Source organism: Schistocerca nitens, chromosome 8, assembly GCF_023898315.1.
Source record: "Schistocerca nitens isolate TAMUIC-IGC-003100 chromosome 8, iqSchNite1.1, whole genome shotgun sequence".
In the NCBI taxonomy this organism is placed as follows: Eukaryota; Metazoa; Arthropoda; class Insecta; order Orthoptera; family Acrididae; genus Schistocerca; species Schistocerca nitens.
The window spans coordinates 516,478,967-516,719,979 of record NC_064621.1 but is presented as its reverse complement, the minus strand read 5'-3'; the positions used below and the strand labels follow the sequence as shown (position 1 = coordinate 516,719,979).

At 39.9% G+C, this 241,013-nt stretch overlaps 1 protein-coding gene and 2 non-coding genes across 5 annotated transcripts; 2 read left to right on the top strand and 1 right to left on the bottom strand.

Annotated features, from left to right (window-relative positions):
- Nucleotides 1–68,505: 68,505 nt before the first annotated feature.
- LOC126198543 (cytoplasmic FMR1-interacting protein) lies at nt 68,506–219,494 on the top strand. Of its 3 annotated transcripts, XM_049934949.1 has the most exons (23): nt 68,506–68,615; nt 82,420–82,657; nt 99,297–99,476; nt 99,564–99,745; nt 99,832–100,162; nt 100,270–100,473; nt 108,028–108,219; nt 108,314–108,528; nt 126,586–126,716; nt 128,147–128,317; nt 134,801–134,883; nt 138,143–138,211; nt 161,463–161,536; nt 169,052–169,225; nt 171,494–171,725; nt 177,428–177,627; nt 177,713–177,846; nt 182,831–183,022; nt 201,768–201,971; nt 202,054–202,148; nt 212,883–213,121; nt 216,242–216,389; nt 218,979–219,494. In XM_049934949.1, the coding sequence occupies exons 2-23, from the start codon at nt 82,448–82,450 to the stop codon at nt 219,186–219,188; spliced, it is 3,870 nt and encodes a 1,289-aa protein (XP_049790906.1). In that variant the 5' UTR covers nt 68,506–68,615; nt 82,420–82,447; the 3' UTR covers nt 219,189–219,494. The 3 variants fall into 3 exon arrangements, with proteins under 3 accessions (XP_049790906.1, XP_049790908.1, XP_049790907.1); XM_049934951.1 differs by lacking the exons at nt 68,506–68,615; nt 216,242–216,389; nt 218,979–219,494 and adding an exon at nt 68,754–68,772 and having other exon boundaries at nt 212,883–213,125; XM_049934950.1 differs by lacking the exons at nt 68,506–68,615; nt 138,143–138,211.
- Trnas-cga (transfer RNA serine (anticodon CGA)) lies at nt 135,351–135,425 on the top strand. The gene has a single exon. It is a non-coding gene; the product is annotated as a tRNA-Ser (tRNA).
- Nucleotides 140,724–140,798, bottom strand: Trnat-ugu (transfer RNA threonine (anticodon UGU)). Its single transcript has one exon. It is a non-coding gene; the product is annotated as a tRNA-Thr (tRNA).
- Nucleotides 219,495–241,013: the final 21,519 nt, after the last annotated feature.

The following is a 241,013-nucleotide window of genomic DNA, read 5'->3' as shown; positions in this document are numbered from 1 at the left end:
TTAACATCTGATATTCTTCTGGTATGATCTAAATTTACACAGAAAATAAGATAAAGAAAAAAGTCTTTGTTTTTTTAAGATTGATCTAAGGTTATCCTGAACGATGACGCTACTTTTTTCAGCATTTAAGGTGAAATTTTACTCTATAAGGCATAGTTAGTATACATTTTCACTTTTCCAAGCATTCAGTAACTACAGATGCAAAGTTTTACCATGTCTGTCGTGATGCATAATTTATTTTGTATCCAGTATTTGCAAAAAAAATAGTAAAAAGTGGTACAAAGTTACTCCAATTGACTGTACAAAAGTAGTTTCATTCATTCATTTCCTTTTAGAACGACAGTTTATCCTCTTTCAACAAAAGACTTATTAGCATTTTTTACAGTGTGGGTCCATGTCCAATGCATTAGCGCTTCTGTGAGCTCTTGAGCTACATTCTGCAGAATTACATTTTTGCCACCACAGCGTATTTCAGTAGATGTCATCTTGAATTAAATGCCAATTAAAACATCTAGAAAATCAGACCACACATGTGGAAACATTTACTGGCTTCTGCAGATGATAGTTGGTCGGTGCATGTGCAAGTTTTCATTAATTGTGGAAATAAGGCGTTACGATCAGTGTGCGATATGCCATAATGCAAAGTGATACAGTGTGGTTAGAGGCGCCATGTCACAGATTGTGTTGCCCCTCCCGTGGCCCCTCCCGCCCAAAGTTCGAGAGCCCCCTCAGGCATAGCATGTGTGTTGTTCTTAGCATAAGTTAGTTTAAGTTAGTTTAAGTAGTGTGTAAGACTAGGGACTGATAACCTCAGCAGTTTGGTTGCTTAGGAATTCACACACAATGCAGAGTGACGAAAATCGTTGATAAGGATCAAGAGCCTTATTTTACAATTGGACAACAATTTGCAGCAATGTTAGCTTGTAACTGTTTAATCAAATTCACATATGTTTCGCCCAGGGCTGTGTTTAGCATCTATTGACACCAAGGCTGAATTTATTTTACCCTACCAGTGAAACCTTGCTGATGATGCTGCTGACATGTGAGAGAAATTACTTTATTTATTACATTATCGATGCCAGAAATGTGCCTTAAACCCATACTGAATTGACTTACAAACTCTAGATGGTTGAAATGAAAGGAAGAGCAATTGACGCCATTCCTTTTGAATGTGTAGATGAGTGGATAGTGATCCGTGAATATTATAAGCATCCTTGCTTCTGTGTGTGGGCCAAGGTATTTAACTGTCTCATACACTGCCAGGAGTTCTCAGCTGTATGCACTACACTTCCGCTGAGATGGCGACAATTTGGAGGAGAAATATGCAGGCGGTTCCCACGAATCCTCTGACAACTGTTGCAGTATCACGCCGACAGCCATTTGACTGACGTCTGCCACTAATGCTAAAGGCGCATGCAGCTTAGGGTGCACGAGCAGTGCTACATTTGCTGTACTGTTTTTCATGGCCTCGAAAGTGGAGCAGATTGTTTCAATCCAATGCACCGGACCGCCGCCTCGAACTTTGGGGGCTGGAAAGTGCTGCATTCAATGACTCTTGTAGTTTCACTACACAGGGTAAGTGTCAGTGGTAACAGTTTAGCCTAAAAACTGACGTAACTCCGCGACTGACGTCAGTCGTACTATCTGCAGACTGCTTTGGCCTTCTCTGTTAGTGGTAGGGAATCGGTAGACGAAATGTGGTGGCCCAGGCAAATCCCCTCAGGCTGTCCAAACAGAACACGAGCACAATCAAGATTACTCCATATTGTTCTAGACGCTAGACGCTTAAATACTTCTTGTAGATGCAGGTGAAGTTGCTCCCTGGAGGCAGAAAACACCAGTATGTCTTCCAGATGTGAAAAGCGAAACGGCAGTCCTCGTATAACAGTCAATAAACCTCTTCCACATGCGTTCTGGAACCCAGACGTCATAAATTTGCTCGAAAAGAGTACAAATAGAGTGATTATCAATTTCTCGGGAATGTCCTCTTCTGCCACAGGTATGTGTGATATATGTTGGGGCGTTTATTGTGCCATGTAGTGCATAGTTATAGTCATGCAACAAAGGCAAAGAATATTGATCAGGCACAGTTCTTATGCTGAGTGCATGATATTCACAGCATGGGCACCAACCTCCTCCTTCCTTCTGGACAAGGTGCAACATGGATGACCATGGGCTACTTGATGGTCAGCTTATGCATTCCTTAAACATCACACTGAATACCACTTCAGCGATGGCCAGACAATCAGGGGTCAAACTCCTGTGCCTTGCAAGACACAGGTGGACCATCTGTGGTTTCTACACAGTGCACCTATATGGTGTACCTTGTTGTGTGCCACATGTGTAGATGCATTTGGTGGCTTGGTCAAGGTCCGACATCGTCCCAACAGTGCAGCGTACTTCTTGTCACACACCTGTATTCGTTTGGCACTATGCACTGATGTGTCAAGATGAAAAACCGCTGCTGTCAGTCCTGTAACTCTATCGACCAGCTTGGTGTTTGCTAAATCTGATAAAAATACGGTAATGTTCCAGAAGATGAGCTCCCATTATCCGCTCTGTAACGTCAGCGATGGTAAACTCCCATGTAAACAGATGGCACAGTCTCAAATTTAAATTTATCTGCTGCATTCTATACGTAGAGATGGATTAGTTGTTTGCAGCAGATAAACGGAATGCAGTCGATGGTCTACAGCGATGGGCTGAAATTCTTAGCAGAATGCTAAAGTCTGAGGTCTTTCTATTAAATATCTCTGACTAGATCTCGTACCACTAACAAACAGGCGCCATGACGTGTTAACCAGTCGGTTGTGCCTACTATCAGCTACCGCTGCCATTTAGGACGCAAACGTGGTGCTGTACATTTACATGCATGTTCGCCAAAGCTGCAGTTGTACCAGCATATATGGTGTTCCGTGTTCGACGTCGCAGCATTAGTTAATGATCGGCTTTTCGATCTCTGGCGATTGCCTCCTCTGCCATTTCAAGCACCACCCATGGAGTAAATATCTCTGGAGTGAGCATTGCGTTCTGCGCATGTTATCAACATTAAACCAGGATTGTCACGTGTTTACGGGACTTCGCTGTGCGTGTGTGTTATCTGCAGAGTTTGAAATTTATAATATCAAGAGTTTTTGTTGTGTTTTCACCGTTTGTTGATAGCGTAATAGCTATGGTGAATTACTATTGTTGCTACGGATACAAAGAAAAATATGTGAAAGGAAGGATAGTAACTTTTCAGGGGTGCTATGTATAAAAATTTCGAGACGCATTATAGTTAACGCTTGATTCTGTAGACATATTTTTCTACGATTTTATGACTATATAATAGATATTACGGCTCGTACAAAAGCTTACAAACAATCGCTTCCTCTCGTAAATTTGCTAGTGGAACAGGAAAGGGAATAGTTAGTTGTTTCAGCAAATACTATCCTCCATGCATTTAGCATAGATTTGAAAGACGGGAGACAATTAAATTCAATAAAGTGGGAGTCTATAATTGTCTTCGTATAGTATGTGTGTCCAAACCTTTTTGCTTACTATAAATTTACAGTAGGAGACATTGTTAAGTGTGTCTAGGGCATGGAGAATGATTATGTGTGATTTATATTTTAGTTTCCTAAAGGATAAACAACGAGTAAAGATGTGGCTCCAGAAAATAAGGATGAGTAATTTTGTCCCCACAAAATATTCCGAAGTATGTTCAAAACACTTTGAAGAGGAATGTTTAGACAAAGGAAAATTTGGACGTGTGTGGCTGAAGGTAGATGCTGTACCAACTATTTTTAATTTTCCACAGCACCTACTACCAATTTCTGCATTCAGCTTAAATACATTTCCTGCACAAATCAAATAAAAAACAAAACAGTGTAGGTAATCAAAGTACACATTCATCTTCTTTGGTGTATTTTGCCTTCAATTTATTTTCTTCGCCATTTGATTAAAGATGTCCCCAAACTCTTTCATATGTGTCACTTTCCACTTCCCTTAATGGTGTTATATGGGTTGATTGTTACATGACCAACTGTATTTGCTTTACAGTACATTTACTCTCCAATCGCCTTTTTTCCCCTTCTTACTTAGTCTACTATTTATTTAATAAACAGGGAGCAAGTACGTAAAATGCGTTAAATAAACACTTCAAAGTGTCACCAGTAAGAAAAATTGTGCTTTAGGTCGCAAAAACGAGAAAATAAATACATAGAAATAGCAGAAAAAAGCACGAATTAGCAGGGATATAATCGCTAATGTGTGGCAAATTCGGTAATTTTCGGACACTTGCAAAAGTATTAGCGTACTGTCGTTTTGCAAGACTATAACTGCAAAAATGTACGTTAGTCTCTGTAATACTATAAAGTGCCGTATCATACTGAAAACTACCAAAAATTGAGTGTATCCGAACTGTGACACCTATCGCAAAGAAGCAGAATGCAATATCACTTGCCCTTAAAAGTTACGTAGCTGGTTTATTCCCGGTATCAAATGGATACTGTTAAAATGTCTGCGCAACATATATAAATAATCCACGACACGTACGAAAAGAATCCGTCTGTATTTAGGGATGTAGTGACATTCGAAATATACAGGGCGCTATAAGGACAAACACATGACGTCACGAGAACACGTGACCAGGCCGGCAATGTATGTTGACAACACAAAATCTGTTCTGCGCATGTAAATGCTCACTCCAGAGATATTTACTCTATGGCACCACCTTGAGACAGTAGTGTGATGATCTGTGCGCGTAGCCTGTCTACTTTCGCCGCCAGCGAGTCGAATTCCATACGTGCGACTATTGGTGCCTCTCTCCCCCTGCTGCGTGTCACTGTCACTGCACTAACCTGTATGGGTGTGATGGCCTCTTGTATCTGATCAGCGATGTTTGCCACAGTATCGAGCGACATTTCCGTCTGCGACGCCACAATCGCTTTGCTTGTGGAGATAATTGGCTGCTCCAAAGGGTGCATAAGAAATTGTCAGGGACAGTAACTGTATCGACTTTGCTCTGCAGATGATACAGATATTGCGACGGCTTATGATCACCGATGCCTTCCCACGTCAGTACCTTCTTGATCCACTCTTCATGCATCGTTGGAACTCTCCAGATTTATACCGATTCGAGCCTTTCATATGAAGCTCATATGTACAGAGGCGAAGTAATCACGTCTTGTACCTCTGCAGTGTAGCGATGGTCAAATTGGCCCTCGACGAGGGCGAATTTTGTCAAGGCGACTGTAATTCTTGCACAGCGAAAACTGGCTTTGACTTGAGGAAACCATAAAATCGGGTTGTTCGGCCAGAACAGAGGTAAATGGTCCACAATCTAGACACTCTTAGAGCATCTGTATCTTCAATATTTAAATTCGTTAGTTGTCGCTCAACTTTGTTCAGTCCAGGTGACGTTTAGGGTCACTACTTGTCAGGATTAGCATGATATGAGCTAACTGGCCTTCGCTTGGTTTGAACAAAACTGAGTCTTGAGGTTTCACAGAAGCAAAATTCTGTATTTTGGAAACAGTGTCTGCCTAATAGATTAGACCAGCGGTTACACTCTAAGTTGGGTACAAATCCGAACATTTAACTCGCAGGCGAGACGTTCTGAATGTGCATATAACTCAGAAAGACGTGAAATAGAATAACGATTGGTGACACCTTATTGCTGAGAGACAGGTACTCAATGTAACATAAAAACATGGAATAAACAAAACCATATAAAAATTTACAATACAAAAAATATAAAACTTATTACGAAACAAAGCACCCTTGGCTGTTAATGCAGAAACTGCGTGACAGCTGCTACTGATTTGTTAACACAGACAACACACACAACACTACACCACTGAACACAATGACATCGCAAGTTGTCGTGAAGTTCATACCAGGCACTAAAATCCCAAAAATTGAAGTTATAGAAATTTTTGTCTTAAAAGCCTATAACACAGCGTTTAAGTTTCGTGTTCTAGTTGTACAAAATTTATGATTTAATGAATTGATGCAATTTAATCAAGTCCTGTTTCTTTCTATGGCGATTAATTTGTATTTTAGGAGGTGCAATGTGTGTAACTCTCTGTATTTAAGAAAATAAATATACGTAGGTGTATGTCACACACTTTCTAAAACTAGTAACAGCTATTACTGATCACTTACAAAACATGATTAGTTTTTGTTTTGCATCACTCCATTAAATAAATTACCAAACCATGTAAAGAAGTCTATACACAGTGAAAGCTATACTGTGATGCCAGATTGCTGTTATTCACCTACAGCGAAGTGTAAAGTTACCACCAGAGCTCTGAGTACCACACTGTATTGGCAGAGGTAGCCACCATTATTCATATAGCTGTAATAAGGATGTTTACAACTGTGGCAGCCTTGGGCAGCAGCACAGCAATTGCAGACGACTCAGTCGAAGGGGCGACATTTGTCTGCCCGCATCCCTGGGTAAAAGTACCGTTAGGCCGAAGCATGGCAACGATTCAGCGCCGACGGGCGCGCAGGACACAAAGGGAGACACCAGTGCTAGCTAGTAGCTGTTACACGACGGACGTGCATCGTCCTGCGATCTCGACAGCCACGGTCCGCATGGGTCGAGCACAACGCGCGATCCCCACCGTCACTTATATAAATAGAACAGCCGCCACTCGTTCGCTACGTTTCTCGGGGCCAGGAATTAAACGACACCCGCCAGACGAGAGAACTTTCACAGGCTCGGCTGAACACGCGCCTATTGTCTTCCACAGCAACGAATCTGTACTGCATGCTCGTTCACTGAGGACTGTATACCATCCGGGATGAATGGTTGAGCCATTCACCTCTATTACGCGATCACCCATACAGACATTTCCAGTGCATTTATTATAACTTCCAATGTATATTGCTGTGAATAAATGTGTTGTGCATAACCATGTTTAATTAATTACCATCACCTGTGCCTTTTGGCCCTGCAACTTATTCATGTGGTTTAGCCAAGTGGAGGAAGCTTTTCTAAGCAATAGTATCACAAGTAACCTCACAAAATTTGGACATGTGGTGAGCCAACTGGACCAGAATTACACAGCCAAAGTACAGGACATAATAAACGCCCCACTGATGCAGTCCTCCTACTAGTGGATTAAGGATGAGCTGATACACCGGATTTTGTTTTCCGAGGAGAAGGACCTAGCAGGCCGGTGCACGATGTGCTGGCAATGGCGGCAAGCATGGCATCTGCAGACATTTACGAGCCCTTACCCCCATCAGCCACCTTTATTTACTCTGTGGTGACACACGCCGCTCCCAGCCTTGGCAATGGACACTGACCTTCAGCACACAGGTCGACCAGTTGACATGCTCACCACAAGAGGGCAGCAGGCACAGGTTATGGGCAGTTTGGCTCACAGGCGTGGCACCACAGCAATAGCCACTCTAATGGTGCCTGTCAGAGCAGACTCCGAGCAGTATCTGCTGGTATCACACCCATATCAACAGCGACACAACAAAGTGCCATGCCCCTTCCTTGCACTCAAATACCAGCTGCCACTGGGCCTATACACACCTGGCTGCAGTGCCATATTGAAGCACCTGTTTGTGGCAGAACTGGGTGGGGGCAAACGGTACCTGGTAGACACGGTGTCAGATTTATCGCTTTTTCCCAGAACCATGTTAAAAGACAGTAGGAAGACTGAAACACTGTGCAGCAAAGAATTCCACCATATAAATATATGGCACTTATCTTCCGAATTTGGATCTTGGACCGTGCTGCACATTTATGTGGAGGTTCTCCGTGGCCAATGTCAACGAACCGATACTGGGTGCATATTGCCTTGGACACTACCAGTTGCTTGCTAACATCGCAAATGCCCAGTTGATCGACACTACCTCACCCATCTGGGGCACTGTGGGACGTCAAGCATCCAATGCACTACCATACCATAACCACATCTGGTTCCCCCAACTCGTGCCTCCAACGTCACCTCACACCCGATAGGCTCGTGGTGGCAAAGGCCAAATTTGAGGCATTCTTGTGATATGGTGTTGTCCAAGTATTGAGCAGCCTTGGTCTTCTGCCTTGCATTTGGTACCCAGAAAGGACAATTCATGGCGCCCATTTGGAGACTACTGAATGCTAAATTCAAGGACAGTACCAGACAGATGTCCAGTGCCACATCTGCTGGACTTTAACCACACCTTGGCAGGTGTGACTCTGTTTAGTAAAATTGGTGCAGTTAAGGGATACACACAGCTCCTTGTGGTACCAGAGGACATAGAAAAATCCGCGATTACCACTCCCTTCAGGCTCTTCGAGAACATGTTCATGATCTTTGGCCTTAGGAATTTTGTCCAAACCTGACAGTGTTTTCTGGATGGCGTCTTGCGAGGGTTACCATGCTGCTTCACCTACCTGGCCGATTCCACATGTCTCGAAAACGCATAAATTCCGCTGCAACGATCTAACAACCGTCTTACGGCGCCTCAGAGAGGGTGGCATAGTGACCAGTCCATTGAAATGTGTATTCTGGGTCAGTGAGATTGAGTTTCTCGGTCACCTGATCACCGCTACCAGATTCACACCTCTCCTGGACAAAGTGCAGGCGATCCTGAATATATCACACCTATAAACTCACAAAGCCCTATCTTGGAATGGTCAGCTTCTACTGGCGCCATCTGTGTACCGCTGCTGTGGTGCTTGAACTTCTGACTGCAGCACAACGTAGCCCCACGGTGAAAGGAAAGGCTCCCAATACCTGGACTCACGAAATGGAGCAAGGTTTTACCACATCTAAACAATGCCTCGCCGTAGCGGCGGTGCTCGATCATCCAATACACAATGCAGAGTTAGCCTTCGTTGTGGATGCCAGCCAGGCCACTGTCGGCACAGTACTTCAACAATGCGTTGAAGGCAGCTGGTAACCACACGACTTCTTCTCACGGAAGCTGTCGGCAACGCAGCACTCTTGGAGAGCTTACGACCATGAACTGCTCACAGTGTATCGGGTGGTGAAATACTTCCAATCGCCGGAAGAAGCCTGCCACTTCTTTGTCTTCACTTGCCATAAACGTATAACACACGCTTTCTGGATCAACAACACCAAATGTCCACCACATCAACTACAGCAGTTGGAGTATGTGTCCCAGTTCGCAACAGACATCCAAAACACTTCCTTGGTGGATCATGTCGTCGCTCACTGCTTCTCCTGCGATTGTGCAGTAATGAACTTCGAAGATGTTGCACAAGAACATGAGAGCGATGGAGAACTGGACAGTTTCCGACATGATTCCTCCAGCGGCCTCCTTCTAGAACTGGTGCCCGTCCCTAGCTCTTCCCAGCTCGCCTGTTTAAGCCGAAAATATTCCAGTACAGCCCTTTCGACTCTGTCCATGGGTTCTCACATTTAACTATAGACTGCGGCCAGTTTGAGTGTGTGCTGTTCAAACACGTCACCCGACTCTGTGGCATGTGGCTACACTGCACGATAAGCTACCACCCATTGTCTAATGGCGTGGTTGAATGGCTTCATCATACTCTGAAGGCATCCCTGACATGCCACAACACTGCCTGGACGGAAGCACTTCTGCTTGTACTCCTCGACCTGTGAGTGACATTGAAGGAAGAGTTGGCATTTCACATGCTGACCTCATCTACAGTCAGTCACTTGCCATCCCTGGAGAATTCGTGGAGGAAATACTGCGGCCACACAATGCCGGCTGGCCTCTGACCACACCCACTGATGTGGCATGGTGTTGGCAAAGCCTTTGCCCACTTGAGGACTTGGTAACAGACGATTCTCCACACACAACTGGCTAGGCAGAGCCTGCCCCAGCAGTTGCAGGTGACTCACGTGCGCCACCAGCTGTCACTGAGCAGCCACATGCCCCCCAGCCTGCCCCAACCTCATCCAGACAGCTGCCCAGAACACACCCCACACAGGCATACTGTCCAGTCCAACCATAACAGCCAGCAGACTACATCACCCTTTCTGGCGGCGCTGTTCACTTCAAACGCCTGTGCTGTGTCATAATGACGTCATATTGCACAAATCAGCCCGATCGCACACCACCCACTGCCTGCTGTTGAGAACCTCTCTCCGGCAGGCCGCCTCACCAGCTGACAGCAGATTTGCTGTTGAGCTACGGACGCTGCTACCCATCTCACCAGCTGTTTGCCAGTCACAGTTCCTGGAATCGCCGTCGCATGTCTGCGCCTCCGCCACGTCGGGCGTCGAGGTCAGCTCGATTTCCACGCCAGTTCCTGCGTCACGTCCCTGACGAGCTCTGGACACCACCTCGCAAGCCGCCGAGTATGTCTGCCGCATCTCCAGAAGTGGCAATCGAGCCCCAACAAGCACCACATTCGCTCAAATTAAGCTCTTCATAGTCTCTGCTACCGGGAGCACTGTGACCGGATCGAGTGCCACATCACACTTCCACACTGGGTTTGTCAAACAAAAAAAAAACCTGTCTTTTATGAATGGTGCCACCCCGCGAACTTTTTGTTTAGTTTTTTTCTCACAGTCAACGAGACCTTGCTTATCTGCGTATGAACTCAGTGATATCAATAACGAGTCTTTACCAATGCTTCATTTCTTATCCTCTGTTGCAGTTAGCCATCAATTGTGTGCCAGTGGTCCCCGAGTTTAAATCTACAGATTTGATCTGCAGTCACTCATTGCCACAGACAGCTCCTGTACAGCACCACCCGACACTGCTGTTCTAGGGGGCTGTGTGGGAACACAATCCCATGCGCCCCACCAGACCCTCATGATATAATACACCACGACATTTACGGTCGCTGACACTGTGCTCAGGCTGACATCACCACAAGTGTGCAAAGCACAAACAATGCTGAGCACAGAGAGAACATTTTCGCCTCTCACCCTTACCAAGCTCCGCTCCCAAGGGGGGAACTGTGTGGCAGCCACAGGAAGTAGCACAGCAATTGCAAAAGTCACAGTCAATGGGCTGACATCTGTATGAACGCATCCCAGGATAAAAGTACTGTTAGGCCAAAGCACGGCAACTATCTGGCGCCGACGGGCGCGCAGGACACAGAGAGAGGCACAGTACAAGCTAACCGCTGTAAGACGACTGACGCCTGCATCGTTCTGTGATGTCACGAGCCACGGTCCACTCCAAGTGGATCAAACACAATGCATGCACCCCAACATCATGTATCCAAAACAGACAGCCGCTACTCGTTCGCTACGTTTCTCTCGCCACACGAGATAACTTTCGTACACTCGGCTGGACATGCGTCCACTGTTTTCTGTGGCCACGAATCTCTATTAAGCACTCAATCAGTGAGGAGTGTATACCCTCTGGGATCAGTGGTCGAGATGCTCACCATGGTCAGGGGATTACCCATGTGGACATTTCTAGTGTAATTATTATATCTTTTCAACGTATATTTCTGTGAGTAAATGAATGTGTTGTGTGTAACCAGGTGTAATTTATTACTGCCACCTATGCATACAGCTTGGACTTCGTGCATGGGCGCGACAGTAAGCTGGCCAACTGTACAACAGGTCTGAAAGCGGCGAAGAACCACATGTTGACTGCTTCACAATTGTTTGGAGTTGTTTCCAACTGATAATAACATCATTAATTAATTTATATTAAGAAAAGGAAAAATATAATTTGTTGTCTTGAACATTTCGAACAATATCTTGTTAAGAAATAATTGTATCAAATTAATGATTTTTATGAGCCTCAAGATCTAAAGGAATCCATGTATGGCAAGAGGAAGTAAACTATTTGTTTGGATGAAATGAGGTATTGAAGAAATCAGCTTTCTTGAAAATCGAACTCACATCAAACTGCCAAGTTTTTGTCAAAAAATTCTTTAAATGTGGAGCCTACATCTATATTCACTTTCATGTATTTAACATGATGACATGCCCCGTGACCATATTCTGGCCCCAGACTACACAAACTACACACAGTTCACTCCAGCAACTGAACCAATACAGGAAGAAACGGTATACCACTCCTGGGTAAGGTGAGTAGTATTCTTACACCCTCACAATAACTTGTTTCCCGTAATTATCCTGAGACAGAATACAAAAAAGACCTTCTCAGAACCAAATGCTAAATCCTCTGCCACTGGGCCATATATTACGCTCATTTGAATCACTGGTAACATAATGGAAGTCACATTTTACTCCACATTCACTCTTCTCTCTTAAATTTACAAAGGTTGTTTGCAGTATACTCTCATTTATTTTTCTTTAAAAAGGCATTAAGGCATTTTAATGAACAAGCTAATATGGGAATGTAAAATAAGGAATACAGAATGCAGAACATTTGATTATAGTGTGAAAACACAGTCTAATTCACAATGATATAATACAAAAGCTATTAGAAGTAAAATACAAGAGAGAAATTAATATTTCTTCTATATATGCATAGAAAAGAGAAATATCATTTATGTTTCAGTCTGCATCGCAACAAAAAAAGTACAGTAACTATGTCTGATGTGGAAGGAGAACAAATCACCCATAATGGAAAATTGTGTAGTTCCAACACAAATCTTCCTATCATTGGTTAACATATTTTTGTAAATGCTTGTATCAACATTGAATATTACGAACTAAAAGAAAAATTTATAGTCACCACCATGAAGGCCGGGTCTAAAATAATTAAAAAATCACTTATTTTTCACCAAGTATTGCTTTGCACAGCATTTTTCACAACACTTCCATAATTTATGTTGACTCTAGACACATCACATCCTGTGGTGAATCGTTATAGTATCTTATGATAGTACTTTAAAGTGAAATTCTGGGAGTTGCGATGTGCAACCCATACATCTACTGTTTTGTTCTCTTATGATTGGTGCTATAAAACAGGCCCACAGTGTTGTTGATGGACATTAAACTCATAGTCGTTCGACATGCCCTTTCATCCACTGGTCATTTAAGAACACAATAACTTCCTACTCTCTTTTTTTAATATACCTTATATTGCAGTTATTTGAAAGTTGTTTGTTTTAGTGATTGTCTTTGTGCTCCTCACTGGACTACGTGTTACGTCAATTTGCTGTTTTTTTTTCTTTTCTGTTTCACCAATAGACCACAGCATGTCCTATTTTCCTTGTTATTGCAAAACTGACATTGCTACATGCTTAAGTTTTCGTTATTGGGAATCCAATATCAGGTCAATGTCTTCATTTTTGAACCCACATAAAATTTTCGGATATTTCACTTTTCTTTAATCATTCCACCATGCTGCTGGAATTGTTAATCTGTCTTATTTTTTCTTCTTCCTTCCATTCCTTTTCATACCAAAATACTTGTTATATGTTTTCTTCCTACTTACTACATGGTTGATATTCATAGGAAGATCGTGAATGTTTTGTTTTGTCTCCTTAGACATCTGTTTTTTTGTTTGCCCTTGTATTTCACCATCTTGCATTTTTTGTGATACCATTTATTCTTTTGTTTATGTTGTCGTCATGTATACTCGCTACACTATATACCCCAAACCAAGTGCAATCAAAACTAGTGGATTTTACAGCATCGCCTGTCTTCCTGTCCCCATTTCGTAGAACAGAAGATCTTCTATCACTCTAATTTCTTTTCAGTTTCTTGGCTTGTTCCTTTCTGCAGCTTTTATTTGTTTCGCTGTCTGTTAGTTTAGTGGTATTTGAATGTTTTATTCCTGGTATTTTGTACGAATCTGGCTGTTCAACAAGGTTGTTCATTTCTGCTCCAGGTAAGCTACTCTTTATGCTACGCAATATTTGACTATAGTCGTAGTATTAGCTTCTAGTTCTGATGTATTATGAGCAATCCTGACCGTCTCTCTGTCTGCGTCCATATCTTTCTCCTTCTCAGTTGATCCTTGGTTTATTTTCAATCTATCATCTGTAATTTCACTAGTTCCACTCTCTTGTGAAAATTAACCAATGATCCACTTACAGCTATTTCCAGTCCACCTACTCCAACGCACATAACACTGACGTGATTTAACTGCATCTTGATCTCATGCTGTGTTGTCGATTGAGGAGGAACAACATTCAAGTGTTTACTGTATCTCTTCTTTAGTTACAGTTCCTGTACAATCATCATAATGTGTAACAGGATAACCCACTATACCATTAAGGTGAACTTCCTGCCTGTTAACATTTGGACTATTAATTTCTTCGTCAATGTGACTTTCAGGTATTACAGCATCCATAATAGTTTCTTTCGTCTCGTTCATTTCATTTTCAGGCGATCTTATCTGCACACTTCATCCTTCTGTTACTGATGTCTTGGTTTCACTTTCTTGGTATTTTCCTTCTGTTTCTAGCACCACTACTCTCACCTGTGTTCCTCTCTTGTTTACATGGATGGTTAAGTTAGTCTGCTACTTGCTTTTTGTCGTTATTTGTGTTTCTATTTGTGAAATATTGTCTTCTTGCTCTCGAACTGTTGCGCTACTTTTTCGTTACCGGTAGCATACTGCCTGCAGTCTTTATGGCGGTGTTCAAATGATCAATTCATTCTTGATATTTACTTCTCGGATTATGTGTAAGTGTTTTGACAAGTCTTCATTTTCTTCTTAATTTTTACTGATACAGGTTTGCTCTCTATAACAATTCCAGGGAGTGGCCTCCCCAAAACTGATCTATGTTTTAAAAGCTCCTGCTCATCTCTCTCTACTGTTTTGATGCCCGGTCTATGTGCTTCTTGTTCTCCTCTTGTACTGAAGTATTAGTTAAGAGTTCTAGCATATGTGTATATACTTGTGGATACAGCTAGTGGATTACTTTTATTTAGAACACTTAAAAATGTAATGATGCGCACTTTATTAGACCATTTATTGTTAAATCAAACTTGCCCATTGTACTGCACTGTGTGCTACGTGAAATACTGTACGATGAACATGACACATGACAATAAAAAAGCACACACTGCAAATACACACTGGCAAGTAGACAGACAGTCAAGTGAGCATGCACGGAGACTAAGCAAAGATACTAGTACATAAAAGCAAAGACATACAGTAATTATGGCTCACACTAGTCCACAGATGATCATTTGGATACTTTTGACTAAACTTAACATCCCCACTTCAAAATATTGAAATTATTTTATTAAAAAAATCTTTGCTGCTACAGTTCATCAATTAATAATCTTTTTCTTTAGTTATTCTTTTGTAATTATACCTGCTGAAATATCACTTTTATGGAAATATGCTGTCTTTACTACTTCATTAGACACAACTTCCCTTATATAATAGTGTTTAACATCAATGTGATTTGGCCTTTTCTGCTTTGAAGGCTTGACAGACAAAGTTAATGCACTCTCATTATCATTAAATAAAGTCACACACTTTGGATAAATTGAGTGTTATCCATTCCAAGACAGACAAGTTTACTACAGAATATAGTGGCCACAATAGAACAAGCAACTGAAAAAGTACATGGATTGCTCAAATCTAGAAGTATGATATAGGGACGTGTGAATGTAACCATAGAGCTATTTCTCTGATATAAGTTGGTTGTACAGTTATGAAATTTTGCCCTTGCTTATTCCATTATTTTTGCTTTTTGTTTAGAATGAATAATTTCCGTGCAGAACAACAATGATTACAACGTTTGGTCTGTGAGTTTTTAAATGAGATACGAAAATGTTTGTAGGCAACGAAGCCCAGATTAACATTGTATTCATCAATATGTGGAAAACCGTCTATATGCATTCTAGCAACACCACTTCAAAAACCAGTAACTTCTTGTTGATATTATGATTATAGCGAGTCACAAGTTCAAACAGTTGAAACTGATTCGCCATAGTGCTGATGTACTGTCGTGCTGATACCTACTGACAACTTCTGTAACTTCTGTGTAATCCTTTATGAATATATGCAGCCAGTGAATGGTTCACAGACATTGTTAAATGCTTTAGCATTACTGCTGAATTAGATCTAGTACAAGTTTGAAGTTATGGCGTTTATTCAACAAATATATTTCGTTTTCCATGATCAAGGTCTATTATAATTATGCTGTTGGACAAAGTGTTAGAAAGGCGACAAATATTGTCACTGTTTTCCCAAATCTCAACAGTTGCAGTGCAAATGGCTATCTTGTAAATTTGACTACTGTATGCAGGGAATGTACCGTCAGTAAAGACAACATGCTGGTAAGATACAATTTCTTTATTTATATCACATTACATACAACACATCCTCACAGTCACATGTTCTAAACCAACCTGCCCAGTCTCTCCATCACACAGATACCCTGCACAGCTGGGTGAGTAATGTAAACACACAGGTTTGCGACTGGTCACATTTTGAAGAACCATAATGTGAACTGTAATTTCTGATCCCTCTCCAAGGGTCCATGTGAATGACCTTGATCTACATGAAGAAGGCACCTATTTGATTCTTTACAGTTGCGACTATTAGAACTCTTGAATATCATTGTGTAAAACATTCGAGTTACACACAACAGCTATACAAAGCAGCGATAGTGCACAGTGCCTTAATGCTGACCATCACATGGGAGCATAGCAAAACAAAGATTTTGCCCTCCACTTCCAACTATTGTGACAGTGTTGTAAGAAAGTCTCTTGATATTAAATAACTGGACTGAATGTATTCTTAATTCTGCAAGATATCCTGACTTTTTTCTAGTGAAGCAATGAATGGATAAAGTAATCATCACTCCTAGCGTTTATTATCGGTACATCTTCACATTAATTGCCTTTGACAGGTAGTAGCAATAGTGTACATTTCATTTTATTTATTATTTATTACTGGCTTCTAGTATACATACTGTTTAGACATAATAAATTACAACACTCTACAGGTACATTGGGAAGCAAAACTTAACCCTTCGTATCACCAAGTTGCAGTTCTGCAACAGATCATTCAAATCTCTGTAAGTTATTTATTTTCAATCTTAGAAAACGAAATTACTATATTGTAATTCACCAACTTTTCCTCTTCCTTCACGCCAGCACTCCAACAGTGAACAATGGTGCTGCACAATGAACTTCTTTCTGCCAAACACCTTTGCTGCAAGTATTCATCAATTGTTTTCCAAGGATACCATATTTTTGATGTTCTTGAAAAGGAATCTCAAAAACAAATAAGCTACGTACATAAATAATAATTTTATTTAAAACAAAACGCTACTCCAATACATTGCAAAATTGAATCTTTATGTTACATTCTCAAACAAAAAAAACCCGAAACTTGTTAACATATGTACTTTATCACAAACCTAGTTCCCTGTGTTTCAAAGACAATTAGGTTCATGTTTTTCATCTAGCCACATTTCTCTGGCCAAAGATATTCAGTGGTTGCCTCACATAATCAGTTGATGCAGGAAGCGTTCTACAAATTTGTACTGCACACTTCTTATGAAACTTCTGTTTATTTGCCAATTATCACTATGTTAACATGTTAGTCGTTTACTACTTTCTGCCCTATAAATTGGCATCTTTGGATTAATAAAAGACAATATGCGCAGGTTACAGGCTAAAAGCAGTGTAAAAACATTGTAGTGCATACACGAAAACTCAGTGACAAAAAGTTAGATACACATAAAGCCCGTCTGTGGTAGTTAAATCATTCCACGACTTAAAGTACTGTCAGAAGAAGAATGAGCTGTAAGATAATAAATCACACAAAACACTGTTCATATGGACAGATGGAATCTAAAGTCAAAATATAATATCTAATACGTAAAATTAAATAAAAAATACCACAATATAGTCGAGGTATTACAATAACATGCCAGATGTGCAACCATAATGTATGTGTGGGAACTCCTTGACAACCAAGAACATCAATGGTGGCTGACCTTAGTCCACACAGGCGATCTTCGACCGGTTGTTCACTTAATAGATTCAGAGTGTGTGGTTGTATCTCGCTTGTACAGCACTAATGAAAATAAAATTGTGCTATAACGGACTCTGGTCGTATTATTGTAGAGCCCACATATCATCCACATAGTGTAGCACTGCACTGGTGACTCTGACGATCGTGTTCACACTTAATTTGTACATTTATGCTTATGCACAACAGTAGTTATGCCGCCATGCCCCTGTTGTGCTGCGCAGTTACACATTTGGACAACAGTTCTCAGGCTATGGATAACACCCTCCACACACCTAAAGTTATTAAAAGTGATAGTGACACCCTTCACGTCAGCACTCCAACAGTGAACAATGGTGCTGCACAATGTACTTCATTGGAGAACCTACTCTGTGAATTTGCAATAGAGTCCACATTGCTCACAAACTGGGCAAGTTCGAAGTCACTCATTTCAGTTGGTAGGATTTGCATACAACAGCTGATATCCTCTCTTTATCTCTGCACCGAGTTGACTCTGAAGCTCTCCTGTTACCTATGGATACACCTACAGCACCGTCTTCATCTACTGACACAAAAGTCAGTACTGTGCTTTTTGCTCATCCCTCTAACGTACCATCATGCGCATTACTACAAGACCAGTTTATGCAATGCGCCACTAAAACCGGAACATTTTATAAGATTGTAACTGTGTTCAGTCCCCCAGTGCCTCAAACTGCAGAGACTAGTGACCAATTTACTCCTTGTTGCGAAGGCAGCGGTAGATGCGAACGCCTTCAAACTGCCATCATACAACCCCTGACAGTTCCTGGGCTTCACCCATGAAATTGTTTCCCAAAAAGTGAATCTGTCAGGTTGTGTGGTGATTACAGATTTCTTGCATTATACGGGACAGCTGTACAGTTCCGAACATCCAGGATTTCATTCATAATCTGGTGAATGCCTCTGTGTTTAGTGTTACTGACTGCGAGTCAGCATCCCTGCAAATCCCTTTGCGGCCGAACCATTTTCACAATACGACTATCATTACCATTTATGGCTTCTTTGAGTTCATGTTTATGCCATATGTTCTTAAGATTCCCTCTCAAAGATGCCAGCACTTTATTGACAGAGTACTAGTGAAGTTGCCATTCTGTAACAACCGTCTCAAAGACATCCTAATTTTCTCAGTGGAGGATGACTCCCATAACTCACTTCTCAAATAAGTTCTCGACGTGTTTTCTGACAGCAGAGTTGTGATCAAAGAAGAGAAATGCCAGCTCTGAAAGAAGGAAGTCATTTATTCATTTATTTATTTATTTATTTATTGTTCCATGGGACCAAATTAAGGAGAAGTCTCCATTGTCATGGAACGAGTCAATACATGAAATTATAACACGATATTAGAAACAGATAAAATGAAATATAAAAAAACATATTCAGGTGACAAGTCGTAAGTTTAAATAAAGAAAATCAACAATGAAACAGTGGAATTTGCTTAATTTTTTAGCTCTTCCAGGAGCTCCTCGACAGAATAGAAGGAATGAGCCACGAGGAAACTCTTCAGTTTAGACTTAAAAGAGTTTGGGCTACTGCTAAGATTTTTGACTTCTTGTGGTAGCTTATTGAAAATGGAGAATACTGCACTCCTTTCTGAACAAGAGTCAAGGAAATGCATTCCACATGCAGATTTGATTTCTGCCTTGTATTAACTGAGTGAAAGCTGCTAACTCTTGGGAATAGGCTAATATTGCTAACAACAAACAACATTAAAGAAAATATATAGTGTGAGGGCAATGTCAGAATTCCCAGACTCTTGAATAGGGATCGACAAGAGGTTCTCGAACTTACACCACATATAGCTCGAACAGCCCGTTTTTGAGCCAAAAATACCCTTTTTGAATCAGAAGAATTACCCCAAAAAATAATACCACACGACATAAGCGTATGAAAATATGCGAAGTAGACTACTTTTCGTGTTGAAGTGTCACTTATTTCAGATACTGTTCTAATGGTAAATAAAACAGCATTTAGTTTCAGAACAAGATCCTGGACATGGGCTTTCCACAACAGCTTACTATCTATCCGAACGCCTAGGAACTTGAACTGTTCTGTCTCGCTTATAATATGCCCATTCTGTCTGATCAAAATATCGGTTCTTGTTGAATTGTGAGTTAGAAACTGTAAAAACTGAGTCTTACTGTGATTTAGCATCAAATTATTTTCCACAAGCCACGAACTTTTTTCATGTACTACATTATTTGTTACTGTTTCAATATTACACCAAAAACCTTCACTATCAAGCTGGTGTCATCAGCAAACAGAAATATTTTTGAATCACCTGTAATACTAGAAGGCATATCATTTACATAAATAAGAAACAGCAGTGGCCCCAGCTCCGACCCTTGGGGAACGCCCCACTTAACAGTGCCCCATTGGGACTGAACATCACCACCACTCTCAATATTGCGGAGAATTACCTTCTGCTTTCTGTTCTTAAAGTAAGAGGCGAACCAATTGTAAGCTACTCCCCTTACTCCATACTGGTCCAACTTCTGCAGTAATATTTTGTGGTCAACACAGTCAAAAGCCTTCGTTAAATCAAAGAAAACACCTAGCGTTCGCAACCTTTTATTTAATCCGTCCAAAACCTCACAGAGGAAAGAGAATATAGCATTTTCAGTTGTTAAACCATTTCTAAAACCAAATTGAACATTTGACAGCAAATTATGTGAATTTAAATGCTCCAGTAACCTTGTATATACAACCTTCCCGATAACTTTAACAAACACCGATGGCATAGAAATAGGTCTAAAATTGTCAACATTATCAATGTCTCCCTTTTTATAAAGTGGCTTCACTACCCAGTACTTTAATCGGTCAGGAAACCGACCACTCCTAAAGGAAAAGTTACAGATATGGCTAAGTACTGGGCTAACATACATAGAACAGTACTTCAGTATTCTGCTAGATACCCCGTCATATCCATGAGAGTTCTTGGTCTTTAGTGATTTAATTATTAACTCAATCTCCCTCTTGTCAGTATCATGGACGAGCATTTCAGGTAACAGTCTCGGAACACTTTTTTCTAAGAGCGCTATATGATTCCCTGTTGGGACTAGGTTTCTATTTAGTTCACCTGCTATATTCAGAAAGTGATTATTAAATAGTGTACATATATGCGACTTATCAGTAACACAGACATTCCCACTACACACTGATCCTATATCCTTGACCTGTCTCTGCAGACCAGCCAGTTCCTTTACGACTGACCATATGGTTTTAATTTTATCCTGAGACTCGGCTATTCTATCTGCATACCACATACTTTTTGCCTTCCTAATAACATTTTTAAGCATCTTACAATACTGTTTGTAATGGGTTGCTGAATTTAGATTTTGACTGTTTCTAACGTTTTGATATAATTGCCACTTTGTTCTACAAGATATTCTTATCCCTTTAGTCAGCCACCCAGGCTGCCTGTTTGTGCTAGTACCCTGTTTTGAACGTTCTAACGGAAAGCAACTTTCAAAGAGCATGAGAAAAGTCTTGAGAAAAGCATTATATTTATCGTCTACTGTATCAGCGCTGTAAACATCTTGCCACTCTTGTTCCTTGATAAGGTTTACAAAGGTCTCTACAGCAACTGGATCAGCTTTCCTAAAAAGTTGGTAACTATATTTAACATGTGTTGCAGCACAAAAATCTTTTAGACTTAAAATTTGTGCATCATGATCTGAAAGGCCATTCACCTTTTTGCTAACAGAATGCCCTTCTAATAATGACGAATGAACAAAAATATTGTCTATGGTTGTTCTACTGTTCCCTTGCACTCTCGTTGGAAAGAATACGGTTTGCATAAGATTATATGAATTAAGGAGGTCTACCAGCAACCTTTTCCTTGCACAATCACTTATACAATTAATATTGAAGTCACCACATATAACTAACTTTTTGTATTTCCTATAAAGTGAACCAAGAACCTCCTCTAGCTTTAGCAAAAATGTTGTGAAATTGGAGTCTGGGGATCTATAAATAACAACAGTAAGAAGTTTAGCTCCACTAAATTTAACCACACCTGCACAACATTCAAACACCTTTTCAGTGCAGTACTTTGAAACATCAATTGACTCAAATGGGATGCCGTTTTTCACATACATGGCTACTCCCCAACACCGCAAAGAGCTCCTCGAAAGCTGCCAGCCAACCTGTATCCTGGTAAAGGAAGCCTTTGAATTATCTCCTTATTTAAGAAGTGTTCAGATATGCCAATAATTTCATAGTCAACATCTATAAGCAGTTCACTAACTTTATCTCTAATACCTTGTATATTTTGATGAAATATACTAATTCCCTTATTACTCGGATACCTAAGCTTTGTCAAAAGTGGTTCCTTTGTTAGAGAGACTTCCCTTAAGCAGGAATACCTATCAGCTGACTTCAGTCTGAAAAAGGTGCAGCTCTAACACCCACTACTGCAGGAATTTTCCCATTAGTGATCCCACCAACCCCACCTATGCTGTCAGCTATAAGCTTTGCCAACCTCCCCTTCCCATACCTGTTGAGTGCAGCCCATGTCTAGTGAAACCCGTCCCACTGATAGACTCCACCGACACCACTGAAATGTGACCCATGCTTTCTGTCATCAGCGCACCCCTAAGTCTCATGTTATTACGCCTGACGGCGGTATTAAGATGAGGCCGATCGTGACGCTGAAACAGTTCCACGAAATGCACATTCGTGTTGCCAGTCTGAGTGGCTATCTTTTCCAGGTCACCATCTATGTTATACTCCCCATCCCTATCAATACTATTAGCAGCCTCACCCACAATCACTACCTGATCCTCTTTAGTAAAATCTCTACATAACATATGGTCATGTGGACCATAATAACTGCCACTGCTGCAGGGCTACCAATAACTATATTGGTTTTTTGGCATGATAAACTTTTATCAAAGGCACTTTCCGCAGGCAGGTGCAAATTCAACCTCACATGGACATCAGGGATAAAATAACCTTCGAATGCAATAGAGGCTGCTTTGTCTCTACCATTACTTTGGCAGGCCGCCAACTCATCATGAGTGCTGACACGAGAGATTCCACTATTGGCACTGTCCTGCAACAAGAGGTGGGGGATGGTCAAGAGCCACTTCGATTCTTCCTGCAGAAGCTCTCATCTTTGCGGTGCAAGTGGTCAGCGCATGATCGAGAGTTACTAGCAGTTTACAAAGCGGTATCTTACTTCTGATAAGACATACAAGGACGCTAACTGATCAGTTATACAAACCACCATCCTCTTGCTGACCCTGTCGGAAACCACTCAAAGGATCCTTACCCCTGACGGATTCAGCACATGGATTAAAATGCACGTTTCACCACCAATATATGTCATCTAAAAGAGGCGGAAAACGTTATGGCAGATTACTTCTCACCCATCACATCCATGTTATCCCACTTTAACTATGGCGAAGCGCAACAGCAAGATCAGAAGTAACAAGCTCTTTCGCATGACCTCTCCACGAGCCTATGGCTCGAAGTTCTATCTATCTCAGGCTTGACGAATCCAATTCCTCTGTGATGTTTCAAAAAACGGTCATGCCCTGTTGTTCCCCATCCGTTCAGTCGTTTCGTTTTCGTGTATGTCCAACTACAACTATGGTGACAAACAGTTTCGTATTGCCTAATGTGAAAAAAGGATTATGAGCTTTGGACTCGTGCATATGTCCTGTGCCAAAAGACCAAAGTTCCATGCCATGCTCAGCCAACCAAGGTCTCTTTGAAATTCCAAAATTATGCTTCCAGTATGTACATGTCAACCTTGTGGTACCACTACCTATCTCTGACAGCTATTGTTACTTCCTATTGGTTATCGTACACGTTACTCAATGGGTAGAAGCTGTACTGCTTGAAGATGTAGCTGGTTGGAATCTGCCATTTTCCTTGAACTGTGCAATATGATTGGCACCCAGCGATTCATAATGACTGCATATTAATCACAAAGCAATGAGCTTGTCAAGTGATTGCATTGCAACTTCAAGGTGGCTTTCATTTGGCATGGTGGGCTTTGGACACAGGCATTACTGTGGGTACTTCCGGATGTCCATATGGCTCACAAACTGGATCTTGGAGCCTCCCTTGCTGAAATTCTATACAGTGAAGTACCATCCCTGACATTGGACTTTGTGCTCCAAGAATCTTCAATTATGCCTCCAGTTCTATCTGAACTGGTCTCACTAGTTAAGGGATTCAGTGCACACCTTTGCATACCTCCCTCTCTTCCACGCTCAGCGCTTTAAGTTATCATCCACAAGACACTAAAAGATTATGACTTCATGATGTTACATGATGACACAGCACGATCAGCTTTACAACCCCATATTCAGGTACTGAACTATCTTAACTTTGATACATTGTTACATGGGAAACCTACAACAAGATCTGAAACCTACAACAGTGTCTAGACGCTGCAAAAACTTTCTTGGGACGATAATTCCTGCCAATCTCTCCCCACTTCTTCTTCTGACACTCTCTCACGATTGCTGTCGTCCCTGCAGCCTTCAAATTATGACCTGATGTCCACGACTTCCTCCCCTAAGACCTCAACATCAGGGTGACTGACAACAACCTCTTCATCGAGGGACACCATTCAGATCATCAGATCGCGAACAGCTCCATCTACCATCACTTCCACATAACAGTTAAGATACCTCTCGCTTTTCTGGTGATGGTATCTTCACCATTGGGGCCCCATGCCAGTGATCTTCGGATCACGCATTGTTATGAATGCCATCTTGCTCTGGTGATGTTCCCACCACATCTCCTATGCCACTGTAGAGTCACGCTTCGGCTGCCCCCCACTGCATTCTGGAGCGCCTCCACGATTATCAACTGTACACCATGTGACATACATCGCCTTCCAGTGTTGAACCTGCAAGTGATGACAACACAGCTGCTGAGTACACACTGCTTCTGGAAGACTTATCCATGTCCACGTTGCCTCAATGCTTCTGCACTCTGCACGCCTTCCCTCACAGTGCTCCACACTACATGGAGGAACTCCACAGAAACAAAGAACATCGCTGTAGTTCGACTGAGACTGGTAGTTTCACAACGGCTTCAGAGTGTGTGGTTGTATTTCGCTTGTACAACTGACTAAACTCTGACGATTTTACCTAAACTCAATTTGTACTTTGAAGTGGCGACAAATCGCTTACAATGGCTTCAAGGTTTTTAATCAACAGTTACTATAAAACTGCTATTTTGTGACCAGTTGGTCTTATAATTGTTTGTTTCATTAGTATGGTCGAAATCCTTATGTTGAATAACGAAAGCTATTATTTTGCGCTATCAGCTGCTGTGCAAGGGCTGCTGTCTGCTTAGTTATGCCACGTGACCTTTGCTGTAGCACTGATCGTCATTTTAGCATTTCCAAAAGTTATCAGTGTACACAAAAGACTCCTCCTATCACTCACTGGAGTGTCTGCATTGTTTTTATCTGGGCAATTAGCGATATTGTCATCACCATTAAGGTACGAATTAAACTGTGTGCATGGTAAATGAACTGTAGTGAAACAATTAATGTGACCAACTACTGATTCTTAAGTAACTGGTGCACACAGGGGCTCGATCGTACAATTCACTCCCTATTACAAGACCATTGCCTTAATCATACCATCAATATCGTTTTGATGCTCTGAATACATATATCCGTTGAACAGCCAGAATTGCAGGTGCAGAGAAAGACACTATTGTGCCTTACCTTATTAAGGCCTCTGAAAGAAATATGTTTAGGTTCTTATGGTTACCAGGCTCTGAGGGAGCTAATCTGATTTTAATTTATTCTGAAATTTACTGCACGTTTGAATTCAAAGTTGTGAACTCTTCTTTGTACACAAAATTCTAAAAGATGGAAGCAAACCAAATTGATTCTAATGTCATGTTCTGGCAGCAATATTTACCATGTTACATAGTTAATTATAGAAAATTATTAATTGGATTGTGAACTTTCAAGTAGTGAATTTACTTCAGAAAATGGAAAAACAGAGGTGACCAATGCATATATACTTAAAGTAGCTGTTTCAACAAGTGTATTATTAGCACTGTATTCTGAATCATTATACTCTGGAAATATAATTTCAATTCTAAAGATCGTAACTTTTATGCAAAATATTATTTTTAATTAAACGACAAGGGATTGAGGATAGTACATTAATGGAATCCTCAGATAAAAGCTTGATCAGTGTTACTAATGTAATGTTGAAATTAAATGTTTTTTTACTTTGACCTATCACGACTGTTACTCTTTAGATCAGTTACTGAAAAAATTGAAAGTTGTGCCTTGTCATGTTTTTTGTCAGTGCAAGTTTGACTGGCTGTGTCATTAAAGACGTGGTGGACAATGACCTCAAACAGCTACCTCATGTCTGTGATAACGTAGTACATACCAAGAGACATGATGCATATCAGAGCCATGTTCAAACATCAAAAGTCCGGAAATTCCTGCATCCATGACTTGATGATTACAGAGATGACTTAATAACATGTAAGTGAAAAGCTACACCACTTTAATGAAGTCAATGCGTTTTTTGCACTACAATAGTTATTATATCCACAGCCATTGAAAAGCATCTACACCATTCAACGACTTGCCACTGTCTCTCTTCCACTATGGTAGCACACAACGCCACTGTGTGCACCAAGCTAATTCTTCAATTTGATTGCTAGAGTTTTGCAGTATTAATTTTTCATTCAACTGAAGCAACAATTAAATTCTTGGAGCAGGGCAGCCATTATAATTTCATAAATTAGATTTTACATCTTTCCATCAGTTTTAAATGATGCACATATAAAAAATAACACTTTTTATAAGTTTATAAATATATCTCTATTGTGAAACTCCACATATTGTTTCAAGACTAATCGACCAATATTCCTACTGAAAGCGATTTTCAGAAAATTTATCGTTCAGGTCTATACTATAGTTGTTCAATTACTAACTTAAATGAAACTAAAAAGTGTGCTGTAGTGGCCTCATGTCATATTATTTTGCCTCCGATGTATCATCCATGTATTGTAGCACTACATATGTACAACTTAAAATTTGTATGGTATGTAAAGTTCATTTGCTCTAAGTATCTATGTGTCAGGGCAAGATTTTGTGATTACCTGCTTGTTGTGCCTGGGATTCAGGGAGTTATACTCATGTGGTCCACTAAATAACAGAGGAGCAGAGGTACAACATGCATACGTTGCATATCAAAGTTATAGTGGAAGAGCAGAGGTACAACATGCGTATGTTACATATCAGAGTTATAATGGAAGACTGCCACAGAGGAGACACATTTCTCCCAAACAGTTATATTGGCGACTGTTTTACACATATTTGGCTCCCACAAATTTAGTTGGTGGAAGTGTTGGTAGAAGAGCTGTTGGCAGACTGACGAGAGCTCCAAAGAAATTCTGGAAATGTATTCAGCTGCAGACACTGCTGGTAGTAGGGTAATGGGAAAATGAGATCACTCTGTTAGTGTGAGTTCCATAAATTCAGGGGCAAGTATACATTCAGGAGCAAACTTGGCCGATTTATGAACCCCTCCACCTCCCCTTAACTATTCTGTCATGCTAATTGACTTATGACCCCATGGATCATTTATGACCCTGTGGGGGTAATGTACCCTTCTGAAAAACTCCCCACCCCTCCCTACCCCCTTCCTTCTCTCCAACCCCTCTGGGAAATCCCAAACCCTCTCCCCACCCCCTCACCAATACAAACACACTATTGATATCAAATTAATGTAATAATTAATTAAATTGATCAATTAATTATCCCCTCCCCCTCTGGAAAATAACCCAGTCCTCCCCTCCCCCCTGCCCCTTAAATTGGCAGGAAAAAGATTCAGTCTGTGCTGAGTTGCTGGAAAGGAACGACATTGGGTAGATTTTTTTAAATTTTGGGTGCTACCCTATTGGTAATTGGCAGGAAAAGCCAAGCCCCTCCCCTCCCCCACTTCCCCCACCTAGAGAAATGGCAGGAGATGCTCAGTCTCTGCTCAGCTATTGGACTCGAAGATGTGTGAATTATCTTGTCCAGCAGCTACACACTGTAACTACATAATTACATTGATGCACGTTGGAGGTGTTGTCTCATTGGAAATTGTCATGTGTGTGTGTGTGTGTGTGTGTGTGTGTGTGTGTGTTTGCTCATCATGAGATGCATGGATCGACTGAACTATTGCACAATGCCACCACCAAATGACGTCCCAACCCACCCCCTGACTCCCACCCTGCTCACCTCTCCAAAAAAAATTGGTAGGAAAAATCGGTGAACTGGTGGACTGGAAGGATCCCATGACAGGAAATCACTTACATTGAGCAAATAATAATAATATATTGTTTATTTATGAAATTCAAATTCAAGAGTTTGGATCCCCCTTTTTCTGACGAGAAAAGCTCATCATTCTCTGCTGTTTTGGAGGAGCCAGGTCTTGTAAAATACATCGAAAAAAAGTAATTAAATACATAAGTAGATCACTGTTTTCTGATCGTGTAAGGAATACTGTCATGAAATCGACGTCAATATAACTCACCACCCGTAATTACACTGTTACAGATCGTGCTAAATACATCTGGAGTAAGAACTACTTTCCGATTGCACACACTTACTTCTTTGTGCACGCTGTCCGCAAACTATTGGGCGATGACAGGGTCGCGCCGCACTCGCACGGAACAGGGAGCAGCGACTGAAGGAGTGCCTGGCTACCGTCGGTAGCAGTCCCCAGTCGACTGCTACTTAATCCCTAAACAAAGCATCAGGTGTTGGCTTCCCTTTTATACCAGACTCAGTTCTTGTTTTGCTCCCAAGCAAACACCTTCCATACGAGGTCAGTGGAAGCAGCTGCTCTATGCGCTGGCCTTACTGTGCAGATACTGACTGAGTTAGTTCACAATACCACCAGCATAGGACGCTGTGAGAAGCAATCTCCCCACCCCAGCTCCCTCCAATCTCCTCCTTCCCTCATGCTCGCCCCTCTAGTTACTTCCTGTTAGACAAAGCATCAGGTGGTGGCGACTCTTTGGTATTGACACCTGAGAAAGTCCTGTCAAAACACATGCTCTCTCTCTCTCTCTGTCTGTCTCCCCCTCTCTCTCTCTGTCTCTCAAGTGGCTACTTCCCCCAGTGAGAGTCTGTCACAAGCCAGTGTAAACCACACTATCCCCTCCTTTGTTCTGATCAAAGCAGTGGATATTTGGTAAATCCCCAGAGCTCCTCAAAACGCTGGGTTGTGGATATCTTGGAAATAGTATTTTTGCACTATCCCCATTCAATCGAATTGATTGACTACTTAATTAAATCTATATCCTCTGTGTGGGACAGTTTTTCCTTGCTTCCTATTGGTCGATACTAGGACTGGAATATCTGGCGGGAATTCGAGATTCGATCTCGCAACTTCCCGGTTTCCCAACCCTACTCTTCCCCCTTCCGGATTTTTTTCTTGCATCCTGTTGATGGATGCTGGAACAGGTACGTCATTTGGCGGAAATTCATTATGTTGGAAGTAGCTGAAATGGTAGTGAGAATTTCAAATTTCATTTCAGTTGCGCTATGTGCTTTTCTGTACTCCCTACCAATCATAAGCATGCGGTGTCAGCTAACAAATACCTTACAGAACAGTTGCTGCATGGCTTTTAACAACAGGGATACCTACAACTTGACTGCTTCCTTTGATGCTTTCCTAGAGGAGAGAACCATCTAAATTGACAAGGATTTGCATTAAAGGACTATAGAAAGTAGATGGAGTAATCAGCTGAGAAGGGTTGTAATGAGGTATAATTAATGGTTAACTGATGATGCATTCTAGAGAAAGGAAGATATTGCAGCAGGTCATTAGTTATACATTTAACCATTTTTTCCGTTGATCTCTTGGGGATTATCAGTTCTGTGAAATAACCAGCATTCGACTCGTATACAATTGTGTATTCTGTGTGTGACTTAGAGTGGTAGAGGATCCACAAATGCAAGGATACTTCGTGGCTCCATCCACATAGGGAGAGATGACCAATCGCAACAAAATCGTAGCAAATTGATAAAGTGTTTCGGCTAAGGAACATAGTTCTTGCGTTTCCTCTCTGCTGATGGAGATTTCCTGCACTAAGAAACAGTATTTGCGTAATGTGGTGTAGGCAGCGTAACAGGGTTTGCGATATAGCCACACGAGTAGGGGAAAAAGTCGGTGTGGCCCAACTCTGCATTGTTGCCAAATTTATTCAAGATTGCGGATACAAGATGTCTGCGATAGATGTTTCAACGTCGCAATGACGTCATAACGAAAAGTTCAAATTTTCGCAGGAAAAAGGTCACTTAGGCTACCTCCACTAACATAAGAAAGTGGCGGGAAAATTTTGACGGGAAAATAGGTCAGTTCGGCTACCTTTACTAACCTATGTCATCCAACCGCCACTTCTTCCTTGAAACTGGTGGGAAAAGGACTCAGTCTGTGTCCAGCTGATGGAGAGAGGAAGGAATGCAATTTATTTATTTTCAGTGGGAAATTCTAACAGTTTATTTATTACATTATTACAAAACACTCGCCCTGAAATGCTTTGGATCACAGTACATATCCTACAGACCTGCAATCTGCTCGTAAATTACCGTAATAACACAGTATAATGATGTACAGACACGTTCACTCGGTGTAAAATCGTCGAAATAAAGCATGTATAATGCTCTGCAAACTCCCTCAGTAATTGTAAACTTTCGAAATAATGCATTGCACAGGCTACAGACATGTTCACAAAATAATGCAACAGACACATTCACATGCATAAAATTGTTAAAAAATAATGCATGTATAATGCTCTGCAAACATGCTCACAACGCTTAAACAGCTGAAAATAATGGAGTGCACAGACACTCATTGCACATAAAAAAGGACTGCCAATGTCAGGACTGAATCAGGTTTAAGGACAGATATGACAAAGAAGTAGTTGTCAAAGAGGAAAATGTGGACAATTTGGAAAAGAAAAGAAGGGAGTCTCTACAGCCCTTAGTAAATGCAAGGACAGCTGATTTAGATATGCATATTGTATTGGATACAGGTGCATCGACAAATCTAATCTCAGAACGATTATTTAATTAGTCGGATCTTGACTGCAGTAAGGAGAAAATCGAAAAATTTTCATTACATGTATTTTTCTAGCGGTGGAAAAACTTGTAGTTAATTGTCTTGTTGGTATGGATACTTTCTGCCAGTACAAGGTACAGATTGACAAAGGACAGGAAAGTGTTTCTTTACAAATAACAAACAAGGATTATCAATACATTTAATCACAACCAGTACAATAGAAAACAAACCTCTGCGAAATACAGACATTAGAGTACAGTTGCCTTACTCAGATGTACTGTTCCAAAATACACAAAAAGACGAACAGCTACATGGAATAAGTAGGGATCTAGCACTAGTACAATCAAAGGTAAGTGAATCAGTTTGTTTGTCAGAATGCTGGAAATAGGATATACAGGAATTAATACTTTGGTATGAGCATGTATTTGATAAACGCCCAGGAGTAATAAAAGGTTACACATATGAAATGGACGTTTACCCACACAAAACGTTCTGTCTTTCATCATATACCATATGCTGGTCCAAGGAGGAGGCAGTGAGGAAGGAACTTGGGAGAATGATAGATTGGGGTGTCATACAGTGCTCAGATCCCCTATATTGTAATACTATTCTAGCTGTCGCCAAATCCGACGGTAGCATCAGGCTTGTACTGACGCATGGAATATGAATATGATCATTGTTCCTGCTAGAACACGTCCCAAAATCTTAGGAGAACAGTTATTAAAGTTCCATAAAGTCAAATATCTTACTGTAATCGATTTAAGGGTATCGTATTGTCGGATAGCTCTCCATGAAGACAGTAGGTAGTGCACATCCTTTATATGTGGGGCAGAAACTATGAATTTTGGTTGCCTTTCGGCTTAAATGTGAGTGCAGGTGTCCTCATTTCAAAATTAGATAACGTTTCAGACCCAGAACTACCTAATGAAGTTACTGTCTATTTGGATGACTTGCTAATAGCAACGCCTACCTGGGAAGGGCATTTGCGACTTTTGGGACAAGTACTATACCAAGTCTCAGAATATGGTGTTACAGCAAATTTAAAGAAGTTTGAATTTGGGAAGGAAATGGTCAAATTCCTAGGACACATGATATCACCACAAGGTATTTAGCCAGACCTAGGGAAATTAGATGCAATCAGCATTTCACCCCTCCACAGAACAAAAAACAACTCAAAGATTATCTGGGGTTAGTGTCTTTCTTTAGAACATTTATTCCTGACCAGTTGTTGAACAATGATATCCTGTTAAACCTGTTATGGAAGAATAACTCATGCGTATGGACCAGTCAATGTCAAATCAACCTTGAAAACATAAAAGAAGCTCTAATCAGTGCTAACTTGTTGCATCACCCAGACATGTCACAAGAGTTTTGTTGCACCACTGAAGCATCTTCGCAGGGTCTGGGGGCATGCCTATCACAAATCACCAAGACAGATGGACAACAAACACCCAAGATAATTAGTTTTGCAAGCAGAGCTCTTACTAAATGTGAGCAATCATATTCAATGACAGAGCTCAAAGCTCTCTCTATAGGATGGGCTTTTAAGAAATTCGAATATTGTTTGTGGGGGAAGCACACTAAAGTCTACTGTGACCACGAACTGCTTGCTTTTCTCTTCATCTACAAATTGCTGCACAGAAGAATAGCCAGATGTTGTCTTTACTTGCAGGAATTCAGTTTCGAGGTTAGTGTACATCAGAGGTAAGCAAAACACTATTTCTGACACTTTGTCGAGGCTACCTCAAAGGTTAAATGAATTTTTTGAACACTCTGAACAAATTCTGAAATCCGCACTCTATCTATGCAAGACAAAACATTGAAACAATATTATGCAAAAACATGCAATAGTCTGGAGCAAATGTAAGAATAATATCGAACTGGGAAAAGGTAAGACCCAAACTATGTGAAGGAGATGATGACAATGACTTAAAAAATTTTATACTGTTATAAGAAAGTACTGTTTCACTGACATATAGCTAACCAAGAACAGTGGGCTGTATTTATACCAGACAAAGTTAGTAGATGAGTTTGTTCAAAAATGGTTCAAATGGCTCTGACCACTATGAGACTTAACATCTGAGGTCATCAGCCCCCTAGAACTTAGAGCTACTTAAACCTAACTAACCTAAGGACATCACACACATCCATGCCCAAGGCAGGATTCGAACCTGCGACCGTAGTGGTCGCGCAGTTCTGGACTGAAGCACCTAGAACTGTTCGGCCACAATGGCCAGTGATGAGTTTGCTCTTTACACTTGCAATGTGTGGGTCATTATGGCGTTTCTAAATGCACCAAGATCAACATGCAGCTCCAAATTCTCCAAGTAATTCGAAAATGTATTACTTGTCAGAAGACTGAATACTCCAACCAATTGAATTTCACCCAATTGCTGACACAAAACCTTTACAATTAGTATCACTAGATGCTACTGGTCCTTATCCAAAAGTAAACGGTGGTGTTAAGTGATTTTTTTTCTAAGCATGTTAAGTTGTACGTAATGAGATCAGTGACCGCCAGTTCTATTATTGGAAGAATTACAGACAACTAATTCTCGAGAGTAGGGAAGCCGCAGATATTGTTAACTGATAATCATCGGACTTCACAGGTAACAATTGGAAGAAATTCACGACCACAGAACAAATAAAACACATTCTGGTATGACAATACCACCTCAAAACAAGCCTCATAGAAATGGTGTTGAAGGAATTTAATAGATTTATACGCTGCTGCATACCACAGAAACATACAAAATGGACTAAATTCGTCTCGCCATTCCAGCAAATCATTAATAACTTGCCACATTCTTCGACATATTTTACACCAACTGAATTAGTGTTTGAAAAACGAGAAATGAACGAGTGGGAAAAATCAATGCCTACAGTTTCTAAGGGAGACATGTCATTTGAAGAAACAATATGGCAAGACTTGATTAATCTAGGAGAAAAGGCGAAGGAGAGAAAAAGTCTTATGACAGAAGATTATGGCCCACTGTACGATTCCACTCAGAACAAGAAGTATTGCTGCGAATGCACCCAAAGTCCATCAAACACAGAAAACTTAATTCAAATTGCAACCCTTATACACTGACACATTTGTAATTGCAGAAGTCCCTCATTCACGATCATGTAGAGCACATTACCCTATAAGTGGAAAGGACAAGGGACTTTCTTCGCACAAGGATCTAAGGGAATTTATACACAGAATGGGTCTGACAAAAGGCTAAGCCAACTCGTGAACTTATTGTGCTTATGAATAGTGAAAATACTTCACTATACATTTTGAAAAATATTCAATTAGTTTTAGAATAAGTTTCTCTCTTGTTATTTACAAGTGTGTAAACAGAAATAAGATAAGTCATTGGTTATTTAAGATTTTGATCACTGACAAAAGTATGTTGTGAAACAAGTAATAAGTTGAATTTAAATGCAATTATGCAAATTCACTACTAAAATTCATACACCTTCCAACTGCAAACTGACAAATGTCGTGGGGAGGAATAAATGGTGTAGCATTATGACAAGAGCCAACCCACAAGTGCAGTAGAAATTTGCATCACACGACAGTGACCTTGGCACATGAGCAAAGACAAAACAAATCCAACATGCTGCTTAACATGCCTGACACTCAGCTGACATTAGTATCTATGCATCAAATAGAATATATCCAAAAGATTATGAATATAAATTGGTTACTAAAATAAATACTGAGATCTGCACTATAAGAAAAAATTAATATAAAAAAAGAGAACTAAGTTAGGGAAATATTTACATGGAAGGAAAGACAATGAAGAAACTACAACAAGATATCTACAGACTAGATTACTATTTACAATATGTACACAAAAATCTACATTATGGCTACACACAAAATAAACTATGCACTATAGTATAGGAACTCTGTGTACGCCATGAAAAAGTGAATAATTCTTGGTATATGCTCACACTCTGAATAAGCTATGAGTGGGGGTAGTGACACTGTGCCTAGTCTAGAAAGATATGTATTCGTTTCATTGAATCAATATGTAAGAGACAGAAAAGGTAAGTTGAAATGATAGAAAGACTATTAATATTTGCCTTCTCACAAAAAAGGGTTAAATTCTGAGAACCAATCAGAAAAATAATTAATGAAAAATATTTGCATACTGATTGTAAATAAATATATGCTATAAGTGTAAATGATATGTTGGTTGTCCTTGAAGCAACTACATACTTAGTTTACAAGTTAATATTAAGTTTTTTTCAAGGGAATGATGCAAGACATATCCCTACAATGAGAAGAAAGAGAATTTAGGTAGCTGTTACTAAAAGAAATGGGACACATCACATATTAGTAATTATTTATATATAAATATGTGTGTGAATGTTATGTGTTACTATAAAGAAGTGAAATGTTGAAATGAAGTCGAGTTACTGTACTACCACAGGATAAAAATAAAGGGTCAGACTGTATGTTGAAGAATGCATGCAACAGACATAAGCACTGAATACAAGAGTTCCAGAAACAGTTACACATGATCACGGCTTATCTGAATGTCCTTCCAAGAATATTTCTTTTGACACAACCTTCGTAGCAAGTTATTTTGAAAGGGTACAGTACCGCCCGACATTGAAAATAGGTACAACATACTTCATTACTTTTGTCAGAACAACACATTTTTTTCTAATAACAACTCAATTTCAATTAATACTGCGAAGCCGGATACCATTGTGGGAAAGAATGACAATTTATTTATTTAATTGATCACATGTGCACTCCCACAAAGTAAATCCCTACATCTAGTTTGGTGAGATCTGTGAAATGAATGAATGTATGGTCGTCAGCTAACCGCAGATAGTGAATGTGAATATATGATCATCTTTGAGACGATCCTTTGGCCACCTTTGGTGGGACCAAAGAGATGAAATTTACCTGAGCTTCGAGCGCCTGAAATGTGGCTGACCAATACGGTAGCAAGGTGCTCCACCACTTCAGCAGAGGTGCGAGAGGACCTGAAGAACGGCCATGTTTCGGCACTCTGCCGCTGGATCTTGTGCTGTTAAGACCTGTTTTAGTTGTGCTCCGTAAAGACAAAAGAGTGGAGACATGGTATGCATGTGGAATATTTAAGAGTAGTTTGAAATAATAATTTCTCTATTTCAGGAACTTTTGTGGGGAGAATTAAATGTCAGGCAGGTAATATTAATGGGATTGTAGTAATCTTCGGAAATGACCAATGGTCACAATGAAACCACGTGTAGCAATAAGTTGAAATATTTCCGTGTGCTTAAATTAAGCTGAATTACTAGCGCGAGTACAATAAGTTGAAGTATTTAAGAAATAGCGTGTTGTGATGTTACAGAATAAAAATGATGTTGTTATTCAATGGAAAGTTGGAAATTGAGATTTAGCTTACTGTTTTATCAATCACAATTGGCGTAAGAATCATGGATTGACCATTGTCATAAAATATTGCATTATGAGATGTGATTAGTTTTTACTTGCAGTTTCGCGTGGCTTGAGGCAGTCACAACTAGCGTGCTATTGATTAAGAAATCGCATTATCGTCTTTCTAATTACTTCATGATCATAGATACGATCATACCCGGTTGTGAAGTTATTGTTATGACAAAACAATTTCCTAAGGGACCAGAAAGTTCTTAAGGGCGCAAAAACAACTGTAACATCACACAAAAGGGAAATTCAATATTAAAGCTGATGCAAGAAGACGATAAAACAGTTTTCTTTTTATCAATGTAACATGCACATTCGACTGCTGATCTTGGTGTCTGTAATATTAGCAAAATGCATAATTAAAATGAAAATAATACTGAGAAGATAATAGGAATGAGCACTGCTAAATGATTCAGTATTCCCAGAACAAATATTTATTATAACTAAAACATATATCGTACCTTAAGCTTAGTACTACAATGACGGTAGATTTTTATGTCCGTATCATGTCCATTGAGCGCTCTTTTATATAGCCATTGTCTTCTTTGAGTCGCTCGTGCGTCGTCACGGTAAGTTATAACAGTTATTCACACTTCACTCAAACTTAGACATAACACGTTTTTATACGTTTAGTAAAAAAATTAGATCAGACCGCCACAAATCTGCGTCCGTATTACTCAAGAAAAACAGTAGAAGTCTTTTTAGCGCTCAAGGCTTCATTTGTTCTCCAGCGAACAAAATAGTGAAGGATCGCATATCTATACGTATTTTTCTGTTTATATTGCCGCCCAAAGACGACAAATTACATTATTTAGAAAATTCCACCGTCGCCATGCAACGCCTCATTATACATTAATCATTATTTACAAACAAGTATTTGCCTTCTGGCTGAAAGTATTAACTACTCGTATTTGCTGTTTTAATTAACATTATACATTAATCATTATTTACAAACAAGTATTTGCCTTCTGGCTGAAAGTATTAACTACTCGTATTTGCTGTTTTAATTAAGTCAAAAATAGCGAATATCACATTGCCTCCCATGAGGAGAGAGGGAATGCCGAAGGATTACCTCGATCCTCATGTCCTCATGAGATATTCGTGATTTTTGGTGTGACATTTACATCATGTTACTGGCGTACTATGTACATAAATTGAAATTACATTTATAAACATATATCAGATATTTATCATTTTTCAAAATAAAGTTTTTCATTCTTTGTTCATCAGTCACTTCATTCCATAATACCAAGATTAACATTTATGAGCATATTTAAGTTTGGTCCATATTTGCTTATAACAGTAAGTGAACGTTCGTTTCGCTCTTCAGGGGATAGAATTCAGAAATTACTTTCTCTTGAGCTTAACAACTAATACATGAGTACAGTGAGTGCTTATTTTCACTAAACTAGAGTGGACAATGTTCGAGCATCTGTTGACTCATTGTGGTTCAATTACAGTTTAATAGCGTAGCACTACACTTCGTGATGCTTTCACTTTCTGTGTTAGCTGTCTACGGCGTTCATCATGCAGTACATCTGTCCTTTCCACTGTGGTGCCAGGTATTCAAGTGGCTTCCCGGGTTTTTATTTACAATATGAAACAGAAGAAGTGGAAAATTATTAGTATAACTTACAACTTATTGGATACATTTGTTAAGGATCGGGACTGATCTGGAGTTTAGGGTCTTCCTATAGTGCACATTCATTTTCTTTGTCCATCAAGAGACAGGATTATAATTCATTTTAGCAGTGTTCAGGAGTGCCGGTATTAATGGCTTTAAGGCCTGAGTAATCTAACAATCTACTCCTTAATCATCTTAACTTCAACTCAAGAAAATTGCTTAATTTATGTATGAAGATGTAGTCACACAAGTGTACAAATGTCTTTCCTCCAGTATGTACGATGGAAGTCATGGCGGTTAGCAGTTTAAAGTTTGGATTGTTTCGTCACCCACACGTCAGCCACTCACAGCGGCTGCACAGTGTTGCATGAGCTCCAATACTCAGTATCCGTTCGCGCTCAGGCTGTAACAGAGCTGCTGGTCGTCGATTGCTCCTTTTTTTTTGTGAACTTCGTATCACATGAGTGCATCGCTACAAACACCTCGCGCGCGTTTGCCATCCATGAGGCTCACAGGTAAGTGAGACGAATGTTTTAGCTGTCGCTGCACTTAGAACAACACTGAACTTTGCGTTGCACCTATTGTCGTAGCCTTGACTTCTTTTTATACTTGCAGTACAACACTACCACTAATATACAGTGAACAGTTATTTTTATTATGCACGTCGCACTTTAGTGTGCATCTTCACACAGCATTCGTGCTTAGTTCCTTCGCCGATAGAGTTCATTTACAAAACAATCAATTTTGCAGGTTTCCTCCATTGGTACAGAAAGACTTTTATTCCACTATTTACAAAAGATCACTTACGAGCTAATATTTACAATTAATGGTCACTCCTTTTGTTAAGTCCAGTGAACAACTGCTTTATGAATGGACTCTTTATATCTCAAGGTTTACTTTCACTAGTGAACCTAAAAATATTGTTTCAAACTTTCTTTTAAGGGCTCATCTCCTCATTATGAAAACTACAGGTTTCGCAACACTCGTTGCATTTATTCTTTAGTGCACCCAAGATCATTTTCTACTGCCACGCAGCATATCTACTACTTAACGAGTACGCATTTAACGCTGAATCTTTTTTTTTTGTGCTTTCCTTTGTGCTTGCCAAATTTTTTTTTTATATTTGAGGGCAGACTGGATAACAATAGGTCTCCCTCTTCGCTTCATGTACTCAGCAATCGTTCTCTGTTGAAAAAAAAATAGGTTAACGCGTGTCTACTATTTTTCGCATGAATGGAATTACCGACAGTTCACTGGGTTTTCGCTTCCGGTCCATAACAAACATTACCAAAGCTAGCGAAGTTCATCACGCTACGTGTCTCATTTCTCATAAGCACTGCTTTGCCTCGAAGCACACGTGCCTTTTACAAGTCGACCCTTGGTCTGGGTTAATGAACCAGGATCAAAAGGAACGGGCACAAGGAAAATGGATTTCATAAGAGGAGTGTCTTAGGAGACATTTTTTGCAATAAAATCTGCATGCAAATAAAATTATCATAATAAACATAGGCACATATATAAATTTCAACCTCTTTCATTACAGCATGCTTTGCTACTTCTACGTCTTACTCTGGTTATAGTCAGTATTAAGTTTAAATATCACTGCATTGCTTGTTCTTTAGATTAGCCTTCAATTAGGGTATTGAATCGTCGCTAGATTACACTACAAATCTTCTGAAGATCTTTACTTGGACTTACTTATGATACAGGGGGCTTGCTGTGTGGTTATTTAGTACCTTGATTCTACTGAAATCAATTCGTCAGCTAACATTCCTCATATACTCTTTACATTGAGCTCAGATCACAGGAAAATAGTTTACTTTCATAGCAATTAATGGCCTCGTGGAGTACTTACGCTACATTATTGATGCTTCATGGTTTGCCTCTATTTGTACTGTATTTCACCTAACTTAGTTTACTACAGCTTATTGTCTCCTTGCGTGAACACATGCGGGTTACCACTTGTTTTTCCATTATCAGCACGCTTTAACTGAACTTTAAGCTATTTCTTCTATTCCTGTCCACTGTCTGGAGTGCTTGAACATGGAACTTTTTTTTTTAAAGCAGGTAATTTAGGCTTTTACAACAGAACATCAAGTACTTACATTACTAAAAATAAATCTATAAATCTTCTTGTACCTTGAGAGAAGTGCTTATTTACGCATCCTCCTCCATTTCTCACCTTTACATATTTATATAGCTCCGGGCAATCACCTCGCAAGCACATTTTTTTATACTAACTTAAAGCTAAATTGAAATTCTTTCTGCAATCTTAATTTCCGCTTCAGCTTGTTGAAGAAATATCAGTTCATGTCCATCACTATAAACAATTTTTCCATACATAGCATTTAATACTTAAAGTTTACATGTAGTAGCCGTTACCATGTAGTCAGTGCGCTGTTCAACACAATACTTATCATTAACAGTTCACGCAAGGAAATTTCCAGTAAGCAAGAAGTCATTTCCACGACAGTATTTAACCACTACCATTATAAAACTTCTTTAAGTCTTGGTGGTGAAATAAGCCTTTTACTCTCCCCGTAGCCGGGTCAGTTAATAAATAACTCCCTATGTGCGGTTTCTGTAAAATAAGGTAAGGACCTTGGTACATATGTTGCCACTTGCGATTTTTCTTACATATTAAGGATGGCTTGAAATGAGTCTTAAGTAATACCTTTTCACCTACATGGTAATTTACAACTTTGTTTACTTTTTTATCATAGCCTTTCTTCCTTAATTGAGCATTGGTGGTAATGGAACTTAAAGCTTCTCGAATTTTGACATCTAGATCTACCTCAGGGCTAGGTATCTTGGGAAGAGGATCAACCCACTCATTCTGTTCCTTCTTTCGAGATATCAACTTGTGTGGAGTAAAACCTGTGGAAGTGTGTGGCAAATTATTAACTATCTCCTCAAAAGGTGTCACAAAATCAACCCAACGAGTTTGCTTGTCTGGAATGTACGTCCGAACAAATCTGTTAAACTCCTTGAAGATCCGCTCAGTCAAATTCGACTGAGGCCTAAAACGTGATATTAAGATCTGCTTGACATTGTGAAGGGGCAAAAACTCACGCCATTTGCGGCAAGTAAAGTTGGATGCATTATCTGAAAGTATAGATTCGGGGACTCCGAATCGAGGGAAATAGTCATTTTCAAGACAGCGTATAATAGGCGCAGCACAAGATGTCTTCATAACATACATTCTAACGTATTTAGTGAAGTTGTCGAGAACAGCAACGAGATATTTGACACCTCCCCTACCCATCGGTAGAGGGCCAGCCAGGTCAATGCTAATGAGCTGATTAGGTCTTTCTGCGATGATCGGATTCAATGGAATTAAAGTAGGAATATTCAGAGCTTTCGCCTTTTGGCAGAGGACACAGAATTTTAGCAACTTGTGTATCCGACGATGTAGGTTGGGCACATAATAGTAAGTAGCAATCTACTTTTTACACTTCTCTGGACCATAGTGGCCCCAAGAAATGTGGGTTTACCACAAAAGATGTTCGACAAAACTGCTAGGTATACAAACAAGCCAGTTGTCTGATGACACAGTGGTACGATGAAATAATACCTGATTATGAATCTTGAAGAATTTGGACAACTTATGGTTTGGATTTTCTTGAAGAAGTCTGATTACTTTTCCCCACTTAGGATCTGTGCTCTGTAGTGTCTGGATTTGCTTGCACAGTTCCAAGAAATATTTTCTATGAATGGGGTCCTGCATAAGAAGAACTTTGTAATTCGACATCTGTTCTACCAACTCACTTGTCTGAGGCAGACCTTCTGGTGAACGAGAAAGTGCGTCTGCAATAATGTTATCCTTGCCCTTTATATACACAATATCAAAGTCGTATTCTTGCAAAAATAAACACCACCTGCTCAGGCGCGGATGTTGTAATTTACAGGTCAAAAGATACGAAAGTGCTTGATGGTCTGTAAACACTTTTATCTTTCTGCCAAAAATGTAATAATTAAACCTCTTGTAGGCCCAAATAACTGCAAGTGCCTCCAGCTCAGTAACTGAATAGGACTTTTCACATTCTGTTAAGACCCTACTCGCAAAACTAATCACTCTGATCTGCTCTGTTTCGTCTACTAATTCAATCTGAAACAAACAAGATCCAATTCCAACAAACGAAGCGTCTGAGGTGATACAAAATTCTTTGTCCATTTGTGGATGACAGAGAATGTTATTGTTTAAAAGACCATCTTTTCGATAAAAATATCTTTACCCTTTATCCATTCACCGTAGTGTTCCGACAATGCCTCCGCGTGTGCTTTCACGGTGCTCTTAACCTGTTCTTCAATATTGATTGAGTCTATCTGCCTCGACAGATCCTCCACTACACCTTCAATGTCAGATACTGCATTTCTAACTGAGTTTATTTCTTTGGTAGCTGCCTGAATTTTTGTGTTTAATGTTCCAGATACTTCAGCTATCTCACTTTTCACCTGTTTCTGCATTTTCTGAATTTGATCACTGATCTTAGTTTGCACCTCACCCAAATGGGTATTTAATTCAGCCATAATTTCTTTATGCAGATCTGTTTTGATTGTGCCTAGCTGTGTTTTTAATGATTCGCTTACAGCATCTAATCGGGCGTTAACAGTCTCATTTTGTGTTTTTACTGATTCGCTTACAGCATCTAATCGGGCGTTAACAGTCTCATTTTGTGTTTTTACTGATTCGCTTACAGCATCTAATCGGGCGTTAACAGTCTCATTTTGTGTTTTTACTGATTCGCTTACAGCATCTAATCGGGCGTTAACAGTCTCATTTTGTGTTTTTATAGTCTCATTTACTGCGTCAAACTGTTGTTTCAGCATTTCCATTAACGCACCGAGGTCATTTGTAGCTGCAGCGGGAAGTATTTGGACTTTAGGGTCACTTTCCCCTGTTACAGACATGGTTAGTTCAGTTTCCACACGGGAACCTACCGTTCGCGATCGTAAAGGGTATGGAATACTATTAACGTCTTCACTCCCGTCTCCTGTTGTCACCTGTCTGTGTTTACTATCTGCCATTTTCGTCAGTAAACCACGTGCTACGCAAGGCTTTCGTCGTTTGTCAGTGACGTGGTGAGTCCGCTAAGAGCAACGCTCTCGCGTGAGCAACAAATGAAATTCTATCTAGCGAGAAGACAAGATGGAACCTAAACGTTTCAGACAAATGAATGAAGATGCTCTTCACTGCAAATTGCACACACTATCCACCATGTTGAAAATGTAATACAGCTATACTAACAATGGGGAGAAATAATTTCTATCATCAAACTACGAAGAATTTTACTTTGAAAGATAAAATAAAGCAGATTTTCTATAGCGGGAAGGAGATAGAAAGGATGTGGATCGACTTGGAAAAGCAACGTTGCTACTGAAGCACTACACTGCGTATGCAAAATTCTGACTTACTTTTTGATGGCTTGGTTTGCACTATGTTGTCTCAGCAAATTCGCGTCTCTTTTCTTTTCCTCGATAATTAAACTGCATTCTTGACCAGCATATTTTCCGTCATTCTAACAGAGAGATGATGTGTACATGAAACGACAGAACATTTATTAACACAAGCACATAGAAAATTTTCCAAGTATATGAACTAATTTTTGGTCAAGCCCCTGTTCGGGCGCCAAGTGTGATGTTACAGAATAAAAGTGATGTTGTTATTCAATGGAAAGTTGGAAATTGAGATTTAGCTTACTGTTTTATCAATCACAATTGGCGTAAGAATCATGGATTGACCATTGTCATAAAATATTGCATTATGAGATGTGATTAGTTTTTACTTGCAGTTTCGCGTGGCTTGGGGCAGTCACAACTAGCGTGCTATTGATTAAGAAATCGCATTATCGTCTTTCTAATTACTTCATGATCGTAGATACGATCATACCCGGTTGTGAAGTTATTGTTATGACAAAACAATTTCCTAAGGGACCAGAAAGTTCTTAAGGGCGCAAAAACAACTGTAACATCACACAAAAGGGAAATTCAATATTAAAGCTGATGCAAGAAGACGATAAAACAGTTTTCTTTTTATCAATGTAACACGCACATTCGACTGCTGATCATGGTGTCTGTAATATTAGCAAAATGCATAATTAAAATGAAAATAATACTGAGAAGATAATAGGAATGAGCACTGCTAAATGATTCAGTATTCCCAGAACAAATATTTATTATAACTAAAACATATATCGTACCTTAAGCTTAGTACTACAATGACGGTAGATTTTTATGTCCGTATCATGTCCATTGAGCGCTCTTTTATATAGCCATTGTCTTCTTTGAGTCGCTCGTGTGTCGTCATGGTAAGTTATAACAGTTATTCACACTTCACTCAAACTTAGACATAACACGTTTTTATACGTTTAGTAAAAAAATTAGATCAGACCGCCACAAATCTGCGTCCGTATTACTCAAGAAAAACAGTAGAAGTCTTTTTAGCGCTCAAGGCTTCATTTGTTCTCCAGCGAACAAAATAGTGAAGGATCGCATATCTATCCGTATTTTTCTGTTTATATTGCCGCCCAAAGACGACAAATTACATTATTTAGAAAATTCCACCGTCGCCATGCGACGCCTCATTATACATTAATCATTATTTACAAACAAGTATTTGCCTTCTGGCTGAAAGTATTAACTACTCGTATTTGCTGTTTTAATTAAGTCAAAAATAGCGAATAGCACAGTGTGTACCATAAGTTGAAATATTTAAGAAATGGCGTGTGCAGGACTTGAAATTAGAGACGAGTACTTCCACGTGGTGAGTACTGTGTGAGTCTCAATCTGTGTATGAGACAAAGGATAAAGAGAAGTACTCGTCCATGGTATCAGTTGAGGACTCGCGTGTGTGATGAATATGTTCTTAATATTACTTTGCGTGATATGATTCCGTGTGACGCTAGATTCAAACTCTGAGAGAGAAGCAAGGTGAGTCGGTTGTCTATCCAGCAACGCCACTTGGCTTGCATTGCACAGGAAGACGTGCATATATCTCCAGAGTTCATAGTAGGAAAGTAGAATTACAACGTGGGGCAGTGTCGTGTGAAACTGGGATAAATACTAATTGAAGTGGGAAAGCTGAAAGTGATAGTGTTGTGACTATTTATTGTATTGTATTCCATGTTGTAGTGTGGTGTATGTCATGTAATTTGGGTATGTGTGGTTTGCATGGGAGAGTAGCAAGGTAGTTTCAACAGATTAGTGGGTTATGCTTGTTCCTTCTGTACCGCTCGATCTGGAGGAAAGTTTCGTGATGATGATTGTGAGAGTCGAAGTGTGAGATATAATAAAAGATCCACCATCCTATCCAGAAAGTGCACTGTAGCGTTAAATAATTACGAGACCATAAGGTAGAGAATCACCAATGTAAAGCCATGCCCACTGGGCGGAATTTCTCATGTGTTATTGTTGTGGGTTATAGAATTTGTGTGTTTAGGTTATAGAATTTATCGGAATAAATAAGATAGTGAAAAGAAAAAGATTGGTGGACTTTTCCTTCGAATTGTATGTTGTCATGATGTCCCGAATTTATAATGTGTGCGCCATTCATATTCAGTGCGGTGGCCACGTGTTGATAAAAGTCGTTAAATAAAAGACAAAAAGAAAATGTGATATTGCCAGTGCGTAGTGAACAGTCAGAGTTCTGTAAATCACTGATAGTCAGGTGTGCGTTTCCGTTGCGTATTATTCATACAGGAGGATAATTTGTAACTTAATTGTGAGTACGAGTGTTCATGTTACTCGATAAATAAGAATGAATCCACTCGCTTGGCAGACCACTCATCTTGCAGGCCTGACTGCTTGATGCCACAGTTTGAGCAAGGCATGTGGGTGCCTCTCAATTTACACTTATACATATTATAGTACACAGGAGGTATGTCCCACAGAGAAAAGTATAAATGAAGTACACTGAATTACAATCATTACAGGTATCTTTAAGCAAATGACATTTATAAACTTATGTGACACAATAATGTTAGAATCTTATCTATAGCAATGCAACGTTAAAATAATTAGTTTGTTGTAAAGCACAAAGAAGCAATCACAGAGAATCAGTTATTGTCTGATGTGTAAACGATGGATTTCACCAGGAGATGATAAATGCTTCTTTCCATTCCCTATCATAACGTCTCATAGATTTGTAGATTACCTCGTGGTAGAACTGAGAGAGATGTGGTTATGGGTAGTTATACTTGCTTATGTTGGAAAGGCGAATGTGAAGTTCTGTATTCCCTTTGCTAGCGATCTAGAATTACAAACGCTTGGGTTAAATGAGATGATGGTAGTAGTTCATGCATATCATTAGACTGCATAAATGTTATTGTTTTTCAGTCCTGATATGTAACATGTTTTGTAAATTATTCATGTAAACAAAGGTTATATCATGAGTTTAAAATTTAAAGGGAGTATAAGTTCATCATAAAAGTTATAAATATAAATGATTTATTAATGATGAGAGTTAATATGAATTAGCAGGTCACTGAAATGTTGTCTTATGTATTTTGAAGGGGAACACGACTTTTTCAATGATATTTACTTGTATTTAACTGTTGTTATGCAAACTTTAAAAATAATTTGACTAATTTATGTTATAACTTGAGTATAACGGAAATATATTAGACATTGCATGTCAGCGAATATAAAGATGACTTTAATGTGTATTTAGAAGGAGCAAATTTACATATTTTTTTAATTTTTTTATGTAATCATGTAAAATTTTATGCCCCTGTACAAATTTGTGTAAGTAAAACTGTATGTGAAAACGGTGTTTAACATACGTTAAATGAAAAGGGACTTCAAGAAAAACAGTCCACATTTCATATACACTGAAGAGCCAAAGAAACTGGTAAACCTGCCTAATATCGTGCAGGGCCCCTGCCAGCACCCAGAAATGCCGCAGCACGATGTGGCATGGACTTGATTAATGTGTGAAGTAGTGCTGGAGGGAAATGACACCACGAATCCTGCAGGACTGTCCATAAATCCGTAACAGTACGAGGGGGTGGAGATCTCGTCTGGACAGTGTGTTGGAAGGCATCCAGATGTGCTCCATAATGTTCATGTCTGGGGAGTTTTGTGGCCATTGGAAGTGTTTAAAGTCAGAAGAGTATTCCTAGAGCCATTATGTAGCAATTCAGGACGTGTGAGGTGTTGCATTGTCCCATATCACTCCACACCATTACATAGCCTCCACCAGCTTCAACAGTCCTCTACCGACATGACGAATCCATGGATTCATGAGGTTGTCTCCATATCCATACACGTCCATCCACTTGACACAATTTGAAACGAGACTCGTCCGATGAGGCAACATGCTTCCAGTCATCAACAGTCCAATGTCGGTGTTGACGGGCCCATACGAGGTGTAAAGCTTTGAGTCGTGCAGTCATCAAGGGTACATGAATGGCCTTCGGCTCCAAAAGCTCATATCGATGATGTTTCAGTGAATGGTTCGCATGCTGACACTTTTTGGCGGCCCAGCATTGAAATCCACAGCAATTTGCGGAAGGGTTGCACATCTGTCACATTGAAGGATTCTCTTCACTCATCATTAATCCATTTCTTGCAGCATCTTTTTCTGGCTGCAGCGATGTCAGAGATTTGATGTTTTACCGGACTCCTGATATTCACAATACATTCGTGAAATGGCCACTACTTCTCAGTCAATTACTTCTTCAATTGCCTCACAAGGTCTGAGTGCACCACGCTTGCCAACAGCGTTTAGCAGACCTAGATGGTCACCTACCCACGTGTTAGCCCAGCCTGATAGCACTTTACTTTGGTGATCTGATTGGAACCAGTGTTACTTCTGCGACCAGGCTGTTGACTATAACACTGAAGTACGAGGGTTGGAATTTAAATAGAGGTAACTATTTATTCACGACCGATACAAAAGAGTTACATGTTTGCACCTGTTACTGTCCTTCGAAGTAATCATCAGCATTGTGTAGAATCCGTTGCCAGCGATGTGGAAGGCGTAGTATACCGTTAGTGGAGCCTGTTCTGTTGATGGTGCGAATGGAGCGGTCTACTACCTGTCGAATCTCTGGAACAGTTCTGAAGCGAATGCCACGAAATGGTTCCTTCATCTTCGGAATCAAATCAAAGTCACAAGGACTTAAGTCCGGGGAGTATGGTGGATTGTACAGTACTTCCCAGTCCCATCGACCGAACAGAGCAACGACAGCTTGCGCTGTATGCGCCCGCGCATTGTCGTGCAAAATGATGGGTGGGTTCTGCAGAAAGTGTCGCTGTTTCTTTCACAAAGCTGGTCACAGGCAATGTTCCAAAAACGAACAGTAATACTGTGCACTGACGGTCTGTTGTGGAGGAACGTAATGTGTTAGGATAACAACATCACAGTCGTACACGAGAATCACCATAACTTTCACCATACTGGGGCTCTGACGCACTTTTGACTTTCGCAGCGACCCATAACGACACCATTCGTTGGATTGGCGTTTCAGTTTTGGCTCGTACAATGTGGTCCGTGTCTCATCCAGTGTTACGATACGGCGTAAGAAAGCCTCTCCTTCGCTCTCAAAGCGCTCCAAGTGCGTCTGAGCAGCGTCGTAACGCATCCATTTCTACAATTCCATCAAGTCATGCGGAACCCATCATGATGCAAATTTTCCCATGCCCAGCCGTTCCTTCAGGATGTGATGCACAGTCGTATGCGCTAATCCGGTTTCATGGGTGAGCTCACGAATCGTATGGCGTCGATCACTGTTCACTAACAGGGCAACAGCATGCTCTTCTTCTTCAGATATGCTAGGACGACCTGCCCAAAGAATGTCTGCCACAGTTTGCCGACCTTCATTGAAGGCTTTTACCCAATGTGCCACTGTTCTGCGAGGCAATGCTGAATCCCCGCACGCCTCTTGAAGACCTTGATGACACTGTCGTGCTGTACGACCTCTGGCACATTCAATCTTGATCCAGCTCCTTTGTTCCTGTTTCGAAAACATAGTGACACCGTTACATTAGACCGTTCGCTCACAAGTGACTGTGTTTCCCTAGATTGTGCACACGCTAGTGACGTGGGACAGGCGAGTCCATTTGCTCGGAGGTGAGGTAGGTATGTCAACAATGTGTGCTATCAGCGACAATAATAGATTCCTCTGCATAGTGCCTCCAAAGCAGTGTTGCCACTATTTAAGCTTCAACCTATGTACGAACATTAATATAAGGAAGATACAGTAAAATTTGTCAAATCACAACGAATATGATGACTAGGACATGTGGAGAGAATGGTGAAAGATACACAAAAAGGCAAATGCATTCAGCTAGACAATAAGGAAGACCGAGAAAAAGGTGGATCGATGATGTAACTGAAGTTCTCATCAGTATGTGAGTCCAAAGGTCGGAGAAACCGCAAAAAAAAAAAAAAAACAAGAAGTATAGTGGGAAATAGGTGAAGAAGCCAAGGCTTACCAAGGGCTGTAGCACTGCATTAGAAGAAGGTATTAGTTCTGTTCTGTTACTTAAAACCTAAATATTTTTTCGTTTTCAGCTATCTGGTCTCGCTTATGGGAGAACACTCAATGGAAAAATTATCCAATTCATCATGGAACATTTGCAATTTGCCATGAAAATGAAGCAAAGTAATAAAAAAAAAACAAAGATTATGAAGATACATAAGCACAAAATTCAATACTTTTTTATTTATTTTATTTATTTTCGTGCTCTATAGATCTTTCACGCAAGTGTATCACTGAGATGTAGAATGAGTCAGATTGTTACAGTAATAACCATATCTAAATGGCCATGTGGCTTACCAACTAAATCATATTTAAACAGATACATGAAGTTCAAGTGTTTAAACAACTCAGATTATAATAGTAATAATGATTAAACAAAGAAATTGTAAGTCTTGCATTCTAATACATATAAAAAGCATCAATTGCTAATCCAGTGTTACATAATCAATTCTTACAGGAACGTTTGAAACTAAATGCATTGTACTAAGTGTTATACACTGTCAAAAAATTCCTGTAAAGAATAGAAATAACTATTCAAAAAATAAAGTTTCAGCTGTTTTTTTTTATTTAGTCATATCCCAATGATTGATTTAATATGAGTTAGAAGTTTATTGTATACTTTTATGATTGTATAATGTACTCCTTTCTGTACAATGCTGAGATTATTTATATCTTTGTGAAGATCATGTTTACTTCTTCTATCATGAACATGATAGTCACAGTTTGCTTTGTAAATTGTATGAGTATTGTCCACAAAGCACATTAGTGAAAAAATGTATTGAGATGATAAGGTGATGATCCCGAGCTATTTGAATACGTTTCTGCAAGAGCATCTGGCGCGCACACTAGCCATAATTCTGATGACTCTTTTTTTTTGTAATGAAAACTTTGTTTGCTCATAACTGGTTACCCCAAATAATGATGCCATATGTCATAAGTGAATGGAAATATCCTAGTATGCAGCTTTAATTGTTTCCAATAAATTGAGCAAATGGTAAATGATGCTGAATTCAGTCTTTTACATAGGTCGTTGATGTGAACTGACCAGTTTAGGCTGATGTTTATGTGTAATCCCAGGAATCTGGAAGACTCTACTCTCAATGTTTCTTTGTCACCACATTTTATTTCAATATGTTTATAATATGAGTGAGTCCACAGAAAGGTCAGTTGTACAATCTCAGGATAAATCCACAGATAGCTAACTGACAAATCAGTTTAATCACCAGTTAACCTGGAGTGCGTATTTTATGATGCCACTTTATTCCTTGGTTAGCTTTGCCCAGAAAAGTGTTCCCTTCCAGCTAAGTTGGCAACCACTGAAGAGTACGCTAGGTGTTTTCGCATATGTCATATCATATTTACTTAGTTGTCGTCTGCAGAAGTAGCGTGTCTAACATGAGTGATAAAGGCTCCAGCATCAGCAGTAAGCATTACAGATCACTAAAATATTCTCTTGAGGCTACTTTGAGGCTGGTAGAAACTGTAAATGAGTTCAAGAGTGTGGTAGAAAACATGGAAACTACAACGGTCTCGTTTAATGAAAATATTAGTGCAAAACATTTAACTAAGTTTGTAGGGTAACTGTACATATAACTATATATCACGAAATTAGTTAAAGGATCAGCTATTTGACCAGATAGTTATAAACTGCCGAATAAAGTAAGGAAAAAATGTGCAACTGTTTCCATTCACAAAGAATTTCATATTGATTGACAGAGCAACTACAGCAGATGTACAATATTTTTATTCGTTTTTTTTTTATTCAAGGAAGAAACACGTAGACATTATGCCCAGAAAAGGTAGCAGGGGCTATAGATTGGTGGCGCCCCATATGTAGATTGTAAGTTTCCAGCAGTGCAGAATGAAATAAATGACTTGATAAAGTTGTCAACAGAAGAATGTGACAGTCAGGTGGACTCAGATGCAACATTTTTAGACATGATAGTATTCCATCAAATGTAGCTGTGTGGTAGATGGTTAATTGTAAGAAGGCACAGAATACAGAATCGACTGTTAAATGCAGTCTGCTTTATGAAATAGTAAGCCTTTACAAGGTCTCCAACAAACTGTGACAAGACAGATATCATGGAGATTGATTTTACTGAGTTCTGAGAGGTGTTATTGGCTAGCTTGCTGTTGTATTTACGTTTTAGAGTGATCAAGACATTACAGCAGCAATGGGTATTCTACAGAATTATTGAACACTATTATCTTGTGCATCAACTTTTTCACTTCTTGGGCATATCTATATGAATCCCATTTCTATGATATGATGATTATTAAAAATTATATTGAGGGCATAAGTGGAGAATAAGATGCCAACATTTACCATAAACAACCATAATATTTTTTATAATTTTGGATGCTATTATTGTAAAAAATGTTTGAGTAATAGTACTGTTTCATACATAATTTTGGCTTGTGCAATCAGTTATATGTAATCTGGAAGGGAAGGTGAAGTAACTGAACATGTGGCACCTTCACTGTGTTCTTCCTTCTTTTCTAGTCATCTCAGTTTATAAATGTCAGGTTTTTTTCAGAATAAAAATACTTGTTCCCAATTGTGAAAGAATTAGCAGAGTTGTGCTTCTTCAAAAGTAGCATGACAACAACACGAAAGGAAGAAAGAACTGTTTTTTTTAAAAAAAAGTATAAAGCTCAAAATCCTGATCAGAAAGTAAAAATTAAAACAAATGATTTCAGAATAAAAGTTATTAATCCATATACTTTTGTTAATTTTATTTTCGTTTAGTTACACCAGAGAACTGAATCAATTGAGAAAGCTGTTTCTCATACATCCTTTTAATAGTCCTGCTAGCTGTTCCCTTGCCATTACCAAAGAAGTCTTCAATGGACAGAAAGAAATCACCAGAGGAAAAATATCTGAGTGTCAGTAGTAGCTAGCTCATTGGTAGACAGAGTCTTTTCTAAACGAAAGAAACATAAATGACATGAAACAATTTCTGTCACAATTCAAGAGAAATTTAAGAACATAAAGTGGCCAGCCACTCGTTCCACTGTTATGATTATGTAGATTCAGTAACCTAAAGACTCCTGTTAGCTGAATGACATGTACCTATGTTCTTATAACACACAAATAACAATTATTTTGTGATAAGTATGGATGTTGTTATGTGGATAACACTAATAACTGAGAAACACAAAAACTATATCCTATAGCTTCCCTTAAAAACTGTCTTTCCTGTTAATTTTACAGTGTTAAACTTAGCTTGAGCAAACACAAATAATTTACATGTTTAAAGAAGTTGTTACGGTGTAAAGTCAAGCCGTGGCACGCCAGTCGGGAATGGCAGGGAATAGAAGACTATGAAAAAAAATCAGCCAATTGCACACTGACCGGACCTCCCTCCAGAACAACAATGGCCCCTATGTGAAGAAGACATAAGCGCCACGATCGACTGCTGACGGCCCACTTCAGTAGCAGCTTCAAGATTAGCAAATCGGACAGAAGCGTCAACTCTAGTCACTTCGCTTGTACTCTCTATGCAGCACAGACTTGGGATTGTTTGTGCCGAAGAAGACTTATTTCGTATTTCGCCCTCTGATTGCGACACATCTGTGTAATTGCAAAAGTTAGTATTGTAATTTTCTTTTTATAATAAAACTCTTCAATAACATTTGTTTGAATGTTTTTCTAGCAAACTGAGTATGCAGTCTCTCTAGACACCATATATTTGGCGACGAGGTGTAAGAAGAACCAATGTGGCACCCTGCTCACGTTTCGCACCCAGAGTCCGGCTGCCACAATATTGTTTTGTCATGGGCTTTTATGTTTTGCTGGCGCCTTAATTCTACCTTGTCTTTTCTTTGCGGGGGTGTGTTTACATGATTTAACTGTGTCTCTTATAGTGTTTTTTTCAATTCAGAGTTTTCAGTTGACAGTTGCAGAAATGTTATTTGCTTCTTTGTCTATTTTTATTGCTTTCGTTGTCTGTTTATTGCATTTGCCTATTTCAAAATGATCAACCCACATCTCCCGCCCCCTGCTCAGGAGCCACAGCTGCAAGCGACAGATGCAATGCAGCTAAGACAGATGTTTCAGTTTCAGACGCTGCAGATCGCCACTCTTCTAAATACGGTACAGAAATTATTGGCGAACCAAACACCTAATGCGGCGCAACAGGCAACAACTGTAGCTCCGAGTGCCATACCACCTTTTTGCCAGTTTAACAAAAAAGAAGAGGAATGGCTTGAGTGGTTGCAACAGTATGAAGCCCACATCATTGCTCACAAACTATCAAGTACTGTGAAACTACATTACTTTTGTCAGTGGTAGGAAGCGCAGTCTTTCGCCTCGTTCAGAAGTTGTTCCCTAACGCCACTCCGAGTGAACTTTCCTATGATCAGGTTGTAGACTCTCTAACTAACGTGCCCTTGATGCTATTCACGGCACAAACCATCCAGACAAGCACAGTGTTACGCTTGGGGCAAGAACAGTCACATACAATCCGTATGTTCGCAATGAATAAACATAAGAATTCAGTCCACAAGGCCCATGAAATCAATGTAGTGTATTCGAAGCCGGCTGCATGCATTAGAAAAACTAGCAAGCGAACAGTTTCTTCAGTGCTACGCCAGTCCAACAAACCTTTTTTTCATTTGCATATTAGTGGAAAACGTGTGAAAGTTCAGTTGGACATGGGTGCCTCTGTTACATTGCTGAGTCATAACACATGAACTGCTGGTTCACCACACCTGTCTAAAACTAGCACGTGGTGTTGACTTTAAGTCTACCATCAACCCACAAACTGTGATTGATACTTATCCATTGCCACGTCCAGAGGATCTCATGGTCAGATTATGCGCTGGTCGCTACTTTTCAAAAATTGATTTGTTCGGCACGTATCTTCAGATATCACTAGATGAGGAATCTCAAAACAGTGTGTGTTGTAACCACTCATTTGGGCTTCTTTAAACATTTGCGTTTGCATTTTGGCAGTGCTTCCGAGCCCACCATTTTCCAACAGTATTTGGAACAGCTGACTGCTCAACTACCAAACTGTTCAAACTATTTGGACGATATTGTCTTAGCAGGACATACATCTGAAGAACACATTTCAAATTTTCGTGCTTTGTCTCATGTGTTATCAGATGCAGGACTGAAGTGTTGACTGGACAAGAGTGATTTTTTTAAACCTGAGTTGCAGTACCTTGGTCATGTCATAAACAGTCAGGGTGAACTACTATATTCGGTTGAAACGGAATGCTGCAGAAATCGCAGCTCCACTGTATCGCTTGCGCTACAAGAATGTCTCCTTTGTTCAGACAGATGAGAGCAAAGTAGCTTTTCAAAAACTTAAAGATGCAATGCTCAGTGATAGATGCTTAATTCACTTTGATCCTTACAAACCAGTTGTGTTGCAAGTTGACGCTTCTTCTTTCGAATTTGGTGCAGTGCTTTCACACAGAATTGGTTATAAAGACAGGCCTACTGCTTTCGCATCAAAAGTGTTGTCCAAATCTCAGTGTAACTGTTCACAAATAGAGAAAGAGGCATTGGCTGTTGTGTATGGTGTCGCCAAATTCCACCCCTATTTGTATGACAGAAAATTCTACTTAGTTACGGATCACAAGTCATTGCATAATTGTTTCATGCGATGAAGCCAATTCCTCTACAAACTACACAAAAATTGCAAAGATTTACTTTGTTGTTTTCTCAATACCAGTACGAGATTGTGTATCGCCCGATAGCTCAACATGGTAATGTCGACGCACTTTCGCGTTTTCTGATTGGTCCTGATACAGACTTTGACGCTTCTGCTGCATATTGTTGTCACATCGATGCTTAGGATTCTAAATTGCTTCAGTCCTTTCCTCTGAACTATAGGAAAATTGCACAGGCCACGTAAGCTGATTCAGATTGTGCTAAAATAAATTCGCACATCTTGGCCTCGCTCAATGCATAGCGTAAAGAACTCTAAAGTGCGCCGATACCTTGGACGTGGCATAGCCTCGCTATACAGCGAGGTGTGATTCTTGTTGAAAATGACAGTGGATAGTCACGTGTGTTGATCCCCCAATGCTTTTGCAAAAAGAAGTGTTGCAGTTACTTCAACAAGGACATTGGGGGATTGTTCGTACGAAACAGTTGGCGCGTCGACACTATCCTTGGCAGGGTATGGACACGCAAATAGAACAGATGAGGTCACTGTGTCACGCATGTGCTGAAAATCAGTTCGCTCTGCCACAAAAATGTTCTGTTTGGCCTAAGTCGCAGTCACCACGGCAAAATGTGCACATATACTTTGAAGGACCTTTTTGGAACATTCATTGATTAATTTTGGTAGACTCTTACAGCAAGTTTCCTTTTACTGTGCCAATGAACTCGACAATGTCACGTAGCACAGTGCAAGCATTGTCCTCTAGTTTTTGCCTAGAAGGTTTGCCTGAAGTCATAGTGTTGGATAACGGCCCTCAGTTCATGTCAAATGAATTTGAAACTTTCTGTGAACGCAATGGTATACAGCAACTGACTAAGGAAACTTCCTGTGTGCCAGACAGAGACTCGAACTCGGGAAGCATTTATCTAGTACAGCATTCCATCCGCAGTCCAACAGCGAAGTAGAACGTTTTGTCAGAACCTTCATGCAGCAGATGGCTTATCTTCGCACCGTGAACACCATTACAACTATTTCTCACCTCCTATCGTTCGCATCCCTGGCGGAATTGCTCCACGGCCACAGCCATCGGACACAGCTCCACCAGCTCTACCCTCCTCAGCATCCGGCGTCGAAGGAGGGCCTCAAGTATCGCTTCGCGCCGCATGATATTGTGTTTTTCAAGGTTTTTAGCGGCAGCAGGTGGTGGGCGCGAGGCGAGATCCTTCGTCGACTTGGTGTATGCATGTACCTTATTTCAGGCCCAGACAGATTGCAGCGCCGACATCACAATCAAATTCGCCACTGTCATGTGCACGATGATCCTTCTGTATCTCTTCCTCCAGACTTATGGATCCCGAGGACAGCCACAGCAGCCACAAGAGGGTGTCATCACGACATCATGGGACGACCCCATGGAGACGCAGCCTTCACCTCCTCTCGTCCAATCTATTAAGTTGGACCCGCCCATGCGGCAGCAGCCAATACCTTCTACATCTGGGTATGGACCTCAGGAGGTGGACACATACACTTCTGGGCGTTTTCTGGGGCGCGTTTCCACCAGAACGCAGGCTGGATGGCGGGGTACAACTGGAAATCCGATGTCCCCTGCAGCCACAGTTTCCAATCCCTCGGAGTGTCCGCACTTCTGCCTCCCCTCCCGTTGTCATGCTCCTTATACCACGGCAGTCCGTCGCTTTTGGGGGGGGGGGGAGGAATGTTACAGCATATAGTGAAACGCCAGTACACCAGTTGGGAATGACAGGGAAGAGAAGGCTGTGAGAAGAAGTCAGCCAATTGCACACTGACCAGAACCTCCCTCCAGAATGACAACACAACAGCAGAAGCCTCTTTGTGAAGGTGACATAAGTGTCGTGACCGACTGGTGTCGGCCCAGTTCAATAGCAGCTGCAAGATTAGCAACTTGGATAGAAGAATCAACGCTAGTCACTTCACTTGTACTCTCTATGTAGCAAGATTTTGGATTGTTTGTACTGAAGAAGACTTATTATTTCAAATGTCACCCTTTGTTTGCAACACATCTGTGTAATTGCAAAAGTTAAGTATTGTAATTTTTTGTAATAAAACTCATTAATATGATTTGTTTAAATGTTTGTCTAGTGAACCGAGTATGCAGGCTTCCTAATCACCACAGGAGCAATGCTAGATTGTGGACAGTTTTGTTCCTCTGGAGCACTCACTGAAAGAACGAAAGGTGTTGTCCCAATGGGAGATAAGAGTGAACAATATTTTCTACTACCGATGTGCCTGAGTGAACCTCGGATATTACTGTACTATCAAAATTTTCTACACTAAGGAATCATAATAAGCCATCAGTTTCAGAAAAATGGTACTTCGCACAAGTAAAATGTGAGATAATTCAATTTAAGTTATCTTCAGCTAGCTACAATTTGATGTAAAGGATGACACTGAAAATAACTTGATATTCAACAAAAGTTAAAAATATAGCATACTATACACTCCTTCCACATGCTACAACTATGTAGATTCAACAACTTGATTCCTGTTCTCCTCTTACATCACACATAACACACACACACACACACACACACACACACACACACACACACACACACACACACATATATATATATATATATATAGCTATTATTTCATGATAATATGAGTGTCCTTATGTGAACAATACTAATAACTGAGGAAAACAACAACTATGTTCTATAGCTGGGAAAGAATCACCTTTTTTTTAAAAAAGCAAAGAAAAATGCGAGCTTTGCTGTTAATCTTACTGTTTTAATTTTGAGTAGGTGCAAAGAGTTCGCAGGCTTCAATGATTAATGGCAAGTGGGAGAAAATGTTTCTGTAAAACATTAATGGGCCTGTGATAGTAATACTTCCACTAAAAGGTGGAAACTTGTTCTGGCACTACTGTCTGTTTACAAAAAGAGGCAGTCCCAATAGAAAACAGAGTGGAACAATATTTTCTATTACTGATGTAATGTGGATGAGTGAAACTGGAACACTATTGTTTCATCAAAACGTTTTGAACATGAAGAATTATAATGATTCTGTCTAAAACGAAAACGCAGTTAATACAAATAGTACTCATAACAGGTGTGGTTTTTTGGTTTGTTTAAGTCTGTAGTGACCTATTTCTGACAATCGATCCCTACAAGTGTACAGTGCTTCATAAACATTCCGTGCAGTTTTAATTTATGTGCAGTGATATAGTTATTCTTTGACTTAGCTTTTGTTAGTTATTCTGTTCTGTTCATGTCTACACAATTCATTCATGTGTGTAGTGTTAAGTTATTGCTAAATATATGTGGGAATAAAGGAATTGTTTTCTCCAACACCCATATAGACCTATTTCTGACAATCTATCCCTACAAGTGTAGAGTGCTTCATAAACATTCCTTGAAGTGTTAATTTACGTGCACTGATATAGTTATTCTTTGACTTAGCTTTTGTTAGTTATTCCGTGTTGTTCATGTCTACACAATTCATTCATGTGTGTAGTGTTAAGTTATTGCTAAATATATGTGGGAATAAAGGAATTGTTTTCTCCAACACCCACAAGTCTATTATGGCACCTGTCAGCTAAATAAAACGAAGCACACCTTTCCACTACTGCACCAATTGTAACACATGCCAGGTAAACAAGACTATTTTGGCATGAATTGTCATTGTAATATGCTAAATTTACATAAATAACATGATGGAATTCACGATGTACTGAAATCAAAAGTATATTACTACAAATTATCACTGCTATTAAAAAAAACAGAAGAATAGTCTCACCTGCCCGTCATATGCTCCAGTTTCTCAAGTACAAGACTGATAAGACGAAATATGGCTCCCTTTGATTAGCGAAATCTGGATATTCATTTTCTCCTTCGTCATTCTCATGAACAGCTCAGCCAAAATCTTGTCATTGCTCTCTGAATCTGTCACTATTCCAGCCACCTTGAAAATTTATTCTCCAGTTAAGTTCACTAAATGGGCAGAAATTGCTGGTTAAGTTATTCTGAGTTATGCGCTATTCCGGGTTCGTACAACGCGTTTCTCGCGCTATTTCGAGAATAGAGCTTAACCGGCTCAAAGTAAATTAACCCCCGCTTTTGCTTGTTATCAAATCACAACACTGTTCCCCCTCCCCCTCGCAAGGTCACCAGCAAAACTTACTTGTCGAGAAACCTTGATGGTGGTGTGATGTGACGTAATTTGACGTTCCGAACCATTGACACCCTGTGTGAATACCCCCATTTGAAAATCATTGTGAAACGTTTTGACATGACTTGTCCGCAAGTGTGAACTGACATGCCTTTATTTGTTTATACTTCACGAGAGGTACTATGGTTGTCGGCTGCGCTCCCTTCAAAGATATCCTTCGACTTTCTCGATGGCCTTGATAGATGTCTTAAGCAGACGAATTAAAGCAGAAACTGTTTATATGTTCAGCTGGTTTGTTCACCGCAAATTTAGAAACTATTGTTGTCTTTTCTTTCTTTTAAAGTGAGAAGCTGTCCACTACATTCTCGTTATTTACATGTTGGCATATAGTATGAAAAACACTTAAGAAGTTTCACCAATGGTAAGTACATGTACTGGTTGTGTGAAGTGCTTTGTAATTTCTGCCAAAAATTACGGTTATTACTTATTTCCTTCCTTTGAAAGTGAGATCCTGTCAACCACATATAATTATTTACATAGTGGTATGTATCACAAAAAGTACTTAGAGAAGCTCCCCCCAGCTAAATAAATGTGCTGGTTGTGTGAAGTATGTTCTAACTTGTGAGAAAGATTACTGCAACGAAAATAAAATCTTCCTTTCCTCTTGAAAGTAACTGAAACAAAGATAAAAAAAAATACCAACAGGAATATGCCTGCACGAGAAACACAATGAATTTCTTCTGCATATTTGGTTGATTAGAAGATAGTTTTCTTTTATACTTTGTAGGCAACTGACAGTAAGACTAACTGACCTTTTAATTCTTTATCACATGTGTCAGTCCTTTTAATGTTTTTTGCTTTGAGAATGAGTGGTCATTTGTTTTTACCAGTTTATCAATATTTGCTTGCATTTCTGTGTTTCACGCCTGATTTGTAAATTATTGACAATTAAAAGTACCGGAACCTCCCAGAAATGTCAAGATGAATAATAAATTTTTAGCCGATGGCACGATGCGAACCAAAATTGTCCTTTTTAGCAATTCCATCCTTCATTCTGCAGTCTCACTACGTTAAGCCGTCGAACCACGGAACGAGTTACCTTACGCTGATGTGGCGCTCTGCGAATTTTCTGACGTCACTTCCTGCTATCTCTCGTTGATGAACCATTTCATCACGTAAAAGAGAACATAAGTTCAGCGATAATTCGGTTACGTGCTACGTAAAATAGAACGAAAAGTAATCGAGAGCGCTCCCTACGTCGCAAACAGAAAGCAAGACCTCATTCTATATTTGTCCTGTTCAGTAGAAGCCCATATTCGGTGGGTTTTATGTTATACGTTAAAACCTATGAATGTATGCTGTTTCTGAGCACCAGCCCATTGAATGTCTCGAGAACGAAACGTTATTTGTACGATTTGTTACAATAAAATGATGGGAAATGATGGTTGAAGAATTTTTTTGTATTTAGTAATTTTCGCGTTATAAGTCGCCTGTTATGAGAGAAAACCGTTAAAAGACAACGACCTGTTGAAGGAAGTTCCATGAAAACGTGTTATTCTTACTGGTATTTGTTATAAATAAATATCAATAACATTTTGGAAATTGAAGCTTTTAGAACACTTTAATATAAGACCCAAAAAAGCACAAGCTGATTTATGAGCATAGTGTAATTTTTTGAAGCATCTCATTAGGGAACCGAGCTGTTGATTGGTTGTGAGTTGGCCTTCTGTTGTATCGTAATTTTTTTCCACCCTTGCGTTTTCTGAAAGGTTGTGGGAGTTTCCTAATATTTGATGTTATGTAAATATAAGTGCACTCTTTGTCACAGATGAGTTTGTTCGATTTGGTGAACTTTTTTAAGGTGATATCTTTCATGAGTTGTCATTAATCTTTCATTTTTGTCTTATTACATGTTCTGGGATGTTGAAGTTTATATTTATGTTGTAAAACTGATAATTTTCGCCTCACAAACATTTGTATACACTCAATAGTAAACGTCTGATGGCCTGAAGTTATCAGACAATTGAAATGTAAAAGAAATGAAGTATCACATAGCAGCAACACAGTCTATTATTCTGTATCTTTGACACTCCTGCACAGCGGCCCTAAATCTCTATGTACACGTGTCAGAATGAGAATTTTTATTATCCCATAATTTTTATTATCCCCCAATTGTAGATAAAGTATTACAAAAACAATATATTAACACTCCAGTTTACATGTATTACAAAGTAATATATAACAGCATTTACTTAGTGAACATATTTTTACAATCATTTATTTAACACAAACCTGTTAAGCTTAATTTACAGGTGATGTTTCTTTGATCAGACTTCCACATCATCATCCATAAATTCTTCTACGGAGTAATAACGTTTCTCCACCAATAACTGGTGCAGCTTTGGTTTCAGTTGCCCTAGCTCCATGCTGTTTATTTGTTTCTTTTTTAGCATGTTGGAGATTTTCATGCCCATGTATTTTGGGGTTTGTGCATATAACTTTAACCTGTGAGTAGGAAGCATGAAGTTTGTCTTATTCCTGGTGCTGTATTGATGCTTAAAATTGTTGTCTGTGACTAACGTAGGTTTACTGTATACAAAAACAATCAGTTCATAGACGTACAAACAGGGGGCACTTAATATTTTTAGATTTCTTAACAGTGGGAGACAAGATTCTTTTGGTCTTGCATTACACATATTTCTAACAACTGATTTTTGTATTCCAATGATTTTGCTTGTATTACCCCAAAAGATAATGCCATACCTTATAACATCTTCAAAGTAGCAGTGATATACTACTTTTCTTATCTCCATGCTAGTTGAATATGACAGAATCTTCACAGCAAATGTCAGGCTGTTCAACTTGTTTGCTAAGTATTCGATATGTGAAGACCAGGATAAATTTTGGTCCAAACATATTCCTAAACATTTAACACGATCTGATTCTTTCAGTTCCTTGTTTCTGCAGGTAATATGAATTTCATTGATCTTAGAGTTTTTAGTTTTAAACTGTAGTAAATTTTAACCCATTTAGTTAGAACCGGTTTTCTAAACTGTCTGGTAGATTTGTGACAGTTGAGGGAATTTGTTCTGAATGATTGCCTTCAATGAGGGCAGACGTATCATCAGCGAATAAAACTGAGTGTGAATTTATGTTTAGTGGCAAGTCGTTTATGTAAAGTAAGATTAAAATTGGACTACTCAGAATTGAGGCTTGTGGAACACCTTGTGAAATAATCATCCATTCAGAGAAGAAATTTCCCTTGCTTAATGATATAACTACTTTTTCTTTTCTCTTTTTGCTGTATCACCTGAAACACTCTAAATCACAACCTCCAATTCCGTATTTTTCCATTTTATACAGGAGCAATTGATGGTTTACACAATCAAATGCTTTTGTGAGATCATAGAACAATCCTGCAACTTTGCTAGACTTGTCTAAGCCAGAACAATTTTTTTCACAAACTCATTTATGGCGTCTATTGTGTTTTTGCCTTTCTGAAATCTGTATTGAATATCTGAAAGTATGTTTGATTTTTCTATAAATTTTTGATTTTCATTACTACCACTTTTTCAAATATTTTTGAGAAAATTGGTAGAATAGAGATTGGGCGGTAGTTCCCCACATCTCTTGAGCCTCTTTTGAACAAAGGTTTTACCTCTGCATGCTTCAGGGCGTCTGTAAAGTGGCCTTCTGCGAGTGATTTATTGATTATTGAGCAAATTGGGTGAGCTGTTATTGTGGCAGCTGATTTAACTACTTTAGTAGGTAGGCCATCCCACCCTAGGGGAATTTTTGTTTTTGAGCTGTAAATAGTGTTCTCCACATCTTTGGCTGAATTTTTTAAAAACGTGTTAAAGCATTCTTCCGCCTTGTGACCTAATTGTACTTTTTCGGTATAACCATTCACATCTGCAACTGATTTTGATTCATTTAAAAAAATTACTAAAAGATTCTGAAATAATAGCAGGATTTGTTATAGTTTTACTTCCCACCTTAATTTTGGAGATAACTTTGCTGTTAGTTCTCATCCCCAGTTCTGATTTTACGACAGAAAAGACTGCCTTTGATTTGTTTTCATGAACCAAGGTGTATTTATTATTTACCACTTCCTTTGCAGCTTTCACTACCCTTTTAAATAAGCCATCATACCGTCTGACATAATTTGTGAAAACAGCATCTTTGTTGTATTTCAACTCCTTGTGCAGTTGTCTTTTCTTCCAACTGGATATTTTTATTCCAGTGCTGATCCAGTTTAGCTTATTTGACATCTTTGTGTGGAATACTCTAAGTGGAAATAATTCATTAAATACATGTAAGAAACTTTCTAGAAACCTGTTAAATTGTACAGAGATTGGAGTATCATCTTCAACTTGCCGTTCCACCTCTTCTAATTTAGAGCAGCACTGTTTTAAATTTTCAGCAGTAAAACGTCTTTTGCTATAAGTATTTTTAGTGCTTGGTTCATCTGCATTTGCTATTTCAATGAACAGAGCACAGTGGCCTTAGTGTCCTAATTCCACACATAACTTATTGCATCATAAAATTTATAATTTGTTAAAATGTTATCAATACAGCTTCCTGTATTTTCGTTTTCTCTTGTGATTTCCATGAAGTTTACCTTGAAACCAAATTTTTGGATTAAGTCCATAAACTTTATTTAGTCATTTGTTTGATTTAATAAATTTATATTGAAATCAGCTGCTAGTAATACCTTTTTCTTTTTCTCTTTGATGACTTTCTGTAAAAGATTTTTTAATTTTGGTAAAAATAATTTTTTATCCTTACACCTAGGATTCTAAACAATAATAATATTTTGTGTTTCTAATTCAGTTGAGCAGCTTTCAAACACTCCTTCTTCATTTAGAAAATTGAAATCGTCTTTTACTTTATACTCTACAGAGGTATTTACAAGTATGCATGAGCCCCGATGAGTACTATTTGTTCTACAAAAACTTGAGACTAGATTGAAATTTTTTAGCTTATTTAAAATTATGATACTGTCTTTTGTAAGCCAATGCTCGTTTAAACAAATAGTTTTAATATATTTACATTTCGAGAGTAAAATTTGTAGTTCATCAATTTCATTCATTCTTTCATTTTGATGGGTTGTAACCATGCCATTTATGTTCAAGTGCATTAAAAAAGTGCTGCCTTTTGCCTAAGGTTTCAAGAATAGCTTTTATTTATTTATTTTTATTTATTTATTTATTTTGATCCAACATCAACTGATTACAAAAAAAGGTTTTTTTTTCAGTCTTCTGGATAAGTCAGAGCCTTACTTACTAGGGTTACATATTATTGGCTGGCACTTTTATCTACACAACTTGTTCTAAATTTAGTTGAGAGAACAGAGTTACATATATGGACTATACATAAACAAAATTGTTATTGCCATACTTAGATTAAGGAATCTACAGTTTGTAACACAGTATTCATATCTGACATTCAAATATTTACAGTTAGTGACACAGTCTAAGATCTGAGATTACATATATTTTTAGATAGATGGTCTTCCATCATATGAGTGTACTAAATCTAGAAACTCATCTATTGAATATACAGGATTGTTTAGGAGCCATAATTTTAATTTCATTTTTAGTTTTGTAATGTGCAATTTGGAGATATTAGGATGGAAGCAATTCAGTAGTTTTATGCATGCATAGTGAGGGCTTTTTTCATAAAGTGTTGTTCTATGAGAGATGATATGGGGTCTCTCTCTGCCGCTAGTGTTGTGATTGTGTATTTCTTTATTAAGTGTTTTGTTACTATTTACTGCCATAATGATTATCTTCAGCACATACAGGTTATGAACAGTTAGTATTTTAAATTCTTGAAACAAATTTCTGCAGGACTCCCTGGCACATTTCTTTCCCATAATTCTAAGTGCCTTCTTTTGTAAGGTAAGTACACTTTTCATATTACCTTTACTGCTGGATCCCCAAACCTCTATCCCGTAACTTAGATGGGATTCAAATAGTGCAAAATATAGGATTTTTACACTTCCTATTCTATTTTTCCTTATTTACAGTTTTTGTTGGAAATGTTTGGGAACCAGTACAATCACGAATAAAAACGTTTCTCACCTTTGTATTTGCCTTACGATCACTGCCAGTAAAAAATCCTTTAAGTTCAATGGTTGTTTAATTTTTCTATTTGGGAGTCGAGTAGTTGCTGTCAAACTGGCTGTTGGTGGTGGATTGGTTTCTGCTGCTGGGCTGGCTGCTGACGGTGGGATGGTTTCTCCTGCTGCATCAGTACATAATATGTCTTCAAATTGGTGAGAGTGATCTGCTTCTGCTAACAAGATTGCAGTTTTTGGTTTAAACCAATCTGTAATTCGTGTTTTTCTGGCGATTTTTAACCTTGGTGTATGTGTACTCATGACACAGGTACTAGTAAATACTTATTGTGCTAAAAATACTTTTCCTACTTAATTTAAATGGAGTCCATGAGCTGTGAAAAACTTTCGACTTAAGGCATGTATGTCAATAACTTCTACATTCTGAAAGTCAAAACATATTTCAGAGATTTGTTTGTCATCAGCACAAATTTCATGGTTTACACACAACCAGATAGGCAAGTCATATCGCGGTGGTATGTTTACAACGCGAATAGTTGTGTGTGTTAATTTGTTTAAACAGTTCTTTTATTAACTTGTAGGTTTCATTCAGATAAACATTGTCTGAGCCACCTAAAAGTACGACAAAATCATCTTTATTTAAGTTGGATATCTGAGCAGAATTTGTTTGTTTTGCTATCGCACGATACGGCGCTCCTAGTTTGACAAAGCCTGATACCTTTACATTACATTTTTCTGTCAACAGTGCAGAAATTCCGCGTCCGTGGCTCTCACCTAACACACAAAGATCGTTTTTCACTTTTTTTGCACTCGATGTTATGAAGACATGTATTTGCCCAGAAAGCATGTTATCTTTCTGCATATTTTCTATGGGTAATATCTTCCTTACTTTTGATTCTGTGTTAGACATTATTACTCATTGTCCACTGTTGTTTACACTGGTGGGCCTCATAGTATGTCTATTTGATTTATTTTGGCCGTTATTTTCACTTGGAAGTGTGAGTGTTTTTTTTACGCATTTTTGGCTATTATTTCGCACTGATGCATTTTAACCAGATGTGCACATGAGTTTTCGAACTGCTTCAATTTTCTGTATCACGTTTATACTGGGTAATTTGCTTTGGATGTTACTTGAAGCTGTTGCTTGTAGCTGGCGGTTTTCGTCTCGAAGATTACTGATATCTCGCCACAGAATATCAACAACTAGCTGAAGGATTTGTAATCGTTCGTTCAGCGTCTCGCTTTCACTTTTACAGTTATTACAAAGAATTCTGTTGTTCAAGACAAAATGAGGCCATGAGCGCTTCATCTTTTACTGTTTCTATTCCATGAAAGGCGGATACGGACTTGCTGTGCTCCGGAATCTGTGTTTTATAATTTGTGGAAAATATTTTGTAAATGTGCTAATCGTATTCTCTATCAGAGAACATATATGTTTATGTAATTAATTACTAGCAGGCACCATCAAGAGGACATTAGTCTCAAGTATAGCCTGTTATGTGCAAAGCTTTTGTTAATGCGCACCAGCTATTGTAACTGTAATATAAAAAGGTACATAGCATTAAAAATGTGTGTTGTATATGACATGTTCTTATTTAGACAAATTATCCTTAAGTATCTCCATCTCTTCATTACTTGAATGTTAATCATTTTGTATCTGTTTATCTCCAGAACTTACGATCACACTGATGGACCGAACACAGCATTGAGGTGGGGGAAACATTATCGATTCCTATAATTTCTGAATCAATCTTTTTTTTAATTGTGCAGTGTTGTTTTTCTTTATAAGTCAGTAAATCTTTTGGTCCCTTAATGTCGATCCGGGTATGACCGCATTGAGGCCATGAAAACGCATGGAAATGATAAATTAATCTGCTGCTCTGTGTCCAAAGAATGTCAGGTGTTTAAAAAAGTATTTATCAGGTGAAATAATCATTACAGCGACTTATTACGATAAGACAGAACAATCAATCTAGGTTTCAGTTGCCAAGCTACACACAGAATTTCATTATATCTTCAACACTATATTTTTTATAACACTACAATGTGTACCGCAGATGGAACGACATGACTAGCAAATGCCCGAAGAAAGAAAATATGCGTTTTATTAAATCTAACGAAGAAACTCTATGCGCATCCATTTTCGTGGACAAATTATATCGTTTGTGAGCCAAATAAAGCCAAAATCTGACGCTGGTTAATGCTGAGAGAACAAAATCACGTTGGGCAATCGACGGTGCTGTGTGTTGTGACGTGAGATATCTCGTTTGCGTACACTTGAACATAGCTGTCTCGTGCCGTGTGCCAACGACTTTACCCATTACACAACAGAGGTACCGCACAACTTTGAATTTTGTCCTGCGTCATATCCGTTCTGAAACATTTACATGCTGATAACTCATTATGTGACATTTAATACCAACCACCTGCATCTTTTCGTGAGTTCCTCAGTGTACCAGTGTGTTGGAACAGCATTTATTTGTTGGACATGATTCATAATGTGGTTATAATATAAAAAGACACTGAGTACGAGCTTGATGGAATCCAAAATGGCCTCTGCCATGTGCTTCAGTCAAAATATATCTTTGATAAGAGCGCACTCAGCGCAGCCACAGTACCTCTCGTAACGTATCCGCAAACAAAGTCAACTGTTTGATTTGGCGTTTACTAAGAAACTGAGTTGAAAGACGGATGTAGTTTTGCTTCAAGGCATAAAACAGTTTTTTTCGATGCACATTCGAAGACACGAAATGTATATTGTACAACAAAATTGCGTGGAGCACCCAGCACACCCCCTTGCGTCAGGTAATATGATAGAGATACGTGTCAGTGTCGTCTCCCTATGTGAACTGGTTATTCAATTACTTTGCTATGTGTACCATCTATGCGGGCTGGGGACCGATGACCGTAGCAGTCTGGTCCCTTTAATCCCCCAAACCAACCAACCTATGCGGGTTGCTTCAGCGCCGTATCGTGAGTAGCATCGCGTATCGTATAGCATATCGTAAATCCCCAGTGAAACCGTGCTTAAATAATTTTTCTTATTCCATCGATTCGCACAGATGAAAGTAGTTCAGAAAATCACCGTTCCGGTAGTTCTTAAAAACGTAGAAACTGATAGATAGTTTTTGCCCAACTGTAGTGTGGAGGCCGATGCAAGCGAATGATCTCAGATGGAACGCTGAAGATAGGGCCAGTATCTATGGTCGGAGGATATGCACACACGATTAACTTTGGGCTGTATGCTACTGTCAGAGTATTAGCGCAAAGTGGGAGTGGGCGACGCCGTGGAAGATGTGAGCGATAGTTGTGTTGGGTGTGGTTGCTTAATAATTTTGAAGGTACCAAATTTAGTGAACATTGTAGCCGCCTGTATCGGATACACATCTTATGTGCTCCGTTCGTAGATCGTTATGCCATTAAAGCCACCTCTGCTCACTGGCTGTCTGAATACAAGAGTTGTCAGCTTATGTTTTGGTTTGCTTAATAATTTTGAAGGTACCAAATTTAGTGAACATTGTAGCCGCCTGTATCGGATACACATCTTATGTGCTCCGTTCGTAGATCGTTATGCCATTAAAGCCACCTCTGCTCACTGGCTGTCTGAATACAAGAGTTGTCAGCTTATGTTTTGGTTTGCTTAATAATTTTGAAGGTACCAAATTTAGTGAACATTGTAGCCGCCTGTATCGGATACACATCTTATGTGCTCCGTTCGTAGATCGTTATGCCATTAAAGCCACCTCTGCTCACTGGCTGTCTGAATACAAGAGTTGTCAGCTTATGTTTTGGTTTGCTTTGTTGTGGTAACTGTTGACAATATCGTACCAGATCGAAATACTACACACGCTGCTGATATTTGACCAACAATACCCATAAAGACATCTATTTGCGTACTTTTTTTTAAAAAAGAAATTACTAGTGTGTATACAATCGAGCTGATGCAGTAGTAATCACAACCGCAACTGATTTCTCTCTTAGTATTTAACGTTGCAAAAGTATTACACCCGAATTAAATGCGAACAGTGGATAGGGAGTGGTACACCTTGTGATTGACATAAAATGAGTTATATCAATTTTACACATCAATTTTTTCTACGATACAGGTATAGACAATAAATAAATTTTATATATTACACACTAACAAAATATGCCAAGTGGACCAGCGCTGTATGTGGTTATTTCACGGCCAGCACAAGAAATTGATTACATTGTTTAAATATAGCATGAGTTTTGAAACTGTGCAGTAGGTACTAACTGCTGCTTTAAAAAAAAAAAAAAATCTTCTAATGTGCTTACTGTATTTTATTCGAATAAACTTTATCCTAATATTAACTTTTCTTGTGCACATATTCATTAATAGTTTCTTCAAAGCTGCTCATTGATGCATCTTTTCAAACTGTGTAGATATTTTACCAGAAAAATTGAATTCCTCATGATGTGTACTTTTTTTTTTAAATTCATCATGTATGTTTACAATCTAGCTGCAACACCAAGTAGACATTTCTTTTGTATATAATGCTTAATGCTTTCCTTGCATAGTGATGGATTTACATAAGAATTTTAAAAATTTATATTCTCAGTGAACAGTTAAAATTTGTAGCCCTTTAAATAATTGAAAGCAGTGATCCATTTTGTTTCTATTTTTTATTACTTCGAGTGCTTTCTTCTATAACATAAAAGTTGTTTGTGTACTTTTTCATCATTTCAACATATTAGTTAGTATCAACATAAAATGTTTATAAATAAATAGAAGCCAGGATTGCAATGGCCATGTGACCATTCGGCTCTAGGAAACTGAACTTGTAGCAAGGAGCAAACTGGGTCAAGTGTTTTGTGTGCCATGCAGTTTTTTATTGGGCAGTGGGTGGATTTGTTACTCATTTTACAAGGAGTGTGCCAGTAATATAGAGCAACTCAAGTTAATGAATACAATATATGAATTTCTTTTTTTTTATGTTAGAATTTTAGAATTGGATAGATAGGCTACGACTTCAGTTTTTTTTTTTTTTTTTTTTTTTTTTTTTTTTTTTTTTTTTTTTTCCAAGTTGGAATGGCTCTACATAATTTTACACCATACAGTTTACTGATACAAATTTAAAAATTAGTGAATAAATAAAACTAAATGGTTTATATTTTCGTGTCATAAATAAATGATAAGGAAGGAAGGTAAACAGAGAGTAGAGATCATTGAGATTTTGGTATGGAGAAGTTGAAAATGTGCATCTGGACAGACAGTGTAGGGAAAGAAGTAGTATGTAGAATTCTTGATTGAGGTAGACCTGTATTACGGTGTATGGTAATTTGATAGTAGGAGAAATGCACAAGAAAACAATGCTTATTAAAAGATCTTTGGAAGAAATGGCAAAAGAAAAAGAAAGAAGATGGAATAAAATATGTAAGTTGATAGGCAAAGTGGATCTTGAGAAAGGTTATGTCATAGCAAAAACACTGACAGAGAACAAGGAAGATTGGAAAGCTAATGTTGAGGAAAGACTTGCTTGTAAGAGGTACCTAGTGATCTTTGTAGCCTTCCTTTTTGAATTTTTCACTTTGACGTGCAACATATTTAAATAATATGCAACAGATTCCCATTGAAAGTTTGTGTATGATATATAGTGTTTTTGAATTTGTCTTGCGGTTTTAATTATTTATAAACAAAAGTGAGTTAAATATGGAGCAAATTTTGCCCATGAGGGCTTCATGCTGAAATTGGAAATGACTGAATCAGTTGAAAATCAGTGTTCAAGTTTTGTCGTAATGATGTGTTAAATATGAAGAAAATGTTATTGATGGTGGATGTTTATCCTGGGTTACGCTACGGATCAGTATGTTAGATCAGATTTCATTTTGTATTCACATTCATTGACTTCACCAATTCGCAGCCAAATTTTAAGTTTTAAATCTAATCTAGGCTTCAGGCAATGCACTGAGCAGGGTACTGCAGTGATAAGTACACTGGACTAGCATTCGGAAGGATGACAGTTCAAACGCGTGTCCAGCCATCCTTAATTGCATTTTCGTCCAGCCATCCTTAATTACATTTTCTGTGATTTCCCTAAGTCGCTTAAGGCACATGCTGGGATGGTGCCCTCAAGGTGCTGCTTTCCTTCTCCATCCTTCCGTAATCGGAGCTCCGTCTCTAATGAGCTTGTTGTCAATGAGATGTTAAACACTAATCTCATCCTCCTTCAGCAATGCTATAGATCAGGCTGTCACTAAAGCTGAGGTGGTTGTTATCTTTTTATATTGAGATGGGACACCATTACATTCTATCCAACTTGCCTATTGGCCAGAACACTAAATAAGAAAATTTGATTGTATCTCTCTAGTAGAAGGCTCTCTATATTCATCACCAAAAATTTGTACTTGTGTGGGGATTAACTGAAACCTTCAATACTGCTTTGTCAACACGTAACCAAGCTGTCACTTTTCAACCTAACCTAAGACTAGGGCTAAGCTACAGATTGAACGCTTAAGCACAACTAAGATTTTGTATTTAGATTCATTGGCATTGCCAACTGACAACCAAATTGTTACTTTTCATTATGACGTATATGTTGCGCTATGCTACAGTGCAATCTGTCACCACAACCTGTATTCTAAAAAATAGTGTAGTCATAAAAAAAATGTTATCACTGTTCTGTTATTTTCTGACTTGCCCATATGTTACATCACATGATGAAGCAAATATTTGCTATCGGTAGGTTCAGCTAACCTGTGCATGTGTGATTTAGGTTAAGGCTTACTGTGTTTTTCCTGACTGTTTTTGTACACTTTAATTGTGTCAAAGTCTTTGCTTAACTGTAGCAGTGGTAACTTATTGGTAATTATGGTATTGCCTTCATCAGCAAAACTGATTTTTGAAGAAATTTTGCCTTGCAACTGGGCATCATATACTACACTCCATGATATTTCAATTGGGCGCATGCCAGTCATCCACAGGTGAGCCATCAAAGACTGACAAAGACATCCTTCATTTTGCAACATGTCATTCGCTGAGAATATTCCACTCGTGCAACAAAATCAAGGTGACAGATTGAGCACGCTACCCAGCAAAAGTGCTCTCGCTGGTGGAACTCGGCTGTTCACAGTGTTGCCATGGCCATTGGCACATATTCTGTCATCTTTGACTAGAGCAAATTGTGGAAATGAGGAGATCAGAGGGTTCTATGCATTATTCAACTGGTAGCCACTGTCACAGTCCATAAGACTTTCTCTCATGTACATTTCCATGGATTCTTTAATAATGGAGTACTTGAAAGATGTTGCCATAGCCAAAATTATTGTTTTATCATACTCCGCTGGATTTCCAGTGGAGGTACAATAGCAAGCTTGCTTCATAGCAGAAGGCAAGTACAGCACTGGTGTTTGGTGCAGCGTTCTTCTGTGCTGTGTATTCTGGCCTATATGAGCCGTACCACACTGACAAGATATTTTGTAAATTCCACCCTTCCATAATAATAAATGGTTCTTCACTGATCCCAACAGGTTGGCAATATTAAAGTCAGCAGAAATCCACTTTCACCTAAAAATTGTGGAAGACTCTTGCTATTTTCACAAAATATTGCTGACAAACAGAGGAAAATCTAGGGATTTTTCTCATGTGCCCTCTTATTTAACTACTTCACAGTTCTTGGTTTTAACTTTCAGTGATTTGTTAATCTTGTGGATAGAATATCTGTGTCCCCTGAACCCTATCTTGAGGTGAGCGAGCTTTGTGTGCACTCTCTTTGCATCTGAGACTGTGTGATCTCTGTGTACAAGTGTTTTAAGCACACTCATAGTTTGTGATGGTTGATGAGAACTCCATGATAGTAAATACAAATGTGAATGAGAGGGGTTACGATAAACTGAATGCCCCAGAGAGCAGTCTTTCTTCTACCTAACCAAAATGTCGAGGAAAGGCAGACAATTATCTTTCTCTAATTCTGTAGTGAACCAGATGTTCTTATGAATCAAGTTGAGGTGATGTAAAAACTCCATTAATTCATCTTCTCCATGAGGCCACAGTATGAAAGTATCACCAAGTTAATCTATGGGCTGCTGATTCAAATGCGCTCTTCTCATCGTCCTCCCATAAAAGGGTAAGGCACACAGGGGACTACCCATAGTGGAACCATCAGTCTGCTCAAAATTTTCATGGCTAAACATAAAAGTGGTTGAGGAAGGATTGTGCCAAAACAAAGCAGTTTAGTCCATCTGAAACTTGTTACCAATTATAGCCAAAGAATCTGCTGGAAGGACTTTGTAAAAAGAGATACCATGTCGAAGCTATCTAAACAATCTGACGTACTTAGACGGAGAGCCCCAGTCTGTTGATAAAATCGGCAGAGTTTCATATATGATGTGAAAATTTGCTCACCAATGATCTCAGCAAAGGAGTAAGATATTTGGCTACGTCAAATACTGGGACACCAATGTTGCTTACTATTGGCTGTAAAGGTAGACTTTCTTTATGAATTTTAGGAAGGCCATACAATATTGGTGCTACACAACCATGCAGTCTTGACCTGCATGGTCATTCTCTAGGTGTTGGGCGAGGTCATCCTCCTGGGTGCCTTTTCCTCCATCCTCTGTGCAGTATCGCTTTCTGTGCTGTTGACGATAATGGACTTCTTAGCTCATTTGAGCTCGAGATTCAGCACAGTAGCCAGTCCATTGTGGTGGGGCCGCCATGTACACTGCTGGTTGTAGCCCCCTGACCACACAGGGATTGAACTGCTGATGCCTGCGCCGTTAACTCCCCACGTATGTCAAGGAGTAGATGCCCGTCACCCTGGGGCATTAGGATTCCCGGCAATGACCATCCTGCCAGGTGGCCTTTGCTGCGGCTGGGTTGTGCCCATGGGGAGGCCCCATGGTCGGAGTGGGTGACATCAGGGCATATGACACGCCATGAAGTGTAGTACGCCATATCTTGCTGGTGGTCAAACATCAGCAGTCTCTAAGCGATAAAGGTCTTACTTCAATGCTAAGAAATACGACCCTGAATCATTCCCCTCCCTGGCCACACCATGGGAGGGACACCAGGCTGAGGGTGAAGCTTATTCACCCCGGTACCTCATATGTATGAGAGTTGATGGGGAATCTTTCTTGTCAATGAAACCTCAGTTTTTTGTGGAGCATTTAGAGGACAAGTTTGGGGAGGTAGAGGGCTTGTCCAAAATGCGGTCAGGGTCAGTCTTGATCAAAACAGCATCCTCTACCCAGTCACGGGCACTACTTGCCTGTGAAAGGCTGGGGGATGTTTCTGTTTCTGTAATGCCCCATAAGAGCTTAAATATGGTCCAGGTTATCATATTTCACAGGGACCTTCTTTTGCAGTCTGGCGAGGTCAAGGTGATTGTGTACCGCTGTGACATAAAGCCATATATTCCTCCCCCGATGCAGTGATTTAATAGCTGGAAGTTCGGGCATATGTCTTCCTGCTGTACTTTCAGCGTCACGTGTCAGGATTGTGGATGTCCTTCATAACCCAATACTCCCTGTGCCCCACCTCCCACCTGTGTCAACTGCAGAGAGCACCATTTGCCTTGCTCGCCAGACTGCAGGATTCTCCTGAAAGAAAAAAAAATAATGGAATACAAGACCCTGGATCGATTGACCTACACTGAGGCTAAGAGAAAATATGAGTGACTACATCCTGTGCTTATGATGTCTATCTACATCACCGCTGTGAGAACGGTTCTACCATCTTCCGTTCCACTGTGTACATTTGGCTCTCAGAGCCGTCAGACTCCACCTGCCCCCTTGATGGTGGGGGGGGGGGGGGCACTTCCCTTTCTGTTGCTCCTGCACAATCTACTTCAGGAGCAACACCCCCCCCCCCCCCCCCCTCAATCATTTGGGGGCGTCAGTCCCCACTTCTCAGCAGGAGAAGCATAAGTCTCCTTTGGCTCCTTTCACCAGGAAGGGATCCCTTGTGTCACTCCCTTTCCAGGTTCCTACCAGTGGCAAAGCTGACACCTGTCAGTGGCTGAAGCAACCAGTTAGCTGGTCGAAGGGCTTTATGGTCCTCCTCAGTCCCTGAGACTGAATCAGTGAAGCCCTCCCGGCTGGACAAACCTAAGGAGCAGTGAGAGAAACCTAAAAAGAAATAGACTCCCAAGAACCAAGGAACTCTATGCACCCACACCCCCACTCCCTACAAGCTGTGTGTCTGAGGATGAGGTGGAGATTCTGGCGTCCTCCGAGGACCTAGATCTCGCTGGGCACTCAGACATAATGGATGTCGACCGCACAGGTACTCACGTGGTGACAGTAGGTGACCCTGAGGCGTAATGCCTCATTGTTTCATGCCTTCCCAGTCTCATAATCACATAATCCTCCAGTGGAATTGCGGCGGTTTTTTCCACCACTTGGCTGAGCTACGGCAACTGTTAAGCATTACACCTGCTTTCTGCATTGCTCTCCAGGAAAGCTGATTCCCGATGTATTACAGGAACCGTAGCGACTATAATGGAGTGTCAGGTGCAGTTAGTGTCTATGTCCTGAACTCAGTATATAGCGAACCTGTGCCCCTTGAAACCCCTCTTGAAGCTGTGGCTGTCAGGATAAGGACTACACAGGAAATAACTGTCTGCAATATATATCTTCCTCCAGATGACGCAATACCCCTGAACATATTGGCTGCACGGATTGATCAACTCCCTAAACCTTTCTGACTTTTGGTATATTTTAACGCGCATAGCCCCTTGAGGGGTGGTGCCATGCTTACTGGCCAAGGTAGGGAGGTTGAAAATTTACTGTCAGAACTTGACCTTTGCCTCTTAAATACAGATGCCCCCACACACTTCAGTGTGGCACATGGCACATATTCAGCCTTTGATCCCTCGGTTTGCAGCCCTGGCCTCCTCCCGTCTACCCACTTGAGAGTACATAACTACCAGTGTGATAGTGACCACTTCCCCATCTTCCTGTCACTCCCCTGGCATCCTGTCCATGGGCGCCTACCCAGGTGGGCTTTAAACCAGGCAGACTGGGAAGCCTTCGCCTCTGCTGTCACTGCTGAATCCCCACATGGTACCATCGATGTTGTCATTGAGCAGGTCACTACACTGATCGTTTCTGTGGTGGAAAACACGGTCCCTCGTTCTTTAGGGTACCCCCAGTGAAAGACTGGCCCTTGGTGGTCGCCAGAAGCTGCTGAGGCAATTAAAGAGCTCCCTTGGTGGTTGCCAGAAGTTGCTGAGGCAATTAAAGAGCGCCAGTGAGCTCTACAGCGACATAAGCGGCATCCTTCCCTAGAACACCTAATAGCCTTTAAGTGGCTCCGTGCCTGCATTCGCCAGCTTATAAAACAATGGAAACGGGTTTTTGGGAGAGGTTCGTGTTGACCATTGGGTGCCATATGTCACTTTCCCAAGCCTGGACGAAGATCAGACATCTTTTTGGGTGCCAGACCCCAACAGGTGTCCCTGGCATTAACATCAATGGTGTGTTATCTACTGACACAAATATGATTGCCGAGCACTTTGCTGAGCACTATGCTCGAGCCTCAGCATCGGAGAACTACCCCCCAAGCCTTTCGCAGCCTCAAATGGCAGCTGTAAAGGAAAGTCCTCTCGTTCGGTACACGCTACAGTGAACCTTATAACGCCACATTTACAGAGTGGGAGCTCCTCAGGAACCTTGCACATTGCCCCGACACAGCTTCTGGGCCGGATCGGATCCACAGTCAGATGATTAAACATCTCTCATCTGACTACAAGCGACATCAACTTGTCATCTTCAACTGGATCTGGTCCGATGACGTCTTTCCGTCGCAGTGGCGGGAGAGCACCATCATTCCAGTGTTCAAACCCAGTCAGAACCCACTTGATGTGGATAGCTATCTGCCCATCAGCCTCACCGACTTTCTTTGCAAGCTGTGTGTTGGCGGTTGAGTTGGGTCCTGGAGTCACGTGGCCTACTGGCTCCATGCCAGGGCAGCTTCAGCCAGGGTTGCTGTACCACTGATAATTTTGTGTCCCTCGAGTCTGCCATCCGAATACCCTTTTCCAGACACCAACATCTGGTTGCCATCTTTTTTGACTTACGTAAAGCATACAACACGCCCTGGTGACATCATATCCCTACCACATTGTATAAGTGGGGTCTCTCTGGCCCGCTCCCGATTTTTATCCGAAACTTCCTGTCGTTTCGTATTTTCCGTGTCCAAGTCGGTGCCTCCTAGAGTTCCCCCCCCCCCCTCCCCTCCCCTCCCCTCCCTCCCCCCGTATTCAGGAAAATGATGTTCCACAGGGTTCCGTATTGAGTGTGTCTCTATTTTCAGTGGCTATTAAAGGTCTAGCAGCAGCTGTAGGGCCGTCAGTCTCACGTTCTCTGTATGTGTATGACTTCTGCATTTTGTGCTACTCCTCCAGTACTGGTGTTGCTGAGTGGCACCTACAGGGAGCCATTCACAAGGCGCAGTTATGGGCTCTAGCTCACGGCTTCCAGTTTTCAGCTGCGAAGTCGTGTGTCCTGTATTTCTGTCGGTGTCGTACCGTTCATTCGGAACCAGAACTTTACCTTAATGACGATCCACTCACTGTAGTGGAGACATATCGATTCCTAGGACTGCTTTTCAATGCCCGATTGACTAGGCTAACTACCCTTCGTCAGCTTAAGCGGAAGTGCTGGCAGCACCTCAATGCCCTCCGCTGCCTGAGCAACACCAACTGGGGTGCTGATCGCTCTACGCTGCTGCAGCTTTACAGAGCCCTTGTTCAATACCGCATTGACTATGGGAGTCTGGTTTATGGTTCAGCAGCGCCCTCAGCATTGCATTTACTTGACCCAGTGCATCACTGTGGCGTTTGCCTAGTGACGGGAGATTTTAGAACGAGTCCGGTGACCAGTGTCCTGGTGGAGGCCGGAGTCCCTCCATTGAAGGTTAGGCATGCACAACTGTTATCCAATTATATTGCACACATTAGTAGTTCTCCTGTGCATCCGAATTACCATCTTCTTGTCCCAACCACGGCGGTTCATCTCCCGCATTGGCGGCCCAAGTCAGGGCTTACGATTGTAGTTTGCGTCCGGTCCCTTCTGTCTGAACTGGAGTCCTTCCCATTACCACCTCTCCTCGAGGTCCGTTCATGTTCACCTCCATGGTGTACACCTAGGCCGAGGATTCTTCCGGACCATTTGCATGGCCCTAAGGACTCCGTTAACCCTGCGGCTCTCCGCTATCACTTCCTCTCGATTCTCAAATTGTACCGGGTCCATGGAGTGGTTTACACCGATGGCTGATGGTCACGTAGGCAAAGGCTTTGCATATGTTCATGGAGGAAATAATGAACAGCACTCCTTGTCAGATGCCTGCAGTGTTTTCACTGCAGAGCTGGAGGCCATATCTCGTGCTCTTAACTCACCTGCTCATGCCCTCGTGAGTCATTTCTCCTGTGTACTGATTCCTTGAGCAGCCTACAAGCGATTGACCAGTGTTACCCTCGCCAGGACACATCGGAATCCCAGGCAATGAACTTGCCGACTGGCTGGCCAAACAGGCTATGCGTAAACTGCATCTGGAGATGGGCATCCCTGTAACTGACCTGCGTTCTTTCTTATGCCGCAGGGTTTTTCGGCTATGGGAGACGGAGTGGCATAACAGTATGCACAACAAACTGTGTGCCATTAAGGAGACTACGAATGTGTGGAAGTCTTCCATGCAGTCCTCTCGCAAGGAATCAGTTGTCCTCTGCCGGCTCTACATTGGCCATACGTGGCTAACGCACTTTTACCTCCTCCGTCACGAGGACCCACATCGGTGTCACTGTAGCTCACAAAAGGGATGTCATCAACCTCTTGCTGGACTGCCCACTTTCCGCCACTCTTGCTGCGGACTTTTAACGTTCCCAGCACCGTACCTTTAGTGCTGTGCGACAGTGCCTCAATAGCAGCTTTAGTTTTATGTTTTATTTGTGAGGGTGGGTTTTATCATCTGACCTAAGTTTTAGTACATGTCCTTTGTCCCTCTGTGTCCTCCACTGTAGGGGTTTTAGGGTGGAAGTTTTAATGTGTTGCAGAGTGGCTGTCTTCTCCTTTTTATTCTCATTATCACCGTGCCATGGTAATCTACTCTCTTGTTTTGATCTCTTCTACGAGGGACCGATGATCTAGCAGTTTTGTCCCCCACCCCACCCCCCACCCCGTCTCCCCCTCTTTTAAACCAACCAACCAATCGGGAAAAGTAAAGACACTGACTTAAGCTTGATAGGGATTAGAAGTTAGAGACGACACCAACTGTCCAGCAATGTTTCCTTAGGGAAAGCCCTGATGGACAACTCATGTGGTTGGCACCTGGAATAGAGAACTCACAGGAATCACTGGTGTGCTAGCTAAGACTGAACTGCCATTCCATGGTTGTGCACTGGCATAAATACCGTTATAGTGCATGGATACAGTGCGAGATGCTAGTGGCCATGTGACATCATGTAGGAAAATGGTAAGAAAATAGTGCCCGCAATTACGGTGTAGTGGTCATGGAAGCACATGTGGTTGGCAGCAGCCAGGGTGCCCTTTGTGCAGGGTGGCATAGAATCTGAGGACAAGTCTGCATGTTGTTGTCTGGAACATTTACCAAAATAAGAGATGAGTACAGATTGGTGTTTGGATTGCAGATGCCCTGTGTCTTTTGCAGCAGTGAAGCCTTAATTGTGGCCACCCTTGGGATATGAGTTCGTTACAGGTTGCAGTCTTGTAGAAGGGGGGCAGCAGTAATTTTCAGGTGAAAGTGGCTTTCTGACCACCATCTAAGTATGCTGACCTGTTGAAGGACAGTGTACTGTGAGAATCTGGAATTCACAAAATACCCTGCCAGTGTGATATCTATACTACTATATAAAGACAAGTCCATCTTTAACGTTGTTACCAAAAAATCTTGAAATGTGATTGAGTAATTTACTTCAAATTTTTACATGATGCTCTAATAAACATTTTATTTACTTCAGATCTTTACACAAGTCAGTAATTAGGATTCAGACAGACATATTACTTTAATGGCAGTGTAGAGGATTTCTGTTAAAACCGATTGTGAGAAAGAAATTGCTATGCTATGCTGTGCTGTGAAAATGTGCAGTTTCGTTTTCTTTCTTACATCAGTTTTAATTACAGTAGCAGGGCATGTAAACCATTAGACAAATTGTTTCTCCCATGTTTATATTTCATCCTAATATATAAATTTTAAAAATATTTTACATACAACTGTGTGGTGTTTTGTTTTCTTCTTTGGCATTGGTTTTACAGAAAACAGGCAACTTTAATTTATGGCATTGATTAAAATACTGCTGAAGAATACGGATTGTCCAAAACTTTGTAATCCTAACCATTTGCTTATTAAAACTATGCGGAATACTGTCATTGAAGCTACTACCCCCACAGATCTAACTGCTGGAAAGGCCTCTCTCATACTCTTATATACCAATAATCCCAACCAATTTACTCATTCATTTTGAGTGATTTCAATTCCCAATCAAGGTTTCATTTTGAATAAAGGTCAGAGAGAGGGAAGAAGAGGAGATGGATAAAGGGGGGGGGGGGAGGAAATGGACGTAGAGAGGGGAAGGAGGAACCGGACGGAAAGAGGGGGAAGGTGGAGATGGATCGAGATAGGGTGGAAGAGTTAATGTACAGAGAAAAGGGGGGGGGGGAGAAGACAGACAGAGAGGAAGGGGGGACGGGAGGAGGAGTTAAGGATGTGTACCCAATTTCCATACATATTCAGCAATTGCAAAGCATTGTTGGGTTTGCTAGTGTCTTACATAGGCCAGACCACATGCTTTGCCTAAGAACACTGCACTGCACTTGCCTTTTGAAACCAAGCAAATCGGCTATTCCGAAACATTGTATCTCCACTAGTTATTCAATGGAGTGTGATAAAACAATAATTACGGCCACAGCAACGTCTTTTTGGTGGTGGTGGTGGTGGTGGTGGTGGTGGTGGTGATGATGATGAGGTGGTCCCATACTCCAAGCAGTGTAGGGGATGATGCGGGAGAACCCCACCGACTCCTAGGCAAGGTCCTAGTGGAGGTGGTTTGCCATTGCCTTCTTCTGACCATAATGGGTATGACTGATGATGATGAAGATGACACAACAACACCCAGGCATCTCGATGCAGGGAAAATCCATGACCCCGCCGGGAATCGTACCTGGGATCCCGTGCGCAGGAAGCGAGAACGCTACCGCAAGACCACGAGCTGCGGATGTCTTTTTGGTACTCCATTACTAAAGAATTAACGGAAATACACAGCAGAAAACTTAATGAACCGCAACAGTAGCTACCAGCTGGATAATGAGTGGAATCCTATCCTCTCAATGAACTGCTCTAATCAAAGATGACAGAGCATGCCTATCACCAAAGCAACTCTCTTGGACTATCAAGTCCCGCAGTTCCACCAAATAGGGTGCTTCCACCAGGTAGTGTGGTCAGTACATCAACCTAATCTTCACACATGCATGGAATACCTCATAAGCATGTTATATATTGCAGAATAGTGGATGTCTGTCAGTCTTTGAAGGCTCGTCTGAGAATGGTTGGAAAGTGTGCAAAAAAATCTCTGGACTGTAGCAGACGACTGGCTTCAACCCTTAATTGCTTTGGACATTTAGTTCACAAGGAAATTATTAAAATTCACAAAATAATTTAGTCTCCTAGTTTGACGTTTTCTGGATAGTCATTTATATAAACAGCAAAATAAAAGGAAGTACTCCCATGTGGAACTTTCACAGCTGACATTTTTCTCTACTGCACATTTGTTTTCTTTCAGCATGTTAAGTTCTAACTCTTCATAGTTCACTTGTAATATAAAATTGGAACCAACTGTTTTCTGTTTTCCATATACCTAGTGTGTCTAGGTAATGGTCAAGTATTTTGTTGTTTATTGTGTCAAACACTATTAAAATTAATTCTGAAGATATTTGCATAACAATGTTGTATGTATTACCATATAAACATCTTTGACAACTTGTTTCATTAGTAACACAGTTATTAGATAATAATAGTAAGATCATTAAATGTATTTCTTGTTAAGATGAAACTGTCAGTCCCAGTGTTCAGTTCTCTATATATGATGAGTCTGGTTTCTGTACCAGATACTGCACTTAATTTAGTAGTTAATGGAACTTTTTACACAGCTGTGTGAATTTTTATTTCAGGTGAACATATTCAAATTTTAGGACGAAAATGGCAACTGAGAAAGTGACTCTTGCAGATGCTCTGTCTAATGTGGACGTTCTTGATGAATTGACATTGCCTGATGAGCAACCGTGCATCGAAGCTCAACCATGCTCTGTTTTATACCAAGCAAATTTTGATACAAACTTTGAAGATCGTAATGGATTTGTTACAGGAATAGCAAAATACATCGAAGAAGCAACAGTTCATGCAAGTCTTGTAAGTCAAGAAATGCTTAAAGAAATATTTATTATATCATTTCAATAGTGAATCATTTGTAACCTGTGTATGAATACAACCGAAAGTACAATGTAGCTAAACTAGTTGAACCAGTATTCAAGGCACTGGAGGAATGGATTTCAAATGCCCAGCTGGCTACTCAGGTTTAGATTTTTTACAAAGTCCTATGACAAAAGGTGACTACTGGGGCAGTTGCCTTCTCCTGTGGCCTTGTTCCATTCCTGTACGACCAGGAATGTTGCTATGTATCTAACAATACCGGGTGGACTAGTGATCATAATAATTATTCTGAAAAGGTGGTCATGGTCAAAGAAGAGGCAACAGAAAAAGAAATCCACTCTGCTGTTAAAGGCTTTCCCAGTGCAACTGTGTGAATGGTTTTCAGGCATTTCAACAGAAGTTGTCGTGGAAACTGAATTTCCATAACAACATGTGATGCATTGTCCAAGAAGCTTTGAAGTTAAGGTCCTTGATGATTTCCATATTGGAATGATGTATGTGGTAGATTATGAAAATTTATGCCAACTAATATGGTTTGTGCCAAGTCCTGCCTCTATGCAAACCTTTTTCTTAAATAAGGGTGTATACGACCTGGGACAACTGGGAGATCTGGGAAAAACCTGGGAATTTTTTCATCCGGGAGAAAACGAGGGAAAACCCGGGAATTTTTTGTTCTTTTAGTTTTCAGTTAAATTTTTGTATTTTTGACTGGTAAGAATCGATACTTAACAAAAGGATATTACTGTATCCCGCTATTGCAGAATAATACTGCAACAATAAAACTTGAATGAGAAAGCAAAACGAAAATAAAACATAAATTGCAAAGGAAATGTGCCATATACAACAACAAGACACAGTGCTCATACAAGCGTTTGCCAACAGCAAAATGTGTCAAAGGCTTTAGGAAGACTATGAAATGCTTCATAACAACAAATTGCCTCTGATGAGCGTGATGTCAAAACTGTTTACATTAGATTTGATTTAGCAGTTACGAGTGGGCTCATGCTCATGCGCAGTTGCAGTTGAGTGGCGTATGAGTAGTGTGTTCTCCTGTTTCTGGCTACAGAAATGTGGCTGTTGGCTGTGTAAGCAGTTGCTGCAAGAAGCTAGATGCAACCGGGAAAAATTTTACTGCTGTGTCCAAGCTGCCAGATTCACGCATGCGCAGCGGGCCCAGATCTATGATGGAGAGAGGGGAGGGGGGGGGGGGGGAGCAAATTCTTGAGGAGAAAAACCTTGTTTCACGAAGTGCCCAGCATTCAGCGCACGTTGGTCTATTGATTACTCATATGATTTTGATGCACGTCCCTGTTGGTTTTTGAACACTCTCTGTAAGTTGATTTCTGAATGAATCATAAGCCGCGCAGGGTAGCTGTGTAGTCTGAGGTGACTTGTGATGGTTTGCATGGCTCCCCCCATCAGAGGTTCAAATCCTCCCTCGGGCATGGGTGTATGTGTTGTCCTTAGAGTAAGTTAGTTTAAGTTAGATTAAGTAATGTGTAAGCCTAGGGACTGATGACATCAGCAGTTTGGTCCCATAGAGAGGAAAAAAAAAAGGAAAAAAACACACAAGTTGGTTTTTGAATGCGTGCATAGTGTACGTGATGTCTCTGTCAGGGGAATCCCCGTCGCATCTAGAAATAAACTTTCCTGCAGGCAAAAGGGAACCGGGCTACACAAGCTGAGCGGAGTAAAGCTGAATGAGTGAACACCAATCGCTGTCTGATTATGTTGTTCGGGTTTGCGAATGATCAGCATTGTTATAATTACTAGGAAAACCCATAGATTCAGACTACCAGAGCGGAAATAAACGACTAACATGAATAACAGGTAAGAAAGATTACGTATTATCTTCTCGGTGTATCCAGGAAAATGAAATTTTGTCAGAAAATTTTTGGCCAGATCGCTACACTAGTAAGGGTAAGTTGTACAGTCCCCATCTAGCAGCCGCTTAAGTTCTATTCTGGAAGTAGTGCGGAAAATGGTTTATACGAACATTCTAACAACGCCTAACCAGAGAATAATCAGGGATAACTAAACCGGTGATTCTGGCAGGGCGAGTGAAATTAACCGTCAAATAAGTTTTGACAAAGGCAGGAATAGTTTCAGAATTAGTCATGACAAGATTGTTAGAACGAGGAAGGAGAAGAAATGGGGACATCAGACAAATTAGGGAAGAATATGACGATTCCAAATTTATATAAAAATCTCATAACATCCACTATGGATAAAATTCATTCATACTACTATTTTTCGATCTCATGCTCGAGAAACTGGATCATATGAATGAAATGTTAAACTAGTTTTTAACATAAAGCTTTTTGCTTGTAGTAGGCCTAATAGGCATTTTATGTTGGTCTTTGTGGATTATATTCTGTCATGTTATAAAAATGACCATTTGTGCCAAAACAGTCTCGTTTATTTGGTGTGTGTTACGATTTCTGCAGTGTTAGAAAGGTCTATTTTGTTTTATCTAGCACACAGTGACAAAATATACATAATCAGATCGGGAAACCACACCAGTCTTGGGTACTATTTGTATTAACAGCTTACGCAGTATTAGACAACGATATTTTGATTTTGCATGTAGCATAACGTTTGACGAACTTTGCAGAAAGGAAAGCTGACCATGTAAAGCTGTAGCAAGATTAGAGAAAAAAAACAATGCTAGGAGCTAAGAATTGAAGAAATGTGTGCTCTATTGCTTATCTCTTGTCTTTACTGGTTTTATGTATCCTATATTTAATTTTATGTCACCCAAAACAGAAAGTTATGAACTAACAGGCAATAAAGACTGCAGATTTTCTGTAGAGTTGTTGTTCTCCCGATTACAAATAATCCCATCCAGTAATAATTGCAAGTTTTATTTATTTTTTATTTTTAAAAAAGAGGGGGCGAACGTCAAACCGGGCGACTGGAAGCAGGAGAGGCACCACAGGACATTTTAATTTACACTGTCCTGAATATAGTTTGATGGCATCCAGTACAAAATATACATATTTCAATTCCATGGAGCGACATACAGTGGTGTGTGATAGAAGAATGCCGCGTGAAGCGGAGTGGCACTACACTCTGGCACACTTAATACCAAATAACATGTCTTACATTTCCTCAAACTTATATGTTTTATGCATCGGATTCTTTAGAAAGATGTACGCTACAAAATGGACATATTTTTGAAAATTCGATTTTTTAAATTTTTGACGTCGTATCTCAAACGCTCGAGGGAGGGGGGCTGGGAGGGGGGGGGGCGCTTAGTATTGCCCCGGTTCGGAAATATCGCAGATCCAAGGCTGATGAGCAGAGCAGTCTGATTTATAGTGAGGAATTGTGTAGTCTCCACGTGACCCGTGTTTACATTTAGTGATTTTACTGTTTTCTCTTTGTTTACTGCTCTCATATCAAATGAAAACAAAATGGATTTCTGTGGCCAAGAGCTATCAAGTGAATTAAAATACATTCACATAATTACAGAAGGCTAATATACATTATTAGTTTCAGATTTTATTTTATTTCCACTTTTCTGACAGCCATGCATTAATCGCCTTGTAGAACAGTGAAGTTACTTTTGTCGGTTTGCTAAAGAAATTGGGTTTTTATTAATCTCTTATGCTGAGGCAGTCAGTGTGTTAGAAACGAAGTGTTTAGTTCCACACTATTACCCAATTTCAACTGCTCACTGCACTTCAATTGCACTTTTTCAAAGCTTAATATCAGGTTGAGGCCTACTTCATTGGGAATCTGGACATACCAATGTGCTCTTTTAAGTATGCTCTTAAAGAGCACATGCACATGCCATTGTAGTATGGTTCACGAAATTCCGATGCTCTTGGAGTATCTTGTAATGTCTTTTTTCTTTTATGACATAATGTAAAGTAAATTTCCTTTTATGCAAGTTGAACTATGTGCGAGAATGTATGATGAATTTCTTAAATCACAGAGCATTTGATGACGAACTGCTTAGAAGTTAGATCAGACATTCATGTCGTTATTATTAGCAAACATGTAGTGCTATGGGAAGCTCTCTCCTCTACAGTAGCTAATTTGTGGAAAACTGAGGACAAGTCACTGGACTCGGCTAAAAATTTTACTGGTACTTTTGTGTGATATATCTTAAAATGTAACACGTGCAAAAAATATCAACATTATATGTGAAAGCTTAGCTTCACTTGCAGCGTATTAACCTTAGAGACCACTGTTATATGTGAAAGCTTTGCTTTTCTTGTAGAAACACTATGTACATTAATTTAAGACATTAACTTTTCCTGTTTGTGTATCTGCACTACTTAAGTGATGTTGCTATTAGCTGACTACATCACATGTCCTGTGGTCGGAATATCTGCTGTCATCAGCTGGCGGGATCATGTGACATGAGTTATGACTGGCTTTCAAAAGTGCATCGCAATCTCGATTACAATGGTTCAGAAAGTAACATGCGGTGTTTGGTGGAATTCGAATTTATACTTTTTTAATACGAAAATATGCAGCGTACATGTTGCAACACACCGAAAATCTTTCCAAAAGGAGTTTTCTTCCCTGAGTTTCATTTTCTAAAGTTCCGGGAAATTCTACACCCATGTATAAAAACGTACCCATTCAAAGGATTGCTAAGTTTTACAGCTCCAAGGGAAAATATACTGTCACTTAATAACAAGGAAAATAGTGTGTTTTCACCTGGGAGAAAGTGTATTTTTAACCGGGAAACCCGGGAAAAATCCGGGAATTTTTTTTCCTTGTCCACGTATACACCCTGTAAATATTTAATGAGAGTGGTGTTGGTTAACAATGTGATAAGCACACAGATTGACTGATGATGTCATTAATGTGAAGGTGATAGGTGGCTTACAAAACAGCTGATGGTTAGTATCACAAATAACATGAAAACATTAGCAAAATAAAATCTGAAAAGTCATTGGATCGTCTGCGGACCAGGGGGCTTTGGGTTGGCTTGTTCTTGTTATTAACACTGTCATATACATTAGAAAACTTGACAAGAGCAGGCCACAGTGGAAAGATAGGGGATTTTGATCAGGGATGTAAATGTAGCCATGAAATACATATTGTATTTAAGACAAGGCATACTGGCTGCCGCACCGCGATTATTGTTGCAGGTACCAGTGACTTTTGTAAGACAGGTGAGAAATAAGTGCACCTTCTTCATTTGAATGTAGTTGCACCTAGCAGTGTCTGATGCTGATGAAACTTGGCAGACATTTTGTGTGATGTTCTAATATTCTTGAAGGGCAGTATTCTGGAAACACACACAATACTTCATAAAATTGGCAGTAGTATCTTGTTTCACTTCTTTTATGATGTGTTGCGCAAACTCTGCTAGGTTGTGCTGGATATTTTTTTCTTCCACTTCCCACAATAGTCGGAATAGTATATTCTTTCATGTTCCCTGACAATCAACAGGGTGGATACTTAGCAGATGCTGATTTTGTAGGTCGAATTGCTTCAGTTTCCACCATAGTTGCTGCGCCAGATTGTTGATCAATAGTCCAGACTCTTGCAACTTCTTTTAGGAATGTTTTGATAGTTTTTTAATGTCTGGATTTAGTTTTTTATACACTTTGTATGCAAGCAAAGCACGATTTATTAGAAACAAAACTACTTTCTTTGTCCATTTATTGATTTTTTGCATTTTTCTGTCGTACGTGTGGATGCATTGTGAACTGTTATCATTCTCACCTCCCTTTTATCTTTCTTTACCTGCAGCAACATGTCACCTTGTCTTCGAAATGTAGTGTCACCTTTCTTTACAGATTTGGCATCTGTTTGTAGACACTTAGGGGGACCTCAATTGATTCATATTGTATCACAAGCTCTTGTTTTCCTTTCTAGAAGTAGAGTAGCGTACACCTTGAGCCGTGGCCACAGTGGCATGTTGAGTAGTCCCCTGTTCAAAATGTTGGAGGAATACAACATTGCATATGGTGTTTCCAATTAGGAGTTACAAAATACTGGCCTGTTCTACCCTTGCAGCATGGGGGTGGGACACCACATGCCATTGGATATTCAAGGGCTATTGAGTAGTATATCGTAAATTATAATTGTGTATCCATTTCTATTTCTCCGATTACATTGCCGTCTGTGGTGACCATTTCTATTTCTCCGATTACATTGCCGTCTGTGGTGAAACAAAGAAAATGCTTCAGACAAAATGTATGTAGAGTTTGCCGTGGAATTGTAATCTGCAGTAAATAATGGGGCTTCCCATTGAAGATTTCAAGGTTACTCCTGCTACCACCTGCATGGGGTGGTGTGGTGGATTGAGTTTGGTATCAGTAGATGTCCCCCTATTAGACAAACAGATTGGAACTATAACTTTTTTTGATCCAATTTGTAGTTGTCAAGATATTTCATTGTCTTCAATTAAAATGAACATCCTGTCTATTGAAACTCTGTTCACATTAAAAAATAATGTACTTACATTTGAAACGGGAAACATGGTATGAGTGCTTGGGATAATGTAGTTTAAGTGTAATTAACATTATTTATTCATATCATTTCCCTTTTTTTCTATGAAAACAAGAGATACTTAATCATCTTTGTACCACATTCCATGTGTTTCAAATTGCAACCACCAGGTGATAATGTTTTTTGTAATTATAAACGAATTCCGTAATTTTATTTAGTGAATTTACTTTACACAACAATACACAGTTGTTAGCAAGAGTGTGTAAGACCTGCGAGGAACTGTGTGGGAGGCCCAGTACGATGTAAGATCGTGAGCAGCACTCTGTGATGTAATAAATTGTACACCTGAAATAACAGACTTATCCCGTTATGTGAGAGCTGTGTTGTTATCTGCCCCGTTTTCACACAAGAAACTGAATAGGAAACATCAACCGCAACAAAACAGTGAAATAAAGATAAGTTCTGGTCAACACTTGTTATTTTGAACAGTCTGTGTTACACCCACCAAATTGCAAGAACAATTATTTCAGCTTCTATTGACAGAATTAATATTTACTTAGAATTATTTTCTGTTGACAACATTTATCCCCAGCAGGGTGGTTACATAGCAACCTGTCTGTGACCCAACACTTCCTCTATGTGGTGAGCAGCATTCTGTCATTACCAGGTATTTGTTATTCCATCCTGTTTGATTTAGTTGTGTTTCTCAGTTAGGTTTTCTGAGGTTATTTATCTACTTATAGTCATCTGATAGCTGTTTATAGGCTTCTGAAAGTGTAAGATGTTGAGCCCTTGTCGCCAAATGTGGGGTCTTGCCCACTCATCTTTTATATGGTGCCTAAAGGATGCTGCATTCTCGGAATGATATACAACAGTTCAAGCAAATAACATTAGTGGTTTTATTTCAATAAAGCAGGTTGACAATACTTAACTTAAATGTACAATGGTGTCGCAAGCAATGGGTGACATGCAACATAAATCCAAGTTCTTGCTATACACAATGTTTAAACAAGCAGTGGGTATGAATCACTACTATCTGATATCATGGCACTCTCTGCTAGTCCATGTGAATGCTCTGCAAATATTGTCCACTAATGTCCGGCCGAGGCTGGCAGGAGTGGTGCTTATAATCGCTTCGGCTAGGTGCTGCTCCTATCATTGTGACGTCCTGGTCAGTGGACTGTTGGCCGACATCGTTTCACCACCTTCACTGGTCTTGCGTTCTTCTTCTTCATTCCAGCACTTTTGATTATGAAACTTCCTGGCAGATTAAAACTGTGTGCCCGACCGAGACTCGAACTCGGGACCTTTGCCTTTCGCGGGCAAGTGCTCTACCATCTGAGCTACCGAAGCACGACTCGCGCTCGGTACTCACAGCTTTACTTCTGCCAGTACCTCGTCTCCTACCTTCCAAACTTTACAGAAGCTCTCCTGCGAACCTGCAGAACTAGCACTCCTGAAAGAAAGGCTATTGCGGAGACATGGCTTAGCCACAGCCTGGGGGATGTTTCCAGAATGAGATTTTCACTCTGCAGCGGAGTGTGCGCTGATATGAAACTTCCTGGCAGATTAAAACTGTGTGCCCGACTGAGACTCGAACTCGGGACCTTTGCCTTTCGTGGGCAAGTGCTCTACCATCTGAGCTACCGAAGCACGACTCACGCCCGGTCCTCACCACTGGCAGAAGTAAAGCTGTGAGGACCGGGCGTGAGTCGTGCTTCGATAGCTCAGATGGTAGAGCACTTCCCCCCGAAAGGCAAAGGTCCCAAGTTCGAGTCTCGGTCGGGCACACAGTTTTAATCTGCCAGGAAGTTTCATATCAGCGCACACTCCGCTGCAGAGTGAAAATCTCATTCTGGAAACTTTTGATTATGCCAGAACCTTTGCAAAGGTCCCGAGTTCGAGTCTCGGTCGGGCACACAGTTTCAATCTGCCAGGAAGTTTCAATTTTTGGGCAGTTCCTACAGGAACCGGTTTTGTTGGGTGAAACAAGGACTGCAAAGGCTTGTGATCCGTTATTAAGTAGAATTTTCTGCCATACAAATAGGGGTCAAATTTGGTGACACCATACACAGTAGCCAAAGCCTCTTTTTTCAGTTTTCACTGAATAGTTAAACTGAGCTTTGGACAACACTTTTGAGGCAAAAGCAATAGTGAAGAGTCAACTTTCAATACAACTGAGCAGTGCTTCAAAGTTTTGAAAAGCTTCCTGGCACTTTTCTGTCCAAAACAAGGGGACATTCTTGCAATGCAAGTGATGCAATGGAGTTGCAATTTGTGCAGCATTAGGTATAACATGAATATAATAGTTCATTTTCCCTAAAACTGACTGCAATTCTGTGACATTGAGAGGAACTGGCAAATCTCGTATGACTAACAAATGCAACTGAAGAGAATGTACACCTTGACTGTTTATGACATAACCAAGATACTGCAACTCAGGGTTTAAAAAATCACACTTGTCCAGTCAACAATTTAGTCCTGCACCCGATAACACGTGAAACAAAGCACGTAAATTTGAATATTTTCTTCAGGTGTACGACCTGCTACTACAATATTGTTCAAATAGTTGAACAGTTTGTGCAGTCACCTGTTCCAAATACCATTGGAAAATAGCAGGTGTGGAAGCACTGCCAAAAGGCAAATGCAAATATTTAAACAAGCCCAAATGAGTATTTAGTACACACACTTTTTGAGATTCTTCATCGAGTGGTATTTGAAGATAGGCGTCACGCAAATCAATTTTCATAAAGTAGTGCCCAGTGCCTAATTTGTCCATGAGATACTCTGGTTACGGCAATGGACAAGTATCAATGACAGTTTGTGGGATGACTGAAGACTTAAAGTCAACACAGAGGCGAATGCGACCTGAGAGTTTGGAGAGCAAAACCAATGGACTTGCCCATTGACTAGCTTGTATGGGCACAATAACTCTGCTACCTTGCAATCCTTTAATTTCAGCAGTGACTTTGTCCCATAAAGCAATGGGAACAGTTCTGGCCTGGCAAAATTCTGGCTGAGCATTGTCTTTCAGTGTAAAACATACAACAAAATTGTTAGCTTTGCCTAAACCTTCAGAAAAGAGTTCCAAGAAGTAATTTAGAAAGTTAGCTGGACTGTATTTTGCACTGAATGTAGACACTGACAACACATTGTTGTGAATGTTAAAGCCAAACAAATCAAATGAATTAAGACCAAATATGTCCTCACACTTGCATGATTCTTGCGCTGTAAAAGTCACTGTTCGCTTATGCGAGCAGTACATGGTGGGCAAAGTACATTTTCTGAGAACGGGAATGTCTTGTCCATTATAAGTGGGCATTGTGACTAGACTTTTGGGAGTGGGTCAAATTCTTATGTTTGTTCTGTTGCAAACATACAGATTGCAGATGTCCTTTCCTATCACAAGCGTAGCACTGAGCCTGTCGGGAGGGGCCACCTGGGCGTTTGTACCGTGAATAACACCTAGGGCAAGACTTAATTCTGTGTCTGTGTAGCTGCCTGTTTAACTAACTAACTTCTTACGCGGGCATGGAATGTTGTTTACTCGGCATGGCTAGTGCACGCCTCCGGTGTGGAATGGTGCGATTGCAACTATGGAACTCAACCCGGCAAATAGCTGGGTGCTCAAATGTATGAGCCAACAAGGCACCGAAATCGTACTGATCTAATACTTGCACTACCTGCTGAAATGATGGATTAGACTGTTTTAAAATTTGTTCTCCGACTTTGACATCAGGTACATTGTACACGATCACATCACACAACATAGCATCTGAATACAAAGCATTGCAAGCACATTCGAATTTGCGTTTACTTGTCATACCCTGCAAATCTGTTACCTACTAGCTATAAGTTTGTTCTGACCATTTTTTGCAATTAAGGAATTGATACCCAGCTGTTACCACATTCACTTGTTGGTAATAATAGTTAGTTAGCGAAGCAATAATCTGGTTGTAACTAAGTTCACTGTGAGTGGCATTAGGAAAAAGTTTTTGAATGAGGCGGAGCACTGCACTTCCTATTGTGGATAATAGATAGGGAAGTTTCACAGTACCTGAAACATTATGGGCTAGTATATGGGCCTCATACTGGGCCAACCACTCGAACCATTCGTCTTCCTGTTTACAAAACTGTCGAAAAGGTGGTATAGCAGCTGTAGTAGGCAGTGCCTGTTCCATCGGGCACACAGCGTTGGCGAGTAGCTGCTGCACCTTGTTGAGTAGTGCTGATATTTGCTGCGTGTGAAACTGAACATCTGCATTAGCTGTGTGGCGTCTAACACTTGCGGCTGTGGTGCCTGAGCAGGGGGCGGGACAGGTGGGATGGTGATGTTGGATGATACAAATGCAACAAACAGACAAAAATATGTACAAAGAAATTTTCTGCAACACCCACCTGAAAACACGAATTAGCAAAAACCACAACAAACTGTTAAAGCAATATGCGCCTCTGCAAAATAAAGACAAGAGAGAATTAAGGTGCCAGCAAAAAAACGGAAAGGAGAATGCCATGGCTGCCAGGCACAGAGTTCGGTTGGATACTCGTCATCAGTAATGTTGAGTCCTTGTCGGTAAATGTGGGGTCTTGCCCACTTGTCTCACATAGGGTACCTAAAGGATACTGCGTTCTCGGAATGCAATGGTGTCTGAAGTGATGGGTGACATGCAACATAAATCCAAGTCCTTGCTATACACAGTGTTTAAACAAGCAATGAATATGGATCACTACAAACTGATATCGTAGCACTCTCTGCTAGGCCATGCTAATGCTATGCAAATACAGTCCACTAATGTCCTGCCGAGGCTGGCAGGAGCGATGCTTATATTCACTTCGGCTATATGTCACTCCTATGGTTGTCGCGTCCTGGTTAGCACAGTATTGGCCGACGTCTTTTCACCGCCTTCTCTGGTCTTGCATTCTTCTTCATTCCAGTGCTTCTGGTTACGCCAGAACATAAGGTACCTACTAACTAGTCTTCTGTGTGTCATTCATAGTGGCCATATGCCAGTGTGAGAGGCAGTATGTATTCCGTACATTCAACTTGTGTCACTAAAGCAGCAATAGTTGCCCATCAGTAACAATAAAAAATATATATTCCTTTGATAACTACATTTTGGCTGACTTTTGCCTTCAGACAGTTGCCCTCTTGCAATTTACTCTTGGATAATGGACTTCGGTTTTGGTGTCAGTTCAAGTATCTGAATAGAGGATCTTCATCTGTTTTTTTCTCCTTAAATGAGAATGAGTCCTTACACTAATGTACATCAGCTCGTATTTATCAACTCAGTTTAAATCAAGAAAGGCACTAGCCATTTATTCTGTTTGTTGTTTGTGAAAATGTCTTAAGGATATTTTAATGAGTTCTGTGATTAAACGGAAGTGGGTTATTATAAATTCACTCATTGTATGAATCAAGGCAATATAAATCATAAATTAAATTAGCCAGCTGTTGGACAAATGATGTTTACTTTCAAAATTCTCATAATAAATCTAATGCTCAGAGTATCATTAACACAGAACTTGGTAGAACATGTGACAAAATGCTACAGATGATGTTAATGTTAACTGCAGATGACTTTTTTTAAAATGATCAAAGGCTAAGGTCAGTTCCCAACTCCTGATATTCAAAGCCCACACCTGACTCGTAACTCTGCTCATGTTAATGAGTTTCTACAAACATTTGCAAACACTGTAATAATTTGTATCTGGACGGAAGTAGAAGTACACGGTTTTAAAAAATCAATGACAAAACTGAGCTGAGCTGCTCCAAGTCTGAAGACATTTATAGCCTTTCAACTGTGAAACACTTATGTTTTACTGAACACAGCTGTTTAGATGTGCATTTTAAAGCCCGTGGTTACTAGACAATTTTTTCTTTTGGTCCATACTATTTCCTCCCAAAACATGGAAGGCAAATAGACAGTGGTAGAAGAGATTTGTTTCATAGTATCAAAGATGAAGTAATGCTTATAGCTCTTAAGGTCGGTATTTTAGACTTTTTTTGCTTCAAATAATCATTCCTGTCATATCCCTGAATTTTGACCATTCCTCCTGGACACCTAGTATATGCATTTGTTTATTTGATTGTGTATAGTTTGGAATATAGTGTGTATTATAGTACAGTAAGTAGTCTCCTTTTCTCTAACATGTTAATCTCTAATGTAGAAGTTATTTTTAAAATGAGACCCAATAGCAAATGCATGGAAATGCTTAAAGATGGATTATAAATACCTTAACATATAATACAATAAAAATTTCAACAAAATATGCTCCACATCAATTTGGATGTCAGCAGTGTTTTAATGTTATTTGTTATTATTTATGGATTTGCTCATTTCCCCCAACATTCTCTCTTGTGGGTTTTTACATGGCACTGGTAATAGGAGCTAGTCTTGGTTCCACCATTTCCTTCCGATGTTTCACTGTCTCATGTTATTTATTAGGTACATATCTCACAGTGGAGGTTGTAGAGAATGCAGTACTGGTCACACAATTTGCATGTGCATAATTCTTCTGGAGCTACACATGATAGATACTTCAGCACTTTCCATTTGTTGAATGTTTACAGAAAGCTATATTCATATGTACTCCTGTCTCTCTCTCTCACACACACAAACACACACACACACACACACACACACACACACACACACACACACACACACACTCTCTCTCTCTCTCTCATCTTTTTGCTAGAAAATGAATGAAATGAGTAATATCAGTAATTGTGGTGACCATTCTCATCTTTAGATGGGTTATTTATAAATTGACTCTGCAGTTATAAATAATGAAAGTCACTGTGAATTACTAATACTGCCTTGTAACATACAGTGACATAATAACTGACTAATCACATCACAGTATTGGACTATAATAACAAAATTCTTAAGCATTTGTGCTGTGGACTAAACCATGGTGGTCTGGCAAACTAAGCCAAACCAAAGAAGCACACAGTCCTGTGTTGATGTATAGATAAAGCGTAATATTTTATTAATTTTGGAAATGATACCTATTAGTATCTACTTCTGTGTGCGAAACAACTTAGCCATAAAGAACATGTGGTATAGAAGAGGGAAAGTCATAAAATGACGAGATGCAGCTGGGATGGTAAGTTCAGGACTATGATAGACTTCATCTCTGGTAGCAAAGCTGGTCAGTATGGTATGGATGTTAAAGTCATACCCAGTGAGTTCCTAGATAGTGACCACCAGCTATTAACTGCTGACCTAAAAGGTGTTCAAGTGCCAAAGTTTAAACAAAAGAGAATGTCAAAGATTAAGACTTGGCTGTTGAAGGGCATGGAGAAGAATAGAAAGTATAAAGCACAAATAGCAGCCAAATTACCCAAAATTGAGAGAGGGGAATAGAAGAAGAATGGTTCTTATTCAAAGAAACCTTTGTTAGAGAAGCCACGGACATCTGTGGAAAAACAAGTGCCACAACAAAAGAGAAGGAAGCTCCTTGGTGGAATGATTGGTTAAAGAACGTACTGAAAAGAAAATTAGACCATGAAAAATAGATGATGGACGAAATGAATTAGCATTTGACCATATAGCTCAGGAATACTGCAAAGAGAAACTAGCTGTAAAAAGACTGATTCAGGAAGAAGAGGAAAAGTGCTGGGAAGACTTTAATACAAGGATAGAGGAAGAATCTCAGGGAAGTAGGAAGTAGGAAATTACAATACAGAGTACTAAAGAGCAAATGAAATGAATATGTAAAAATCCTTGTCCTGGGAATAGATGACGGTAACTTAATATGAACAGAGGAAGGAATCAGGGATGAAATGGGAAAGTACTTCAACATGCTGCTAAATGGAGATGGGGACAACATAACCATCAACGACTGTAGAGAAATTAGTGAAGTCCAAACTAGTGGACACCCATTAACATGGCGGAGATAGAAACAGAATTGAAGAGTGTGTGGAATGGAAAGTTGATTCAGACATGAGAAAGGCAGCTGACATAGTAGGCATAAATTAGCTATATAGAGTGTTATCAGTGGTTTGGAAAGAAAACAAAATCCCAGAAGACTGGAGTAAAGGAGTCATTGTCCATCTGCTCAAAAAGGGCAAACGACAAAATTGTGGAAATTACAGAGGCATCACACTGCTGTCACACACCTTGAAGCTGTTAGAAAAGATCATAGAAATGAGAATTAGAAAGATAGTAGAACCTTCGCTTGAGGTAGAACAATGTGGATTCAGGAAAGCCAGAGTTACAATGGATCTTATTTTTGCAATAAGAATGTTGACAGAAAAGTACTGGGAATATGGAAGAAATCTTGTGATTGTATTTGTGGTCATTGAAAAAGCGAATGACAGCAAAGTCAAGATACTATACCAAAAGTGTTACAGCTGTCTCCAGATAGGCAATGGATGATCAGAATGGTTTGAAACAAAGAGAGGTGTCTAACAAGGAAGTGCCCTATCACCACTCCTGTTTGTAACAGTAACTGACAAGATCATAAAATCTGCCAAGAAAATAGACAGTGAACCAAATGCCCTAGTTTTTGCTGATGATTTGATAGTATGGGGAGAGACAGAAGCTGAAACACAGAGGAAACATAGTGACTGGAACAACACAATCAAAAATTTTGGGCTAAAAATAAAAAAAATAAAAGACAGTAGAAATGACCATCGACAGGCAAGGAACGACCTCAAATATATTTCTAGAAGGAGTCAAAGTAAAATCCGTTTCACATTTCAAGTACCTAGGAAGCATGATCTCAAAAGACAACATCATTAAGCAGGAAATACTCAGTAGGCCACAGAAAGCACCCAATTTTTACATTCAAGTCAGAAATCTCGCCTGGGATGATAAAATGCCACGAAAAGCAAAAGCGACCAGTACCACATCTGTTTTGTACTTGTCCTAACATATGGTTTAGAAACATGTACTCTACTAAACAAAGACCTCAACAGAATTTAGGCAACAAAAGTGAGATTCAGTAGAACTCTGAATCAAACAACTAGGAAGAACAAAGTCAGGAATGAGGTGAACAAATAAGTAGATGGTATTGAAGTTCCAGTTACCCGTGTCCTAAAGAAACGCAGGCTTCAGTGGTATGGGCACATAATGAGAATAAACAGCCAAAGACCTGCCAAAAGTATTTCAAACTGAGCCTCGTAGGAAGAAGACCCTGGGGAAGACCAAGAAAATGCTGGATAGAGGCTGTAAGATCAGATGTGGAGGAGAAAGGACACAAATGGGAAGCTCTCTTGGAATAGAAGATCTATGAAGCCAGAACTAGATGGCGAGCTCTTGTACACCACACCCTGGAACATGTAGTTGAAAAATGATGATGACGACGACGACGATTACAGGGTCCCGTGATCTTCGTGGAAGTGTCTCTCACGTCCTCTCAACTGTAGGGATGATTTGTGTTTGTGAACTGTTCCTTTCCTTTCCTTTCTTTTATCTTTAAAAATGGCTACCATAACCAGTACACCAGTATCAGCAGGCACAGTAGCTAGAAAAAAAATGATCTACTGTCCTTGGTGATTAGATGATTGATTGAAGTAGCTACTCCCTTTGCTAATACAGACATGTATGAATAAACAAAGAGATTTCATTTCGCTTATAAAATCTCGACCTCTACCGAATGTTGCCTTTAGTGCTGTTGGTAATGCAACGGGAACGTTGTCGCCACTAACAGCATGAGCCTTTAGGTATAATTTTAGTGTTCCTTTATCATTGTGCAGATAGTTACTTGGAAGATTTTATGTATTCCGTAATAATTCTTTGTCTCCTCATTCTATTGTCAGTCTGAAGAAGACGACGATAGGCTCACAGAAACAGCTTACGTTATCATGAAACGGTCATCTGCTTGTGTCATTAAAAAAAATAGTTGAGGTGGATGTAGATTTTTTTTTTTTTACGTACTAGTATTCTTAGCATAGGAATAAGTACTGTTTCATCTGTGGCCCAGACAATACCTTCTGGCTAGAGTCTCCTGCATAGATGCCCTGTGCTGGAAGCAGATTCTTCTGCAAAGGCAGCCTTCTAAATTTCTTGGATCTACAATCAGATACTGCTTTTGCTGCTGTCTTGAAGGCAACCTCACAGAATACAGTATTTTGTTACTTTTTGTTGTATCTATTCTGAAATTTCCATCAGTTTAATGATTAGTCAGTTTGAATTTCTGCAGAATGAGTTTACAGTATGAAATTCATCAACAAATTTTGTTTTTGCAGAACGAACTGCTTGAGGAAGGTTTAGTGCACGCTGTAATGCTGTACACGTGGAGGTGCTGTTCTCGTGCTATTCCACAGCCAAAATCAAATGAACAACCAAATAGGGTTGAAATATATGAGAAAACTGTAGAAGTTCTTGCACCAGAAGTGAATAAACTCTTGAATTTTATGTATTTTCAGGTAAACCACTTTTATTAACTTCAAAGCCCCTTGTATACATATAAATGCTGATTGTGTAAATTTGCTTATTAATTGTGTTCTTTGCAGAGGAAAGCTATTGAAAGATTTTCTGCTGAAGTGAAGAGATTATGCCATCAAGAAAAAAGAAAAGATTTTGTTTCAGAAGCATACCTTCTTACACTTGGAAAATTTATTAACATGTTTGCTGTTCTTGATGAATTAAAGAATATGAAATCAAGCGTGAAAAATGACTATTCTACTTACAGAAGGTATCACTGTTTGAAAACAGATTGTTTATTTTATTCTCAGTTGAGCTATTAATAACCCGCAAAATATGTATTTGTTTGCTTTGTAGGGCAGCCCAGTTTCTAAAAGTGATGGCTGATTCACAGACACTTCAGGAATCTCAAAACCTTTCAATGTTCCTTGCAACTCAGAATAAAATCAGAGATACAGTTAAAGAAAACTTGGAAAAAATTCCTGGGTATGAGGAACTTTTAGCAGATGTAGTGAATATATGTGTTCACATGTTTGAGACAAAAATGTACTTGACACCACATGAGAAGCATATGCTTGTTAAGGTGATGGGATTTGGACTGTTTCTCATGGATAGTGATCTGTGTAATATCAATAAACTTGATCAAAAGAAGAAGCTGAAGCTAGAGAAGATTGACAGGATATTTAAGGTAAAGAAATTTGAGATTAATATCCCATGTTTTTACAATTATTCTTTTATTTACCAAATACGTTCTCTCTTAATATCTGTAGCTATACGCCTTGTGAATGATTTCAGAATCTGGAAGTTGTGCCACTGTTTGGAGATATGCAGATAGCGCCATTCAATTATATAAAGCGTAGCAAGCATTTTGATCCGTCCAAGTGGCCTCTGTCCAGTTCCAACAGCATAAGTCCTCAAGCTGATTTAATGGTGCACCTGCCCCAGATACGAGAAGACCATGTTAAATACATCAGTGAACTTGCAAGATATAGCAATGAAGTAAGAGTAATTATCACAAGATCTTAATTGGATTAGTGACGTGTAGATGCCTCATTTTGCTTGTTATATTAATGATCAGAATTAACATAAAATTAATTCTTCTATACTCATTATAGGAGGGCCAGTTGCTATACATTGTACAGAATATTGACAGAAATAAGGCTGTATTGACAATGAAGTGTATTATGAACGGTAAGACAATCATTTCATAGGCTTTTCTGCTATGGTTAAGGTGCCATCTGAGGGAGACTTTTTTGCCAAAACTGATTATCTGCTACGTGTTGATTTTGTGTGTGTGTGTTTTACAAATGGTACTCACTTACTACAGGACTGATAAGTATTGTATACATACATGTAACAGAAAACAGTGTTCACTGGCTTTCAAGCTCTGGCTCTTTTTCTAGTAGAAAGTACATGAATTCACATAAACTCTAGCAGCTGCAGCATCATTTTTTTCTACTAGGAAAAGAGCCAGAGCTTGAAAGCAAGTGAACACTTGTCTTCTGTTATGTGCGTCTATGCACCACACATCAGTCTGCCATAGGTGAGTGGTTACCTTTCCCTTTTTTTACATATCATTTCATCTAGGAATTTCCATTACTGCTCCGTGCTTCTTAAACTACACAGGATGATTGCTAAGTATTTGATGATATCACAGGCTGCGAAGTTTGTGCACTAACTGGAGAGGCATTACATTTGATCTCTGTACAAAGTGTAAATGTGACAGACAAGCAGATAGTAGTCCTATTTCAGCTAACATTCTCAAGAAGGTGGTGTTAAATTTTTGGTGACTACAATAATGTGCCTTCTCAGTTGTAATATTTTTAGTGTAAGAGGAATGATGAGCCATTTTTCATTGCCAAAACACTGCGAGTAGAAATCACATGCTGAAATATGGGGATAGTGGGTTGTCAAGGTGCAGCGTATGTTCTCTCTTTTCGCAGCCAATTCACCAGCCTGGTATGTGTTAATTCAGAACATCCATATGCCAATGTGGTGGGCAGTAAGACACATTTTCCTTCACCATGAACTATGGTACAAACTGCATCAATTGACTGTTTTTGGTTCTTGGCAGAATATTTTATACATTATGAATAAAAATGCATAACACTGGTGTAACAGTCCACAATATTTATTATTTTACAAACATATTTTCAGCTTGAAGATTTTAAACTTTGTTTGTTTACAGAGAGTCTCATTTAATGTTCAAAGATGACAATTCTGATGTTTCATTTAGGACTAAAACAAGAGGAAGAATGTGATGTAAAACTATTTAGCTTAGATACAGTATGTGGCACATTAAATAATGAACTATGTGATAAATTACAACAATGTTCTGAGAAGAAAAATAAGTTGAACAATACATAGCAAACTTTGGTAATATGTTCCAACTGGGTGACTGAACAAGATAACTTGTCCTTAACAGCTCCAGTGTTAGAAACATGTAAAACATTAGAAATGAGACTAAACAGGCAAGTGAATTGACTGTAATTATACAACATAAAATTTTAACCCAGCAAGTGAAGCTACAGAAACTGAAATAAAGGAAAAATGGGGAACTTGAGTAGAAGGGGAAAATAACAAAGCAATTTGGAAGGCATTATTAGCAGTATCCACAGTTAGAAGTTGCAAGTAAGGTAGCTGTGTCTAATCATTCAGTACTGTTGTGACCTGGGGAGTTGAGGTTGCATTGTGACCAGGAGGCTGAGCCCGGACTGTGGGTGAGAGCTCCAGTTTGCACCCGGAGACGTCAGTGAAACGTTGGTATCTTCAGTAACATTTATTTATAATTTTCAATCTACAGAGTTATAAGGGTGTTCAGAGTGGTGATGGGCAGCCAGACGTAAGTGCACTTGTCGCAAAGAATTGCAGACGCCTCATAGGCTAGCCGTGACATTGTGCTGCAGGTCAGTGCCACAGTCACATGCTGTGTTGGGGACAGTGTAGGGTCAGGGAGGTGTCACCTGTCAAATGTTCAGTGATACAGTGCAGCTCACACCACAGAACGTTTGAAGACAGTCCATCTTGCGCTTTGGGGGAGACTACTGACTGTGGTCCTGGACGTCAGTAGTTATGACGACTAGAAACCATTCATCCACCGTCGGTTGACCAAGACTACAATAGATGCTCATGAGTCAGCCAGGGTCCTATGCAAAAGTGCCATGCCTGATTGGTCTGGAGATAATAGCTTGCACATCATCTGTGATAACCAGTTACCAGCAACAGCAGACCACAGCTGTCGTACACATCAGGTTGGCTCTGTCTTGGTACTGAAGTTCACTCGCAGGTAGCTTGCAGACTCATTATCAGTCAACTTGTCGTGGTGTCACTGAAACTCAGCGTTCTGTCATTCCCTCTGGTTCTAGTGACATGTAAAGTGCCGAGCATATACCTACAATACAATGGCTCTGAGTGCACGAGTGTGTATGCCTTCTGTCAGAGCTCCTTGCATCACTGTGGTAATTCAGTAATTACTCTGCATCACTGAGCTTCTGCTTACGTGTGACTTTGCAGTAGCGCACCGGCATTGAAGTTTGGAAGTTATGTAGTGTTACTTTACAGTGCTTTGTTATGCAGCACTGCAATGTTTGCATTTCTTCCTTCCTCAGTCTGTTACATTGGCGGTATGCCTTGTTGACGTTCCAACTGGCACACTGCCGCATAGCTACCCTTCTTTGTTCTGAGCTCACTTGGTAGACTCTAGTACCTTCCGCTGCGGAAGTCGAACACGCGACAGAACAAATGGATGTAGTCAGCCCGTAGAGGGCTCCGCCTCCGTGGTGGCTATTCCGCGCAGCGGCTCTCGCGCAGCGAGGGCACCACCGCTAAGCCAGGTGCAGACAGCGGCCAATAGCCGCTCCCTCCGGTTTCGTATATGGGACCCGCTCTGCCCTAGTCCAGCCAGTCTGGTACTCGCTCTGGATTTCGTTTCTACCTCAGCGGTACTGCGTTCTGGTCGTTGCTCGTTGTTGACATTTGCCTGCCTCTGGTTCCGAGTGGATTTACGTTTGGTGTTGTGGTTTCCACAAGCCTCCATTGTTTATCTCTTCCTTGTTGTGTCGCTCATAGTCGGTCATGGTCGGTTGTTGTCAGTTGTCGCTGGTCTGTCGTCCGACTCGTCCTGTGTTTACCTGGTGGTGTGTGCTCCACCGCCGGCTGCTTCCCCGCCTGGCGGCTCCGATCCGCAGCCCAAGGCATTCGCACTGTTGGTTGTGGTTACAACAGTAGACCTTTGAAAATTTAGATATGTAGCAAGTAGACACATGTTTATTGATTTCCATTATTCCAAGGTACACTGAATAGCCAAAGAAACTGGTACACCTGCCTAATATCTTGCAGGGCCCCTGCGAGGTCACAGAAGTGCTGCAACACGACATGACGTGGACTCAGCTAATGTCTGAAGTAGTGCTGGAGGGCACTGACACCATGAATCCTGCAGGGCAGTCCATAAATCTGTAAGAGTATGAGGGGGTGGAGATGTCTTCTGAATAGCACGTTACAAGGCATCCCAGATATGCTCAATAATGTTCATTTCTGGGGAGCTTGGTGGCCAACGGAAGTGTTTAAACTCAGAAGAGTGTTTCTGGAGCCACTCTGTAGAAATTCTGATGTTTAGGGTGTAGCATTTTCCCGCTTTAATTGCCCAAGTCTGTCGAAATGCACACTGGACATGAATGGATGCAGGTGACCAGACAGGATGCTTACATACATGCCACCTGTCGGAGTCGTATCTAAACATGTCATGGGTCCCATATCACTCCAACTGCACACACCACCCCACTGCAGAATCTCCACTGGCTTGAACAGTCCCCTGCTGACGTGCAGGGTTCGTGAATTCACAAGGTTATCTCTATAACTGCACACATCCATCAGATTGATACAATTTGAAACGAGGCTTGTCCAACCAGGCAACATGTTTCCAGTCATCAGCAGTCCAATGTCAGTGTTGATGGGCCCAGGCGAGGTGTAAAGTTTTGTGTCGTGCAGTCATCAAGGGTACACTAACGGGCCTTTGGCTGTGAAAGCCCATACTGACGGCCCAGCATTGAAATCTGCAGCAATTTGCAGATGGGTTGCACTTTTGTCACATTGAACGATTCTCTTCGGTTGTTAGTCCCATTCTTGCAGAATCTTTTTCCAGCTGCAGCAGTATTGGAGATTTGATGTTTTATCAGATTCCTGATATTCTTGGTACACTCGTGAAATGGTCGTATGGGAAAATCCCCACTTCATTGCTACCTCGGAGACACTTTGTCCTGTAACTCGTGCGCAGACTGTAACATCAGATTCAAACTCGCTTAAATCTTGATAACCAGCCATTGTAGCAGCAGTTAACCAATCTAATAACTGCGCAACACACTTATTGTATATTGACATTGCCGACTGCAGTATTTGAAAACAAATGCCTATACCAGTTTCTTTTGTGCTCCAGTGTAGTTATTCATCCTTTTGTGGATGTTATGTAAGACTTTGTAACTGAGGCGTTCTTTAAGCAGGTCTTCTGCAAAAGTAGAATGTCCTTTCCTAAGCCTCCACCTTCTGTGGATTTAAGTAGTGATAGTTCAACCCAAGTGTCAAGGTGCATGTGACACTCAACGAGCTATGTATTTTCCTACTGGAAAGATAAATCACATCCACATGTGTGGAATGAAAGGGGTATCATGGTCAGAGTGCTTGCTGAAATAAAAAAGTCTACGTAAAAATATTGGATATTTAGTGTCACACAGTCCAATAATGCTACATTAATACCAAATTGAGCATGATGATGAGTCCATCACCACTTGGAATGTTTTTACATGTTGAAAACTGTAGTTTACAGCAACATTAATAATTGGCATTTATGCTAATTTCCTTCACAAATTGTTTGAGAACTTGTGCTATAAATTCAAATGAGGTAGCAAAAGAAATGTCCTTTTTTTGTAGTATAACCTGTGAGCACCATGCTTTAATACAGTAAATAGTTTGAACTCAAACAGTTATACAACGAAAGTAAGCCAGAATATGTGGTTCTTCACAGTAACTGGTGTTACGATGCCAGCACAGCTTAGACCCATCTATTACCTGTTTCCTGTCATAGTGCTTTTACAATATTCAGTATTTTTAATAGTAATATTAAATTTATTTAAATAGGCCATTAATAAAGGTTTTTGCCCTTTGAGTATTGTGCATATATTGTAAATTCTGAGGCCACTAGGTGAAAGATCGTTGAAAGACAATTTGGAGTAACTGACCACTTAATTTTTGTGTTAATTTGTAAATGGGATTTCATTGTGTAAACCATTGTTGCAGAAAGGTTTCAATATGTATTTTGTATATGTGTAGACTGCAGCAACAAATGAAAATTTGTACCAAGGCTGGGATTAGAATCTGAATCTCCTGCTCCCTAGGCAGATGCACTAACCACTAGGCCAATCTAGCACAGTGGCTTTGCACAACTGCATGTATTATGCTAGCATGCCTTCCTCCTCAGTCCAAATTCCCATTTGTGTCTCAGCTCACTTGGTATTCGCCCTGAACTTGAATAGTATTGCAGAGGCACTCTAACTATACTGGAAAAGGAACTCAGTATCAAATGAAACGGGTGGGGGGATTCTCCCTCAAGCCCAGGCATAAGTGCTTTAATAAAATGAAATTATATGGTTCCATATAACTTTTCAAGTCTCAAACATCTATGATGTATCTATTTTACAATTATTTGAAACTTGGAAAGATCTCGGGGAACTATATAGGTTTTATATGAATACGTATTTTATCAATAAGTAGGGAAGCAATAGACTTGTACTATAGTTTGTGGCTGGCAAATGACTGCAAGAAAGAGAATGGTCATTATACATATATAGTTCTAAAGTTTTATTGGTGGTGATTTTGATTGAACAAACAGGGCAGTGTGACATCAGTGACACTTCATAAGTAAGATGTGAAAGTTTTGTGTCACAGTCTGTGCAGTGAGTTTTACGGTAGGCAATGCTGGAGAGAGAATTTCTTGTGGCATATTGGCTTCGTCAGTTGTGAAAAACTTCAAATTTTATGCAGTGTGTGTCTATCTTAATTTGTCACTGATGGGTGACAATTGTTTAACTTTTGTTGGATATCAGGCACTGAAGCCAGCTGAAATGTTACATTCTGCAGTAAGTTGTTATGTGCTGCAGCTAACTAAAGTCACTTGAAATTAATGTCTTGTGAAGCAGTAGCACTAATGAGAAGCTAAATAGATATAGTATGAATGCATGTTCTCCCAACGATATCCATTAATTACACTGACAGAGTTTAGAAAGAGTGGCAATAAGGGTACATCTATGCCACAATGAATGATAGTGGAAAAGAAACAGGTCCGAGTTCCAGCCTGATATACTTTCATTCACACTTGCAAATAGCCAGCTACTGAAGAAACATAAAATTGACACAGTCTTCAGCCCCCCCCCCCCCCCCCCCCCCCCAAGGATCTTGCAACTGTGAAGCCTGTGAAAGACTATGTATGCCTCAGAACACCTGGAATGTACAAAGTACCGTGTGAATGTGGGCAGTTTTATGGCTTTGTCATCTGTATTTAATAATAGAAGTATCATCAAATGCAGTTCAGTGTCCGTTTTCCAGTGCATGCTCCACCGCAGCTCTTTTTTTTTTTTTTTTTTTTTTTGTAGCATAAGACGAAACCCCTTACTGTTCAACAGTGCAGAAAGTCTGACCGACATAAAACTGCCCACATTCACATGGTATTTTGTACATTTCAGGTGTTCTGAGGCGTACATAGTCTTTCACAGGCTTCATAGTTGCAAGATCCTTGGGGGAGGGGGGGGGGGGGGCTGAAGACTGTGTCAATCAATTTTATGTTTCTTCAGTAGCTGGGTATTTGCGAGTGTGAATGAAAGTATATCAGGCTGGAACTCAGACCTGTTTCTTTTCCACTATAATTCATAGTGGCATAGATGTACCCTTATTGCCACTCTTTCTAAACTCTGTCAGAGGTTCTCTTTTTTTTCCCTTGCAAAAGTAGCCTCATCTTGAAATAATATGATGGAGAATGGCTTAGTAAAAATTTTGATATGCTGAGGGAAAGCACATTCATTTCATTGTATACACTCTCTACAGTTTTGTTATTGAACCATCATATAATTTGTGACTAAGTTATTATTTGCTGTGTTCTTTACCCAATCAGAATGTTTACTGTTCAGTATACTAGAGTCTCTCTTTGGCATGTGGAGAATATCAGGGATTCGAACCTATGTCCGCCCCCCTCTGCCTGAACTTGTGCATTATCACTAATGATCTAGTGGCCAGGTAGGGCATTAAACACTAATCTGCAAACCTTCAGAGATTCTGTAAGACCGAAGCTTTGAAAATAGATCACAAAATGTAATTAATAGTACTGTATTGCCCATGAAAGTCACATGTCCAGATTTAAGTCTCAGACTGCGAAATACTTTCCATGTATCAGGAAGCACCACATGTGTTTTATCAATTGTGTTTAGGCTTTGATCTTTCTCGTCTGAAGTTAATTTCTCCTGCTAGGTCATATCTGCAGTTACTAGGTAACAAAGGACTTTTTCATTATAGGTAACAACAACGTACAAAGAAACAAGGAGTGATGCAGAAAATAAGGAAACAGCAGACTTAGCATTAAGGGGTTTGCAGCTGTTATCAGAGTGGACTAGTGTTGTAACTGAATTGTATTCGTGGAAACTTCTGCATCCAACTGACCACCATCAAAATAAAGAATGCCCACCAGAAGCAGAAGAATATGAGAGGGTAAGTAGCCCTCCCCCCTCCCCCCTTCCTCCCAAAAAAAGCTTTCCGTCATATGCTAGTAAAATAACTCACTTACAACAAATTTATGCCTTAGGCAACACGTTACAATTATACAGATGAAGAGAAATTTGCACTTATTGAAGTAATAGCAATGATAAAAGGACTGCAGGTGCTAATGGCCCGAATGGAGACAGTATTCACTGATGCAATACGACGTAATATATATGCAGAATTACAAGACTTTGTTCAACTTGTTTTGAGAGAACCATTGAGGAAAGCAATAAAAAACAAGAAGGATCTCATCAGGAGGTAAGAATATGACATGGCAGTTTAGTGACTACTTTTTTTCTGTTTGTTACTTCTGGGGTTTTGATGAAGTGGTTTATGCTCTGCTGTTATTTTTTTCCATTTGTTTTTCAAAGGATAGCTCTTTAAAAAATTTTTCAAACGATTTCTGCCATAAGTAACAAATATTTCTGAGCAAACTACATTATATTTGGCCATTGCAACTGTGTGCCATCATCAATTATGTGGTGGTAGCTGATTATACTAAAATACTACACATTTTCAAGTTTTACAAAAATATTGTTCGAGAGTTGTGATAGTGCAATAAGTCCATTAAATATAATTTTGAAATGGAATTAAAACAAATCATGTTTGACAAACGGTTCTCTCTCTCTCTCTCTCTCTCTCTCTCTCTCTCTCTCTCTCTCTCACACACACACACACACACACACACACACACACACACACACACATACACACAAGTAAATTAAGCATTCCAGATCACAGAGTTGATCTTCAAAAATTCCAAATTTTGTGCTCTATTCTTTCTGTCATTTGGAACATTTGAAATCTTAGATCTTTATTCAGATTTCTTAACTTCCTTAATTCATCCTATTGTGGTCCTCTTCTTCCATAGATAAGTGACTGTCTGTCCGGTCGGTGTGATGCCATACAAATGTCCTAGGAACATCTTCCTCCTCCTCATCCTTACGGTCTTCAAACTTCTGCATATGTTGTGGCGGACTCTTGTGATCTTTTGAATTTTCCACCTGTCTTCATGCTGGATCACGACCACAGATTTTCTTAAGATTCTCCTTTCCAAGGCCTCTCACTTCTCCAAGTTGTAGTTCATTAAAAGGTGACAAACTGCCTATTGGCTTCTGTCTCGGGTTCTTCGGCCGACGTTCATCTAATGATTTTTCTGACGTTTCGCCAGCACGAGTGGCTGGCATTGTCAAAGCTTCACCCTCCATTGCCGGTGGTGAACTGGAGCCGAGCTCGCGGGCGCAGGCTATATGTACCTGGCGCGCCAACGTCCGAGGGCTTCTCCGCGGTCCTTTCCGGTGCGGTTCTCCTCTTGCTACCTGCGACGGTCGTTCGCTGCAGTACGGGAAGCCAGGATCCGTTGACCTTAAGGCTTTCCTCTTTCTTGTTCAAACTGTTCGCGTGTTTTTGTATTTCTACAGCTTTTCTGAACAAGCGCGTGTGATAGTGCTTCTCTACAGCCAGAACTTCCGTGTCGGCGAATTTTATTACATGGTCGGTCTCATTCAGTGTGTGCTCTGCCACGGCCGATTTCTCCACCTGCCCCAACCTGCAATGTCGCTTATGCTCTTTGATCCTGGTGTTAATGGATCGTCCAGTCATTCCGACATAAACTTTTCCGCATGTGCATGGTATGCGGTATATTCCCGACATTGCAAGTGGGTCTCTTTTCTCCTTTGCCGATCTAAGACACTCTTTGATCTTCCTTGTCGGTTTGAAAATCGTCTTTACGCCATGTTTGCGCAATATACGGCCGATTCTGTCCGTCACTCTGGGAATGTATGGCAGAAAGGCCGTACCCGACAATTCTTTTTCCGGTTCCTTACTTCGCCGAGGGTTGGGCTCTGTTACACTTCTAATATAATTTGTGGAGTAACCATTGCTCCTCAGGACAGTTTCCAGGTGTTGCATTTCTCGTTTGAGGTGTTGCGGCTCACATATTCGTCCTGCTCTCGTTACGAGCGTACTAATCATGCCTCTTTTCTGGCTCGGGTGGTGGTTTGACAGTTTGTGCAGGTATCGGTCCGTGTGAGTCGGTTTTCGATACACGCTGTGTCCCAGATCTTCGCCGTCCCTTGTGACCAGAACATCTAGAAATGGCAGTTTCTTGTCCTTTTCTACTTCCATGGTAAATGTTATGTTGGCATGGAGGCTGTTCAAGTGTCTTAGGAAGTCACTGAGCTGTTCTTCAACATGGCTCCACACCACGAAAGTATCATCGACGTACCTGTACCACACCTTAGGTTTGTAAGTCGCCGAGTCCAGTGCCTGTGCTTCGAATTGTTCCATGAAGAAGTTGGCCACCACTGGACTGAGAGGACTACCCATGGCGACGCCTTCCAGCTGTTCGTAGAAATCGCCATTCCACGTGAAATAGCTCGTGGTGAGACATGCATGGAAGAGCTTTCTGATGTCTAGCTCGTAACGAGAGCAGGACGAATATGTGAGCCGCAACACCTCAAACGAGAAATGCAACACCTGGAAACTGTCCTGAGGAGCAATGGTTACTCCACAAATTATATTAGAAGTGTAACAGAGCCCAACCCTCGGCGAAGTAAGGAACCGGAAAAAGAATTGTCGGGTACGGCCTTTCTGCCATACATTCCCAGAGTGACGGACAGAATCGGCCGTATATTGCGCAAACATGGCGTAAAGACGATTTTCAAACCGACAAGGAAGATCAAAGAGTGTCTTAGATCGGCAAAGGAGAAAAGAGACCCACTTGCAATGTCGGGAATATACCGCATACCATGCACATGCGGAAAAGTTTATGTCGGAATGACTGGACGATCCATTAACACCAGGATCAAAGAGCATAAGCGACATTGCAGGTTGGGGCAGGTGGAGAAATCGGCCGTGGCAGAGCACGCACTGAATGAGACCGACCATGTAATAAAATTCGCCGACACGGAAGTTCTGGCTGTAGAGAAGCACTATCACACGCGCTTGTTCAGAGAAGCTGTAGAAATACAAAAACACGCGAACAGTTTGAACAAGAAAGAGGAAAGCCTTAAGGTCAACGGATCCTGGCTTCCCATACTGCAGCGAACGACCGTCGCATGTAGCAAGAGGAGAACCGCACCGGAAAGGACCGCGGAGAAGCCCTCGGACGTTGGCGCGCCAGGTACATATAGCCTGCGCCCGCGAGCTCGGCTCCAGTTCACCACCGGCAATGGAGGGTGAAGCTTTGACAATGCCAGCCACTCGTGCTGGCGAAACGTCAGAAAAATCATTAGATGAACGTCGGCTGAAGAACCCGAGACAGAAGCCAATAGGTAGTTTGTCAACAAGTGGCCACGAAAGCCTCAACAATTTTGTATTACGCCTCTACGGGGAGGAGATTTGCAGATTGTACCGACGCCTTGACCAACGACGGAAGAAGAAAGCGCGACTGATGTCCTCTCTCGCCTTTCTGTCACGTTGCCGAGATGAATGTGCTACACCGAAGTTCTTGAGATGTAAGCGCCTATTCACCACCGCCCAAGCACATCGTATCTACGACAGAATGGAACGAGCTTTTCTTCGTGAGCGAATACATACAACACGGAGAGACTTGGCAAGAACGGATCAGGAACTTCTGGACCTTTTCTATCAACTAAGTAGCAGAATGCATCGAGACGACTGGGACAAGATTGACAGCATCACTCACAGGAGCATGCAGAACGAACTCGAGCGCTGCACCGATCGACAGAAGAAAAAGTTTGAAAGATGCCGGAAGCACACCGACAAGGCGACTCCCGACATGTCACACACAGTGGTCAACCTCACTGAACGACAATTGACCGAAGAGGAAGTGTCTGTTCTTCAAAAAGGAGGGAATTTCGCTATCATCCCGAGAACTATACCTATGGAGGACATCATTGCCAACACCGAAGCAGCCATTCGTACCCTTCCTTGTGAAAGGGCAGAGGAAATACGCACGGTAACAGCCAGGATACTGCGCCGAGCAAAACCACCAGCTTGCAACCTGAAGAAAGAAGAGGTACAAGCCATTAAGAATCTCAACGCCAACAAGAGTATATTGGTACTGCCTGCCGATAAGGGGAATGCGACCGTCGTAATGAAGACCGAAGATTATGAGCAAAAGATCCGAGACCTATTAGATCCGACGACGTACCGAAAACTAAGCGCAGATCCGACGCAACGTATCACACGGAATACGAATCGATTAATCAAGGCGTCTTCTCTGCCGGCGGACATACAGAGAAACCTGCGCAACACAGAAGCCCTACCACCTCGGCTGTATGGATTACCCAAGATCCATAAGAACAACGTTCCACTGAGACCGATCGTTAGCGCTCCTGGATCACCGACATATAAACTGGCAAAACACTTGGCCTCTCTGCTCCAGCCACACGTGGGGAAGACCGACACATACATTAAGGACTCCGGACATTTCATTGAGAAGCTGAAGAAACTGAAACTTGCACCAAACGACATCCTGGTCAGCTTTGATGTTGTTTCGTTATTTACGAAAGTGCCACTCAGTGACGCTCTGGAGCACATCGGTTCCATTTTTTCCGCTAGACATCAGAAAGCTCTTCCATGCATGTCTCACCACGAGCTATTTCACGTGGAATGGCGATTTCTACGAACAGCTGGAAGGCGTCGCCATGGGTAGTCCTCTCAGTCCAGTGGTGGCCAACTTCTTCATGGAACAATTCGAAGCACAGGCACTGGACTCGGCGACTTACAAACCTAAGGTGTGGTACAGGTACGTCGATGATACTTTCGTGGTGTGGAGCCATGTTGAAGAACAGCTCAGTGACTTCCTAAGACACTTGAACAGCCTCCATGCCAACATAACATTTACCATGGAAGTAGAAAAGGACAAGAAACTGCCATTTCTAGATGTTCTGGTCACAAGGGACGGCGAAGATCTGGGACACAGCGTGTATCGAAAACCGACTCACACGGACCGATACCTGCACAAACTGTCAAACCACCACCCGAGCCAGAAAAGAGGCATGATTAGTACGCTCGTAACGAGAGCAGGACGAATATGTGAGCCGCAACACCTCAAACGAGAAATGCAACACCTGGAAACTGTCCTGAGGAGCAATGGTTACTCCACAAATTATATTAGAAGTGTAACAGAGCCCAACCCTCGGCGAAGTAAGGAACCGGAAAAAGAATTGTCGGGTACGGCCTTTCTGCCATACATTCCCAGAGTGACGGACAGAATCGGCCGTATATTGCGCAAACATGGCGTAAAGACGATTTTCAAACCGACAAGGAAGATCAAAGAGTGTCTTAGATCGGCGAAGGAGAAAAGAGACCCACTTGCAATGTCGAGAATATACCGCATACCATGCACATGCGGAAAAGTTTATGTCGGAATGACTGGACGATCCATTAACACCAGGATCAAAGAGCATAAGCGACATTGCAGGTTGGGGCAGGTGGAGAAATCGGCCGTGGCAGAGCACGCACTGAATGAGACCGACCATGTAATAAAATTCGCCGACACGGAAGTTCTGGCTGTAGAGAAGCACTATCACACGCGCTTGTTCAGAGAAGCTGTAGAAATACAAAAACACGCGAACAGTTTGAACAAGAAAGAGGAAAGCCTTAAGGTCAACGGATCCTGGCTTCCCGTACTGCAGCGAACGACCATCGCAGGTAGCAAGAGGAGAACCGCACCGGAAATGACTGCGGAGAAGCCCTCGGACGTTGGCGCGCCAGGTACATATAGCCTGCGCCCGCGAGCTCGGCTCCAGTTCACCACCGGCAATGGAGGGTGAAGCTTTGACAATGCCAGCCACTCGTGCTGGCGAAACGTCAGAAAAATCATTAGATGAATGTCGGCCGAAGAACCCGAGACAGAAGCCAATAGGCAGTTTGTCAACAAGTGGCCACGAAAGCCTCAACAATTTTGTCATTAAAAGGTATTCAATGATGTAATAGCATTTTGTTTTGATGATAATATTAAGCTGTATTATGGTATCCCAGAAAATACACTTATTGTGAACAGGTTTTCCCAGACTAAGTAATCTTCCATTTTTGATATTGTATTGCTGGTAACCTTTGTTTTCAATCCATTCTGGCTTTCAGTCTTCCCAAAGTACTTGAATTTCTTGATCCTTTTAATCCTTTACTGCTGAGATCTTTTGCTTTGTTCCTGGTGATCTACAAGAGATTGACTTGTATTGTCATGTCTGCTTAGCTGTCTTAAAGGATTTTGCAAGCATTTAATTTTAACCCCTTCTGACTTTCTTCCTAAGCATATTTCATTGTTTCTTGACTTTAAAGTTCTGCATCTGCATCCATACTCGACAGCCACCATTAAATGATGGCAGTGTGTCCCTTCCATGTAGAGCACAGGAAGAATGATTGTTTAAATGCATCTGTGTGTGCTGCTGTTATTCTAAATCTTGTTTCCCAGTCCCTATGACAGTGACATGTAGTGGTTTGTAGTAATAGCCAACTTTCTTAGTTGGTTCTTGTACTTTGTAAGTCGGCTTTCGTGGGATGGTTAAGTCGTCTTCAAACTTCTTCTAGTTCTGTATTTTCAGTGTCTCCATGGGTCAAACGAACATGTGACCATTCTTGTTGCCCTCCTTCCTGTCTGTTTTTAGGATGACGGAGCGTGGAGTGTGGTGAGGCAAGCCAGTCGGTGTACTGGACAGTAATGATACAACATTAGTGGAACAAGAATTTATTCATTAAAGTTTACAATCATGTATTCTCCTCTTTCTCTGTGCCAAGGCCGGCAGTGATGCAGGATGTGGCCTTGGAACTCAGAACTTTCTGACGTGTTAGCAAACTGCAGAGGATGTGGCTCTCGGCGTCTGGCTCACGTAATCATGGTCTTGGGTGGGAGACAGGCCTCATGGGCAAATGGCCAATGATGTTGCCTGTATGGCAGGTGTCACTGTCCAGAATGGAGACTGCAAATTACCAGAGCACCTCAAAGAGGTGTGCTCGGGTAATGCCTCACATCTCTGTATGGTGTGTAGATGAACAACAGAATATTACTTCCCCAAGGAAGGCAGACATTGTCGATGACTGTGCTTACAGAGAGGGGGGGGGGGGGGAGCAGAGGTTAGTGTGTGTCCTGAATACTGTGGCAGGTGGACAGTGCATCAAGCACCATCAGTTTGGCTCAGCAAGCCACAGATAGAAGTCTTCAAGTCTACTAATCAGTGTTTGCAAGGTCAGCAGCTCACAGTGGCAGAGTCTGGTAGATCAGACATGTTGCAGCCTTCGAGGTGAAAGTCATCATGGTGAATGGTAGCAGCACATCTTAGGTTTGGCCTTGTAGCTGATTTACTGCAATATAATGATTGGCACTAAGGCTCAAAAGTGTATGTTTTTATTACTACTAGTTTGAGACAGTAACGTTATGTTGAGCTGGTGATGACGGAATGTGGCCTACCTTTTCGCGCTCATCAGTGGTCTTCACCACCCCTCTCTTTCATAAGAATGACATTCAGAACTTTAGCTTGTTGCTTTTCCACCATATCAGCAAGCTGATAGCTGCCCTTGTGAAACTTGTGCTCTCTTATGAAATCCAGCTGTTCAGTTACAGTGATGAGATATCTTTTCTTCACTGAGATCTTGTTGCCGAGTTTCATTCAGCCTCCTTACTCTTGAGGTGAGGCTGTGTGATCTCTTCCAGGTTTGTTCTGCTTTCCAATATGTCAGCTTTCTACCTGTTTGTCATTTTGATTGTGACACGGGGTATTGGCTGGCTTGCCCCTGGCTGGAGAGGACTACAGAAAAATTTCACATTTCTCCAGAATACGTTTCTGCTGTGTGATATTTCTCTACATTCAATATCCCTTCTCAGTCATATCTGGTGTGGGTCCCACATATGTGGATGATGATCTAGAATTGGTCACACAAATGTTTTGTAAGCAGTCTCCTTTGTAGATTGATTACATTTCCCTAATATTCTACTAATGCATTGAAGCCTGCCATCTGCTTTACCTACGACAGAATGCACGTGATTATTCCATTTCATAACCCTACAAATAGTGACACCCTGTTATTTGTGTGAGTTGACTGATTCCCATAGGATACTAAGCTTTTAATTTTGTGAACTGTACAGTTTTCTATTTCTGAACATTTAAAACAAATTGTCAGTCATTGCACCTCTTTGAAATCTAATCAATATGTGACTAAATATTTTTTCAACTTTTTTCAGACAATACTTCATTATAGAAATCACATTTTATGCAAGAACTCTTAGGTTACTATTGTCTGCAATGTTATTAATATACAACATGATCTGTAATGGTCACAACATGAAGTTACTTCTATATATTGCGATAACTCTTCATCCAAGACCCTCCCTACCAAGAAATCTTCAATCCAGTCACATATTTTGTTTGATACCCCATATGATAATACTTTTGTTAATAAGTGAAGGTGTGGTACAGAGTCAAACACGTTTTGGAAGTGAAGAAATACTGCATCTCCCTAACGGCCTTGATCTACAACTTTCAGGATATCAAGTGAGAAATGCTTGAGTTGCATTTTATGTGGTCTATATTTCAGAATCAGTGCTGGTTGGTATGGTGAGGTTTGAGATACTTCATTACTTTTGAGCTCAGAATATGTTCTAAGACTGCACAACAAATGAATGTCAAGTTTGATGGACTGTAGTTTTGTGGATCACTTCTGCTATCCTTGTACTGGATGTGATGTGTTTTGTACCGAGGCTTGGTAGTTATGGATAAAACAGCGGTCAAGAAGACTGGAAGTAGTAACAAGTTTATTCAGGACACAGTTACAGGAAGAAATAAAACTATCAAGCAACTTTACGGTGTACGTGGGTTACAGGAAGACATAGCACTGAGGAAGTAAGCACTTAGGATGTTACTAGAGGAGATAGCACCAGTCTGGTAACTGCGTTGAAGTGTGCAATGGAGCCCTAACACTGAGGTATAATCCATGGCCTAGGTCTGTAAGTAGGTATCCACCGAGGGAAGGATATGTCAGATTGGTGGAGGTCAGCACTGGTCAGGAGTTATTCTGAACAAGGAACTGCAGAGCAGTTGGCACAATTGCCTGGTGTAACTCCCAGTGGTGACTGACTTCTTGGAGGCCGCGCACTGGCCTAAGTGCTGCTGAGGTGGAAGTATACTGTGTGGACTACCTTTGTGCAAGTGACTTATGGATGGAAATAGTTCTTCGCTGGCTGTGCCTCCTGTCATCAATTGGAGTATTGCCAAAAGGCAAGAGTAGTGCCTGCAGTGGTGGTGTTCTGAGTTCTCACCAATAACAAACCACGTTGTTGTTGATGAGATGGCTTGCTACATGGAACTCTTGTTTTCATAGTTGGCTTGCATACACATCTTCTGATAGCAGACGGTTTAATTTTAATGATTTCAGCTGTTTCTCAATTCCACTGAGACTAAACTTTTCTTTGCAGTGGTGTGAGAATTAATACTCATTGCCTTTCCTGTGGGAGGGAACATGGGACATGGGTGTGCTTGTAGTTGTAGTGCAATCAGAGCGTGGGTTTGGATATCCCACTATACTTTCTTCAACCATTGGGCACAGTTTTTTGTTAGAGATCTACAGTATATTATGATTGAAAGAAGGGCGAATTCGGCCAAAAAATTGGTATATAATCTGATAGGGATTCCACTGGGCACTGAAGCTCGGTTTAATTTTAGTGATTTCAGCTGTTTCTCAATTCCATTGACACCAAACTTTTCTTTGCAGTGGTGTGAGAATTAATGGCCTTTCCTGTGGGAAGGAACATTTGAAAATGGAGTTCTAGCATTTTTGCTTTGGCACCTGTCTCTTTCATCAATGCCTGGACACTAACTTTGGTTAACAAATGACTGGAATTTCTTTGGGTTTTGTGAGGGATCTTTTGGTAATACTCTACTATGGTAATAATTGATATCATGCTGCCTTGCCCTCTTTGGCCAAATGCTTTTCATTCAGCACCTGTCTGTCTATAGTCCTATGCTGTAGTTTACACCTATTATGCAGTTCAAAGAATGTCATGATTTACTTCAGAGAGCTACTGATAAAATTTATTTTTTGAAGAATCAGTTGTGGTTCATGAACAGTTATGTGCTTCATAAAAACATTTTCATAAAAACATTTACACCTTCACACTAGGTGATAAAATCAGTGGTGCCAAATAATGAAAGCCATGAATTAATCACTGTTGTCAAATACTAAGAAATTACATCTACATCTACAAACATTCTCCTCTAGCCACCAAGCGGTGTGTGGCGAAGGACACAATTCACGCCAAAGTCATATTTCCCCACCTCTCTTCCACTCGCGGCTCACGCGATGGAAAAATGACTGTCTTAGCGCCTTAGTACAAGCTCTAATTTCCCTTATCTTTGAATGGTGGTCATTGCGCAATTTGAAAGTTGATGGTAATAATATATGCTCTACATCCTCGGTGAAGATCGGATTTCGGAATTTAGGGAGCAGCCCCTTCCGTTTAGTGCTCCGTCTATCTGCAAGTGTGTCCCACTTCAAACTTTCTATGAGATTTGTAATGCTATCGCAATGGCTAAATGTACAAGTCATGAATCTTGCTGCTCTTCTTTGGACCTTCTCAATCTCTTGAATCAGACCCAACTGGTAAGGGTCCCACACAGACGAACAGTACTCTAAGACTGGATGAATTAACATATTGTAAGCTATTTCCTTTGTTGAAGTACTGCATCGCTTCAGGATTCTACCAATAAACGGCAATCTAGAGTTTGCCTTACCCGTTACTTGTGTAATCTGATCATTCCATTGCCAGTCATAAATATGTCCAAAACAGTGCACGCATTAACCACCAACATTAACGTTATGAACAGAGGCATCGTATATACTGCAGACTACACAGCTGATTGATGATGGTGTGTGGATTGAAACTGGTTGTTCAATAATGGAATTTTTATTAGCAACTGTTTGCAGTAAGGGATAACATTCTTAAAATATTTACAATCTGTGGGCCATCATATTCTTAAAACATATTCTTAAGAAGTCTTTACGATGACTGTATACAATAGAGGATCGCTCCCACCATGAACTGTTCTAGTAGATGCTCATCTATCAAGTGTGTCGTCAAGTAGGCATTTTATTTTTTTTAGCTTGATCCACAGTTCTTCAGTGATAGGTGATACAACAGCCTCTTCAACTAGTTTGCTGAACATACAAATCTTCCTACTAGTTTTAGCTTCTCTTCATGTTTATTATTACAAGTGTGTCATGGTCACTGATACCAGTTTCATGGTAATCATCTTGAAAGAGCTCGTGTGTATTTTTTGCCATTTGATGTAATACATATCTGTCATGAGCGGGCTTCTGAATTATCTATTCTAGGTAGTTTTCAGAGAGAAGGCTTTAGTAATGATTTGCAGGATATCTTATCATGTCCATCGCTTACAATACTTTAACTATCCCTATTGATTGTTGGACGTTTAAAGTCTCTTCTGGATCATGACGATATGATAGAGCTACTAATGTATTAGTGAACTCAGAGTTTCTATAAAGTTTTTAGTTACACCTGCAGGTGAGTGGTGTTTGATAGAAACATCCATTTTTAAGTTTATGGCACTCTTGATACTGTCTTACTCAATCAATCCCATGTGCAGCTTCAGTTTCTATCTTGGTGACTTTGAGTTTCATGGTTACTGTGAAAGATACACCACCTTCATATCACATTAGCCCATCCTTTCAATATACACACAAATTTTTCCCCAAGAATCTCACTGCTATCAGTTATGGATTTTAATCAGATTTCTGTACCTGGTGTTAAGTGATCTCAACTGCTTTTTATGAGTACTTCAAATTCTGGCACTTTGATGTGAATACTTCAGCAGTTAATAATTAGTATTGTAATGCTGTCACTTTTGGGAGACATTTCTTTGAATTTTACACTGATACTGCTGGGTCTCCTACAGCTGTAGTTATCTGGACTATATGGAGAGTCACTGTGTCTGATCTGTAGTGCAGTCCTGATCCATTTAGGAGCACCCTACAGCTCTCAGCCCTATGGCGCAATTCTAGAAGATGCAGGTTAGCTTGTCACAGAACCTTTGAAACCTCTGTTTTGAGCCTTGTAGTCGGTTCAGGATGAGATGGCCACAATCATTTTGGGGACAATGCTGCAGATTATGAGCTTTGTTGAAATTCCATGGGCAGGGCTGGTCTTCTCAACCTTTTCTTTCGGTTACTGGAAAGATCTTAGTATGACCTCAGAACCTAGATGGCAGGTTTTGTTCATTCCAACATGTGCCACAACCTGCAGTTGTTTGTACTGTGTTCCCTCAGTGGCTGCCAGAAAAGCCTCTTCAACATGTTGATGCGGCCCCTGAGTATGCACACTTAGGGCGTCTTGTGGCCCTTCTCATTTTATGTTCCTAATTATCATGTTCTTCTCTTGGAATAAAATTAAATGAGATTTGCAATAGCACGTCATCCTTATTTTATTTATGTCTGGATTTTGAAAAGTTGGGAGAGTTTTCCATTAACTTCAACATGAGAACTGTGTTTTCTGGAGTCTCTTTAATTGTACTCACCATCTTGTTATTTACATAAAATTCTCTAATTATTTCTCTGTTTTAAAATGTAAATAAGTTATACAGAACTGCAACCAGTCACTTTTTTGAATAATTATGTTTTATTCCATGAACCAGTTTTTGAACCTTTTCAGGTTCATCCTCAGATGGTTTCAGGAAGTTACATCATTACTGGTAGTAGCATAATGCTGGGTGCTGGCTCTATGGCAGAAAGATGGGTCACATTTTAATGTATCGCCATGACTATAGCTTATCTGTCGATATGAATGTAAATTTAGTTTTTACTTACTGCAACAGTATAGGCGGCTTTTTTCAGTTAGTGTCCATCTGTCTGTCTCCATTTTGATGTCCAGTAGTTATATAAGGACACACACTTCCACACAAACTATATTAATTTACACTTTGACAGCGAGACTTATCCAGCATCTTTGTTACAAGCAACAGTTGTAAAGCACATGCCGGATGCTGGAAAAGTCTCGCTGTCAAAGGGTAAATTAATATAGTTTGTGTGGAAATGTGTGTCCTTATATAACTACTGGACATCAAAATGGAGGCAGACAGATGGACACTAACCGAAAAAAGCTGCCTATACTGTCGCAGTAAGTAAAAACTAAATTTACATCCGTATCAACAGATAAGCTATATTCATGGCGACACATTAAAGTGTGACCCATCTTTCTGCCATAGAGCCAGCACCCAGCATTATGCTACTACCAGTAATAATGTAACTTTCTGAAACCATCTGAAGATGAACCTGAAAAGGTTCGAAAACCGGTTCATGGAATAAAACATAATTATTCAAAAAAATGACTGGTTGCAGTTCTGTATAACTTATTTACATTCAATATACAGTCACGGTTCTAAAATATCCATAATGGATAAGCATAATCTCTTTTAAAAGTTTATTTGAGAAGAAAGAAGTGAATAATTTTGGGTAAATACTGCAGAAAGTGCTGGTGTGTGGGCCAGATTCTTGGTTAGAGATTATTCTCAACTGAACCAAGAAAAGACCTGTTTTTATGTAGAGAAATTAAACATGCCATTAACCTAACATCATCTAGGAAAGCATAGATACATAATAATGTGGTAGAACTAATTAACAAGGGCTTGATTCTGGTCATGGCTATATTAAAATTTAAGGAGGCTCTATGGTTTAAAATGATAGTGGTTCAGGGGGTCAGCTCATGTTCCATTTAAAATTCTAAAGTATATTATTACCCCCAAAGGCAAACAATATCCATTATCTTACACATTAGTGTACCTCATGAAGTCATCTTGACATTGAATTGCAGTGTCAGTGTAAAGTTCTGGAATGCTTCATGTTGATCAATGTCAGAATATTCTGCAGAACAATAGGTGGATGAGTCTTGGGTGCCTGTATGTGTGACTGGAATTGTCTCCACTAAACAGCAGTATGACACCTGGTTACAGAGCCCAATTACTTTACAGAAATTCTCTCAAACTGATCTAGTGTTCCATTGATAAAGGAGTAAAGTATCAGGACTGATTAGAGTGGATTAGGTTAGATTAGAGACAGCTTGAGACATAATGTTTGTTGTTGTAGGTTTGTTTACCCCATTTTCCAGTTAGACCTAATTTGTTTTGAAGTTCTAGGTAAGTATATGCAGTAGTGTGCCATACGAAACTATTATCTACAGTGTTTCTTAGCTCCATCTTATTTTGCCTTCATCCTGTATCCACAGTGGGTCAACGTGGTTATTATCAGCTTTGGCAATGTTAATGTTAAAGGGTGGCCAAATGCCCTCCCTGTTGCCACTCCTTCACCCCCCTTCACCTGCCTCGAGATGACTGGTTGTTTGTGTTGTCCTCATCATTTCATCATCATCATGAAAGTGGCGAGATTGGGCTGAGCAAATATCCGGAATTTGTACGGGCACTGATAACCTCGCAGTTGAGTGCCCCACAAATGAAACATCATCATCATCATCATTCTTTACCCCCCTCCCCCCCCCCCCCAGATGTAAGTTGTGTATCCCAACTAGTGTTATCCATGTGATAGTGTGCAAATGTTTTCTAAATGTGAACCATGTAACTGAGTTGGGACATGGGTACCAGCCATGTATTCAGCTATTTGGATTGGGAAACTGCCTAAAAACCACATCTAGGCTGGCCAGCAAAGGGGCCCTCGTTGTGAATCCACCTGTTGGATCTGATCTCAGTCTGGTTCACTTGCCTGAATTCCAGAAGCAGCATGCTAACACAGTGGCTATCCAGGTGGTTACAATGTTTCTGGCCAAGTTAATATTCTATAACAGCCCTTTCTATGCCCCCTTAATGATGAAATGTTCAGTATGGCACAGCCTTATTTGTATGTGGTAAATAGATTCTTCTTGGTTTTCAAAATGCTACTAGAAACTTCTGGTGGAATATAATAAAAAGAAAACCAAACCGACCAGCTTGTAACAGTAACTTAACTAGTTACATGTGGCAACTCTTGACTACTATCTTCATTGTCTTGCCTGTTTTGATGCTGAGAAGCCATTTCATTTAGTAGGAGAGGGAAGAAAAAGGGTTGGAATAAATGTGATCGTAAGGAAAGTCACCCAAGACTCCAGATCAAGGGAAATACTTGGGATAAGATGTGAGGAAAATGACAGAGAAATTCTTTTAATAGAGACATTGGCAGTGGCTGAGAGGTTACTGGACATGGACAGAAAAGAATGGAACTCTACAAAGTTGGTGAACATCAAGGTAAACAAGTGAGACTACACAAGAAGATAGCAAATTAAAAACACAAAGAAAAAAATGGGGGTGGTGTATGTGGAAGCTGATCTGCAGTCAGCCATATTTTTTCCAAACAAGTATCAAGTAGGAGTCTCTCCTTTGTGTTACATGATTGATGTCGATATAGAGAAAGTGTTGTATGAAACCAAATTCTCATGAAAATGGTTACTTTCCAACATTACTGTTATGGAGAGTGCACAGTTTACAAAATTCCCACAGTCAGTTACTGTTCGCTATTCTCCACAAGATCCTGATGGAAATATGTTAGATCTAATGGCAACAAACAGACCTGTCATCTTTGAGGACGTCTGCATTGAAACTGCTGTCAGTGAACAGTAGGCTATTATAGTGATAGTGAATACCAAAGTAAAAAGGACAACTAAAACAAGCAGAAAGATTTATATGTTCAGCAAATTAGACAAAGAAGCAGTAGTGTCATATCTCGATGAGGAAGAAACTTTTAGCTCACGAGAGGAGTAAGTATAGAAGAACTATGGCTGAAGTTCAGAAGAATAGCTGACTGTCTGCTGTGTGGGTATGTACCCAGTAGAACAGTTTGTGATGAGAGATACCCTCCATAGTTTACAGTCACTGTAAAGGAACTTCTAAACAGAGACTACTGCATAATCGATATAAAACAATATGTAGGACTATAGGTAAAGAGATGGTGAATGAAACATGTTTGGCTGTCAAAGAGAACAATGCGGAAAAGCAAAAGCAAAAATGCATACCTCTGTTTTCAAATATTTCTTTACAATGGGAAAGCCAGGAGTATTGCCCCAATTTAATCCACATAGCACTGAAAAGATGAGGAAAATAGACATTAATGTCAGTGGCATTGAGAAACAACTGAAATCATTAAAATTGAACATAGCACCAGGGCCCAATGGAATTCCTATCAGATTCTGTACCCAACTTGTGGATGAGTTAGCCCATGGTTAACCACAATCTGGCAGAGATCCCTCTAACAAAAAACCATTCATAGTCATTGGAAGAAAGCACATGTCACAACTGTCTACAAGAAGAGTAATAGAAGTGATCCATAAAACTACCATCCAATATCCTTGATAGCCGTTTGTTGCGAATCATAGAACATACATACAACATATTCAGAGCTCAAACATAATGAGGTATATTGAAAAGAATAACCTCCTTGCCAACCAGCATGGATTCCGAAAACAGGGATGATGTAAAACCCAACTCACACTTTTCTCACATGAAATTGTGAAAACCATAGATGAAAGCAATGAGGTAGATGGAGTATTTTTTTTTATTTCCGCAAAGCACGTGACTCAGTATCACACGTGTGCCTATAATCAAAAGTCTTTTCATATGGGATATCAGCCAAAATTTATGACTGGACTGCTGATTTCTTGGTAGGAAACATGCAATGTATTAACTTGGATGGAGAGTCGTCAACGGGTGTATAAGTAACTTCAAGTGTATTCCAGGAAATTAGTTGGATCCTTTGCTGTTAATTTGTATATTAATGACCTTGTGAACAATATTTGTAGTAACCTCAGACTTTTCGCATATGAAGCAGTTATCTACACTGAAGAACAGTCTGAATGGAGCTGCACGAATATTCAGTCATACTTTGATAAGATTTCAATGTGTTGTAAAGACTGGCAACTTGCTTTACATGTTTAGAAATATAAAATTGTGCACTTCACAAAATGGAAAAAGAAACACAGTATCATATGATTGTAATATCAGGGAGTCTCAGAGCTGGTAAATTCTTACAAATACCTGGGTGTAACACTTAGTTGGGACATGAAGTGGAATGGTCACAATCGATCTACAAAGGAGATTGCGTACAAATCACTAGTGCGTACCATTGGAACTGGCTGTCTCTTGAAGATAGGCACTAACTACCCTGGGAAAGCCTACTTACAAAGTTTCAAGAACTGACTTTAAATGATGACTGTAGGAATGTACTATAACCCCCTACATATTGCTTCGATAGGGATCATGAGGACAAGATTAGATTAATTACAATGCACACAGAGACATTTAAACAATTATTCTTCCTGTGCTCTGTATGGTAAATGGAATGGGAAAAAACTTAATACGTGGTACAATAAGACATACCCTCTGCCATGCACTTCACAGTGGTTTGCAGAGTATAGATGTGGATGTAGATAAGGCTCTGTTTATATCTTTAGCTCTCACCGAGGGAAAATAAACATGAACCTGAAATAAAGTGTTTCATGTTAAGATTCAGCAAGACATCACATGGTGCAAGCTGCACTGTTTCCTTTGGGTGTGCGTTGTCCCACAAAGGTCTGCCTCCATAGGGCAGCGGTAACATTACCACCTACCGTGCAAGGGGGCCTAGGTTCAATTCCCGGCAGGAGACTGGGTGTTGTGTGACCTTCATCATCATTGACACGCAAGTCGCTGAAGTGGCGTCAACTAAAAAGACTTGCAATATGGCAGCCGCACCCCGAAGGGGATATCCTGGCCAATAAATGCCATACGATCATTTCATTTTTTTGTCCTACACAACCTGTTTTGTTCTTTTAAGAACTCCTGCAAGTTAATATGTCAATGGCCTTGGCAAGGTGGATACTCTGGCTCCCATCGGACCACTGAAGTTAAGGTATGCTGCACTATGTTGACAATTTTCCCTTTGAGTTGATGGCAGAGAGGACATATGGGGTGGTGTTGTAAAGTTCCTGATCACAAGTCTTTGCACCGATGTCGTGAATAAAATTCCAAACATCTCTCCAGTGTCTCGTGGAGTGAAGACATGCTACACTGTTGATGGTGATCCATTCATCTGGATGTTAAGCTCAGCAGGCCCCATGGAGCTGTTCAAGAGGAGTAGGATATGTACAGGCACCAAGTTTCATTCTCTCCCTTCCCTCATGATGTCCAACATGACACACACACACACACACACACACACACACACACACACACACACACCTCGCGGTTCAATTCTGTTTTCACCTGTAAGTATTCTGTAAACTGTAGTAAATTCCCTTTAAATAAAATCCATTTACTCTTAGTTTTTTTGAATTTGGTTTTATTGATCGAAGAAGGTCCTGAATGTGAGATATTCCATGCACAGCATAATAGTGTCTGTACGGGAGACATGCGCTGACTGGCAACGAGGAGTGGAACCTCAACAGGACCCAGCTTTAAAAGGCAAGAAAGATCCCGACAATGGCTTTGGAATAAAAGTACCAAGAAGAAATGTTGGTGAGTACCATTGTAGTTAAGTGCTTATCTTTAAAACTTTGTGAGAAACAGGATGCAACATAAATCACATTTGTCTTCTGTTTTAGACATATAACGATGATAATAATAACAATCTTATTATTCATGTTAATGAAAATTGTGACAAAAACATAAATTGAAGAGTAGGGTGCCTGAGTGGCGGGGAGGGTTGAGGGGGGGGGGGGGGGAGGTAAATGATGGAAATTTGGTCATAATTATGTTGTAGAAAGAAAATGAAGTGTAAATGTTTTCAAAATGTGCAGCCATCATATGAAGTTTGCAAATTCTTTGAATGTACTGCATTAGGATGTGCTTTAATAAGATCTCAATCACTGTAATGTGGGATTACAAAAGAAAATTTAGTGTTTCTTATATATTAAAACAAAAATTATGTTGTTCCCCAACTGCAGCTACATATAATTTTTAATTGGGCACACAGGATAATTAATGATATTTTCTCTGCTATATTACTAATTGAAACCACTAAATCAGGCAATGCTGAGGGAATTAGATTAGAAAATGAGACACTTAAAGTAGTAGGTGAGTTTTGCTGTTTGGGGAGCAAAATAAAGTAGTAAATGAGTTTTGCTATTTGGGGGAGCAAAATAAATGATGATGGTCAAAGTAGAGAGTATATAAAATGTAGACCGGCAATGGCAAGGAAAGCGTTTCTGAAGAAGAGGAATTTGTTAACATCGAGTATAGATTTAAGTGTCAGGAAATTGTTTCTGAAAGTATTTGTATGGAGTGTAGCCACGTATGGAAGTGAAACATGGACAATAAATAGTTTGGACAAGAAGAGAATAGAAGCTTTCAAAATGTGGTGCTACAGAAGAATGCCTGTCCTGCAAAGCGAGTAAGTCAGAAGTACACAGTAAATTGCATTTTAAATTGTGAGCAGGGCAGGTGTAAAGCCCAAGTGACACAAGCCACCACTGGTGTGCCAAGTTGAGAGGCACCACAACTGAAAGATTTCTGTACAGGATGTGTCACAATTCACAGCAGCTGCTTGTCGTGCCAGGTTGAGGGGGAGGTACCAAGGGTATCAAAGTGTAAAATCTGTATTCTTTACGGATCATCCTCAATAGCAAAACTTGACACAGATGAAAGTGTATTTGTGGTACTCAAACGCACTACTATTGAGTACTTTATGTTCTTATAAAATGCAGAAAAATAACTCAATTATCCAAAGGAGGGAGAAGTTCAGATAGAGATTAAGTTTAAAAAGATGATTTTTTTGTGGGGAGGGAGGAGGGTTTGTGTGTGTGTGTGTGTGTGTGTGTGTGTGTGTGTTTTGGGGAAATTGCCTCTTTGTGTAAGTAGTGACACTTGCTCATTTTTATATTACTTATTTATCTTATTTTGTGTATAAAATAATCGTATGTCTGTGAGATTTCTTCATCTTTTTTCAGGTCCTTCTTCTACACAGCTGTATATGGTTCGAACAATGCTTGAGTCACTAATTGCTGATAAATCGGGTGGTAAAAGAACGTTGAGAAAGGACATTGATGGACAGTACCTTGTTCAGATTGATCAATTTCATAAAACATCATTTTATTGGAACTATTTGCTTGGATTTAGTGGTAAGTGGTGTCCGTACTCTGAGACCTTTTGTAAACTAATTATGCCTCTTGTAATACACACTTCATTTTAAAAAGAAAGGTTAAACACTCAATACTCAGAAAGAAAAAAAAATCACAACACCAAGGCAGAGTTGTGCTACATAACCGAAAATTGGTAGACATGTTTCTACATCTGAAAGATGACGCCTATTCAGACTTCGCACCAGTTGCAAAAGAGTGGCACTAGTAGCGTCTCTATGAGTATGCAAATGCTGTAACAGTCATGGGTGTTAGTTACCTTTGAGATTGGACATGGTGAATGTATGTTAGTCAAGAATGCCTTTAAGGCAAAAAAGACGCCATTATCAGTGCGTCACTAAGTCTGAATGGAGTCGTGTAATAGGGCTGTGAGAAGCTGAATGTTCTGTCAGCAATATTGCAGAAAGACTTAGCAGGAATGTCACCAGTGTAAATGATTATTGGCAATGGTGGTGAGGAGAAGGTACGGTCAGAAGAAGACCAGGTTCCGGACGCCATGTGGCACTACTGAGAGTGAAGACCATCGTGGTTGGCGTATGACTCTGATGCATCAAACTACATCTGCAGCAGCAAATTGAGCAACAGTTGGCACCACAGTGACACAATGATCTGTTATAAATGGATTACTCCAAGCCTGACAACCAGTAGCACGCATTCCACTGACCCCAAACCACCACCATTTGCACTTTAGTGGTGTCAAGCGAGAGCTCATTGGAGTGCAGGTTGGAGGCCTGTTATGTTTTCTGATGAAAGCTGGTTCTGCCTCGGTGCCAGTGATGACCGTGTATTGTTTGGAGGAAGGTGCGTGGTAGACACACTGGACCTACACGTGGTGTTATGGGCCGGCTTGCGATTTCATATGACAGCGTGATCACACTCGTGGTTATTCCACACACCTTGACGGCAAATTTTATGTCAGTCTGGTGATTCGACCTGTTGTGCTGCCATTCGTGAACAGAATTCCAGGGGGAATGTTCCAACAAGATAATGCTCCCTCACATACTACTTTTGTAGTTCTACATCCTCTACTGAGGTTGATATGTTGCTGTGGCCTGCTTGATCACCAGGTTGTCTCCAGTAGAGCACATATTGGACATCATCAGATGACAGCTCCAGTGTCATCCACAACCAGCATTAACCGCCACTGTATTGAGCAACCATGTGCATCAGGCATGGAACTCCACCCCACAAACCGACATTGGGCACCTGTACAAAATAATGCATGCATATTTTCATGCTTGCATTCAATATTATGGTGGTTACATCATTTATTAATTTAATAGCATTTCACATTTGCAATGGCTTGTCTCGCACTTACATTAACCTGTCATCTTAGAATGTTAATCGCTTAAATATGTTAGCTAGACAAATGTATTCCCGAAATTTCGTTACTCTATGTTAATTACTTTTTGGTGTTGCAACTTTTTCTTGTCTGTGTATTTGCCTGTTATTTCAATGAACTGTAGTCTGGATTTACTCATATTTTAAAGACCAGCAATATACTTTTTCTATGTAACATGAACATGATACAAAGAAGTGGCTCCCCTATGGAGCAGATGTTTGTTATTGGCCAATTTAAAGGTATTCCAAGACAATTATGGACATTAACTGTGTGATGAAACTGATTGTGGCTGCAAGACAACTGTCTTCCAAGGTTACAACCACGTCAGATGTTTGAATTTTCCAAAATGTGAGCCAGTATATGTAGCCAGTTCAGTATGCGAGACATTGAAATGAGTTGAGTTCTCATTGCCTTTCCACACGGGAGGATGAATTTGCAGTGCAATACGCTCCATTGGACCCTGAATAAGTGGAGAAGTGTTCTCACAGAGTAAAAATCAGCCTCCACTTGGATTTAGCACCAGCATTTAAAGTTAAGAGGAGAATTATGTTGAAAAAGTCTTCAGAAAGCTGCCCACAGGTGTAAGGGAGGAAACAAGGATTCCATAACAGTTCAGATGCAATTTAAGAGATTAGTGCACTGGTTGTATGTTGTTTAACTTACCTGAATGTTTGGGTTCTACTTTTACATGCTTATTTTAATGCTAAGGGTTATTGTAAGTAGTAAATATATCTCCACAGTTATAGTACATAAAAATTATTTTCTTCTGTTGACGTACCGTATTTACTCGAGTCTAAGCCGCTTTCGAATCTAAGCCGCACCTGAAAAATGAGAATCGAAATCAAGGAAAAAATATTTTCCCGAATCTAAGCCGCACCTGAAATTTGAGACTCGAAATTCAAGGGGAGAGAAAAATTATAGGCCGCATCTCCAAATCGAAACAAAGTTGGTCCATTGTAATATGAGACACAATTTAGGTCGAATGAATGAAGATACAGCTACAGTAGTTTGGTTTGAGTCGTAAGTTAGCAGTTAAGCTTTACCAGGTAGCCATTGCTATGCGTCAGGCGGTCCGTCCGTATTTATACGGGTACCCTTCCTTTTCCACGTGCTTCGTCTGGTTTGAATTGATAGCTTATTTTTCTCTTGATCTGATAAGCGCAGTTTTCTTTGTTAAAGGTGTTTACGTTACTCTAAGCTGAAAATGCGTTACTGTACTGTGTCATGCATTGTTTGTCGCATTCTGATAGTGCATGTTTACGGCCTGTCGCCGCTCGCGGCATGGCTTGCTTTTGTGCGCGCTACTGATGGTTTCCTTTTTTTTTTTTTTTTTTTTAAAGAGGAATCGTCTCATTAGCGAAACAATGGCAAGAAACTGCTATTTGTTGTTACTTACACTGCTGCTTTCTTTGATAATTATCAACGAGAACCAAATAATAGACTGCGTATGATAGAAGATGTTCTGAACGAGAGTTTAGCGAAAATTTTTCTCCGTTTGAAAATCTTTGCAGGCGCCTCTTTAGTACATTACATTCTACACAGAAATTAGAGTCATCTTAGATTTAAAAATCTAGTCAATTGCCGTGCTTCATTTCTGACTGTATCACTATAATACGAATATAAACATGACATGATATGTATATTCTTCCGCGTTTGCTGTTGTCTCACTCTAGTTTCGTAGTTTATTAGGCAGACCGAATTTAAATGAGATAGCAGCAAACATGAAACAATACATGGCAAAATGTTTATATGCGTATTATTCTTATGGTGACGAGAATACTGCATGTGATTCACAATTTATATAAGTTCCTATTATAGCAACCATCTCTTCTCACAGATAGGAAAAAATTCAGAATGTAGAGTTGGCCATATTGACAAACATCCCAAACAGTCTTGCCAGTCGGATTTTCGTAGTACATTGAAAATAGCTCGTCTTCCACCTTTTTTTTAAATGTATTTACTGGCGCAGAGGTTTTGGCGCCAGTATTTATCTTTGTGCCTACAAAGCATGCCTGTGTAGCGCTACCCACCAACTTTTTTCAGAATTTCCGCTGGCTTTGCACTCGATTCTCAGCCACAGGTGGTTTTTTGGATTACAAAAACTGGAAAAAAAGTGCGGCTTAGATTCGAGTAAATACGGTACCTTGTGGCAGGTACTGACAGGAATCTCTTGACTACCTTGTATCCTGTGCCTCTTCCTTAGTCTACTGTTAAATTTATCCATTTTTCCTGCCATTCAGCATTCTAACCCCCCTCCTCCTCCTCCTCCCCCTCCCCCTCTTCTTCTTCTTCTTCTTCTTCACAACCTCCTCCACCTCCTTCTGTTCCTCTTCCTCTCTTCTTCGCAATCTTCCCTTCAATGCTCTTCGCACATGTCTGCCGTAGATGTTTTCTCCATTGTTACCATTTCCACCGACCATTCTTCATATTTTTTAAAGTATTTCATTATTTGTTGTTCCTTCAATGCATTTCACTTTAAGTGTCCTTCTCAGCAATAATTCAAAATTAACCAAGTGTGTTTTTTTCTTTCTGTTTGACTGACCATGGTTCATTGGCACATATAGTACACGTCAGTTTTTACAACTCTTTGTTAACTGTATTTAATTTATTTTTGCCATCAAAAAAACTTTCTCCTTTTCAAAAACTATTTTTACTCATGCGCATTCTTCTTGTTTTCTCGACACAACTTCCATTTTCCATCACCAGACTTCTTTAGGACCTAAAAAATTTTACTTGTTCAAAGTACTTTCCTTCTGATTCATTCAGCTTATTTGCTGATTCTTATCAGTTTCTTTGTTGTGCATTTATCTTCATTCCATATTCTTTCCTAACTTTTTCAACACTCTCCATCATAAATAGTAGTTCTTCCCTTATTTTGACAACAATACTTGATCCTTTGCATACTTCATTGTGTTTACCCTTTCTCCTCCTGGCATTATGCTTTCATGGGTAACCTAACACATTTCTTTATCTATAGTACATTCTAAGAGACTTTTCCATGACAGGGAAGGTGAAGAGAGAGAATCAGAGAGTTGTGACAAACTCTGGGTTCACTTGTGCCCAAGTGTAAGCACAGCCAGTTCCCGCTTCATAGTTGCTTTTTGTAGAGTATAAAATTTTCTTGTATAATTTGTTTTCCAGTAATTTATATTTTTTATAAAAATTCTAGATAGTAGAGAGATAACAAAAGAACGTTGCTTGCCAAGTAATATAGCTCGATGAAACTTGGGGCCATTCACAGAAAGAAGTGCTACAGTATAGTAACTGAAAGAAATAAGTAATGAGGCGAACAGAAATGACACTTTCATTCAAAGTGAAGTCACCGTAATTTATGTTGTTCCCCTGAACATTGCAAAAGGGAAACATCATCTTTAGTAGGATGTGTGACCACCACAGATGGCAAAGCATGCTCTGCAAAGTGCTCTCATGCTGGCCACAAGTTTGGTAAGGCATTATTTTTACATCCATCAGCACAGTTGACAACTGCCGGATGGTCGCCATTGGCGTAGAAGACTGCACACCTCAATGTGGCCAACAAATTCCTGATAGCAAACGTAAGAGTGTGCTGCTGCTTGAGGAGAGATTTGAGCACTACCTCGATAGACATGAGAACCTAAGGAACAACCAGATAGAATAAGTACATTGGTGTGAACACCATACTTGTCATTAATTGTGTCATAATGCAAGACACAACCAGTAGCGCAATCACTAAGAACAAGGGTTTATTTTTCCACATTCAAGTGAACTACAAACATAAAACAGTACAATAAGCAGTAGAACACAAACTGAGAAGAAGCAAAGGATTCACTTTCTTTACATAGAGGAAGGGTTCCAGTAGGCGGTGCGGCAGATGTCATGCTGTACACACTACTCTTGTGACCCAGCGTGGATGTCCTCTGTTGGCCGGCGTAGGCAGCTGCCATCAGCAGACTTTGTGGAGCTTAGCAGGTTGGCGGCGTGGTGTTGCAGCACGTATCCAGGTGTTGTGTACAGTGTTATAGCAATATTCTTGAAACCATTTAACAAGTCTATCATGTTAGTACAAGCCTCAAATGCTATAAATATAAACTATGTTACAGTGATATATTGGAGTTTCAGATTTACTATTATGTAAATGTGATATTTTCACATTAGTCCCAATTGAGGTATAGTTTGTCTCGTTAAATCTAACAAGTGTTTCATTGTGTAACTGTTAGGTGAAAAATTTAAGTGGATTTAATGCCCAAGTCCTTGAAAATGGAGCTGGCTTCGAAACATGTTGGGCAGCAGTTAAAAAATAAAAAATGTGTTACTGATGATGAAATATTACTAATTAGTAATCCGTAACATATAGTTCTGCTAGTTGTTGGTTCTTGGTATCATGGGCTTTTTTTGACCCATATAGGTCAAGTGCAATTTGCGGTAGTGGTTTTCATGGTTGTGTTGGTCATTTTTCGGTATAATCTGTCTTCTTTTTAGCTATATAGTTCAAGTGAAAATTGGGTATCACTGTTTTCATTTGAGCTGTTTAGATTAACTTAAACATTCGAGTCCAATTGTTGTTTTTTTGTTGTTTATTCAGTTTATTCTCAGTAATGTCATTTGTGTTATTTTTTGGTTGGTGTATGGCAGTCATTTTGTTGTCTGTCTGCGACCTAACATCTCCTCTACACAGCGAATAGCAATCTTTCCTTTTCATAATATTGTTGTTATTCCATCCTGAACTTTCCATTGTTTGGTTTTTCAGTTTTGTAAGTTTTGGAATGATAACGTTATTCTTATTGTTACTGCATATTTAGCTTACCGTAGTCCTAAAACTCCTACTTTTTGCAGTGTCCTGTTTCATTTTATTGCTGAAGTGAAATATTTCACATTGGTTATACTTTGTTTGTGGGTATATTTAGTGATGTTATGGTCACTATATTGTATGTGCTGGAAATGGGCGTATCCGCCATCTCGATGATGTCACAGGTCAAAGCAGAGGGGCAGAATCACATACTTCCATATTGCCTTTCTTCTTTTTTGTTCCATTTGTGTTCCACACTGGTCAGTCTGGGTAACATTCTGTTTGTGTGATTGTAATATGATTTTGTGAGATCCTGTTTTGGCTCACTGTTTTAACTGATGAGTCTCAATATTTTCAGCTTCTCTTCAAGAGTGCTGTGATTTGTCCCAGCTGTGGTATAGAGAATTCTATTTAGAAATGACAATGGGGAGAAGAATTCAGGTGAGAATAGTATACAGTAATATTTAATATCCAGTATGATTTCTAAGTTGTGGACTTTGTACATGCTAAAGATTCCAGTGATGATGATCAAATAGTCTAGAACATTTTTGCTTATGAAACTTCCTGGCAGATTAAAACTGTGTGCCTGACCGAGACTCGAACTCGGGACCTTTGCCTTCCGCGGGCAAGTGCTCTTGCCCGCGAAAGGCAAAGGTCCCGAGTTCGAGTCTCGGTCGGGCACACAGTTTTAATCTGCCAGGAAGTTTCATATCAGCGCACACTCCGCTGCAGAGTGAAAATCTCATTCTGGAAACATCCCCCAGGCTGTGGCTAAGCCATGTCTCTGCAATATCCTTTCTTTCAGGAGTGCTAGTTCTGCAAGGTTCGCAGGAGAGCTTCTGTAAAGTTTGGAAGGTAGGAGACGAGGTACTGGCAGAAGTAAAGCTGTGAGTACCGGGCGTGAGTCGTGCTTCGGTAGCTCAGTTGGTAGAGCAGTTGCCCGCGAAAGGCAAAGGTCCCGAGTTCGAGTCTCGGTCGGGCACACAGTTTTAATCTGCCAGGAAGTTTCATATCAGCGCACACTCCGCTGCAGAGTGAAAATCTCATTCTGGAAATTTTTGCTTATACTGAGATATTTGCAAATATGCATTTTCTTTTCACAATCTATTCTTTATAGTTATAAATTTTGCCCTTTAGGACAGTGCATATATTTTGTACTAACATTGACCTAATGAACCTCAAGTAACTGTATTTTTTATTTGTTTTGAACCATGTCTAGTTAGACTGCCAATTTGAGGCTGGGAGACTCTTTCCAGCTCATATTTGCATTCCAGTTATCTACATTACTTTGAGAACTGTATTACATTGTTGCCCTTTTCAAGTATCAACCAACATTAGGTGATGTTGATGGTCAGGTTATGGCTATGACAAATGGTACTTGGAAATTTCCCTCCTGTCTGTGCTAGTATTTGCAAGTATTTAATTACTTAATCTCATGAATTTGTTGCACATTGTATATTCCATTGATCTTTAAGTTGGCTTAACTTTTATATAAAATAGCTGTCACATAGCTGTCATCTACCTGTCACTTTCTTCTTCAGTGAAACCCATCTCAAACACTTTTTGTATGTTTCCAGTCATAAGAAAAATGGGAAGGAGCTTCATCAGTTTACCTTGTAATTAAACAAATACCTTCATGTGGTGAAAATCTTTCTTCATTTTAGTAAAGTGAATCATTTGTCTTTTTTTTAATTTGACAGATGTTTCTTGAGATTTTTTGAGCATGGTTATAAAAGATATACATTTTCCTCTCCAGCTAGAATAATGCTTCCATTTAGGCAAACAGTATTTAAATGAAGCCAGGTATTGAAGTACATAGTGTGTCCTAGCTCTGCTGTGGTTGCTTGTATGAAATTCCAAACTGCAATACTACCTTGTAGCAAGTTACGGCAATGAGATCCGTAGAAGCTTCAGCAGCAACCGTGTAAAAGGTCAACGCAGTAGTCTAAATGCGAGAAGCATTCTGGCCAGGAATGTGACATTATATGTCTCATGCTCAACGGAAATTGGTGGTGGAGCAGTGTTGCAGCATCAGATTTTGTTTGAATTGGGCATATCAGCCAGTGAATTTGTCTCATTTGACCTGAACATTTGAGAGGCAAATTCCTAGTTGTTCCTTCACGGCGATGCTCCAATCCACAAAGTGAAGATCGTGCAAGAGTTTTTCACCAGTAAATGTATTAACAGTCCTTGACCACCTGCCATATTCACCGAATTTGGCACCAGCCAACTTGCAATTGTTCCCCAAATTGAAAGGACACCATTAAGATGGAATTAAGGACATACAAGACAATTGTACTGCAGTACCTCCTGCAGTTCCAGAAAAAGGACTGCAGTGATTGTTTCAAAACATTTTTAAAATGATTTAATCTTTGTATTGGTTCAGGGGGAGACTATTTAGAATGAATACAGTGATTTTGTGAACAAAATCCATGACTTTTATTTTTTATAGTCACAGTTCTAATGGAACTGGGACACACTGTGTATTATATATAAAAATGCAGTCATCCTCCAAATTAGACACCAGTAAATATATGTCATATCAATTTCTTAATTCGGTGGTCTGTAATGGTAGGTATCCTTCCTTGTTATACTGTCTGTGTTACAAATGTGAACTGTTCTTCTGAACATTTTCTAATTCATGGTTCATGAGAATTGTAGTGTTTCCAAAAAAATATTTTGTTTCAGACAGTGGTCTATTTAATAATTTTGCATAAAGAAGTAGTGATATTGTACTGCAGTTTATATTAAGAATTTGTGTTTCAGTAATTGTTTGTACATACTTATTACACTTTGAAATACAATCTTTATAATTTCTCCATGTGATTTAATTTATTTTCAATGTTCCCATTGTATTTGAAATTGGAGTAGATCTTCTCCTTGAAACCACTGTATTAAAATGCAGTTGTAGATTCACCTTAGATGGATAGCAGTGGCACAGAAATGTATCAAGGATTGAGGCCAGCTATTTAATCCACATTAATGACACGGGCACTTAAATGTTTATATAATCATTATTGATACCGTAAGATTACTGATATTGGTCTCTTTTAGTAGAAGACTTCTTTTTTAACTGCAGTAGCCTATACACAACATTTGCACTAGTGGCAACTTGTATTAAGTCCTTTGGGCATAATACAGTCCCAGATTCTGAGAGCTGTAGGTCTTACTCGGGCGAAAGATTAATAAATTGTAAATTTCCGAAGCACTCATTGTCACTCCTTACCTCAATACTAATTGTAATTTGAATGACCATATAATGTATCCAGAACTTTTTTCTGGTTATTATGTATCTTCTGTTACGTACTGATAGCAAATCAAGGAAATACTTAGTCAGTACTTGGGTGAATTCTTTGTGGAGATATACATTGTCGGAAATTCTTATAGACTGTATGGTAGTGGATTTTGATGTAGATAGCATGAAATCTCAAGCCAATATAAGAAAGAAAACATGAAAAGTATTTCATCTAGAAGCAACGTATGCATTGGTCTTTCCATGTGTTCTCTTTCCAGTTGAAAAGTATTGAATTTTGTTTAAAAACCAATTTGCTGTACCTCATTAAATTTTGTATTCTTCTGTGAGACAAGTTTGCTACTTTGCTATCCATGTTAGAATTGCACATGTGCAGGCACATTGAAACTACTTTAGACTTAATTGTATTGTGTAATGGTGTTGGTGTCCTATTCCATTCTTGTTTAGAAATGTACCGTGAGACACCAACACAATGAAGAATGCAGTGACCTCATCACCATGGAGAAGCGCATACAGGTAGAAAAACCCTACCAAACTTGCTGAGACTAGAACATAGTCCTGTGTAGAACGTGACCTTCCTTTGCCAAACACAGTTTGAAGCAAGTTTTGATACACTACTACACTCCATGAACATAAATTGTTGCACTTTTATGAAGGCACTTAATGGCAAAACTTTATTGGATTTGGTTAATTGCACAATTTAATCACTCAAATGTGCATAACTTTTCTTTTAATTTTTTTCTGTTTTGTCTGAACTAGTTATCAGACAGCTTTAAAAACTTTAAATACTGCACAATCAGGACTGTGATCTGTCGCCAGCTGTTTACTGTGTGGTTTGTGGTTTTTCTGGCATGTTGAGGAATTATTTGCTAGGTTCTTAGTTCTTTTACAGTTTGTTGTTACTGGAATGCTGATTTCCTTCTTCCTTAATTTGAGATATGAAATAGCAACTAAGTAATCAAACCCAAGTTTCCTGTGATGGCACAATTTAGAGCTCTCATAAGTTTGTAGCTATTTTTTCTAGAATGTAGAAATTTTACGAAGTTATCATGAATGATGAGCAGAGATGCATGGTTGGTAGGGTATGAAATGCATGCTTGTACAGTAAGATCGTAACTAAATTAGTTTTGTTCTTTTTATTTCTAAATCAGTATGTAAGTTTTAAAAAAAAATCGTATGGTTAATAAGCATTGAATGCTAATGACTCACAAAAACTAGCTGCATACAGATGACAAAATTGTTGTGTTAGGTAAAAGATGGCCATTTTCCATGGTAGCCACCACTAGATGATACTAGATTCACAATATAACACTGTAAAAACATAGAGTTTTAGATGTTTGCTTACAAGTGTCAACTATATGCCCAATAAATTCAGCACAACTGAAATGTGTGCATGACATTAAGAAGAAAAAGGGTACAGATATTTTTGACGGTAAATTCAGCGTGTTGCGAACAATTTCCATTTCATATGCTTTTAGGTCAACAGCTGTTAAAGGAGTTTGATTGGTAATAAACGTGGAGAACATTTTCATGTTGCTAAGGACCATTATGGAAAAAGTGATTTGGAGGGAAAGGTAAGTAAAGGGAATATAACCAAGGAACAAAATATGGTCTGCAGATGTGACTTTAGTTCTTTTCTGTTTTGGTCAAAAGTATGAGCAGGCTAAAAACAAGACTTCGTAGAAATTAAACAATGAATTTTTGTCCAAATGGCCTATCAAATTACCCAGTGTGAAGTCTATAAACATGCGAAAAAGAAAAGAAAAGTGTGGGGGGGGGGGGGGCTGGAAAGTAATCACTGTAATACAGGAAAACTTAATTATTGATTTGAGAGAAAACTGAAAATTTCACAAACAGGTTAAAAAAATATCAAATCACAGCATAAATGTAAAGTGCTTTGATTTCTTGTGATCTATTTACTCTTAATAGTAACAAAATACTGATCAATATTGAAATATATTTCATGCTTTCTGAACAAAACCTGAAAATAAAAATAATCTTGGAAAAAAATGGTCAGTTATTCTATTAAATATTTGTTTAAAAGTAAGAAACAAACTAGAATAGAGAAACATATGACACACCTCTGAATCATGTTCAAGATCATGTAGAGAAAATGAGGTGCCAACTGAAAATTTGAAGTTCAATGTTTAATTTAGAATATTAGGATGGAATTTGTCTCATAGAATTTCATTCAGTGGTCTATTTACGTCAGTAATGTATGAGCATCTTAGCTTCTGTCATGATTTGGAGCATCATTCAAAGGCACATCAAATGTTTCTGTAATCTGTTTTATTTCTTACTTTTAGGCAAATCATTCCATAAAACATTTGACTGATATTTTTTTTCCAGCTGTTCATGAGAAATGTATTGTAGATAAAGCAGATTGATTTTATCTTGGAATATGCAATTATTCAGATTGTCTAATACTTAATTCTACTATCCCATGTCGACAGTTTTAATACTCACTTTTTGCTTATTCAGTTGAATTCAGTTTATTATTAGCTATTGACCTCTTACAGAGGAATAGGTTCAGACATTAAAATTAAAAACACTTGTACAGAAACCTTTTTACACTTTCATTCCACTTTTCATAATGTTTTAAAAACTAGTATTAACAATGTCTATTTCAAATAGTTGTGTTACCTAATAGAATGAGTGTTTTGGTCATAAATCTTCCCTCTGAAAATATTATAGGGCAAGAAGTGAAAATATTTTGAAAGTTTATTATAGAATTTTAAGCATGTTTCTATTAATGAGTCTGTGGTTTCTGTCTTGGTATATTCGAGTACAGTTTGCCTCTATTGTTGTAATGGGATGTATTCTCCCTGGTGTCGAACTAACTTATGTTGCTTCTGATGTAAATCAATGCTGCAAAGATGTTTATATTGATGTGTAGGCTTACAATAGTCCATTTCTTGATAAAAGTATTGGTATTATTATTATTATTATTATTGAAATGATAATTAAATAGACACCCTAGCTGCAAACAGGCATTGATATACTTCACTGTGGATATGTTGAAAATGTGTGCCCCGACCGGGACTCGAACCCGGGATCTCCTGCTTACATGGCAGACGCTCTATCCATCTGAGCCACCGAGGGCACAGAGGATAGTGCGTCTGCAGGGACTTATCCCTTGCACGCTCCCCGTGAGATCCACATTCCCAACATGTCCACACCACTATATTCGCAGTGCGCCTAATAGATGTCTGCCCATCATACTCATTACTCGTGGCAGATTAATCTACCAAGTCCCGTACGAGTTCGGGCATAGCGTGTGCGTTCACACAAGAAGGTCAATGGCCGGGAAGCCATATTTTTAACTATATATGACGGTAGTATCAGTTCCCGAAAGAACACATACCGTGGATGACCATGCAGCTTTGCTAGAAATGAAATGATAATTAAATAGACACCCTAGCTGCAAACAGGCGTTGATATACTTCACTGGGGATATGTTGAAAATGTATTTTCAACATGTATTTTCAACATATCCCCAGTGAAGTATATCAACACCTGTTTGCAGCTAGGGTGTCTATTTAATTATCATTTCATTTCTAGCAAAGCTGCATGGTCATCCACAGTATGTGTTCTTTCGGGAACTGATACTACCGACATATATAATAATAATAATAATAATTATTATTATTGGAAGCAAATAAAGCTGTAGTAATACAGGATTCCACACAACTTTATTTCAGTTTGTGTGTGTGTGTGTGTGTGTGTGTGTGTGTGTGTGTGTGTGTGTGCTCAAGCTCATGCTTACATCCTTAAAGTCACTTCCTTGGCTGTAGGATGTTACTTGTTGACTGGTGCAAGTCACTGATAGCATTGTTCAAGCTAATTAGCTGCTGATTATGGCCACATCCATTTTTACATAGATTGTTCATTATTTGTGGAAAACTGTATGGAAGTAATTCCTCAGCTAGAGTGAAAAGATTTTCTGAATATTATTTGCATATACATAACATCCAGAAAGAATGAATGGATCAGGACTAATGAAAATTTCTGCTATATTCATTATTTTGGGGGGGGGGGGGGGGGTTAATATTTCTGTTTGGTTTTAGTGTAGTATAGTAACCTACTCATGTGAGGATCTTTTATGATTATATAACATAAATCAGAATTGCCAGACAGAGCATAAGCGTCCATCCCCCAAGATCTGAGCCCAGTGACTTAACAAACACACTGCCTCATTCAGTTTGTATTCAGTGTACAATACTTTTATGTTTGTATATACTTGGAATAATTTAGTTTTGTAAGGTGGCATACGCCTAAACAGTGTTCATTATGTGTATCAGAGTCAAATCGCCACATTTATTGCATACACTTCCAGATTAATTCGGAAACATGGCCAGGCCGCTGTGGTGCTTACTGGGCTTTTTTCTTGATGTAGTGGGTTTACTGGAGCAAAAAACGTACAACTAAAGTTTGCCCAGTTTATTTTTAGCATTAAAATTAAATTTAAAAACACACTCAATTGTAACGAATTTTGTGTATGTAACCTTTAAAGTTCTGTCCTGAATGGACAATTTTCTTTTAGTTTTATGAAATTTCACAACTGATTTGTTAACTAATGCTTTTTCCTTGCTGACTACAGAAAACAGCTAATCATAAAAGCTATTTTACAGTTACAACAGTCCCTCACTAATTAAAACACAACCACACACAGTTAGTCAAAATTTACATTTTACTGAAGTCTCAAATGGAAATTTTCTAATAACTATTACTTTGTTAACTAACGTCAGCCACTAGCTGGCTCAGCAAAACTAACAGCTTAACATCTTCCTTTAACCTAAATAATAAGCAACACTCAAGACAACAGATAATTTACCCAGTTGTGCTTCTGTCATTTAACAGGTAACACTTCTGGCTCAGGTATGGTAACACAAATACAACTCCTATATCAAACTGAGCAATTCATTAACCCATTACAAATAACATCTACCTTGAGCCATTATTAAAAAACTAGACAACGTATTCAGTCCAATGCAACATTACCTTTTCTGTTACCCAGCCTGATAGCCAAGCAGCCATCCCCAACTGCTGCTTATGTCTCAGTTTGGCAGTCCACTTTTCTTACACATGCATTCAGCAGGACTATGGATTGTTCTGAGGATTATTGGAAGGCACCTTTGGTAGTAATTGCCCTGGATTCCACACAGAGCAGTGCAAGCTTTGATGCTGCTTATAGCAACCTTCACAAACTGTAAACAAACACTGCACAAGGTGAGTGTTCAAATCTTCACTTTACTGATCATTTTACTGGTGCACAATCCCAGTCCACAACATTGCCACCTGGCACCTACCCCAGCTGACCATCCAGAAGTAACTGCCATTCCCACTGACCATACACACATTGTCTGGAAGAAATAACAATCTCTGCCAACACTTCGGTGAGGCAAAAACCTTCTACCTATATCGTAGTGCCAACATTCAATCAGAGTGCCACAACTGGCACACTGCCACATATCTGTTACAGCTGTCTTCCATTCTTCCTGTCTGAAAAACTAAGTCAGCATCCCCTCTCTATGAGCCAATTGTTGTCAGACTTGATAGACAATTCTGTTCTGCACAACAGATATTGGTTGCAGCACTACAGACATTGGTTGAATCATTTTCCTATAAAACATTACATTGTGATTGTATATTATAATGTGACACAGGTGTTTTAGTTATCTTTTTTATCAAGCTCTACTCTTAACTCTTTGCTTAACCCTTAATTGCATAGTAAAAATTATTTAAGAGGTATATTTTGACTACTGTTTGAAATAAATGTATTTTAATTGTCTCCCAAATAGTAGTAGTGTTGAATTGCTGGCAGGAACACAGAAAGGATGAAAGCTTCACTAGCTTTCAGACAAATCCTTTAACGAGAGATTGTGTAGTGTGTGGTGGGTAGAGGAAGTAAAAAGGCAGGAAGTGGGATGGAAGGTTGGAGAAGTGTGGAGGGATGCAGCAGGCACCCAGGTTAGAAGTGAAGGAGAGAGAGAGGCAGCAGGTGCCTGAGATAGGAAGGGACATATGGGCACAGGAGCTGATGATTAAGTGTAGCACATGGTGATGGTGATGGGTATGGTAGTGATGTGGTAGAGTGGCTTTGGGAGTGGATGAAAGGACAGAGGAAGAGGGGACTGATGGATAATGGTGTGAGGCAGTGGGTTCACAGAGATTGAGGCCAGGAGGATCACAAGAATGGACAAGTTGCAAGAATAATTCCCATCTACTTAGAAACTCCAGTTGGCATATCAATAATATTAGGAAAACGACAGACCGCTACTCATCATAAAGATGACACATTGTGTTGCAAATTGGCACAATAAAAAGACTGTTATACATTAATAAACCTTATTCAACAGAGGAAAACACACACACACACACACACACACACACACACACACACACGAGCAAGCACACCTCACACACACACATATGACTGCTCCCACCAGCAGCTCTGAACAGAACGTGACTGTCACGTGAAGAGCAATTTGGAATCTGGAGTAGGGGATATAGTAGTGTATGGGCTGGAGCGGGGGAGAGAAGAGCGCTGTCTGGCGGGGCACACTGCCAGCCATTGTGCCAGGAGGTGGTGTGTGTGTGTGTGGGGGGGGGGGGGAGGAACAGGGAAGGGGAAAGGGCGGTTGGATGCATTGGCAGAGGACAACACACACAGAGGGTGAGGGAATATGAAAAGAGAGGTGGTGATAAGTTAGGGGGCAGATACTTGAGTGGATGGTGTAGGGGACAGTAAGTTACTGTAGGTTGAGATAGAGATAATTTCAGGAGCGGAGTAAGAATAACTTCCATCTGTACAGCTCAGAAAAACTGGTGGTGGAGGGAAGAATCCAGATGGCCCAGGTTATGAAGCAGCCATTGAAATTTAGCATGTTATGATTAGCTGCATGTTGTGCTTCAAGTGGTCTGCTCTGCTCTCGGCCAGTTTGGCAGTGGCCATTATTCCTGATGGACAGCTCCTTGGTAGTCGTATCAATATAAAAGGCTGTGCAGTGGCTGCAGCATAGTTTGCATACAACATGACTGCTTTCAGAGGTGGGCTACCCTTTGGTGGGGTAAGATAAGCCCATGACAGGATTGAAATAGGAAGTGCTGGGTGGGTGGATTGGACAGGTCTTGCAGCTGGGTCTTCCACAGGGACACCACATTAGGAGGGGCAGAAGAGATTTCGGGTAAGATGGCCCTCATTTCAGGGTGTGGTGATTGGCGATCAAAGCCCTGATGAAAGATGTGATTCTGTTGTTCCAGTCCAGGGTGGTATTGGATGATGAAGAGGGTTACATTTTTGTAGCTGGCTCTTGGGCGTGGAGGGAGGATTGGGAGTGTGTGGGGGAAATGGCAAGAGAAATCTGTTTGTGGACCAGTGCAGGGGTAGTGCCTGTCTTTGAAGGCCTGGGTGAGATTTTCAGCATACTGGGAAAGGGTGTTCTTGTCACTACAGATTTGCCATCCACATGTGGCAAGGCTGTATGGGAGGGATTTTTTTTTTATGTGGAAGGGATGGCAGCTGTCAAAATGCAGGTACTGTTGGTGGCTGTAATACGGACAGAGGTATACATGGAGCCATCAGAGCATCTAAGAATGTGGCACACGGGATTGGAGTGGATCAGGTGAAGCAGATAGAGTGAAGGTGTTGAGCTGAGCTTGTGAAGGAATCAGAATAGGATGTCTTTGTCCTGAGCCCAGATCATGAAGATCTCATCAATGAACATGAACTGGATCAGAGGTCTGGGGTTTTGGGAGGCTAGGAAGGTCCTGAGCTAATCATCCTTCCTGCAAACACGTGATCCACCACTCTATTGATGAGTCGCAATGAGTATCTAGTGGAAGGCCTGTTCCAGTCGTTTGACCTCTCCACCTATAAACTCTGCCCAAGCAATACCTTTCCAGAAGTCCACCATAACCTCCAGTCCCTGCTTAAAGTCTGAGGCCCTTCGCAAAACCACTTCCCTGACTCCATTTCCCTCCTCAGCCCTACGGCATGCCGCACTCCCATCTTCTAAATGCTCCCCAAAATTCACAAACCCAACAGTCCTGGACATCTCATTGTAGCTTTTTATTGTGTTCCACTGAAAGGATTTTGGCCATCATTGATCAATGCCGCCAACCAGTTGCCCGTAACCTAGCCACCCATGTCAAAGATACCAACCGCTTCCTTCAGTGACTCTGCACCATCCCCACCCCTTTACCTCCTGGTTCCCTACTGGTCACTGATGATGCCGCTTTCCTATACACCAATATTATTCATGTCTATGGTCTTGCTGTAGTTGAACACTACCTTTCCCAATGTCCTTCAGACTCCAAACCTGCTACCTCATTCGCCAAACTAACTTTACCCTAACACATAACTACTTCCCCTTTGATAGGAAGGCATACAAACAAATTTGTGGCACAATCATGGGCACCTGCATGACACCCTCCTGTGCCAACCTGTTTATGGGCCATCCAGAGGAAACCTTCCTAGACTCCCAAAACCAAACCTCTGGTCCCAAAACCAAACCCTTGGCCTGGTTCAGGCTCATTTATGATATCTTCATGATCTGAACTTGGGGCCAAGACACTTTATCCCCATTTTTTCACAATCTGAACACCTTCTCTCCCAGCCACTTCACCTGGTCCTCTTCAACCCAGTGTGACATCTTCCTAGATGCTGACTTCCTACCCTTGATAGCTCCATCCACACCTCTGTCCACATTAAAGCCACCAACCATCAACAGCACCTCAGCATCTGCATTTTGACAGCTACCACCCTTCCACATCGGCTTGCATACAGCCTTGCCACTGGGGGACAGTGTATCTGCAGTGACAAGAACTCCCTTTCACAGTACGTTGAAGGTCTCGCCAAAGCCTGCAGTGACAGACACTATCCCCTGTCCTAGTCTGCAAACAGATTTCCTTTGCCATTTCCCCACACATCCCCAGTCCTCCCACCACCCCCAAGAGCCAGTGACAAAAGAGTGCAACTTTCGCCACCCAGTCTACCTTAGACTGGAACTACATCCTTGATTATGGCTTTCATTGTGAATCATCATGCCTTAAAGAAGGGACATCTACCAAGGTCCTTCCCAACCTTCCTAAAGTAGTATTCTGTCTCCCGCACAATTTTCACAATGTCCTATTCCATCCATATGGCACTCCTAATCACAGTCCCTTGCCACAGTGATCATATCCCTGTGGAAGACCTATGTGCAAGACCTGCCCAATCCATCCACCCAGCACTTCCTATTCTAGTCCTGTGACAGGCTTATCCTACACCCACCAGAGTCTGAGCCACCTGTGGAAGCAGCCATGTCATATACCATCTCTGCTGCAACCATTGCACAGCATTTTAATTGGTATGACTACCAACCAGCTGTCCACTAGGATGAGCGGCCACTGTCCAACTGTGGCCAAATGCAAAGTAAACCACCCTGGACCACATCATGCAGCTGAAGATACGACCTGGGCCATATGGATCCTTCCCTCCACCAACAGTTTTTCCGAACTGTGCAGATGGGTGTTATCATTACAACACATTCTCCACTTCCAAAATAATCCTGCACTCAATCTATGGTAACCTACTGTCCCCTCCACCCAACAGTTTCTGCCTCTCATCCTATCACCCCCTCCATTTTCAGATTCCCTCCCCCTCTTAGAGTGCTGCCCTCTGCCAATGTAGTCACCTGTCCTTTCCCCTTCCTGCTCCTCTCCTTTTCCATTCCCCATTTTTCCTTCCCACACTGCACCTCCCGATGCTGCACCTGGAAGTTGCTAGTGCTTGCCAGACAACACCCTTCCCACCCTCCCTCCCCTCCCTTCTTCCCAACGATACCCTTCTACCCCATCTCACTCCAGATTTCTAATCAGTGACAGTAGCATTTCATAAGGAGCTGCCGGTGGAAGTGGTCATGTGTGTTTGAGGTGTCCTTCCTTGTGTGAATGAGTGTGTGCATGTTTTCTTTGCTAAAGGAGGCCATGTAACAGTCTTTTCGTGTCTTTCTATAACTCAAGGGGCTATCTTTATGGTGAGTAGCAATCTGTCCTTTTCGTAATTTTTGTTGATATTCCCATCTACTTTGTTCAGAAAGGCTGGTGATGGATCCAGATGGCACAATTGTGAAGCAGCCTTTGATATTGAGCTGCTTGTGCTCAACAGTGTGGTCTACCACTGGGTGGTCAACTCTGTGCTCTTGGCCACAGTTTAGCAGGGCCCTTCATTTTGGTGGTCAGTTGTTTAGTGGTGATGCTCGCATAAAATGCTGTGCAGAACTTGTAGCAACACTGGTACATGGCATGGTTATTTTCTCAGGTGGCCCTGCCTTTGATGAGATAGGATAAGCCTGTCACAGGACTAGACTGGGCTTTGCTGTGTGGCTGAATCTGGAAACCTGTCCGCAGAATGGGTTTGGGGGTTAGTGCCTGGCTGTAAAGGCTTTTATGAGACCTTTAGGTACTAGATAAAGGAATTTTTGTCACTTTAATACTGTTCGCACGTGGCCAGATTATGTGGGAGTGATTTTTTGGTTTGGACGGGATGACAACTGTCAAAATGCAGGTACTGTTAATGTTCAGTGGGCTTGATATGGACAGAAGTATGCATGGAGCCATCAAAGGTGAAAGTCAACAGCCATGATGGCAACATGTTGGGCCAATGAGAACCAGGCGGAGTGAATGGGAGGGAAGGTGCTGTGGAGAAATGAGGATAGGGTGTGTTGGCCCTGGCTCTAGATAATGCAGGTATCATCTGAGTATCTGAACAAGACAAGGAGGTTGGTATTTTGAGAGGTTTGGAAGGTTTCCTTTGTAGTGTCTAGAAAGCCTGCTTACTTGATTTGCTAGACAAATATTCAAACAAATCGCATTAATGAGTTTTATTTAAAAAAAAAAAAAAAAAAGAAAGAAAGAAAATCACAATACTTAACTTTGGAAATTACACAGAAGTGTCGCAAGCAAATGACAACACATAAAATAACCAACCTTCATCAGTACAAACAATCCCAAGTCTGTGCTACATAGAGAATACAAGTGAAGTGACTAGAGTTGACGCTGCTATTGAACTGGGCCATCACCAGTTGGTCGTGGTGCGTATGTCCTCTTCACAAAGGGGCTGCTGCTGTCGCGTTGGTGTTCTGGAGAGAGGTCCAGTCAGCGTGCGATTGGCTGTCTACTTCTCACAGCCTTCTCTTCTTTGTCACTCCTGACTGGCGTGCCAGTGCTTGACTTTATGCTGTAACGTACTCTACATAGCTCATAAATAGATTGACATAGGACTGTGCCATGCAGGGGCATGTGGTCAGGCCAAAGATTTGTTTATATATCTTTTCCTCAAAGGAGAGGTAGTTAAGTGTGAAGATATAATTGGTTAAGTTTGTAAGTATTGTGGTAGCCAGTTTGTAGTGGAAAGGGCATTGGTAAGTTGTTGGTCCATAGCAGTAAGGCCATGGGCATGGTAAATGTTGGTGTTAAGGAAATGGCATCAACAGTGACAAATAGGGATTGAGGCATTAATGGGATGTTGGTAGCAGAGAGCTGGAGAAGAAAGTGGTTTGTATCTTTAATATGGGTAGGTGGGCTAAAGAGCAGAGATTATTTTTGTGGGAGAACAGTAACTAGTTATAATGGGGCAGCTATAAGTGTTTGGCTTACGGATTTTGTGCTCTATTTGGGGAACATATAAAGATAATGTGTGCCATGCTGATAAGTGTGGAAAATTGGAGCAGCAACAAGCAGAATAGAAAGTACATGCATTTAATGAGTAGTATATTGTAAACATACATTATGTGATCAAAAGTATCCGGACATCTGGCTGAAAATGACTTACAAGTTCGTGGCGCCCTCCATTGCTAATGCCAGAATTCAATTTGGTGTTGGCCCACCCTTACCCTTGATGACAGCTTCCATTCTTGCAGGTGTATGTTCAGTCAGGTGCTGCAAGGTTTCTTGGGGACTGGCAGCCCATTCTTCACGGAGTGCTGCACTGAGGAGAGGTATCGATGTCGGTCAGCGAGGCCTGGCACGAAGTCAGTGTTCCAAAACATTCCAAAGGTGTTCTGTAGGATTCAGGTCAGGACTCCGTGCAGGCCGGTCCATTACAGGGATGTTATTGTCGTGTAACCACACCGCCACAGGCCGTGCATTATGAACAGGTGCTCGATCGTGCTGAAAGATGCAATCGCCATCCCCGAATTGGTCTGCAGCAGTGGGAAGCAAGAAGGTGCTTAAAACATCAATGTAGGCCTGTGCTGTGATAGTGCCATGCAAAACAACAAGGGGTGCAAGCCCCCTCCACGAAAAACATAGCCACACCGTAACACCACCGCCTCCGAATTTTACTGTTGGCACTACACAAGCTGGCAGATGACATTCACCTGTCTTTTGCTATACCCACACCCTGCCATCGGATCGTCACATTGTGTACCGTGATTTGTCACCCCCACACAATGTTCTTCCACTGTTCAATCATCCAATGTTTACGCTCCTTACACCAAGTGAGGCGTCATTTGACATTTATCAGCGTGATGTATGGCTTATGTGCAGCTGCTTGACCATGAAATCTAAGTTTCCTCACCTCCCACCAAACTGTCATAGTACTTGCAGTGGATCCTGATGCAGTTTGGAATTCCTGTATGATGGTCTGGATGGATGTCAGCCTATTACAACCCTCATCAACTGTCGGCGGTCTCTGTCGGTCAGCCGGCCGAAGTGGCCGTGCGGTTAAAGGCGCTGCAGTCTGGAACCGCAAGACAGCTACGGTCGCAGGTTCGAATCCTGCCTCGGGCATGGATGTTTGTGATGTACTTAGGTTAGTTAGGTTTAACTAGTTCTAAGTTCTAGGGGACTAATGACCTCAGAAGTTGAGTCCCATAGTGCTCAGAGCCATTTGAACCATTTTTCTGTCGGTCAACAGATGAGATGGTACACTTTTGTGCTGTATGTGTCCCTTCACGTTTCCACTTCACTATTACATTGGAAACAGTGGACTGAGGGATATTTAGGAGTGTGGAAATCTCATGTACAGACGTATGACACAAGTGACATCCAATCAGCTGACCACGTTCGATGTCAGCGAGTTCCGCGGTGTGCCCCATTCTGCTCTCTCATGATGTTTAATGACTACTGAGGTTGCTGATATGAAGTACCTGGCAGAAGGTGGCAGCACAATGCATCTAATATGAAAAACTTATGTTTTTGGGGGCGTGCAGATACTTTTGATCACATAGTGTACAACTCATGAAGTGTAGTAGTTAAACAGGATCATTATTTTGCACAGGGCAGCTGCAGCGTACAAACTGCATTTGGTTTTTTTAACAATGTGCTAGTGGAAAATGTAAGATGGGGGAAAAGCTCAAAGCATGTGTTGGTATTTTATTTAATAATTTTATTTAATAAAAAAGTGACTGCCTTTCTAGTCCACTGCCACAGAGTTCAATAACCAGTAAAATTGATAAATTAATGTAGGGTGCATTATCTTTATAATACAACAAACACTTGTCATCTCTGAACTATTCCTCTGCAGTATGCAATACACAGTGTTGTAAAATGTGTTCATATACTTCTGCATTTAGTGTTTTCTTAAGTGCAATAAAGGGACCACACCCTAACCATGAAGAACACCCACGTACCAAACACCACCTCGTCCATTGTTCACTGTCGGCATAACACATGATGGCAGGTAACATTGTCTAGGCATTTGCCACACTCAAACCCTCCCATTGGATTGCCACAGTCTATAGTGTGATTCATCACTCATTTCAAATCGTTCACTACCCAGTGGTGTCACTCTTTACACCACATAAACTGTTGCTTAGCAGTGACTATGGGAATGTGAAGCTTATAAGGAACCACTTGACGGTTGTGCCCGTGCTTTTTAACTTACTAAGCGCAATAGTGCTAGCTGGACTGTTGGTAGCACTTAGGAACTCAGGAGTAATACCTTCCACTGATTCGTGGAATTTTTTGCAACCACCCTCTGCAATGCTCGGTGGTTCTTGTCCATTAATCTGTGAACACAGTCTCGTTTTGGCTTAGCTGTCCTTCATTCTTCACATTGCCACTACACAGTCACATCGCCAGAAGTTGAGTTGGCAACTTCAGAATTGTTGAAATGCCCCTTGTGGATTTGTTACTCCGGTGACATCTAGTGAGTAGTCCACATTTGAAGTCACTGAGCTCTGCTGACTGACCCAGTATGCTGTTACTGCTTCTTTGTTGCTAACACACTACTCTCTGCCTCTTTTTATACTAGCAGGTCTGCCTCTCGTGATATCTAGTGTATCTAGTGGTCAAGTCCACATTCTATAGTGATGTCCAGATATTTTTTTGATCGGATGGTATACATTGACAGCTGGTGAAACAGTTTCAGATGTAGCAGGATTGAAAAAACTGAATTTTCAGGCCATGGAATTAAATATTTTAAACTAGAGCTTCTATTGTATTATTTTTCTCTGCTTTTGTATATCTCATATGGTGTGTGAACTCGTAAGCTTGGGAGGTGGGTAGTTCAATATGTTAAGGAACGTATCATCAATTTTTTCTGTAGTTTTTAGCTAGCCTTATGTATTGGTAGTTGCCGTGTAGTTGTTTTATTTTGGCTTTGTTTCCTCTTTTATGATATGTGTTTTTATTTTATGGTTTATTGCCTTGTGTGTGTGTGTGTGTGTGTGTGTGTGTGTGTGTGTTAGTAGAAAAATATAAATTATTTATAATTTCCTAGATATGTTGTTTGCACAAATTATAAAACCATATTTCCACCCTGACCTGATGTGATACTGTGTGTATATCAAATATCAGTCATTAAGGGTCTAATGTACGTCGAGTAATAGACTCAGCCAAGGAATTAGCCATAAAACATCTTTAGTAGGTGCTGGAAAACTCACAAACCTCAATGTTTAGTGCTCTAAACCCCGTCAACTAAAATTACAGAATCTCTGCTTCAGTGAGGTCAGTTATGTGGTGTGACAGACTCATCTGTCATCACAGTTTTTGGAATAAAGCTAAAACAGAAATGTTGTTTTCATACCACATCTGCACAAGAGGGACAGATTACCTATAATAATGAACATGCACCTTCTAAATATCGAGATTGCTGAATATAGGCTTGGAGTATGGAATTACATTAAATTGCAATATATTGCAGGCAAGATGAAAGAATAGTTTTGTTAAATATTTGGCTAAAGCCCCTATTACACGATGTGCATAAACTGTAGACCTATGTACTAGCACCCCCAAGTGTGCATATCTGTGACTCTGAGCTGGTTCACGTAGACCTATTATACCATCCATGCAGGATATACCTGACGCACATGCGCAGTGGATGGTAATAACACGCGAAACACAAATAGAACTGTCTGATCTCTTGTAAAGTCGTTCATTCTACCGCGCGAGGCACAAGGGGGTCCGTGTGACACATTGGAACGTCATTCATTCAAATTATTTATGTGATCTCAAAGTTCCTATTTAATAGGAAATTGTTTTTTATCATTATTTATTAAGTAATTGCTATTCTATTACGTAGGTTACTACTGATCTGAATTACAGACTCAACAGTTAGTTTTATATTACGACACTTGATTACACAGGTACATCTATATCTAAATTTACATTTTGCACGTGGAGGACCCACTTGTTTTTGGAGCTATTGCTCTGGCAGTGACAATAAATCTTTGGATTAGGGCAGAGCAATGACAAAAACGAAAAGCCAGATATTGTTGAGTTCGAAATTGGCTGAAAAGAAGGAACGAAGGTAGGGGATTATATTGCTTATGAGAGAACTGAGGCCTGAAGATCTGCAAGAATTTTGGAACTTTGTGAGGATGGACTTGGTCTGTTTTGAGAAGCTGCTGTCTTTGATGGAAGATGGAATCAGCAAGTGTGACACAGTCATGAGGGAGGCTATCTCACCATATCAAAAATAAGAATTAAATCATATATTTATGTTTTGTGATTATACCAGCCTAGGTCACTGATAAAATACCAGGACATGCCCATGTTGCAGGCTGGTTGTGACATTACGTTTCCTGGTGACTGAGGAATCGGAAGTGTCTTGTTTTTGGCCAAAGAATAGTACAGCCCACCATTTCAAAAGTTGTTGTGTATGCACTGCAATTTGCAATTCTTTAAAGGACGAATACTTGAAGGTGCACTTGTGGTTTTTTTCCAAGTTTGGAAAATGGAATGCAATGTGCTACTCAGAGTTTCGCACTCATCGTCTGTCGCATTGGGTGAAACTGCTCTGACTTTCTCGCCATCACTGCTAGTATCTCTTTTCTGGCATGCTGAAATAAAGCAAGAGATGCAGTTAAAGCAAACATGAACTTTCGTAAGCCAAGGCATTACGATACGAATCAAAAAATAACATTATATGCATATTACTCAGAAAGAAATGATTGATAACGTACTGTATTATGATACAGTGGGTCACATAGACACCTTCCATCGCTGTATGCCTGAAGTAAGATGCTTAATGCATCTTTGCTCCATTTCATTTCTATAATACGAAGTAATCAAAATAAAGAATGCTTTCACAAACAACTAATATAAAAGAAAGTTTTTTTCCACATTTATGAAAACCTACTTACTGAAAAAAAAGAAAAAAAATGCGGGAAATCCCCAATACAAAAATTGAAATTAGCTACTAACCACCGAACAGTAAGCAAATAACAAGCAGAAAGCAGTGAGGTACTCCCTTTGTGCATGCATGGATTGATGGCAGTTTAGAACTGCTTCCTGTTTTGGCGCATGGATAATATGTCTGCTAATTTTTGTAGTTTCACCCGCTGTACTGCCAGATGGCTGTCGCCCTAGCTGTCCCCCTAGACCAGTACTGTTTGTGGTGCATCGTCGTGTAATACCCGCCAAACCAGTAGGTGGGAGAACCGATAACACTAACAGTAGATCTCAGTGGGATGTGTTCCTTGTGGATTTTGGTTAAGCTATACAGATAGACCAGAATTCTTCAGCAGTTCTGCTGTTTTTCTGCTGTATGACAGAGTAGGATCATATTTTAGGGATTTGTATGTATTATCTTCCAATAGTGATGATACTTTGCTACAATACTCTGTAGTATTAAGGACCACTGTGGTATTTCCTTTGTCAACCGGAAGTACAACTAGATCTTCATCTCTCCACAAAGCATAGAATCCCTCTCTGTATGCTCTGCTGCTGTTTGATTGAGGAAGCTTGGCTGCGATTAAAATGTGACTTGTGGCAAGCCTTACATAATCAGTAATGTCCTGTGAGATTACTGAATTCAAGGTTAAAACTTAATCCATCCAGAACTCTGCTTGTTTGAACCTTAGGTCCTCCATAAATTTTTGCCAAAGAGTTATCTTGCTTTCTTCAGATGCCTGATGAATGCTGGGCTGGTTCAGTTACCCAACAATCATCTTGATTGTGGGTCAGTGTACATACAGAAGCAGGGTGATTTAATCTCAGATCATTCAGGTCAACAGTGAATGTGTTACATCACTATTTCAAAATTTGCTAAATAAAATATATGTTGAAGTTCCACATGATACCTCTTGAAAACTACAATATTTTGATTTTATGACGATTCTTTAAGATGCTACAGACCTCCCAAAATTAGAGTATTTGTGAAAATGTCATAACAAAAGGAAAAATTGTAATAAAGAAACCAAAGGTGATAGAGATCTGAATGTATTTTCAGTTAATACCTTGTTCACAGTACTATGACACGTGATTAATACATACACACTTCTGAGCTTTTTTTTTGGGGGGGGGGGGGGGGATGTTAACTGTCTTGAAAAATGATGAAGTGGAAGGAACTGTCAGCTATGACATTAATGCATGAAATTCTCAAGCTGTCAAAATATTCGTACATAAATATGAAAGGATCTGAATTTTTTTGTTATTTAGGGATGATTTTTTCCAAAACCCTCCTTGTAAATGTTCTGAAATGTCTTGCTACATTAATTGGTCATTGTACATAGGGAATGTGCAATCAGTGTGGGTAATACTTGGCTGTATAAAATGTGAGAAATTTTGTAGGTAGATGTAGCTCTACTCTCAAGGTCAAGAAATTATGGACACTTAAATATTTAAATTGATCTCTTATTTTAAGTAAATGTCATGTAAAACTGGTATTTCTGAATCAAAATAATTACTTACAACATTATAAATGAGTGGGAAAACAGTTCATAATTTTGCTAGAGAGCAGTTTATAACAAGTATCAGAATAAATATACTATTTTTCTTTTTATGATATTATTCACAAATTATTGTAATCTTCTGTCATGATTTTACTTCTTCATGACTTTCTATGAATTATAATTGCATCCAGTCAACACTGCACTGTTGAAAAGGGTTCATTTGGTTTTTTCATCTTCTTCTCACTGAACTTGTATAGCAAGCTGGATTTGCACATAGACAAGGATTATCCAGCAAGAACAGTACTTGGGAAATGGAAACTGCTTCCTGATCTTTTGATGGTGGCCATTTGATAGCATTAACAGGACTATCAGGAGTCATAAAGGAGACGGTTATGTCTTGCAGTTCATCAGAGACACTTGTCCGTCCTACCCACCACTGATTGTCATACACACAAGAAATGAAGTGGCTCTCTACAAAGTCTTCTAATGTATACTGTGGTCTTGCATTTCACATATAGTAACAGGCTGCATTTCATGGAGAATCGTTCTCGAAATGTATGTGCCACTCTGGAATGCAACCCAGTAGTGACTTGATTAATTCCTACCATAGGCTTCATAGCAGACCACTCCTCTCTCTTTTTTAAATGGAATTCCCTTAATGTACTTTCATTAAAAATTAAGAGTTTCATGCTTGTTATTAATGTTGATATGGTGTGTACAGATCCAGTAGCATCTCTTATAACTGCTGGAGATTAAATCTTGTTGCAAGATGTTTACAGATACCTCCTACCTCATCACGTGTACTTTTTCCATCACCTGTTGTTGAAAATATCCATTTCTTTTGGTCTTAATTCCTTTACCACAGTGTTGACCAAGCTCATAAAGTTGAAAGCAGTTTTTATAATGAGATGCTGCACCATCAGTCACATACACATGTGTAGGAAATAGGAAACGCATGGCCTCTAGATGCCATATCATCAATTTACAGGCTGACAGCATAGCATGTATGTGTACTGCCATGAATGAGATCACTGACAACAGTAAAACAGTGTGATGTTCCAAGGAAGTGAGCAACACATGATGTGTGCCAGTGGTGACTTTGAATTTTGTTCTTCAAAGCAACAGACTAGTTCTTAGCAAAGTCGAAACGAAAAATTAATGTGTCTGGGATGTGGCTGATTTTACTTCTGCTGTGACCTGTCTCTGAATCATCCGGATATGATGGTGAGCTATTACTTTCACAACCCAATGCCTAACCTCTGTAACAAACTTCTCTGGCTCTACTGTGTTCTTCACCAACTATTCTCCCCCCCACAGTGCATAGGTAACATCATTGTCAGTATCTTGAAGGTGTAATGCTTCAACAGTCATCACTTCAGCACCATGACACATTGCACAGTCCTGCAACCAGCATTTATCTTGCAATTCTTGACATATACACAGAAGCGTCAGGTCCATCTCTGTGTACTTCTTTCCTGTGACACTGCTTATGGAAAAACAGACAAGTTTCAAATTAGTGCAGTAAATACATGTGCATACTTCCTTCACTGGTTGACATTTTACCTATTTTGGTCATAAGGAGTAGAATTTTGTGAGACCAATTTTTAAATTCGGGTTCTCCTTTTTCATTAGGAGATTTGCTTCTCTTATTGATCTTGTCACATATCTTTGTACCTTTTTAACTTTTTCACCATTTTCACTAACATAGATAACATCAGCCTGGTTAGGACTTTGCCTGCTGCAATCTTTGTCATCACTTAGATGTCCACAGTAAGAGTCTGGGCATGCTACAGGATCCCCTCGCTTCTAAACTGATACTGTTATTACGCAGCTTAGCCGCGAGTCCGTAGAGGGTGGTATATGTGACGTACAGTATGACTGGTCAGCATTTCCACCCGGAATTTGCGAGTGTAAGTCGGACCTTCCTTGATCTTCCTTGGTGGGTCGTGTCATTGGATTTCCTCCTACCTGTGCGCGGTGCAGCTCTCGTAAATGTAGTCCCGTGCAGATTCTTCATTGGCGCATTGGTTGTCTCTGTCAGTGGAAGCTAATTATCTGAAATTGCTGTCGGTCAACTTTGGGGTATCTGTTTACTCGAAATTAACATTCAGAATGCCGTAATATCACTTTTATTCCTATTAGATCAATAATGAAACACCCACGTCACAAACTACTCGTAACCGAGAGCACCGCTACCATCGAACAAGACAGGAAGAGCTCTTAATGCCGACTGCCGATTTTGGTGCGCAGTCCATATCTCTTACTAGTTTTGTCACAGTTCATGGATTTCCGATCAAGTTCGTACTTACTAAGATATGCATTTGTTAATGAGCGGGTGTGAATTTTAACAAGGCAAAATTATGATAAATAGTTTTAAACATCCAGAGGCTCCTCCTAGTATTCATGTTGTCATAAATGACTTTAATTATTAAATATAAATAAACAAAATCGGTGACTTTGGCGCCAAGATGGCAGTACTTCCCGTCATGTATATTTCCCAGGCTGACGCTTGTTGCTACGGTCCAGCGCCGAGCCCCACCCCACTACACGCGACATACGGTCGCTTCGTCACCTAGCCAGCCAGCGTGGGAAATGCTCTCCGATTCGTGGCCGGCTACGGACTACGGCACTTCCTAACTATCATGAATACATCAATAAGAGACAATAATTCATTAAAACTGGTAAAAATGTCTTCCTGATGTAAGAGGCACCTTACAGTGCCCAAATACTCTTCTCATTCTTTATTTTGAGTTTTTGAAATCAAATGATGTGAGGAAGTGTGTATGTATTTCGGTATCTGCTGCTTAGAGTAGCTACCTGGTATCAGTGTCAGTAACTGTACCATCTCATTATAGATTGCTGCGGAGATAGCAGTATTTAGGTTTTGAAACCACACATCACATTTTGTGCGCATATCACTATCTTCAGGTTTTACACCAAGTGCATCTACATTATACACTTCACGAAGTTTTGAGAAGATGTTGCTAGTCTAAAACTTGTTTCAATTTTTTTCGCTTTTCTTTTTACATACTGCTTTCTTCTTGTGCTTCTTGCCTTTCCTGGACATTTGAGGGGGGATATAGTAAGGGCTACAACAGACTTGCTAACATGCAATCTATCAACCTGGGACACAGCATGTATAGAAAACTGACACACATGGACCGATACCTGCACAAACTATCAAACCACCACCTGAGCCAGAAAAAAGACACGATTAATACGCTCGTAACGCGAGCAGGATGAATATGTGAGCCACAGCACCTCAGACGTGAAATGCAACACCTGGAAACTGTTCTGAGGAGCAATGGGTACTCCACAAATTATATTAGAAGTGTAACAGAGCCGAACACTCGGCGAAGTAAGGAATCAGAAAAAGAAGTATCAGGTATGGCCTTTCTGTCATACATATCCAGAGCGACGGACAGAATCGGCCGTATATTGCGCAAACGTGGCGTAAAGACGATTTTCAAATCGACAAGGAAGATCAGAGAGTGTCTTAGATCAGCAAAGGAGAAAAGGGACCCACTTGCAATGTCGGAAATATACCGTATAGCATGCACATGGGGAACAGTTTATGTCGGAATAACTGGACAATCAATCAACACCAGGATCAAAGAACATAGCGAAATTGCAGGCTGGGGCAGGTGGAGAAATCGGTCGTGGCATAGCATGCACTGAGTGAGACCGACCACGTAATAAAATTCGCTGACACGGAAGTTCTGGCTGTAGAGAAGCACTATCACACGCGCTTGTTCAGAGAAGCTGTAGTACAAAAACACGCGAACAGCTTCAACAAGAAAGAGGAAAGCCTTAAGGTAAACGGATCCTGGCTTCCCGTACTGCAACGAATGACCGCCACAGGTAGCAAGAGGATAACCGCACCGGAAATGACTGTGGAGAAACCCTCGAAGATTGGCGCGCCAGGTACATATAGTCTGCGGCCGCGAGCTCGGCTCCAGTTCATCACCGGCAATGGAGGGTGAAGCTTTGACAATGCTAGCCATTCGTGCTGGTGAAACGTCAGTAAAATCATTAGATGAATGTCGGCCAAAGAACCTGAGACAGAAGCCAATAGGCAGTTTCTCAACAAGTGGCCACGAAAGCCTTAACAATTTTGAATCTATCAACAACTTGACACCCAGGAATATAAACATCTGCCTTGTCTTCTTCAGTTTCAGATTTGTGTGATAGTGATTGTTCAGGCGGGTTGTTACTAAATTTATTCTTCTAGTGAGTTCCTGCACAATGGATGTGATGCTAATACCGTTACTTGAGGACCAAGATATTTCTGCAGTACACAGTGATACATTTTCGAATAGGTCTTTAGGAGAGGAAATGAATTGCCGAATAAAAAATACAGGGTGCCATTTAAGTTGTACCGCTGTTCATATCTTTGCGATAAACAAAGCTACAACAAAGGCAATGGTGCTGATTGATGTCCCCCGGACGGCTAAAGAACATTTGCTTGAAACATTATTTGCATCTGGACAAACAGTTATTTAGGATGGTCAAACATAAATCGGACACTCTTTACATTTTTTCCAGAGAAATTCACGACCACAAGTTGACATGACCTGGATGATTTGAGATGAAATCACCCAGCAGTAGAAATCAAACTTGACAGGAATATAGTAATCCCTCAACCCGTATTACAACACCCCTCGCTGCCTGAATGAGGAATTCTCGGCGAGAGCCCAGCCCAGCATTGATAAACAGTAACTTGAAGATGAAGATGACAGTGAGTGTTATTGCTGAAAATTTGCGGAGAATCCATGTTTCAACCTAGAAGAGCACTTCACATTAATTAAAATAATATGTAATGTTGAGTAGTCTTCTGCTGCAGTAGTTTAATAGAACATGAAATTTGAAAATTAGATCAGTAAGTAGGAAAAATGCTTTTGAAGTGTCATCAATAGTTCCTAGTTGGTTAGTTTCTTTGTTAGTTTGTTAGTTACTGGCTTCTTTTATCGTATTCCTATCTTTATTCAGAGATATTAATTTAATATATTTTTGTAGCAAATATATGTGATGAGAAAATTTGAATGTTTGTTTTGGCTTGTACAAAACTGTAAAAGTAATCTTTGATAATTAATATAACACAAACATGCTTCTCAGTTCATGAGTTTTTGTTTGACAAAAAGAAGAAAGCAATCAGGCAAGTGCAATGCATTTTACAGATTTTAGTTAATATGCTGCTTGTACTCATTCATCATTGCAGTTTTATTACAACTTTTTTTAATGTTGATAACCCATCTGATACACTGGTTGTTAGTAACATAAAATTAATTATTTTATGATTATGTCTATGTGCAATTGAATAAGTGCTATTCATATTTTGCAATAACAATGACATAGCCTCAAAAACATTTATATACTTTATAATTACTTGCATCCTCAAAATAGTACAGCGAAAACTATTTTTCTTTTTATTAAATAAGTATGTTCTTGCATGATTTTGTTTTAGGTTTTGTCATTTTAACACGTGAAAAACTAACTGACTTGGCTTGTATCTTATGCCCGCTGTTCGTGCGTTACTTGCTTTGATTTACCCATATTGTGTGGTTATGGATATGTATATCATAGGTTGGAACTGTTTGTAAGATGGACATTCTTAGTATGGATTGTGGTGTCATTCAGCAATTGTTAATTATCTCTCTTTTTTCCAGTTTCCTATTGAAATGTCAATGCCATGGATACTCACAGATCACATTTTGAAGACTAAGGAGCCCTCTATGATGGAGTGAGTAATTTATGTATCATATGAGAAGGGAATGGGGCAGTGTTGTAACATCTTCCTGGTGTTATTCAGTCTGTACATGGGGCAAACAGTAAAGGAATTCAAGGAGATATTTTATAAATGAATTATGTGTCATGCATAAGAAGTAAAAACATTGTGGTTTGCCAGTGTCATTGTAATTCTGTCAGAGATTGGAAAATGACATGGAAGAGCAGTTGAGCAGAATGGATAGTGTCATAAAAGAGGTTTTATAAGATGAACAACACAAAAGCAAAACATGGTTAGTGGAATGTAGTTAGATTAAACCAGGTGATGCTGAGGGAATTCAATTGGAGAATTGAGCTACTACAGGCTGTCAATGAGTTTTTCTTTTTGGGCACCAAAAAACTGACAATAGTTGAAGTAGAGAGGATATAAAATGGTGACCGCCAATAGCAAGAAAAACATTTATGAATAAGAGAAATTTATTAACACTGTATATAAATTTAAATGTTAGGAAGTATTTTCTGAAGGTGTTTCTGTAGAGTGTAACCTTGTACAGAAGTGAAATGTGGAATATAACAATTCACGCAATAAGAGAATATAACCTTTTGAAATATGAAGCTACAGAATAATGCTGGGGATTAGGTGAATAAATGCAATAACTAATGAGGTGGTTTGAATCTATAGTGCTTGCTTGTTAGGTTTCAGAAAGTTTGTAAGTCCTTACAAAGCCATTATCAGCAGAGCAATTAACACTCCATATAACTATCCATAGTCCACCTCAGTTGTGGCAGCCAGATTCCAGTAGATTCACAGTCTTTACTTGGTGAGCAGTATGTCTGTGGAGTTCGTGGCTGCTGCTTATAAAGGCATTCTGGTCTCTAGGTGGCAGGGCTGGGTGAGTCACCACATACACTGCCTGTCCTGAGTCGCTGTGTGCCGCAATTACTTTGACTCGATAATGTCCGTATACAGTGTGTCAGAATTGATGTTGTTGTTTGGGCAGGGCACAAAATCCCTTACCTCAGTAAGTTAAATAATTTACATGAGATGGGAAAAATGGCAACAATAATACATTGTTTTTATGGAAAATGGGCAAAGTTATTGTAAGCTTGATTGGTTCACCGAATCAATGCTCACTCACTGGCCAAAAACTAATGACAAGAAAATGTTATGTGGAAAAAAAGAAAACCACCTTTGAATTGCTTTTATAAAGATGAAAAAAAACAATGGACATGACTTTTTGCATTTTGTGTCAGTCAGTGTTTCAACGTCTTGTGTGATGTCAGAGACTGTGAAGTTTATCCGATTTGTGCATCCATGGCCAGCACAGCAGTCACCTCTACTTGTTCAATGTAAGCCACTTGTCCTGCATATGAACTTGTTTTCACAGCCAGATTTACAGTTGCAAGATCTAATGTGAAGCACTTGCTCTGGTATTGGTTTGTCTTCATTCAGAATTGGTTTACGCTGACTCATCCCCATTTTTTCCCCCCATGCATGCTTGAACCTGTAGGTAATGATGAAAATCAGTTAAAGGTAGTATCTTTCTCACCTGTTGGTAAACTCAGTACGAATGCTGTTTATTCACTGCAGATGTTGACAGAAGTGTGACCCAGTCAAATGTTGTTTTGATGGATTGCTTTGCAACAGTCCTGCAGTACAGCTGGTGTCTGGCACTGTCTAGGTTGTCTTCAACACCACAGCTGTACAAATCTAAAAGGAAATATTCTCCAGTTGCTGTGATTTCTTGGTGTGTAGCATCCAGTTTGTTGAAGACAGAAAGTCTTTCCCTTAAACAGGTGCCTTCTTTGAACTTCTTAAACGATCTCTTTTTACTTTCTCTGAACACGGCAGAAGTTGTTGCATCCAGTTGTTGCATGGGAAAAAAGAAGGTTGTTACACAGATCTGTTCACTGCTGAAAACATAGCATTCAGCATTTTCTTTCCTGGTATTAGCATTTGGAGGGTAACTCCAGCATTGGATATAGGAGCTGTTAGGACAAGAAGGTCGATGACTTTGTCCACTATTACTGACGCTGCACTGTTCTTGGCATTATGCACAGCAGTCATTACTGTCACAATATTCATGTCTCCAGGAGCTTGAATTACCTCGATCCTACCTCATGTCGATGTCGCAATAACAGAATGATGAAGCGCACTTCGTTTTTAACGTAAATCAAAAAGGCTACCTGAGGAGATGTTGAGGGTGTGTTCTTCACTTTTGATACTTGGAGAGTTGTAGCCATTGAAGACCAAAGTGACATCCAGACTACAGTGATTATTGATGTGGTTGACATACTGGAGGCAGAATTGATTGTAATTTGCTGGCCATGGCCGCATGACCCAATGCAGTAGGAACCCACCAACTATAAACACTGCATTGGATGGAAATCAAACAATGGAAAATCCAGGATGGAATGTAACAATACCAGAGAAGGAAAGTTGCTACTCACCATATAGCAGAGATGTTGAGTCGCGATAGGCACAATAAAAAGATTCACACACTCATAGCTTTCGGCTGTTAAGGCCTTTGTGAGCAGTACACACACACACACACACACACACACACACACACACACACACACACACACACACACATTCTCATGCAAACACAACTTGCACACACGTCTGCAGTCTCAGAGAGCTGAAACTACACTCAGTTTCAGCTCTCTGAGACTGCAGACGTGTGTGCAAGTTGCGTTTGCATGCGTGCGCGTGTGCGTGTGTCCTGCTGACAAAGGCCTTAATGGCCGAAAGCTATGAGTGTGTGAATCTTTTTATTGTGCCTATCGCGACTCAGTATCTCTGCATTGGATGGAAAGTCATTTTTGGGTGGCGCCAGCTCTACAAGGATGCCATTTAATGTTGACTTAATGTCTTTCTGCATCAACAGCGTGTTAAACACTGCAGAAATCCTTACTGTTATTTCATATTTCAGGAATTCTCCAAGGGCATCAGTGTTGCATACAGCACACTGCTGTCGATGAAGAAGTTTATTTGGATTTATTTTGATGACAGTGTTTGATCTTAACCATTATAGACACACAGGCAAGAGTTGTGACTTCCATTTTTTCTCTGTAAATAGACATCATTGAATCGCTGATACTCAGTTTCATTGCACGCAGACCAAGTGAAAGAGCTTCGTCACAGGAAACACTGTCATTAGCTACCATCACAGCAGACACAGTCAATAGAAGGTTGTTTGGGCCGTAAAAAGGATTGTGTAAATGAAGCCAGCTCAGTGTCGTCCTTAAATGTGCCATATCCCGAACTTTTGTGAGACACTTCTAGCTCCACATGTTGCTCAGAGATTTCAGAGAACACTCCACAGAAATATTTCATGACATTGATTACATGTGTACGTGCAGTCATTGAGCACACACGTTTCCAGACAAGTGTCCATGCATGAGCTCGCCCACCATGTTCATATTTCTCATCAACACTTGCTCTATAGTCATGTCTGTCCACGTGCTTGACCATAACTTTTCAGATCGTCGGACAGTGAAGTAGCCTCCATTGACGAATTGATGGTACTCCAAGGAAGTCATGATGTTTCCAAACTGCATATTTGCTGTAAATGATTGTGAGAATATTTCGCACTGTTAAAGTCTCAAGCAGTGTGGAAAACTGGAATCACGCCTTGGATGTAGAACAGGTGAAGGGCCAAATCTATCTGAATGTCCTGCTCTGACAACCAGTCGCATGATTCCATTTCAAAGCATTGCAGTGCACTGTTCAGATGACAAGGTGTTTTAGTTTTGCATCAAATTAATCTGCTGCTTGAACGATGCACTCTAATGAAAGAACATCATAAACAAATATTCTGCCAAAATATGTGGAATATTAACTCTTTCTGACTTTTTTAAAATTTAAAACAACATTTTAAAGAAATACAATTGATTATTTTAGCATTTGTATTTTTATCTTTATTTTTGGTTGACATAGATGGCAAAACAAACAGTTTGGCTCAGAAATGAAGCCAGTCGGATCCTTGGCCAATTACGATGTTTGAAACTCAAAAATTCCAAGATGGAAGATTTCCTCAGGGTGAATTTTTGGGGACTTTGATTTGGACATCATCATTTTTTGGCCAATTTTAAGCTTTTTTTTCCAGATGTCTGGGATAGTGTGATTTTTTATTTTTTTTATTTTTTTATTTTTTTTTTTGGGTCTAATTTGACTCTCTCTGCTAGGGAATAAGTGATTCAATTCCTGGTTCTGGGATTGGGATGGATGGAAATGGGATAAACTTTGAACGGTGCTATCACTACTAGAAGTTGAGTGGTCTGAGTCCTAGTTCTGCAATTTTATGTTGGAACAGAATGAGCTGTTGATATGACACATCTTGTTCCTTGAATAAGCATTGTGCCCGACGTGAAGTCTCATGAGCTGCAGCAAGTTTAAGAACCTTGTGTAGTGTTGGATTGCCCGACTGTAGTGCTTCTGAACACACGTCTTGGTCTGTAGCAAACCATATGGTTACACCTCGTACAAAAGAATCTCCATACAATTGGTGGCAACTAGAGTTAGCACATGTCAAATGGCATTTGTAGGAAAGACGTTGAAGTTCAGCTGTGTACAATTTATTAGAATGTATGACTTTTGTTCATAATACGAAGAAAATAACTTACAAATATTTGAAAATTCTGAAGTTTGTGTGTCTGCTATGGCTTTAAGTTTGCAAAACAAATTCAACAATTTAGAATTAGTTGACAGAAGACATGCATGTTTGAATGCTGCATCAGAAATGTTAAGTGCCTGGAAGTGCAGGGAGAAGTGCCAGTTACAGCTGCAGCATTACTCAGCTTCTGATTGAAAAGATGAAAATAGCAGTGGCTGGTATACTGGCTCTGCTACTCGAAGCAGGAGTTGCTGCTTGAGCTTGGCTTGCAATGCCAGCCACTGTTTCAAGTGGGACTGTTACTGTTGACATTGTTGCTGTTGATGTTTTGCTGTTTCAGCATTAACTGCTGCTGCCAAAGTTTAAGAAACTGTGGGTCCATGTGCACCTTCACTCAGTGAGTGCTGAGTTGGAGTTGTGTGTCCCTGAACTGTGGCTGGAATCCTCTTTCTCCTTCTGTACACATTTTTTTGGTTCCAGAAAATCTGCAAATCCTTGCAAAGTGTACTGACAGCAATTAAGATTCTGTACAGCAATCTGTAATCCATTCCAGTAGAGAGTAGCACATCATGAGGATGAAGTCAACACACTTCACTCAGCAAATTATACACCCACGGAGCTCTTGGCTATTGCTTATAAGGTATTCTGACCTCTAGGTGATGGGATGATATACATCAGCAGTGCACCATTATTCTGAATTCCCAAGTCCCATAACCTCATTGATTCGATATTTTCAGTGGCAGAATTGATGTTATCTGGGCGAAATACGAGATAATTGAATTGAGGTGAAAAGAAATCTATGGCGCAGCTTGACTAGAAACAGCGGTTGATTGATAGAACACTTCTTGTGGCATTAAAAAATTGGCAGTGTGGTAATGGAAGGAATTGTAGAATTTTTGGGTGGAGGTGAAAAGGGGAGGGGGGGGGGAGTTTGGAGAGGGAGACCATAGTAAACAGGTTCACACGGCTGTAGGTTACAGTGGTTATGCAAAGATGATGAGGCTTGCTCAGTATAGACTAGCATGGAGAGCTGCATTAAACCAATCTTTGAGCTTAAGACTGACACAGCAACAGCTACATCTACTATAATGTTCCTGTTAACTCTCTGCCGTCATGACAGCACAGTGGTGTCGTGCCCGAAATAGCGGTCAACAGCTGGCAACACCACACTGGCGTTGTCTGCATAGTGTTGCTCAGTGGCCGGCGACACCACAGTGGTGTCGTGAGCGTAGTATTGTGCAGTGGCCGACGACAGCACTTTAGTATCTTTTGCATTCTGTTTGTGGTTTGTTTAGGTAACAATACGTTATACACATGTCAACAAGTTTTTGTTTTTATAAGTACTTGTGCCGTTTCATCGTGGCAGACGAAAGAGACAATAGGATTATCTACGATGAATGTGCAGATGTATTGTGTGACATTCCAGACGACTTGGCTGATTGGGAATAAGACATTGGATATCAAAAAAATGAAAGTGAAGCAGAATCTTCGGAAGATAGTGAAATATGTCCAAGAAGAATTTGGCGAGCTCTACGGTTCCCACTGATTCAGCTGAATCAAACGAAGAAGACAGTGCACAGTGATCAGACTTTGATTTACAAGGACCAATAATAAATTTGAAGGATCTCTGGGTCCAAACATATTTCCCAAAGATTCACAGAGCGTTGAGGATATCGTAGAATTATGTATTGGGAACGATCTGTTTGAATATATTAGCAATGAAACCAACAAGTACTACAGTCAAAATTGCAGTAGAAGGAAACTGGATTTAAAAAATGCCAAATTTGTTGACATTAGGAAGCCCAAACTTAGAAAATGGTTTGGTCTTGCTATCCTTATGGGAATTGTAAAAAAAGCAAGTATTGGTCAACGAATCCATTGATAGACACAACGATATTTTGCAAAACGATGTCCTGCAACCAACACAGACAAGTATTATCATTTTTACATTCTTCCAACAACAACAATAAACCGTTTATGCCAACAGGCTTTGAAAAGCAATTTGTAATTGATTATTTTTCCAAAAAGTTTAAAGAAATGTTTAATCTAAGTTAAAACATCTCAATTGATGAAGGAATGATACCATGGCATGGACGGTTAAATTTTAAAGTTTACAATCCGTTGAAAATTACGAAATATGGCATACTTATTCGGATGCTGTGTGATTCGAGTACAGGATACATTTTCTCATTTAAGATATATTCCGGCACTGGACATCCTTTAGCAAAAACAGTGATAGAACTATTGACGCCTTCCGATGGAAAGTGGCATCACCTCTGCATGGGCAGTTATTATAACAATGTAGAACTTGCAGAGAAGTTACTTGAAAAGAAAGTTCGAGTTTGTGGAACGATACGGCAAAATAGAGGATTTCCGGAAAATTAAAGTGCGCAAAAGTCAATATGTATGAAGCTTGTCATCAATGGAAAGGTGACAAGCAGCTGACAACAAGCCAAGTAATCTGAATTAACGCTGCCGGCACCAAGCGAATAAATTTGTACGAGATGTGCGGATGGCAGAGTTTTAATTTATCCGTGTTAATGGTGGTTGAGGTCGTGACTGCGGATCAAATTACCTGAAGGACTACAGCAACTAGCCACTTCTCATATAGCTTTACTTATGGTAAGGTGCATTGTGTTTCCTCCCATCTTCAGTTGGTGTGATAAATTGATATTTTCATAAATACAATGTTTTTATTGACTGCATTTTCAATGCTGCAGGTGCTCTGTGTAAAACAGTAATTTTTTTGCTACCACACTTCCTGTGTTGTGTATTCATGTTTAATTAATAGGTAGGTGGATTTACTTTTATTCTGTATTTGTGTTTCTTCACGTGATAATGCTTTTATACTTGATGTTGCATTTCACATTCAAGTTCAGTTTAGGAATCTAGTAATTTTGTTGTTGTTTCAGGTATGTTCTGTACCCATTGGATCTGTATAATGATAGTGCTGTTTATGCACTGACAGTATTTCGTAAGCAGTTCCTCTATGATGAGGTAGAAGCAGAAGTGAATCTGTGTTTTGATCAGTTTGTTTATAAACTGAGTGAACAGATTTTTGCTCACTATAAGCAGCTTGCAGCAAGGTGCGTCAATATGCTATTTATAATATACAGTGTGTTCATTTTAACTAAAGACAGTGAAATATCTCAAACTACACATTGGATCAAAAAAGTTATAATTCCAGTTTGTTTGTCTTGGAGGGAGACATTCAGTGATGCCACACTCAGCCCCCTCTCCTCCCCCTTCTCCCTACACGAGTGGCATAGGACAACTTTGAAATCTTCAGTGGGAACCTCCATTTTTTATTGCAGACTAAAAGTCTATGGCAAATTGACATATGTTTTCTCTAAAACATTTTCTTCGTTTCAACATAGATGGCACTGTAATCGGAGGAGTGTAAATGGCTATAAAATCATGATTTATGACATGCTACTCAATGGCCCTTGAGTATCCAATGGTATGTGGGACACCACCTCCATGCTGCATGGATTGGACAGGCCAGTATTTCATATCTTCTAATTGGGAACTCCATTTGCAACATTGTATTCCTCCAATATATTGAACAGGGAACGACTTGATGCACTACTGTGGCCGTGGCTCGAGGCAAACGCTGCTTTACCTTTCCAGTTTGAGTATATGTTCAAATGTAGTACTGCCAACTTCAATACCGTTGGTGATCTGCCTTTCAAATGACCGTATGCAGGACAGAAGTATATCTGTGGGAATGTTAGCACAGACGTTTCTGATGCTGATGACCATGTCTTCTTGGCCTGTTGGCGTACGTTATCTTTTAAATAACCTCACAGAAAGATATCTGACAACATCAGATTCAGTTAATAGGACGATCTCTGCCGATCCACCAGCCCATGTAAATGCAGTCTAATACCTCTCATGCTTCAATTGTGTAAAATTGCTGGGCAGCCATCATGCTGAAGTTACATATGTTGTGGAATGTCCAGGACAACGTTCTGCAGTAGTATCAGTAGTTCCTGTTCTACAAACATCTATATTTGTGTCCATTCAGTGTGCCATTGATAAAATACGGACCAGTGAGTTTGCTCCCCTGGTGCCACACCATACATTAACTGAGCAACGTTGATGGCCAGCTTGTTGTTACAAGTGGGGATTGTCTTAACTCCAGTAATGCATGTTATGCCAGTTAACGCTACCATGTTTTGTGAATGTAGACTCATTGGAAAATAGTTCCTTGGCAGATAGCATGGGAGTTGTTTGGATTTGTTGATGTGCCCATTCACAAAACACTAGGTGGTTGAGGAAATTGGCACCATGAAGTTCATGATGCAGTGACACTTGGTAAGGATGATACTTATGACAATGCAGTATTGTGATAATACTACCTACAGACTTACTGGAATCGCAGTGTCATTGCTAGACGCTTATCTGTGGGTTGTGGTGCACCGCCACTGGTACAGCTATTTCATTAGATTTTCTTGTAACACATTTACTTTGTTTCTTTTTGCTGGTGTGTATGCTGCCATGAGACATAAAGGCAAAATGAGTGAGAGTGAGCTTTCCGAGGAAAACACTCAGCGTACAAGGCAACAGCACCCTCAACATTTCTCCTACATTCTCCATAAATCAGTATCATTTCAATTTTTTCTTTTGTGTTTGCAACATTCATCGTCTACTTTCATGTCTGTTTTCCAAATGATAGGTAGGTGTGCAGGCAATAAACACTGCACAAGTATTATAATGTTTAGAGCCGCTACCTGTTCAACATCTGCACAATATGCGAGGTCCAGTTGCAGTGTACTGCTTGTTATGATACGCGTAGTTCGCTACCTGGCCACAGTGGCACATCGAGTAGTCCCCTGTTCGAAATGATGATACGTTGGAGGAAGACAACAAGTGGGGTTTCCAAGTAGAAGTTATGAAATACTGGCCTGTCCTACCGTTGCAGCATGGAGTTGGGGTCCTACATGCCATTGGATATTCAAGGGCCATTGAGTAGCATGTTGTAAATTACGATTGTGTACCCATTTCTGTTCCTCTCATTACAGTGCCATCTGTGGCAAAACAAAAACAAAAAATTCAGTCAAAACATATGCAGATTTTGCTGTAGAATTGTAATCAGCAATAAAAAAAAACAGAGGTTTCAATTGAGTATTTCAAAGTTGCACTCACCACCCACACTCAGGGTGGGGTGGATTCTCAAGTGTGGTACTGTTGGATGTCCCCCTCCGAGACAAATTGGAATTATAACTTTTTTTGATCGGATATGTAGTTTTTAAGATATTTCAATGTCTTCAGTTAAAGTCAACACCCTGTATATAAAGTTATGCACCTACAAGCAGTGTGCAACAGCTCATTGTTTTTGTTCTAATTTTCAGCATATTGTTGGATAAGAGGTTCCGTGTTGAATGTGTTGCCCAAGGCACATATCTCTTGCCATACCCTCGTGCTAATCGTTATGAGACACTCTTAAAGCAGAGACATGTGCAACTATTGGGCCGCTCCATTGATCTTAATAAGCTTATAACACAAAGGATAAATGCAGATATGCAAAAATCACTTGATCTTGCTATTAGTAAATTTGAAGCAGGCGATATTACAGGAGTAGTGGTGAGTACATGTACGTTCCTTGATGCTGTACGAGTTTGTGCCAAGAAATGCTAAACATTATTCTTGTTGAATAGTTTGCAAATAATTTATAATGGTTATCATCATCATCACCATCTGAATAAAAGCTTCCTCTAAACTTTCCTTGCTTTAAAGTCTTAAGCTTTACACATCCCCATCGCGCTGAACATTTTATTTAATTGATTTGATCTTATCTCTTGGAAGTTACATGTCATTTTCATTGCAGTCTTAATGACATCTTCCAGTTCACTTTATCTAATTTACGTTTTCCTGCATCTCCTAGTAATTCTCAGCATAAAACTCTCCATTGCTTGAGGAATTTCAGGTTTTGAATGCTTTTCACATTAATGTTCTATGTCTCTCTGCCGTAATATGAAAATGGTAATATACACAGATTATAAACTTTCCTTTTCAGACAGACTGCAAATTAAATTTTGATGACACTGTATAGCTTACTAAAACCATCCCAGGTGATTTCTACCTTTCTGTTTATTGACTTTGTTGCCCATCCAGTCATTGTTGTCAGCTGCCTTAATACAAAATCTCATCAACTGCTTGTATGATTTTATGCACTACTTGTATGTTTATCTATCATTATGTATTATTTCTTCCCAGGTTCCTTGTGACCATATGAACGAAATGTAATCATTAATAGAACAGTTCATTGTGTACTTCTCAAAACACTGATTACAAATCTTAAAATTAGAAATAAGTTAAAGAACAATAAAACAAAAGATTTATGATATTATGTGCAAATAAATAACATATCACAGTGAAAGGCTTTAAGCTATTGCAATAAACTCCTGTAGACAATAAGCTCTCAGTCTTCAGGCCACAAATGGCCAACCGGAACCATCCGACCGCCGTGTCATCCTCATGGAGGATGCGGATAGGAGGGGCGTGAGGTCAGCACACCGCTCTCCCGGTCGTTATGATGGTATTCTTGACCGAAGCCGCTACTATTCGGTCGAGTAGCTCCTCAATTGGCATCACGAGGCTGAGTGCACCCCGAAAAATGGTATCAGCACATGGCAGCCTGGATGGTCACCCATCCAAGTGCCGACAATGCCCAAAAGCCCTTAACTTCGGTGATCTCACGGGTGTATCCACTGCGACTAAGGCCGTTGCTGTAGACAATAAAGGGTGTTTCAGATTTGTTTCATGTCTTTTGACAATTGACCCTGCAGGTTGTACACACTTTTCTGTATAATGGTCAGAGAAATGGTTCCAATTGCAAATTGTTTTCTGTTGAGTCTTGTTTGAGTGAATGTTGTAATTCCTTCTGAATGAGAACATATTAACTACTAATCCTAAGAGGGAACCAAGCAAAATGGCACAGTGATTAACACATCCAATTTGCTTCCAGAAGGAGTGGCGCTTTCAGCCCTCTGTTTGACCACCCACATTTAGGATTTTCCTAAAACATTTACAGTAAATACCAGGTCGGTTCTAACCAATTTCCTTTCCCATCCTTGTCCTACCTGAGCATATTCTCTCTCTCTCATGTGACCTCATTGCTGATGGGATGTTATACCCAAATTTTGAGTTCCTAAGTGAGAATTATGTACAGGGATTACAAGGCTCCATAATTCCGAAATGCTTTTCCAACAGGGTTCCCTAAATTTGTGAACTAACATGTTTTTGTGAATGCACATAATTTCTCTAAAACAAAATGCCGTAGGAAATAATAGAGTGAAACAAGTTTTTGCATTTGTGTGTCAGTTATTATTCTTGTAGTTAAGATAGCAGCATTCAGTTTTGTACAAGACCCTGAAGCTAAACTTCAGATTTATGATTATTTGATTATCCTTTGACTGTAACATTTCACATTGTGAGAATTACAGATCGCACATTGTGTACAGTGTTTTGTTGCTGTTCAACAATAATTTTCTCTTTGTGTTGCTTTGGGGTGCCAAGCCAGGTCAGCCATTTATGTAACAGAGTATTTTGTCAGCATACTTTATCACCATCTTCAGGCGATGCCTGTAGAATGAGTGTCTTCACTACATTGCACCCCCATCATACTCTTATCGCTCCCCACCCCTTCTCCTCATTACCCAGACACATACCACAGTGGGTGGAGTGGTGGAAAGAAGTTATCTGCCACCCCCATTGGACGTGGAAGTCACTCGTGGCCAATGTTGTGACTTCAGTTGGCTGAGTGCTGAGTTCCACACTTTACTGAGGGGTCTCTGTCCTGATTGGTTAAACCTCAGCCACTTATATTTCAAGAGCCTCCATGAGAACACAATTCCAAAACAACTTCAGTTCTCAGTAAAGCATGGACCCAACTGTCAGCCAACTGAAGTCACAACCTTGAGTGAGACCAGTTCTCACACTTGACAGGTCAGCAGAAGCACTGAGGGACCAGAGTTAGTGCCCAGCATTAAGAAATTGCATCCAATCGCCAGTCCACACGATGTGTGAGCAACTGTGTAGTGAGGGAATGGGAGGGGTGTTATAAAAGACGTTCGATGTAGTGGAGATACTCATTGCACTGGTATCATCTGAGTATGATGGCTGGGTACATTGTCAATATATCATGTTACGTAAATGTTTTGGACACCAAGATAAACTGTTGATCTGCCAGGAAAGCGTATGATTACACAACAACCTTCTCTCTATATGCCACAAGCTTCTGTTACCTACTAGCTTATTGCCTCACTCTTATATGCATACCACATCTTTATAGCATTTGTAATATCTGAAACAATTTTATCATTTGTAATATTTAGTGACAAATGTGTAGTAAAAAAAGTGGTGGACCCAGAATAGAACCGTGTGTCACCTCCCACTTTACAGCATCCCAGTCACATTTAATTTTGTCGCTGTTCTTTGCACTGGAGGAAAAACTTTCGTCTCCTGTTTGCTAGATTTTGCCAAATTCCATAAAGATCGAGAAGTATAAAATGATCCCACAATTGAACATTTTTGTTATATAGAGATGTTACCCATTGTCCTCAACTTACCATTTAAATCTGAAAGTGCCTCTTGTGCAAACGAGTAAATTTAATTTTCTGTTAATGCTTCTTTGAGTCTGAGTTACATATCTGCCAACTTTAAGATGTGGTACTACTTTCTCATGTATTGCCTTTGAAGATGCTAGTAGCAAGTAAATTGTCCTATAATTGTCTACATTATTATTTTCTCGATTTGTGTGAGGCAATTTTACTTATGAGTATTTGAATGTATCTAAAAACTAACTGTACCTGAGAGACATATTGCTCAATTGACAGGAGTACAGGGCTATGCATTGTTATCTTGTCTCTATAACTCTACTTCAATTATTTCATCATAGTTACTGTCTACCCTCTAGTGATTTATTAATTAATTGAGTACTCTCCTTTCTTGTTTCTTGTTATTGTTTATGACATAATTGTCTTGGAGCACCAGCTTTTTAAAGTTCTGCACACTTACCAGAACCAGTAAAATTTTGATTTAACCTTAAAACCGTAGAAGTTGTTAAATATCTTGCACAAATCTGGCAGACCTCTAATAGTTTCATTCTTCTGTAGAAGAGATGTAATATGTTGGGACTGACCTCATACATTATTTCTTTAACTGAATAATTTTATTTTCGTTTTGAGTGCTGCCTTTTTTCCCCATAATACATTGCTTCGGCCTGGGAAATAACATTCTGCAGCATTTTGAAACATTGGCTGTAGCAACATTCTATAACTAGGATGTGTCTGTCTTTCATATTATTAAACAGCTTCCATTTCTCCTACTCCATTGGTTATCAAAACTGGTTGCTTATTGGTGCCACATTTATGCTTTGGAGAATGGCTCATACAATATGATGTTTTGTTTTATTAACCCAGATTGATCTGAAGATCACCATTATTGATCTAATATAGTAATCAAATAAAAAAATACATAAAAACCTCTTGCAGTCAAGAGACTTATACAAATACTGGTACTACAAATTTTTAACATATGGATCACTGTACTTTCATTGTAACATACACCACACTTAAGCCCTAAATCTTTCTGAGTATGTTGCTCTAATTTATATGTAAAGATCAATGTAAACCTGTGTGGTACCAGAATAGACACACACCAATGCAACACCAGGTGCAAAGGAAAGTTATGCATCACAAGACACAAACCTTTAAGGACAGGTAGCACACAGAAAATAAAATATATTTTTAAGAACATTATTAGTAAATGAACTACCACCACCTACTCTGTCCATGCCCTTTGGCAACGCCAAAATTTAGATTGTAGTTGGCTACTGAAACACCCATTTTACCATATAATCGAATTTTCTGACTTAGGCAATAGTGGCATTAGTTTTTAAGAATATTGATATGAAATTACCTTCTCTCTTTAAGAAAACTGATGTAAAAATCTTTGGCTTGTGTAATAACAAAGAATTTTCTGCTGTATGTGATAAATGGTACCAATATTTTGTTTATTACCTTGAGCTATAATTCTACATTAATTCCTTTCACTGTTAATTTTGTATATTGTGATCTGACAGGGCAACACTAATTTTCCTCAGTGTGCCCCTCCACCGTAGAACAATCTATGATGGCATTATCTAGAACTGTCACTGTTTGCATTTACTCTGATGTGGAACAACTCTGTCTGAATTAATTTAATGTCTTTCTTATGGACTGGAAATAAAACTGTGTCAAATCTGGAGAGAGAAATCTCTCCTTCAAAGCCCTAAAATACACGCTCAGTACAGTATAATTACTTTTCAACAAATTGTTACAGTTGTCATAAATGGCGACTGTCCTGTCCACAGAGAACTCCTTACACAGAAATCAGGTATGATCACTGCTTTAAGGGGAGCTTTAGTATTTCACTTGTATATAAGTGGTGCTCTGAAATACAGTTAATGCAAGAGTCAAGGATCACAAATAGTGCATATAATTTCTGTAGTTTCCCGCTTATTTTGAAGAAACAAGCTCATTGATCTTTCTGATTTTCATTTCCCATTTACTTGGCTAACAGATATTGATGGGACTTCGCTCAAGTATAGGTAGTTCTTAACTGACTTCATCATAATAAAGGTCTAGCCATTGTACAATCTATAACAGGAATTCCATCTTGAATGAGCCATAGCTACTCACTATACCATAATGTATTAGCTTAACCAACCAACTATTCACAATCTCTGCATTCTCTTTTGCTATTATCTCGCACAAGTATTCATGAGGACTGTTGCACCGAAGGTTTGAATAGAGGAACAGTGTTTTGCATTGCAGCTATAAGAAAATGTTGTCCTTGTCCTTCTCTTCTTAATTGCATTATCTGAACATCTGCTATTAATGTTGGCAAGTTTAGTATTGAAGTAAAATATTCTGTATTGTTTTTGTGGTTTGTGCTATGATTAATTAACATGTTGCAGACTCAACAGCAGCATTACGACATACGTTAGTACTGAGAATGTTGTTATTGCTTGTATCCAACTGATGATAAGTCTGTAGTATTACCATCACTAAATGCGTATCATGAAGTTTTCAGTTTTTACTTTCTGTAACCAGAGCCTCCTTAATTTAAGAAATTTCAAGTCTTCCAACAGTTCATCAACCATTAATCTCATTTTGCAATGACAAACAATAACTCTGAATGAATGCTTAGTAATCTATCATGATTTTTTATTTGTTTCAAATATAATAAATGTTTTGCAGACTTTTTGCATCTAATTCTAAGTGTAAATTTATACATTTCAGGAGTTGGATGGTTTACTGCAAGTAAATAGATTATGTCACAAGTTGTTGTCAAAATACTTAGCACTTGATGAATATGATGCAATGTATCGTGAAGCAAATCATAATGTTTTGGCTCCATATGGGCGAATTACTCTCCATGTATTTTGGGAACTAAATTATGATTTTCTTCCAAATTATTGCTACAATGCAGCCACGAACAGGTAGGAAACATAGGTGCATTTTATGGGTCCTTTCAAGCCATTCACTTGCAATTTTGAAATTGTAATACATAATCCCAATTTTTAGGTTTGTGAAATGCAAAGGTTTGGTATTTACACAGCCAGTGCACAGGGACAAACCACCACAAATGGGTCACCATTATCTATGGGGTAGTAAACAGCTCAACTTGGCATATAGCACTATATTTGGACAGTACTCAGGTGAGAAATAGATTGTTTTGTTCTAGAATGAAGTGAGAGTATTTTTATTATTAATTGTCTACTTGTCCGTATTCACATAATTGTAAGCAGGTGTCTGGTATTGCTTGTGTGTGTGTGTGGAGAGGGGGGAGGGGGGCAGGACTGTCAGTGAGAATGGTATTGGAGAAGAACCTTGAAAATAGCAGGTAAATAAAAAGGTGGAATGGTTGCTACATTAATGATGATTTGTTGCCTGTGGTAGTTATCTGTTTTATAGTGAAGCAATGCAGTCAACAAAGAAGCTTCAGCTCTCATTCCTAACTAAAGAATCCTTACAGAATATGATTGCAAAATTAAACAGATTTAAGCCTTGGGGCCTATACTGCTAACACACTGTTACACAAACGTGATCAACCAGGAAACTGACTTATAGAGCAGAAGTTAAGACAGAATGCAAGTTGTTTTGTTTTATTCTTTATTCATCTTTATTTCCTGTTCATTAACATAATGGAATAGGCTTTATGACTTATACATGATACTGATGTGTTTAGTTCTATACATAATTACCATACATTCAAAGTTTTAACATGTGTTTCATATATTTTATTACATGCTCAGTCACAGATATATACACTTAATTATATACACAATTACAATCATTTATAACATGTTCAAATTTTTTTTCATCAAAAAATTCTGTTACATTATAAAATGGATTGTAAGCCAGCCAGCTGTACAGTTTTCTTTGAAATAGTTTAGAAGGCATGGGCCATGCTGAAGGTAGTAATTTGTTAAAAATTATTAGGGAGCTGACTGTGGATGAGTGGGCTATTTTTACTAGGCTGTGTCACGGAATATCAATTTCCGTTTTTCCTCTGGTGTTGTGCTGGTAATATCTTCTCTTACATGAAATTCTTTGATATATGTCATAATGTGTAGTGATGAGACATATACCGGGTGATCAAAAAGTCAGTACAAATTTGAAAACTTAATAAACCATGGAATAATGTAGATAGAGAGGTAAAAATTGACACACATGCTTGGAATGACATGGGGTTTTATTAGAACAACAAAGTATTGCTAGACACGTGAAAGATCTCTTGCGCGCATCATTTGGTGATGATCATGTGCTCAGCGGCCACTTTCGTCATGCTTGTCCTCCCAGGTCCCCAGACCTCAGTCCGTGCAATTTTTGGCTTTGGGGTTACCTGAAGTCGCAAGTGTATCGTGATCGACCGACATCTCTAGGGATGCTGAAAGACAACTTCCGCCGCCAATGCCTCACCATAACTCCGGACATGCTTTACAGTGCTGTTCACAACTTTATTCCTCGACTACAGCTATTGTTGAGGAATGATGGTGGATATATTGAGCATTTCCTGTAAAGAACATCATCTTTGCTTTGTCTTACTTTGTTATGCTAATTATTGCTATTCTGATCAGATGAAGCGCCATCTGTTGGACATTTTTTGAACTTTTGTATTTTTTTGGTTCTAATAAAACCCCATGTCATTCCAATAATGTGTGTCAATTTGTACCTCTCTATCTATATTATTCCTTGATTTATTCAGTTTTAAAATTTATACTGACCTTTTGATCACCCGGTATACACAGATTTACAATTTTAAGTATATTGAGTTTTCTACACAGAGGTCAACAGTGATCTCTTGGTCTAGCCCTATACATTTCTCTTACAACATTGTTTTGTATCTTCAATATATCAGCTATATGTGAAGAGTGGCCCCACACTAGCAGTCCGTAAGAAGTAAAAAATCTACTCACCAAGTGGCGGAAGAACACATGCATAAAAGAGGGTTATAATTAGGCAGGTTTCGGAAGCCAGTGGCTCCTTCTTCAGGCAGAAGGGTTGAAGGGAAAGGAAGAAGAGTGAAGGGAAAAGGTCTAAAATGGTTCAAATGGCTCTGAGCACTATGGGACTCAACTGCTGAGGTCATAAGTCCCCTAGAACTTAGAACTACTTAAACCTAACTAACCTAAGGACAACACACACATCCATGCCCGAGGCAGGAATCGAACCTGCGACCGTAGTGGTCGCGCGGTTCCAGACTGTAGCGCCAGAACCGCTCGGCCACCAGCGGCTGGCGGGGAAAAGGTCTGGAGAGGTTTAGGAAAGGGGGTAGATTTCGGGAAAGTCACCCAGGACTGCAGGTCAGGGGCAACTTATTGTACGGGATGAAAAGGAAAGACTGATTGTTGGGGACTGCATTGGACGAAATTTGAAAACTTGAGAGCTTAAAGGTGAAAGACTGGGTAATAAGCAAGACAGAGATTAATGCTTAAACATAATGCCTGAGTCAATAAGAGTGAAAAGCTAAGTGCATTGTACGTAACAGAGATGGGAGGGGGGCCAGTGAAAAATAGACAGGTAAGGCAATGAAAGGTGTAGAAAACTAAAACGGAGTAAAGAAAAGAGTAGTTACTGTGAAGAAATGCGGAGACTGAAGAAATTAACGTAAATTAAGGCCAGGTGGGTGGCGAGAACCAAGGACATGTTGTAGTGCTAGTTCCCATCTGCGGAGTTCTGAGAAACTCTGCAGGGTTGATTGTTTTCATTGTTAGATAGTTGGGAGTAACTAAATCTCTCAGTTTCTGCATTAGGTGTGTTACATCTGATACTCATTTGCAAATGTGACTGGTGTGACTGAGGTATTCTACCCAGCTCAATTTGGAGTCAATATGGAATCCTAAAAGTTTTAACTGTTCTAGCTTCTATATGATTAAATAGTCCTAAAAAAAGATTCTAGGTCTCGTCAGGATTATACAGTAGTCTGTTAGAGGCAGTAGTTTACTGCAGCATTTAGTGATTCCAGTGCATTTGTTGTAATGCTGATGTGTTCTGGTGAGTGGCAATTATTGTTGTGTCATCTGCATAGCAGACCACAGATTGAGGAACTTGTCGTGGAAAATCATTGATGGCCATTACGAAAAAGAATGGTCCAAGCACTGATCCCTGTGGTACCCCTGTCTTTACCATTATCATTAGATAATGTCTGTTTCTAACAGAAATATATTGTTTTCTGTGCCTTAAGTATGAAGCAATTATTTTTAGTGCTGTAGTTTGTACTCCATAAAATTGAGTTTCTCAATCAGTATTTCATAAGGGATGCAATCAATCAGCACAGTTAAACACCCTCTACTGCAATTAATTGTCTTCTCTTTTAAAACATTGACACTATATTAAAGTTAACGAGTTTTAACCTCTCTACCATCTGCAGTTGGAGATACTGTGTCTCAGTCTAAGTGTAATTAACAGCTTTATAAAGAAATATTAAGGACAGTAGATGTTATTTGTTCTCGTTGACACATTTATAATTTTACATAAAGGACACCAGCAGACTGCCAGACATGGGTAACTGGCAAAAGTATGATTAGTATGCCTTTCGCCTATTTTACAGCTTCAGTCTACCACTGCCACATTCCTGTTTTCCAAGACTGAGTGAGATATCACAGTTGTTAAGATGCTGGACTTCATTTAGGGGAATCCTGTGTCAAATCTACATTCAACATTCATGATTTACATTATTGTGGTTTCTCTAAATATCTTAAGGCAAACAGTTCCTTAAGAAAAAGGACACTGTCATTCTCCTTCCCCAATCAAAGCTAGCATTCCATCTCCAGTGAACTTGTCATTCATTAAATCTAATCGCCCTTTCTTTTATGTCTTTTTTGTGTGTGGAAGTCATGAACTGTTCAGTTTTTGAGGAGAGTGGTGACACATGTATTTGCCTCCATAGATACTCAGAAGTACAATGGGACAGAGAAGCTGGGCTTTCCAGAAAGGCTGCACATGTTGGGCCAGACCATAATCACAAAGTATCTCGTCTGTATTATTCCGGTCCAGTCTTGCTAAGATGATTGCCGCTAGCACCATACCTACCTGTAATTGACTGGACATTCTCAAGGCTTCCAAAGAAGCCTGTAGGCTCCATCCTCTTGGAATGGGTATCAGCTTGGAGGTTCTATGCTAGGGTATAACACAAGAATTCTTGCTTTTAGTCACCTTATGTGTCATCTGCTCCACGTATAACATACATTTTATTAGAGATCTGCTTGAATTTCTCACTATATTCGTGACCTGCTCTTCTCACTATTGGAGCTGAAGTGTGTGCTATGTCATACAAATTTTCACAAAACCTGTTATTATATGGCAGGTGTCATTTATGACTGCATCTAATTGGATCGATGCTTGGAAGCCAATAGTTATCATTGGAGACTGTTGCGTACTGTTTCTATCAAAACAATCTCTCATTTGCCACCTAAAAGACACTGACAATTTTATTGCATTCTACTCAGGGTATCTATGATCTAATTTGTATGAAGTCATTATAAGGTGGTGTTTGTGAGTTATCAGGCAGTGTTTATGACTGTGGATAATCATTTTGAGGCAAACCTTCAGTGTTTTTTATGTCTCAAAATAGTGGATGAATATTTGAACTGTATCACTGAGGTGAATGCCAATTCGACAGGTAACTTCCTACGCCATGGAGCCTTAGTGTGTGTCCAGCTTAAGCTTGAAATGTCACTTCAGAGCATATTGACAGGCTGAGCAGTGCATACATGCCACAGTGTCTCATTTGTGACTGGAGACTCTGCTGAATTAAACTGATGGGGGGAAGTTTACTCTTACATCTATTACATAACTCCACTGTACATAGAGACATCCATTTTTTTCAAAAGAGCATTTAGAAAGATAATTCTGATCAAAAAATAATGAACTGTGCTAGTCATGAGTATGGTGCAAAATGTTTTGTTAGCAGTTTATGTAGAGTGACTAAGATTGGCACAAAATGCAATAGTGCATTTTTTGTAAGTATTATTTTGTTAGTTGAAAAGTTCAGTAATGAATAGTCTACTTTGCTTGGGGCAAGTCTTAATGTAAGTGCGCATATCATGCAACATAACAATGGTATGTGAAGGCAACACTTCGTAATCATAAACTTGAGAATGGGGGAAAAAAATTTTATAATTTACAATTTGATTGCAGGATTTGTTGGGCCACACCATTTTCGTACCATGTGTGCCTTGCTGGGATATCAAGGAATAGCTGTAGTAATGGAGGAGCTTCTTAAAATTGTTAAGAGCTTAATACAAGGAAATTTATTGCAATTCACAAAGACACTGATGGATGCAATGCCTAAAGTATGCAAATTACCTCGATATGATTATGGATCTCCAGGTATGTACTTCATGTTAGTTTTCTATAAGCTTTGGTAGTTGTCATTATTTGGAAAAGATTTGACGAGTAAATGAACTTGAAAAAGTATTGAGTTTCATCTGTAAGTATCTGGCAAGATATTAAACATTAAGTCTCCTGATATAGGGAGCCATATTATTAAAGGTAAATACTGTATTGAACTTTCATGGCTGGCACTGCAACTTCATAAAATAGAGAGACAAAGAAGTTAAAGAGAAGGCATGGTAGTGCTGAGAAGGAGAGGGAGCTGAGAAACACAGGAAAACCCAACAGTTGGGAGGAAGGAGAAATGGAATAATACATAGCTCTGTAATGTTAGTGTAGAATACACATTTAATAACACGTACATGGTATTCAGTGTTTCTATAGATATGTATCAGCCTATCATACAATGTTTCTCCAAATGACCAACCGCTGTATAACTATAAGATACTCACATGAAATAATGACAACGCAGGGGCGTATTTTAAACTGTCAATGCTAGTCCTTCATTATGGCACGGAAAGGGGAAAAACTGGTATCTATCAATCTGCATTACCCGAGTCCATGATGCCCTCTGTAGTAGTTGAAATCTTAGTATCAGTCAACCCATTGAATTAATAATTTATGTTCAGAATTCACACTAGCAGCGTGTTCTTTGTTGAGTGTGGTGAGTTGTTATATTAACAGCCAAACTCTGCAGCGTTCTAGCTTTGTGAGCTTGCACAGTATCTCAAATTAACCACATCATGGTCAGCTGTCAACTGGTGTGACTCAGTGTGCTGCCCATTGTTAGCTACAGGACACACAAGGACTTCGGTTAATCTGTATTGATAGTAGAGTTGGTTACCTGCAGGATATGTCTGAGACTGTGATTGAACATTTGGCATAGTGCACAGTGGAAACTAATGAACATCTGAATTCAAACAGGGGTGGTCAGTTAAACATGAAATATGGGTACTGTAGCTCACTTCCATATAATGGTGGGTTTCATCGAACTATAAAATGAAACCAAAGATCTTGTTTATTACTAAGATGCATTAACTTGATTCCAATCACTGAATAGGCAAAATAAATAATTATAAAATGCACAAGGTCCGAATGAATTACAAAAGATACATGATAATCACTTGGCACAGATGGATGAAATTGGAAAGGAGATGATACCATTACCTATGTTCATGTAAACTGCCAATGATTCATGAATTAGTCAACATTTTACATCTACATGACTACTCCGCAATTCACAATTAAGTACCTAGCAGGGGATTCACCGAACCACTTTCAAGCTATTTCTCTACCATTCCACTCTTGAACAGCACACAGGAAAAACAAACTGTAAAACGTTTCTGTGCAAGCTCTGGTTTCTGTTATTTTATTACAACAATCATTTCTCCATATGTAGGTAGTCGCCAACAATATATTTTCGCATTCAGTGGAGAAGTTGGTTACTGAAATTTTGTGAAAGGATCCTCCTGCAATGAAAATTGCCTTTGTTTTAACGATTGCCAAGCCAGTTCATGTATCATATCTGTAACATTCTCTCCCCTATTTCACAATAATATAATACGAGCTGCCCATCTTTGAACTTTTTCGATATCCTCCATCAATCCTATCTTATACAGATCCAACAATGTGTAGCATTACTCTAGAACAGGACAGACAAGTATAGTATAGTCAGTCTCTTTAGTAGACCTGTTGTGTCTTAAAAGTGTTCCAACAATATACCACAGTCTTTAGTTTGCCCCATTTATCATGACCACCCTAAATAACTGTTTGTCCAGAAGCAAATTACAAAATGTTTCAGGTAAATGTTCTTTAGCCGTCAGGGGGATGTCAATCAGCATGATTGCCTTTGTTGTAGCTTTGTTTTTTACAGTGATATGAACAGTGGTATGACTTTCTTAAATGGCACCCTCTGTTTTTTATTCGGTAATTCATTTCCTCTCCTAAAGACCTGTTCAAAAATGTATCACAGTGTACCATTCACTGAAACACAATGTTATTAATTACATAATGCAACATAGACTTTGAGCCCGGGATCACAAACTTGTCCACTTGCTGAAGTTGTCAGAAGACAAATGAAAACCAAGTAAAAAAATTGACTATAACTCTCCTGTACCATTGCCCAGGAGTAGAACATTCAAAGGTGCTCAAGTGGTGACCCTGGACACCGATACACTGGTGCACTTGTTGAAAGAAAGAATTATTTACTGCTTCCAGTGTTGCCTGCTAAAGAGAATTACAAGCAAGCATGACATGTTCCTGCATGTCCTCTAGAGTTGTTGGAATATCGCGATAGACAATGTCTTTAATGCATCCCCAAAGAAAAAAGTCCAGTGGATTTAAATCAGGAGACCTAGCAGGCCAAGTAACTGTTCCTCCTCAACCAATCCATCTGGCAGGATACCTTCAGTTCAGAACATGACGTTCACGCGAGGCATTATGTGCTGAACATCCATCGTGTTGATACCACATAAGAGTCTGGTTCTTAGCGGCACTTCATGCAGGAGAGAAGGAATAATTTGTCTGAGGAAGTTGGCAAGTACTGTGCTGTTTAGACTACCATTGATGAAATAAGGGCCAATAATTGTAGTACCAAGCATCCCACACCAGACGTTAACTCTGTATTGACGCTGATGTTCCACCTGTCTAAGCCATCGTGGGTTGTTGCTGGGCCAATAATGCATGTTCCTTGTATTTACCTGTCCATTGTTTGAGAAGTAACATTCATCAGTAAATAGAACATTGGAGAAGAAGTTCAGGTTGGCGAGGTTTTGTTGCTGTGCACACTGGCAGAACTGTACATGATTCTGGAAATCATTTCCATGCAATTCTTAATGTAGGTGTACATGGTAAGGATGGAACCGGTACACTGGTTTTAGGAATGCCAATCTCATGTTCAAGCTGCTGTGTGCTCACATGTGGATTCATACCAATGGAAGCGAGAACAGTAACTTCAGCAGCTTCGTCTGTGCGAGTGCTACAATGGTTGCATTATCGTTGGCTGAAACTTCCCATTTCCTGAAGCGTTGCAACATCCAGTGTGGAGGTGGGTTCTTGTCAGGATATCGCTCTCTGTACAGTTCCACTGCCTGTGTAACATTTCGCCTCCCTTCAACAACAACAATAAAAGAAACGTTATGTCGATGCAGTTTGTAGGAAGGACAGCCTTTACTGTATGCCTACTCTACGCAACAGTATTTAAAAGGACTAAACTACTGTACTAAATGTATCCATACGTAAGAAAACAGTACTGTAATTACTGTTCTATTAACTTAAATTCCCCATAGATGAGTAGAGCATTTCTACCTTCTCTTAGTTGGTGTACTTTCTACTCAGACAACTCTTCAACTGACGATGGTTGATGGAATGACAGGTGTGCATTCTACTTATGTTTACATTTGTCCTCTGTCACTGTCAGCACAAGAATGTGTTCCATTACCCCGAGTACCTGCACTAAGCACTGGGAGCATCAACATCAGTGTTGTGTTTTGTAATTAATAACGTTGTGTTTCAGTGAATGGTACACTGTGATACATTTTAGGTCTTTAGGAGAGGAAATGAATTACCGAATAAAAAATACAGGGTGCCATTTAAAAAGTAATACCGCTGTTCATATCTTCGTAAAAACCAAAGCTACAACGAAGGCAATCATGCTGATTGATGCCCCCTGATAGCTAAAGAACATTTGCTTGAAACATTTTGTAATTTGCATCTGGACAAACAGTTTTTTAGGGTGGCCAAGATAAATGGGACATCCTGTATACGTCTTCGGTTAGTTTTCTCTTTGTGACCATTCCAGTGTATGTTATTCACAACTGTGATCCCCCAAGTATTCAGTTGACTCCACAGCCATTAGATTTTTGTGATTTATTGTGTAACCAAAATGTAGCAGATTCCGTTTAGTACTCATGTGGATGACTTCACACTTTTCATCACTGTGAGTCAGTTGCCACTTTTTGCACCATACAGCTAACCTGTCTAAATCATTTTGCAATTGGTTTTGCTTATCTGATGACTTTACAAGATGGTAAATGAAAGTATCACCTGCAAACAACTTACAGTGGGTGCTCAGTTCATATATATAGATTAGAAATGGCAGAAATCCTATCACAACTGCCTTGGGGAATGCCAGATGTCACTTTTGTGTGATTTCATGACATTCCAACAGTTACTACAAACTGCAACCTTCCTGACAAGAAATCATTAATCCAGTTGCACAACTGAGACATGCAATTTGATTAGAATTCACTTGTGAGGAATGGTGTCAAAAGCCTTCCTGGAAATCTGGAGTTATGGAATCAAATTGAGACGCCCCTGTTGACAGCACTCATTACTTCATGTGAATAAAGAGCTTGTTGTGTTTCACAAGAACAGTATTTTCTGAATCTGTGCTGACTGTTTATCAATAAATTGTTTTCTTTGTGGTAATTCATAATGTTTGAACACACATATACACTCCTGGAAATGGAAATAAGAACACCGTGAATTCATTGTCCCAGGAAGGGGAAACTTTATTGACACATTCCTGGGGTCAGATACATCACATGATCACACTGGCAGAACCACAGGCACATAGACACAGGCAACAGAGCATGCACAATGTCGGCACTAGTACAGTGTATATCCACCTTTCGCAGCAATGCAGGCTGCTATTCTCCCATGGAGACGATCGTAGAGATGCTGGATGTAGTCCTGTGGAACGGCTTGCCATGCCATTTCCACCTGGCGCCTCAGTTGGACCAGCGTTCGTGCTGGACGTGCAGACCGCGTCAGACGACGCTTCATCCAGTCCCAAACATGCTCAATGGGGGACAGATCCGGAGATCTTGCTGGCCAGGGTAGTTGACTTACACCTTCTAGAGCACGTTGGGTGGCACGGGATACATTCGGACGTGCATTGTCCTGTTGGAACAGCAAGTTCCCTTGCCGGTCTAGGAATGGTAGAACGATGGGTTCGATGACGGTTTGGATGTACCGTGCACTATTCAGTGTCCCCTCGACGATCACCAGTGGTGTACGGCCAGTGTAGGAGATCGCTCCCCACACCATGATGCCGGGTGTTGGCCCTGTGTGCCTCGGTCGTATGCAGTCCTGATTGTGGCGCTCACCTGCACGGCGCCAAACACGCATACGACCATCATTGGCACCAAGGCAGAAGCGACTCTCATCGCTGAAGACGACACGTCTCCATTCGTCCCTCCATTCATGCCTGTCGCGACACCACTGGAGGCGGGCTGCACGATGTTGGGGCGTGAGCGGAAGACGGCCTAACGGTGTGCGGGACCGTAGCCCAGCTTCATGGAGACGGTTGCGAATGGTCCTCGCCGATACCCCAGGAGCAACAGTGTCCCTAATTTGCTGGGAAGTGGCGGTGTGGTCCCCTACGGCACTGCGTAGGATCCTACGGTCTTGGCGTGCATCCGTGCGTCGCTGCGGTCCGGTCCCAGGTCGACGGGCACGTGCACCTTCCGCCGACCACTGGCGACAACATCGATGTACTGTGGAGACCTCACGCCCCACGTGTTGAGCAATTCGGCGGTACGTCCACCCGGCCTCCCGCATGCCCACTATACGCCCTCGCTCAAAGTCCGTCAACTGCACATACGGTTCACGTCCACACTGTCGCGGCATGCTACCAGTGTTAAAGACTGCGATGGAGCTCCGTATGCCACGGCAAACTGGCTGACACTGACGGCGGCGGTGCACAAATGCTGCGCAGCTAGCGCTATTCGACGGCCAACACCGCGGTTCCTGGTGTGTCCGCTGTGCCGTGCGTGTGATCATTGCTTGTACAGCCCTCTTGCAGTGTCCGGAGCAAGTATGGTGGGTCTGACACACCGGTGTCAATGTGTTCTTTTTTCCATTTCCAGGAGTGTATTTCAGAATTCTACAGCAAAAGTCTGTTAGTGATATGGGTATGTAATTCAGTAGAAATTTAGATTTCCTTTCTTGAGTATTCGTGTGACCTCTGCAACTTTCCAGTCTTTAAGTATGGTTCTTTCGTTGAGCGAGCGGTTGCATATGATGGAGCTGTAAGACCGTAATTGGTATACAATCTGAATTGAAAAACTTCCCTTGATTAAGTGATTTAAACTGCTTTGCTGCACTGAGGATATCTATTTCTAAGTTACTCATATTGGCAGCTGTATTTGATTCGAATTCTGAAACATTTATTTTATCTTCTTTGGAATTTCAGAAAGCCGTGTTTAGTAACTCCATTGTAGAGGCACTGTCTTTAGTAACATTACCATCAATATCGTGCAGCAAAGGTATATAGATTGTGTTGGCGGCAGGTATACTTTAAACAGGACCAGAACCTTTTTGAATTTTCTGCCAGATTTCGAGATAGAGTTTCTTTGTGTAAACTATTGAAAGCATCTCACATTGAAGTCCGTGCTAAACTTCGAAAAACATCGCCAATCTTGGAGATTTTGTCTTCTTTTGAATTTGGCATGCCTTTTTGGCATTTCCACAACAATGTTCTCACCTGTTTTGTGTACCATGGGGGATCAACACAATCCCGTATTAATATATTTGCTTTACATTTCTCAGTAGCTCCCAATACTATTTCTTTGAATTTAAGCCACTTCTTGGGTATGCTTACACAGACAATGTAGAAGAAGAGGAGACTGTCTTTTATGAACACATTAAGTGAATTTTTATCTGGCTTTTTAGATAGACGTATTTTGAGTTGGGTGTTACAATATTAAGTCTTGTTACTCAGACTTCAAGAAGAATATAATAATTCCAATCCCAAAGAAAGCAGGTGTTGACAGATGTGAAAATTACCAAACTATCAGTTCAATAAGTCACAGCTGCAAAATACTAACGCGAATTCTTTACAGACGAATGGAAAAACTGGTAGAAGCCGACCTCAGGGAAGATCAGTTTGGATTCCGTAGAAATGTTGGAACACGTGAGGCAATACTGACACTTACGACTTATCTTAGAAGAAAGATTAAGGAAAGGCAAACCTACGTTTCTAGCATTCGTAGACTTAGAGAAAGCTTTTGACAATGTTGAGTGGAATACTCTCTTTCAAATTCTAAAGGTGGCAGGGGTAAAATACAGGGAGCGAAAGGCTATTTACAATTTGTACAGAAACCAGATGGCAGTTATAAGAATCGAGGGGCACGAATGGGAAGCAGTGGTTGGGAAGGGAGTGAGACAGGGTTGTAGCCTCTCCCCAATGTTATTCAATCTGTATATTGAGCAAGCAGTAAGGGAAACAAAAGAAAAATTCAGAGTAGGTATTAAAATCCATGGAGAAGAAATAAAAACTTTGATGTTCGCCGATGATATTGTAATTCTGTCAGAGACAGCAAAGGACTTGGAAGAGCAGTTGAACGGAATGGACAGTGTCTTGAAAGGCGGATATAAGATGAACATCAACAAAAGCAAAACGAAGATAATGGAATGTGGTCAAATTAAGTCGGGTGATGCTGAGGGAATTAGATTAGGAAATGGGACACTTAAAGTAGTAAAGGAATTTTGCTATTTGGGGAGCAAAATAACTAATGATGGTCGAAGTAGAGAGGATATAAAATGTAGACTGGCAATGGCAAGGAAAGCGTTTCTGAAGAAGAGAAATTTGTTAACATCGAGTATAGATTTAAGTGTCAGGAAGTCGTTTCTGAAAGTATCTGTATGGAGTGTAGCCATGTATGGAAGTGAAACATGGACGATAAATAGTTTGGACAAGAAGAGAATAGAAGCTTTCGAAAATGTGGTGCTACAGAAGAATGCTGAAGATTCGATGGGTAGATCACATAACTAATGAGGAGGTATTGAATAGAATTGGGGAGAAGAGAATTTGTGGCACAACTTGACTAGAAGAAGGGATCGGTTGTTAGGACATGTTCTGAGGCATCAGGGGATCACAAATTTAGCTTTGGAGGGCAGCGTGGAGGGTAAAAATCGTATAGGGAGACCAAGAGATGAATACACTATGCAGATTCAGAAGGATGTAGGTTGCAGTAAGTACTGGAAGATGAAGAAGCTTACACAAGATAGAGTAGCATGGAGAGCTGCATCAAACCAGTCTCAGGACTGAAGACCACAACAACAACAACTACATACTATGACCTGGTGACCCTATGGTGCAAGTCGAGGAATCCGCAGTGTACATGGTCACAGAACTATCTGAGCCTCTGATTCTGTGTATCCGTCATGAGCTTTCTATTTGCCCAGTCTTATTTGTTGTTTCGGCAACCATCCACACTTTGAGTGGGCTCCTGAACTAATCGCTCAAAGTAATTTGCAGAGAAAGCATTCAGTAAAATTTTGGGTGATATTTTATGCTTACCACCAGCTTTGAATATGTAATTTTGCCTACATGTTGAGGAGACATTGATGTCACCACCAATTATAGTTGTATGAGTGGGGTACTTATTTGAAACGAGGCTAAAGTTTTCTTTGAACTGTTCACCTGAGTATATGGTTTAGTAAAAGGAACCAATTATTAATTTATTCAGGTTATCAAGTTTAACCTCTACCCGTACTAACTCACAGGATGTAAATTTCATGACAAATAAACTACTCCTGGCAGCAGCAAACATGCCGACACCAACTGTATTTAATCTGTCATTTCTGAAATCCATTAGATGCTTTGTAAAAATTTCCGCAGAACTTCTCTCTGGATTCAGCCAGTGTTCAGTATCCATAGCCATAAGAGCTGCAGTGTTTTCTATTAGCACTTGGAGCTAGTTTTTTCCCAATACAGTTTTGACAGTTTACAGCTATAACACTGACTGCTGCTACGTTACGCTCCTCCTGTTTTTGCTGTGCGCCCTTCTACACTAATGCCCTTTCTGTAATTTCCTAAGATGTACTAACCTAAAAAGCTGCCCAGTCCCTTCGATGAGGGCCTGGTACCCATGTAGCCACCTCCTGTGTGTAATGGTAGCCACCTCCTGTGTTTAATGGATCCCTGACCTATTAAGTGGAACCTGAAACCCCATTGCCATATCGCAGAAATGGAGGGATCTGCAGCCTACATGGTAACAGAACCATCTGGTCACCTGCTTCAGACCCTCCACTTGGCTCTGTATCAAAGGTCTGCAGTTGGTCCAGTCAATGATGTAACAGATGGTGAGCTCTGCCTTCATTTCACAAGCAAGACTGGCAGTTTTTACCACTTCAGCTAACCACCTGAACCAGAGAGAATCTATTCTGATTCATAGCAACACACATCGTCAGCACCAACGTCAGCCACCATGTGCAGTTGGCTGCACCCTGTGCTCTTCATGGCATTTGGTGGAACCACCTGTTCCACATCTGGGATGACTCCATCTGGTATGCACATGGAGTGTACAATGGCTGCTCTCCCCTCCTTGGCAGTCATATCCCCAAGAGGCCCTGTTACAAGCCTAACATTGGAGTTCCCAACTACCAGTAATCCCATTCTCTGTAACTCCCCAGATCTTGCAGGCCACGTGACTTCCCCTCAAACAGGGCAAGTGACTGCATCTGGCTGAAGATCTTTATCAGGCACAGATATCACCTGAAACCTGTTTCACAGAAAATCATGGAAGCCCTTCAATTGGCCCCCTGGAAAGTCTTTCACTGCCTGCCTTACCTTGGAACGAGTTCCCACTCGACCACAGGTGAGGGTTCAATCTCAGTGTGGGCAGTAACCAGGGCGGCCATAATAGTGGATCGATTGGGCAATAGATGATAGTGCTGGATATTCCTCACCCACATTCAGCCCCCACACAATGACGCCCATTGGCAACAGCCTCAAGCTGCATGATCAAAGCCAGCACCGACTGGGGCTGTGACCAAAGGGTCACCAACTCAGCTCTCATCTGAATTCAGCAATCACAGTTCCTATCCACACTAAAGATGATAGAAATATGCACTAGACATTTGTTAAAATGTGGAAACATGCAAATAATATGCAGTATGAATTTAAAAAGGACACTGGAAATCAAAGTTAAGTCACTTTTTATTAGAAGCTGTGTCAACTCACAGTTGAAGCAGTGGGCTTTGCTGCAGGGTCATAAGCTACTACCTAACTCAGATTAAAGAGCGGACCAAAAATGTAGTTGCTAGCAACAGTTCCCTTGCTAAGCACTTGCAGTGTGTAACTAGCTGACTGTTTGAATTAATTCACAAAAGCAAAGCTCTAACTTGTAACAAACATCTTTGCAGTCCCCTTACAAAGACCCATGCAAATGCAGGTCTTGCTTGCCATCATTCTAAACCTTGGGTACAGAAGATAACTACAGTGATAGCTAATGTTATAATTTCAGCCCAGGGCATTGTCCGAGACAAAGCAACTCCTCCCAAACAGATCTAAAATGAACTACTCCTTTTCTGGAGATCTAAGGCTTAGTATCCATGTGCTCTGCTTTTCAAAATCCTGCTGGTTCTGCCAACACCATATTCTCTTTAGCCAGTTGTGGTAGACCTTCTGAGGTCTGACCAAGGAAAAATTTATAGCATTAGCAACCTGCTGTGATTAACCAGTAACGCACATTGCTCTGTTAGTGTGGGTCAGAAAAGAGAGCTTTGCTCTCTTAGAGTGGGGCATAAAAGAGAGCTTCTCTCCCACCATGAGAGTGGTTTTATGTTGCGCTCATTGGTAGTGGCCGCACGTACGCACTCACAAGTCTTCCTCCGTGCTACGAAAATAATTCTGTTGAATTTTGCTTCAGTTCTTACAGGAAATTAGCAACTTTTTAGATATTTATTCACTGCCTTATAATACATTGCACCAGCCAAAATGCAGCTCCACTGTGAATACTGTTGTCAAACACTGGGTGAGTTGGTTGACATTCACAAGCAACTGGAAATGGCTCCGACTACTGTCAAACAAGTGGCAGCTGCTGTGAGTCTGTGTGTTGGAAGAGCTCCTAAGAGTTGTGTATCTGTGATACCAGTACGAGAGGTACCGCAATACTATCATCTCCTGTGGTTACTGTCTTCTCTGCAGAAAGTACAGGATCTAACATTACTCGTCAGCTTGACTATGAGGGGCGGGTCAATGGTAGATCTAGGTGTCCTGTATGGGGTGGGCAGGGACTAAGGAGGACTCGGGGTGTTGTATCCCCCAACCAACAGATTTGAAGTGCTATCTCTCACTGAAACTAAAACTGAGCCAGTGGGACTCATTTCATCTGTTTCGGGGAAACTTGTTTTGTTTGGTTTCAAGAGGAGTCAAACCCCAAAGGGCAAGGGTCTCTTAATCGCTGGCAGTTCATACATACGGCAAATGATGGAGCCTCTTAGGGAAATGACAGCAAGGGACAGGAAAGGACACCAGGTGCACTCAGTGTGTATGCTTGGGGGTCTCATTCAATACGTTGAAGAGGTATCTTCCAGCAGCCATTAAGGGAATAGAGTGCAACCTACTGCAGATTGTGGCGCACATTGGGACACATGATGTCTGTTGTCTGGGCTCTTAGGTCATACTCGGGTCAGTCATTCCAGCAATTGACAGAGAAGGTTCAGAAGACCAACCTTGTGCATGGAGTTTCAACAAAGCTCGCAATTTGCAACATTGTCCCCAGAACTGATTGTGGCCCTTTGGTTCTGACTCGAGTGGAAGGACTGAACCAGAGATTCGAAAGTTCTGTGACAATCTAGGCTGCAACTTCCTGGAGTTGCGCCATAGGGCTGAGAACTGTAGCGTCCCACTAAATAGGTCAGGTGTGCACTACATATCAGAGCCTGCTACTCAGGTGCTGACTATGTGTGGAATGCACTTAAGGTTTTTTTTTTAGGTTATATGACTCTCCATCCAATCCAGATAATTATTGCTGTAGGAAACCCAGAAGTATCAGTGTAACATTGCCTCCCACAGGTGAGAGTATTAAAATCCTAATGGTAAACTGGCAAAGCATTCACAACAAAGTGCCAGAGTTCGAAGTGTTCATGAAAAGCAGCTGACATAATATTAGGTACAGGAAGTTGGTTGAAACCTGAAATTGATAGCAGTGAGATTTTTGGGGATAATTGAAGTTTATATTGAAAGTATATGCAAATGGGAAACTGAGGTGGTGTATTTGTCGACTCGAAACTCAAATCCATGGAGATAGAAATTGAAGCTGCATGTAAGATTGTTTGGACAAGACTCAGTATCGGGGTTGGGTATAATATGATATCCAGATCCTTCTGTCGCCCACCAAACTCATCTCCTGATGTAACTTCCAACTTTAGAGAAAAACTCAGTTCATTTGTATGTAAGTTCCCAATTATACTGTAATCATTGGCAGGAACTTTAATCATACAACAACTGGAAAAATTACAGTTTTGTTAGTATTGGGCATGATAAGACATTCTGTGAAACATTACTAAATAACTTCTCTGAAAACTACCTAGAACAGATAGTTAGAAGCCCCACTCATGATGTAAGTATGTTTGATGTAACAGAAACAGACAGACTTGACCTCTTTGAGAATGTCCACGTCAAAACTGGTATCAACAACCATGATGCAACTGTGGTGACAATGATTTCCGAAGTACAAAGGACAACTAAAGCAAGCAGAAAGATATCTGTGCTCAGTAAACCAGATAAAAAATCAGTAGTGTCTATCTAAAGGAGGAACTTGAAACTTTCAGCACAGGTCAGGAGCATGTAGACGAATTACGGCTCGGCTCAAGTTTAAAAGTAGTTCACTTTGCACTGGATAGATATGTGCCCAGAGAACCTCCATGGTCACTGTAAGAAACTTCTGAAGAAACAGAGACAACTGCATGATAGGTGGAAAACAAAGTGTAGGACTAAGGAAAGAGACATGCTGAATGAAACTCGTTTGGCTGTCAAGTGAGCAATGCACGATGCCTTCAGTGACTACCATAGCAGAATATTGTCAAATGATCTTTTGAAAAACCCAAAGAAATTTCGGTTGTATATAAAGTGTGTTAGTAGGACCAAAGTTAGTATCCAGTCCCTAGCGAATGACAGGAACTGAAATTGTGAACAGCAAAGTAAAAGCTGAAATGCTTAACTTTGTTTTCAAATGTTCCTTTTCAAAGAAAAACCCTGGTGAATTGCCCCAGTTTAATTATCATACCGCTGGAAAAAGAAAGAAATAAGTATTAGTGTCTGTGATGTTGAGAAACAACTGAATTGTTAAAGCTCCAGAGCCCAATGGAATCCCTGGAATTCTATGCTGAATTTGTGGACTCTCTTCTAACATTAATCTGTTTTAGATCTCTCAAACAAAAAAACATGCCCAGTTCTTGGAAAAAAGCATGCCACTTCTATCTACAAGAAGGTTAGAAGAACTGATCCACTAAACTACTGTCCAATATCCTTGACATTGATTTTTTGTAGAATATTAGAATATATTCTGAGCTCAAACATTTTGAGGTATCTTGAACAAAATGACCTTAGTGCCAACTAGCACAGATTCCATCAACATCAGTCTTGTGCAACCCAACTTGTATTTTTCTCACATGACATACTGAAAGCTTTGGATCAAGGCAGTCATGGAGATGCAGTATTTTTTGATTTCTGAAAAGCATTTGACTCAATCCCAATTCTACAGTCAATGGCAAATATGATGCCCATAAAAAAAACTTTTAAGTTTAACATCAAAAGCATCACTAGTTTTCTCTTTAGTTCATCAGGTTCTATGGTGCCATGCAAGCCAAAGTACTTGGACACGGAACATCTAATGACATAATCTACAGAAAACTGATAGAAAATTTTAAAATTCGAGAAATAAGTCTATAAGAATTTCAAAATAGGCTGGAAAATCTTTGCTTAAGTATGTATGATAAATAATAACATTCATGGTTATAAACTAGGGGCAACCAAGATTTCGGCTTGCGGGACCTGCCCGGGCCCCAATGCCCAAGCACTCTTCCTCCTTCATGTTTCCCCCACCGCCACACAACACTGTCTGAGTGCAAGGAAGAGGAAGGGGGAAAAACTGTGAATGCGCTACATTTAAATGGCAGTTTAGCCGCACTGCATATTTTATGGTTTTATATTTCGAATTTATCACCAACATAGATCACAAACAAAACAAATTTTCAGTATTATTTAATTATTTTTGGTGCACTGGAGACATAATATAATTTTTATCTGGTACAGACTGTCAGCATACGGACAGACGCAGACAATTTCACAGAGATTCACACCCAAGTTCTCATGTAATTATGACGTATTTAGTTTCATAATTAAAAAAAGATCTTTCACCCAAATGTGTCAAATATTGTAGCACTTTTGCAACCTCATTATGGAGACTTGGAAACTCCACCTGAGGAAAGTAAAGTAAATGTACTGGACAGTTTTGAACATAAAAAGATTTGTCAGTAAAACTGGAGTTACCCTGTAGGTCAATCTGCTACATCGGCCCAGGCACGGCGGCCTTTCAACTGAAATGGCAAATGGTCTCAAAAACGGCACAGAAACAGATGTAAGACTGACACTGCATTCAAAATCTTTATAAAACTGTCCACATAATTTTTTCAAGGCCACAATGAATTCTTCAAACCTTGCATTTTCTTTAACGGCAGTGAACCTAGGGAAGTGGACTGTCTCGATCAGAATGTGTCCATTCTACTACGCTATTTTCTTTTTAATACATCCCTGTCAAATCAGAAAATAAGTTACCTTGCAATGTCTCACTGTGGGCAGTGTACAGTCAAGTCTACTTAAAATGCAAAGTCTGCAATCCATTCCGTATGTTCTAATTTTCATTCCTGCACTCCTTTTTCCTTCATAAATTCAACAATAGCGAGTTATAAATTGAAAAGTCATTCCAGCCATGGCCCTTGACTTAACCAACATACTTTGTAGTAATATGTGAAGTCTCCCTCCTCTTCGTTCAGTTCCATCAAAAACAGTTGCGACTGACAATGGAATAATGCATGCGACTTCAGATATTTTACTGTTCATATGACTAATTTCTACACATACTCCAGGCCTGCAAATTTATCACAAAGTGCTTTTTTACTTACAGAACAATGAATCCTGTCTGTCAATCATTGTAATTTTCTGCTCTTTCATTGTCAACTTCTACATCATAATGTAATGTTGCATAGCAAATAAGCAGTACCTGGTATTATGCGAATTGAGAATTCTCATTCCTCTCTTCTGTCATTTCCATTCATTAAAGTTGTGACGATAGACTTTTGTGCAAACAGTCTTGGGATTCGTGAATGTTTTTCATACCACAAACAAATTGCAGAGGTTAAAGTTGTGACGATAGATAGCTACAATGCCTCTTTTGTACAAACAGTCACGGGGTCCGTGAATATTCTTCATACCACAGACAAATTGCAGAGGTTAAACAGTGCTGACAGCATGATTCTGCCAAACTCAGAGTTTGCTGACCGAAAAATGGCACACTGCAATACTCAATGGAATGTCGCACTGTTCCTGGTACCTCCGAGAAGGACTGAGTGACGAGCTGGGCCTGGGCCCACCTGTAGCCCACACGCGCTGAACATGTGAAGTTTGGCACACTGTGGCTGGTTTTACTCTAAACAGCTGTCAGGAATTTCTGTACAGAAGGAATATGCTACAAGGAAGTCTTTTATTAATATAGATTTTAAAATATAGTGTTTCTTGCTCAAAGTTCCATTTCAGTTGAAAGCCCATTAAAATTAAAACTTCAAAAATAGTACAGTCCTTTCTTCTCAGTGGTTAAAGAAGAGTTACCCAAGTAAAAAGTGGTTTGTGTCCAGCCTTCATTCAGTTAATGTGACACTTCTTTTGTATGAGTCCATAGTGTTAACTACAATTCCCACAAGGCAACAGATGTAAAATCATAGCAGAGTTATGATTCCAAGACACTTTAACAGTGAGCTGCATGAACTGAAACTTCAGATTATTATGACAGCCTTACTCTTGGCTTGGCTTTTAATGCACAGGGTTACCCAAAATATAGTACTATGTGGGAATGTAGTGACTTCCAGCCACTCAGGGCATTGTGGAAATGCAGTGACATAAGTTGAAAATTTGTGCCAGACTGGGATTTGAATCTGTGTTTACTGCTTTTCATGAGCTGTTGGCTTAACTACTTTTACCATCCAGACACAGCCCCTGACCAATCCAAATTTGCAATTTATCACATGTTGCAATGCAGCATCCCTTGTCCATTTACCCTGTACTCACAAATTATCGATTCCCATCGGAGCTTGAACGATTTTAGTCCATCCACATTTAAGCAAAGGTCATGAGTCTATCACACTATCACAGAAATGTGTGTATATACAGGTAGTGTCTGTTCTGTCTGCTGGCTCCATGATATTTGCTTCAGTGCAGATGCACTAAAATCATCCGAACTCCTACGGGAACTGTGAGCAGGGGAGTAATGGACGAGAGACACTGCATTGCAGCGTGTGGTAAGTTGGAAATTTGAGTTGGTCAGGGCCATGTCCGGCTGACCGAAGTGGTTAAGGCAACTGCTCATAAAAACTAGTAAATCTGGGTTCGAGTCCCAGTCCTGCACGAATTATCAACTTTTGCTATTGCATTTCCACACTGCCCTGTGCAGCTGGGAGTCACTAGTTTCCCACCCATGCTTTTATTTCCTTCCCATTCCTCTATTTCATATACAAGTTACATTCCTCTTTTTCATATACAAGTTATGCCTGGAGTTATGGCAACCAATTCAGAAGGCCACGTTCCAATCAACAGCAGCATTGTGGATCGTTCCTCAGTCTCAGACAGTTGGTTTATTGGTCTTAGCCAAACTAGACGAGTCCTAGGAGGCTGTCTGAGGAGTTTCAAGAAAATTGTTGCAGCATTTAGCACTTCATACCGATATGCCAATAGTATCTGGTCAACCAGCTGTGCACAAAAGCTAACTGAAACTTTACGAAGTAATGAAACTGCATCCACTTCTTGTACCAGTACTACAATTGGCTGTTGCTATCTGTGCATGATGGAGAAGATGAAGCATGGCTGCGTTTGCCAAGATATGTGATGCGTTTGCCAGGATATGTGAAATCACAGAAGAGTTGACACTGGAATTATGAAAATTCTCATCAGATACAGCAAGAACTCCTGCAGTACGTGAAAACAGGACCATGGTATGCATTTAGAGCAACACATAACTTGACCGATCTTTTTCCAAGAAAACACAACTTCTGAAGGGTATATGAACAAAATACTGCAATCTTTTTTCAGAGAACTAACAACTAATTTCCTGCAGGACAATGTGGCAGTGACAGTATTACAGTGTTTTTAATTATAGGCTAATTCCAATGTTGATTGTGTTCCAAGTTAATTTACCCCAGTAACCTCGCGATTATGCACAAATTGTAGTAGACAGTTGCAAGAGTGACATTGAGCAAGAGTATCTTAATTGATCAGTCAGTGGACTATCATTGCTTTGTAAGGTTGCATTTGCATTTGTACCCAGCTCTGTGGGCAGATGTTAATGACACATTAACGTGAACTGTTAAATGAAGCAACAGTTATCAAAGAGCTCCTCCCAAGGCTGCTCTGACTTGTCTAGTTGTGTTAAAACTGATTCTCCATGTCTCAAGAGCCCAAGCACAGACTGCAGCATTACAAATGAACAGAGCTTACCTCAGGTATTGGTTGCTGTGTAAATCCAGAGGCAGTGCTTGCATCATATGTGAAACCCCCTGTGTAACAAGATATGAAAAGTGAAGTAAAGCTCTCATATTTCAGAGTCATAGAGACTTGCATTGCAGATGCACCGTGAAGGAATTATGTGAAATCAGAAGATGGGACATACATGTACAGACAAACAATTAATTACAGTTTAGGAAAATTTGATGTTTTATTCAAGAGAAAGAGCTTCACAAATTCAGCAAGTCAATAATGTGTTGGTCCACCTCTGGCCCTTATGCAAGCAGTTATTTAGCTTGGCATTGATTGATAGATACGTTGGATGTCTTCCTGGGGGATATCATGCCAAATTCTGTCCAATTTCCTCGTTCGATCGTAAAAATCCTGAGCTGTTTGGAAGGCCCTGCCCATAATGCTTCAAACATTTTCAATTGGGGAGAGATTTGGTGGCCATGCTGGCTAAGGTAGGGTTTGGCAAGCACAAAGAAAAGCAGTAGAAACTCTCATCATATGTGAAAGGGCACTATCTTGCTGAAAAATAAGCCCAGAATGTCTTGCCATGAAGGGCAACAAAACAGGACCTAGGATATCATCGATGTACTGCTGTGTTGTAAGGGTACTGTGGATGACAACCAAACAGGTCCTGCTATGAAATGAAATGGCGTCCCAGACCACCATTGCTGGTGGTTTGTCTGTACGGTGGGCGACAGTCAGGTTGGTATCTCATTGCTAGGTTGGTATCTCATTGCTGACTGGGGTGTCTCCAGACACGTCTTCACTGATCATTAGACCTGGAATCTCGTCGACTGGAACAGCATTATCTTCAGTGATGAGTCCGGCCTGGAATTGAGCATTATGGGCTGGGCTTTCCAACCAGTTCTAGATTTTGATGATCTAATGTGCCAGTTGGACAGCATTTTGATTGATATCCCTCAGGAGGATATTTTACAACTCTATCAATTAATATCAAGTTGAATAACTGCTTGCATAAGGGCCAGAGGTGGACCAATGCCTTGTTGTTCTTCCTCCTAAATAAATCATTCAATTTTTATGAAAGTGTAATAATTTGTTTCTCTGTCATGTATGTTACATCTACCTTTTGCCATCCCATTAAGATAATTCCTTCATGGTGCATCTTTTTTTGTGTGTGTGTGTGTGTGTGTGTGTGTGTGTGTGTTACCTACAGTGTTCTTATTTGGACTGTCTGATCTTTTATTATTATTATTGTTGTTGTTTTAGGTGTCCTTGGCTACTATCATGCACAGTTGAATGATATTGTGCAATATCCAGATGCAAGAACAGAAATGTTCCATAGCTTTAGGGAATTTGGAAATACTATTCTGTTCTGTTTACTGATGGAACAAGCACTCTCACAAGAAGAAGTCTGTGATCTTTTACATGCTGCAACATTCCAAAATATTTTGCCTCGGCCTTATTGCAAGGGTAACACACCTTAATGATCTATTATTCTTGTTGTATGTTAAATCTGCAGCTTAAAGGATATCTTGAAACTTTTTTTGTACAGATGGTGAAAAGCCAGAAACTAAGCAGAAGAGACTGGAAGCAAAGTATGCTTCACTTCAGATAGTACCTTCAGTAGAAAAACTGGGAACACCAAAGGTAATTTATTGATCTCTTGTAACAGAGTTAATATTATTGCCCTAAGTAACCTGCAGAAGCAAAACGTTTAACCAAAACTTACATTTTTTCCTGCTTTGGGTTATCAGTGTTATTAAAGTTGTTATAGTGTGAGACTGAACCTTTACCTTGGGGCACCACTGTATCAGATTAGTGTACCAGTAACAACAATGCCCCACTCCCAGTTCTTTAAAGAATCAAACTCCTATTTATGAAATAACTTCAAAAATCTTTCTTTAAAAATTAGTTATTGTTTGTTGTTAAGCAGGTAAAACCTTTATGGATGAAGATGCAAAACCCTAATTTGTATGCTGGTTTTTAGTTTCATATTATTCACTCTTAGGCTAATGTGTATAGGGTCACTCCATATGAAGTGATCCAATGAGGGTTGCTTGACCATTTTTAATTTTTATATATATACACACACACATCTGATTAACTTATAATTGGGAAGTTCAAAACAGTTCTGAAAAAAATATTTTCCTTGCACCGTTACTGAAGGGCGGCCATTTTTATTTGTAAACGCACGATGGTTTTTCAGTTTGGAGATGTCAGTGTTAATGTGAATATCTGTACACTGGGTTAAGCCACAACATCGCAATTGACATCATTGTTTTTAGAAAAGTCTCCTCTACAACACTGATTATTACCCAAAATAACCACTCAAAATTACCTCCAAAGTTTGCTATTGAAAAAACAGAAAATCCACATTTTAGACCCACAAATAACAACCAAGTAGTGAATTATCTGAGTGTATTTTTTTACTTTAGTTAGATATCATTAAACGACTAGCCTTATATTGAGCAAGAACACTGAAAAATGTGTCCTTAATTTTTTATAATTTTTTGAAGTTTGACTATTTTTATTTTTTGTAAAGTTTGGGGCCAGTTATCTCTGGGGGGCTGAATTGAAATAATTGACATTACACAGCAACTGATCTTATGGTTGTTGCCTGTTTAAATAGTTTATTGTTTCATTGTAATAAAATTTAGTTGTGATCTATATTTGGATAATACTATCATTCTACTTTTGTTAGTATTATTTGTTTTAATAATAAAATATTAAACAATAGGAGCTTTTCTTTAGTTCTACGTTTTAAAAAATTTCCATTTACCTCTAGGTCTATTCTCAATTAAGTACCACATTACTACACGTTCAAAATGAGTAAAGTGAAATAATAACCACGTGAAATTTCTCTGTTGTTGAGGCGGCTACAGTTTTGTGCATGAGTTTAGTCCTCAAGACAAGGGTGTACAGAGTTACAAGTCGGCACTGGAGCCCAGTAGTCAGTGACAAGTCTGTTCATGTGCTGTGTACCCCCACTACATTTCCTGGGTAGTCAGTCTGTTCAGAAACCTCTGCTACAGTGGAAGTAAATACTTAGTTGAGAGTGTAAAATATTTTATGTGATTTTGTCTTGAGTGTAATTTTTAATTATCTAAAATATTTTAAAATTTAATAATAAATAAATTTGAAAGGCTAATTTGGATGCAACAAAATGGATGAACGGTGCTGTATTGGACATGTAGTAAGTGAAGTGTGTCACAAAACAGTTTATGGTTCAGTTTCAAAAAACTTAAAAAATGTTAATGACTTTGATGAAGATAGGCAAACTTTGTTTAAATTATGAGAAGAATCTTCTGTATCATCTGTATGCATTATGAGAAAAAATATATTCTGAAGTATAGTCACATTTTTGGAAAAGGAAAGCTCTGATCCACTCGAAGTTCATAAAAAGCCAGTTATTAAAGGTTCGAGGGAAATAAAACTTGAACATTTGTCCTTGTTAGATCCGAGTAAAACAGCTTCCCGTGGGAAACTTAATGTGATTCCTGGAAACTGTTACTCAAAAATATTGCGGAGACATGGCTTAGCCACAGCCTAGGGGATGTTTCCAAAATGAGATTTTCACTCCGCAGCGGAGTGTGCGCTGATATGAAACTTCCTGGCAGATTAAAACTGTGTGCCGGACCGAGACTCGAACTCGGGACCTTTGCCTTTCGTGGGCAAGTGCTCTACCAACTGAGCTACCCAAGCACGACTCACGCCCCGTCCTCACAGCTTTACTTCTGCCAGTACCTCGCCTCCTACCTTCCAAACTTTACAGAAGCTCTCCTGTGAACCTTGCAGAACTAGCACTCCTGAAAGAAAGGATATTGCGGAGACAATGCTTAGCCACAGCCTAGGGGATGTTTCCAGAATGAGATTTTCACTCTGCAGTGGAGTGTGCGCTGATATGAAACTTCCTGGCAGATTAAAACTGTGTGACGGACCGAGACTCAAACTCGGTCCGGCACACAGTTTTAATCTGCCAGGAAGTTTCATATCAGCGCACACTCCACTGCAGAGTGAAAATCTCATTCTGGAAACATCCCCTAGGCTGTGGCTAAGCATTGTCTCCGCAATATCCTTTCTTTCAGGAGTGCTAGTTCTGCAAGGTTCGCAGGAGAGCTTCTGTAGAGTTTGGAAGGTAGGAGACGAGGTACTGGCAGAAGTAAAGCTGTGAGTACCGGGCGTGAGTCGTGCTTCGGTAGCTCAGTTGGTAGAGCACTTGCCCGCGAAAGGCAAAGGTCCCGAATTCGAGTCTCAGTCGCGCACACAGTTTTAATCTGCCAGGAAGTTTCATATCAGCGCACACTCCGTTGCAGAGTGAAAATCTCATTCTGGAAACATCCCCCAGGCTGTGGCTAAGCCATGTCTCCGCAATATCCTTTCTTTCAGGAGTGCTAGTTCTGCAAGGTTCGCAGGAGAGCTTCTGTAAAGTTTGGAAGGTAGGAGACGAGGTACTGGCAGAAGTAAAGCTGTGAGTACCGGGCGTGAGTCGTGCTTCGGTAGTTCAGTTGGTAGAGCACTTGCCCGCGAAAGGCAAAGGTCCCGAGTTCGAGTTTCAGTCGTGCACACAGTTTTAATCTGCCAGGAAGTTTCATATCAGCGCACACTCCGCTGCAGAGTGAAAATCTCATTCTGGAAACATCCTCCAGGCTGTGGCTAAGCCATGTCTCTGCAATATCCTTTCTTTCAGGAGTGCTAGTTCTGCAAGGTTCGCAGGAGAGCTTCTGTAAAGTTTGGAAGGTAGGAGACGAGGTACTGGCAGAAGTAAAGCTGTGAGTACCGGGTGTGAGTCGTGCTTCGGTAGCTCAGTTGGTAGAGCACTTGCCCGCGAAAGGCAAAGGTCCCGAGTTCAAGTCTCAGTCGGGCACACAGTTTTAATCTGCCAGGAAGTTTCATATCAGCGCACACTCCGCTGCAGAGTGAAAATCTCATTCTGGAAACATCCCCCAGGCTGTGACTAAGCCATGTCTCCGCAATATCCTTTCTTTCAGGAGTGCTAGTTCTGCAAGGTTCACAGGAGAGCTTCTGTAAAGTTTGGAAGGTAGGAGGCAAGGTACTGGCAGAAATAAAGCTGTGAGGACGGGGCGTGGGTCGTGCTTGGGTAGCTCAGTTCGCACACTCCGCTGCAGAGTGAAAATCTCATTCTGGAAACATCCCCCAGGCTGTGACTGAGCCATGTCTCCGCAATATCCTTTCTTTCAGGAGTGCTAGTTCTGCAAGGTTCACAGAAGAGCTTCTGTAAAGTTTGGAAGGTAGGAGGCAAGGTACTGGCAGAAATAAAGCTGTGAGGACGGGGCGTGAGTCGTGCTTGGGTAGCTCAGTTGGTAGAGCACTTGCCCGCGAAAGGCACACAATTTTAATCTGCCAGGAAGTTTCATATCAGTGCACACTCCACTGCAGAGTGAAAATCTCATTCTGTTACTCAAAAATATTTATCATGACTCCAGGGCCAGAATACTGTAACCTTGTTAATGACATTTGTATTCCTAATGAGGAAGCTATTAGCAAGTTCCATTTTACATGTTCTAATTTAGAGGTATCACCTACTTCAAAGAAAAACAAAAGCAGCTATTGTAAGCAAGGAACAACGAATTTCGGACAAAATTAGAAAAGATTTAGAATCGTGCTTTAATAATGCGGATACCAACAATATTTCTCAAAGGAAGAAAACCTACTTCCAGAATCATCCAACACTGAATACGTGAGCTCAATTGAGAAATTAAAAAGTAAGTGTTCAGTGACACCTGAAGAGGAAAAAGTTAAAATTGTAAGTTTGTTCCATGACTCTTTGTCAAAGAAAAAATAGTTTACAAGTTCAATGTTAGTGATTGTTTGGTTAGACTAACCTGAAAATTAGGGGCATTCTATCAGTTTTAGGAAAGAAGAAAGGAGTAGGTTTAAGTGAAGAAACAATTGAAAAGGTCCGGCAGTTTTTTGAAGACAATGAAAACAGTAGAATGTGCCCACGTAGCAAAGATAGCAAATGATTTGTTATAAAAAGCAGAAACGACTAGTGCTGTAAAATTAAATGAACTTTGCGTAGCTTTTCAAAAATGCTCGTCCTGAATGCAAAACTAGAAGATCAAAATTTTGTGACCTTCACACTAAGTGATATATTTTGGCTGGCTACCCAGGAACACACCCCATATTTGTTTGTTTATATCATCAAAATGTCAAACTGATGACTGTGGGTGCGAAACTCGATGATGTTAACTACAAAGAGTTACTAGATTTAATGGTCTGTGACACCAACAATTATGACTGCATGATGAGTTTGCATGATGAATGCCATGGTAAAGAAATCATTGTTGAATTGTTTAACAAATCTGAGGAGGAAATGCCTGATAATGTTACCTTCAAACAGTGGGTCACAACCAACGGGGCCAAAATGATGACTGGTTGAATCTTGGGAGAGAACTTTGAATCGTTAATTGATAACTTAGAAAATATCAAAAGTCCCCAGTATGTTTCTAAAAGCCAAAGTAAGCTTGGGTCAATGACCAGGCAACAGTGCATCCATTTTTTCTGCACTTCAAAAATGAGAAACACGAATTGGCAGTTCTTCAATTTGCATTCTAAGCGACTACTCGGAGCACAACGCTTCAGCTGACCGTGTATTCCAAAAGTGTGTAACAAATTACATAACAGAAAAGTTGCCCAAGGTTGAGAAGCTCATGTACTTTTCAAATGGAAGTGGTAGTCAGTACAAGAACAAAAAAAATTTCAAATCTTTGCAACTACAAAGTAGATTTCAGGTTGGAGGCTGAATGGCACTTTTTTGGCTTTTGCCCTGGTAAAAATGCATGTGATGGCTTAGGAGGTACAACAAAACATGAAGTGAGTAAAGCTGGCCTACAAAGAAAGACACTAGACCAAGTTCTTCCAGTAGAGGACATGGATGCCTTTTGAAAGAATAATATTAAAAGCATCACCTATTTTCTCATCAAGAAAGAAGAGGTAGTTCTTAATATCAAAACAACACTTTTTAGGCCAGATTTAAAAACTGTATAACAATAAAGGAGCAAAGCAATTCCACAAAATCCTTGGCATTGCAGAAAACTTAGTTTGATGATATGTAACGTCAGAAACAAAAATTTACAAGGATCACTCTGTCAGTAAAATTACATCTCTGCCTTTAACATTGAATGACATAGTGGCATGAGTGTATAATGGACAATGGTGGCTTGCACAGGTTGAGAAAATAAGTTTGGAAATCAATGATGTTTTTGTGCATTTTTACCATCCTGCTGACCCAAGAACATCATTCAAGAAATCTATTAGTGGCAAAGTTTGGATACCAATGAAAAACATATTAAGGAAGCTTTCAGTGCTTGAACTTATCACAGCAACAGGGAGATCTTGTTCTACATCACTAAAGCTGTCTGAAGAAATGAGTGTTCTTAACAATCACAACTTGGATTAGGAAGCACTGCATCTCAAAAGTATGTTAATTGAAAATATTTATTTTAAATTTGTCAGGATAATATAAATGTTGAGTTGAGTAATTTTCTGAGTTTTTGTATATAATTCAGTGCCTTAACTTCAATAATAATTGATTACTTCTAACCAGCATCACACATGAATTAGGCAAGAGCCATATGATCAATTGTAGTTTAATGTGATTTATTTCTTCATTTTTCAAAAATTCATATCATTGGTTCAGTCAAATTTCAATGCTGAAAGTTTTGCAGAACTTTGCCATCATATATGTGTACAAAATGTGCAAACATCAAATTTATATATTCAGTCTCACCACAGTTAACTACCCGCTGACTTTACAAAACATAAATATTTTCAAATTTCAAAAATTTATAAAAAATTAAAGGAACATTTGTCAGTGTTCTTGCTCTATATAAGGCTAGTAGTTTATTATATCTAACTAGAGAAAAAAATACACTCTGATAAATCACTCCTCAGTTGTTGTTTTTGGGTCTAAAAAGTGGATTTTCTAAGTTTTCAATACCAAAATTTGGAGGTCATTTTGACTGGTTATATTTGACTGTAGGGTAGTTTGGGTGATAAACGATCATGTCAGTTGCAGTATTGTGACTTAACCCAGTGCAGAGAGATTCAAATTAATGCTAATATCTCTAAATTGAAAAGTCATTATGTGCTTGCAAATAAAAATAGCTGCCATTCATTAACGGTGTGAGGTAATTTTTTAAAAAAAAAACTGTTTTGAACTTCTCAATCATGGGGTAATCACACACACAAAAAAATTAATAATGGTCAAGTAATCAACCTAATTTTTATTGGATCACTTCACTTGAATTGACCCTATAGTCTGGGTAATATGTGCTCAGTTTTTTCATGCATGTCAATATTTATGACATCGTATCTCATGAACTATATTTTGTGCAACATTATAATTTTGTATTCAATGGTATACACTGATACTGTTCGTGAAATCTCTGCAAATAGAGTTAATAATAAAGAAGTAATCAATTAAAGCCTTGTACCAGATGCTGAAGTTTTACTATGTGAACATCGAAAATGTAGTAAGCAATTAACTTTTTCTTTCATTATTATGTTAGTATGTGGGGGGGGGGGGGGGAGGTGCTGGTAAGAAAAATTTGGAATTATGTGTAAAGTTTGTTGGAAGTCACCAAACACTTTCATTTTCAAATCATCATCATCATCATCATCATCATCATCATCATCTCATCACCATCTCAGCCTTTTCCCATGTCATGTGGGCTCGGCGTTGCTTTGCTGAATCCTTCTCTTCCATAAATGCCTATCCAGTACTTCTTCTCTGAGCCATCCTGTCTCCCATAGGCCCCCTGCTACCTTGTCTTTCCATCTCAGTTTCAGTTTTCCTCTTCTCCTTGATTTCTAGGTCTTCAACTCTTCTCCCCACGTAGTACTCTCCTCTTCTCTGCACTTGTCCATACCGTCTTTGCCTACTTTCTTGGATCTTCTTCCCTATGGGCCCCACTTTCACTGTTCCCCTGATGTACTCATTCCTTAGTCTATCCTTTCGTGTCACCCCACTCATCCACCTTAACAATCTCGTTTCTTCCACTTCCATCTTTTTCTCTCATTCGCAAATACTGAATGAATATCGTCTGGTTATTGGTGCAACATGTGTACGCTGTCTCAAGACATATCCACAGTTTCTGACTGTAATGTTTTTCTTGTTGTGTTAAACCTTGAGCATAAGAATACACTGCTTGATTAGTAGATTAATACAGCATTTTACATTCTTAAATTCGGTCGATAATGAAATGAAGCACTGAAAAAACAAATTTTTATTGCTCCTGGATGCTGTTATATAGGCAGCCTACAACTGGGAGTGTGCACACTTTTAGCTGTTTCATAGTGGAGATTATTGTTTGTTTGGGATACTGCTTGGGAAAAAGAAAAAAAGATAATGGAGGATCATTCTATGTAAGCGTTTGTTCATACTTTGCTGTCAGAGTAGTTGGAATTACAGTTAAACCTGTAGGATTACATGCACATGGTCCTTTCTCTGGTGAGGAAGTAATGAAATTAATTGAAATGAAATAATGATTTAGCGAAAATGATGACTGTGGCTGCAACATACAGTAGTACTATTGGAATAGAACACACAGCAGTAGATAAGCAAGCAGTGGAGTCTGAAAATGATGTATATTGGGAGTGTATTGACAGGGCCATACAGAATAGTTCTGTTTTGAAGATACCTGCCAAACCTGTATTGTAGTATTCTTTTATTTTTATTTACATTTTTTTAAACCACAGAGGATGGTTGATATTTTCTTTTCAATATTCAAGAATGATGTCAAACTTTTGTAGTTCCTGTTTTGTTTGCTAGATCTTGGGTCTCGTATGTGATTTTTGTGGAAATTTCTGTTTGTGCATGTGCCTGCTGCTACTTGTTAACAACATGTTTTGTTTTGAAAAATAAAATACAAGGTGATTAACATGTTACACAAGCACTGTCTTCAGTGTTGTGCAGGAAACAGTACCCTCGTAAGTAGTCCAGCCACTACCTCCTGCTGGACAGGTGGCACTTCGGTTAACAGAGTGTTGTTGCTCATTTACTGAGCAATTGAGTATACTTCGTTTCCTTTGTTGTGTGTAATTTCCATTCATTGCATTATAGACAAAGGTTCAATAAGTACAGGGTGATACACGGGAGATGGACGGTTTTTAATGCAATAATACTCAGCTAACTTTAAAATTAATGCATGTTTACTTACACAAAATCAAAGCTCATTATTTTTCATTTTGGTTAAAAAAGTTATTTGTGAAAAATAATGTCGTCAAGGTGATGTCCAACATTTAGAATGCAGGACTCAAGTCTCTTCTCAAAATCCTCCATCACACAGACTAAAATCTCTGCAGGGATGGCAACAATTTCTTGAATGATTGCATTCTTCAACTTGTCCAAATTTCGTGGTTTGTGGTTATAGACACAGTTCCCCACACAGAAAGAAGTCACATACTGACAAGTCGGGAGACATGGGAGGCCAAGGAACATTGCCAAAACGTGAGATAATCCGGCGAGGAAACGTGCGTCTGAGAACTGTCATTGAAGTGTTTGTGGTGTGCGATGTTGCTCCATCCTGTTGGAACCAAACACATTTTAAAGGGATTCGTCGAGTTTCCTTAAGTTGTTGGACAATGAGCATTTTGTAGGGATGGAATTTTGATTCTTTTGCAAAATTCATCTAACCGATTCACAATTGATTCGTAACTCACTAGCATGACGTCTAGTTGATGGTCCTGGGCTTCTGACTGCCGCTTGCCTTACCCTTTCAACATTTTCTTGTGTCGTTACTCTGCGTCTCGGGCTAGGATGCTTCTTATCCAGTATGTTTCCAGTTGATCTGAAGTTTACCACCCATCTGAGGATTGTATTATGGCTCGGAACAGCTCCATGTCGACTGACATGCGCACGAAACAATCGCTGCATTGCAATAATAGACTCACCACTTTTCACGAAACTGTTATAGACAAACACTTGATGTTGCAAGTCCCACTGCTCCATAGTGACGAAATAAATAAAATGGCATCTTGGGTGGATCAGAACTACCCCCACCAGGGCCGCCTCCCACCACCGCGCCCTCAGTACTACGCAGTTCAAAACAGTCCATCTCCCGTGTGTCACCCTGTATTTCTTTGGGATGAACAATAAAAGAATAATTGTCATTTGGCGAATTAAGATTACCTTTATAATGAAATTTCCCATTGTACAAGTTCCCAATGCTTTGCCAATACATAGATTAGTAAAGAAATTTTGAGATTGGATCTATGTTAAGATAAACAAAACTCTAAAAAGCCAAGTGTTTCAACCAGGATTAAATTAGACGATTTAGAAGTGGATTCGGAAAGAAGTCCAAGAAAATAGTCGCATCACATGACTAGTTGATGTTGAGATGCCCTTTTTTCCCAATGAAGCATAGTTGCATTTATCTGGGCACACGAATTCACAGAACAATTAACAACTGAGTTCTGAAAATCCTGAGAGCCTCTCCTTGCATCAAGAGCTTCTCCATGATGTGAAAACAGGATTGTTTGTTAGTGTTTAATGGTACTAAGTGTGAAGGTCAGAAGTACCTTTACTTGAAATAAATCGAGATGGGAAACAGTATTTTTCTTTTTTCTGTACAGTTAGTTCAACACAGGTTATTGGACCTGAGAATTTACAAAAGTACGTAGTTATTTCATGAAGCATAACAGAAGAGCACACACCTCCAATGCGTCTGACAACATTACGAGGTGTGTGTGATGATATTGTGTGTGTGTGTGTGTGTGTACAGGAAAAATAAATTATCGAACAACTAAATCATACCCTCGCACAGCCACTCAGATGACATGCAAGAAAATTGAAATCTGCATAGCTGTTATTGGATTACACAGTGATGTCATTATGCAACTGAGATTCCAAATCACTGGCATTTGTGTTTTCTTTCCTATAGTTAATATTTGATCACTGTGGGGCCCAAGCTTGTTTGCTCTAAAAAAGACTCTGTCAGAAAGTGTACTACTCAGTTCCTCTGCTATCTAGTGAGTGGTGACTTCTCTCTTTTAGATAATTATGCCTGGGCTATTATGTTTGTTAAGGTGAATTAGAAAACAGGAAGCCAATATGAAGATTGTATGCCATTGATAGAATGTACATTTACATACAAACATAATTAGTGTCCTTGAAGTATTAAGATATCTTTGGCTGTAAAATGGAGGGAGAACTGCAAATAAAACATTTAACAACCCCTTGCTCTATGGCTTCACAACACTATACAATTTCATTCACCTAAGAAGTATGCACAAAAAATGTGTCACGTAAGTATGAAGCTTTGATGATTTAGAGACACTGTGTTAAACATCACTTTGAATAATATGTTGGCAAATGAGATTGTGGAATCATTGTCAAGTTATCTTATTTCCTTATTTCAGCAAGCACTAATAGCAAGAGAAGGAGACCTTCTGACAAGAGAGCGTCTCTGCTGTGGTTTGTCAATATTTGAAGTGGTTCTGAGTCGTCTCAGAAGCTTTCTTGACGATCCTATTTGGGTGGGACCACCACCGACAAATGGTGTAATGAATGTTGATGAATGCACTGAATTTCATCGTTTGTGGTCTGCTTTGCAGTTTGTGTATTGCATTCCAGTTGGGGAAACAGAATTCACTGTAGAGTAAGTTTTCCAGGAAACTTAACTTTGTTTCTGATATGGAATTAAAAACAGTCTGTGTTTATTTTTTAAGAATGAACTCTTTTTGCTACTGTGTGAAGAGCCAACTTTTTTGAAATATGTTGCTCGTCGTTAAAATGCAACACCATAAAGGCAACTGACAAAAAAATGTCTAATTGGCATGAAGTGTATCATATGCTTAGATATGTAAATGGTTAGCATTTCAGGACAACCACACAAGTAGGTAGGAGTAACTCAGTCTACATTTTGTTGTTGTGGTCTTCATTCAGAAGTCTGGACTGAACAGCTCTCCACAAGACTTTTCATCCCTACATAACTACTGCAGTGTAATTCCATTTAAGTGTGCTTACTCTATTTAAGCTTTGCTCTCCCCCACAGTCTCTTTCTTTTCCCTTCGTTGCCATATTAACAATTCTGCGATGTCCAGGATGTCCTATCAGCAGAGTACTTCTTTTAGCATGGCTTAGCAGTAATTTTCTTTTTCCCCCAGTTTAATTCAGTGCCACTTCATTAGTTATTCAATCTACAAATTATTTTCCCACCATTCTTCTGTAGCACCACATTTCAAAAGGTTCTGTTCACTTCTTGTATGAACTGTTTATCAACCACTTTTCACTTCCATATAATGTTAAACTATATACAAACTTTCTGGACATTTAAATTTATATTTGAGGGTAACAGACATCTCTCTTTCATAAATCCTTTTCTCACTATTGTCAGTATGCATTTTATGCCTTCTCCACTTCAGCCATAATCAGTATTTTGTGCTGCTCAAATAAAAAAAAATAAATAAATAAAAAAAACCTCATATTCTACCTTTGTTGTCTAATTTTTTAACCTAATTCTATCAGCATCACATGATTTAGGTAGACTACATTCCATTGCCTTGTTTTACTTTTGTTCATGATAATCTTATAACCTCTTTTAAAGATGTTATCTATTCTGTTCAGTTGTTCTTGCCCATATCTGATAGAATTACAATGTTTTCAACAGACTGCAGAGTTGTTATTTATTCATCCTCAACTTTTATTCAGTTCCATATTTCTCATTGGTATTCTTTATTCCTTGCTCACTGTACAGTTGTAGTGTTTGTACAGTTGTAGTGTCAGGTATAGGCTACAACCCTGTCTCAATCCCTTCTGAGCTATTAATTCCCTTTCGTGCCCCGCGACTCTTAACTACTGTTGTCTGGTTTCTGTGTTAGTTGTAAATAGCCTTTTGCTTCCTGTATTTTACTCCTGCTATCTTAATAATTTCAAAAAGCATTCTACAAATGCGATAAATGTAAGTTTGCCTTCCCTTCACTTATTTTCTAAGAGAAGTTGTAGGGTCAGTATTTCAGTATTGCCTCACGAATTCTTACATTTCTCTAGAACCCAGACCAGTCTTCCCCAAGATTGGCTCCTACTAGTTATTCCAATCCTCTGTACATAATTTGTGTCAGTATTTTGAAAACATGACATATTAAACTGATGGTTTGGTATTATTCACTCCTATGAGCACCTGTCTTCTTTGAAGTATGTATTATTACATTCTTTATGAAATCTGAAGGTATTTTTGTATGTTTCATATCTTGCACATCAGGTAAAATAGTTCTGTCTTCAATGACTCTCCCAAGCATTCTGATAATTATGAGGGACTGTCATCTACTGCAAGGGCCTTGTTTCAAATTAGGTCATGCAGTGCTGTCAGATTTTCTTGCACTATATCTCATTTTCGTCTACTTCATACATTCTGTATCTTAGCAAATATTACGCAGTGGGTTTTGTTTGAATACTTGTTGTTTGTGAAAAGATCAGGTTATGCCCCCAGGTAAAAAGATGAAACATCTATCAGCATTTGTCGGAATTCGACAGCAAAAGGATTGTGACTCGTCAAGAATTTCATTTTTCATTCAGTATTGCTGCGTTAGGCTGAATCCTGTGGCTGTGAATATGCAATCAATGGGATCAGGAGGGCTATACTCAAACACTATGCAGGATTTCAAAAGATATCCTCAAATAGTGTGTGAGTGGACACAGTTTGCTCATGTGGTCATACAGAATCATACAGCCCTGTAACGGGCTTGTTTGCAGAAAGATAAGTATCTACACAGGCAGTTTAATAACGATGTCTGGAGCACCAAAAATTGTCAACACGATAATCATTGTTGCATTTGCCTGTGACACGGCAGCTCAAAGAGGCGTGCTGACAGTGGTGTGCCCAATGACAACACTGGGAAGGAGTAGCACAGTATTGTCTTTTCAAACAAGTCCTGGTTTTGTGTATGCATCATAAAAGACAAACCATGTGTACGGGCTCCAAGGAGAACAAATGCTGTTAGATTGCATTTGTCTTTTGTCATTGTCATTTGGGTCCAGCAGTTGGAGAGCTGCTTTGGTTATCACAGCCCTGATTTGGACAGTGGCCATTGCACGTCTGACACGTTAAGACCGCGGACTTTGTCTCTGAGATGTTACCTTTCCACAAGAAAATGCAAAACTGTGCGTTGCCCCTGCTGTCCTGCCTTCCCTCAATATAGTGGGAGTTAGACGACTGACCTGGCCAAAATGTTCTCCAGATCTCTCACCCATTGAAAACATCTGGTCACAGGTTAACAAGAGACTGGTGTGCCAACTGCTATGTCTGATGAATTCTTACGAAGACCTGAAGCAGCATGGCATGAAATGCCATAGCTAGCTTAGTTCAACTCTATGTTGAGCTGGTTTACAGCCAGTGTTGCTAAAAGTGGTAGCTCTTTGCAGTAAATTTCACAATCTGCACCAATACAAATTTAATGATATATTCTTCCTACAGAACTGTATATGCGTGATACATAAAATTTTATTTGCTTGCTATCATTTATGGTATTGCAGTTTTAATGCCCAGCAGTGTAATTAGTTATAAGCACATGACAAGAGAAAGGAGGAGGCAAGAATTACAAAAAGTTACTATTGTTTAAGAAGTATTCAGACATTTTACATTTGCTAGTATCAAAATGTTATGTATTATTGATTACATAGAATGAAGTTTAATTTAATGAAATAATTTGTATTTTTTTTAGTTTTATTAAGTTGACAGATACATAAATTGTCCACTAAGGCATCTCTCTTGTGCAACTAGGGAGCTGTTTGGAGAAGGTCTGAACTGGGCTGGCTGCACTATGATTGTTCTACTGGGACAACAGCGTCGCTTTGAGGCATTAGATTTTTGTTATCACATATTGAGAGTTCAAAGAGTTGACAACAAGGATGAAAATGTTAAAGGAATTGTAAGTACATTTATTGTTGTCCTGTTGTTTTAGAAAACACTTTTTACTGGGATCTGTCTGTTCACCATAGTCTCACAGTAACGAAATTCTGTCTGTAACCAAATAGGACATGTTGGTTATACCGGAATTAGTGAAAAATAAATCACCCAGAAAGAATGGTCTAAGCTCAAAAAGTGTAGAACAATATGTCAGAAATAAGTGATTTAGATTATAGAGAAATGGCTAGTTGTTTTCACTGAACATCATTATTACACCAAACTGTGAAATGAAACAGAAATTGTAAAGCAGCAAATGGCGCAGATGAAATATCAGGAAAAGATTCTTGGAACTATGAGGGTTGTCCAAAACATAAGGTTACCAATTATTTTTCACAATGGAAAAACATGTCTGTTAGTACTGAATAATACGTGTGTGGAAAGCTTAGACTTCTACGTATTTTTTGACATAATTGTCATTGAGATAGGTGTATTTTTGCATTCGGTGTACCATCTTCTGTAAGTCTGCATCGTAGGACTCTCCTGCCATGTCACAAAGGTAGCTTAAAACTTCTTTTTTCAGCTCCTCTCCAGTTGTGAAATGTGTCCCACCCAGGCATTTCTTAAATTCAGGGGAGAGATGGAAGTCACTTGGAGCTATGTCTGTGCAGTAGGGCAGGTGTGTGACAGTATCTCATTTAAATTTGTTGATGAGATTGGTTTACAGCCGATGAGCAGACAAGTGTTATCCTGATAGTAAAGCACTCCCTTCATGAGCATGCCGCCTCTTTTGTTTTGGATCACTGTGACATAAGTTCTTCAACAAAATCAATCAATTTAAAAAAAAAAAAAAAAGAATTTAACTGTATAGATAAAAAATCTACTCATCAAGCAGCAGCAGCAGAACACACACATAAAAGAAGCTCTGTACCAGTATTTGTGAAAAATGCGTCATCTAGAAAGAACGGTCTAAGCTCAAAAAGTGTAGAACAATATGTCAGAAATAAGTGATTTAGATTCTAGAGAAATGAGAAGTTGTTTTCACTGAAAATCATTATTACACCGAACTGTGAAATGAAACAGAAATTGTAAAGCAAATGGCACAAAGTTCTGCCAGCTATGACAGGTGAAATATCAGGGCTAGATTTCAGAGCTAGTGGCTCCTCCTTGAAACAGAATGGTTGAAGGGAAAGGAAGAGGGGCAAAGGTAAAGGACTGGAGAGGCCTAGGAATAGATTTTGAGAAAGTCACCCAGAACCGTGGGTCAGGGGAGACTTACCAGACACGATGAGAAGGAAAAACTGATCATTGGGGACTGCACTGGATGAGATTTGAAAACCTGAGAGCTTAAAGGTGGAAGACAGGGTAATGTGCAAGACAGAGATTACTGCTTAAATGTCATGCACGAGTTAATAAGGTGAAAAGCTAAGTGCATTGTACATAACAGAGGTGGGAAGGGGCTGTGAAAAATAGGCAGGTAAGAAAATGAAAGATGTAGAAAATTAAAACTGAGCGAGGAAAGTAGTAGTTATTGTGAAAAAATGCTGAGACAGAAGAAATTAATGTAAATTAAGGGTAGGTGGGTGGAGGGAACCAAGGACATGTTGTAATACTAGTAAGTCTTCTTTTTGCACACAAAAAGCAAATCACAAAATTTAATTCAAACCAGGCATGAGACATGAGTGGGAGCTCCATCTTTATTGACTGCCAAGGCAAGACTGAGCATCACACACAGAAGACAATTACTTGGAGGCCATTGGATGCAATAAGCGATCTTGACTCCAGTATGAACACCCCTCATTACTACAGCTATGTTAACCATGTTCAGTTGTGGGAAGAATATCCAAATCTTTTCTGAGGAACTGGAAGCAGTGCGACCCTGCTGCATACTTGCCCAACACTGCCTTAGATCATGAGTATGTGGTGTTCTGTTGCTCTGGAATGCATTCATCAAAACCTCCAGTAAGCAGGGTTAATTCTTTGTGAACTCACATACAGCTACAAAACAAGAGATAAATGTTGATGGTGTTGAGACAGCAACCAGCCACAAATTTATTTTCCATTCCTTTATTCAAAAGGTACCGTTACGGGTTTCAAATCATTATGATTCCTCTTCAGGCGATTTTCATGCTTTCATTACAATTTTCATGTTTCCTTAACAACATGTGCATTTTTTTACATATTAATTGTCCTAAAATATAAATAATACATAATTATAAGCACGCCACACAGATGGTTGTGTTACAGATTTGCATTGGATAAGACTTATGTGAATACATTCCCACTGCATTCTTATCGTTCCACGTGTAAATTTTTCTCACTGAACACATTAGATTTGCCACAGAATAGATTTCTAACACGCACCACATGTTTTGATACATATGAAGTGCTTATAAACATATGAGTGTCAAAGGTACTATGATATATCACAACATTATAAAGATGTCCCATGTTTGGAAAAAGATCATGTATTCACTTATGCAACTGAAATGCCTTTTACGCCAGCTAATTATTTTCTTTTATGATAAAACAGCTAACTTGTAAGTTTTAGCATTTGAAATATTTGGATATGCAGAAAATGCTGAGACAGTAATTAAAGCAATTCATTTTTCAGGCACTGAAGCGAATGGTAGACAGAATTCGGCGGTTCCAAGTTTTGAATTCACAGATATTTGCAGTGCTTAATAAGTTCTTGAAGTCAAGTGATTCAGATGTCATGTCTGTGGAACATGTCCGTTGTTTTCCACCACCAATACATCCTTCTTTGGCTGCACAAGCACATTATTACAGGCCAGAACATCTTCGACAGGCTGTTCAGCATTAAACTTGCAGAGTCCATTCCAGAATAAAAAAATATTGTGATATGCATCACAGTCTGTATGCAGTTGAAACTGACATATGAAAAGCAGACATATGTCATTTGTACTATGTTATAACCAAAATATTTATGTTTAGTTTGGTAGTTTTCAGTGCACTTGCATATTTGCACAAGTTCATACTGCTTCCAGAACTGAATTGTGAACACAGTATTAACTATCACATTGCTTAAAAATATATTCCACTTGCCATTTTCTATCCTGTTATTGTATTTGTATATTTGATAAAATATATTAAAGTATTTTTAAAAACATTTTGTAAAAATCTTTTGGGAGGATGTAAATACGAGGGCAGTTCAATAAGTAATGCAACACATTTTTTTCTGAAACAGGGGTTGTTTTATTCAGCATTGAAATACACCAGGTTATTCGCCAGTCTTTTAGCTACACAACACTATTTTTCAACGTAATCTCCATTCAATGCTATGGCCTTACGCCACCTGTATGCCTGCACGGTACCATTCCACTGGTCGATGTCGGAGCCAACATCGTACTGCATCAATAACTTCTTCATCATCCGCGTAGTGCCTCCCACGGATTGCGTCCTTCATTGGGCCAAACATATGGAAATCCGACGGTGCGAGATCGGGGCTGTAGGGTGCATGAGGAAGAACAGTCCACTGAAGTTTTGTGAGCTCCTCTCGGGTGCGAAGACTTGTGTGAGGTCTTGCGTTGTCATGAAGAAGGAGAAGTTTGTTCAGATTTTTGTGCCTACGAACACACTGAAGTCGTTTCTTCAATTTCTGAAGAGTAGCACAATACACTTCAGAGTTGATCGTTTGACCATGGGGAAGGACATCGAACAGAATAACCCCTTCAGCGTCCCAGAAGACTGTAACCATGACTTTACCGGCTGAGGGTATGGCTTTAAACTTTTTCTTGGTAGGGGAGTGGGTGTGGCGCCACTCCATTGATTGCCGTTTTGTTTCAGGTTCGAAGTGATGAACCCATGTTTCATTGCCTGTAACAATCTTTGACAAGAAATTGCCACCCTCAGCCACATGACGAGCAAGCAATTCCACACAGATGGTTCTCCTTTGCTCTTTATGGTGTTCGGTTAGACAAGGAGGGACCCAGCGGGAACAAACCTTTGAATATCCCAACTGGTGAACAATTGTGACAGAACTACCAACAGAGATGTCAAGTTGAGCACTGAGTTGTTTGATGGTGATCCGTCGATCATCTCGAACGAGTGTGTTCGCACGCTCCGCCATTGCAGGAGTCACAGCTGTGCACGGCCGGCCCGCACGCGGGAGATCAGTCAGTCTTGCTTGACCTTGCGGCGATGATGACACACGCTTTGCCCAACGACTCACCGTGCTTTTGTCCACTGCCAGATCACCGTAGACATTCTGCAAGCGCCTATGAATATCTGAGATGCCCTGGTTTTCCGCCAAAAGAAACTCGATCACTGTCCGTTGTTTGCAATGCACATCCGTTACAAACGCCATTTTAACAGCTCCGTACAGCGCTGCCACCTGTCGGAAGTCAATGAAACTATACGAGACGAAGCGGGAATGTTTGAAAATATTCCACAAGAATTTTCTGGTTTTTTCAACCAAAATTGGCCGAGAAAAAAAAATGTGTTGCATTACTTATTGAACTACCCTCGTAATTGAATGGAAATGGAAAGATGTTTCACAATTAAGTCTACACAATGGAGGATGAGCAACTTTGATAGGAGAAATTACACTGAAAGGTAAGAATTGTGGTCAGTTCATTAAGTTGATAGCTGTACTTGGATCAATCATGAAGAAATTAAGCAATCTTTGTATTAATTCAGGCAAGAAGAAGATTACTGTATCTCTAGCAAGTAAAAGTTTATACTCATATTTATGTCTTGTGATAAAGGAGACTAAAATAACAATACTCTTTAGATTATATTCCACATATTAAGATACAGTATTGATGTGATTAAGCAGATACACTTCTTGTCTCAGAGAATCATTGATATGTTGAACCATGGCCACGTACACTCAAAAACTTCGACCCAAACCAGTTATAGTATGTTCTGCACACAAGACACGTGTTTGGTACTGCTGCGTGGGAACAGAAGACCCGTAAAGGTGATGTATGACTTGTCAGACGTGGTTTGAGAAAATTTTTCCACCCAAGCAACATATCATTTCACATCCCTCATCCATTAGTTGCCACTCCTTGATCTCTTGGCAAGACCTTAAAAAAATCTAATCAGCAGGGTAATAGGTTGTTTCTCTACTAATTACCATGTCTGTTTAAAAAAAATCCAGAACTTTGTCCATGAAATACTCTACTCCACGATTGATGCACTGCTCCCAATGCCATTTCCACTTCCAAAAGCAGTCTTGGTATGCCTCTTGCTGGATTGAACAAAGTGCCATCTGCTAATTTTTAATCTTGTCTATCATTGCAAATCTTCATCATTTCAATGAGGTTTTCAGCTTTGGAAATAAAAAGAAGTCTGCAGGGGCCAGCCTGGAGAATACAGAGGGCAAGGCAGCACAGTTGAAATTTTTTTTGTGCAATAGTCATGCAACAACAGGGATGAGTGTGCATGTGCTTTATCATGATGCAAGAGCCATAAACTGTCTTGTCTTGCCACATTTAAGGCCATTTCCTTCTCATATTTTCTCACAGGCATCGCAACAGGTCCTGACAGTACCATCGATTAACAGTTTGTCATGTGGCACAAATTCATGCTGAACTAATCTTCCAAACTCAAAGAAAACTCAGAATGGCTTTGATATTTGACCTATCCTGACAAGACTTTTGTGGTCTTGGAGACTGTTTCCTGGCCCATTGTGATGTTTCCTGATCCACTGTGAAGATTGAACCTCGGTCTCAACATCATAACCCAACACCCACCTCTCATCACCTGTTAACAATTCTCTTAAGGAACATTTCATTCTCATTTGCGCGATCGAAAAGGTCTTCAAAGACTGAGGCGAAGATCATTCTGGTTGTGACTCACGAGCCATGAGACAAACTTGACAACAAACACGATGCATTCCAAGATGCTGTGTTAGGATTTCATGTTGTTGTTGTTGTTGTTGTGGTCTTCAGTCCTGAGACTGGTTTGATGCAGCTCTCCATGCTACTCTATCCTGTGCAAGCTTCTTCATCTCCCAGTACCTACTGCAACCAACATCCTTCTGAATCTGCTTAGTGTATTCATCTATTGGTCTCCCTCTACGATTTTTACCCTCCACGCTGCCCTCCAGTGCTAAATTTGTGATCCCTTGATGCCTCAAAACATGTCCTACCAACCGATCCCTTCTTCTAGTCAAGTTGTGCCACAAACTTCTCTTCTCCCCAATCCTATTCAATACCGCCTCATTAGTTACGTGATCTACCCATCTTATCTTCAGCATTCTTCTGTAGCACCACATTTCGAAAGCTTCTATTCTCTTCTTGTCCAAACTAGTTATCGTCCATGTTTCACTTCCATACATGGCTACACTCCATACAAATACTTTCAGAAATGACTTCCTGACACTTAAATCTATACTTGATGTTAACAAATTTCTCTTCTTGAGAAACGCTTTCCTTGCCATTGCCAGTCTACATTTTATATCCTCTCTACTTCGACCATCATTAGTTATTTTACTCCCTAAATAGCAAAACTCCTTTACTACTTTAAGTGTCTCATTTCCTAGTTTAATCCCCTCAGCATCACCCGATTTAATTTGACTACATTCCATTATCCTCGTTTTGCTTTTGTTGATGTTCATCTTATATCCCCCTTTCAAGACACTGTCCATTCCGTTCAACTGCTCTTCCAAGTCCTTTGCTGTCTCTGACACAATAACAATGTCATCGGCGAACCTCAAAGTTTTTACTTCTTCTCCATGAATTTTAATACCTACTCCGAATTTTTCTTTTGTTTCCTTTACTGCTTGCTCAATATACAGATTGAATAACATCGGGGGGAGGCTACAACCCTGTCTCACTCCTTTCCCAACCACTGCTTCCCTTTCATGTCCCTCGACTCTTACAACTGCCATCTGGTTTCTGTACAAATTGTAAATAGCCTTTCGCTCCCTGTATTTTACCCCTGCCACCTTCAGAATTTGAAAGAGAGTATTCCAGTTAACGTTGTCAAAAGCTTTCTCTAAGTCTACAAATGCTAGAAACGTAGGTTTGCCTTTTCTTAATCTTTCTTCTAAGATAAGTCGTAAGGTTAGTATTGCCTCACGTGTTCCAACATTTCTACGGAATCCAAACTGATCTTCCCCGAGGTCCGCTTCTACCAGTTTTTCCATTCGTCTGTAAAGAATTCGCATTAGTATTTTGCAGCTGTGACTTAATAAACTGATAGTTCGGTAATTTTCACATCTGTCAACACCTGCTTTCTTTGGGATTGGAATTATTATATTCTTCTTGAAGTCTGTGGGTATTTCGCCTGTCTCATACATCTTGCTCACCAGATGGTAGAGTTTAGTCATGACTGGCTCTCCCAAGGCCATCAGTAGTTCTAATGGAATGTTGTCTACTCCCGGGGCCTTGTTTCGACTCAGGTCTTTCAGTGCTCTGTCAAACTCTTCACGCAGTATCTTATCTCCCATTTCATCTTCATCTACATCCTCTTCCATTTCCATAATATTGTCCTCAAGTACATCGCCCTTGTATAAACCCTCTATATACTCCTTCCACCTTTCTGCCTTCCCTTCTTTGCTTAGAACTGGGTTGCCATCTGCGCTCTTGATATTCATACAAGTGGTTCTCTTCTCTCCAAAGGTCTCTTTAATTTTCCTGTAGGCAGTATCTATCTTACCCCTAGTGAGACAATCATCTACATCCTTACATTTGTCCTCTAGCCATCCCTGCTTAGCCATTTTACACTTTCTGTCAATCTCATTTTTGAGACGTTTGTATTCCCTTTTGCCTGCTTCATTTACTGCATTTTTATATTTTCTCCTTTCATCAATTAAATTCAATATTTCTTCTGTTACCCAAGGATTTCTATTAGCCCTCGTCTTTTTACGTACTTGATCCTCTGCTGCCTTCACTACTTCATCCCTCAGAGCTACCCATTGTTCTTCTACTGTATTTCTTTCCCCCATTCCTGTCAATTGTTCCCTTATGCTCTCCCTGAAACTCTCTACAACCTCTGGTTCTTTCAGTTTATCCAGGTCCCATCTCCTTAAATTCCCACCTTTTTGCAGTTTCTTCAGTTTCAATCTGCAGTTCATAACCAATAGATTGTGATCAGAATCCACATCTGCCCCTGGAAATGTCTTACAATTTAAAACCTGGTTCCTAAATCTCTGTCTTACCATTATATAATCTATCTGATACCTATTAGTATCTCCAGGATTCTTCCAGGTATACAACCTTCTTTTATGATTCTTGAACCAAGTGTTAGCTATGATTAAGTTATGCTCTGTGCAAAATTCTACTAGGCGGCTTCCTCTTTCATTTCTTCCCCCCAATCCATATTCACCTACTATGTTTCCTTCTCTCCCTTTTCCTACTGTCGAATTCCAGTCACCCATGACTATTAAATTTTCGTCTCCCTTCACTACCTGAATAATTTCTTTTATCTCGTCATACATTTCATGAATTTCTTCATCATCTGCAGAGCTAGTTGGCATATAAACTTGTACTACTGTAGTAGGCATGGGCTTTGTGTCTATCTTGGCCACAATAATGCGTTCACTATGCTGTTTGTAGTAGCTAACCTGCACTCCTATTTTTTTATTCATTATTAAACCTACTCCTGCATTACCCCTATTTGATTTTGTATTTATAACCCTGTAATCACCTGACCAAAAGTCTTGTTCCTCCTGACACCGAACTTCACTAATTCCCACTATATCTAACTTTAACCTATCCATTTCCCTTTTTAAATTTTCTAACCTTCCTGCCCGATTAAGGGATCTGACATTCCACGCTCCGATCCGTAGAATGCCAGTTTTCTTTCTCCTGATAAGGACGTCCTCTTGAGTAGTCCCCACCCGGAGATCCGAATGGGGGACTATTTTACCTCCGGAATATTTTACCCAAGAGGATGCCATCATCATTTAATCATACAGTAAAGCTGCATGTCCTCGGGAAAAATTACGGCTGTAGTTTCCCCTTGCTTTCAGCCGTTCGCAGTAACAGCACAGCAAGGCCGTTTTGGTTAGTGTTACAAGGCCAGATCAGTCAATCATCCAGACTGTTGCCCCTGCAACTACTGAAAAGGCTGCTGCCCCTCTTCAGGAACCACATGTTTGTCTGGCCTCTCAACAGATACCCCTCCGTTGTGGTTGCACCTACGGTACGGCCATCTGTATCGCTGAGGCACGCAAGCCTCCCCACCAACGGCAAGGTCCATGGTTCATGGGGGAAGAGGATTTCATGACATGATCCGATTACAATGTTACATTATTCTGCAATTTCTCGGAAAGTCAGTCTTTGATTGGCAAGCAAACAATTTCATCAACGTTCCTGCAATGAGGGTTGTTGGTAGACGCCAAAGGGTGTCCTCAACAAGAGTCATCTTTAACTTCCATCTGACCATTTTTAAACCGTGTGTACTATTTGTAACACCAAGTACGGCTTAAGCACTCATCACCGTAGGCTTCCCGCACATCATTTGGTGTGTGTCTGTAAAGGTTTTATTGAGTTTCACACAGAATTTAATGCAGACACATTGCGCCTGTAACATCTCGAAATTTCCAAACTGTGCAACACAACATTATATTCAATACAGCACTGAATAATAACTGACATACAACAATGAAACTTCCAGCAGTTACACATTAAACACAGGCATGTGCAAAGAAGTCAAACACAATTCCCTCAAACACACCATTGGTGTGAAATAATGAATATTCTGGAATTTTTTGAACAGACCTCATATGATATGTCCTCTGTGTGTGTGTGTGTGTGTGTTGAACTACATGTGCCTTTGGTGGCCCCCCTCAGCTCGGCACCCCTAGCAGCTGCTTGGATCTTACATTGGCCCTGCAATGTGTGTTCACAGTTGCAGATCACTTTCTGCTCAGTATGCTTTGGTAAAGATCTCTCACACCTATTTCAAAATGTTTATTTGTAGCGATAAAAGTTTTATTCATGGATCGATTAAAGAAATTGTTTATCATTAGAACTGAGATAACTGTCAAATTAACCACAGTGAAATTTTGTGATATGAAAGATTGCACTCTAGAAATATATATACTTTCATCACAGCTTATCTAAAACTGCAGGACCAGTCATATTGATCACTTAAGGTTACTTTTTGCATCTTTGTTACCAGCAAGTGTTGCAAATGCTCGTAACATGATGCTACAAAGTATGCCGAAACTTTTGAGCTGATTATTGTCTCTCGCCATGTGTAAGTTGCCAGATGAGGAGCAATGGAGCTTTTAGGAGTTTCAGACTGAGCCAAAAGTTAGTAAAGTTGAAAGAGACATAGAAACTAGTAGTGATGACGTTACAGGCGGTGACGTATCTAAACAAGTTAAATCTGCAAGACAGACACCACCAGCATATCATTCAGGAAGAAATGACATTTGATAAAGCAGTGAAAGGGAGTAAGAGGTAGGTGGCAGTTACCTTTACTATTTTTTGTGCACAATTCAGAATTTGGAAAAGATGAAACAAAATGGGAGATTTTGGATTTATCTTGTTTGCACTGGGAAGAATACATAAGCAAATGTTTTTACACCAGGTAGCAGGACCGACGACAACTTGAGCAGGGAAACATCAAAACACAGAACACTGATAGTTTTGATGGCTATTTGTAAATGACCCAATGCTGAAACATACAAACCTGTGCAGAGAGACAGAAGCCAACAGGAAACTTGGAAAAAGTTAGTGTATCTCACTCTGGGCTACAAGCATTCATTGCAGTTTTACATGTCTGCAGCTTATTCTTGCAAGAGTATCAAAATTGACAGCTTTTTGATCAGAAAATGGCAGTCTACAGTTCTTTCGCAATACATTGTCAAGAAAGAGAGAGAAATATTTAGCCACATTATGAATTTTTTTTTTACATTTAGATATCAGGCAACAAGGGTCATTAATGCTCAAAACAGAGAAGTTTACTTTGGATCAGTAGTTTAGATCTATTTGGGAATGCAAGCTTTCTCGTCAATGAAGTCTTCTTGGGTTATCAGCCAAGTTAAGGTGTCCTTCAATGGCAATGTTTTGACAAGTTTCCTACTTGTTATCTTCAGGTGAAGTGTCAGATTTGTATCTATAGAAGTGTCGAATTTCTGTCTATATAGACACTGACTGCAGCGTCCTGTGCCTCGTCAGCAACAGCTGGGTCAATAGTGGTTTCTGGAAGGCAGCGGATGGAGTATGCTGGCAGCACCAGGATGCAACCGCAGAACCCTCAAACACACCAGGGTCCCCCCCACCACCACCACATGCAAAACACCTTCTGGCAGCACGTGACTGATCCAGCCGTTGAATACGAGGCAGAGGAGCCTGCGGTCCAGCATCTGTAAAGTTATGAAATGGACATGAACCCAACACTTAGCCTGAAGATGATGAATAGGAAACTTGTCAAAACATGATCACAGAATGATGCCTCGACTCAGATGATAATTTGAGAAGACTTCATCATAGTTTGGAATTGTTTTGGTGAATATTGTCCCCTGCTTTAAAATCCAGTACAGAACACCACAACTGATGAACAAGTCTTTCATACTAAGTCCAGATGCATATTTACACAATACATGACTATTAACCCAAAGAATCTTGGCAGTCAATTTTGATTAGCACCAGATGTAGGACCAAACATCTTCAAATAGCTTTCCATACCTGGGAAAGAATGAATGTCAAACAGTACCAAACCCATTCTGAATATGTTCTCATAAAGATCATCTTGGCACCATTTCATAGTGCCCACTGACACATTTCTCAAAGTGAACAGGGAAAGTTCTGTGTAGTTAAACACCACAAACTATACATCAGTACTGGATGTACAGAGAGGAAGAAATCATAGTGTCGAAAACTTCAAGGAACTAGGGAATTTTTGCTTTCTCTGTGGCCACTGCATTATATACCACTATGAAAAGAAGAAAATGGTAATTACAGAAGACACAATCAGAGATGACGCTTGACATTTCTCTGAAAAATGAAAACTTCTTTTAGAAGACAAATATTTATTTCAAAATTATTTGAGGATGATAGACAATAATTACTAATTCCTATTGAATCTTTTTCAACAAAAATTAACACATAGCAAGAGACTGTGAGGAGAAAATCAATTACGCCTTCTGAGAAGTTGTCAGCTACATTGAGATTCCGTGCTACTGATGACTTGTAGAAAAAAAAAAAAAACTACATTTTTGGTTCATAAACATACTGCCCAATCACTTCTTCCTAATGTCTCAATGACAAGTCTTTCTCAGCAATTCTGTGAACATGGAGTTTTTATTTTGTTTTTCATTTCCTCAACTTATCTGAGGCCTACATTCTTAATATGCAGCAAATTTCATTTAATACTGTATCACATTTGGTCTTGTTATGTTCTTTTGTTCTGTTAAATCAAGTTACCATATTAGACTTCTCTGTTCTCAAACATGTGGTCAGCATGTTGCTGAAATGCATAGGAGCAGTCCTCTTCAATGCTTGAAATAACATTTGAGTGGATGTGTCGACTTTTATCCACAGCGTTTTTGTAACATTGTATCAGCATTCACACACAAAGTTGCCCTTGGTTCCATGCAACATGTGATGTCAAGATAGGTTTATAGAATGTATGTATTCTGTGTAACTCTGTGGACTCTTACTGTTCTCTAAAAGGAACATAACAGGCACTTACAAGTGGCAAAAATGGAAAACATTTTTTTTCCCCACATCTTTCCACCTGGAAAAATCTTGAATAGGAAATGTGCAGTCCTACTGGGTACAATGAATCAGTTAGAAAGAGATATGCTGTAACATTACAAGTATGTAGGTGAGTTATTTCGCTACCTGTGGTTGGTACTGATGAGAGATGGATTTGTTCGCTTGGCTGGAAATGTAAAAATCCCGCAATAGGGGAACTTGGACGGCTGTTGCTCACATTGAGTGTGCAGGAGACGTACAACAAATGGCAGAGTGTAAGCATGTCTGAAATATGGCTCCTTATAACTCTTAGGAATTTTATAATAAAGCAAATCAAATACATCTGCAATCTCAGAAAACTGAAGCAATAATATTTCCAATATCTTTAAAATTACAAAAGTTCATAATTTACTATGACTAAATATTGTTACACAAACCTTAGAATTAACTTTTAAACGCTTCATGCGATTTCAGCAACTGATATCTCACATGATATGACAGCACTATAATTACCATCCATGAAAACAATGTATCTGTGTTTTGTTTATTGATTTATTATGTTTTTACATCTTTTTCAATGGATTTAATAAGGTCATCATAGACCACTTCCTGTTTATTTAAGATACACTATCATGGATAAACAGTATTCAACAGAATACTCTTATGTTGTCTACATCAGTTACTGGGGTTGAACAGAACCCTTTTTATTAATTCTCCTTGTCCAATGCATAGACTTAACTGGAGGATCACAGCTCCAGGTTGTTATTTGCATTGAGTTAACTGCTGGGCATGAAAGCAGATGTAAGCAGCTTGGCACTATGACATTATCTAGCTATTCTTTATTAAAAAAAAAAAACAGTTATCTAAGGGACAACCAACATCAGGTAAAGTCTCAGATGGTTTGCTCATGTCGAATGTTGGTTAGAGAAGCTACTACTCAGCATAAACTCATCTAAGTAACATCACAATTGGAGGCTTGTCTAGGATATGAATCTAATTCCTTTAGAACTAAAATCATAATTCCAACACAGTACAATATTCTGTGATCCAAGTCCCAAATCTATTACACAACAGATAGTTTGCATAGGGGTCCGAGCATAAGATTATGCAGCAGTTGTGTGCATAATGATTGGTAGCAGAAATTAGATGTGGGGAAGTTGGAATTTCTAGAGAGAAGGTGCTGAGTTCAGTCTACAGCAGCCATCACCAGTGGAGACTTCAATTGTGGTGCGAGCACCAACAGCAGCCACGGCAATGGGCTACCAGTAGCGACTTTGGCGAGTTCATCAGTGTCAGGAATGACTTCGGCAGAATCTACACTTTGGCAGCAGCAACACAGCAATAGCAGCCAGCAGGACCGATAAGCTGAGTACATGTGCTAACAGTGTTAATATGTGCAAATCCAAAGGATCATCATCAGTGATGGAGCTTACAACGATTAAGCAGTCACCCAGTCTGTGTGGTTTAGACAATGTTAGTGGGCCCATCAGTCCTAAATACGAACATGGCAGTGTTAATAGAACAGTATTAATGAGGCAAACAGTCCAAAATCAGAGGGGGGAAGTAAGCTCGCAGACAATTCAAAGTCAGAGAAGATGCAAATTTTGTTAGACTATGATCTAATATGGGGACAATGAACTCTAACGTGATGGTTCAGAAATTGAGAATGTAGATATAAATGTAGAAAGGGTAAAAGCTGTGGCGCGAAAAATTAAATCAGATACTGATGGGATGACTGATTCAAGATTAAGAGGCCAGAAGGGCAGATGTGGGTGTAATTTCTGAGGAGGTTGTCCTGGTTAACACCAGAGTCGATACAACAGAAAAAATGAGATGATTCTCGAGGGTGTAGAACATGGCAGAAAGTATGCTATAAAAAACATAAAAACATTTGAATATACGAGGGCTATCCACAAAGTACATTACGTTTTGGAATTAAAAATAAATAAAGTATTGGAAAAATTTTTTATTATATACAGATGAAAGCCACACTTAAATACTACTTTTCTACATAGTTGCCATTTAAATTAAGGCACTTATCGTAGCGATGGACGAGCTTGGAAATTCCTTCGTCGTAAAATTCGGCCGCCTGCGTTTTCAACCATGTGGTTACCTCTTCTTGAAGCTGTGCGTCATCATCAAAACGCTGCATAGCCAACCACTTCTTGATTGCTGGGAATAAGTCGAAGTTGCTCGGTGCCAGGTCGGGACTGTATGGCGGATGAGGAAACAACTCCCACTTAAAAGATTCAAGAACTTCACGAGTGGCATTTGCCGTGTGGGCCTGGGCGTTGTCGTGAATCAGCAAGATCTTTGAGCCCAACTTTCCCCTGCGCTTGTTTTGTATAGCTCTTCTGAGGTTGTGCAGAGTTTGGCAATACCTTTGAGAGTTTATTGTAGTGCCTCTTTCCAGGAAATCCACAAAAATCACACCTTTTCTGTCCCAAAAGAAGAGGTAACCACGTGGTTGAAGGCGCAGGCGGCCGAATTTTACGACGAAGGAATTTCCAAGCTTGTCCATCGCTACAATAAGTGCCTTAATTTAAATGGCAACTATGTATAAAAGTAGTATTTAAGTGTGGCTTTCATCTGTATATAATTAAAAAATTTTCCAATACTTTATTTATTTTTAATTCCAAAACGTAATGTACTTTGTGGATAGCCCTCGTAATACTTACTACCCTGACCATCTGTCAGGAGATTGTCAAAATAGGTGAGTATGTTACAGTAAACTGGAACTGCTAATATTTACAGAATTAATACACTGTCAGAATGAAACCTTGTTATGCACTTTTAATAAATTTATCAATGCACAAAATACTGAATCTTGACTGTTGTCACCAAGTGTTTTCAAAACTGAAAACTAACAGACATTTTTACTTAGGCTGGTCAAACAGTCCCTGTAAAGATATTGATCTATAGAGTAGGAGGAGTTGCATATCAAAAAGTCTTTCACACTCTGTTTAAACCATGCTTTATCTGAAACCAAGCTTTTAATGGCTGCTGGCAATTTATTGAAAGTGTATGTTCCTGAATATTGGATCCCTTTTTGGACCAAGGTAATTGATTTTAGGTCTTATATATAGATTGTTATTGTTCTTATTCCTAGCTTTGAACTACCTATTGAGCTATTGGTTGGAAAAGATATATTAGTTGGAACAAATTTCATTAAGGAATAAATATACTGAGAAGCAGCAGTTAAAATACAAAGTTCCTTGTACAGGTTTTTGAATTTACACCACAAATTATTCTTATTACACGCTAAAAACTTTTCCTCGATTTGATGAGTTTGTGCCATCCAAGCAACAGTTGTGTAGTAAAGACATTTTTTCAAAAAATTCTTGGAACGAGAAGTGTATCTTTTGACAAAATAAATGTACACAAACGTTACATGTTTCACCAACTGCGTAGGCTGCGTAAAATTTTCCTGTTTTATTGTAAATATTAAATTTAATCTTATAATCAAGGAGTAAACTCGTTAAATGTAATAAATTCTAAGCTATTAATAAGGGAGAAGAAAGCTCCTAGATTGTTCTTTTCTTCCTCTTCCTTCGATTGTTTCTAGTAACATGAAGCAGATATCTTGTACCGTGAAAGTAATTTAAGCATTTATACTGTTAACCTTGTTGATATAGTACATTATAGTTTATATGCGAGTTATTTCGATGCACAGTGAGCCCTCTGTCATGTTCCTTGCATTGAATTAATTTTTCTTAAGACATTTATACAGCTCCACAGCTTTAGTGGCCGCTGCTTCAACAGACGCCATTGCGGTTGACCAAAAAAGTGAAATCATAGTGGAAGTGCAGAGATCGCTGCTCTAACATTTAACAAACATTTTTTCACAGCAGTGAGCTGCAGCAGAGAGCCAACATTAGTTTTAATGTTTTACTTTTCAGCTTACAATGAGAGGCAGGATTCGATTACCACAGCCTGAATATGACGCTAAGAGGAGTATTGTGTGGGACCACGATAATTTCAATATTTGAGTCCATGCTCCTAAAGTACAAATACGCAGAGGCTAATTGTGATACTGTTATATTTTCATTCTCAAGTAATATTGTTGGAAGTAAGTCAGTTAGTTATGTTTGACGATTTTACTGCTCAGTTGTGAGTTACGTAAAAGTAAAACCAATTTTTAAATAAATTTCTAAAATAGTTAAATAACTCAAAAGTAAAAAAATAAGAGTGTGTATTTAAATCTCTTTGAATGACAGACTTCAAGTAAAAATCATTTAACAATTTTTGCATACTGGACCACACAATTACATTCACACGTGTTTTTACACACCGAACAAATGAAAACAATAAATAAATAAACAAATATACTCCTCTTGAAGAGCCACTTCTGTTACTCCACAATATGATCCCATATGATATAATAGAATGAAGTATGTTTATATCTCCAACATCTGACGTCATTCTCACTGCAAATACAGACTTGTTTAGGCGCTTCAGTAATTCTGTGGTTTGCCATTCCCAACTGAATTTATTATCGAGTTGTAATCCTAGAAATTTAACCCTGTCAATCTCTTGGATCTGCATGTCTTCATATATTATACACATGCTGGAAGGAAATCTCTTACAGGTTCTGAACTGCATATAGTGGATCTTTTCAAAGTTTAATGACAGTGAATTACTTTTAAACCAGTTGATTAGCAGCTATTTCTAAATCTGTACTGAACTTGCTGCTTATTGCAATGTTTGTATCATCTACAAACAAAACAAACTTAGCATCTGGCAATGTAACAGATGAGAAGTCATTAATGTACACAACAAAAAGCAATGGACCCAAGATGGAACCTTGAGGAACACCATATGTAATTAAGTCCAAATCAGATGAAGACAGACTGCTTACTGCACAGATATTTCGCAATGACACCCTTTATTTCCTGTTAGTTAGATAAGTCTCAAACCATTTGGCAGCTGTTCCAGTGTATCAGCAAGCGCTGGCACAAAGACAAAAGATCGCAAGAGCAGAGAATGAGGTGAGACATTAGCCAAAAGCCAATAGCCCACTGACAAGGACCACACACCACGATAGGAGCGCCCTCTAGCCAAAGATAATGTAAGTGCTGCTTCTGCCAGCCTCAGTCGGATGGTATTAGTGCAGTACTAGGAGAGCACTACGATATCAGTGATGTGTGATCCATACCAATTGCTTACATGGACACTGTATACAGCAGAGGACTTTGATTGTTTGCATGTCGCCCATCGCTCATGACACCATTGTAAATTCAAAGTTAAGTATTTTCTCTCTTCTTTATTGTATTAAAAACTATTAATGTGATTTGCTTGAATTGTTGTAGACCATTCCAAGAACGCAGCATCCTATAGGCATCCTATGTGAGACGAGTGGGCAGGACCTTACATTTGGTGACAAGTATCTGCCGAACTCCACGTCTGATGGCCACGGAATTTTTTTTTTGCTGGCGCCTTAATTTTCTCTCATCTTTACTTTGCAGCAGCACTTCTTTGCTTTCACAGTTTCTTGTAGTTTCTGCAAATCAGTGTTTTCAGGCGGGCGTTGCAGAATTTTTCTCTGCCTTTATTTAGCTTGCTTGCTTGCTTTGTCTGTTAGTTAAATTTGTGTCTTCCAAAATGCCCATCCTTCCTGTCTCCTACCCCCACTCCCCCTGCTCAGGCATCACAGATGCAAGCATTAGAATCCACACAGCTAATGCAGATGTTTCAGTTCCATAGGCAACAGATCTCCACGTTACTCAACACGGTGCAGCACCCTTTCCGACAGCTTTGTGAACAAGAAGAGGAATGGCTCGAGTGGTTGTCCCAGTTCGAAGCCCATACCCTCGCTCACAATGTACCAGGTACTGTGAAACTTCCATATCTAATATCAACAGTAGAAATTGCAGTGTTTAGGCACCTACAAAAACTTTTCCCTAACACCACTCTGAGTGAACTTAGTTATGAACAGGTGGTACAGCCATTAACTGACTATTCTGACCAACAAGTGAATGTGGTAGCAGCAAGGTATCAATTCTTTAATTGTAAAAAATGGTCAGAACTAACTTATAACAAGTGGGTAACAGATTTGCAGGGTACGACAAGAAAATGCAAATTCAAATGTGCATGTGGCACTTTATATTCAGATGTTGTGTGATGCGATCGTGAACAATGTACCTGATGTCAAACTCAGATACCAGATTTTGAAAAAGTACGATCCATCATTTCAGCAGGTAGTGCAAATACTAGATCAGTACAATTCCGATACCTTGTTGGCTCATAAATTTGAGCAGACAGCTATTTGTCAGGTTGAGTCCCTTGCTTGCGATTGCCCCATTCCGTGGTGGCTTGAGCTAGCCAAGCCGAGTAAACAATGTTACACGCTGCATAGGCAGTTCGCTAAACAAGCAGCTACACAGGTGAACAGAATTAAGTCCTGCCCTCGGTGTTATTACGGAACAAATGCCAAGACTGACCCTCCCAACAAGCTCAGTGTTACGCTTGTGATAGCAAAGGACTTGTACAATCCATATGTTTGCAACAGAACAAAGATAAGAATTCGGCCCACTCACAAAACTCTTAGTCACAAGGCCCATGTCATTAATGCAGTATATTCAAAGTCTGCAAACAGGCATTCGTAAAACTGGCATGCAAGCAGTTTCTTCAGTAATACACCAGTCAAACAAACTTTTTGTTCATTTACTTCTTTGAGGAAAATGTGTGAAATTTCACTTGGACACTTTGCTGAATTATCACAAATATGAACTGTTGGGCTCCTCACGCCTGTCTAGGACTGTGTGTTGTCAATGTCTGCATTCAATGCAAAAGACAGTGTAGCTAGCATGCTAAAAGAAATCCCAGAACTCTTTTCTGATGATGATGATGATGATGATCATGAGGTCCCATACTCCGAGGAGCGTAGGGGACCCACACTGACGTACCAGGCAAGGTCCTAGTGGAGGTGGTTTGCCATTGTCTTCCTCTGACTGTGTTGGGGATGAATGATGATGATGATGATGATGATGACGACACAACAACACCCAGTCATCTCAAGTCAGGAAAAATCCCAGATCCCGCCGGGAATCGAACCCGGGACCCCGTGCACAGGAAGCGAGAACGCTACCGCAAGACCATGAGCTTTTCTGACGGTTTGGACAAGGCTAACAATTTTGTTGCCCATATTACTCTGAAAGGCATTGTTCAGTCGAAATTTTGCAGGGCCAGAACTGTTCCCATTTGCATTGCAGTACAAAGTTGCTGCCGAACTTAAAGAATAGCAAGATAACAGAGTTATTGCGCCCAAATGAGCTAGTCAATGGACAAGTCCACTGGTTTTTCTCCCCAACCCTTCAGGTCAAATTCACCTCTGTGTTGACTTAGGTATATATAGTCAACCACCACACTGTAATTGATAAGTATCCTTTGCCACACCCGGAGGATCTCATGGACAGATTAGGCGCTGGAAACTACTTTTCAAAAATTGATTTTCGCGATGCATACCTTCAAATACTGCTCGCTGAACAACCTCAAAAACACACCCGCCATTTTCCAACTGTATTTGGAACAGCTGACAGAAAGTACCAAACTGTTCAAACTATTTGGACGATATTGTAGTAGCAGGTCATACACCTGAAGAACATATTGCAAATTTACATGCTTTGTTTCATGTGTTATCTGATGCAGGACTAAAGTGTAGACTGGACGAGTGTGATTTTTTAAACCTGAGTTGCAGTAGCTTGGGTCATGTCACAAACAGTCAAGGTGTACATCCTCTTCAGTCGCACTTGTTAGCCATACGAGAATTGCCAGTTTCTCACAATATCACAGAATAGCAGTCAGTTTTAGGGAAAATGAACTATTATATTAGGTTCATACCTATGATATCGCAGCTCCATTGCATCGTTTGCATCACAAGAATGTCCCCTTTGTTTGGAAAGGACAGTGCCAAGTAACTTTTCAAAAACTTAGATGCACTGCTCACTTATATTGAAAGTTGACACTTCCTCTTACGGAATCAGTGCAGTGCTTTCGCACAGAATTGGTGATGAAACAGAACTATTGCTTTTGCCTCAAAAGTTTTGTCCAAAGCTCAGTGTAACTATTCACAAATTGAGAAAGAGGCTTTGGCTATTGTGTATGGTGTCACCAAATTCCACCACCATTTGTATGGCAGAAAATTCTACTTAATAACGGATCATAGGCCTTTGCAGTCCTTGTTTCATCTGACGAAACCGGTTACTGCACAAACAGCCAAAAAATTGCAAAGATGGACTTTGTTGTTGTATCAATACCAGTATGAGATTGTGTATTGTCCGACAGCTTAACATGGTAATGCGGACGCACTTTAATGTCTTCTGATTGGCCCTGATATAGACTTTGACGCTTCTGCTACATCTTGTTGTCACATCGATGTTCAGGATTCTGAATTGCTTCCATCATTTCCACTGAACTATAGGAAAATTGTACAGGCCGTGGAAGCTGATTCAGATTTGAAAATTTGCTAACATACATTCACACATCTTGGCCACGTTCCTTGCATAGCATAAAGAACTCTGTACTGTGCCGACACTTTGAACGTCGGCATAGACTTGCCGTACAGAAAGGAGTAATTCTTGTTCGAACTGACAGTGGACAGTCACGTGTATTGATCTCTAAAGCTTTTCAAAAAGAAGTGTTGCAGTTACTTCACCAAGAACACTGGGGAATTGTTCATATGAAACAGTTAGTGCGTCAACACTGTACTTGGCAGGGTATGGACAACCAAATAGAACAGATGACATCATAGTGTCACGCATGTGTGGAAAATCAGTCCTCTCCGCCACAAAAATTCTTTGCTTGGCCTAAGTCGCAATCGCCATGGCAACGTGTGCACATAGACTTTGCAGTACCTTTTTGGAACACTCGCTGGTTGACTGTGATTGACTTGCATGGCAAGTTTCCTTTTACCGTGCCAATGAACTCGACAACATCGCGCAGCACAATTCAGGTGTTGTCTTCGATTTTTTTGCCTCAAAGTTTTACCTGAAGTAATAGTGTCAGACAATGGCCCTCAGTTCACGTCAAATGTATTTGAAACATTCTGTGAACACAATGGTATACAGCATTTAACTAGTGCACTGTTACATCCACAGTAAAACGGTGAAGCAGCAAGTTTTGTCAGAACCTTCAAGCAGCTGATGGCCAATCTGTTTGTCGCCTCCTATCGTTCGCACCCACGAGATGGACCATCGCTGGTGGAATTGCTTTACGGCCACTGCCATCGGACACTGATCCACCCTCCTCAGCACCCGGCGCCGAAAGAACGTCACAAGTATCGCTTCAAGCCGCATGATATTGTCTTTTACAGGGTTTTTAGCGGCAGCAGATGGTGGGCACGAGGCGAGATTGTCTGTCGACTTGGTACTTGCATGTATCTTATTTCAGGTCCTGATGGCTTGCAGTGCAGACATCAAAATCACTTAGCCTCTCTTATGTGCACCATGATCTTTCAGTGTTTCTTCATGGGTCCAGAGAAAAGCGCAGCCACAGCAGCCGCCAGAGGGTGTCCTCATGACACCGCAGGATGACCCCATGGAGACAGAACCTTCACCTCCCCTCATCCTACCAATGGAGCTGGACCTGCCGACACCACGGCAGTCGCCTTCTTCATCTGGTTCATGGCAGCAGGCGGTGTACATGTACATTTCTGTTTGTTTTCCGGGGGATGTTTCCACCAGAGCGCAGGCTGGATGGCGGGGTACAGCCGGAAGCTTGACGTCCCCTGCAGCCACAGCTTCAGGCCCGGCGATGTGCCCACACTCCTGCCTCCCCCACTGTGATTGTACTCCATACACGATTATGGTCTGTCGCTTCGGGGAGGGGGGGAAATGTTCTGGTGTACTGACAAGTGCCAGCACAAAGATGGAGATCGCAAGAGCAAAGAAGGCACGAAATGACGACAGCCGATAGCCTGATGACAAGGACTGCACCACGACAGGAGCGCCCTCTAGCCAAAGAGAATATAAGCGCTGCTCCTGCCAGCCTCAGCTGGACAGTATTAGTGCAGTACTAAGTGAGCCCTACGATAGCAGTGATGTGTGATCCATATCAATGGCTTACAAGGACCTTGTATATGGCAAAGGACTTTGATTGTCTGCATGTCGCCCATCGCTTGCAACACCACTGAAAATTCAAAGTTAAATATTGTCTATCTTGTTTACTGTGATGAAAACTTTTAATGTGATTTGCTTGAATTGTTGTATAGCATTCCGAGATGAGTGAGCAGGACCCCACAGCAGCATTGCCGGTGACACCGTAATATCTTAATTTACTTAAGAGAATGCTGTGGTTCCACAGACAAAGGCTTTTGACGGCTCACAGAAAGTGCCAGTAGCCTCTAATTTATTACCCAATGAATTAAGTACATTCTCACTGTTAAGTGTAAATAGCTTTCTCTATATCAGAACTCTCAAGAAACCCAAACTGTGACTTGGACAATATATTATATACAATCAGATGCTTAAGGGGATGCTTGAACACAACCTTTTCAAATATTTTTCAAAAATATGGCAAAAAAGTATTTGGTCGATAGTTTGATGGTATCTCTTTATCCCCCTTCTTGTAAAGAGGCTTAACTTCGCCATATTTTAGCCAGTCTGGAAACAAACTGAGTGTGCTGAGGCAAAATGCACTTGGAGTAGTGCCCATTAAATCTGTTGGTAATTTGTTGGGTCGTGTGGTAGAATGTGAAGAAGAGGTAGTCAAAAAGAGACAACAATTGGAATCCGGATTTAATTAAGAAGCTTTGCAGTGGGAACAGCAGGTTGAAGACGTAAAAGCAGAATTCAATTCTTTAGCATCGAATCAGGTTGCAACTGTGATATGTGTTCCATAGGTTAATTCAGGAATGACAATGTATTTTACTAATGATAGAAAACACCATCCAGTTGATTTCATTGCTGCATGTAGAGACAGTTTTGTGCAAGGGCTGTTGGAAAAGGTTAAAATTAAGTACATGAGAAGACTTCTTGCGAGCAATCAAGAACAAATTTAATGAGCGCTTCATTCACTACCTATAAAGTGTTCGACAGTTCTTTCCTGGCCAAATTCTGTAATAAAGCAAAACAAATGCAAATTCAGAATGAATTCCTAAATGGACCAAGTTTCAAACATGGAAGTGGGTAGATGCGGCATTTTTGTGTGTGTGAACTGACTAAGTTGGTGCATATGTTGATGGTGCACTATCACCAGTGATGGTATACTTCCCTAAAACTTCCACTTCCACTATAACACATGTAAATAATCCTCTGAGAGTGTTAATGGAAATCACAATGCTCAAGAGAGGCTCACCAGAATTTTTACTATGGGATCTGGTCCACTGACCGAAAAATTCCATTGATGAATTAGAGTCTGGGAATAGATGATGAGAGTGAGAGTTAAACAGAAGTTATAATGTATATCAAGGAGGAAAAAGGAAGGGACATTGAAAATGGTCTTCCGAGAGAGATGTGTTTGGAGGGGGGGTGAAATTACCCGTAACTGGAATTATTGATGTTCATGAAGAAAGTAAGTATGCTTTTCTGGAACCAAAAAAGTGATGTTCCAGCAGAAGTCACAAATTTTGTATATTAACATAAAATTCCACTGGTGAACAAGGAAAGAGGCCTCAACTCAAATCTGAACAGCCTTAAAAAAAAAAAAAAAAAAAAAAAAAAAAAAAAAAAAAAAAAAAAAAAAAGTGATATTCGAAAGGAACTCTCACTGGGAGATAAACATTATAAGAAGCAATGGTGGCAGAGCTGCACCTTTAAAATGAAGAATGTGGCATGTATGTTAATTTACAAGGTGGGCGAGAAAAGTAATGAGACTCAAAAGGCTTTGAGCGATCTGGCAACGCTGTGTTGTTGTTGTTCTGTAGACCAGTGCTCTGTATAGCTATCCCGTGATTTTTGAGAGTGCCATCAGTGAAGTTGTGTTTTTGTTGTGTGTTACGAAAAAAAACAGGCCTATGGGAAACATTCCTTATCAAGAGCACAAGTTTTTCACTGGCACAAACCTTTTTATGAAGTCCGAGAACACACAGA

Coding starts and splice junctions, on each gene's coding strand:
- LOC126198543 (XM_049934949.1), top strand. CDS start 82,448: ATGGCAACTGAGAAAGTGACTCTTGCAGATGCTCTGTCTAATGTGGAC. Junction 99,477..99,563: donor TGAATTTTATGTATTTTCAG/GTAAACCACTTT, acceptor TGTTCTTTGCAG/AGGAAAGCTATTGAAAGATT. Junction 108,220..108,313: donor AAGCAGAAGAATATGAGAGG/GTAAGTAGCCCT, acceptor TTTATGCCTTAG/GCAACACGTTACAATTATAC.